At 43.3% G+C, this 288,358-nt stretch overlaps 2 protein-coding genes across 6 annotated transcripts; one reads left to right on the top strand and one right to left on the bottom strand.

The window, feature by feature from the left end:
• The first annotated feature begins 14,552 nt into the window (after window positions 1-14,552).
• Window positions 14,553-49,561, top strand: GPR26 (G protein-coupled receptor 26). The gene is made up of 3 exons (XM_053308490.1): window positions 14,553-15,575; window positions 31,043-31,156; window positions 45,736-49,561. Exons 1-3 carry the CDS (start codon window positions 14,857-14,859, stop codon window positions 45,965-45,967), a joined length of 1,065 nt encoding a protein of 354 aa, XP_053164465.1. The 5' UTR covers window positions 14,553-14,856; the 3' UTR covers window positions 45,968-49,561.
• Window positions 49,562-110,335: 60,774 nt separating this feature from the next.
• CPXM2 (carboxypeptidase X, M14 family member 2) lies at window positions 110,336-274,834 on the bottom strand. 5 transcript variants are annotated; one of them, XM_053308488.1, is made up of 16 exons: window positions 274,359-274,418; window positions 274,103-274,261; window positions 259,996-260,058; window positions 251,262-251,363; window positions 210,224-210,333; window positions 201,695-201,834; window positions 183,578-183,662; window positions 173,114-173,264; window positions 168,779-168,867; window positions 158,763-158,886; window positions 154,930-155,126; window positions 149,898-150,077; window positions 144,702-144,999; window positions 130,279-130,418; window positions 125,447-125,546; window positions 110,336-112,290 (listed from the first exon to the last, which is right to left on the bottom strand). In XM_053308488.1, the coding sequence occupies exons 3-16, from the start codon at window positions 260,015-260,017 to the stop codon at window positions 112,019-112,021; spliced, it is 2,010 nt and encodes a 669-aa protein (XP_053164463.1). In that variant the 5' UTR covers window positions 260,018-260,058; window positions 274,103-274,261; window positions 274,359-274,418; the 3' UTR covers window positions 110,336-112,018. The 5 variants fall into 5 exon arrangements, with proteins under 5 accessions (XP_053164463.1, XP_053164461.1, XP_053164460.1 ...); XM_053308486.1 differs by lacking the exons at window positions 259,996-260,058; window positions 274,359-274,418 and adding an exon at window positions 274,668-274,834; XM_053308485.1 differs by lacking the exon at window positions 259,996-260,058 and having other exon boundaries at window positions 274,103-274,644.
• Between the last annotated feature and the right edge of the window lie 13,524 nt (window positions 274,835-288,358).

Here is a 288,358-nt window from a genome sequence, read left to right as displayed (position 1 = left end):
CAGAGAGGCACGGGGAGGGAGAGCAAAGAGCAAGCAGTCATCGAGCTGGCAGGCCCCGCTACCTCAGGGTCCAAGGGATATTTGCTACCACCACAATCCCTTGTTCAATTGTAGCTACCGTGCTGCTGAGATGCCTGTTTGAATGAATCCCTTTGTGGGGGGAAATGTAGGCATTCTTCATTAAATGTAGCCATTGTTCATTTAAGGCATTCTGCATTAAAATAGTAACATTACCTATTCCAAGATAAATAAAGGAGTGTAAAGAGTCCCTAATTATTTAGGGCTCTTGCATTGAACTTAAATATTGTCAAAACAATCCTATCATTGATGGAGGCTGAAGAGCAGCAACAAATCATTAGATGAAGATACTTCATCTTTGCCCTTTGTTTAGTGATATTTTTAGGCAGTGGTAAGTGAATGTTTGTGCAGTGCTTTGCTCAGTATAGCCAGATATACTGCTAAAAGCCCAAGGAACTTTCACCTAATTGCTCAGTGATATTCCTATGAATGATGATATGCCATTGGCATATACAAGGCCTAACTTTTTTTATTTGCCTTAAATTTGTTTTTATGTACACATTGTTTTCTGGCTTTTATCCCTCATTTTCCCACCTTCTCTTGAAGGTCAAATGTAATTGTTTTTCAGCCCGATTATATTCTCTAAGGCTGTTCTCATGAGCAGCCTCACCCAAATTAGGACAGCCCAGCCTGGGTTAGGCTGCTCGTGTGAAGCACCAAGATCACTCCTGATCCTGGCACTCCCGCCCAACCTAACCCTGCTTTTGCCCCAGCTCTTAGTCAAGAGGGATTGCGTGTTTCCTGGGATCATGTGTTTGCTTGGGCTGCTTGCAGCTTGAACAGACACAGAGACAGGCACCTAGAGCATCTGTCTGATGAGTGAATCCCCCAGGGCACTGTGCTCATCATGCAGTGCCTTGTGGGATATCCGGAGGCCAGGAAAATGAGTCCTGGCCTCTGCTGATCTGCACTGCCAGGAGCAGGACCAGTACAGATAGTGATTCACACTGCTCTATGCAGTGTCGACCGTGTGGGCACATTGAGGAGTGCTCAAGACATCACCGGCGATCATCTGGGGAGCAGATAAGCTGGATCGTGCCTTCCCCACCACACACTCCTCTTTTCACACATGCCCGTGTAAATAGCCTTTCTGTCTGGTTATTGTAGGCCTGTGCATTTTCAGATACTGGATTTCGGAAATGGCCTGATATCGGCCATTTTGTAGGATATCAGAGATACTTCCAGACTGAAATAGGGAAGTCTATTTCAGATTGGAATTATCTAAAATGATTTTGGGAATATTTTCACAGAACATTTGGGATTTCAGAGCATAGAATTGTGGCAGAAACACAAAACGGAGTCCACATTTCCCCCTTTATTCACAGCTGGGGGGAAATATTGCCATATTTTGCCATCTATTTGCCTGCCTGCCCACCTGCCCATCCATTTAGTTATTTATATAGCCAATTATTTGCTAACCAAAGTAAAACATCATTTTACATGTAGATGCTCGGAATTTACATTACTTCCCCTGTGATTCTTAGATGTTACATCACTTTTTCCTATAATTCTTGGATGCACATACAATTTTCAGGTTAATATTAAAATTCACTAAAAACCAATGGATGAACAAATCTAATTTAAATTAAAAACACAGAATCCTGCCATGCTTACCAATTTGTGTAACAAATTGCAGAGCTCCTTGACCAGCCTTTTTTTATTTTCCCCTTTCAGGTGATCCTGTCCCACATACACTTCTATGGGGATATTTACTGGAAATTTTCAGATTTCCTAAAATGATATCAAAATTCAAAAGGGTCCAAAGGACCTGAAACCAAAATATATGGTTTCAGATCTGATTGGATTCATATCTGACCTGAAATTTGTGATCGTGCACAAGCCTAAGTTACAGCATTTACATGGTTCAGGTTAGCAATACAAGAAGAATCTGCAATTAAATTTCATTCTGCTTCTGTATGATGTTTGCAGGGAGAACTGTAGAACATTCTAAAGGGCATATTGTATAGTACTTATGTTTCTCATGTAGTGAGGGTTTTTTTAAAGATAGAAGCAGTTTGTTTTGGCAAAGAAAGAGTGACTAGTATGGTTCATGATGTATTCCTTTCTCCATTGTTTATCACAGACAAAGAAAAATACTTCGTGCAATGCATAATTAGTGTACAGTAATTTCTGTCTCAAGATGTGGTGATTGTCACTTGTATAGATAGGTTTAAAGGGGGATTAGATAAATTCATGGACAATTTGATGAACGGCTATTAATCATGAGGGCTTTATGTTCAGAGATAGTATGCCACTGAGTACAGGCTGCTGGGGAGCAAAAGCTGGAGAAGATATTTATTTCACGTTTGTGTGCTTCCTGGCTGCATCCCGTTGACCACTGTGGAAAGCAGGATATTGGACTAGATGAACCCTTAGTTTGAGCTAGCGACACTCTTATGCTTTATTTGGTTTTTGTTGTTGGAACAAAATTTTAAGAAAATTTAACAAAACTGGAGATGCAGGATTTCCTTAAGAAGACGTCTGCACCCAGACCCAATAAAGACATGATACACATAACTGAAGTTAAATTGGGCTACAACTTTATTGTATTAATAAATACAAAAAAACCTGGAAGAGGTAAGGAGGAGTGGCTCTCCACCCCCTACACTCTGGTAGCTAGGGACTTGCTGTCATCAGCGCAAGTCCCACCTAAATGCTAAAGGTGACACACCTTGGCTCCAGACAACATCAGCCCCATGGAAGATGCTCTCCATCTTTGCCAATCTAGTGTCAAGGCATATGTTTAAGGAATCACTTCCCTCAAGCTGTATAGCCTTTAAGGTTGGCAGCCTCCTACAAGTTACAGTAAGTCCAAGCCAGCACAACCTGAGCTTTAAAGCACCTAGGGACTATCAAGGACACCTATTCACACAAAATGTGTAACTTAAGGTGCTCACTGACCCTACACTACCCCATGTATGCCATACTGTACCTGCCACAAGGAGGGGCCAGCCTAGCTTGGTCCCTTCCACCACCCACCATCCCTTATAACCACAGCCAATACTCTCTGTAATTCAGCCAATAAAATATTATTATTATTTATTATTAATTTGAGTTCTATACCACCCTTCCAAAAATGGCTCAGGGTGGTTTAGCAATAGCAATAGCAATAGCAATAGCACTTACATTTATATACCGCTCTATAGCCGGAGCTCTCTAAGTGGTTTACAATGATTTTAGCATATTGCCCCCAACATTCTGGGTACTCATTCTGGTTTACACAGAGAAATAACAAACAAATAAGATGGAACCCTGTCCCCAAAGGGCTCACATTCTAAAAAGAAACATAAGATATACACCAGCAACAGTAACTGGAGGGATGCTGTGCTGGGGGTAGATAGGGCCAGTTACTCTCCCCCTGCTAAATAAAGGGAATCACCACATTACAAAGGTGCCTCTTTGCCAAGTTATCAGACCCCAATGGGGCCAAATGAACCCAATCACCCCTAAACAATTCCCCTAACAAATTGAATGTCCAGATGTGGCATAGACTCGCCACCCAGGGCTGAAACAAATCTGCTCAAATTAGGATTAATCTTGGCACGGGCTCTGTACACCCACCCAGGTTTAACAGCTCAGTACCAAATGTGGTGCTGGAGCAAGGCTAACCATAGGAGCAAAACGCCTGGGATCCAGCCTCTCAAAACTTCAAAATCCCTGCACACCTGGCAGAATATGGCTATCCCTGACTTACTACACAAGTCATCCTCCCCTACTAATTGAGTGAAAGGGTGCCTTTTTGAAGTGGTTTATCTCTTTATTGAGTGGGGAGAGCAACTGACCCTATCCAACCCCAGCACAGCATCCCTCCATTGGCTCTGACTGGTGTCTATCTTTTCTTTTTTAAAGATTGTGAGGCCTTTGAGGACAGGAAGCCATATTTATTTATTTATTTATTTATTTATTTATTTATTTTCATCTATGTAAACTGCTTTGGGAACTTTTGTTGAAATGTGATAATAAATATTTGTTGTAATATAATAACAATAATAATTATTATTACGATAACAACAAAAATAATACAATTATCACACAAATGCACTAAGAAAATTCCTCGAGGCTTACTATGCTACAAAAATTCCCTAACAGTTGGCAACAGCTGATCGAAGAGCATATCCTTCCTGCCGGTCCATAAGATCACAGCAAGATGGCCCAAGCGATGCTGCATTCCCCAGTTGAATTCTCATGCCCGCTTATTGGTCCAGAACACGATCGAGTGTCCCACAGTCAGCCCCCTGGCTCACTGAACTGACAGACCAGGACCTGCCAAATAAAGAAAACACATGCACTAGGAATTAGGAATGTGCAAACCAATTCGATGTCAAAACAGCTTGACATCAAACCAATTTGGTTTGACAGTTAGGGGTCAAACCGAATCACCCTCTGTTCGGTCTGACCATGGACTGAACCCCCTCTCCCAGCTGTTCAGGGGGTTCATGGGCTTTTTTTTTTTTAAAAAAAAATAGTACTTACATCTGCAGGGGGCTTCTCCAAGGCCATGTGGGGGGGTCCACAGAGGTTCCCTCTCCCCCGTCAGTCTTCCTCATGCCAAAAGTCACCTGGTTCAGGTGTTCTTTGGCCCTTTCCTGGACCTTCCCCCATCATGGAAACCATTTTGGAGGCCACCATGCATGCACAATGGGCCTCTGCGTGACCAGGTCATGACTTAAAAATAAAAATGAAAAACTTTCATGAACTCCCCAAACCGAACCAAACTGGGGGTGGGGTGGATGGGGGCAAAACCAAACTGGCCAGGTCTGGTTCAGGTCTGGTTTGGACTCAGACCAAACCAGGCCAGCCAGTTTTGTGCACAGCCCGACTAGGAATCACTTCCGGACATATTGCTTGTAAACCTTAGACCACCAGTGCCCAATCCACTTAATGCCTTCGTCAGAATACTGCAGTCCAAATCAGAAAAGAATCGAGGGAAAAGGCACCTACGGGCAAACCCAAATCCTTCAGTGCCAATCCCAAAATAGCCCCAAACTGATATTGTGTAAGGGACAGAAGAGGCACCGCTGAGACGGCCCTCCCAAAGATATATAACAACACAGAACCAGCAGCCCTACACAGAGTGACAAGCTGCCATTTCCCCCACTGATCAGTTTTCAAGAATCACAGCAATATGGTTACATGCTGAGCATAAAGCAATAGATCTGCCCTTTGCACAACCCTAGATTGAGGTCCATACCTCCCACGAGGGACTGTGGACCACAACTGCACCTAATACTGCATCAGGTGATCAGTAAGCAGTTGGCCACACATCAGTCAAACCCCACTTTGCCCTAAAAGACTGAAACCACCCTGACCTTCCTAGCATAAGCTGATCTGGTACTTGGGGCCAGCGATGCCCACATTGCCCTGTGAGCCTCTACGTGCCAAGGTGCCAAAGCATCATCCTGTCCAGCTCCAGTGGAGCCCCCAGGGCTAGCTGACGAAAACACTCCTCCTGTAAATGAGAGCATGCATCCGCAATACCATTTTGTAATACCATTATGTAACATGCCTGGCAACAAACAAAATATTATTCTGCAAGCACTGCAACACAAATGCATGAACCATGACCCTCTGCGACTTGGAAGTCTGGGCATTAATAACAGGAATAGCAACCAAGTTATTACACCAGAAGTGAACCATGGAATTTGCAAGAAGAAGAAGAAGAAGAAGAAGAAGAAGAAGAAGAAGAAGAAGAAGAAGAAGAAGAAGAAGAAGAAGAAGAAGAAGAAGAAGAAGAAAAATCCACCCAAATGTGTGCTGCTACCATGACAGGGAAAAATTCCTGAAAGCTGAGGTACATCGTCAGAACCCACTCCACCCCATGAAGAGGCCAAGCCACTGCACACCAGTAGCCCCTGAAGTAAATTCCAAAGCTGACTCACCCAGCTGCATCCCAGTGTATCGGAAGCTCTCGATTGCATTCAGTGGGCCTCTGCTTGCTCTTTTCATGCTCCCTAGGTTGCTCGCCTTCTTTAGGGACCGTCTCATGCTTCTTAAACAATAGCTGGAAGACATCAACGTACTCACACTTCATATGTGTTCCTTTGTAGCCTAGAGAAGGTGATCATCTAAAGGTAGGGATACCCTACCATAAGGGTAGTTCTCCAGAGAAGGGGCACTTGACAAAACCCCAGAACTGGTGTGCATTGATCCTGCCCCTATTCCCTGGCCAGATGGACCCCCACCCTGCCAGACTTGATTGCAAGCCCCCACAAGGCAAAATGCTGCCCTGACAAGCCTGTCGGCCACTCCTGGCAACCAGGCATCCCAACTGGCAACCCAGGGAATTCTGGTAGTGATCAAACTGTTCCATGGGCCATGGAAACACCCCCAAAGGTGCCTCACTTGCACCAAGATCCACAGGTGCCCCACCCTCTGAAGGAGCAGTTGTCAGTGCTGTTGGACATCAGTCAGGTCCACTGGAGCAGGAGCGGAAGCTGCACCCTCTGCTTCCAACCTGGCAAGGTGGTCTGATAAAGATTGCATTAGTTTAGCTCTCTTAGCTGCCATGGTGTCCTGTTTGGGGTGAGACGGAACTCTAGAGATACCCCCTCCCGCATTGGGACTCCCCAGCAGATTCTACTTGGCCTCCTCCAAGGCCTCCAACTGGGCTATAGATGCACACCCAGTGCCAAGGTCCTCCTCATCCTCTGAAGAAGAGGCCAAACAGGTCACTGCCACAGCTGAACCTGCCACTCACACCTAGGTCACTGCCACAGCTGCTGCCCAACATGCCACTGCCACTGCTTCACCACTGCGAACGCCCCCCCCCCCCCCAATACCATAGAGAAGTGATAGGATACATCTGACTGGTTTGCTTCTCAAACGCAGCCAAGAGAGGCCTGGAGGTGGATGCTGAAACAGCCAAGTAGTCCCTGCTTCCCCAATGCTTTGTGCTCCATTAAATTGAGGCTGGGAGCAAGTGGCTGCATTCTTCTAAATGGCCCTGCCTGTTCACTGAGATCTTCTCCTTTGTTGTCTTCCCTCATATTCTGTGATTAGATCTGAGTAGGGCCTTCTCTGTTGTGACTCCTACACTGTGGGAGTCTACCCCTAGTAAATCAGATTGGCAACCCTCATGTATCGTTTTTGCCGTCCAGTAAAAATAGTCATATTTTATTATGGTGATTTTAAGATCTTATTATACATTGCCTTGAAGACCTAGGTGTTGGAAAGGCAGCGAAAAACTGTTAAATACATAACTAAATAGATCCAGAGCTCTGCTGCTTACTTCATGTAATGTTTTACTGAGTATTTATCATGCTTAATCAGAGAATAATGTGCAGACCTAGGACAATTGTTATAGAACAAGTATCTTCTTCTTCTTCTTCTTCTTCCAGAAACATACTTTACCAACAAGCTGTGGGGGGCAGGAAAAGCAGGAAACATTGCTGGACTCCCTCCAGAGAGGCTGGTCTCCTCTGCTTTGTATGCTCCAGGCCATTAATGGATTCTCAGTGGGATTGGCTAGGGACAAGTTTTAAAGATGGAGTAAGCTGGGCTTCATAACCATTGTCTTCCCTTGGGCCAAAAATACCTTTTATGAGGACTCACGGTATCCAGACACCCATATTGTCATTTCAGCACTGCAATAAGCTCTGTTATAATATCCTTGCATTTCAATTTTAAATCCTCTTGTCTCCATAGTTATAAGGGACGTATAATGTCAGATAACTACTACCCCCGTAACATTCTTGGGGGGAATGAGTAAAGATTGGAAGAGGTGGAATTACAGCACTTTTCATACATAATGTCTTTGAAACCCCAGATAATTTATGTGTCAGTTTTAAAGGCTGGTTGTTAAAGGCTGATTGTCAAAAGCTGCTGACTATAACAGTGCCAGGTGAGCTTCTCTGTGCTGGATTTGTAACAGGTCTAACGCAAGCAAGGTTGGAGTTGCTTTGGGTACAGCCCAAGCTCCAGGGCTTATTCTGTTCACTGGGAACACAGTGAGGTGTGGAGACTTCTCTCCCCAGCACCTTCATAGGTCTTCTGCCCCACTCTGGGGGGTTTGTTTCTGTCATGTGAAGGGGAACTTATGTGGGAAGATTGTACAGGCTTTCAGATGTGTAGAATCCTGGCACAAGTTTCCCATTAGACATGATGGCACATCTAGCCAGTATGGCAGTACTCATTTTTCACATTTGAGGGCGCTCTCAGGCTTGCACTCCCTCATTACAAAAGCTCATACGATCAAGCTGTAAGCTGCTTTTATGTCCAAAGTATACGGTCTTTGCACCAATTGATAGCAAAATGGTTTGGAAAAACAATTTTCACACCTCAGCACTGCTCCAGACGATGCAACTGCAGTGTGAGATTTGATCCAGCCTTTGAAGCAGGAAACTGCACTCTGGAAGAAGGGGGCAGGGGAGAGAGAGAGACTGACTGACATGACTGACTGACTAAACTACAGATCTAATCCCAGCATTGTAGTCAGGAACATTATTATATCTGGGGGGATAATGGGGGAATCTGTTTGTGTGATACCTATCAAATTGACTCGGTGAGGAAACAATACCACTGTAAATGTAATACTCTAGAAAATAAATTTACGCAATATTTTAAAATGTAGACAGAGGAAACCTCATTTTCCTTTCTAACACTAACTGTAGTAAGCTTTCCTGCAGTAAGGAATATGACTGATCTTTTAAAAACTGGCTGCTTAAGAAAACCTCGAGACCTGTACCATGTGGAATGAAATAGAATTTATACTTATAACGGAATGAATGCACTTGCAGTGGCTATGTATATACACAGTGCAACTGAAAATGAATTCAGTTCAACACATAATTGATCATATGAAACGAAGCTCAGAGAATTGAAGTTCAGGAATTGTCCACAGAAAGAGCAGTGCCTTCCACCCCCACAAATCCACCCACAGAAGATTTCCCAGTCAAAGATTTGTGTGGGCTGCTGCTGGATTGCTTTGATTTTCAAGTCTACTCTAAAATCTCTCAGAAAATTGTCCAAAAGGGCAGAACATCTAGAGTTGGCAGCTGTTTGCCAGGAAACCTGGTGTTCTTTTAATTGCATAAGGCATACTAAGACTTAATGATAACCTGGGCAGTCATATTCAGTAAAATGAATAACACTGTCTAGTAAATACTAGTCATTGCACTGGTGTTCTGGAAGGCAGGTAGGCTGATGGCTACAAAATGAAAAACGCTGAGAAGGAATATTATTGTTCCAGTTTTCAAGATGAAAATGGAAGCCATGTGTAAGTATGATTTTATTAGGGTTGTGTGTTTTGTTTTGTTTTCTGTTTTGTTTTTGGCCTGAATCCAAAATACCCCCATTTTGTTCTTTGTTCGAAACCAGCCAATCCGAAACACCCCAATTTTGTTCTTTGTTCGAAATTGCAAAATCTGAATCCGAAATGTTTTGGATTTTAAAAAATGCCCCCAGGGAAAAACTAGTGGGTGGGGGTGGTAATGCCCAATGGGTGGAAACTACCACCCAAATTTCAGAGGAATTGGGCAAAGGGCTGGGTTTTGGTCAATTTTTGAAGTATAGGGTTTTTCCCTTAGGGAAGAATTGAGGTTTTAGCAAAAGTATAGCTTCATGGTGGGGGGAAAGGGGTGCCCCAGAGCAGAGTAGGGTGGGTGGTAGTGCCCAGTGGGGGCAAGGAAGCTGCCAGAATAATTTAAAGGAATTGGGCAGAAGGCTGATTTTTAAAGATGTAATGGAGTTTGTGTGTCTGTAAAGTTCTTCCCCATAGGGAATGATGGACCTCCATAATTCCTGCCGCATAACTGCACTTGGGGGGCACCAGGGTGGCCCAGAGTGAGTGGTGGTGTAGACCACATAGGGTGCCAAACACCCCCATGGGTTGCTAACCCATGGGGTACTGGGTTCTGTTGTTTCTGAGATGTTTTGAGTGTAGATTCAGATTCTCTGGTAGCATATGAGAGTGGATTCATGGTTTGTCATTGAAAATCTCATATGCTACCAGAGAATCTACACTCAGAACACCTCAGAAACAACAGAACCCAGCACCCCATGGGTTAGCAACCCGTGGGGGCGGTTGGCACCCTATGTGCACTACACCACCACTCGCTCTGGCACCCCCCCCAGTGCCCCCCAGGTGGAGTTATGGGTCTGCTGAAACCTCCATTATTCCCTGGGGGGGACCTTAAAGAAGCGTAAACTTCCTACAATTCCTAAGAAATCAGCCCTTTGCCCTATTCCTTTGGAATCTGGGTTGTGGCAGGCACCCTTTGGGGCACTACCACCTGAACCACTCTTCTGCCCCTAAATCCCCCTTTCTGCCCCCAATCCACCCCAAATAACATCAACATCACACATCAACAACAGCAGAGCTTTGGGAAAAATCAGACAGATTTCCAAAGGTCATGCACATCCACATCCCCTCTGCCTGAAATGCAATTGATCTACACAGAACAGTGTGAAACAACAACAATGAAATGCACCCTGCCCCACTGGCCAATGAGGGTAAATGCACACTGCCCCACTAGCCAATGAGGATACATTTTACTCTCAAATTTCTTTAAAAGGAGTAAGGAGGCAATTGCCAGCAGATCAGCCCATGCTTTCGCTGGCCAATCTGCAAGCTGGAAGGGCTGGAAATTCAAACAGATGTCAAAACTCAAAATGGAGACTGAAGGAGAAAGACTTTCTGCGATTGCAAAATGGAGTTCCAAAACAGCTGAAACAACAAAACATTTTGTATCCGAAACAGGGACGTTTTGTTTTGGCTACAAAATTTTCTGTTTTGAGCATTGGGTGTTTTGTTTTGGCTACAAAACAGCCGAAATGGCCTGTTTTGTTCACAAAACATTTTGTATCCAAAACGAAATGCACATCCGTAGATTTTATTTTGTTTTATTTAAAAGATTTCCATTTTCCATCAAAAGCTTCCAATGAGCCTTACCCACAGCCACTTGTGGGTAACAAAGCAAAGTAACAAAGCAAACCTCTCTGATGTGAGTCACACATAGGGCTGTCATATGTAAAAGTCCGTTATGAGAAACACAGAATAGAGAATTTCAGCAGGTGCCGCTTGTCATGCAGCGGAAGGAGAAGCTGCACCTGCTGAAATTCCCTTTTTTGTGAATCTATTAAAGGTACAGGAGACCAGCCCAAGCATAGGTGTCACATCCCATTGGACAGTCATGACACCTGTCCCACTGGAGTCCATGTTCAGGGGCTAAGACAGAATGGGAAGACTCTATCCCAGTCTCTGTGATTCAGGCCACCAGGACCCCCACACACTAGCACCTTCACCACAACCCAAAGACATGGCCCTGCTTTCATCTGACAGGGAGGAGTCCCTCAAGGACTCTACCCCAAGTAGAGCTCCCCCAGAGCTGCCAGAGCCAGTGCACAGAAAACCAGGCAAGGCCCATTTAAACAAGAGAACCTTCCCCAGCTAAGAAGCAAGGCCAAGCCATTTTATCTGGGAAGCAACTTGCGGTCTTGCAGTCTTGCTTGGCCTATGCCCTTCCCATATCCCTGCATTGGCTTGGGCTGAATCAGGATAGCAGGGCAGTAATACCAGATTTCCCCTTAAAATATTGTAGTAGATCTCATAGATTATCCTGCATTTTCTATCTTTGCCCCCCGCTCACTCACAAAACCTTTAACCCTTCCACCTCACTCTGCACCTAGCCCCACTCATTCTAGTCCTTTGCTCACAGCCTGAAACAATATACGGTGGATCTGCAGAGAGGAAACTAAGATTACATCTTTTATCCCCATCCCCAACCTCCATGCATTTGTGTGTGCACACAGAGCCAAGGAATGAGTGAAGGTTGGGGGTGAGTTTAGCAGGTGTTGTCCTGCTCTGTCCTCCATGTATTCAGACAGCCATTGTATATGGAATCAGACAGCAAAAAACCATTTTAATCCCACATGTATAGTTCCTTCTCTCTCACCTCAGAACCACCATCTTTCTCACATATCTGTGTGTTCCAGTTGTTAGAGTGCTGGACTAGGACCGGGGAGACCCGAGTTCCAATCCCCCTTCAGCCATGATACTTGCTGGGTGACTCTGGGCCAGTCACTTCTCTCTCAGCCTAACCTACTTCACAGGGTTGTTGTGAGGAGAAACTCAAGTATGCAATACACTGCTCTGGGCTCCTTGGAGGAAGAGCGGGATATAAATGTAAAAGATAAATAAATTATAAATAAATATAAATATATGCACATCCACACATACTGAGAATCTAAATTACTACTTGCACCCACTGGAATCCTGAAGATCCATTTTTTCTGCCTTAAACAATGAAAGTCACAAGTCTCTGTTCTTGTGAGATACACATCCAAAAACATTTCTCTCACACATCCCTCAACATGATTCATAATAATTATTGCACTTCAACGTGTTCAAAACGTCACATGTATTATCTTTTGTTATCCTTACAACAACACTAAAAGGTAAGTTAGTATTATCTCCACATTGCAGCTTTGACTGAGAACAAACAGCTTGCCAAAGACCGCCTCTTCTGTACATACAGTATAAGTTATCTGTGGTTCCATAAAAGAATGGCGAGGCACAAAACACTTCTTCAGCACTGCCTTCATCCCCATGACTGCGCAGCAGTGTATATACCACAGTTCAGTATTTGGCTCCCTCTCTGACAAATGAGGTTATTTTTCACCTATAGATTGATAGAGCTGAATCTTATCTGTCAGCTGCTGCCATTTTTTCTTGCAGATCTTTTTGCCTGAATGTGCTCTCATTAGCCTAACAATATGTCAAAATCATAACTCCCGCCCCTCACCCTGCCAAAAAAGAAAGTGGGTGGGGGAGACCACCTGTGCAGTATCTCTGGCCTGTGCCATCTTTGCAGGTGGGATATTTGGATTTAGGTGAGATTTGGATGCTGAATGTTTTACTGTCTACATGGGATGAAAACTTGCGGGAGGGAGAAGTTGAGAGAGAGAATGGAAATACACTGCCCATTGAGATCATCAGGAGAGATTCGTCTGCAGTTGCCACTAGCTCTTCTGTTGGCTACTCAGGGATAGGCCTTCTCCATTGCTGCACAAAGGCTGTGGAATGCACTCCCTGTTGAAATAAAAGCCTCCCCATCTCTGACAACTTTTAAAAAGGCATTTGTTCACACAGGCTTTTAATTAGATACTGTTCTAATAGTTTGTTTTAATAGTTCTAACATTGTTTTCAATTTTAAATTATTGTAATGTTTTAACCTTTTTATTTAATGTAATTTGCATTGCTTTATTGTAAAACACCCAGAGATTTAAGTTTGGGGCCGTATAAAAATACGTTCAATATTATATTATATTATATTATATTATATTATATTATATTATATTATATTATATTATATTATATTATTAAATAAATATATAATTATGCATCTGGATTCTGAGTTACTTGAGATTCTCACCCATTGCAGGAGACAACCAGTAGTTTTACTCCCTGGACCAATTTATTAACCAACTGATCTGAAGTGACACATATTTGAGGAAGCTGTGGAATTATTAAGGTACAAAAGATTTTAAAATATTCAAGTTGCCAGCCCTTGTGACTCCAGAAAAGGGTATATCCCATGAAGAATTTACTACAGTCTGAATCAACAGGTGACCTGCAACAGGTCTTTCTGTAATCAGGGAGTAGGAGTTGTCCCTTGTATACCCTCTTTCCCTTCCTAAGGTTGCAATCCTAAACACATTTCCTAGGGGAAAGGCAGTAGGATTGACTTCAGAGTAAACATGCAGAGGATTGTGCTGTTGGTCTTCTGAAACTCCTTCATTATGCTGTTACCTATGTATTTTACTTCCAAAATTCTAAGTTGCTTTTGCCATCGCTGCAATCACAGTCCTCTATAAATGTATGTGCAAATAAAAGAAATACATATTTGTCATCTGCATGTCTTAACAGGACAGGAAATGTTGGAATTCTTTAACTCAGAATTTAAACTGGGCTGGATGGGGATAGACCAAATTATATCCAACCATCCTCTGTGCATTTGTTTTTCCTTCTGTGAACACTTTTATCTCTGTAATTACTTTGGAGTTCATAAATGAATTGGGAACCTGTAACAGCAAAGAAAGATATATGGTTTTTTGGCATCCTGTTCTGGTTAAGGATGTACTAAAATATCTAGGAGGGAAAGCTGAAGGAAAGGGTTTTGGAATCTGTAGCTCAAAAAATAGCTATTACAATCATTAAATTGATGTATGGAATTTCTTTTGAAAAAAGCATAGTCAGACTTTCAGATCCTGAAATATCAAGGGGACATCAGCTGGGGCAGGGGGAAAATTAAAAGAAGCATGGGGTGCTGGAATCAATCATGCCAGCAAATCAACAGCCATGTGTATGCTTTAATCCATTAATGGGGGATTTATCTGTAATCATAAAAGCAGGTTAGAGTCAGCCTGGAAGCATGTAGGTGGGAGGGGGAGGGAGAGAGAGACTGAGAGCAAGAGAGAGAGAGGGAGACAGAGAGGAAGAGAGGTAAAGAGAATAAATACACTGGTTGAATTGCTGGGAAGCTTTAGGACCAATAATTAGGGATCTCAGGAGAGCTGCTTCTCAGAATATCCTGCTTTCTTTAGAAGCAGATTGTGGCTCGGTCCTGGTGATATGTGTGTATTTTTTAAACCCTCCTTAGAGTTTGATGGGCATTCCCAGTGCTTTTGTGCATGTCTCTACAAAGCGTTGACGTGGAAAGAAGCAGCAGCAGGGGGTGGTGAAAACGGCAGCTCTTCTAAAAATACTGAGGGCATGCAGGAGTGTGAGCAGGCTGGGGAGGAGGAGGAGGGTGTGAGAGTGCCTCACATCATGTTTTCTGGATGCCAGCTGGGTGCAGTTTTGGAAATGTTCCTCCTGTGAATGGAGGCACCATGAACATTTGGGAAGTGATCCTGGCTTTCTTGATTGTGGTGCTCATCCTGGTGTCGTTGCTGTCCAATGTGCTGGTGCTGATCTGCTTTTTGTACAGCGCAGACATCCGCAAGCAAGTCCCGGGATTGTTTATCCTCAACCTGACCTTCTGCAACTTGTTGATGACTGTTTTGAACATGCCCCTGACCCTGACTGGGATCATTTACAAGAATCCACCTGGAGGAGACAAGCTCTGCTATATCGTGGGTTTTTTAGAGACTTTCTTGACCACCAACTCCATGCTAAGCATGGCAGCTCTCAGCATAGACAGGTGGATAGCTGTGGTGTTTCCTCTGAACTACCATTCCAAGATGCGCTACAAAGATGCTGCTCTCATACTGAGCTACACGTGGTTGCATTCTGTATCCTTCCCTATAGTGGCAACTTCTCTGTCTTGGGTGGGTTTTCATCACCTTTATGCCTCCTGCACCCTGTACAACAAGAGACTGGAGGACAGGACACAGTTTATGATTTTCACTGGGGTGTTTCATTCCCTCAGCTTCCTCCTCTCACTCATAGTCTTGTGTTTCACATATCTAAAAGTGCTGAAGGTGGCACGCTTTCACTGTAAAAGGATTGACGTGATAACTATGCAGACCCTTGTGCTGCTGGTGGACATCCATCCCAGGTAAGGAGAGATTTGTGTCCTTGACTGGCAAGGGCAGGCACTATGGAGGATGCCTGAGGAGAGACAAGATTAAGTTCCATATCAGACTAAATTAGTATTCATTAGTATCTCATTATTTTAAAATGCAGCCCTTGCCTATTTCTAATCTGCATGTTTATATTCCCAGTTCTCCTCATTGCTACAAAATTAATTGCTAATTATATCCTGCAAACAGTAAAAGATGTTATCCAGGGATCCTTAGAAACATTTGAGGACTGCGGTGGAATCAAAAGATTTGCATATGGATGCATTTTCCTTTTGGACTGCTTTGAATATTTTCTTATTTTCACCTAACAATGAAAAAGATTCATATCTGTTCATTAAAGTCAACCAGTAGTGTCCATGGGTATTATAGGATCTGATCAAACTGAAAATTCTGTATATCCTTTAAGACTTTGCAGTGGGAAATAATATACTGAGTGACATTCTCTCTCTCTCTCTCTCTCTCTCTCTCTCTCTCTCTCTCTCTCTCTCTCTCTCTCTGTGTTTTGGTTTGTTTGGTTTTTTGCATTTTTGAATGTCACTGTGGAGTCAATAAGTTTATTTTCCATGAAGGAAGGATGCCCAGAAAAACAATATTTCCAAAATAAACACGAGCAACCAACTAGGTACAAATGCATCCAAAATAGCATTAAGATTAAGATTCATACTGACAAGCAAAGGAGACTTGAGTTAAATGTGCTCAAGAGACCTTAAATCAACCGATATTTTCTAGGTATGGGATGGTGAGTCTAAAGACAAGGGAGGAGGGTAAAGTAAGGAATGACTAGGTGGGGAGTTATAACCAGAGGGAGGTACAAAAGGGAATGTCACAGAGAATGAGGAAGAAATATAACTAGAGTATTGATGAGTTAGACGGTTTAGAAATTAGATGTGAGCGGATTTGACAGGGGGAAAGTGGTCTGACTTAGCTAGAGTCAATTTTGCTGAATGGGTAGGGGTAATAAAAGGAAAACCAGAGAGTTCATTTAGACTAAGAGTTGGTATAGAGAAGTGACAAGGAGCCATATCTGGGGGAGAAAAGGTGTGGATGTGTAGACCTATGACAAAGAATCTCACTGGAGAAAGTAGATCTAAGTAGAATTTGAGTCCCAACTGGGCTGCTATTATCTACTTTGTGTGTAGCTAGATGATGTGGTCTTGATGGATTGATGTGGTCTTGTGGATTGTCACATCTAATAAGACTGAGTTCACTGTGATCATTTAGATCACCAGCAAAAACAAAAAAACAAAACAAAACAAAAACCCAACTGCTAAGAATTACTATAGCATAATAAGAGTAGTAAAAGAATCAGTATGGTTTCAAGAGGGAGATGGTAGACAGTTGGGTGAGAAGGGACAATTTATGAATTTAGCATTTATTTAGATTTATATGTTTAAAGCACTTCAGAGTCCTTGGTGTAATCCTTACACTAACCCTATAAAGTAGGGAAGCATAATAACCCCAGCCCCCTGTATGAGAAAGTAGCTTGCTACCAAGTGAGTCCGTGATAGGGGTGGGATTCAAATTGGGAACCTCCTGATCTGTGGGTCAAGATGGATCAAAGGATCTAATAAGTTAAGGTGAAGATCTGACAAGTATTTAGTATGAAGGGATGGATGAACCAACGAGCTAAAGCCGGCTCAGGTTGAGGGATCGACCAGGCCCGGTTTGGCTCAAGGTCAAGCTAAACCCACCAGGCTGGTTCTGTGCCATCTACATTAAAATTTGTTTTTAAAATGGACTTGCCAGAACCTAGGCCTTCAGCGGCCTGGGGTGTGTGTGTGCTGCTGTGGCAGTGGGAGGCCTCTGGCGGTTCACCTCCCTGCACCAGTCTCCCCCCCAGTCTCCTACGGGCTGGTTCGGCCTTCCCATCTGGCCTGTAGGTGACTGAGGGGAAGCTGTCAGGGGGAGGGGAACCACCAGAGACAGCCCTCACCACAACCACAGCAGCACCCCCCCCCACGAGGCCACTGAAGCCCTTAGCAGCTGGAAGAACACCTTTAACAAACAAAGTTTAACATAGATGTCACCTCCAAACTGGGCACAAACCAGTTTAAATTTGAACTGAACCAGGCCCCTCATTCAGGGGTGCCAAAACCAAGCGTGCCCTGTCCAGTTGGAGTCTGGTTCGGACTCGAACTGAACTGGGCAAATTGGTTCTGTGCACATCCCTATTAGTATGTTTGCCAGTTGGTATTTGGTATTGGTTGGTTGTGGACAGGAATAAGATAATAGAATGAAGTCTGACAATGAAAGGCATATGTTAATGGGAAAGGTCTAACTTCAAAGTGTTAACAGTGTTAGATGTTTTGGGGCAGTCAAAGATGAGAATTTTAATCTTCAAGGTATCACATCAGTAGTATTAAAATGTTCAACATAAGTCATGCCTGAAGTTAATTTCATGACCTCTACATTCATCAGCCCAAATGATGATGATAAAGTGGTGTGGTTATCCATTATGATAACTTCTATATCAGTGTTCTTCATTGTAAATCCTGGAGCCCAGTGGTGACCCCCATCAATCCTAAGTGCTGCTTCCTGACTAATCGCTTATTTGGCCTGTCTGAAGTTTCAGCCAAACCTGAATCGCCCACATGGGCCCACTAGCGCCATATAAAGACAACCATTCTCACCGTGCAGTGCTGTGCTTTGCTCAGCATAGGGGGCTCCTTTAAGGGAAACGGGGTCCTCTTGAGCCACGGCACCGTCTTGGAAGGTGGGCACAGAGTGCTGGGAAGTGTAGCCCTTCCTAATGCTCTCCTCCTAGAGCTCTTAAGAAAGGGATCTGTCTCTCTTAAAAGCCCTTTCTAGCACTCAGAAAAATACAGTACTATGCAGAGGTCAGTACAGTGGGAAATGGCTCTCACTTTGAAGGATTTTTGCCCAAGTGGCCCCTGCCTGAAAAGCAGTAAAGATCACTATTCTGTAGGAACACTTCACAGAATCAACATGTGGGACCAGCTACATGACATACAAAAGTCTTACCAGTTGCATGACAAATGAAAGTACCCTTAGATTATCAGCAGAAGGAAGGAAGGACATATTATTTAGAGATGGTTTAGGTGGTGAGCTGAAAGGATGAGATATGGACAGAAATTACTTTCTTTTAGTGAAGTATCCAACTGCATATCTTGGTCAGCACCTGACATCAGCAGTTGCTTTCCCAGACAGCATGCTTTACCACAGGTATAAAGCGAGGCTTTACTGTAAGTTCAAAGCCCCCCGCCAAAAAAAGATGCAAAAAATGGATTTTTTAATCCTGGATATAAACCAGGCCACACTCTAATGAGTGATGAAAAACCCAAATTATGTATGAAGTGCTCCTTGATAGCTTGCAGGGACTTTGAGGGTAAATTTGGCCTATATGCGAATGTACACCTCCATTCTGGACAAGATGCAAACTAAAAGCCAGGTGTGAAAAACTTCCAGGAGTTTTCTGAGCGTTTTCCTTGCAACCAGTTAGGATCCACATTTCAGTTTGATGAAAAACCAGTTTCACCACACTAGTTTTTTTTTTCCCCTAGTACCATCAAAAGGAATCATGTGTCTGTCCTCCTAAGACTCGGCTTAGGTTAACTTTTTATGTTTATGTTATCTTGTTATGTTTATACATAGATGTGCAAATGAGTTAAGTAATGTGGAAAAACTATCTCGTGTTTTTTTCCAGTTGGCATTAGATATTTTTCACATAAGTTTCTAGTCAGCTTCTGGTATTCATGTGCGTACGTTTTTGGTGACAAATAAGGCTTTCCTTTCATTGTATATGGGTCTGTTGTCTGCCCAACGGAAACATGTACTAGAGGTACAATAATCAACAGTATCTGATATATTTCATTTACTTGAAAATTACCAGGTACATTAGGTAGATGTCACAAAGTTGCAATGCAAATATAGGGAGACTCCATCTTTGTAGATGAGTCTACCTATCTGACGCTTTAGGTGATCTGTGATTGATCTCTGTCAAGATGGCAAAAAGATATGGAAAACGGGTCACTGAAAAACTAAACCCTAAAGTACTTTCCTTGCATCAATTTCCTAACCGTTCTTTTATAAATAAATAAAATAAAATTTATAGGGATGTCGTGAATCTATTTGAGAAGTGTAGCATTCAGTTGAGAGTGTGTGACTTCCAAAAATCATGGGTTAATTGAAAATATCATTCATTTTATATTCCTCTCATGTAATAAAATATGCCATACTAATATATAGACTATATCGCTATAAAAGTCCTTAAGTGGTAATTATAATCTTGCTGTAATACCACACTCCCTGTATGCCACATAATAAGATAAGCCGTAAATACTTCTTGAGTGTAATTTTTATAACAGAAACACTGATTGAATTTGCACAGTTGGAATAAACAATGCTATGCTAAATGACAGGAAAGATAACTTTTTCTGAATATGTTGTACATCACACTGTATAGTCATTATGAGCCTTATATCAATGTATAATAGAACTATGCAGCAAGGCAGTTGAGCAGATTAAATAGAGAGTTGTCTTAAAGTAGCTAAAAAGCATTTAAAATTGAATGATCAAAAATGAGTAATACTGTAGTGATACTACAATGAGGTATGTGGAAGGATGAAGGCTTCTCCAGCCTCTGATGGTATTTTCAAGATGTCTCTCCTGCTGATTGGTCTTCATTGCAGAGGGAAATGAGAAATCTAACCCCTTTGAACTCCTTTTGCAAACTTAGATCTCTCCAACATGTGGCACAGGGCATTCCAGCTCCATAGCATCACCCGTCAAACATGTGTATCACCATGGCCTTCCTCAGATACGGCATAGAGTCCGTATCTTTGATGTTCACACTAGGGATAGGCAGGCCATGTTCTCTGAGCGTATGGTTCTGTAGCCCCCCCCCCACACACACACACACACCCAGGTACATTAGGTAGATGTCACAAAGTTGCAATGCAAATATAGGGAGACTCCATCTTTGTAGATGAGTCTACCTATCTGACGCTTTAGAGTCAGATAAAGGTTCTGTTTCTGCATCTCTAATTCAAAGCAGTGAGGTCTAAAACAGAGCTGATTGACAAATCTAGTCTTTCAAGTTTGATGTTGGCATAAATCTCACTGAAAATAGTAGAGTTTTCACCAGGAGCAGCCGGTGAGGGTAATGCTGCGGGGTGGGCTGGAGAGGCACCTTTAAGGAGATAATAAGCAGGTGCTTACCATCATCTAAGCAGCATCTACAAGCTGCATCAGTCCACCTGCAATCCTGTACAGGGCAATGGCACTCTGCCCAGCATCCAATGGGGCCACGGTGTAGCCCTAGTTTCTGCACTTGTGTGGAGCCCCCACACAACCACATGGGATTGCGGTTGGAGCAACGCAGCTTGCAGGTGCTACTTACACGATGGTAAGCACCTGCTTATTACCTTCTTAAAGGTGCGTCTCGCTGCCCCCCGCCCAGCCCCCGGCACTGCCCTCACCAGCCAGTCCTGGTTTTTACTGGCATCATATTGCACTGAATTGGTAGGTCTCTTACGTACGTTTTCATTCTTTGCTGTAAGAGATGTGATAACAAAGTGTCTAGATAGTTCTGAATATTAAAATTGGTGAATTACAGAATTATTTCTTGTTTACACAGTCAGACAGGTGTTATTGACTGGTTTGTTTTATCCAGACATTGAGTCCTTCCCAAGGACATCATCATCATCATCATCATCATTACATTTATATTCTGCTCTTCCTCCAAGGAGCCCAGAACCGTGTACTACATACTTGTGTATGAATGAATGAGAATAAGATTTGGCAAATGGCATTTTGCAGTAGAGTACAGTCTTAGTCATCCAAATGATTTGGGAAGCATTCAATATGAGTATCTGAAGTTTGTCTACATGGCAATATTGACTCTCTCTCTCTCTCTCTCACACACACACACACACACACACACACACACACACTGCTATATAATAATTCTATAAGGGGTGTACCATGAATTCATATACGCAAATAATTTTGTTACTCTGTTTTCCCAGAAAAGGAAACAAAAGAATAGGATGAAGCTATACCAAATTTGCAGTTGAGTAGTATACTGATATCCAGACCAGTGACTGACATCCAGACTGATGTTGCATGCTTCCTGAATAATGTTTCATGTGTGCAATGGGAGAGGCATAATTTTTCCCAATTGCCCCTTTCCTCAGCCCTCTGTGCTTCCCGGAAATATGTCTTTTTGGATTGTGGGACCCTCAGGAGCATATTTTCAGGGGGCAAAGAGGGCTGCTGAATATGCTCCTGAAGAAGAGTTGGCAAAAACCATCCCTCACCTGTTGCATTTGGAAAATATTATTAGGCACACACATTAGTTGGATGTTGGCCAGTGTTAATATTTTGTTCACCTAGCTTTCAATTCAGCTAAAACATCTGCTGCATTCTCTTGGAAATCATGGATTTGTATCTTTACACCAGACAAAGACTCTTTGCATGAACAGCAACTGAGGAAAGAGCCAATGTATCTGCTGGTGGCACAATTTGAGACTCAGTACTACTAAGATCAATACAATGGTTGACATCCTAAAGAAGCGTGCGTGCTTTGGGTCTGTGGGCATACAGCATAGGGATGTGCATGGAGCCAGTTTGACAAGTTCGGTTCAAATCCAGACCAGATTCGAACCAGCCCAACCCTGTTGAACTGGCTCACGGACCGACTCTGGGATACTTGTGAAGGGAAATCCTTGAGGATTCCCCCCTTTTAAGTAAAGGGGTTCCTAAACCTCCCTAAAGGTTGTGGGGTTAGTGAGAGAAAGTGTCATCTGTACCTTTAGAGAAGGCCACAGGATAGGTGGCATAGGCAGCAAGGTGGTGGTGAAGCATCAGAGGCAGTGGGAGGCGGCGGCGGTTCCTTCAAGTCCCCTGCTTGAAGGAGCCCGCCGAAGCGAGCTGGCTCACATATCCCTAATGCACCGCTAGCCAACATTGCTTTCATGGGGCCTCTAGCGTGCGCACTGTTGCAGAAGGTCTGAAACTACTTTGTAAGATTTGAAACACATCACTGAGAGTCAGCAACCCGTTTCCAATCTTAAAGAGTGGTTCTAGAGTGTGGAGAGCACTCCAAATTCTACACTTTCCCCTGCAATAGTGCACATGCTCCACTACCCAGGGTGTTGTGAAGAGGCTATACTGTTGCCTGCCCACAAGGCCTCAATGCATGTATGCCGCATGAGGATGTGAGCCAGCATTTTAATGTAAATTGTAGAATACAGATAAAACATGTATCATATGTACTTAAACAAGAGTATCTGAAGCAGACATGTCCAAAGGAAGGAAAAATCAGGATAATATATGGGGGGAGAGGAATTGGGGAAAAGACAATGAAAGGTGGGGAGGAAGGAAAATGCAGCACATTTTGGTTTAACTGCTGATTAAATAGTCCTATTAATTTCAACTGTAGTCCCATAGATTTCAACTACTAATTGCAGTTGGATTGCACTTGGAATGTGTGGTTTTTGTCAAACCATTTTTACATAAATAAGCTTTCCCTTTCAAATAGATTTCCTATTTTTGTGGCACATTAGAATCATCTCTGATTTCTTCTGTTTTAAAAAAGTATCTTTGTATTTCTTTTATTTCCTCATTTCCTTCCACCTAGCTCCATCCAGCAAATCAAACCTATTTCTCAAGTTGTGCTTTGTTGTAAACATGTTGTTTAAAGAAGCTTGTTGCCGAGATGGTGGTGATGGGGGAGATGATGGAAACATCCTGCAACCAAACAGCTTCTATGGTCTTATCTCATGGAAAACCCAATACACCCAAGTATTCTCTCCAGATCCAGCAGTGTGTATGCAGCCTTCTGCTGTACCTGTTGTTTCACTGAAATGAGACTCTGTGTTTTTTATCCCCTCTACCTTTCTTCAAAGATTGGAGTGCATATATGTTCTGCAGTAAAATATGAGACAGAAATAACCCCATTCACAAGTGATATTATGTGATATCAGTTGTTTTGGGGATGGATCATATACTTTGAGATTGTGCACACAACTTCGCTGGAGAGGGCAGGTGAGCTGTGAGGAAGGCAGACAAACCATTGCCGTCCTGCAGCTGCAGTGGAGGGAGATACTGGCAGTGGGAGGATTTCTCCCCTCCCACATCCCAGAGTGCCCTGGAGCACAAGCATTTCATGCACGGTGCAGCTGCTCCTTCCCCCTGGCTTGCTACCATAAACAGCGGTGGCCCAGGGGGGACCCATTTAACCTGATGGCAGTTGCCCAGACCATAGGTTCCCTTAACCTCAGCTAAAAGCCAAATTAAAAACTCGGACTTGGCACTAGTGCTGGGGTCGGGGTCGGGGTCGATCCTGGCTCCTCACACACACAGCCTAACCCATGCTGGGCTTCCCTATACTTGGTTAAGCTGTGCTTGTGAATACCCTTATTGGGAAGCCCAGTTGGTTTGACAACGGGTAATTCTGTTTTAATGGTCATAAGATTGATGTGCTGCACGAATTTGAATAATAGTGAAAATATAATTTGAATATTTGGATAAAGTAGCTATGGAAATATATAGTTACTCACGTTATACTTGTTAATATTTAATTTTTATAAGCAATACCCTAGCCTAATAGCAAAATGTTTCTGCTTCTTGGTACTTGTGATGGTGTGGATTTTCAGGGATGTATTATTAAGGGGCTCCCATAGGCCCCCTAGCTCAGGAAAAAGTCATACATGTATTTTCCATTGTGGGTGGATGCCAACACGCCATGCGCAATCAGCAGTGAATACCTCTGAGATATATTCAATGAATACCTATGTAAAAGCTGACAACATAACAGTTACTAGCTATATATAAGCCACGGAAGCACATGTTCTCTTCAACACTCCTGTGTACAATGAGTGAAAACAGGTTATGTTGAATACAGGTACAGAAGTATACTACCTACCTCCGTTTTAATTATGTCACACGCATGCCTTTCTTTGCAATGTTACCTCATTCCAGCATTCACATGTTATGCTGGTAAGGGATGGGCAGGCTGGGGGGGCAATCAGCTTAATGCAACCATTCTAAATAAGAGAGAAACATTCAAAAGAGAAAATGCTTTTTAATAGGTATTTAGTGTAATCAAGTAACAGGCATTTGGTGTCATTGATGTGAATAAAGCTTACACTTTTGAAGCCTACATGTGAGTCATAGCCCCACATTCCTGGGACAGGCAAAAATAGTGTTAAGCACCATAATAAAATTTTATTTTTATGAGCTTGTAATGCAAGTAGAATGGCAACTACTGGTAGATATGGCTAGGTGAACTAGTAATTGTTTGAACTGATTCATTTTTAGGCTGGAGACATTATTAACATATTTAAGTGTAATGGAACTGGTTTAAACAGTCAATATTTTCCTCTCAAAAAATTATTTTCAAAGTACAAAATATGTGTGTGGAGCTTATGGCTTGTGGGAGGGATAAAACTGCCCAGTGTCCCTTCCCATACGTGTTCCACGTAGCTTTCACTGAGCCCCATGAGATCTCAGCAGGGCTCAGAAGATGGAGCAGGAGTGAGAGGTTACTGTCACCTGTCTCCCCCGTCTCCCCTACTCTGCAGAACTGGCCTTGTTGCTCTTGCCCTTGTCTCTCTTTCCTTACCTCTCCTGGAGCCTCCACAGTTCAGGCCTCCTCTGTAGCCTCTGTGGCCATCTTATCATCAGCCCCCCAATCTCAGCAAGCCTCTCAAGACTTCAGGGTCCCGTCTTGCAGAATCTCAGAATCCCACAAGAGCTTGGAGTCTTGCAAGATCCCAGAGTCCCACGAGACCTCCACTTGCTCTCCTGACGCTCATCTCTCTCTCAGCATGTCGAGCAACTACACAGCATGTGCCCAGCTACCTTTCCTGGCCATACCTTCCCTTGCCTCCAGGTGAGCCTTGGACTCTCATTGTAATGGAGGCTGTCACAGGTGCCTGACACACCCCACCCCATGTTCCATGACAGTTCAGGAGATCATTCTGGCCCTCATACAACTGAGAGAAATAACCAGCGTTGGCGTGTAACGTACCCTTTCTGTAAATTCAAAAGGCAATAAAGAGATGAGCCACTGCATCATTCTGGCATTATGGTCCTTGGTGCAGTGCAGCCATTGAAGAGGGGTGTGATCTGTAACTAACATAAAGGAGTGACTCTCTAAATAGTAATGGAGTGATAATAAAGCCCATCTTATGGCCAAGGCTTCTTTCTCTATGGTGAAATATCGGCTGAAGCATATGACTTATGTGCATGACTGGCTTTTCTTGGCCCAAATTCAGCTGAGGCAAAATGGCTCCGAGGCCAGTGTCTGATGCATCCATCTGTGAAATAAAAGGTCTATGGTAGTCCACACTATACAAGGCAGGAGTCCATAAGAGGGCAGTTTGTAGAGCTTGAAAGGTGCATTCCTGTATCATTGTCCATTTAAGGACTGTTGGTTCCGTATTTTTTCACAGCTCTGAGAAGGGGCTGGTTAGACTGGTGTAAAAGTCAAGATAAAGTGTGCTGTCGAGTCAGTGCCAGCTCCTGGCGACCACAGAGCCCTGTGGTTGTCTTTGGTAGAATACAGGGGATGAATCGACTGTAATAGCTAGTTAGACCCAAAAAGCGCCTGAGTAGTTTTTTAGTTTTGAGATGGGATGGATCTTGGATTACCTCTAATTTGGTCTGTAGGGGGTTGACCATCAGCTGGGCTGCTTAAATGCTTCCCCACAATCTCAGCAAGTCTCACAAAACTACAAGATTTTGGAGTTCTCCAAGATCCCAGAGTCCCACAAGACCTCTACTTGCTCTCCCAATGCTCATCTCTCCCCCTCTCTCAGCAAGCTGAGTGGATGTGAGGCATGCACCCAGCTACTTTGCCTCTCCATACCCTCCCTTGCCTCCAAGTGAGCCTTGGCCTCTCATTGCCATGGTCGGAAACATCCCACTGCCTGGCAATGTGTTTAGACCACTTACACCACACTTATTTCATCTGTCCCCATCCGTAGAATCCTTGCAAGTGAACCACCTGCAAGGGCTTGGAAATCTAATTGATTTTGGGGGTGATGTTTGCTATTTATTGCCAAAACATTGCATCAGTGGAGTTTGAGTAGAGCAGAAGAAAGACTTGTCAGCCATAATAAGATTACATGTTCTAGCCAATCCAAGCACAGAACACTGACACTAATTGCAGTGTCTTCTAACTTTCTTCTTGAACTAATTTCATTTGTCTGAATTTTCAGTGTGCTGCTGTTAACCAAGTGACCCAACCTGACACATTCTCTGTTGTATTCTGTCCTAATTATTTTAGCCTGAAAACAATCTGGGCAGATATCGATGATTCATTTTATTGCTTCTAGTTATGCCAGAACATTAGCCCAATATATGATGATTATCTATATCTATGCTAGGCCTTAAAAGAAAACTATATGTGCCTCTACATTTATCTCATTTACACAGCATGAAGTTAAAGGGTATGTAACAAAATAGATTTTGTAAAGCTAGCTATTGTAGAGTGCATGACTGACTTAGAGTTGAATGCTTTTGCATAATGTCCTTTATTGTTTGAAGCATTTTTGTCATAGTAGGCAATCAGCATTATAACTTACAATTTAAACAAACAAGAAAGGCGGTTTCCAGTTCACTCCAAAAAGCTTTGTTAATTAGGGAAATAATGAGTTAAATTATGTGTGGCACTAAAATGGTATTGGGAATATAAGCCATAACTTATCTGTGCTTCTTCCCACAGCGAATGCATTGTAAAGTGCTATCAATCATATGGATGCTCTTGTTTTATTTGGAGGAGTAAGATATTGGCTCTGTAATGACAAAGGCACATATAATTGTCCACAATCTGCCTGAAATCCTTTTTTCTCTCATTATTAAAGACATTATTATAGACTTTTCTCTCATTATTAAAACCAAGATCAAATTTTAGTAGGAGCAGCACACAGGTAACAATCCATTATAACATCACACCTAGAGGTATGAGTTTGTATGTGTGACAATTTGAATTTAAAGAGTAGTTCTATTTAAGCACATTTAAATGTCAAAGGCATCCTGAACTAAAAGGCTTGGTTCTCACTAGCTCCTTTTCTAGTCTGTGTGCAGAAATAGCACTGATTTTAGCCTAGTGTTTTATCTCATAGCTATTTTAGGAACCTAATGGATTTTCACATGGCTGAAAAACAAACCAGAATTGGCTCAACTCTAGACCACCTCAGGCCATTTTCATGCCATGTGTATTCAGTATTTCTACACCAAGTGCAGCAATCTTAGAGATGCCTTGCAATTTTTCAAGGTGTGTTTGCTCTGTGAGTCTGTAGAGTTCTGTAAAATGGGGCGGTGGGTGGGGAGTCATTAAGGTTGTGCGCACATGACAAAATGAGCAGGCAGGATGGACGGTTTGGAGGGGCAGGCTCCTGTTTTTTCCTGGTGAGTTTGCTTTGTGAGTCTGTAGAGTTCTGTAAAGTGGGGAGGGGGTGGGGAGTCATTAAGGTTGTGCGCACATGACCAAATGAGCCAGTGGGTTGGAGGGTTGTGGGGGCAGGCTCCTGCCTGCCTTCCCAGACACAAGCGATTTTGCTCTCAACTCTGCTGCTTACCAGACACAGTGCCACAGTGGGCCATGGAGAGTTATCCCCTCCTTTTAAATGTGGTGATTCTCTTTATTTAGCAGGGGGAGAGCAACTGGCCCTATCCACCACCAGCACAGTACTTTCAGTGACTGTTGCTGGTGTCTATCTTATGTTTCTTTTTGGATGGTAAGCCCTTTGGGGGCAGGAATCCATCTAATTCATTTGTTATGTCCCTGTGTAAACCATTTTAGAAACTTTTGTTGAAAAGCAGCATATAAATATTTGTTGTTGTAGATTTGGTACTTGTGACTGCCACCAAGCAGCTGTCAAAGTGTGCCCCCTTCCAGCCCATCCACCCATGTGGACATATACACCCTTGCTTGTGCCCCAAAACAGCAACCCCGCTTTCCTGTGGTTGCTGGAGATTGGGGCTCCACTCTCCCATTTTTCTCTGAAGCAGCAGATATGCATATGGTGCAATGCTGGCCTGAACCTGGGAATTTTGATTGGGGGTAAAGATCCACCCCTGTACCTGGTGTTTCCCCTGTCCATACTTGCAGCTAGCTCTGACACATGGAGTGTCACAATCTTCTTTGGGTCCGTTCAAGGCTTCCCAGGGGAGAAGGGGGTTGCAGTACAAAAATTCTCTCTTTAACCAGAGAGAGTGGGAGCCCCACACAAGGAGGGCCCCCTTTGTTGAGATAGCTCAACTCATGAGTGTGCAGTCAGAACACCGAGGGTGTCTAACCCAATGGTCCTCCTCAATAGACTGGCTCTCTCATGAGAATACTAGTCCACCGGCAGGCAACTGCCAGGGGAGCAGGAGTGTGGTTTGGTTTGCATGGAGTCCATTGCCAGGGTGAGCCCTCACAAAAGCATCTCAGGTCATGGTGGGACAGACCCCCCTCCCCAGGATCCTTTGCCCTCCTTCATATGCATATCCTAGGAAGTCATCATGTTCCCTTCCTTTTCCTGAGCAACAGGGAAATAGTGCACCACAAATTACTCCCCCCTGAAAGCATGTTTGTGCAGGGCAGCCTTATTGCAGGGCTCTTTGGAGGCAGGCAGTGCAATCGCTGCCAGAAGAAGTGCTGGCTTAAATGCCCTTTCCATGCCAAGGTTAGGCAGACTGTTCCAAAAAGGCATGATCATGCTCAGCATGCCCCCCTTCAATCACAGGTATGCTTGTGACATGCTGATGCTTTACCCACAGTCTGGCGATGTGAGCACTACAGAGCTTGCTGGGATGTGGCCTCAGTTATCAAAGAAAGAGGGGCTCTTCTCTTCTGAAACCAGAGGTTACCGGACTGCAGTTGGACTGACATCTGTGATGCAATTTACAGTTTAAATTTGAAACCGCGGGTTCGTCAACCTCCAGTTTCATGTAACATGTGAATGCAGCCAGAATGTTCTGAAGTAGAAAGTGCAGCACAGCTAGATGGGTGACTGCCCCACACTAGTGTTTGTGATCGCTCCATTTCTATCTGCTTTAGGAATAGGTAGATCCAGCACTTGAGAGGTAAGGACCTCACAATCAGTGACTCACATTCAGAGCAACAAACTACTTGTGGAAGGACTACCAGCAGAGGTGGAGTGGAGTGGGGACATGCAGGGATGGAGTGCTGGTACTTCTTGGCTTCTCTGGCTGTTAGGGTGGGCACGGCCATGGGGGCTGCCATGGAGAGCGCCTGCACTTCTAAATTTACAACTACATCACTGACTGCAAGCTAACACAAACCTGTTGCACTAGCTAGTAGCATTATGTCAGATTTGTGTTGCGCTACCACAATGGCAAGCCTCATTTATTTCAATGGTATCTTTGTGCAATCTTGCTATAGCATAATAGTGCTCTTGCACAATCACAGCTTTTAGTGCAACAGAGATAACTTCCTGTGCTACTGCAAATGTGCTTGTTCCACAAGTGGTACACTTCATTGCCCTTACATTGCCCTGGATTTTTTATTTCCATATCCCTTCTGAGAATTCCCCCTACCCTTTTTTAAAGGTTACTTTTGACTGCTTTGTGTTCACTTTTGTGCAAAGACAGAATTGAGTTGTTGTTTTTTAATGTAACCCCTCTCCCCAGCTGACTGCTTTACAAATCCACATGGGATAAGCTGGTGCTTCAATTCTATTCCATATAAATATCCCCATATCAGGTTTCCAAAAGACAGGAGTACAACCAGAAAAGGCAAGAGTACAACTTGTCCTCTCTCAATTGATATTTCCAACCGTCAGCATACTACTTCATTCTCTTACCAATTTGGAAATCCTCAGCTTTGCTGCAAGTGGTCATGCTTAGAATGTGCTCATTATAGACCATTATAGATCTGTAATAGTTGTCTGCCATGATTGTCGGCGATTTTAGGTCAGAATCCAACATGGTCTTAAGCATGCTGAAGGCCATCAGAAACAACAGACTTAAACATACCTAACATAATGCTGAATTATAAATGTGATCTTTTTGTGATATGCAGGGTCACATTTTGCCTTGCTAAGTACTTTTCTGTACATCTATAAGGTGTGCAGTTTCCCGACTGTGCAACCATAAAAACTGTACTGAGTATCTCAACAAACAACATCATGTCCCCTGGCAGCTTGGTATTGGTATATAGAGTTGAAGTGCATTGTTCATCCATCTTTTCTATATAAATATATTAATGGGCACCAGGGTAGAATTAATGTTGACTCCTACAGAACTTCAAGTTGCCCTATTACAACACAAGTTGGCATAATGGCATCACAAAGGAAAGGAACATTTTCTTTAGATGACTTTTTCTCAAGCAATATAGTGAATTAAAAGCTAGTAACACTATCCATAAATTGAGTCCCTATAGAAAAATATATCATTGAATCGAAGTGATGAAATGTTATTTGGAATTATAATTCACTCTTTTGTTTATGTCAAATGCTACACACAGTGTAAGAGAGAGATGTCTAGAAGAACAGAAGAGGCGGAGACAAAGAGCAACCAAGAAGATCAGTACCTTTATTGGTACTTTTATACTATGTTTTGCACCGTATGTAATCACAAGGTAAGTTTTAAGATGGCTACTTTAACTCATCTGAACAAACAGATAGCAGAGCAAGACTGTTAAATCACATCAATGAATATCGCAGCAGATTATTAATGTTTGATTATCTACATTTTTGTAAACATTTTCCAGGAAAATGACATATATTGCCATTACTCACACTTTATGGCTCCCATCTTAATAAATGCTATGTTAATTAGGATGGTTTGATTTTTGACTTTAGACAGTTAGATTTTTGGTTGAGAAGCACTCTCTTCACACAATGTTTCTGATCACAAGGAGAGCTTAGTGCACAGAGTTGAGTACAATAGGCCCCTTGTTCATACTTCAGCCAAATGTGCAGAAGTTGCGGGGTCACCCCAGTATTAGGGGCAGGAACAGTTCCATCTTCATGTGTTAAATGACTATGAGGAGGGTAATTTGAGACAAGGCTAAGACCAGATAATATTCAGAATGTTCACCATTCATATGAATGTGTATACCATCTGATGCATAAGAGTTTTGAACACTTGGTGGCTACTTAAAATTAACACTTACCGAAATTCTAAGTTCATGGCCAACATGTGGCTAAAAAGGCAGCAAATCCCCCCTCATTTCAGATCACATGTGATATATTCAGGACCACTTATATATCTTGCTATTATCATTAATGAAAACGAACAGAAATCACAACAAATTTTCTGAAAATACACAGACATTGGACAATTTAATCTTGAATAAATCCAAGAGACCTTTGACCTTGCCATCAATCTGCTTTCCCCCAACACATTCCTTTGCCCTGTCCAGCCAAAACTGAAATGGCACTTGCTTTGTATACCACTGCTTAGGAAGCACTGTGAAAGAATGTTTGAAATAGTCTTCACATTCTTGTGGATCATCTTCTCCAGTCTTATGTGTGAGTTGAGAAATCCTTGGTTGTGAAGAGGCTATCACAACTTCAACTAACAGTATCAATATTCTAGTGTAATTTTTAAATTATCCGTAATTTTATCACTGACTAATATGTGCTAGAAGATGTATTAAAATGATCATTTGGAATGATAAAAATATTCATTTGGGATAAAAATGGTAAAAACATAGCTTAAATCAATATTATGTATTTGCTGAATAATTACGAATAACTTGCATCCATGATCAGAGACTGTTGCAAAATCCCAGTGCCGTTGCTAGGAAGAAGCAAAAAGAAAAGACTTCATTCAATAATGTCACTCAAAATTGTTCTAGTGGAAATGAATTATTGAAATGTTGATTATGGTGCTTCAGAAGCAACATAAGAGGGAACAATCTAAATGGTTATGTTAGCTTCTCTGAACATTTGGAGTGTGTAGATTTATTTTTAACAAAGCAGTTCATGGAAAAAATGAGCATGTTTGGGCACACAGGAAACTTGGAGTAACATTGGGACTGTCAGTGGCTTGATGCTGCTGTCAGTATATCAGTATAAGTCAAGATGGTGAGAAGCATGTTGTTTACCTCTCTGCTCCTACATATTTTGGCTTACGCACGTGATGGGCACCATGCAACCAAATTCAAGCACATTTAAGTCTCAGTGGCTGATATCCAGACTAACAAAGCTCTGGTGTTACAGGAGAAACACCAGTGTAGCACTGGTGTTTCAGAGGAGTTCCAGACAAATGCTACACTGGTGCTTATGTAGGGGCAAGTGAATTTCAGTGATCTCCCCTTCCCCTGGAAACACCCTCTTCAACTCAAAAATGTGTCCCTGGGGGCTCTGCAACTATCAAGGATATATGTTGGAGTGGCACAGAGTGGTTCTGAGGGAAAGGGAGGTTGCTGAAATTTGTCCCCCTCTCTGCTACCTGCTGTGAGAGGTGGAGCTGAGTTAGTTGAATGAAGCACTGGTGCTTTATTAATCTGGATGTTCATCAGTGATTTCAGTACAGAAGTTGAACATAAGCTTAACTTTGAAATCAAGGTCCAATATCTGTTGCCTTGCAAACCTGCTTTCCTACATGTTATGACAATTTTTAGGACACTGGCCAATTAGCTTATATTAGTAACATATATGTAATGTTAAGTGTGGCTATTTTATTAAATGATTCATTGGTTATTAATGCATTAGGCTTATTAGATTAATTTTATGTCTTGGATTTATGTCTAGAAAATATGTTCAAGTACTCTTGGAAAGAGATCTAAGGAGCCCAGTACCAGCTTGTGGGAACATGGCCCTGGGAATGGACCAGCCTTGGCACAGCAGCCTTATTGAACTGCTGCATGATTTCAGAAGGGGTGCCAAGGAAGCAGGCAGAGCAACCAACAGCTCTGATTTCAAAACCTACAGGTTATATGACATATATGACACATTCCTGCCTTGGCCTCAGGAAACAGTAAAGGTTGACGGAGATTTGCCATGCAGAGATGTAGGAGTTCCCCTTGGAAGAGGAACTTCTAGTAGCAGAAAGGAAGGTAGCCTGAAAATGATGCCAATAACACATTTGACAAAAGAGATAGATGTGGGCTTTCCCCTTCACACATTGTGATGGTTCTCTGATTGGAAAAAGGGAGAATTCTAGTCTCAGCCAGCAATATGGGGCAGCATCAGGGATTGACCCACACTCACTGAGGTCTCACCCAGCCAACTTCTGAGGCCCCTGAAGGGTTCACTGCTTCTGTGTCCACCATAGCGCCTTAAGTCAGGGCCCAGTGGATAGGCCTACTGGGTGGTGGAAGCAGTAGTAATGGTTGCACCTACAGAAAAGCTGCTGCCTACAGCTAGAATGGCTGCACTGAGGGAGGAGCATTCATCTGCTTCCCTTTTAGCAGCCTGGTATCAACAGGGGCAGTGCCCATGCACCCTGGTCAAAGGAGGCAGCAGAACCATCAGGGAGGCAGCAGAAGGCTTTGTCCTGGGGCCTACTCTTACTTGTCAATGACCCTACAAGTACATGTCTGTGCCTGCAAGAGAGGCTGGGATCTAGTGAAGCCTGTGAGTTGTCAGTTTTTCCTTTTAGAGGTAGACCTTTCTACCTCATAAAATGTTGCTCTGGCTTTTTTTTAGTACTGCAGGAAAATATCAGCTGAAAAAGAGGTGTCAAAAAGCCTAGGACATGCACACAATATTATGTCTGTACTTAAACAACCAATTGGTTTCCGGGCAAAATACAAAGTGCTAGTTATAACTTATAAAACCCTAAACGGCTTAGGCCCTGGGTATTTAAGAGAGCATCTTCTTCACTACGAGCCACACCACTCATTGAGGTCATCTGAGGAGGTCTGTGTCCAGTTACCACCAACTGGTCTGGTGGCTACACAGAGATGGGCCTTCTCGGTTGCTGCCCCGAGATTGTGGAATGCACTCCCTGCTGAGATACGATCCTCCCCATCTCTGGCAATTTTTAAAAACCATCTGAAAACACATCTTTTCACCCAAGCATTCCCAGCTTTTAAAAACTGTCTGTTTTTAATTTTTATGGCTGATTTTAAATTGTTGCATTGTTTTAACTCTTTATATGTGTTTTAATTGTTTTATGTTAACCGTGCAGAGATGAAAGTTTGGGTGGTATAGACATTTGATAGATAGATAGATAGATAGATAGATAGATAGATAGATAGATAGATAGATAGATAGACAGGGATTATCTAGACCCATTTCAAACTGGCTTTGGGGCAGGCTATGGGGTGGAGACAGCCTTGGTTGGCCTATTGGATGATCTCCATTTAGGGATTGACAGAGGGAGTGTGACTCTGTTGATCCTTTTGGACCTCTCAGTGGCTTTCAATACCATCGACCATGGTATCCTGCTGGATACCATGAAGGGGTTGGGAGTGGGAGCTTTGCAGTGGTTCTAGTCCTACCTCTTGGTAGGTTCCAGATGGTGTCATTTAGAGACTGTCACTCTTAAAAATGAGAGTTATTGTATGGGGCCCCCCAGGGCTCCATTCTGTCTCAATGCTTTTTATCTATCCATTCTATCTCAAGGCTGAATCCAAGAAAGACAGAGGTACTAATTGTGGGAGGCTGAGACTTAGGAAGTGGTTTAGATCTGCCTGTTCTGTACAGGGTTACACTCCCCATGGAAAAAGAGGGTACATAATCTGGGAGTACTTCTGGACTCAAACCTCTTAGGCTGAGGCAGTAGCCCAGAGTGCTTTCTATCAGCTTTGGCTGATATGCCAGCTACATCCATTTCTGGAGATAAACAACCTTAAGACTGGTGCATATGCTGGTAATATCCAGATTTGACTACTGCAATGTGCTCTAGGTTGGGCTCCCTTTGTACATAGTTTGGAAATTGCAGTTAGTGCAGAATGCAGCAGCCAGCTTGGTCTCCAGGGTTGCCCAAAGAGGTCAAATTCCACCCTTTTTAAAAGAACTACACTGCCCACCAATACGTTTCTGGGCAAAATGTGCTGATTATTACCTATAAAGCTCTGAATCACCTATAAGCCCTGAATCAACCTGCGGGGTTGATGAAGAAGAACGCCTTCTTCTTCATCAACCCCACCCTGTTAAGATAATCTGGGGAGGTCTAGTTGCGATTGCCAATATTTTTCCAGGCAAAATACAAAGTGCTGCTTATTACCTTTAATGCCCTGGAGCTCTTCTCACAATCATGGAGAAGAGCTCTTTCAAGGTCTGCGGGGAGAGCGGGTTTGCCCGATCCTCCCCACAGATTATCACTCACCCTTCCCTGGGTGGGCGGATCGCCCACCCAGATGATCAGTGGCTTGCTGCAGCTCTCCTGCGCCTCACCTGCACCTCGCCTCTCCAGCACCTCTACCCGTCCAAGGGTTTGGTGCAGGGAAGCACCACCATACGGCACCCCACCCCCAGAGCCCAAAAAATCACCATGCGAGTGCAAAGTGCACTACTAGGATTCCCCCTGAAAGTGCCTTTTGGACTTCTTTGAGAGTGTCAACGAGTGTGTGGATCAAGGTGATCCAGTTGACATAGTCTACCTGGACTTCCAAAAAGCTTTTGACAAAGTTTCTCATCAAAGACTCCTGAGGAAACTTAGCTGTCATGGGATAAAGGGACAAATACATGTGTGGATTGCTAACTGGTTGAAAGATAGGAAACAGAGGGTAGGTATAAATGGAGAGTTTTCACAATGGAGGGAAGTAAGAAGTGGGGTCCCCCAGGGATCCGTACTAGGACTGGTGCTTTTTAATTTATTCATAAATGATCTAGAAGTAGGGGTAAGCAGCAAGGTGGTGAAATTTGCAGATGATACCAAACTCTTCCGGGCAGTGAAATCCAAAACGGATTGTGAGCAGCTCCAAAACAATCTCTCCAAACTGGGGGAGTGGGCGACAAAATGGCAAATGCAGTTCAATGTTGGCAAGTGTAAAGTGATGCACATTGGGACGAAAAACCCCAAATTCAAGTATATGCTGATGGGATCCGAGCTGTCGGTGACCGACCAGGAGAAGGATCTTGGGGTTGTGGTGGACAGCTCGTTGAAAGTGTTGACTCAATGTGCGGCAGCTGTGAAAAAGGCCAATTCCATGCTAGGGATAATTAGAAATGGGACTGAAAATAAAAACGGCTAACATTATAATGCCCTTATACAAAACTATGGTGCGACCACACTTGGAGTACTGCGTACAATTCTGGTCACCACATCTTAAAAAGGACATTGTTGAACTGGAGAAGGTACAGAAGAGGGCAACCAAGATGATCAGGGGCCTAGAGCACCTTTCTTATGAGGCAAGACTCCAACACCTGGGGCTTTTTAGTTTAGAAAAAAGATGACTGCGGGGAGACATGATAGAAGTCTATAAAATCATGCATGGTGTGGAGAAAGTGGAGAGAGAGAGATTCTTTTCCCTCTCACACAACACTAGAACCAGGGGTCACTCCATGAAATTGATTGCCAGGACGTCTAGGACCAACAAACGGAAGTACTTTTTCACACAACGCGTGATCCACTTGTGAAACCTTCTGCCACAGGATGTGGTGACAGCCAACAACCTGGATGGCCTTAAGAGGGGTTTGGATGACTTCATGGAGGAGAGGTCTATCAATGGCTACTAGTCGGAGGGCTGTGGGCCACCTCCAGCATCAAGGGCAGGGTGCCTCTGAGTACCAGTTGCAGGGGAGTAATGGCAGGAGAGAGGGCACGCCCTCAACTCCTGTCTGTGGCTTCCAGCGGCATGTGGTGGGCCACTGTGCGAAACAGGAATGTAGACTAGATGGACCTTGGGCCTGACCCAGCAGGGCTGTTCTTATGTTCTTATGCCCACCGTGGCTGCAAGCAGCCATGTCAGACACACAATCAGTTAAATCAATCAATTAACTAGGAGGCTATTTAGGCAGGTTTGCCACCATATAGCCACCGGGATCAGGCACAATCCTGGTAGTTCACACAAGCATGCAAAACCAGACTAGGCTCCCTTAGCTCGGTTTTGCACATTCATGTGAATAGATTCCCTGAATGGCTTAAGTCTGGGTTATCTTAGGGAGCACCTTATTCTGCATGATCTGCACTACACATTAATGTCATATGGAGAGGTTCACCTGCAGCTGCCACTGGTTCATCTGGTGGAACATTGGGACTAGGCCTTCTTTTCAGCTGCTCCTAGGGTATAGAATTGGCTCTCTGTGGATATGTGAGGCTTACCAACATTACTGGCTTTCAAGAGAGCCCTTAAGACTCCTTTTGTGTGTGTGGGGGGGGTGGTGTCTGGCCTTCCAGGGTTTTTTAATTGTTTTAAACTGTTTTAATTTTTGATTGTTTTGTTGGTTTTTGAGTATGCGTGTTGTGAACTGCCCAGAGCTGACAGATGGGGTGTTATAAAAATGTAATTAATTAATTAATTAATATGGATGAAATTAAGTAAATATCACATTCCGCATGTTGGATCCCAGCCTAAAAGTAAGTGTGTGTGTGTGTGTGTGTGTGTGTGTGTGTGTGGTGCCCCAATTCAACCTGTAATCATGGATCTCTGCAAGAGTAGTTGCTTCAGGATATGAATGGGAATACACATCTGTATGTGCAGTACATCTGCATGTGACCAACCCAATTAAAAGCAATGTCCAAAATTGGATGCATCTCAGACTTATGCCCACGTTTCCTGATCCAGTAAGTCATACATACACAGAAATTACTTCTGTGCATGGTACTGGATCAGAGAGAAATAAAACTATATTAAATGGCTAACATATTGACTAAATCACTTGACCAAAGCCCAACTGAAATTGATAGGCTAGGTTAGTTATGACTAACTTGTCCTATTAATTTCCAAGGGACTTCTGTCAAGCAGTTTTGTCAGCCTATCAGCCAATGTATTAACCCCTAATTAACTCACTGGACAAAGAGGCACTTTTAAAGTGGTGTCTCTCTTGTATTTAGCCCTGGGAGAACAACTGTCCCTGTTCAAACCCCAGCACAGTATCCCTCCCAGTGGCTGTTGCTGGTGCCCTCTTTGGATATTTTTTTTTAGATTGTGAACCCTTTTGGCGCAGGAAACCATTTTCTCATACTTTTTGCTATCTAAACAGTTTTAAGAACATTTTTGTTGAAACAGTTGCTGACTAAACTTCCAGACAACCTCATTTGTGCAACTTTAAGATGGAGCAGATGGGACTGTTCCAACCGACCTTGTTTTGCTGCACAGTATGTCACTGACAGTATAGAAATATTAATAATAAATAAATGCACAATTTAAATATAAAAACCATCTAAGTGGTGTTTCAAAACAATATATGTTACGAACATTTGAAAATATTTTAGGACACTTAAGGAAATGTAATAAAACTGCCAAATCCTTTTCTGAAAAATGAAGGGGTTTCTTAATAGCCATTGTTTCTTCCAAATCCCTACTTGATGTTCTTTTGTAAAAGGTAAATTGTAATTCATAACATTGATCGATGCAGGATAGGATACAAACCACTTTGCATCTTGGTCTCTCAAGGTATTCACTAAGCTCTCATCAACTACCATCAGAATACCAATAATCTAAGCTACGAAAGTATTTCAATAAGTGTTTGAGCATGAATGATGTCCTTTCCTACATTATCCTTTGCCTCTCTTCTGGATTTCCTTGCTCATCCTCTCTCTGTGAGAATCATAAAAGCCTTCTTAGAAAAACCACAAAAGGCCTTGCATAAATTTAAATTCGTCTTAATGGAGATCTTAAACATAAGAGTGGCACTGATTCAGCCCTGGATTAACCATAAGGCAAAACAAGCACATGCTTAGGGCATCAAGAGAAGGGGGGCACCACAGAGTTTCCCCCCTAGCCATCATGCCCTTAACTCTTTCACTGAACATAAGAACAGCCCTGCTCGATCAGGCCCAAGGCCCATCTAGTGCAGCATCCTGTTTCACACAGTGGTCCACCAGATGCCACTGAGAGCCACAGGCAGGAGCTGAGGGCACGCTCTCTCTCCTGCTGTTACTCCCCTGACCCTGGAACTTAGAGGCATCCTGCCTTTGAGGCTGGAGGTGGCCTACAGCCAGAGGCATAACTAGGGAAAATAGCGCCTAGGGCAAGCACTGAAATTGCACTGCTGTCCAAACAGGAATGATGGGACTTGTAGTCAACAATATCTGGAAATCCCTGTTAAAAGGAACACTGTACCATCTAGACATGGTTGTTGATCAAAACCTGAAAACATGAGCCATCTCTGTAAAAGACTTAGAACAACAGTCAGGAGTTATGCGAGGATTCCAAGTGTCATTTTCTCTGTCTCATCTCATTCTTTAAAAAACATGACTTTGTCCTAGACTAGAGGATCACCTGCCCAAATAGCCACTAGCAAAATAGGGGAAGAAGAAGGTGGTGGGGTGTGTGTGTGTCTATAAACCAGTGAATGATTCCTGCCAGCCTTTGTCTTATGATGACTGTTGGCTCATGATGGGGTATATGTGCATTCACCACACTAGTGCTTACTTTGACACCAAGTAGGAAGAGGATACATTAGTTTGCTACACTAGACAGAGGAATTTGCTACAGGAGCAGACAGCCAAGTTCTGCCAGGGCCAAAACCAGCCCCTGCCAGACTAAGAAATCATTGTAATTTGCCCCTTCCTGTCACAAGCAGTGTGCTCTTCTTTTATTACTGACTCTAACTCTCAGATATCCCAGTCATGGATGGAAAATTCAGGGTCAATTTACAAGAGACACATTTTCTACATGGAAGTTTCTTCTGTGCAGGTGTTGTGCAGAAACCCATGTGTAGTGACCGCCAGGGGCATAGCAAGGTTGGAATTGGCCAAGAAGAGATTTTAAAATGAGCCCCCAGCGCCTCAAAGTCCAGGGCCTCCACACACTCCAGGCCCCCAAGGATTTAAGTCTGATATTCCAAAATAAGTATGCTGCCTGGAAATACATTTCACTGAATACACACATGCACACTTCACAGTATATAGTGATATACATTGAGTACTATATATTTGTGCTACTTTTAATGCCTAGAACACACTAGCAATGCTAATTATTAAAATGGCCCCCTCGCTGCAGATTAGCAAAGGAGACTTTCAACCATGCAGGGTGAGCCTATGTTTGTTTTCTCAGAATTCTGAACAAATTCAGTAAAGTTTGATTCCAGGAGGTTTTTCACACGAGGCTTTTAAAGCCCTTTAACACACATCTCCTCTGGAATGGAGGTGCTGCATTCACATGTTGGCCAGATTTACCCTGAAGTCCCTGCAAGTTATTGGGGAGCAGTTCACACACAAGAAAAATAAAACAAAATAAAAATAAAAATAAAAGCACAACACATGCTTCACAGTTCTCACTCAGACCTTCTGGGTTGCAAAACAACTTGAACATAAGTGCATTTATGAATGAATGAATGAAAATAAATAAAATATACTTGTTCCAGAAGTTTTTGTAATTTTCTGACCTGAAACAAGCCACTTATAGGCCTTTTTAGATAGTTTTTGTTTTTAAAGCCAGCACATTTTTCAGTCTGTTTTAAATTAAATATTCAGAGACTTCTCAGTCTTGCCCCACCCCACCCCATATCAAAGCCCTATGGCAAGCATATTCCTATAGGGGTGGGGGGACCACAAAAAGGAATTCACAGCCTACCTGGCAAAAGCTGTGCTGGATGGTCTGGGCAGACGGTCTGCTGCTGCTGCTGCAGAGAACTCTGCCTGCTTCCTCCTTCCTGGCTTGCTTGGCCTGCCGAGTACAGGCTTCAGGGAGGCCTCTCTGGAAGCCCCGCCCGCCCGCCAATCATCTGAGATGTGGGGAGAGAAGAGCTCTGCAGTTTGCAGGCCTTGCCGATCCTAGGCATCGCCGATCAGCCGGAGCTGGAGGCAAGTGGCTGTGGGGCCCTGGGCTGGGCAGGTGGGCAATGGGGTGGGGGTTGCAGGAACTGGCATGGTGCCCCCACCTCAGTGGTGCCTAGGGCATGTGCCCTGCCTGCTCCCCCCCAGTTTCAACTATGCCTACAGCCTTCCAACTAGTAGCCAGTGATAGACCTCTCCTCCATGAAGTTATCCAAACCCCTCTTAAAGTCATACAGGTTGTTGGCTGTCACCACATCTTGTGGCAGATAATTCCACAATTTGATTATGCATTGTGTGAAAAATTACTTCCGTTTGTTGGTCCTAGATTTCCTGGCAATCAATTTCATGGGATGGCACCTGGTTCTAGTGTTATGGGAGAGGGAGAAGAATTTCTCTCTATCCACTTTCTCCACACCATGTATGATTTTATAGACCTCTATCATGTCTCCCCGCAGTTGTCTTTTTTCTAAACTAAAAAGCCCTAGGTGTTGTAGCCTTGTCTCATAAGGAAGGTGCTCTAGGCCCCTGATCATCTTAGTTGCCCTCTTCTGCACCTTTTCCAGTTCAACAATGTCCTTTTTTAGATGTGGTGACCAGAATTGTACGCAGTACTCTAAGTGTGGCCGCACCGTAGTTTTGTATAAGGGCATTATAATATTAGCAGTTTTATTTTCAGTCCCTTTCCTAATGATCCCTAGCATGGAATTGGCCTTTTTCACAGCAGCTGCACATTGAGTTGACACTTTCAACGAGCTGTCCACCATAACTCCAAGATCACTTGGATCACCAAGGTCACTAACAGCTCAGATCCCATCAGCGTATACTTGAAGTTGGGGATTTTTGTCCCAATGTGCATCACTTTACACTTGCCAACATTGAAACACATTTGCCATTTTGTCGCCCACTCCCCCAGTTTGGAGAGATCCTTTTGGAGCTCCTCACAATCCGTTTTGGATTTCACTACCCGGAAGAGTTTGGTATCATCTGCAAATTTCACCACCTCACTGCTTACCCCTGCTTCTAGATCATTTATGAATAAATTAAAAAGCACCAATCCCAGTACAGATCCCTGGGGGACCCCACTTCTTACTTCCCTCCATTGTGAAAACTCTCCATTTATACCTACCCTCTGTTTCCTGTCTTTCAACCAGTTTGCAATCCACATATGCACTTGTCCCCTTATCCCATGACGTCTACTTTCTCAGGAATCTTTGATGAGGAACTTTGTCAAAACCTTTTTGTAAGTCTAGGCATACTATGTCAACTGGATCACCTTGATCCACACACTTCTTGACACTCAAAGAACTCCAAAAGGTTTGTGAGGCAATATTTACCTTTGCAGAAGCCATGCTGGTTCTCCCCCAGCAAGGCCTGTTCTTTTATGTGCTTTATAATTTTATCCTTGATGATGCTTTCCATCAGTTTGCCTGGAACGGATGTTAAGCTAACCAGCCTGTAATTTCCCGGATTGCCCCTAGATCCCTTTTTGAAAATTGGTGTTACATTTGCTACTTTCCAGTCCTCCGATACAGAGTCTGATTGCAGGGATAAGTTATATCTTTTGGCAAGGAGGTCAGCAATTTCACATTTGAGTTATTTGAGGACTCTTGGATGGATGCCATCTGGCCCTGGCAATTTGTTAGTTTTCAGTTTTTCCAGACGGTTTAGAACATCATCTCTTGTCACTCCTATCTAACTCAGTTCTTTAGCCTCCATCCCTGAAAAGTCTGGTTCAGGAACAGGTATATGCTCTGTATTCTCCGTCGTGAGGATGGACCCAAAGAACTCATTGAGCTTCTCTGCAACATCCTGTTTAATAATCCCTTTCACTCCCTCATTGTCTAATGGTCCAACAGCCTCCCTGGAAGGTTTCCTGCTTCTGATGTATTTAAATAAGTTTTTATTTTTCCCCTTGATACTTTTAGCTAAATGTTCCTCAAACTCTCTTTTCACCTCCCTTATTGTCACCTTGTATTTCTTTTGCCACCTTGCATTTCACTGCCACACTCAACTTTAGTTGATTTTTTGTAATTGTTTTTATCTGCTGTGTTCGACTTTACTCTGCATTGTTAAAAAAAAAAAGTCTTCTTTGGCTCGGTGAGTGACTAAAGTTTCGAGAAACTACTGAACTATGTATCTGAAGTAAAAAGTCATTGATTTGCGAAAGATTACTGTAAAGAGCAGGACAAAATATTGATAAAACTTCACGTAAAAGATGGTCGTATGTTATGATGTCTGACCTTGAAGATGAAATATTTTTCTCAATCATTCCTTCTGTTGCGGCTATTTATAAGAAATTATAGGCAGTGGAACTGTTTTCTTTTACTGTAAAAAATCTAGAAGAAAACTTTTTATAATTTAAATAAATATTAAGGTATAAGTAAATAATTTGCTTGAGTCTTAATGTCTTGTCAGTTAAACAATGGAGGGGGCCAAGGGGGGCACCATTGTTGGGCTGTGCTTAGGGCATCAGTTGTCCTTAATCTGGCCCTGCACTGATTGCATGGGACAGAAAACCCCATCTGGAAACTGACAGCTTGACAGAAAGTAATTATAAGAAAGTGAAACTAATTTTTCACTTAAAATCTATAGTTACTATTGCCTTCAAATGCTGCCCTTGGGTAGCAGTGCCCAGAAATAACCTTGGTTTGGATGTCCATCTGATTTGCCCTTCTACTAACAATAGTGGTGTGTCAGAGCCACATGACATGATCCTAGCTCCTACCATTTTGCTACCTGAAGTGGAGCACCAAATGGATGCCCCCTCTCTTTCCTCTCCTCCTTTTTCTATTAAAACCACACCCCTACAAAATTTCTTCTTTCCATTGTCTCTGTATTCTTTCCTTTCATATTAGGAAGGGAAACCGCATGGTGCCATTTTGCCTTTCTTCCTGTTTAGGGCACACATGGAAAGGGTACTATGCTGCCCCTGAGCACTGGCCCACAACCTTCCGCTTGAAGCAGCCTAGTTCACACTGAACATAAGAACAGCCCTGCTGGATCAGGCCAAAGGCCCATCTAGTCCAGCATCCTGTTTCACACAGTGGCCCACCAAATGCCTCTGGGGTGCCCACAGGCAAGAGGTGAGGGCATGCTGTTGCTCCCCTGCAACTGGTATTGAGAGGCATTGTGCCCCTGAGGCTGGAGGTGGCCCACAGCCACCAGATTTGAGCCATTGATAGGCCTGTCCATGAATCTGTTTAAGCCCCTTTTAAAGCTGTCCAAGCTGGAGGACATTACCACATCCCATGGCAAGGAATTGCTTCTGATTGGACATTGAGACTATTCACATATACATGCAAAACCAGGCTAAGGTTGTGTATGTGTGTGTGATCCACTGGGATCGGGCCCAATCCCAGCAGCAACACAGTGGCAAACCCACCAAAGTAGCCTCCCTCTAAAATGAGGTTAAGGGAGCGAGTGCTCCCTTAACTTTATTTTTTGGATCACGTCTCAGCCACGGCTGGCACACTCAAGTGGGAGGGGGGATCCCAGTAATGCACAATACACTTGCATGGTGCATTATTGGAGCTCCAGTCAGGGGGGCAACATGCAGCGGCATGTCCCAGCACCCTGACCCCCGGACCTGCCAGACAAGCCACCATTCGTCTGGGCGGGTGATCTTCCCGCCCAGGGAAGGCACGGAGATCATCTGTGGGGAAGGTAAGTTAAACCCACTTTCCCCGCAGACCGCCCTGGAGCTCTTCTCACCAATCGTGAGAAGAGCTCCATTGTTTTATGTTCACTTTTATGCATATTGCAGTTACATTTACATTGGTGGAAGCTGCCAGTTTTACAGCAAATTTTTAATAAATAATCAGTGAATGTACTGCTTTCATGGGAATCATTCTAAAAGCATATTTTATGGGGGGTGCCACACACATTTTCTTGAAAGCAGAGGCCTGAAAAAAGGTATGAGTATGAAAAGATGACAACTTTCTTCATGAAAGTGGCCAGTTCATACTCCATGGTGAGGTGTGTGTGTGTGAGAGTGTGTGTGTAGGTAGTTGTGTACTGAAATACATGAGCATATCAAGTCAAACACCATTTGTTTGAGTGTCCTGGCCGTTAGTATTTTGGTGATATTTGTATGTAGGCATAAAAGTAGATTTGCAGTGTTTGCATCCTTAATATACAACTCTAGCTGGTAGAGCTACATAAAACCTCCATGTTCAGAGGCAGTGTATTTCTGAATGCCAAATGTTAGGGACCAGCAGCAGGAATGGGCTGTTGCATAATGTCCTGCTTGTGAATTTTTCATTGGTGCCAATGCTGGAAAAATAATTTTGAATCTTTGGTCAAATTCAGCAGATTCTTATCCTGGATATATTTACCTGACGGTAATATTTCTTCTTCTTCTTCTTCTTTTGGCAGACTGGTAGAATTGTCATCTATAGTTCCCATCAATGCACACTGGGGAGTCATTTCCAAGTGTCTGGCTTATAGCAAAGCTGTTTCAGATCCCTTTGTATACTCTTTGTTACGACACCAGTACAAGAAGACATGGAAGGACATCATAAACAAGATTCTTAAAAGAAGCTCAATAAATTCATCAGCCCTCACAAGTGAATCACAGAGTCGGAATATTTTGCAAGCAAATGAATGAAGAGGCCAGGTTTTGAACTATTTCTTAAATGTAGCCTAATCCTGGTGGAAAGAAGTGGAGGAGGAGTAACTGGTGTCCCTAATATCACCAGTTGACAATATCTTGGAAAGCCTGCCTTCTAAGTCTTCAGCAACTTAGGTGATGATTTTCATAGCAAAGTTGGCTGCCTTTCAGTACTGATATCCAATATTGTCTCAGAAAATCTCCACCAGCTTCATGAAATGTGTGTCTCCTCCATAAAGGCAAAATCCTCTTTTTTTAATACAAGTGTGGTTGGGTATGGGTAAAGATAAAGGTTGCCTTTACATGTCCAAAAATACGCCAACCCTGAAGAAATGTTGGACCTTTTGTGCCAGTTTTGATGTGTGACAGCAACATCTGCTTACTCATGACCATGGCAACATGTGATCAGAAAGATGTAGATATCCTCCTGATTGTTTCTGAGACAGTTGGCCATTCCTAATTACACATAAGTCTGAAAGATCAGAATTGGTAGTGTTTGACCCATCTGCTCCAGGCTTGGAGCAATACTTTTCTCTGTAAAATGATATGGAAAAAAGCTACTACTGTGGCATGGTCCTGCTTACATTTGTCAAGCAACACACAAATTGCCCTTGTATATTAAAGAGCAATTGCTTTCACACATCATAAGGGCATGTCTAGATTACTCTTATTTCAGGGACCGGGTGCACTGTTTCAGAAATTCCAGGTCCCAGACATATAGGCTTTACTGACCTACCAAGCAAAGAGTTGATGCTTGACAGGCACCATCCCTGGATTAGGTAATATAGTCCGCATGTGTATCCTGGAGTAAACAATTTGTCTTCAGAGTGAAGGTACTCATCTTTCCCCAGGTCACTTCAGATTCTCCCCAACAGAGTATTAGAGTATCATACTATGAAAGCAGGTAGCTGCACCTCATAGTGAACAAGTTTTCCCCTGTTGCAATGATTTTCTGACTGTGAAAATACCTAAAATGTTGTTGCGTTAATTTGTAGGTGTCTAATGTCTGCAGTGCTCTGGCTTGTACAGGCTGCTGGCAGTCTGGAATGTAATACTCTTCACAAGGCAATAGCTAATATTCTTATATGTTTTCTACATGATAATGATAATGTTCTGATTAGTGGCTTTGTGTACAGAAATGCTGTGTAGGTCTCCTTAATTAATGCTCAGAACTGGATGAAGTGTTTGCACAGATGCCAAAAAGGATAATATTAGCTAGATCTATTTTTATTTTTAAATTAAGATAAAAATGGTTTATCATGAACAATTAAATTTAAGAGTGAAAACTTCAATCAAATGTATTTTTTAAAAAACTCTAGAAATATTTTTGTTTCCAGTGACTAGAAGTCTGTAAACAATGAACTCTTGGAAATTGCTGGAAGTGGTTTTAAAATACAAAATGAAAGAGGACAATCTAATCACTTGCCACATTTCCCCCTCTTAATCCTTTGTAATTCCCCCTCTTGCTGTTTTCCCTTCTCCCATTGGTAGCCCATCCCTCCTGTACACTGATCACTGCATGAACCTAATGACATGCATAAGGAAGGGACTGGATCAGAGCTGTATTTATTTTAATAATAATATTTAATAATATTTATTAAGAACTTTGCACCAAATAAAAATACTATAATGTTAGAAGGAAACCCCTTCTGTCTTCCAGTTCTGATGATATGGTTAGTTCCTCTATTTCTCACTGATTTCTTAAGCATTAATATATAAGAGACAGATCAGTTAAAGGTCTGTAGGCTAGTTGCCTTGAGTTGGTTGATTGATTGATGCCTTGAATTGGAAGGAGAGGATCATTTTCTCTTAAATCCTCCAAATGATTTTGTTTGTTTTCCAAAGTTCAGCTTTCAGGAAGTGTATGATTATATTCTTCAGCCATATTGCATTACACAGATGCCCAGATGTTATGCTGTGGAACATGAGTCTCTAAAAAAAACCTTACTATCCATGCAAATGCACCTAATTAACTTTCAGTAAAGGTTATGGAATGATATTCCCCTAAATTTTCATTCAGAGCCCAACTTAAATCTGAATACTGTTGCCTCGACCCAGAGAGCTCCTACAAATGTCAGTGCACCTTGGCTTTCAGACATGCCTGGGTTGCCCCATTTATTCACACACTTCCTTTGAAATAAATGCTCTTTCCTTTGAAATGAATGAAACGACAACCTTTGTGAATGCATTGGCACTCCTGGGTTTGGAGTCTTTCTTTCTATATAACTAGATACTACTTTCAAATATGTGTAAATCTACCAACACTAAGCTTCTGAATTTGTTTCACAGCACCTCCCTCTTTAATGAAAGGCTATGAGAAAGACACCATTTTCATTAGCAGTTGTAACTGAGTTTACAATCGCTTGTAACTGATTGCATTAGCTATATAAATTGCTACTAATTCTAAATTGCTAGAGAAGATAATTCTATTGACATTTCTTAGGAGAATGTCCTTATGCTTGCAACCACTTCAGTGCTTATTGTGCTAGCTTCGGTGCCTCATTCCCCCCCCCCCCATTCAGTATTGATTCAGTCATACAGTTAACAGATGATTTCATAATTAAATGGTTTTAGATATTTCACTCTGAAGCCATCTTCCAGTGATTCATAGAAAAGTACCCCCATCTATCATTTTAATTCTGAGGCTTATTAATAACACTCATCTCAAATCAGCAAAAGCTAAATTTGATACAAGATGATCTGGTATATGCGAAATGTTCTTACCTATTAATAAGCTGTAAAGAAAAAATCCCAAGGACAGAATATAACTTTTTGCTATTGTCATTTCCAGATAGTAATTAACCTAAAATACCATATTACTTGGAAAATCTATTTGGTTTAAATAGTCTGTCATTATGTGTGATTTCTTGAGATCTATTCCCTCCTTTTATGTATTGTATTACAGTTGGTGCCAGGGACTAAAATACTCTGCTGCCAAGACTCCACTGTTCAATTGATTATCTTCTCAAATGGACCAATCCTGTCCTCATCTTTGTCATGTCTCTAGGAAGCGACTTTAAAACCCTTGCATTTGTCATAGTGGCAAACATAAATGAAGAAAAACATGAGCTATGATTTAGACAAAAAGCAACCCTTTTCAAGTTCAATTTAATCCTGCAGGAAAGTTATGTGTATGCCACTGAAATCAATGGGATTAGGAAGTGTGTAGTATTGGTTGGATATGAGCAATATATGGACGTGGTATATACATATTATCATAATAAATAATAATAGTATCCAGACTTGTATACATTTTGGCTGGTTCCAGAAAACCCGCATTTTTGGTTTGGCTATAAAATGTTTAAAGGTTTGTGCACATATATAAGAAAACATAGCATGTAGAAACCAAAATACTTTTCATTCTTCTAAACTGTATTTCAGATTCATAATGATGCACTAGAAACTTTCATTCTCGTTGGGACATATAGATAAATGTAAAGTCATCATCAAGCTCAATATTGTCTACACCAGTGTTTCTCAATCACCGGTCTGTAGACCGGTGCTGGTCCGTGAGGAGTTGAGTGCTGATCTGTGCTGGTCCATGAGGATTAATCCCCCCACCAAACAATTTTGAGCCAGTGGGGGCCACCACTGCTGGGAGCTCTCCGGAGCTCATTTCTAGGCAGGCAGCCCTCACTGCTGGGATAGCGTCCATTTCAAGGAAGCTAAATGAGTGTTATCCCAGCAGCTAGGGCTGCCTGTTTAGAATGAGCTTTGGGGAGCTCCCAGCAGTGATGCCCCCCTCCCGGCTTAAAATTGTTTTGGGGGGTGCCTGGGGGTGGGGATGAGGGGGGGCAACCCCTTTACTAACTGCTGGTCCTGGAAACTGTGCACAAAGGATGTACCGGTCCATGACTCCAAAAATGTTGAGAAACACTGGTCTACACCGACCAGTGGTTTCTGGCAGTGGTTTCTTCAAGTTTACAGGCAGAAGTCTCTCTCAGCCCTATCTGGATATGCCAGGGAGGGAACCTGGGAGCTTCTGCATGCAAGGCCAGGGGGGATATCTTACAGATGTAAAGGCTTTTCACATGAGCAGCCTAACCCAGGATCCGTGCAGATCCTGGCACTGCCCGCCTGCTTAATCCTACTTTTAACCCTGGCTCTGGGGTTGTGTGGGTGCTCAGGCTGCATGCCGCCCGAGAACACACACAGCTGGGCACTTAGAGCCCCTGACTCCTGGGGGATTCCCCCAATGTACCACTCTTGCCGTGTGGTGCACTGTGGAATATCCAGAGATCCGTGCTGCTGCAAGCAGCATGGGTCATGTGAGAGCACAATCTATGCTTCCCCCCCATCGAGGGCAGATCATCTTGGGGGGAAGGTAAGTTCAGCTCAGCCTTCCCTGCACCACCCACTTGGCAGTCCTGCACATAGCCTTGTAGTCTCCCATTCAAATGCAAACCAGGGTGGTCCCAGCTTAGCAAAGGGGACAATTCATGCTTGCCACCACAAGACCAGATCTCCTTCCCTCAGGATAAGATTTTGTCAGCCAGACAATCAGTACTGAAGGACTGGGATTTACATTTGGCATGTCCATACTTAACATAAGGGTAGGAATGACACCATCCTCTAAGTTCACTTAATGTGAGGAGTTTTACTTATTAATGCCTTCATCCAGAACCCCATGTATGTTCCACTTTACATATGAAGCTTTTGCCTGCATAGGCTATCCCTTATATTTCAATTAAAGGAATAGATCCATGCACAAAAAGAAGTGTACATACTCCAGAAGCTTTCTTGGCTGAAATGAATCAGGTAGCCATTATAGACAGGGGAGCACGTTGTGTTCATAAAACATTGCATAACTTTAGCTTTGATACTGTATTGTTAAAAGCTTGTTAGCACAGATGGGATTGTCAGCTCAAGCTCTTCCATGTTTACACATAAGTAAGTGCCAAGGAGTGCAATGGAGCTGCCTGCATCATAAGTATACCTAAGACCGGCCTGATGTGTTTAAAACTAGTCACAGAATGTTAACTCAACTTTAGCTGAATTGTATACATTTAAACTTATTTATAAATCAAGCAGATTAAACAATCCTAAAGTCCCTTCATCTTCAATTAATTATCAGTCAGGTTATATATAAGCATTCTTCCTAATTCGTTGGTTAAGAAGAAAGCTAGCTCAAAAACTGTGCCATGTGTTTATGATATCGCTTGTGAATGTTGGACCAGGACCAGTTGAGTAGCATGGCAGCATTCTTACACTTCTGTTGCTAACATTATCCACTGATCTCGGCAAAGCTGGATCCAAAATGAGTGGCGGTCAGTTCTTAACTGATCTTTTTACTGAAGCATGCAGATGTACTATTTACAAATCGTGTAAAGATTTCCGAGAGGACTCCCATAGACTCTATCAGAGTGTTTATACTCTGATTTTATAACGTGATATTTTATTGCACAACATGATTTATTGTGCAAATAAATACAAGAAATGCTGCTCTGGGATAAGGAGAAAAGAGGCAACCATGGACATTTTTCTAGCAGTGGTTACAGGAGACATGTCAATGGAAACTCAACTACCCCGAATCTCTGTAGCTGGAGAGCCTCTACTTCCTTCTTGTTCTAGGACAGTGATTCCCAACCAGGTTTCCTCCTGATGTTGCCGAACTACAACTCCCAGCATCCCCAGTCACAATAAATTATAGCTGGGGGTGATGGGAATTGTAATAACATCTGGAGGAACCCTGGTTGGGAATCACTGCTCTAGGACATCCTTGGAACTGATTGAATATTTACTCTATTGATTTGTGATAATACTTATTTCATGGAGAAAATCATAATCATCATGCAGAACATGCACTGGGAAGCATGGAAGGATAAACATGCTCTGTTGCTATTGCACAATTATCACATGCTAGAAGTCCTATAGAAACCACATGGAAGCTTTGACATGGGCCAAATATGCTCCTGTGCCCTACAGATTGTACAGTTACAGCTTCAGCCCCTACCTGCCCACACTGCAATGACTGTGGGATAAGTGTGTGTGCAGTTTGCAGGGCTGAAGCTATGCTTGGGGCCTGCAAAAAAAAAAAAAGGTCCTGTTTTCTTAGGTCTCTGGGTGTCCTATTTCCTGCATGTTCTATGATGATGATGATGTATATAGAACCATCAGTGTAGATTATGTTTTACACAGACATATGAATGAGACAGGACACTGCCTTGAGGAGCTTACAATCTACTTTAAGTTTCAACTCAGTGGACCACTGCCAAAACTTAGAAGGCAGGAACTGCCATCAGATGCACCTTTGGTAAGAATTCCCCTTATGAGTTCTCTTTGGTTGAAAAAACAAACAAACAAACAGCACTCTTGTGTAGAAGGCATACACTTATCTCCATTCAACTGCATGTCCAGTTATTAGTCATTGTTACATTTCATGTGTTGTCTTGAGCAATAAATCTCCTTTTGCATATGTATAAAGTAGCTTGTAGCTCTTTGGGGGTGCCTTTCTTCCAGAATGAACCTTATAAGGGAGAAGAGCATTTTTAATTTCTTCATATCTAACACATGATAATATTTCTTGTTCAGTACAGCTTAGACAAGCTAGTATTTCTATGCTGGTGCTCAAACAAAACTGAAAACGTTTGCTGAGGGGAAAGCAGTATCTCAGCATTTTGCTGATAGCCTTTGGATGATGCTAAAAATATGGTGCGCATTCCCATTTTAGATGCTGTGTTGAAAGAAGCAGTAGGCAACAGTAGGGAAAATGTGCATCTATGGGATCAGTGCAAATACTGGTTAGGGATGTGCACAAACCAGTTTGGCACCTCCTCTGGGAAGTGCCGAACTGGCTCAGGCGCCCGCAGCCAAAGTGGCTCGGCAGGGCGGGGAGGGTTCCCTTAAGAAGCAAGTCATTACCTGCTCTGCTGTCGCCCTGCAGCTGTTCCGGTGTGGCACTTGCTCTAGTAAAGTGTTACGTGGCTGCAGTGCTGTTGCAGTGCTGCGAGCATGCAGCTGATGCTGCACATGCAGGCTGCAAGGAACAGCACCACAGCTGTGTGCAGCCTTTGCTAGAGCGAGTGCTGCTCCCATAAAAGCAGTGAGGCGGCAGTGGAGGGTAAGGACTACCTGCTTCTTAAGGGAACTGCTTCCTACCCCGCCCATGCCTACACGAGCTGTTTATGCACCTCTCTAATACTGGTTACTTTGACTGCAGACCTCCAACCACATGTGGAATAATCCTGTTGATTCTAATATTCATTGGCAAATGGCCTTCCGTTTGCTGCCTATATATGTATCCATCTTGTTCCATGGCTTGTGCATTGTATCTGTATCTTTCCCTCTTTAGGGTGAAAAGCAGCTGGGGGAAAGAATTCTGAACTGAAAAATATCTAGAAGGGGGGAAAAGTCACCTCTTATCATTCTTCTCCTGAAACACTGAGCCTTATCGGCTGCTTTTGGCTTTAAAAAGAAGACACTGGAGAAATAAATACACCCATATGCATTAAACATGGTGTTTTCCTCAGACTAGCACAGATATGGACAGCCACATGGAGCACTTGCTCACACATGACATTATATGTGTGGTAGAGTATCCTCTGCCATGTGAGTTGAGCACCAGAACCTGTAAGTGCATGAAGTGGGCTACAGAGATTCATGCACGTTATGAAAATTATGTACATTATATGTACATTGATTATTTTGTGTAACTTGAGTTACATTCATTAGTTAGTTTGAACGATTTTAATAATGCACAATACATGATGTGGCCTATCCAAAAGTAAATAACTGCCTAATATTATAATGTGTAATTTCTTTTTAAAATGCAAATCAAAGTGGAGTTCCAAATGTCATTGCCTCTATACTTGTGTTCAATTAATTCATTTGTGTGTGCAATGCTATATTTTTCATACAACGCCTAAATGAACATTTGTAAATAGTAATCCCTATTTATCATGTAGCTTTTTAAATTAAAAAATCTAATTGCTTGATGTTCGTTAATTTTACAGTCTTCACTGCAGAACTGGATTTATTCTGCAGTCAGATTCAACATGAATGTGCATCTTTTCCTAGCTGTGCTTTTCTAATTAAACTGTAGGTGTCTATTATGCATTATATTCACCAAATAGCAACGGATCCATTTGTTGACTTCAGTAGATGTACGGGTGACCTGTATGAAGCAGAGTAACACACTGTACTGGACTATGCCACTTCAGACTGGGAGAGCTGAACCTATAGCCTCATCCCCCTGACCCCACAAATGCATTTTTGGCACATAGAATACTAACATGCTGGGAGAAGAGTTGCAGTTTAGCTTTCTTTCTGACATTTTATGTGGACAAGGTTTTAAATAATTCTAACCACTTCCCCTCCTCACTGCTTCTTTGCTCTGCTCATCTTTCCAAAAGCACATGCTGTCTCTCTGGACCAAATGATATGCTATGAAAACAACATAATTAATAAGGAGCCAAGGGAGACCTTGAACTGGATCTGGACAGCCATGTAGGAAGAAGTGTTTTGTTTTGACCCTTTGCCCCAGCTACAACCCCAGTTGAGATTGAGCCCCCAGTGGCTGCTTTGGCCTGTGAGGAAAGTCTGCATTGGCACCAATGAAAACTTTCCTCCAACTTAAGGGCAAATACCCAGAGATATACTTAATTTATATTGGAATCATACTGAATCATCCAGTATGGTGGGAGATTAACGCTCTCCCAGGAGTGTAGGAAGTGTTGGAGTGTAGGAAGTGTTGGAGTGGATCCTGGGACCAAAAGTGAAATGCATCTCTGCCCCCACCCACCCCATGTACTTCAGAGAGGTGTGAGGAGAAGAGCAAAGACTAATGTCACCCAACTTGTGGGGCCCCCTCCATCCAGGCAGGGGCAACTGAGGCTTTCTCTCTCCCATGCCACAGTCCTGACCCAGATCACCACCCCAGGCTCCTATTTAGTACAGAAATACTAAATTATCCTCCTTGTCCTTGACTCATGCATTGTTGGCAGCAAGACTTCAAGGGCTCTGCAGTCATGTTGGTCCAACAGGTATGTTAGACCTGATATGCCCAATTCCAGGCATTATCAGAAATGAAACTCCAATTAAAATCCTTGCTGTCCTGATGCCTGTTGGAACTTGCCTCACCCCACCCCGACTACCCTCATCCCCTTTCTTCCCCTGCCTCTCCCTAATTTTCTTCCATACATTAACTTGACATCCTCTTCTGAAGACTATAGCCAGATGCCTGAACAGCAGCTCCTCATACCTTCCAATGGCCTAACTTTCAAAATGTTTTCCCTTTAAGATATTTTGGAGGACCCCCCCAAATGGTGCATTGTGCACAATGCATCATGTGAGGTTGGTGAGAGGGAAAGACTGGGAAAGGATGGGGGAAGGCAGGAGAAGGTAGCAGGGTGGAGAAAAGGGCAGGGCAGGAGGGGAAGCATCCGACAATATGTTGGATCCAATCAAACTACTTCTGACTACAACTGTGGAGTGGGGGCATATCACCCCTCCTGACAATTTTTCTGTCTGGTTTTCTGTGCTTTCCCCCCACTGGAGCACAGGTCTAAAGACTTCACAACCACAAGAGCAATCGTACGAAGCCCCCACCTTCAGTCTGAAATGTTACAGCCCAGCAAAAAGTATACCACTTGATCCTATTTTTCATAGAGTTTGGCTCTTATGCCTATTAATACTTGAGAAGATATAAGGTTTAGAGAGATGTGGGTCAAATCCAGAACTGTGTGTGTATGAATGGCGGAAATCCAGTGGTGCATGGTGAAATCTCTTACACACTACTGTTCTGTTCCTAGCAACTTAGGGACTGAAAATTATTTCAGTAGTGTAGGATAGGGTTTTATCTGAGGAGGGTACAGATCACAAATCATAGAGGAGGTACAGTCTGCTAAGAATTTTAGCTTTTACTTTTAAAAAATTGTCATAGTAATCTTCATGATGGTGAGGAAAAAATATGATGATAATTCTATCTGCTGAAGGTTCAGAAAACAATGACATCCCAGGCAGCTTTGTTCATGTAATGTTTGGTACTGGAATGACAGACAAATGGGCTCTAGTATATAGAGATGGCACAGAAGATTAAATGGAAAATCTCTTCTTAATTTTGTAAATCAGTGACACTGATTTTGTGAACTCTAGTGAGCTTTAATGAGATTACCCATATTCTACATACACAATTGCAGGATCAGAGACAAAATCCCTTGGGATAACTTCAATATTTAGGCTCATATAAGTGGGCTAACAGTAATAAATCAGCCTTAACTCTCCCTTGTCAAAATGCATGTTAAGACAATTGTATTAGTTTGAGTATTATGTTATGTAATATGTTCATGGATGGATGAGCGTATGGGAGGAAAGCATCATAGGAAAACCTTGGAAAGAATGCAAGATTTTGTAGCAGAAAATGAGCAGCTAAAATGTTCACAAGATATGATCTGAAATTCACCATAATCATTGTTGTGTATGTGTAAATATCTACCAAGGGGATTCTGGAGGTTTAAAAATAAAAAGAAGAAAGGTTTAATATTGATCAAATGAGTTACAAACAGTTGCAACAGGTTTATCATGAATATCTATATAATGCAGGTTGCTTGTCATCCAGAAAGGCTGTAGTTGCACTTTATTGAAAAGCAAATATGCAGTTGATATTATAACCTGAGTGTAATACCATGCATGCCAGTGCAGTAACTCTGTAGTGAAACTGACTTTTGCCAGGGGTGGCGGGGCAGAAATGTTATTACACATAGTCTCAGTATACCCAAAGGCTCAATTCAACATTTATGATCAGTGTGCTAACAAAAATCATTAGATAAAGGACTGTCTTGTCAATGTTATTGTTGGAGTGCTTGAAAATTATTGCTTGTGTTCATCATTTTAAACTTTACCTGTGTTTTGGATTATTTTGTCCCAAATATGTGAACATTAAGAAGTCTTACTAGTTTCAATGGGAATTTTTAAAAAGCAAAAACTTGAGACTGACCAATAAAGCAGAACTTAGCTTACATACTGTGCTGAATTTAGTAACATGTTATTTTGTTGCCATTAATAATCCTATTGACTTCAGTCACTTTGAGCTTCTGATCTACAGCTCTTTGAAATCAGTAGGAGGTCCCCTGTTAATATGCTCTTTGATCAGAGCTTTTACATCCACTTAGAGATTTTACATCCCCAAATCTCAGCATTTTACCATGCTAGATATAAATATTTGTTGTTTTCTGATTTTATTGTTTTAATGTCATTTTGTAAGCCATCCTAGGAATATACTGGGCAGAATATTTATATAGGAATATAATTATAAATAAAGTAAATAATTATAGTACCTCATTTTTGACAAGGGCATATAAGGTAAAGACTATATTTTAGTTTCATCCTAACCTCAACCCTGTCAGCAGGGGCATAGCAAGGTTGGAGTGGGCCCTGAGACAACATTTTAAAATGCACCCCCCAACTGAAGCTCAGCTCATGAAGTAAAGAAATTTTAAATGAGGCTGAATAGTGGTAACAAAAAGCATACACACACACACACACACACACACACACACCCCAAAAGAACATCATCCTAAATTATTTTTTTAAAGGTTTTGTAATTGTGGATGATGCACGTTATTTAATGGTACTAGAGAAAGACATGCTGTTCTGGTAGCTCCAGGTCTTAACACTCACATCAATTTTGGAGGATGAATACAACTGAAGGAAGCCCGGGCGGGTGCATGGTTGGGGGAGTCAGTCATGTGACTTGCCTCTGGGGAGGGGCCAAGGCAGTGGGCCCCCAGACAACTGTCTCCCCTTGCCCTATTATAGTTATGCCCCTGCCTGTCAGAAGTTGTATCGGCCCAGGCTGTGTCTGAGAGAGACAAGTTCCCTCTAAAGACCTAGTCCAAAGTGAAGGCACAGAAATGTCACTCAGTATATGACTGCTCTTGAGATGAGCCAGAATTCTGGCCATTGGGTATGCCTGGAGGTTTGCACTCACTCAGCAGGACTCTTGACCCCATGCCATGCCACTAAATGCTTTTGAATCTTCACCACATTTCAGAAACAGCTTCCCATGAAGTAGATAAAAGTCACAACTCCTTCTTTGCATGGGAGATCATCATTTCAAGCCATCATTTCTAGCCTTCCTTTATTAGCCTTCCTTTATCTCTATTCCAATAACGTTAGAAGGGCAGGGGGGAAATGAAGTTAAACAAGCGCCTCTTATGTATGCATACGTGAATGGGAAAATAGGGACATGTTGGCAGTTATATATGTTTATACTAGTCTTCTCCAAATATCTTAAAGGTGGTATTTCAATTCATTTAATTTACAAATTAAAATGGGAGGTACACTGTATTATTAAAACTTAAACTTTAAATATATATATATATATATAACATGGCTATGTGAGTGAAAATATGAATGTAAGGAACAAATTGTAAAAATCAAATTTTACTGGATGCTGTGTCTCACTTCTTGAAATAATGACTCATCTTATAAGTCTCCCTAATACCCTAGTACATTCCTCTTATCCTGGAAGTATGGGCTTGAAATGACAAAAGGAGTTCTCAGACCAAATCACATTATATTTGTAACATGCTGAGACATGGTATGAACTCCCTAGAGTCTCCTGGGAGCCTTTCATTAATTTATTTTGTATGAGGCACTACAGGATCTCTCATGTCCCAGTGCGTCCCAGTGTGCAGTTTGAGAATGTCTGCTTTATGCAATATGAGGGTCATGGTGCTTTGGCCCTTTTGGCTCTGCAAATGCTCAAACACATCATAACACCATAATGTCATGCAGAAGATAATGCTGCCTGATAGGGCTGCAGCCTATAGCCGCTGTAGTAATTGTGGGCTCTGGACATGAGCAAAACTCTAGTCCATTTCTCTTAAGCAGACTTCATTGTGCAAGCTTTGTACTTGCCAAAAGAACCAATGACCCTGAATGTGTAGAGCAGTGACCTATAAGGTAGCTCACAGACCATGGAAGTCAACTGAACCATTACTTTGTACAGGGGCAGTGAATTGGCTGCAGCATAACACGATTTTTAAATATCACATAGCATGTCAGACAGATATTAAGAATGCCTAAACGGTCAGGCTCTACATTCATTGCAATATTGTAAAGTTGTCCTTTATAGCAAGACAGTAACAGCAAACTGAGCTGATGTAGCAGTACAAAGAGGGCTTCCCCAGTGGAAAACATTGAAAAGATATGATCACAAATTGCCTTGGAAGAAAGACAAAACTAAAAACAGGTGCCTTGATTTGCAGAATATATGTAGTACATAGCACATTTCCCCCTAAATATGATATTAGTCCATGGTTTTTGTTTTTTTGTTTTTTTAAAAAATAGTGGCTGACATACCATGCAGCCTCCTGCATGCATATAGCAAATTGCAGGTGCTGCTGCATCTTTCTAATGGCAGTTTTGAAAGCACACACTTGTGCAAATGATGAAATTGCATAATGGTCATGTGATCAAAGAAATGGAATGTGGATTTTTATGGTTAAAAATCTGAATGTAAGGAGCAAATGCTAGAATTCAGATGTCACTGACTTCTCAAAATAAGAATCTCATTTTATAGGTTTCCCTAATACCTTATTGAACCCCTCTTATCCTGGTAGTATGGACTTGAAATGGTAAAAGGAGGAGTTCTCAGGTCAAGTCACATAATCATTTTACTTACATAATTAAGATCCTCAGCAAAAGATCAGAGAATAGGATCAGGCTCTGCATGGATGGTTTCAGCACAACCCCTGCTAACTTGGCAAAGAGGCAGCTTTTAACGTGGTGGTTATCTTTTATTTAGCAGGGGGAGAGTAACTGGCCCTATCCACCCCAGCACAGTACCTCCAGTAACTGTTGCTGGTGTCTGTCTTATGTTTCTTTTAGATTGTGAGCCCTTTGGGGACAGGGATCCATCTTATTTTTTGTTGTTGTTGTTGTTGTTTCTCTGTGTAAACCACCCTGAGCCATTTTTGGAAGGGTGGTATAGAAATTGAATAAACAATATTAATAAAATAATGTCACTAAAGAGGCCTGTTGATGGAAGTTTGAATCTATTTGGGTCTCATGTGTACCATGAGTTTGAAAATGACTTTATGGTAACCAGGTGATCTCCTTAAATTACTTCCATAACCTGCAATTTGAACATGGTGGCCAATATCCTGACTAACTCTGCACTTGCGCAAAAGATGCTAGCAGAAGGATTAGCTACTTGCACTGTCTAGAGCTTGCATTTCAGACTAGTTTGCACTAGTGCATGCAAACAGGTTTGCACTTGTATAACAAGGTGCAACCTGTGGCATGCCTTGTATGTTTCACAGGGACCTTTTGCACAATAGTATAATCCTGAAAATCCTCATTTTTAGTGCAGCTACGCGATCTTCTTGCGCTAGCCCAACTTTCTTCATTGCACAAGTGCACTACTAGGATGTTTGCCCCTGATATTAAATGAAATATTTCTAAGTGTTTTGGAAATGAGAATGAATACAGATCCTGACATGGCAAATTCCAAAGTGCCATGAAAACAGTAGCAGAATTATGGCGGGAGTAATTACAGAGCCAAATGTAACCTAAGGGCCTTCTTCCCTACATATGTATCTTGTTCTGAAAATCTCACAGTCAATTACGTTTCTAGATTCCATTGTTACATTTTAAAAACTTTAAAACAGGATGAGTTCAGAAGCCTGAAAGATTTAGCATAACTTTGAGTATTTGTGGGAGTCCACCTCATATGGTAAAACACTGTTTGCACAGCTGCTAGTTCAGACCAGTGTCGGGGCTGCTTATGAGTCCACAGCAGTCCCAGGGCATTGCATTATGACTACGGTAGACTGTATGTCATGTCAGTCACTAATTAACATCAGGTATAGGCCATAGCCTATATTGTTTCTCACCCATATTATTTCTTAGCCTACATTATTTCTTGCATTCTTATGTATTATATATATACAAATGGCTGGATCCCAAGAACTTTCCTGTTCATTGGGAAAAGGTCTCAGTGGGGAACCCTAAAAAACAAGACCCTAAAAGGGAGAATTGGCAAAAAACCTCTCCTCTTCCCTTGCACAAACTAAGGTTATTCCACAAGCAGAAGAAGTTCTTAGGATATAGTCCAGAATCTTTATTTTTTAAAAAAATTTCATTATCAACCATCTGTTTTCCAATTATCCTTAAGAGCAAAAGTAAGAAATTATATAATTGTGTAATACTTTAACTGATGCTGTTTAAAACAAAAGCCAAGAGACCTGTGTTGCCTGTGTCCTGTTTACAATGGCTTGTGTTGTGTGAGGACATATCAACTGTTGTATTATATTTTTGTTATCTAGATTTAATGTTCAGTTCAGAAAAGAACATATATATGTATATATGTGTATGTATATTGTAATTTTGTTAACCTTTACTGGGATAAACTTTAGTTCTGGTTAAATTAATTTGTGTTTAGTGATTTTTAACATAAGCACACACATTTTTAACATGCTGGTTTATGTTATTAATAAGTATTTGATTGAAAATAAGATGGAATTGACAAGATTTGAGGAGTGGTAGCCATCATAATCAATATCACGTTTATAAAGACAGAGGTACATTCTATAGGCAAACCAAGTCAGGAGTAAGAGTGTTTCAGGACAAAACTAAACCAATCTGGTCAGAATGAAGGATCGGCACTAATATCTGACAAAGCATAAGTCGAGTGGGTTTAATGTTAGAGATAATATCACTGTCAACTATAAGGCCTGATATCACTCTTTAAAGGAAAATTTGGAACCGTACAATGGGATATAATTGTAATTTGTGCACATAGTATGTGCCACTCTAACACACCTCTGTATTTTCCTTGTATGTGAGTGAATATATGCTTTGTTACCTAGAGACATATTCCATAACATTTAGAAGTCTACTGAGAATGGGAGAAAATCCTCAGAACAGTGATAGCACTAATGCAGAAGAATGTTATATTCAAGCTTCACACAAAAGGCATAATGAACTGCAACAAAACTTCATTTGGAGAAAGCAGTGTAAAAATACCAAGAACGAGATGGGGGAGCAGGGAAGCAAATGCAAAAACACAGTAGGAGACTTTTAGGCTTCAGATCACAACCTATCACTGACAGCTTCACAAAACTTGTCAAGAAAGGGTCCCGTTCTCTAGAATGTTCTTCTGTCTTTGAAACATTCATTAACACACTGTGGAGAGTGGAATATATGCCATTACTCCAGACAACATTCTGCCAGAAACTCATTGTGCTTTACATTCTCCTTGTAGGGATGTGAGAACAGGTTTGAATCCAAACCACTTTGACTTCAAACCAGTTTGGTTTGATGGCTCGATGCTGAGCCGAAACCCCTGCCCCCTGGTTCAGCTTGAAATTGAACCAAACCCCACTGGCTATATCTCTGTACACAAACAGAGCACTGTGGTACACAGCCACAGCAATGCTCAGAAGGTTCCATTACTGTAGGCAGCTCTGTAAACAGCTGGCTTTCAACAGATATTCTGCAATGTCACAACACTTGAAACACGAGCCTTGAAAGCAGCAAGCATGCCTGTCACTTAGATCAGCAGCTTGCTGCACAGTATGTGAGCCCATTATCCTTCCTGGTGAGATCCCCATCAACAGTGTTTGCTATAGTGAGCGGTGAAACTCACAATGTTGCCGCAACTCAGGAGCAACAAAGAACGTCCCTCCTCAGAAGGGATGTCACACAGCAAAAGAAGGAGAGTTTTCCCTGTTGCTCCTGAGAACAGGACTAGAACCAATACATTGAAATTACAAGGAAGCAGACTAGACTAGCTGCAACGAAGAATTCCCTTACTGTGTGACAGTAGAACAGTCTGCCTCTCCTTCTCTAGAGGTCTTTAAACAAAAGACTGGACAGCCATCTATCAGGGACACCATAGAGTTTCCTGCACTGAGTTGAATTAGAAGACCTTTAAGGTCCCTTCCAATTCTAATGTTCCATGACTCTATGATACATGATGAAATGTTCTACATGATATGGAGCATGCCTGTGTGTGTAACCTCATGGGGATGCTGATCCTCATGGTGAATATAACATCTAGATGGGCAGTGAGCTGCTCGTCCAATACCTTTTAGTAGTGTTCTGGCAACTGCTCTACGTGAAAAAGAGAAAAGCTTCTCTACTTTTCAAATGTTAAGACACTCCTCTGGTGTCTGCTGCTTCCAATATACTATCATTCATCTCTCATTTAAAGCTTTGATGTATTCATCTAGTATCTCTGCGAAAAAGTCCATCAATGGCATTTCTCCCATCCCCACAGAGGCAGTTAATTGCTCACTCTTTACAAGCTGTTGAGCTTTCATCTCCATTTCCTGGTTAGCAGCATCCAGCCTGTCCACAAACTATCCCAAAATTTTTGAAAATCCTACTGTTCAAATAAGTTCAGAGTATGGCTATGTGAAACCACAACATATATATGCCCCTTTTGCATAATTTGGTCTGAAAGAAAGCACCAGCTACCCTCCTCCCATCCCACACACAAAGTAATGCATTTGTCCAATTTGTAACTGTTTGTATTTCTTTTCATTTATTCATACTCTTTTGGCAGCCAGGCTGTAATGACAGATAGCATTAGAGAAAGAAAATCAAAATTAATTATATGGCAGTAAACAAACACTTGTTCATGTTTAGAACTTTGTCAGCAGACAGGAATGATGCTTCAAAGGAAAACAGGATTAAAATATATTAACCACTCTGTTCATTACAAAACATGTGTCTTTGACAAGTGACAGGCTTGGGAGGTGCTTCCTAACCAAGTATGATAAAATAACAATAAGAACAGCACTGAGGATGGAAAAGCCTTAAAGTAGAAGGAAAAACTCCAACTCCTACCTTGATCACTCTCACTCCTAACTAAAAGACACCTATATAGTCACCTCATTCATACTGCTCCCCATATATAGCACTGTGAGAAAGGGCAACCCTGTTTGCCAGGAGGAAGCCCTAAGGAGCTTACCTCCCTGCAGACCATCAATACGATGTCTCTGGGTGGGCAGATCACCCACCCACATGAGTGCTGGCTGCTCCGGGGGCAGCGATGGATCGATGGATCTGTGGATTCATCACTGCACGTCGCCCCACCCACTGGAGCTCCAATAATGCACCACAGAAGTGCCCGTGCAACTCTCCTACCCGAGTCTGCACCATGCAACTCCCCTCAGCCGTGGCTGACAGACGATAAAAACAAGTTGTTCTAGTAAGAACTAATCTGCCTACTTTCCTTTCACGATCTCTACAACTGGACTAAATCTGGTTCAAATCGAGGTCCACAAGTTAAATCTCTTGCAGCTCAAATGTCCGTGCATCCGCCATCTTGGATCGGGGAGGATGTCATCATTACAATCTACATCACTGAGGTGCTCCTGTGTGTCACTCACTACAACTGTACCAAATTTGGTTCAAATCAGTTAGACAGTCCTCAGGTTAGCCCACTTGTGCCTCAAAGGTTTACATGTCTACTATCTTGAATTGGGGTGGATGACACCATCACAAATACACCATTAAGGTGTCCCTGGGTATCACTCACTACAACTGTACCTCATTTGGTTCAAATAGGTTAGACAGTAGGGATGTGCAAACAGGTTCGATGTTTGATGTGTTCGATGGAGAACCTGTTAGGTTAGAAGGTTCAGGGTTGAACCAAACCATTCCCTGTTTGGTCCGACCCCAGACCAAACACCCCTGACTGTTCAGGGGTTCATGTACCTGTTTATTATTATTATTATTATTATTATTATTAACCTTAGCCTCTTCGGGGGAGTGGTTGGAGGCTATGCGTAGGTTCCCCCTCCCCCCACCCGCCTCCCTTGCAGCCCAAACCAGCCCATTCAGCCAAACCTTTGGCCCACTTGGGCCTTCCCCCTTTGGCGTCGGAGCCATTTTTGGAGGCTGCCGCGCCTGCACAATTGGCCTCTTCATGGCCTGGGTCACGCAGAGGCCTATTGCAGGCGTGGTAGCCTCCAAAAGGGTAGCCTCCAAAAGGGCTGCAAGGGAGGCCGGCAGGGGAGGGGTGACCTCTGTGGATTCCCCGCTGCCTCCAACAATTCCCCTGAAAGGGGTAAGGTTAATTTTATTTTAATTTCTTTAAAAAAAAAAAAAAAGGTCTGAGAACCCTCCTGGAACCCACTTGTGCCTCAAAAGTTTACGTGTCTGTCATCTTGAATGGGGTGGATGACATCATCACAAACTATTGAGGTATATCTGTGTGTCACTCACTACAACTGTACCTAATTTGGTTCAAATCAGTTAGACAGTCCAAACTTTAGCCCACTTGCACCTCAAATGCTTGCATGCTTGCCATCTTGGATTGGGGTAGATGTTTGGGTAGGTAGCTGGAAGGTTGCCCATCTACCTCCCCCACCCCACACACACAGCTGAATGTGCTGCCAGCTTGCCACTCTTCAGGGGTTTTTTCCCTGACTAGTGTGTGGGGCAGAAGCCTCTTCAGGACGATGGGGGGTAAATGATTGCTTTATGGTTCTCCCTTTGCCCCTAGTTTTCATTCAATAGGTCCTCCTTGGTTAGATTTGGAGGAGGTATTTTTTTCTGTGCTTTTCTTTTTCTGTGCTTTTCTTTGCTTTTTTTTTGCAGGTTCCCCTTAGTCCATCTCCCCCACCCCCATTGTATTCTGTTGTTTGTGGGTGGAGTAGGTGGATAGGTGTTTTGGTTAAGGTTTTAATGATCAGGGTTGTTGTTTTTTAAATGATAAATTGTTTTTTAATTCTTTTTTTTTTAAGCCCCTGGGAATTGGGAAGATGTCTGACTGCCGTGTTGCAAGCAAGGCTCATAGCAGAGAGGCTAGAGGAGGAAGCAGGGGTGTCCCAGATGGTGTGGGAGGCAGAGAAGATGGCACAGGGTCCCACAGGTCCCCATTGGCAAATTCTTTGCCACCAGAGAGGTGGTGGTGCAAAGGCTCTCCTATCTGGAGGAACCTACTGCCACCAAGCCAGGTCCAGGTCGGGATGCACCACCAGTGCTGCCACCCAGTGCTGAGCCTGGCAGTGCAGGGGGCTTTTCTCCCAGGGAAGCTGCTTCCATGGTGGGGGTGGAGGGCAGGGTGTGTACACACTCAACAACTGGGTGTGTAGCCAAACTGTTCCTCTGTCTTGTGGCCCCAATTATCCTCTCACCACTCAGTGCCCTCCTCGATGGTATCAACAAGATGTGGCAGAGTCCAGTTCTGGGTCCTCTGGGGCCATATGGCTCTGAGGAAGGGTCTGCTGCTGTGGAGGAAGCACCCCCTCAGCCTCAGCTGGGCCCTCTGGCATGCAGGGTGGGTGGGTGACAGCGGTGGGTAGCTAGTGGCCCCCATTTATTTATTTATTTATTTATTTATTTATTTATTTATTTATTTAATGCATTTTTATACCGCCCCAACCCAAGGTCTCCCTTAGGTCTGCTGTCACCGAAAAGACCCAAGACGGCACCCAGGGCATAGGAGGCCACCCAGAACAATGATGTTTGGCGGCATTTTGAAATCCCTCAAAATGCCCCAACCGCTACTTACTGTGTTCACTGCAGGACACAGGTCAGTCAGGGGAAGGATGCCAAGCATCTGGGGATGACCTCCATGTAGCATCACATGCGTCACCCCAATCTCCTTGCCTCCGCTGGCAATGCTAGTGTGCCTAGTGTGCCTGCGACTAGCGCTGACAATGGCCATATGACAATGGCCAATGTGCCCTGCTTCCCTGCACATTGCCAGTCAAGTAGTAGACACAAGCATCAGACAAGAAGTGCCCTGGCATCTCCTCACCAACCTCATAGAGGAGAAGATGGCCACTGACGACAAACTTTTTCAGGTGGTTGAGAACACGGGCTTCCGCCTGATTATCCAGACACTCACACCGAGCTACACGATCTCCTCAAGAACCACCTTCAGCCAGACAGTGGTTCCCTCCCTGTATGCAAAGTGCAGGGATCTTGTGTCAGTGGTGCTGTGTACAGTGTTACCTGGCACATTTCACCACTGATCTTCGGAACAGTGTGAGTGGAATGTATGCCGTTTTCCTGGCCCTAACTGCTCACTGTTATGAAATAATAGGGATTTAAGACTGCCCCATCTGCCCACTTTGGGCAAAGTGGGTTTGGGGGCATGGCACATTGGGCCACAACTCCCCCTGGAAGCCCCAAGCCAGTGGGTTTAATGTTTGTTTGTTTGTGATGATTTTTATTTTATTTTTTTGCCTTCTCATCAATGAATGGATGAATGGTAAGCCTTTGTGACCTGACCTAGTGGCCTGTGTGTGAACTCGTGGATGCTGTTTTTCAATGGAAATAATCCATTCATTGAAGAGAAGGCAAAAAGGGGGCAGATGGGGCAGCCTCACATCCCCATTATTCCCTATGGGGAAAATGCAAAAAAAGAAAAATCTTCAAAAAAAATCATTAAAGATTACAGGAGTGTTGAATTGCTTTGGGGTTTTGGTGGTAGTTGGCACCCATGGGTGCCTACCACCCACCCCAGTTTTGTGCCATAGGTGCTCTGCATATGGAATAATGGGCCAGTTCAAGTCCTCATTATACTCTATGTAGAACCTTTTAGAACCGGTTTGAGTTGGGTTTGAATTTGAACCTAACCAGGGCAGAGTTTGAGAAAACCAAAATTGAAGCTACCCACCCCAGTTCAAGGTCGGTTCAAATTTGAACCGAATCACCCAAACTGGTTTTGTGCACAACCCTAGCTCTCCTAACCCCATTTTGAAGGGTGGCTGCATAGATAGGTTTTCCACTGCGGTGCCACTAGGATTGGGCCCAATCCCAGTGGTTCACACGCATGTGCAATACTGGGCTGGGTTCCTGTAGCCCATTTTTGCATGCACATGTGAATAGCCTCATTCTCGACCTTCTCCCCTCCTATTGCTCTACCTCACAATAGTAGGCAACCAAACATCAGCATTCGGGTCTCCTTTACACAAGGGCTGACCAGCTTCTCTCTTCTTGGAGGCCGTTCAGTATTCCAGATAGCATTCTGGGGGAAAGAACAAAATGACTCCCTCACAATTGGTCAATAAAGTATTATCTGTCAGTAAAGATGCATAGCTGTGGGAAGCATGTACTTGGATATAGTGTATCACATACTGTTTCATACCATTTAATTAAAAGATGGAAATAAAAGGTGTCACATTAACAGTGGAGTTGCTCTGTTTCTTGCAACTTGGAAATATGTTTTCATTTGTTGTGAACTATGAGAAGACTTTTTGCCATACCTGATTTTAAATTGTATAAGGTTGCCAGAGGGTCAGATGTGGCTTCTGGACCACCAATAACTGATGGACACTTTTCTCCACGTCTCAGATCTTGCCAATACAAGCCTTCCCACAGCCACCTGACTTGAGCCTCCAGACTTGTGGATCCTGGTTCTTGTGTACATTGTGATGCATTAGACATAAACAGTATATATTGGAAGAAACCATTTCAGTACAGAGATAATGGCACTTATTGAGACAAGTGTTCACAATGGTCCACATGTTCTGCAGCATTAGAAGGGTGAAATAGGAGCTGCAGCCTCACAAGAGGCTACTTGGGAGCTCAGCCAGAGCATTGCCAAGCAGCTGAATGCACACACAAGGAGGAGGGGAAAGTAGTTTTTCTGTGCTTAGTGACCACTCAGCATGCACGGAGGCCATCTGTGTCATCACACAAATTTGCATTGTGACATAAATACCTCCACGCATGTGCAGAGGCCTGAACTGGTCCCCACCAGCCTGGGCTGATGGACTGATTGGGCAAAGGGGAGCCACCGCTGGCCCACCACTGCTGAAGAGCCATGCCACCACAGAGATATGAAAACTAATCTCCCACCAGTCCCCCTGCCAGCCCCCTTTTCAACTCCTCCCCCAATGCTTGTAAAGGGGTATCCTGACCAGATTCCCCTTTCTAAGCATCCAGACTAGGTCAACTCAGTTCGACCTGGTTTGACGCAGTTCAGCCGCTTGGACCAGACTGTCACTGGTTCAAATGCGTGTAGTGGTTAGAGTGCTGGACTAGGACCGGGGAGACCCGAGTTCAAATCCCCATTCAGCCATGATACTTGCTGGGTGACTCTGGGCCAGTCACTTCTCTCTCAGCCTAACCTACTTCACAGGGTTGTTGTGAGGAGAAACTCAAGTATGCAGTACACCACTCTGGGCTCCTTGGAGGAAGAGCGGGATATAAATGTAAAAATAATAATAATAATAATTCTCACAGACCAGGCGATTTGGTTCGAACTGGAACCAAACCATCCCTCGAAGTTCTGTGCACACCCTTAGTAAGCAGTCTGAAAAAGCCCCAAATTGAAAACCTGAACAGATCCTGTGCTAAAATGGCTGCTCTGTGCGGAACACATTGAACAGTTTGATATTAGTCAGCCTGCTTCCTGAGATTCATATGCAGAGAGGCTTTCCTTTTATCCTGAAGCAAACAAAATAGGTAGCCCTGAACAAAAGTGAGCTGGGCTGTCCTTTTGACTGCCTATGGGGCCCAGACATTTGCCATAATAATCACTTACTGCTCCTGCTTCTCCAAAGTCTGAAACATTTAACAAACTTGTGGAATTACTGGAGGCTCATTTCACACCAACACCATCAGTCATTGTACAGAGATTTAAATTTCACAAACGAATTCAACAGCCTGTAGAAGGCATTGCTGCTTATATCACAGAGCTGCATAATCTCTCCCAACATTGTAAATTTGGGGACTGCTTAAAAGGTATGCTGAGGGATCGCCTTGTGTGGGAGGTTTATGATGAAGCACTGCAATGAAGGCTCCTGCCTGAGCCAATTTTGATATTTGCAATGGCTCAAGAAAGGGCATTAGCCAGTGAGACGGCATCACTACAAGTCACAGAAATCAAGGAGGCAGCAACTGATGTACATGCTATGCATACCAAGCAGCCTGGAAATTCTGGACAACACAGTCAGCAGAACACAGGAAATGCACCTTTCACAATTTCTGCAGATTGGCCCAGGCATAGAAATCCCTGCTTAGGCTGTGGAGGGTTGCACCAGTGCTCTGGGTACAGTTTCATAAGAACATAAGAACAGCCCTGCTGGATCAGGCCCAAGGCCCATCTAGTCTCATCTAGTCTAGTCTAGCATCCTGTCTCGCACAGTGGCCCACCAGACTGTGCAAAACAGTCCATGCCATTCAATAATGGAATGCAGGTTTTGTATCAAGGGCTACCTTCAGGGAGTACGCTGTTCAATGTTCATCAGTAAGAAAGCAAAGAATTGTAACAAGGAGCCACACCCCCTAACTTTGCATGAATGTGACTGTCCGCAGAGTAGTGAAGAGAAATATATCATATCCAAAATGACTGTGACCTAGAGCCTCAGGATGCTGCATTGCTTGCAGTAGTATTCATTAATGGTCAGAAGTTCAAGGTGGAAGTTGACTCTGGGTCTGGAGCATCTATAATCAACAGGGAATCAGCTAGAAGATGTGATTAACAGATTTCTCAAGGTGTTTTGTGAGGAACTGGGAGATTATAAAGGAAAGCCATTGTCATGCCACTTAGATCCATCTGTTGCACCAATTTGCATGAAAGTGAGAAATGTACCTTTAGCCCTAAGTGAAAAAATTGAGGAAGACCTTGAACACCTTATCAAACAAGGAGTTCTTGAACCAGTCACAGAGACCCAGTGAGTTACAGCAACTGTGCACATGAATAGGTTTTTGGACCAAGGTGGGCTCCTTCCACTATCACTGAGGTCCCTGGACCTGTGTCATACAAGGTCCAATGTCAGATGGACCAGTGTGGCATCACTACATTGATCAATTGAGAAGGCATTCTTCCCAGAGTGAGTTGGCACCAATGGACTCATCAGAGGCATCTTCCTTGCAATCCGGAGCTGATGGATCTGCTACACTCCCTGTGGAATCTCTCTCCCTGTAGACCAGGGCTGAGAGTGATAGTTGATCCTCACCTGAGGCAGTTACTGAGGTGCAGTCCCCTGGACCTGCTACACCCACCAGTAGACTTCAGAGAGCATCTGATGAAAGGGTTCCTCTCTCACTGGATCAAGGACTGTGTTAGCTAAGAGGGAAGAGGTGTTATGTGTGTCAGGGGGCACTGTGTTGTTTATTTGTGCTTTGTATTCCTCTGCAGGTCCTTTTGGTTTGGGGGGAGCTGTAGCTGTTGGGTTGAGCTTCTGTAGATCCTGAGCAATAAAGAGCAGTTGCACTTTTAGGCCTGTGTGTTCACTCCTTTTTTGCTGCTACCAACGCAGCAGGGGGATCAGCAAAAATTGCTCTCTTCTCCCCTGCCGTGCACATTAGGTTGCTTGACAGAAGCAGCCTCCTGCAAGGACGCAGTTCCTGTTCCAGCTTTCGTATGATGCAGAACATGTGAGCCATGCTTGGAAATCACTTTGACTTTAACGTTCTGTGCTGTACAGTGATAATCTAGATGCAGCTTCATTAGTCCATGTTGTCTGAAGAGTGAATTGTAGCATAAAACAGAAGCTATCTTTCTTCCATTGCTTTCATCAGCTCCATATAGGCCACAAACCACATATTATTATTATTATTTCTTGTTTACACAGTCGGACAGGTGTTATTGACTGGTTTGTTTTATCCAGACATCGAGTCCTTCTCAAGGACCTAGGATGGCTGAATTTTATTGTCAATTGTTATAGATACCGTCGCAGGATATAGGCTGTTCCCAGTAAAGCTGCTTTTTGTAATTGGCTGATGGTGATTTCTGTGGCCCCTATGGTGTTGAGGTGCTCTTCAAGGTCTTTTGGAATTGCACCTAGGGTGCCAATTACCACTGGGATTATTTTGGTCTTTTTCTGCCACAGCCTTTCAATTTCAATTTGTAGATCTTTGTATTTGGTGATTTTTTCTATTTCTTTTTCTTCTATTCTGCTATCCCCTGGTATTGCTATGTCGATTATTTTAACTTGTTTTTCTTTCTTCTCAACTACACTTATATCTGGTGTATTGTGTGTCAGATGTTTGTCTGTTTGTAGTCGGAAGTCCCATAATATTTTTACATCTTCATTTTCTTCAACTTTTTCAATTTTATGGTCCCACCAATTTTTGGCTACAGGTATCTTGTATTTTTTGCAGATGTTCCAGTGTATCATCCCTGCTACCTTGTCATACCTTTGTTTGTAGTCAGTCTGTGCGATCTTTTTACAACATCTGATTAGGTGGTCCATGGTTTCATCTGCTTCTTTACAAAGGCGGCACTTGCTGTTTGTTGTGGATTTTTCTACTTTTGCTCTTATTGCATTTGTTCTTAGTACCTGTTCTTGTGCAGCCAGTATTGCCATTCTTAAGCCATTGCCAGGTCTTGGTGATGTCTGATTTTCCACTTATATTGTGCAAATATTGACCATGCAGTGGCTTATTTTGCCATTTTTCTGCTCGGTTCTTGACTTGTTCTTTCTTGTAGGCCTGCTTTCTTTCATTGGTGTTGAATAGTTTCTCATTATTGACCATTTGAAGTGCATCTTCTTCACTCTCCTTGATATATTCTTCAAGGCCTCTTTTTTCCTCCTCCACTGTTTGATGGACCTGCAGCATTCCTCTTCCACCTGAGCTGTGAGGGAGGTATAGCCTATCTACATCACTGCGGGGGTGCAGAGCATGATTGATGGTCATGATTTTCCTGGTCATATGATCTAGCATCTCTAGCTCTGCCTGGGTCCAGTCTATTATTCCTGCAGTGTATCTGATAACAGGTATAGCCCAAGTGTTTATGGCTTGTATGGTGTTCCTGCCATTGAGTTTGGACTTTAGGATTTTTCTAACTCTCCTGATGTATTCACTTCCAATTTTTCTTTTAACTTCAGTATGTGTGATGTTATCCGCCTGGAGAATGCCCAAGTATTTGTAATGTTCTTTCTCTTCCAGGTTCTTAATGGTGCTTCCATTGGGCAGTTCTATTCCTTCTGTTTTTCTTATTTTCTCTCTGTTCATTATTAATGCAGCTTGTCTAGTTCAAACTCCATTGCTATATTGCTACTGAATATATGGACAGTGTTTAGCAGTGATTCAATTTCTGACTGGGACTTTCCATACAACTTCAGATCGTCCATGTACAGCAGATGGTTGATTTGACTTGATGTTTTAGATGTTTGGTATCCGAGGCCTGTTTTGTTTAGTATTTGTGAAAGTGGGGTCATGGCAATTACAAACAACAGAGGGGATAGTGAGTCCCCTTGGAAAATGCCTCTTCTAATGCTAACCTGTCCAAGGGCTTCGCCATTGATTGTTAACTGTGTACTCCACATGTTCATTGCTTTTTTTTTTTTTACAAATATCTGAATGTTTTTGCTGACACCAGTTGTTTCTAAACATTTTAGTATCCATGTGTGAGGCAATGAATCGAAGGCTTTCTTGTAGTCAATCCATGCAATGCTTAGATTTGTTTTTCTTCTCTTGCAATTTTCTAAAATCATTTTATCAATCAGCAGCTGGTCTTTTGTGCCTCTGGTGTTCGGGCAATTTCCTTTCTGTTCAACTGGAAGCTTTTTGTTAGTTAATAAGTGTTGCATCACTTCATCTGCTATTATTCCAGTTAATAATTTGAACATGGTTGGCAGGCAGGTTATCGGTCTATAATTACTTGGGACTGCACCTTTTGCTGAGTCTTTCATGATGAGATGAGTTTTCCCAGTTGTTAGCCATTGTTCAATATCACTTCCTTGCAAAATGTGATTGAACTGTTTTGATAGTTGTTTATGAAGGCTTGTTAGGTGTTGTTGTTGTTGTTGTTGTTGTTTAAATTTGTATCCTTCTGTTCCTCCAAGGAGCCCAGAGTGGTGTACTACATACTTAAGTTTCTCCTCACAACAACCCTGTGAAGTAGGTTAGGCTGAGAGAGAAGTGACTAGCCCAGAGTCACCCAGCAAGTATCATGGCTGAATGGGGATTTGAACTCGAGTCTCCCCGGTCCTAGTCCAGCACTCTAACCACTACAGTCACACAGCAATCAATGCAATTGAAGCATGCCTAAAGCCCTATCTTTACATTGCGCATGTTTCTTTGCACATGTACATGTTTTTGTATATGTATGCATTCATTTTAAGATTAAACTTTAGTCCAGGCTGCTTCAAATGCAAGGTACAAAAAGCATTACTGTATGTGTATTAAACATGTGTGAATAGATTTATGTGCATACTGTATATGTGTTAAATATAACATGTGTATAGGGCCAGGGGAGTGGGGATAATGGAATGTGGTGACGAGTGTCCTTTGGTGCCAGAGTTTGGGGGAGCTGCCAAGGCACCGCCATGCCAAGAGCACACCTTGCTCCCAACCCTCCTGCACCCAGGCAGCAAGTTTGCTGTTTGGGATCACAAGTCATGCTCCTCTTCTTCCCAACCTCCTTCTCTTCTTCATTGAAACACTGGCTGACTCAGGGTGTTTCCCCCTGCCTCGCTCTTAGTGAGGCAGTGATAGGAAAAATCGAGCTGGCTGGGAGTGATTGCTGGATGGGAAGGAACCCTTGTGGCCACTCCCCCTGCATCACATCAGATGCAGGGGGTGTGGTCAGTGCCTGGATGGGGCTATTCAACTCTGTGGCAAAGTTTCCCTACAACAGTCAGTGGTTTGTTTAATCCCTGACTGGGAGCTCCTCTTTCTGTGAGGCAGAGAAAAGTGCTCCCAGCCAGCGATCCAATGAACCACTGAATGACTTTGCAATGAGGCTGAATAGCCCCATCCTGGATGCAGGGGGTGTGGCTTGGGCATGTGCATGCTAACGCATAGATAGTAATCAATGAAGAAGGGAGCCACCAGTAGGACCTTGTCCCACGGCTGCCAGTGAACTCCATAAGTGCCTTGAGAGGGCTTAACTTACTTGTGGACTGTAGAAACTGCAGCTCACTCATATGATAAGAAGTGACTGCAGTACAGTGAATGGTTCTGGATGTAGGGAATAAAGGTCCCAATTAGTTTGGGTATGAAGCCTGAAATCTGATCCAACTGATCTTTCAAGATTGAGTGAAATCTGAGCATATTTTAACCTAATTGCCTTTAATTCTCTGAGCAGAGTTTGTCACTCGCTAGAGAGAACATGTCTCCTTTTCATTCCAGTTTGCTTTTTGTATCTTTCTAGAAAAAACATTAGTGTCATTGAACCTGCCATCACTTATGTAAATTCAAGGTTGACAAAGGATTTCCTGGTGAATATTCATATAGGTGCCATCATTAAACCCTACTTAAGCATTTGCAAATTAATTCTGCACAGCTTTTTCCCATTTGCATGTAATGTATTTAGTTATGACGGATCCCATTCCTTCCTAATTAAAGCTGCTGCAACAAAGTAGTCTTCAGTTTCTGCCTTATGGGTGATGATATTTTCCTTTATAATATCTCATTTTTATTCAGTGTTAAAGATTACATCTCCCGGCTTTCATAGTAGATCGCGCTCTTGTCTGGATGAAATTCAACCTCTAATGAAGGAAATGGCAAATCTTCAGGGACTTTTGCAACGCCTTGATTTAACTCTTCATAGAGTTGTATTTAATCAGGCTTTTAAAAGAAAAAAGAAGAAAAGCCTACATTTGTGTCTGTATTCTAAATGTTATAAAGTTGCCTTTTTCCAAATACGAAAAAAGAGATGATTCCATTCAGGTCGCCAGTGAGTTGCAACTGAGAACATCTGCAGTCATTAACTGCATCATAGCAGTTTTTGAGGATGAGCTTCACTATGCCCATGGCTTTGATCAAGTGCAACTTCAACATAATGTAAGTCAAGGCATCCCTGGCCATGGTCCTCAATTCAGCAAAGCCAGGCTACATGTATTTAAAACCATATTACAGTGGTCCCTCGACTTACAAACTACTCGACATAAGTATTTTTCGAGTTACAAACGGCAGTTTTAGATCCGGTTTTAGATTCGGTTTTTTCGACTTACAAATTTTTAGATGGGGTTTCCTCGACTTACAAATTTTACATGCGGTTTCCTTGACTTACGAATTTTACATGCGGTTTACTTGACTTGCCTGCCTGTTTACTGCCTGTTTATTCTTGAAAAGAAATGTTCCTGTGCAGTTTGCAAGCCTTACTGGGGGTCTGGGTCTTTTTTCTAGGCTCCGGAACGCATTAATCCGTTCCCAATGCATTCCTATGGGAAACCGCTTTTCGACTTATGAACTTTTCGACTTACAAATGTGCATTCGGAACGGATTAATTTCGTAAGTAGAGGGACCACTGTACTTTCAAGAGTTTAAGGGCTGAACCTAAGACTGTGCAAGTGATTATGTATGCATGCATTCATTCATTATATTTGTACACCACCCCAAACTTGCATGACATATAAGCTTTAAAGACTTTGTACAGCTTGGAATAAGATGTTGGCTTTAGAAATGAGACTCCATGTACTCTTCCTCGGTTTTCAGTTGGACATTTGGCTGGAGAGGGATGCATCCAGGTAGATATTTAACAGGCACAGCTTCCCTAATCACTTCCTAGAGGCCTTCATTCTTCCTGATAGCAGAGGAGCCATCAGCCTGGAAGAGCGATGCCTCTACCACATCCCTGATGATCTTGTGCATGGACCTCTCTGGACTTCTCCAGATCAGCCATATGATGACAGTTTTAGAAACGAGGCTTCATGCACCCATACTTTGTCTTGATCAGAATTGCATCAGGCAGAAATTCAACAGAGGCATCTCTAGGAAGTGACTGGGGAAACTGCACTTGTTAAATGTCTTCCTGGATATTCTTTCCCCAGTCCAATATCCAACTGAAAGACCAAGGCAAGGTGTACTCCTGAAATAGTAGGCCTTAACCCTCTGAACTGTGCCTTTTAACCATATATCATGAATCATAGTCTGCTTTATGAGCCCCAAAGAGAACAAAAGTCCCCCAATTCTTGAAACCCCAACCCTTTTAAGGGATGGAAACCCATAGGAGCCCTTGAAACATCTTTTTCTCCTTCCTTCACTCAGGACACACAGGCCTCGAGCAGCTTCCCTCCCCATACCTTCCCAGGGCCTGTTCTCTGGCTACAATAGAGCTCTGAGGAGCTGATACGAGCTCTTCTGGCCTTGGCTCCTCTTCTTCCTGTGGCGTGTTTTAATGATATTTATTAGTGTCTGTCTCTTTCCCTTCTGTCTAGAAAGTAGTACATTTTAAAAGTTGTACATGAGTGGCATAGTCTCTGAGCATAGACAGAGCAGATTTCTTCCCTTTAAGCCCCAGACCTCCGCTTAATGGTTAATGGCTGATAGGATAATGGCTTACTCAAAGTAGTCTCATTGAAATTAAAAGGACATTCGGCATTCCTTAGCATGTTCTTTTAATTTCAGTAGGATTACTTTGAGTAACGTTCCTCATTATGTCAGTCACTATCTCTTTCTTGCTGTGTTCTCTACAAAGTAGGAGACGATGGATTATTGGCATTTTTGTTTTAAATATGGTCTTATGCCCTGTGGGATGCTGTGGCTAATGTCAGATTCTTTGAGAACAATCTGTGTGCCGGATGTGGTGGTGGTAGGTTTACCTCACAGGATTTTAACATGGTTTTCCATTCACATCTTTAAAAGGACCTTTCCATTATTCTCTCCTCCCCAACACCATTGTCAGTTATCAAAATGCTGCTGGAAAAGGCATGCGTACTCCAGCCCAGCATGCTCTTTCTCACAGTGCTCAGAAAGCTCCAAAGTAGTACAGCAAGGGAACCCCAGAAACTATTCCCACCCAGTGCCATTATTGTGGTGTAGACTGCCCTTGAACATGGAGGTTCTACACGAGAGCCAAACCACCTGTGAACATGGAGGCTTTATTTCTTAAATATAGAGAACTGAAGCTCCCATATTCACTGGCAGTTTGGCTCTGATGTAGAACCTCCATGTTCAAGAGTAGTCTACACCAGAATGTTAGTTTCTTGCTTCTGGGTGGGAATAGTTGATAGAATTTCCTTGAGGTTTCTCCTTTGGAACTTTCTAGCATGGGGTCATTGGTCCCAATACTATACATTTTGATTCAGAAGTAAGTCCCAGGGAAATAAATGGGGTCCCCTCTCAGGACGGTTCCCTTCTTCTATGCTTTGCTGAGAGGCTGATAGGAAGGGGCAGGCAGGAGAGAACCCATATTCTTGCCAAGGATCTCTGCTGGTCCTATGTGTCTTTACTCAGGAAAAAGCTCCAGTGGACTCAATGGACTTACTTTCTAGTAATTGATTTCATGCTTTGCTGAGAAGCTATGCTTCCTGCCCCACCCCCTTTGGTGGGGGTGCGAGCAAGGGGTCAGAGGGAAAAAGCAAATGCCCATGGAGCGGGGAAAGGGAGCGGGAGTAATGGTTGTTTCCAGAGTGCCAGAGTGCTCGTAGACTGTCCTCATCTCATGTGCCTTTTTGGAACATTATATTGCTTTGTTTTAGTAAAGGAGGGTGTAATTATGTTCTTTAGCTTGTCAATTGCAATTTGGTTATAGCTGCTGGTGAGTCACTTGCCCTTTAGACACCTCACAGGTGTGCGATTACAACCTTAAGTTTAAGATCTTGCTGTGCATTATCGCTTTCTCAGTCAACACTACCTTTAGTCGCACTTTGTTTCTCATAGCCTGAATATAGCTTTTACTTAATCATTCTTCTCAATTGAAAATTTAATATTAATCACTATCCAGAATGCCCCCGTTGACCTCAGTGAGTTGCTTTTGTACTTTTTGTTTTTACGGTTCCATTTAAAACTACAGGGATGATATTTCCTAATGCAAGTACAATGCCTGTACTTGGAGGGATCCCCACAGACCTCAATAGAGACCCGTTTCTCCCACTTGTGTTCACATGGGTGCTAAAAAGCTGTTGGCTTTAAGGGATGTCAGCTGATTCGGTTCACCCTACCATACTTCCAGTATTGCCACGTTACAGTTGAAACATATTTTTTTATTTTACGGTCTTAGGACTGCACTAACAGTTCAGAGTTCTCATGCGGGAAGACCTGAGTTCAGTCTTCAACCACGAAACTCGCTGGGTGACTGTTGTTGTGAGGATAAACATAACCATGTACACCACTCTGAGGTCCTCGGAGGAAAAAGTGGGATATACATGTAAAAATAAAATAAATATAAATATATCCTCCTGAAGTGGGTTTTTGTGTGGAAAAATTAATTAATTAATTAATTGGAATAAATGGGAATAAATATATTGTGAGAATGCAGAACAATCAGTGACCTGTTTGGTACTAAAATAGGATATTTTTAAATGTGTGGCACTTACAACAAAAGCATTGCAGATGTTGGTAAGGCAGCCTATGGACTTCAGCACCATACGCTGCCTTACCAAAATGTGCATTGTTCTTGTTGTGTGTGCTGCATTCACGAGTATCTTTTCTTTTTTTCTCTTTATTTGAACTTTACATCCAAATTCTGTTTAAGATGGAATTCAATGACAGGAACTCTGAGTAATTTACTGTGCTACTTTAAAGAATTCCTAACACCAGCTATCATAAACAACAACCCAGCTAATGTTTACATGATTAGTTATTTCAGGAGATAAAAGCAGAGAGTCCCTGATATACCAGGGGTTGTGGACTGTCTGTCTCTCGCCACATTTCAACCTCTGATTCACCCTCTGAATGTATAAACAAATCATAGTATATTTGCAAGTGTAGCCCTCACAAGCCAAAGTGTTTAAAACAGTTTCACACTTGTAGGGGGGAAAAACCTTCTGTATGTATCAACATGTACTCAACAAGAAATATTTTCAGATGAGAAAAAATTCCAGGGATACGGCAATCTGAATACCCATATAATATTCAGAGATAGGATCTCCACTAGGGTTAAGCAGAATGAGGGGGTGGTATTTTCTGAGGACATTTTTATCCCCGGAAAAAGCACCCAGCCATTTAGGAAATTGTGTGGGACACAAAACCACAAATAGGGTCAATAGTATTGGTTGCACAGCTGGCTCCCTTTCCAAATCCTCTCAGAATAAGGACAATGCTTCCTGCCCTTCATATGAACTGCAAAAGCACATTTTCAGTTTGAGGCAATGTCGTTTTTATTGCCACATTGTCACATAGCCCAAACCAATTCAGATTGAAGGCAGGAAGCCTTCACTCTAAATTGGCTTTGTGCTATGCAATTCCTGTGTTGTGCATCTGTGTGCATGCTAATCCTTGTGTTGTGCATTTGCAGGAAGTCTTCACTCTAAATTGGCTGTGTGATTTGCAATTCCTGTATTGTACATTTGTGTTCTGATTACTCGGAAGGGTTCTATTGCTATAATTTAGGGGTTTACTATTATTACTATAGTTTCAGGGTTTTAATTAGTTTTAATTGTTTTAATGCTAACCTGGTTTTCAGGGTTTTAATTGTTCTGATAGTTTAATTGTTTTTTAAGATTTTTTTTATTGGTGTTCATATTTATATTTTTGTTCTAATTGTTATCGGTTTTAATGGTTTCTGTTTTTAATTGTAAACCGCACTGAGCCTTTTCAGAAGGGCAGTATAAAATTGAATAAATAAATAAATAAATAAATAAATAAATTAAATTAAATTAAATAATTTTGCCTGAAAATCATCTCTGGTTTTCTGGAATTTGACAAAAGAGTGATAATGTTATTAATAGCCGTTAATCCCCTGAAAGGGTAATTCAGTTGCAGAGATGAAGCATCAGCTTGGGGACAGAGATACAAAGAGATCTAGACAAAGGAAAAGCACCTTCACAGGAACTGATGCGGGTTACTGGGTCTGCTGCCTTCCAAGTGTAGCTGTTTGCTTCCATTCATACTCTGCTAAAAATGGTTGTATGTAGTATGTTGGAAAGAAACAATGAGGCTGTTCATACAAGCAGCTCTTCCCAGGCTTGGGCAGCCATACAAGTAGCTTGCAAGTGTAACCTGACCTTTTACCTGGCCTCCGTGCAAATTTGCATGGTGACGCAAATGGCCTCTGTGCATGTGTGGAGGTCACTCTAATGGCCTCCACACTTGTGCAGAGGTCCAAAGCAGGCCCCTGCCAGCCCGTGCTGATGGGGGGGAATGCCAGTGGGGCCTAGGGGCTGCTGATCAGCTGCTGCTACTGAGCCTCACTGTCACCGCCGCGCATAAGGTGACCTCTCACCCAACCCCACCCTCCCTTTTCAACCCCATAGGGTTCCCCCCTTTGCTTGCAAAGGGGAATCCTTACAGGAATCCTTATAGGATTCCCCTCTGCAAGCATGTAAAACCAGGTCAAACCAGTTTAACCTGGTCTTAGTGCAGAACCGAACCACTGACAGGTTCTAACAAATCGGTTCAAGAACCGCCCAGGGTGGCTCTCTGCACATCCCTATTCTGGAGTGCAGGCACACAACTTGAAGTATTTGCACTCTTGTGCAAAAGGACAAGACTGGGGGTATTTCACTATAAGCCACAACAGTGCAGGCAGGTTGGCACTACCAATGTTATGTTGTGCAGCATGTGGGCCACTACCCCTTATATCTCCAGAAAATTTGCAGAAGAATCTGAAGCAGCTGAATTGCTGGGATCATGTAGGCAACAGAAAGAAGACGCATTTTTTAAAAATGGCACCAAAGTAACTTCTAAGAGAGGCAGTGAACAACAGAAAATAACATAAGCTCAGGAGTAGAGGCTGGAGGCACATTTGGGATCTTCTAAAATTCACTTTCATACCAAAAACGTTGGATGGAAAACATTCATTTCTACTTAGTTTCTACCTTTTTTTTAAGGGACAAAAGCTTTGTGCCTTTGAATAGGCAGCAAAAATCAACAAGCGAGAAGATGCTGTGATGGAAAAAGCTTGCCAGTTAATTTCTGCCTGTGCAAAGGGATCAAAGGCACAGAGCTTAGGTCTGTGTAAGGTGGTGACCCTAAATGCAGAAAGTATGCATTTTTCATTCCTCATGTTTTCAAGAATTGGTCCCAAAGGGATTTCTTAGACATAAATGTTCTATTACACCGGGATTTTCGAATCAACACACAGTACCATACTGGAGACATCAGAGCAGTCACAGGATTTTACTGCACAATTTTGTATCCTGCACAATTTTGTATCCTGTAAATCTACAGCAAGTCTCCTCTTGTGACCTTCTAAAAATAGAGCTGTATGTTTAAATTAGTGACAAACATGACAGCATTCTGCACCTCATTGTGTGATGTGAATCTGCTTTGAATGTAGGGCAGGGAATAAAAAAAGCAACACTGGAATCACCTGTAATTACCGCTTTAAAATCTACACAGGTTCTTAACATTAGGTTTTGAAAGGAACAAATAAAAATAGCCTGTTTAAAACCCTTGGAAGGCTTCTCCTGCATAATAATTGATTGCATGTTCATTTTTAGAAGATTGACCTTTCCTTCCAGTTGTCTGATGGGAAGATTTGCTTTCAGTGTTTTAGCTGTCATCTGCCCTTGTTTATTCGATTAAAAAACCCTCTCATCCCAGCATGGAATATCACTGCTGATCTCATTAGGTGTCTTCTAATAATTGCAGGTTTTAAGCAAGCTGGAGACATCAACTTTTACAAAAATTAAGTATGCAGTGAAAAGGAACAAGGAAAAAATGAGTGGGAGTATGGTAATTGCAACGCACGCCTCTGAAGGCAGGCAAAAGGAAACAGAACAGCAGATGGTGTCGAAAACAGAAAGAAAATATAAGGTGGACAAACTAGGGCAACTGTTGAGAAAAGGAAATGGTGGGGACATTCTTGAAATAATCAATGGATAGAGAACAACAAAAGCTTTTCAAAGGGAGAAAGTGGCAGAACTGGTTGTATGTATTCACTTTTCACCTCAACACACACTGCTGTGGAATTTACAGGTGAAACTTGGAAAATTAGAATATCGTGCAAAAGTCCATTAATTTCAGTAATGCAAATTAAAAGGTGAAACTGATATATGAGACAGACGCATTACATGCAAAGTGAGATAAGTCAAGCCTTAATTTGTTATAATTGTGATGATCATGGCGTACAGCTCATGAAAACCCCAAATCCACAATCTCAGAAAATTAGAATATTACATGGAACCAAGAAGACAAGGATTGTAGAATAGAACAATATCGGACCTCTGAAAAGTATACAGTGTACTGTGCTTGACTGGCCAGCAAACTCGCCTGACCTGACCCTATAGAGACTCTATGGGGCATTGCCAAGAGAAGGATGAGAGACATGAGACCAAACAATGCAGAATTGCTGAAGGCCGCTAATGAAGCATCCTGGTCTTCCATAATACCTCATCAGTGCCACAGGCTGATAGCATCCATGCCACGCCGCATTGAGGCAGTAATTGCTGCAAAAGGGGCCCAAACTAAGTACTGAATACATATGCATGCTTATACTTTTCAGAGGTCCGATATTGTTCTATTCTTCAATCCTTGTCTTCTTGGTTCCATGTAACATTCTAATTTTCTGGGATTGTGGATTTGGGGTTTTCATGAGCTGTACGCCATGATCATCACAATTATAACAAATTAAGTCTTGACTTATCTCGCTTTGCATATAATGCGTGGGTCTCATATATCAGTTTCACCTTTTAATTTGCATTACTGAAATTAATTGATTTTTGCACGATATTCTAATTTTCTGAGTTTCACCTGTAGGATATTGGATGGTTAGGAGGAATATTCACTGACTCAGAAGACATTTTTACAGGTTTGTTGGGGGAAAGCTCTGTAAGAAGGACAAAAGGAAAACTATTAAATTCCTTTTATCTTATCTGCTCTCTATTTTAGGTTAAAAACTTGATGTTACCTGAAAAGTCTCTTGAGCCACAAGCTAAAACTGGTCTATGCAAACAGTAGATAATAAGGCAACATTGTTCCTGAATTTTACCACTTGGGACTCAGCATTGCATGATCCCTACATGTTCTGTATATTTGTAGAATCAAGTAGAAGACAATAGACGGCATGGAAAAGATCTACTTTTCTCCTTGAGCTGCTACACTTCTGAGTGCTGGGTTGGTTTTGGTTTTGTGAGCATTTAGTTATTTGGTTTATTAATTTACATTAAAATGCATTCATCTTCAAGGTGACTAACAATGAAATGCATAAAAATATGATAAATATACACAATAGAACAAAATATAAAATTAGTAGCAGGTTGCATTTAAACATTCAGTCCTCTTATCTGCTTTGTAAAATATACAGTTTGTTATATTTACTAGAGATGTACAAAGTGTTTTGACATCGAAATGTTTGCTAACACATGGGGTACTGGGTTCTGTTGTTTCTAAGATGTTTTGAGTGTAGATTCAGATTCTCTGGTAGCATATGAGAGTGGATTCATGGTTTGTCGTTGAAAATCTCATATGCTAGCAGAGAATCTACACTCAGAACACCTCAGAAACAACAGAACCCAGCACCTCATGGTTTAGCAACCCATGGGGGTGGTTGGCACCCTATGTGCACTACACCACCACTCGCTCCCGCACCCCCCAGTGCCCCCCAGGTAGAGTTATGGGTCTGCTGAAACCTCCATTATTCCGGGGGGGGGGACCTTAAATAAGCTTAAACTTCAAATATTCCTAAATCAGTCCTTTGCCCTATTCCTTTGGAATCTGAGTTGTGGCAGGCACCCCTTGGGGCACTGCCACCCAACCCACTGTTTTGCCCCTCAGGCCCCATTTCTGCCCCAAATCTGCCCCAAAGATATGTCAACTTCAGAAATTCTATAAATATCAGCCCTTTCCCCAATTCCTTTGGAATCTGGGTGGCAGCAAGCACCCATTGGGGCACTACCACCGGAACCACTCTTATGCCCCTTAAGCCCCCTTTCTGCCCCCAATCCACCCCAAATAACATCAACATCACACATCAACAACAGCAGAGCTTTGGAAAAAATCAGGCGGATTTCCAAAGGCCATGCACATCTACATCTCCCCCGCCCAAAATGCAATTGATCTACACACAACAGTGTGAAACAACAACAATGAAATGCACACTGCCCCACTGGCCATTGAGGGTAAATGCACACTGCCCAACTAGCCAAGGAGGGCAAAATTTACCCTTAAATTTGCTTAAAAGGAATAAGGAGGCCATTGCCAGCAGGTCAGCCCATGCTTTTGCTGGCCAATCTGTGGGCTGGAAGGGCTGGACATTCAAACAGATGTCAAAACTCAAAATGGAGACTGAAGGAGAAAGACTTTTTGCGATTGCAAAATGGAGTTCCAAAACAGACGAAAAAACAAAACAATTTGTATCCGAAACAGGGACGTTTTGTTTTGGCTACAAAATTTTCTGTTTTGAGCATTGGGTGTTTTGTTTTGGCTACAAAACAGCCAAAATGGCCTGCTTTGTGCACAAAACGTTTTGTATCCAAAACGAAACGCACATCCCTAGCTTGCAATCTCCTTGCTTCTTACTTGGCTTGTTATTATACAAAGTGTTGTCATGGGCGAGGGGAGGCAGCCCAAAAGGAGGATGTTTCAAAATGTATGCAAAGGACCGGGAAGCAGAGAGAGCCCTTATAGTGTGCTTCTCTTGAAGAGGATACACTAGGAGAGGAGAAAGGAAGGTTGATTTTGTAGTTTACTTTTCTCAGCACTGAGTATCATATAGTGTATGCTGTGCTATTGCTGCTATCTGGTTTTCCTGGATCTCAGACTGACAAAGGGAGAACCTAGGTGCCTGTGGCAAGAAATGGACAGTGGCAACTGTGCGTGTGTATTGTGTAATATTTCTTGGTGATTGCTGTGATGAGCTCCATGTCTTGCCTTGAGACTAACTTATGTTTCACTCAATGCTCTGCAATCCACATTGCAAGGTATACTCAGTCAAAATGTGGCTGAATTTTCTCTAGTTGAGCTTATGGCTATGCTTGCTGCTCAGGGTGCTGCTCCAGCAGCTGTTACAATGCTGGGAACATAAGGAGTCATAATTGTGTGTGAGAGAGCAACTTGTGCCAATGATGTTACTGTTGGGAATTCTCTCTGGTAAGAGATACCCTTCTATTACAACAGAGCGCACAGAGGCAAAACACAGCGGAGTCTGTCTAGGCATGCGTGTTTGCTGAGAGCAAAAGAAACTTGGAGCCATTTCATAGTTTCAGATCAATATGAGGAGTCTTTATTGGAGAGCTCCATTCTAGATAGGGAAGTGGAGAGACAGAATCTCTAATCTAGCTAGCTAGCTGGATGCAGAGAGATGCTGTCTACATATCTGCACACATGGTGCAGAGAGAGAGGTAAGTGTGTGTGATAGGGAGAAGAAAGGAAGGAGGGGAAGGGAGGCAGGCAGGCAGCAAGTCCCTGAGATTCGCAATCTACATACCAAAGGGATAGTGTCAGAGCAGTAGAGAGGAGGAATGACCAGTGTCTTGACCCCTCTAGCCCTCTGACTCACTAGTCTGTCCCCCTCTGTCACTGAGGCATGAGGCAGCACAGAGTCCTTCACTTCCAACAGTTATTGTAGTGCAGACACTGTGACTGGCATTGCATTGCAGGTCAGTGTTTCTTTTTGGCCATTTTGGACTGAGTTTGAAATATGTGTTCTGTGTTGGGAGGAACTGACTCCCTTTTACTGGATGCTTCAAGGTAGGGTTGGAAAATGCACTGCAAATTGCAATGTAAAACTTGTGTGCACTGCACTCTGTCAGTGCAGCTTGTTCCAGCCATAGGGAGCAATGGGGAAACTCAGGACACCCCATTGTTCCCCAGAAGTAGTTCCTAGGGACACTAAAGTGGGTTGGATAGTAGTGCATGATGGATGCTAGTACCTACCATCCAATCCACAAAAGAAATGGGCAAGTGGGCAATTCTAAACAATTTTTTAACCTTTTCTGCAATCCCCCCATAGGAAATCCATTTTGTGCACATCCCTAATATTTAGGGCTGCCAGATTGCAATTTAGAGTTCCTCTTTGTGCCTGGGCTGTCCCACAATTGGGATCTAAACTTGCTCAGGCCAGATTGTGAAACTTCTAGAACTTGGAGTATAAGCCTCTCCTTTGCCTCCCTTAGACACCAGCTGGCACCAACTATCTCAATTAAAGAGAAGCAGGGTGATGAGCACCTCACCCACTTCCCCCCCCCCCTCCTGCTGCTGCAAACACTTACTGGTTTCTGTCAGGACTCAAGAGCTTCTTGTGTGATTTTTCTCAAAATTTCCAGTCTCCAGCTATTAACTCTTCAGTTGCCTGATGTGTGTGTGTGTGTGTGAGAGAGAGAGGTGGGGGGGAGGGAGAGGGGGGGAAAGAGGGACTACTGCTTCTATTCAACTGGACAATATTTGGTTGCATTGTATGTCAGCCAAAAGCTTACTACGAAGCTGAGAATGATAAGAAAATACTCGTATAAAGTGGCCCAATGTGGTAAAGCATTAGCAGCTTCAGAAACTCCCTCCCTGAACTCACCCCACCACAACCACAACCAAGCACTCCAGCCTCAGGATATTGCAACCACTGAAGTTGCTTCCACACTAGACTTTTTAACACGGCTGAGGGATTTCTGGAAGTAGAACTGGTGGTGATTTCACACTTGAAAGCTGTTTCACACTTGATACAGCATTGTGTGATCCAGCACTGCCCATCCTCATAGCCAGGATACTTCTATGTTTACTCAGAAGTAGTACATCCCATTCAGAAAAGTCACCCACAACTGTATTTTGAATTAGAAGTTTGCAACCAGTGAGTTCTGACCCTGAAATTGCTTCCTGTTTTCTGGGGACAGATCATTACTTAATTCTAGGGGTTTGCAATTCGGGTTTTCGGGTGATTCGGCTCGGACCCGAGCCGAATCACCCCTGTTCTGTTTTGTGCCCGAATCTGGGTCACCCGAATCACTCTTGATTCGGTTCGGATTCGGATTTAATCCAAATCCAAATCCGAATCTATTCGGGGGGGGTAAAAAGGGGCCCAGGGGCAAAATTTTGGGGTGGGGTGGTAGTGCCCAATGGGTAGAGTCTACCACCCCAATTTCAGGGGGATTGGGCAAAATCCTGATTTTTGGTGAATTTTTAAAGTTTTAGTGACTTTGGGGCAGTTTGGGGGCATAGCATGGGATTTGGGCAAAAGGAGTGGGGTGGGGTGGTAGTGCCTAATGGGTGCAGGCTACCACACCAATTTCAGGGGGATTGGGTAAAGGGCTGATTTTTGGTAAATTTCTGAAATTTTCATGTCTTTGGGGCAGATTGGGGCATATTGGGGCAGAAAGTGGGGCCTGGGGCAGAATAATGGGGTGGGGTGGTAGTGCCTCATGGGTTCAGGCTACCACCACAATTTAAGGGGGTTTGGACAAAGGGGTGATTTTTTGAGAATTTTTGAAGTTTTGGTGACTTTGGGGCAGTTTGGGGGCAGAAAGTGGATCTGCCCCAAAATAGTGGGGTGGGGTGGTAGTGCCTCATGGGTGGAGGCTACCACCACAATTTCAGGGGGATTGGGCAGAGGGCTGATTTTTTGAGAATTTTTGAAGTTTGGGTGTCTTTGGGGCAGATTGGGGGCAGAAAGTGGATCTGCCCCAAAGGAGTGGGCTGGGCTGGTAGATAGTGCCTAATGGCTGGAGGCTACCACCCATGCCCAATTTAAGAGTGATTGGGCAGAGGGGGGAATTTTGGTGAATTTATTTTTATGAGGTTTGTCTTCATAAGGTGAAGTGTGCTAAATTGATTACTTCCTCATATTATTCATAGTAAAGGAAAGTGTGAAAAAGTGAAAGTGGGGTCATGAGAGTTGTTTAATTGAAAAAAATCTCATTTGCTATGATAGAATGAGAATTCACACCTCAGAAAAAACTTCTAAGGTGTGAATTCTCATTCTATCATAGCAAATGAGATTTTTTTCAATTAAACAGCTCTCATGACCCCACTTTCACTTTTTCACACTTTCCTTTACTATGAATAATATGAGGAAGTAATCAATTTAGCACACTTCACCTTATGAAGACAAACCTCATAAAAATAAATTCACCAAAATTCACCCCCTGCCCAATCACTCTTAAATTGGGCATGGGTGGTAGCCTCCACCCATTAGACACTATCTACCAGCCCACCCCACTCCTTTGGGGCAGATCCACTTTCTGCCCCCAATCTGCCCCAAAGACACCCAAACTTCAAAAATTCTCAAAAAATCAGCCCTCTGCCCAATCCCCCTGAAATTGTGGTGGTAGCCTCCACCCATGAGGCACTACCACCCCACCCCACTATTTTGGGGCAGATCCACTTTATGCCCCCAAACTGCCCCAAAGTCACTAAAACTTCAAAAATTCTCAAAAAATCACCCCTTTGTCCAAACCCCCTGAAATTGGGGTGGTAGCCTCCACCCATGAGGCACTACCACCCCACCCCACTATTCTGCCCCAGGCCCCACTTTTTGCCCCAATATGCCCCAATCTGCCCCAAAGACATGAAAATTTCAGAAATTTACCAAAAATCAGCCCTTTGCCCAATCCCCCTGAAATTGGGGTGGTAGCCTGCACCCATTATGCACTACCACCCCACCCCATTCCTTTTGCCCAGATCCCATGCTATGCCCCCGAACTGCCCCAAAGTCACTAAAACTTTAAAAAATCGCCAAAAATCAGCCATGAACCGAATCACCTGAATTTTTCGGGTCCGAAATTCGGGTGATTCGGCTCGTGCCCGAAAAATATCGGGGGACATCGGGGGTGATTCGGTTCAGCCCCGAATCACCTGAAATTGTTCATTTCAGGCACAGATCGTTCTGTGCCCGAAATTTTTTGCACATCCCTACTTCCCCTTTAATTGGCCCTTTGTTAGTCAATCCCTGTTCTTGGGGCTTTCATTGTTGATATTAATTTATTTCATTTTTTTAAAAGGCTGTAGAGAAACTGAAAGTTACTTGAAGACCAGTAGCTTCAGGCTAGTGCAACTCTAGTAACCTTTCTACCTTCAAACATTCTGAAGCAGCAGGAGAGGTGACAGCTCTGTCTACTCATGTTATACCTTCTCCCACCCTTCTTTTCTGCCTGTAGTAGAATAAGATGGCAATCCAGATTGCTAAAGCAGATTGAGGTGGAGAGTAGGTGAAGGGGCTGGTTGAACAGTGTGCAGGAGGCATGGGGTCTGCACCTTTCCTGCTGTATCAGATCATTAAAACATTATAGGCAAGATAAACTCCATGTTGTCTTCTGCCAACCTTGCTTCTATTGTTTTTTTAATAAGATTTTTTATTAAGAAATAGACCAAAGAAGACAAAGACAAATCACCATAAAGACAATATATAAACCAAGCATTTTTCATAATGAAAAACCTCATTTTTCTAATTAATTACATCAGTAAAGAAAAAATATCTAGAACAAGATAAAGCAAGAGAAATTCAGACTCTTAAAATTGTAAAATCTAATCTGATCAGCTTCTTGTAAGTTACATATCGAAAACACTATAAGTCAAATCCAGAAAATGGGAACAAAGTTTGACCAAAATGGATATAATAATTTATAAAGGGTTCCCAAACAGACATGAATGATTCAGTAGACTTACTTACTTACTTAATTTTTATACCGCCCTTCCAAGCTGGCTCAGGGCAGTTTACAATTTAAAAATATAAATCATTAAAAACAATTAAAACAGAAATACAAATATAAACACCAATTTAAAAACATCTTAAAAACAATTAAACAATCAAGACAACTAAAACCCTGAAAACCAGATTAACATTAAAACAATTAAAACTAATTAAAAACCCTGAAAGGCCAGGCCAAACAGATGGGTTTTAAGGGCTCCCTTGAAGGTCAGTAAAGAATCAAGATTACGAATTTCTTCTGGGAGTGCATTCCACAGCCCAGGAGCAGCTACAGAGAAGGCCCGCCTCTGAGTCACCACCCAACGAACCGGTGGTAACTGGAGACGGACCTCCCCAGATGACCTTAACGTGCGGTGGGGATCATGTAAAACATACCATGTACATAAGCCGAGACTTTCGAAATTGAAGCATAGTCCCACACTTTCAAAAACCAATCGTTTAAGGAAGGGATTTCCAAAATACCCAGTTGCTTCTGTTCTTAATAGTTCAGACAATGGCATGACTTCAGCAGCCAAGGGACATTGGAGGAGTTAAGGAGACGACTGGATTTTGCAAATTGTTACAGGCAACGAAGCACAGGTGATTCACTGGAGATGGGTCTTTGTACCTCAGTGACAGAGCACAAGCTTTCCATGCAGAATGTATTCTCAATCCTTAGCATCTCCAGATAGTGCTGGAAAAGATTTCATTCAGAGAGCCACTTCCAATCAGATAATACTAAGCCAGATGGCCCAGTGGTCTGACTCAATTAAGGCAGCTTCAAGTAATGTGTCTTTCTCAGTGCCCTGCGCCACAATATGATATATCCTGACATTTGGTGAAGTGGGTCTAATCTGAAGCCCAGTTCTAAAATATTTCATGTTCATAATCTAGAACATAACATATGTCACCATGATATTTTCATGTAATTTTCTAATATCATTTATAATAAAGATAAAATTTCCTCAGGCTGAAAGGATGCTTCTGCATAGAAGAGATATGAACAACAGATGCTGTAGTCAAAATTTTATAAACAGCAACATCAATTATTTCTCAATAATGCATTCATTGATTATTGCATTCCGAACATTATTAACATCCTCATTTAATTTGCTTTGATATCAGTTTGGGCTTGTTTCAAGTACCTAATTTTAGAGGCTGGTTTCTTAGGAACAGAGCTTCTGTCTACATGAACAGAGAAGTTAGCTACAACCCCTTGCTAATTATTTTGGGTAGCTCTCTATATATGTGATGTTCAACACTCATACAAAAAAAATGCACATATTGTGAACAGGCATCTCAATACAGGTACACCATAATGGCTAAATAGCGTTTCTCTTTCACAGGTAACTGTGCTGTACCCATCACGTCAGAGAAAACACAGCTGTTATATTACTTATCTGCATGGTGAAAGAGAGGTGAGGCACATCCCCCAGTCTTGTCAATTCAGTGATATTCTTTGAAATCACTCCAGTCTCTGTTTCACCCTTTGAATATGGAAATAAATTATTATCCTAGGGTAACTGGTCAGATTAACAGGTATCATCAATTCCAGAAGGCAGACTGTGATCCTCTTCTCATGACCCGTGAGAAGGACTCCAAAGCGGGGTGCAGGGAAGGTGGGTTAGACTTACTGTCCTTGCAGACAACCGCTGCTCCTGCGTGTCCAGGCAGTGGGGAGGCTCAGGGGCTGGGATGTGTCATCTCAGACCCTGGAAATACCATAATGCACCACGCAAGTGCACAATGCATCATGGGGATCCCCTCTCCCCTCCCCTGACTCCCCGCAGTCTGGCAGTCATGACTGCAAGCAGCTGCAACTACCAGATGATTTTAAAAACAGGGTGAAGAGAGCACTCACTCTCCGAATCCCGTTTTGAGGAGAGGCTACTTAGGCAAGTTTGCCCCCGTGGTGCCGCCGGGCAGCTCACACGCATGTGCAAAACTGGGCTGGGCTCCTTTAACCCGGTTTTGCACGTTTGTGTGAATATCTTCTGTATCTTTCTCTGGCTAGTATATCAAGGGACAGGTTTGCTGGAGAAAAGAATTTTGTTTAAAAGTTTTATTTCACCAGTGTTACTTTAAAAGCTGAGAGTTCTTCTGATTTTCATTTGCAATCATTTTATTCTACATGCTGATACTTAATTTTTCTCTTTTTCCTGTTCAGTATAGTTTGTGAGAGTGGAATAAGAAATAACTACTTTTGTTAGATTTTCAGTCATTTTGTGTTCCAGGATAATAGCTCTCCTATTATAATCAACAGTTTGTTCCTCTGATTATATGTTTATTTCCTGAAAAAATGTTTAAAGTTTATCTTCAATAACAGGTAAGGAAGGGGTTATTCAGCCTTCTTCCATTTTTCATATGGCACATGCAGTATTTAGTTGGTGACTTATTGATGGTGAATTTGTTTCCACTTTATATATATTTTTCTACATATCTGTACCTAATGTAAGGATGTCTCCTTATCATGTGGTAGATTGATGCAAGCCCTATACTCAACCCCACCACCAGTACATACACTGAACACACACAGTGGGTGAAGAATTATGGCCACTGGCCATAAACTTTCCACAAATGCAGAGAGAGTGTATAAGGAGCCCTATGCACTTATAGCTGTACATGGACAGGGTCCCTTATATGTGCACAGTATATGCACAGATACCAGGTATGTGGCCAACAGGGGGATATTGCTCCCCCTCCATGCAGTCAGTGTATGTGTGTGGGCAGCAACATGAGTATTGGGCTACAGCTACCAAGCAATCATGTGCAAATTGATAAAATTATCATTTGGTGGATCAGGGATGTACTGTTAATGAGGCAAAGGGAGACAAATGTCTCCTGGCCCACAGCCTCGGGGGGGGGCAAGGCCAGTCCTTGCCCTCTCTCTTCTGCCTTGCAGCATGCCTACGAGGGAGAGCAAAGGCAGCTGCCTGCCTGCCAAATCTCTCCCTGCTTCCCCGCCCATACAGCATGCTTGTGAGAGTGAGAGGGAGCTGTTGGGAGCCCGAGGCAATGGAAGGAGGAAGGGACGCAAACTTCCCCTCGGTGAAGCTTCCTCCTCTCTGGCAGGCTGAGGTAGCTGAGAATAATTGTTTGGATGGCTGCTGAGCAATGTCCTGCTGTTGGGGGAGGGGGATAGTTCAATCTGCCTTCTATTGAAATCAAATTAATAAATAATAATAATAATAATAATAATAATAATAATAAATATTGCCCAGGCTGTACCTGGAGGTGCAAGAGGGCAGGAGACACTACAAAGAAGACAAGAAAAAGTTAGCCCCCACTCCACAACACCCCACACCACACCACCTCACCTCACCTCACCCCACCCCCACCCCCCTTTTTTTTTAAGATTGGGGAGCTTGGACTTCAGTTTGCAAACTGTCTCTCTTCAAAGGGGAAAGGGGAAGAATTTCATGTGTGGGTGGGTGTGAAGAATGGAGCACCCTCGTGGAGATCGGGTCTATTTTGTCTATGTTTCATTTTTTGTACCAGTGTCTGCTCTCTGTGCTTGCAAAACTCCTGAACTCTGCAAATGTCCTGAAAAAGCAAAAGCAGCAGGAGAAGGAGGGAAGCTGGGAGAGGGGGAAAAATGCCTTACTTCCAAACACTCCATTCAGCTATGACAAGGGAAAGAGTGCAAGCCAGGAGAGAAAGGCATGAAGGAGCAGCTAAGCAGTTCCTGCTTTTCTGAATGGTGTGTCTCTTTCCCATCCAGCCCCCAAGTTGCATTAAAAAAACAACAAAAATTCCAAAGTCTCCCCCATCCCCCCTCAAAAAAAACCCCATTATCTTGGGTTTTTTTTACATCTTTATATTCCTGGAAATTCCGTTGTTTAAATATTGGATCCTTTCGAGACAGAGAGGGGAATGGATAAAGAATTATGCAGGATGTAGGAATATGTTAAGTTGTGTGTTGAAATGTTTCTTCTAATGCACATATGCATGAATATACTTGTTTTATATTATTACATTCATGTGAGTTCAGTTGCTCTTTGTGCCCTCAAGAACCCACATGCCATGTTGTGTGCGTGTGTATGGAGGCGGGAATGATGCTTTACTTCCCAGTCAGTGTACACAGGATTGCAGTTTTATTGTAAAAGTATATCAACACAAAGTCTCAGGTGGTGTGGTTGTGTTTTTAAATAAGGGTCAAGGCTTTCAAACTGAGTCACCTGGTGACAACCCTAGATTGGAAAAACTCTGAAAGAACCACATACAAGCACTGGTTTGCAGGGTTGTTTGGATGTTAAATTAATTTGCATTGCTCTTTAAGACATGTTATTTACCATGGGAAGACCTCTACTGTGAAAAGCCAATATACTAAAAACGTAGCATGTAATTTCTAAAAGTTGCCTTTCCCATATTTTGCAAATTGTTTTTGTTGGATTTGAGAACAACTCCCGATCATTTGGTCCATATATCTTGGAGTGGATTCAGAAGACAGTTTGGGTTGTCTGTTAATCTGCTACACTATATTACATGTGTCCGTAATGTTCTTCTGCAGCAGAGTCATGAGTCCAGGAGAAGGAGAGGAAGGCAGCGAGGGGCCCATTTTAAAATCTTGTGTCTGGGCTCACTCCAATCTCGGTACACCCCTGTGGTGGGTAGTTGTTTTTTGTATCCACCTATCATTCAAGGTTTTTATTTATTGTTTTTATGTATGTATGTATGTATGTATGTATGTATTTAATATACCACCTGACTCCAGAGGTTGCAGGCAGAAAATCTAAAACATTCAAAAATTACAACAATTAAAAAATCCAAACAGCAATTAAAAATTTTAAAACATTCAAAAATTACAGCAATTTAAAAAATCTAAACAATTAAAAATTTAAAACTCAATACTTACTAAAAGCCTGGCTAAAAGAATGTCTTAGGGGCTCTTTTAGAGGCTGGTAAAGATGTTAAACCACAAATATGTTGGGAATTCTCTCTGGTAAGAGAATCCCTTTTTCATTATAGCAGAGTGCACAGAGGCACAACACAGCAGAATTTAGTAGGCATGCATGTATGCTGAGAGTAAAGTAACTTGGAGCCAGTTCATAGTTTCAAATCAATATATATGGTATTTATTAGAGAATTCCATTCTAGATAGGAAAGTGAGGAGTTAGGATCTCTAATCTAGCTAGCTAGCTGGATGCAGATGGATTCTGCATCTCTGCACACATGGTGCAGGGGAGAGGAGCTTGCCATGTTGCAAGGTAGAAGGAACAGGAAGAAAAGGGAGAGAAAGGAAGTGGCTGGAAGGAGGTGTCCCTAAGAGTAGCAATCTACATTCCAAAGGGATAGTGTCAGAGCAGTAGAAAAGGGATGACCAATGTCTTGACCCTCTAGCCCTCTGACTCACTAGTCTTTCCTCCTGTGTCATTGAGACAAGAGACAGCGCAAAGTCCTTCACTTCCAACAGAATATCTATAGGGAGCACTTTCCACAGCCTAGAAGAGATGACAGGAAGGCCTGCCTTCGGATCACTGCCAGACAAGCTAGCGGTATATGGAGATGAACCTCTCCATAAGAGTGAGGTTCCATAAGAAATGTGCAGTGGGGATCATGTAGAAGGTGGTTCTCTCCCAGGTAACCCGGCCCTCAGCCATTTAGGGCTTTAAAAGTAATTACCAGAACTTTGTGTTTTGCACAGAAACCTATTGGCAGTTGCATCAAGGCAACTGCTTTAAAGCAAACATATGGTCTCTCCAAGACAGCCCAAATACCAATCTAGCTGCTCAGGGGCGTTGCAAGGTTGGAGTGAGCCCAGAGAAAAGATTTTAAAATAGACCCCCAACTCAATGAAGCTCAGTTCATGAAGTAAATAAATCTTAAATGAGGCTGAATAGTGGTAACAAAAAGCATAGTAAATTTTATATATCTATATCGATATCTATATAGCTATAGCTATAGGTATAGCTATCTATCTATATAACCTATATGCCACAATAGAACATCATTGCCCTATTATAGTTACGCCCCTGTCAGGGGCATTGCAAGGTTGGAGTGGGCCCAGAGACAAGATTTTAAAATAGGCCCCCAACTCACTGAAGCTCAGCTCATGAAGTAAATAAATCTTAAATGAGACAGAATAGTGGTAATAAAAAGCATAGTAAATTTTATATATCTATATCTATATAGCTATCTATATATATAACCTATGTGCCACAATAGAAAATCATCCTAAATTATTTTTTTAAAGGTTTTGTAAATTGTGAACGATGCAAGTCATTTAATGGTACTAGAGAAAGACATGCTGTTCTGGTAGCTCCAAGTCCTAACACTCTCATCAATTTAGGAGGATGAATACAACTGAAGGAAGCCTGGACGGGTACATGGCTGGGGGAGTCAGTCATGTGATTTGCCTCTGGGGGGCCCCCCAAGGCAGTGGGCCCCCAGACAACTGTCTCCCCTTGCGCTATTATAGTTATGCCCCTGTAGCTGCTGCATTTTGCAAACTGAAGTTTCTGGGCCACATACAAAGGCAGCCCCACATAGAGTGCATTGCAGTAGTCAAGCAGAGAGTGCACCACAGTTCTGAGATGCTTAGATGTGATATGCAATAAATAGCTGTAATATCAGAAGAAGTCTGCTGTGTGCTATTTCTCACATATCCAACATTTGTCAGTGAACAGGGCATGCATGGGTTACTTATTCAGACCTAACAGAAACACCATCCTGATTGCCTAACACAGAGATGGCATTTTCTCCTAATTAAATTTCATTGCTTGTGGTGATTTAATGGGCCCAAGAGCTTTGTCCATATTTCTGCTGCATGAATAGACAATTTACTTCTCTCCATCAGAATTTCTGATCAGCAAATGAGCTACCATTCCAGACAGTTTCTATCTTAGTTTGAATAGAGTGTGATGTCATTTTGCTGTCATTTTCCCATAGTAAAGATTTGCTCAGAATGCACTCTAAATATGATCAGATTGGCATTTAATCACATTTAGCTATATTAAAAATATGTAATTTATTTTGCAGGATGTGGATATATATCAGTTTGACTGAATTAGGGAAGAATTAAAAAAGAAAAAAACCAAAAAACCTGGGCCATTGGAGTATAATGGGACATGTCACTCATTTGATGTTTCTCTGTAAAAGTTATGATAGAAATTCACTCCATGCTTTATTTCTAAAGATTCTAGGGTTTAAGTCTGCCTAAAAATACCATCCTCCAATCTGGAAGCCCTTCCCCCATTCCATGATGTACAGGACTGAGTGACACACTGGTGGGAGAAATGTTCTCTTTACCTGCTCAGAGGCCCTTCATTTATTACATCTAGAGGTGCTTCTAATGAGCAGTGGGAAGTGCCAAGAGGAGGTTTGCAGGAAGAGCGGGCTTAGCCCACTCTCCCTGCAGACAATCAGGAGGCAGCCCTGGGTGGCCAAATCGGCCACCCACCCAGCTGCTGGCTCCTATACAGACCAGTGGGGGCTGCGGAGATCAGGGGCCACAAGGCCAGGGAAGTTCCAGGATGCCCCATGCCAGTGTGAGAGCATCTTGGAGAGACCCCCGAGCCGGGAGGCTGCTTGCTCACATGTAGTCACCCATTCAATGCAAACCAAGGTGGATCCTGCCTAGCAGAAGAAACAATTCGTGCTCCCTACCGCAAGACCAGCTGTCCATTTCATTCTGCCCATAACCCTACCACTCAGGCATATTATTCTCTAGGCAACCACAAGTGAGGAAGACTAGAAGAGGTTGATTCTCATGGTGGCACAAGTCTTCCTAATTGTCTTGGAATATAGGAGAATTCAAGAGTCATTGGCGGTAGCATAACAAGTTGGAAGTGTAAATGGGGAAAGGGTTTGGTGGCTGTAAGGAACTGGTTTGCAGCCCACACAATTTCTCCACAACAGCAAACTTCAATTATATAACACCTCAGGCTTCATATGCTCACTGGCTACACATATACTGAGGAGCTGAATGAAGCATAACAACATAAGCACAGTGCCACATACTGTATGTAGCAGTGGTAAACCCTGGTGGTCCCTACGTTGGTTGTTAGCATTAACTGACTAGCAATCTTTCAGTTTCAGTGAAACCTTCAAGTACGATAGGTCTGCTTCAAAGTAGTCTTTGGAGTATGCACCCAGAGTGCATTAATAAAATATAGGCAACCCATCCACAGGGGAAAAATGATACTGGAAATGTCAAGCTTTCATAAGAATCCACCAGTCAACAGTTCTTTGGTGAAGGTTAAATGCTTTGAAGTTCCTTTGACTTCAGTAGGTGAGATTAAAGTACACACTTAACACTTTCATTTACATCAATGGAACTTGATCTTTTTATCTGTGCCTGGATCTTTCTTTAATAAGTTTAAGTATTTAGAGTGAGAGCAAGAGCTCACCTAACCCAACAGGCCAGAATTTCAAAGCTTGATAAACTACTTAGTTATGCTGCTAAGCATACTTAGCAGTTACCTTACCAACTGCTGATCACCAGCAACACAGCTAATAAAGCAAAAAAGCATAATATGTTGTTTTCTCCATCCTGGCCTAACCTACTTATTTAGGTAGTCCAGTGTTTTCCATTTTTCTTTTCATCTATTGAGTTGAATCACACAGAACTCATTAAGTTTCCAAATAGTCATGGAGATGGGAAGTTAAAGATAATCCCTAACATAATAGTGAGATTCTGGTTTGATACTGTATTGTTTTCTCCAAATGTGAGAAAATGTGAGATTTTTGTATTTTAAAATATTGGAGCCAGAAAATGTGGGCCTAGTGGCTATCCTGGATAAACTGGTGAAACGGCTGATAGTTGTTACAATTGTCTGAGTGTACTACAAAGGGAAGTTCTGTCTCACCAGCCTGTTAACTTAAAAACAAAACAAAAAATGTCACTAGACATATAGACAAGTAATCTTGTGGGCAATATACACTTGAGCTCTTCAAAGATGAAGTCCTTCATCAAAGTTCCTCCTGAATAAATTTAGTAGTCACAGGTTAAGGGAAGAGATCTTTCTTGGTTAGAACACAGAAATAAATGGAAACCATGGGGTTAAATATGTCCCAGAATCAGTCACCAAGCTGACTGTTGTATTGTAGCTAACAATATTTTATGTTTTGTTAATTAGAAGTTTGTCCCAGTAGTGTAGAGTGTGTGGGACATGGAGTCACCAAGGAAAGAGAGGGAAAGGAGGATAAAAATGGATTTATTTCTGAATAAAGCTTACTTAAACATAAGATTGCTTTGTGTTCAAAGCAACACAAGGGAAGCCGTTATAAAACATTTGGCAATGAAATTTTGAACCAGCTATGTGAGCCGGAAAAGCTTGTGAAGGTTCCTGCATCTTCCTTTCATTGCATCACTGCTCCTACATTCCTGAACTGCTGCATTCTACTATTGCTGCTGCTGATTGCTTCTACAACTTCCTGACCTGCACAACCCCTGAAGATACTTGTTCCTTATCAATCCTGAACTTTGTTGTTCATGGAATGCCTACTGCAACATGGCTGAGATCCTGCCACCACTTTTTAAAATTGTTCACCACAAGAGAACCTGCTCTTCCCTGGAAACATTGGAGGTCCTATTTCTGCAATTACCTCCTTACTATACAGACCCCTGATTTTACGCCAGCAAAGTAGATGGCTCTATTGCTTCACTTCCTGGGCCTTGAAGGCCAAAGAATATATACTCAGTCATTTGCCATTTCATACCAACTTGGAAGGGGAGTACAACATTTATTATGCTGATCTTCAAGCATCCTCAAGGGAATGGCTTAGTGGAAAGAATGAATAGATTAGTTAAGGAACGTTTACAAGTGCCTACTATGCAACAACGACCTTGGAAGAGCACAATCCATGAAAAACTATTTACTTAACAGATTCTTCATTCTACTATGGGGAAAATTCACAGAGATTTGTGACCGGGTAAAGGAGAAGAAACAAAAATATAAATTTACATGGATAGAAATGGGGTGTGAAACAACAAACATTTCAGGTGAGGGACTTTGTTCAAGTAGCGCTGCCTGCCTTATAGAGTGAGAAAGGGATGTTTCTGATACTCTGGACCAAAACAAATAACCTTAATCAGAGGAGATTCTGTCATATTGGGGAAAATGGAATAGTTCAAGACTTTCAAGCATGCATATTATGAGAGAAGAGGGAAGCGAGTCTGACCTCAAGAGAGGAACTGGAGAGGAATTTGATCTCGCCTCCAGTTTTGACCTCACAGATGAGGCTGGTTAAAGTGATGGATAATCCCCTGTACCAGAAAAGAAATCACTAACAGCTCCTGTGCCAGAGATCCCCCCAAATTTGGAGAAATGTGAGTGACAGGAGACCACCTAAAAGACCTCGAGACTTAGTCGCCAATTTTAAATCTATTCAGTTCTGATTATTATAAAAGGGATGTGTAGTCTTCCATCTAACAATATTTTATGTTTTGTTAATTAGAAGTTTGTCCGAGTGATGATCCTGTAGAGGGGGGGGAGGGGTAGAGTCAGAAAGGAAAGGGGATGGGGAAGAGAAGGAGAAAAATTGAGTTGTTAATGAATAAAGCTTAGTTAAACCAACATAAGATTGTTTTGTGTTTAAGAGGGAAGCAGCTATAAAACACTGACTTTATTCATTGCCACTGTTTGTTTTGAATGCCTGGTGGCAGCTAGCAACTACCCTTTTTTCAGAGGGTATTGCCCTTACTCTGATTGGCTTCAGAAAGATGTTATATGATATCATCATAAAGAATCTTTCTGATGCTAATCAGAGTGATGACAATGTTTCATGCCATCATTCTAGATGGAATCCTGGGAGAGAGAAAATAGAGGCCATCATCCACTGGAGTCCAAGGAATGTGGTCACACCAACAGTATGTTTGTCATCAGCTTCACCCCTGCTTTGCATCACCAGAAACCTGATTGGCAACTGATGGGAACACGATGCTGGACTAGATGAAACTCTGGTCTACTTCAGAAGGAAGCTATAGAAATTATAGCAAAGGGAAGAAGTAGGTTAAGCAGCCTGCAGAGGAATCTGAATTCACTTTGCAAAATCCAAAACCAGACCTAGAATGGCTTCCATTAATAATGCATCCTACAGATGTTAGTCAGATGAGATGATGAATCATGTCTCAATGAGGACACCTCTTTGGATACCAAGGCTGCAATCCTTTCGACACTAAGGCAGCATTTTTATATACTTTTGAATGCATAGGATGGCGCAGTTGGGATTATTGACTCTCAGTACTACCACAAGACTGTATTAAAAGTGATGGATTCACTGCCTCTGGACGCATTTATAATGCTCAGAGACCATCTTGCTGTGTCAAAGCAAAATGAAACAAAATTACTGATTCCAAATTACTGTCTTTTGAAAAGAAATCTAAATATAAGAAATTACATTATAATGAGCAAAGAAAAGGACTGTGCCTTAAACCCCCAATGCTCAGTGTATTGAAAATAAACTGTGAACCCACACGGCGGCAGCCCGCTGGAATTCAGCCACCTCACATTGACCAGGTAGCACTGTGACAGTAGAGAACTAATTTTGAAATGCTGCAGGTAGAGCACAGCAATGACCACCTGTGTTGTCAGCTTTTAACAGCAGCAAAGTCTTTTGACTGGCATAGGGAAAGGAGTGCCTTTGCTGTGGGTGCATTGGCACACCATGCCCACCAACTTCCATCTGCCGAAGACCCTGACAATGGGGACTGCCTGCACACCTGTCGAGCAGGTAATACCTTTCCTATGTGAGGCCACCTATGTTGGTTGGTTGTGGGAGGGACAATGGCACAGTTTGCCCTGTGAGGGGCATTGTTGTGTTATGGACAAAATCACTAAGTTGTTTTGAGGGAACACCATGATCCATTCAAGGGCGTCCTGCTGGGGCGCAGTTCTGTGCTGTGTTGTGCCCAACCATGTTTCTGCAGACGGCTGCCAGGTTGGCTGTAACAGTGAGGCATGAGCAACTGTCTCCCCATTATTCATCATCCCTGCCTTGCACCTGACCCTATTCTGCATTGAGCTAAATAATAGCCTGGCCACACTCACAGACATCCAGTCCTGCATGAGTGTGCATGCAGCAGCTGCCCCATTACATAAACCTGCTCCAACTGCCAGTCGTGTGACAACAGGAGTTTGGGGGCCCATGAATTCGCATTATTCCCTATGACAGAACCACTTCGAACTCTGGTTCATATCCAGTTTCAATTCAAACCAAACTGGGGAAACAATTTTTTTGCACACTCCTACTTAATTCTTTGCTCTTAAAACTGTCATCTACTTTTCTCATTCAGTCCCCGCTTCCATTGCCAGTGGTCAAAGGGAAAAGGGGTTCCTGTCCATGCTGGAAGTGGGGGTGGCACAGGCACAACAGGGTGCTGCATGCCAGCTGCAGCATCCAAGGTCTTCCAGGGAACCCCTGAAGGTATCAAAGAAGAAGCATGGATGTGCCAACCATGTCCAGAATGAGTTTTTTTTGGGGGGGGGGTAAACAAAAAAGGAAGGAAGTCTTCCTCCTTCCACCTGTCCAGGTTGCAGAGTCTCTCTCCCCTGCCAAGAAGGAAATCCAAGGTCTGGGTACTTGGCACATGGGGTGGGGTGGGGGAGCTGATCCACACACAGACAGAAAGAGAGGACTCAAACCAAATAGGGTGTACTGGAAGGGGGCCAAAAATGGACCATGCTTACACATCTTATGGGTATGAAGCGGAAGGAGAGTGTGTCTTCCCCTGAAACAGCTGGCCAAAACCATGCTCCAGGCAGGCACAAAGAATGGAGCTCCCTTTTTCCCTAGAATATGCCTCTTTGTTCCTGCAGCTGTGAAAGTTTGGTGGGTGGGCAACACCACACTACCAAATACCCCAGTGGGCACCATGTGCAATTCAATCTCCCATGAGGGCGTGCACCATTACCTGACCTCCCTGCCAGCCAGGGGCGTAACGATAGGGGGGGCAGGGGGGGCACGTGCCCCAGGCGCCACTTGGGAGGGGGCGCCAAAAAGTGCCCCTGCCAGTCCCCTGCTTTTGGCAAAAAAATATTTTTGTGTGATTTTTTTTTTTTTTGGTCATTACGGAGATCTCCGGTGGGCGGGAGCTCCCATTGGCTGCCGGAGAACACATGACCGCCATGCTGGTTGTCTCAGTTCCTCCCTCCCTGCTTGCTGCACGCGGGAGGAATGGAGCAGCTTGCGAGAGCTGCTGCTGCTGGGGACGTTCCCTGACTCTGCCTGCCTGCCGTTTGCCCACTACACTGCCCTCTGGCTACATTTTATTCTTCTGTTCTGCATTAACAAAGTAAGTTTCATTGCTCAAATCTCTCTCTCTCCCCTGTGTGTGTTGTGTGTGAGAGAATGCCCCTACTCCCTTGCATAACGTCCTCCTTTTAGCTCTTCTGTGCTTTGCATAGCAGGCTTCACCCCCCACCCACACCCCTAAACCGAGGGTAGCTGCCTGCAAGTGGAGCCAGTGGCGCTCTCCTGGCTTGCATTGTGTGAGTTTCTGGCTTGCATTGTGTTTCTGGCTTGCAATGTGTTTCTGGCTTGCATTGTGTGAGTCCCGGTGGGATTGCAAAAGGAAACTCACGCAATGCAAGCCAGGAGAGCGACTTGTGGCTCCACTTGCATTGCCCGAGTTTCCTTTTGCAATCCCACCTCTGCAAAAGGAAACTCATGCAATGCAAGTGGAGTCACAAGTCACTCTCCTGGCTTGCATGCATGAGTTTCCTTTTGCAGAGGTGGGATTGCAAAAGGAAACTAGTAGTACTAGTACACAAGATCTTTGCAGCTCTGCTAGTAATTACAACTTCTGGCTCATCCCTTAGCATGGGGGGTGGGGTGGCAAATTTAATTTGGAACTCATTAATATAATTTTTGAATAATGTTCAGTCTGTCTGGACTAATACTAGGCTTATTCTTTATAGCAGATTTTTATTAGCAACATACAGTCTACAACATTTTCAGCCTTGTTCATTTGGTGCATATTGTAGATGTTCTGTCTCCAAAACATAAGTACAGCATCTATATTTTTGAAGCGGGGGAAATCCCATTTAATACAGTGTGAACAAATTGGTCCAAAAAGTAGCAATGGGAAGTTTTTCTTTCTGCCCCTGTAGCTTTAATAAGATAGAGTGCACAAATATCACTTGATTAACAGCTGAGATATTAATTTCCCTTTTTGGTTGCTTGACTCACAGCGAGAATCATGTCAAGGCAGTGGAGAACCAATTAAATTGATTTTAATCTTTGTTAGGGAAGATAACATGCCTTTTTCTCTCCTTGTTTAAATAATTAAAGTTTCAGTAGGTATTATTTCTGGCTTTAAATAAATTGGTATCTTAATGTAATGGAATCCTTCTAATTACATACTTAATAGTTTTTAAAAAGTTAATCACGGTTTTTCATTCAATGTGTATTTTGTTTTACATATTAAACTTATATTTTCCTTTGAGAGAGTTTTAAAAATAAGAGGAAATTGGGAAGGCTTTTTTAAAACAAAGAAAAATCTCACCCCTACTTATTCATGATCTTTTTGATTTGCCTGTGTAATTTCAAGCAAGTCAGATGTATGTTGGGGGGTATTTATTTATATGTATTTATTTCAAGCAAGTCAGATGTAATTGCAAATAACATGCAGAAGATCCCAGGTTCAATCCCTACCTCCAGGTAGGGCTGGGAGAAACTCCTGCCTGAAACCTTGGAGAGCTGCTGCCAGTCAGTGTGGGCAATAGTGAGCTAGGTGGACCAATATCTGACTCTGTAGACAGCTTCCTACGTAATCAAACTATAACTTGCCCTTACGTTCAATCCAATTGGATGCATTCACATTCACAGCTTACATCCAATAAACTGCTGAGTAAGCCCTCCAAACTAGGATCACACAGTGTGGTTTGCAATTCTGGTATATGAAGGGCCCAAACCTCAGTTTTGCTGTTCAGGTGCATAGGCAAACGGTGATTTAATTAATTTAAATAACCAGGAGGTTATTTATTAAGACTGTGTATGAGAGGGAAGCAGAAAGAGGAGGAGATCGTGGCTCAAATAATGGTGGCTGAATGTGGCCATTGAGTTTCCCAGCAATACAACCAACGTAAAGTGTGCTACAAATAGACATTATTATAGAATTAATAAACATAGAATATCTAATAGACTAGAATATATGTCTATTATAATTTAAGTCTCTATTATAATATAAGCATAAATCTTGAATAGACTAGAATATCTATGATGGAAAAGACTAGAATACCTGTCTTGTCTTTTCCATTTTGGGACACAAAACCTATTACTGTGTTTAAAAGCATTTATTTTCTGGCCATGAGGAGTGCAAACTTAGGCTGTTAGTATGCAAGACATTTCTTTAAAATATATATTTCTAAAGAGCCTTGTAGCCTCATGTTTCCTTTTTCCTGTCCCAGTATACTTGCACGGATGCAGCCCACAACCCACATTTGACTATGACTGTGACACATTTCCATATTTCCGGGGGCAGCCGGGGGGAAGGAGAGTGGGGGGGGGGGCGCAATTTCAGTGCTTGCCCCGGGCGCCGTTTTCCCTAGTTACGCCTCTGCTGCCAGCAAGTGAGGAACAGCTTTGCCATGGTGGGCATAGCACCCGGCATCACAGTCCACACTGCCATTCAGATGGTCCCCAGCACCATGGAGGATGAAGCAAGGTACAGAGTGCAGCAAAGGAGCTGCTTGTTGTGGGCACAGGGACATTTGAGACCCGTGGGTTCAGAAGCTGCATGGGGAGGCTGCAAGTTTCTTTGTGGTCTCCTGGATATTCAATGGGCTGATTTCACACTCCAGGGCAGCCATTGAAACAGCCCAGAGACATGCAGTGGCCCTCTCCTCTGCTTCCAATGTCCTGTCGGAAGATTAGATGGTGCAAAGGAGGTGGGTGTTGCCAAGATATGATAGCACTTGGAGCATAGTGGAAGATGCAGATGAATGGGATGACAAGTTCTTGGGGGCAGCTTGTCTTGGGTGACCTTCAACTTCCTGGTAAGAGAGAGGGAGCCTGTGCTTCACTGGCAAGACACTATGATGCACCGTGCATTGCCAGCACACAAGTTGTTTGCCATAACTATTTACAAGCTGGCCTCCAACATAAACTACCTGTCCATGAGCAACATGTTTGCAGTTGGAACAATTTCCATCTGTGAGATAGTCAAGGAAGTGGTGGACCTCCAGGTAGAAATGTTTCTAGAGGATGTGATCCACATGAGCGACACGCAGGAGGTGTTGTTGGGGTTCCAGGAGAAGGGGTTCCTGGGTGTCCTCGGCTGTATAGATGACACATACTTGGAAATTTTAGCATGCTCCCTGACACCATGAGTATTGCAGGCAGAAGCACTACTACACCATGACCCTCCAAGGTGTGGTGGACTCATTCATGGACATCTATGCCGGGGTGTTGGGCAGAAGCCACAACACAGCCATTTTTCTGAACCTCTACACTCACCTTCAAGCTGTGCTCAGGTACTTGGGAGAACATTGCACCCATGGAGATGCGTGGGCAATGGATGAATCTGGTGATATTAAGGGGCCAGGGATACAGCCTGCAGGAATGGTTGGTCACCCCTTATTGCGCCACCTAGAGATGCCCGAGAGAGGAACTTCAACTTCAGTCACAGCAGCATGAGGATTGTGGTGGAGCAGGCGTTTGGGAGGCTGAAGACATTGTGGCTCACCCTCTATACTTTGCTGGATGTCAAGGAGGATCTTGTGCCAAAGGTGATTGTGGCCTGCTGTATCCTGCATAACATATGAGAGTCAAGGGGAGATGTCCTGCTAGAGTAGCCCATGGACTCACTTGCACATCCAGTGGGTGAGAACAGTGGCAGAGGGGCTCCCGGCAGAGATGGGGATGCTGTACTGGCAGGCTCTGCAGCCCCAGTCCTGAGGGTCGCTGGTGGTAGCAGGGAGGAGTGGGCAGTGAGAACTGCCTTTGCAAGACACACCTGGGAGCATGTCCATTTGGTCCACTGCCCAAGCAGGTGTGTGAAGTTGGAAGGGAGTGCAGCCCGAGCCCTTTTAACCAGTAATGCTAACATGGGGTCATCGCCCACACCGGTGGCAGTAGTAGTGGGCAGAAATTGCAAACACCTGTCCCTGCCTTCCTAATGAAACACCTGTCCCTGCCTTGCAAATACCTGTCCCCGTCTTGCTAATGAAAGGGCTGCCAGTATATTACTGTCAAATAAAGTGAAAGCATTATTTATCAAACTGTTGTGTTTCTTTCCAAATGCAAGTGCAAAGCACTTGGTCATTGGTGGGGAAGGCAACATTTGGGGGGTTGGATGGGACAGGGGAGGACATGGGATCCCCTGGCTAGTGGCAGGGAGGGCTCCAAGTGGTTTTGGGGGTTGGATGGGTCAGCGGAGGACATGGGGTCTCCTAAACCAACCCAAGACTTGCTGTGTATAACACAGACTTTGTTTGGGGCACATAGTGCACAGAGGCCTTTCTTTTATTCAAGCTGGAGGTGTGTCAGCCAGAGGCGCTCTTACCCCTGGGCTTCCAGGCTGAAGTCCAGGGCCTCCACAGCCCCTGAGGCCCCCAAAATCCTCTTTAGCCTGTCCCAGGTGGTGTGGTTGCCCAGCCAAGCATGATGATGCTTGATATGCAGGGTAGGGGGGCCTCGAAAGGCTTTTAGATCCAGGCTTCAAAATTACCTAGGTGCACCTCTGGTGTCAGCCCATGGGTCTCTGGTTTCGGAGAGCAGACAAAGAGGAAACCGATATCTGGTTTGGGGGGGCCCTCTCTCGGGGCCCCCATCCCAACACCACCTTCATGCACTAAAATGCACAAAGGTTTGAATAATACAGCCCCCCCACCTGGATGTGTGTCACTCCACACCTCCCCCCATGAGGATATGACCCTCTGCTGCCAAGTAATTACTGCATGATTCCATGTTCTGCCACATTTTATTGAGGTGACATAAGTACAGGTAGGAAGGGGTTACATGGTCATTGGCCTGAGGAAGCCAGCTGGCAAAGCTGGAGCAAGCCGGGCATGATCAAGATGCCCCTTTTGGAAATGTGGCCAATGGTGTTTACCCAGATGACATGCTGACACCCTGCCCTCAATCTGGCAACATGAATGGAGCGTGGCTGCCTAGGATACAGCCTCGGCGGTCAAGAGCAGGGAGAGGCCACACTTGTCAGACAGCAGTCCAATTAAGAAGATTCTGAGGAGGAACTGCCTGACCCACAGTCCCGATATGGTCCTGCTGCAGGACGCTGAGGAGGAAGCCCCACGGATGGAGAGCTTACCTATTGTGGAACAGCAGGAGGCTGCCGGGGATCCATTCTCCTCAGATGGGAGGAGCCGAGACCAAGCAGCAGACCTGTGAGCTATGTGGAACATTGGTGTGACCACAGAAAGGAGCAGCATTTTGTACAGAGAAGCAGCTGCCATTTGGCTGCAAAGTCTGACCAGGGAAGTGTCTGAATCTGTAGCTCTGAAGTCAGGCGGGGCCTTAATTGGCTTCACCTGGCATTTAACCTTGAAGAGGTATACATTCAGACCACTCACTCTGCACCGCGCTGGTTTCAACTGATTGCTTTTGGCATCCAGTTCCAGCTCTCTGCTTTTGAGCACCTTGTTCCTGTTTGCTCCTGTGAGCTTGACCCCATGCCTGGCTATCTACTTGTGACTCTTTTCGGAACCCCCTGGACTATGGAACGGGCAACTGACCCATACTGGACTTGGCACTCGACTATGATTTATGGACTGATGATTCTAATGTGGCAATTTCCACTGACTTTGACCTATGTACACTTGCTTTCGCTTTGCTGCTAGTAAAAATCCAAATCCCACACATTCCAGCTGTTGCTTTGATTTACCTCCAATTTCGCACTGCATGTGAATGAGGCCTTTGAATCTGGAGGGTGGGGAGAGATTGAACTGCAAACTCCTCCCATTAAAAAATCTGGTTCCATTTTAAATTGCATTTGGAGGCAGGTCTAGAAACAATGGGTTGAAATCACTAGAAAGCAGATTCAGTCTAGACATTAGAATGGATTTCCCAACTGTAAAAACTGTTCCACAGTGCAACAGTCTACCTCATGGAGTGGTGGGCTGTTATTCTCTAGGTTTTCAGATACAGATGCTGTAGCAGATTCCTGTACTGAGCAGGGAATTTGACTAGAGGTCAAACTAGAGGGAGTTTGACTAGAGGTCCCTGTAAAATTCTATGAGGCTCTACACACGATTGGGTCAAGCCTGCTCTCCCCGCAGACGATCAGCAGGCTAGCCGGTCACCCACATGACTACCAGCTCCGACACGGCTCTGATATGGAGCAGGTAGGGGCGGTAGGGATCGGGGACCACATGCCCCCCAGAAGTCCTAGGATGCCCCATGCAAGTGTGTGGGGCATTCTGGGGAGACCAAGGCTGGGAAGCTTGCTGTTGTCTCCCGGCAGGGGGTGTACTCACGTGTCGCTGCAGTGCGGAGCCGCGCCAACTCACAATCAACTAAACGGGGTTAGCGGAACACTTGCTCCGCTGATCTCATTTAAGGGGGGGCAATTAAGTGGGAAAACCACCAGGAGCCGCATGGGGGAGACCAGGCTGGGCTCCCTTAGCCTGGTTTCCTCCACACGTGTGAATAGTCTTTATGATTCACTAAAGATCTTCCTATTTCTCCCCCACTTGGCATTACTTACTGGAGATTGGCAGAACAGCAAGAAGGCTTCCATTCTTAGCAAAAAAGCTGCCAAAGAAAAAGAAGCTCTGCTCTATGTATGCAGTGCATTCAGGCATTTGGGGAACTATGGGGAAATGTTTCCAGATGATAAGTACCACAGTTATGGAGACCACATGTATGTTTCAAAGAAAGGTGTTTAGAATACATAGTAGTGTGGTCCCAATCCTTTCATTATTCCTGTTTCCTTGAATTCCGAAGGATAAACTTATATTTGTAAGGCACACAAACACATGTGATTATCTTTATCAGGATACAAACTGTCTCATGAGAAACAGCCTGAAAATCTGCAGAGGTTGCTGTGTGCTCATTGCTGACTTTTAATATGTACAAATCATTTGGCATATTTTGCAATGTACGTTCATCATGGATACTTCTTAGTTTAAAAGAGCTAATAAATTATATATAGAACAAACATGTCGTTGCAGGTCTACTATCAATAACCTTCTTGCAGCAGTTTTATTTCCTTTAGTTTTTAACATTATTGTGTTGATGATCTTTTCCCCCCCTCCAGGCCTCACAAAAACATATCAAGCCGGACAACTGCTGTAATTAGCAATCATAACAATGTTAACAGAAATGTACTTGACAGGACCCACTAAAGTCTTGCTACCATGCCTATATACATGAGATAACTGACTTATTTTTAGACAGAAGAGAAGAGTTAAGGCTCTACCACCAAATGGCATCATGAGGTCCAAATCCTGTGAGATCAATCCACTCATTTTTTTTTCTTACATTGAAGAGAAAGCCAGTGCTCATTGCTTTCCCCTTGTACAAGTTGATCCCATTCATTCCTACTACTACTACTTAATATTTATATAGTACTGTTACAGTGTTGAAAGTGTGTTCACATACATTACCTTGTATTCCTTACAACAATTCTGTAAGGTAAGTAAATATCATTATTCCCATATTACATATGGGAGACTTGCCTAAGCTCTCTTAGTGAGTTCACGGCAGAGACAAGCTTGAACCAAGAACTTGATTCATAGCTCAGCCATTATGCTCCACCAACTCTTCTAACCTCCACTAATTTAACTATGAATGATCTTGTCCTCCAATAATTTAAACAGAAAAGTTACTTTAGTTTTCTAAGAGGACAATCAAACCTCCCTAAGCCTTGAAGAGTAGAGCAGCAAATTATCTGATATTCTATTTGCATAAGATTTTTGGCAGCACTTGTCCACCTAACCTGGTATCAAGCATATTAACATCCAATTTAAGTTGGTGTTAACTTAATAATAGGATCACATAATGATGACACTCTAAACACAAGCACAATTGTATGAAAGATATGTTAATAAAACAAGCTACGAGGTGGTGATTACTGGTGTGAAGGAGGTGAAATTCACTGTTTTTAAAATCATTTTAGAGCTACATGTCCAGCAAACTGTTACTTTCTTGACACCATGTTAAAACTTGTTCCCAGCAACCCCACATTACACTGAATCAGAGCTACATCTGTTACACCTGAGAAAACACTTGTACAGGTATCTAGTATTTTATTTTTACATGACAATCAAGACACAACTTAAACTGCTTTCACTTCTTCACACATCTCTTTGCCTTCCCCCTTGCACTTAGTTGTGCTGCAATGGCACCACACTGGGTGTCAGTGAACCAGAGAGACAGTGTCTTGCCTCTTGGGCAGAATTCTGGCCCCAAGCCCAAAGTTTTACATTCAGATACTTAATATTTAATCCAGAAATCAAGTTTCCAACCTCCAAACTCAATGTTGGTATTCACAGCATTTTTAATTCAATGGTTTAAAGGCAACAGGCGATTTGAAATGGCTTCTGCATAACATTCCTATGAGCACAATACAAGGCCTGGCCTTCCCTTTGAATCTGAGGCCATAACTGCCCCATGCAATTGCTATTTTGCTGGATCCTTTCCGGGGGGGGAATTTTTGTTCCAAATTTTTCAAAAGATCATATGAATCTAAATATTGAGCTGTGGAAATCCAAGAGATATTCTTCAATACAACATCATGGATTAGAATATTGTGAAAAGGGGAGGTATTAAAATATCATCTATATTAAAATATCTACTACTACAGTAGGTTTCCGTTTAAGTACAGAGCATGATAACACAATTTGTTACACTGTAGAAAGTAGTCTATACTGCTGACGCCTCTGCCTAGCTCGCTGCCTGAGTCGTCGGAGAGACAGGCTAATAGGCTGCTTCCCAAATTTCTCCATGATCTCTTTGATTCGGGCCAAGTTGGTTTTGCTGATCATGAAATCACACCGAGTTGCTCCCATGTCATAGCCTACAGCACAGTTTTTGCTGGAGGCAGTATAGCCCTCTGCTTTTGCAGTGACCACATATTCACCTGGGTTCAGAAGACGCCAATAATCTCCATCACTGGCTGTTGAAGAAACAAACAAAAACCATAAACATACAGCACATTTTTGGTTTGCCATACATTCAATCATTGTAATATCTAAGGCTCTTGCAGCAAGATGATTGATTTAATAGCTATACACCAACAATCTAATACTAAATGATTGCTCTGAATCTTGCTCTGGCTGTTTGGGATGAAATGCTCTGGCTATTTGAGATGCTCTGGCAGCATACTTGTTTAATTAACCAGGCTTTGGTTAATTAGTTAAAGTTTTTACTGTAATTTTTTTTTAAAATAATGTTTTAATTCTTGCAGGTTCTGTTTTAAACACAGGACAGGGCCTTCTCTCTCTCAGGCTCTGGAATGCTCTTACAGTGGGTATCCATTCTCTGGTGTGTGTGGCCATTTAAAAACAACTGAAAGCGCTTTTATTTGTTCAGGCTTCAACACCTTAGGGATTGCCAATCTCTCCTTTCTGGCTACTCTTGTCTTTATTTTTTATGGCTGTTACTTCTTGGTATTTTACGCAGTCTTAATTGATTTTAATGTATTAATGTGATTTTTCTGTTATATTAACTTTTGTAAACCACCTTGGGATGAATTTTACGAAAGGCAGTATATCAATCAATCAATCAATCAGTCTTGTAAACCATTCATATATATGGATGCACTCTACGTTGGGCTGCCTTTGTATGTAGTTCGGAAACTGCAGTTCGTACAGAATGCAGCAGCCAGGTTGGTCTCCAGGGTTGTCCAAAGAGATCATATTACACAAAGAGATCATATTACACAAAGAGATCATATTACACAAAGAGATCATTTTAAAAGAAGTACACTGCTTGCCAATAAGTTTCCAGGCAAAATACGAAGTGCTAGTAAATCCCTAAATGGCTTGGGCTCGAGGTATTAAAGAGATCACTTTCTTCATCAACCCCACCACCTGTTAAGATAATCTAGGGAGAATCAGTTGCCGTTGCCACCAGCTCGGTTGGTGGTGTTACGGAACCAGGCATTTTCTAGAGTTGCCCTGGGACTCTGGAACATGCTTCCCAAAGAAATTAAAGTTTCCCCTTCCATGAATGTTTTTAAGAAGGACCTAATGACATACCTGTTTTAGAGCTTCAGTTTTAGAATTTTTATTATATTTAAAATTTTTAAAATTATGTTAATGTTTTAACTGGTTTTATATTGCCCAGGGACTTTTTTGTATAGGGCAGTGTATGAATGTGTGTGTGTATGTGTGTGTGTGTGTGTGTGTGTGTGTGTGTGTGTGTGTGTGTGTATAGAGAGAGAGAGATGTAAAATATATTAATAATAAATAAATATTTGGGACTCAGAATTAATAATAATAATTCACCTCTCTCTTCAGTGTACAGCATGCTATCATGCTCTGTTTATACAGTCTTTTAAAATTAAACTTAGTGGCTGACATGATGCACAGTACTAATGAATGGAAGACACTGGTGCTGCTGTAAACCCAGAAGTAGTGGCACCACTGTAGAAAACCAACAGTAGCACTATGAATACTTATTGATTGATTGATTGATTGTTAGCTTTTTATATTGCCTTTCATTAAAACAATCTCAAGGCAATTTACAAAAAAATTAAAACACTATAAAGCAGTTACAGAATAAAAATATTAAGTTGGAATAGAAAAATACAAATCTAATTAAAAATTTAAAGAACTTACACAATGACACCATACAATACAGAGCAGCAGCAACAAATAAACACTCATATAAACGTCTGGGTAAAAAGCCAAGATTGCACTTGCTTTCTAAAAACCGTGATGGAGACTGAGGAGCAGATGCCCATTGGGAGAGCATTCCAAAGTCTGGAGGCAATAACTCAGAAGGCCCCATCCCATGTGCATGACAGCCGAGCCTCCTTTATTGTTGGCATATGGAGCAGAGCCTCTTCCAATGACCTTGCCAAGCAGGCAGAAATCCTTGGGAGCAGGCGGTCCCTCAAATAGCCAGTAAAACATTCCTGCAGATTTTTCCCATCCGTGATAATGGGAATAAATATTTTAATGCTCGTAGAACTACTGCTGGCTCCATACAGTGGCACCACTGTGCTAGGCATACAAAAGTGACAACGCCAGTGTCTTCCATACCAATCATTACTCCACAAAATGTTCCTGTTTTATACTCTCTCTTCCCTGAGTGATGAGAAATTCCAGGCATCCTTTTCACAGAAGCTTTCCTTTGACAGAAAGAAGATTGGAAATGTATTATGTTTTTATAATAATCTACCTATCTGCCAATGTTTGAGGGGCAGAAATATTATCATGTAGACAGTACCATGTTCACAGCAGCATCACTACTTCCAAATCAATCTCCAAATCACCAAATTGCACAAAAAGTAATAATCCTGCTTTTTCCTTGAAAACTCCTTTGAACCCACATACTCGGCAGAAGTATAGAGGATCTACAGAGGCTATGACATCACATTATAGGTGGACCTCGGTATTTGTGAGGGTTCCATTCTCCGCAATTACTGTGAATAGTGAAACACAAATACCAAAGTATATGGGATTGCGGGAGTTGGGTTCCTGGAGGCCTGAAAATCTTCCAAAAATGACCCAAAATGGGCAAATAACTCAAAGTGTCCTACCATGCTCCACAGGCCTCCAGCCTTCCAGCAATGCCCCCCTAGAAGTCTGAATTTTGCCATTCTTTCACAAATTTTCAAGGAAAAGCTGTTTTTTAAAAAACTGAATGGCTTCCATGCTCAAAATGGACCACATTAAGTCCACATGTCTACGTCATTTCCAGCCACCCTTGACACATGGATTTAACCCTCCCTGCTTTTTACTGCATTTGCCGAGGTTGGGTGTCAGTTCCCTGATTGCGGATATGCGAAACTATGGATGCTGGATCCGCAGGTAATGAGGTAGAATTGTACAGCCATCAGCCCATCACTACTCAGACTAGGCACCATTTAAAATATCATTAGTAGCAGTGGTGGCCGGTGAGGGGGTCGTGGTTGTGGGTAGTGAGAGGTACCTTTAAAAGTCTTTAGCTGTGATACTGCTGATACCTAGAAGCCACGGGGAGCAGCAGCACCGAACACAGCATCCTGCACGGTGACCAACCTACCTACAGTACTCACCTGGCTGCTGCACATGCACAGAGGCCATCTGCATGGTCATCAACACCATGCTGACCCTGCAAGTGGCCACCACACATGCTCAGAGGCCAGGTGATGAAATAAGAGCCTCCCCATCTCCTGGCAACTTTAAAAAAGTCCTTAAGGACTTGCTTATTCACCCAAGCCTTTTAACCTGATTGTGGTTTTAAATTGTTTTAAGGTTTTATTCTTGTCTCAATTTGTTTTGTGTTGTAAACCGCCCAGAGACAGAAGTTTGGGGCGGTCTACAAATTGAGATTTTGAGATTTTTTAAAAAATCAAATTCCTTGCCAATACAAGCTGAACTCTGTTACTTGTATAAGTTATGTATATTAAGCAAGCCAGCATAATTTGCTAATTTGCCTGATTTATTCTGTGTCGTTCATGGGGAAAAGCAAGGAGCAACAGTAGGGATGTGCACAAATTGATTTTTTCATTCATTTTGTACCCAAATCAAATCACCTCCATTTGTAGTGGGTCCATATCTGCCCCCTGAATCACTCCAGATTCGATTTGTACCTGAATTTTCTGAATCCAAATTGATTCAGGACAAAAAAGGGGTTCTGGGGGCAAAAGAGTGGGGTGGGTGGTAGTGCCCAATGGGTGGAAGCTACCACCCAAATTTCAAAGAAGTTGCGCAAAGGGGTGAGTTTTTTAAAAAAAATTAAGTTGCCATGTCTAAGCTTTCCCCCATAGGGAATAATGGGGATTTCAGCAGCCTTATAACTCTATGTGGGGGCACCAGTATGGTCTAGAGCGGGTTGTGGTGGGTGGTAGTGCCCAATGGGTGCAGAGAAGCTACCACTCAGATTCCAAAGAAATTGGGCAGAGGAATGTAAAAACATTTTTTGGAGTTGGCATGTCTTTTTGGGAGATTCGGGACAGAAAAGGGGGCAGAAGAGTGGGTCAGGTGGTAGTGCCCCAATGAATGCCTGCTACTACCCAGATTTCAAATAATTTGGTGAAAGGGTGATTTTTTCCCCCAGAGTGGGTTGTGGTTTTCTAGTGCACATAAAGTGCCAACCACCCCCAAAATGACAAGCCCATGGGGCACTGAGTTCTGTTGTTTTCAATGTCTGAAGTGTTCTGAGATTTGATTCTCTGGTTGGAAGTGAGGGTGGATTCTCCACAGAAGTCATTTCAGACATTGAAACAAGCTGGATAGTTTTGTTGGTGTACATTCATTATATAAAAAGCATCACAGTGCTGCATCTGCGGTTAGAGATTGCCAGACACTACTGTGTCCTTTCCTTGTCACTCCAGGCCTTTCTTTGAGAGTAGCCACAAGAACCAAGCTGTCAGCTTTGGAGGAAAAACAATTTTACTTCTGCCAATGATATTAATAAGAAACCAAATTCCTATAGCAAATCTCATCTGTAATCCAAAATAAACATGTGTGTAGATAGATAGATAGATAGATAGATAGATAGATAGATAGATAGATAGATAGAAAGTTAGTTAGTTAATGTAAATGATCATTGGTAATGAATAATTTCCTACTTTAGTGTAAGAACCAGAGGTATAGGTTTATAGGACTGGGTGCCTTATAGAGTGCCCTCAGGGCTTTCCTATGCATGAGACATGAGCTGGTCTTGTGGTAGCAAGTACTGTATGAGTTTCCCCCTTTGCTAAGCAGGGGCCACCCTGATTTTCATTTGAATGGGAGACTTGTGTGAACTGCCCAGAGCCTTTGGATGGGGTGGTATAAAATGTAATAAATAAATACATAAAATAAAACACGTATGAGCACTGTAAGATATTCCCTTTAGGAGATAGTGTCGCTCTGGGAAGAGCACATGCATGCTTATGCAGAGGGGTCCATGTTTCCTCTCTGGCATCTCCAAAAAGGGCTGGGAAAGTTTCCTGCCTGTAACCTTGAGCAGCTGCCGGTCTGTGTAGATAATACTGAGCTTGATGGACCAGTGGTCTGATTTGGTATAAAGCAGCTACCTACATTCCTATGTTCCTCATTTTGTATGAACAATTTGAATGAAACAAAGGAAAGGTCCCAAGATCTGGCCTGCATTTAGCATAGGTTGTCAACATATTTTTGTAAAAAAAACCTTAATAATATGATTGATACTTAGTGGGACAGGTATTACTGATACAACATAAATAATAATAATAATAATGGCTGACATCCTGACTAATGAAGTGCATGCACTTCAAGGGACAGCAGACACAAAACAAAAGCAGAAACCAGCAACAGCCACTGGAGACACACTGGGCAACATCCAGACTAAGAGGCGATTCTCACGATCGCCCAAAAGTGGGCTATGGGAGCCTAGCCAGCTTTTTGGCGGTCGTGTGCTGCCACGGGAGCCACGTGGCTCCTGTCAGCTAACCCGCCTAATTCCCCCTCCCCTTAGCCGAGGCTAACGGAGCAAGCGCTCCGTTAACCTCCTCTTCCTGATCGTGTATTGCCGCGGTGCAGCTCCGTGGCATGGCAGTACACGAGGAGACCCCCAGTCTCTCCCAGAAGCCCTACGTGCTCGTGTCAGGCATCCTGGAAGTTCTGGGGAACTTCTGGGGGCTGCCCCCGATCCCCGCAGCTCCATGACGTAGCTGGCAGTCATGTGGGTGGCCAATCCGGCCGCCCAAGTCTCCGCAGGTGATCATCTGCAGGGAGAGCGGACTATTTTATTTATTTGTTTGTTTGTTTGTTTGTTTGTTTGTTTGTTTATTTAACATATGTTTATACCGCCCAAAACTTACGTCTCTGAGTGGTTTACAACAAGATAAAAACAACGCTAGAACATTAGTTACAAACAAAGCAAGAAATTTAAAACAGAACAATTAAAAAAAATTTAAAACAATATTCTAAAAACAACATTAAAACAATCAAAACAATATCAGTTAAAAGCCTGGGTGAACAGATGTGTCTTTAAAGACTTTTTAAGAATTGTCAGAGATGAATTTTTAAGAATTGTCAGAAGCTCTTATTTCACTAGGGAGCGCATTCCAAAGCCTCGGGGCAGCAACGGAGATGGCCCGTCCCCGAGTAACTACCAGACGAGCTGGTGGCAAATGCAGACGGACCTCTCCTGATTATCTCAATGGGCCGTGGGGTTCATGACGAAGAAGATGTTCTCTTAAATACCCAGGGTCCAAGCTGTTTAGGGCTTTATAGGTTATGACCAGCACCTTGTATTTTGCCCGGAAACACATCAGCAGCCAGTGTAGCTCCTTCAATAGAGGAGTAATATGGTCACTTTGAGATGACCTAGAGACCAGCCTGGCTGTCACCTTCTGGACCAACTGTAGTTTCCGGACTACGTACAAGGTGCCCCACATAGAGCACATTGCAGTAATCCAGTCTGGAGGATACCAGCAGATGTGCCACTGTTTAGAGGTCATATATGAGACTGAATCCAGGCAAGACAGAGGTACTCATTGTGCAGGGTCGGAACTCGAGAGATGATTTTGATCTGCCTGTTCTGGATGGGGGTCACACTTCCCCAGAAGGAACAGGTACGCAGTCTAGGGGTGCTTCTGGATCCGAGCCTCTCCCTGGTTTCCCAGGTTGAGGCGGTGGCCAGAAGTGCCTTCTATCAGCTTCGGCTGATACGCCAGCTGCGTCCATTTCTTGAGGTGAATGACCTCAAAACAGTGGTACATCTGCTGGTAACCTCCAGACTGGATTACTGTAATACGCTCTATGTGGGGCTGCCCTTGTACGTAATCCAGAAACTACAGCTGGTCCAGAATGCGGCAGCCAGGTTGGTCTCTAGGTCATCTCGGAGAGACCATATAACTCCTGTATTGAAGGAGCTACATTGGCTGTCAATATGTTTCCGGGCAAAATACAAGGTGCTGGTTATAACCTATAAAGCCCTAAACAGTTTGGGCCCTGGGTATTTAAGGGAATGCCTTCTTCAGCATGAACCCCACCACCTACTGAGATCTGCTGGAGAGGTACGTCTGCAGCTGCCACCGGTTGGTCTGGTGGCCACTCAGGGATGGGCCTTCTCCGCTGCTGCCCCGAGGCTTTGGAATGCGCTCCCTAGTGAAATAAGAGCCTCCCCATCTCTGACAGCTTTTAAAAAGTCTTTAAAAATACATCTCTTCACCCAGGCTTTTAATTAATGTGGTTTTAATGGTTTTAATGCTGTTTTAAAATATTATTTTAAAATTTTTAAATTGTTGTAATGTTTGTGCCCCCCCCCCATTTTTGTCTTAACAAATGTTTTACTTTTTTTTAATTCTGTTGTGAAACGCGCAGGGATGTATGTTTTGGGCGGTATAAAAATGTTTTAATAAATAAAAAAATAGCCCATTACCACCTCCAGGCAGGCATTTAGGGAGGTTATGCCCTCTCCTGATGATGCTGACATGGAGAAATAGATTTCGGTGTCATCAGCATACGGATAGCACCCTGCACCAAATCTCCTGATGATCTCTCCCAGCGGTTTCACGTAGATGCTAAACAACATCAGAGACAATACGGAGCCCTGAGGGACACCATACAAAAGTTCAGATTTTGAAGAACAACAGTCTCCATGGGACACCATCTGGAACCTGCCCAAGAGGTAGGAACGGAACCACTGCAGAGCAGTGCCTCTCACTCCCAACCTCATCAGACACTCCAGAAGGATACTATGGTTGATAGTAGGGATGTGCGAACCAGTTCGAACTCAAACCGGTTCGAATTCAAACCAGGGTGGTTTGATGGTTCAAATTCAAACCAAACCAGCTATCAGGTTCAAGCTGCAGGTTTGAATTCGAACCAAACTGGGGGTGGTTTGGTTTGAACCAGTTCTAACTGGTTTGAAGCTCCAAAAGTGGGTGGGGTGGTAGCTGGCACCCATGGGTACCTACCACCCAAACCCCAAAGCAACCGGACACTCGTACGATTTTTTATGAATTTTTGAAATTTATTTTTATTTTTCTCTCATAAGGTAGAATGGGACTCGAACCAGCCCATTATTCCCTATGGTGTAGCACACATGGGTGCCAACAACCACCCAAAATTCGAAGCAATCAGACACTCCTATGATTTATTATGAATATTTGAAATATTTTTAATTATTTTTCTCATAGGGTATAATGGGACCTGAACCAGCCCATTATCCCCTATTGTGGAGCACCTAGGGGCACAAAGGTGGGGTGGGTGGTAGGCACCCAGGGGTTCCCACCACCCACAAAACCGCAAGGCAATCGGACACTCCTCTGATTATTGGTGAATTTTAAAAGTATTTTTGAATTCCTCATAGGGAATAATGAGGATTGCAGCAAATGTATAGCTTCATGTTGGTAGGAAAGGGGTGTCCTAGAGTGGAGTGTGGTGGGTGGTAGTGCCCAAGGGGGGCAAGGAAACTATCAGAATTATTTGAAAGGAATTGGGCAAAAGGCTGATTTTTAAGTGATTTTTCAGGTTTATGCGCCTTTAAGGTTTTTCTCCATAAAGAAGCATGGAGGTGTCAATAAATGTATAGCTTCACGTCAGGGCAAAGGGGTGGCCTAGAGCAAAGTGTGGTGGGTGGTAGTGCCCAAGGGGGGCAAGGAAGATATCAGAATTATTTGAAAGTAATTGGGCAAAGGGCTGATTTTTAAGTGATTTTTGAACTTCATGTGTCTTTAAGGTTAGCAATGAGAGTGGATTCATAGTTTGTCATTGAAAATCTTATATGCTACCAAAGAATCTACACTCAGAACACTTCAGAAACAACAAAACCCAGCACCCCATGGGTTAGCAACTCATGGGGGTGGTTGGCACCCTTGCTCTGGGCCACCCCAGCAGCCCCCGTGCAGTTATGGGGCTGCTGAAACCTCCATTCTTCCCTATGGAGAAAAACCTTAAAGCCACTTGTGGGGTGCTGGGGTGGCCCAGTGCACAGTGGTGGCGTAGTGCACAGAGGGTCGAATTCGAACCGAACCAGGCAAACAAGTTTTGTGCACATCCCTAGTCGGTAGTACTGAAAGCCGCCGAGAGGTCCAAGAGGACCAACAGAGTCACACCTCCTCAGTCAATTCCCAGTTGGAGATCATCCATCAGGCCGACCAAGGCAGTCTCCACCCCATAGCCAGTACGGAAGCAAGTTTGAAATGGGTCTAGATAATCAGTTTCCTCCAAGACTGTCTGGAGCTAAGCTCGCTCTCCCTGCAAACCCCCTAAAGGTGAGTCTCACTGATCGTGAGACTCACCTCCATGTTAGTCATGACTAAGTCCCACTGAAATGAATGAGACTTAATTTAGTCATGCCTGGATTTGTCTCAGTGATGCTTAGTTATGACTAACTAGTTTGGATATCTCCCATTGTGCTGAGGTTGAATAGGGACAATTGCTCTTCACCTACCAAGTATGAGTCAGCACTTCAAAAGTTCCCTCTTTAACCAGTTAGCAGGGTTAAGCCTTTCACTGTGAAAATACAGGAAAAGGTTCCATGTAATTACCAAGAAATCTAAACTAATATGTAATGCCATTAGTGTGTTTCTGTCCTACTCTACCCTTCACAATATTTTTCTGCTTGGAAAACAGAAGTGTCAGCCTAATCTATAAACCCATTAAAATGGAGTGTTTGATTTCAAGCCCATTGATTTCAACGTGTCTCAACTAGCTGTAATCTAAATACTCCAGCTTCACTGTGGATCAGGCTGCAAATTAGTTTGAGACCCATTTACTGTGGGTCATAAAATAATGTTACACTCATGTACAAGTATGGGGAGAGAAGCAATTATTTATTTGCTTGTTTAATTTTATACTGCCTTTCATAAGACATCCCAAGGCGGTTGACAGAAATTAAAATAAGTAAAACTCCATACAAATCCCATTTAAAAACTCAAAATCAGTTAAACAATAAAAACCTTAAAACACACCAAAAAAACAACAAACAAAAAACCCAAACCCCCAAAACATAAAAACATTTTTTTAAAATACAGGCAGAAGCAGGAAAGCTGAGAGACCTGACAGCCCCTAAGGGGTAAAAGCCTGAACAAATAAAAAGGCCTTTAATTGTTTTTTAAAAGCAGCCACAGATATCAAAAAGTGGACATTCACTGGGAGAGCATTCCAGAGCCTGGGGGCAACAAGACAGAAAGCCCTGTCTCGAGTGCACAACAATTTGGCCTCTCAACGTCAGCACACAGAGCAAAAGCCCCTCTGGCAATCTTGTTAGGTGGGCAGAAACCCCCGGGAGCAGGCAATCTTTCAGGTATCCAGGATCCAACCCATTAAGGGTTCTAAATGCAATAATCAGCACCTTGAATTGGATCCTGAAACAAATTGGCAGCCAGGGCAGCTCTTTCAAAATAGGTGTAATATGCTCCAAGGGAACATTATTTTCCAGGTACAATGTTCATATCAACTAGATTCAACTGCTGTAAGCTTTGAATGTATACTAAGATTTAATATTGTTTGGGGCCTGTCAACATTCCTTAGACCTTCAAGCATCAATCTCCCTGGAAGCATACTAATGTTTCTGTTTGCAAAATATTTTATATAGGCTTGATTCTATTGCTGAGATTGTTATCAAGGTGTCAACTAATGTGGCAAAGGAGGCAAGTGTTAAACTGGTTTTTTTTGTTTTTTGTTTTAAAGATGTTTCTTATGCATCATTATTGTAAAGAACATCAAAAGCCTTTTGCTCTCAGCAGTTCCTGCAGTCTTTATAAAATTTCCATACATAAATTGTCTTTATTGTATTTTAAATCCGAGTTTTTTTCTGGTGAAACCTATGATTTGTTCTACTGTTTACCTGGATGAGTGCTGAGCACCTTTTCAAGGGTTCCTAGGAAGTAATGCTATATAAAAACATAAATATGAGATCTCCCACAGGAAGAGCCATTTTCAGAGTAATGCAAAATGACACTGTTACTATTATTTGTCCTGCCCATGGGTAACTTATCATGCCACATGTTGCTACGATAAAAAGCAACTTAAATGAAAAGGCTGTATTTTGAACTGACCCGGTTTTGCTAAAACTGGCCAAGCTATAGACTTTGCATATATCTTCCAAATATGTTAAGGCACGCTAATCAGGCTCATCAGTATTCTAAACAACTCTCTTTACAGACTTCCCATCAAAACCTGTTTGCTTATGAAGAGATATATTTTCAGTCATATATCTCAAATGTTTGATATCTGGGTCAATTTCAGGTATTCAGGCTAACACTCAGAAAGAATTAGGAATGTGCAAGAAACATGTTTGTAAAGTTCATTTTTGTTTTTGTTTTTAAAATTTCAGTTTATTTTCATTCATTGTGTTCTATATTCATTTTTTATTTATTGTGCTATTTTGTTAATTTTCCTTCATTCCATTAATTTTTATCCCCGTTCATGTATAAACAAATTAACATACTGAAAAAGAATCATATGCATTTTCTTGATCAGCAGCTAGCATAATGAACTGACATCACCCATGAAACTGCAGGATAGACCTATTACTGGTAGATATTCTGCCCTTTCCTATCCTTTAAAAAAAAAAAAAAGTTAAGTCACTAAGGACTTTGGGGGGGAAACTAGTGATGTGAAGAATGTTTCAGGCTTGAAACATTCTGACTCAAAATGGGTAGTTTTTGAGTGTTTTGAGCTCAAAACAGAATGGCGTTCAAAGGAAGGGCCTGTTACAAGCTCAGAATGGAATGAGCCCATTCCAAGTTGGAACATTTTGAGTGTTCCGAGCACCACTCTGGAGGTGTGTGTTTCCCTTGCTGACAGGTTTGGCTTCTGATTGGTTTGCAATCTTCTTGCTTGGCTTGGTTGTATCATAAAACTGGATTTGTATGATAAAAAGCCAACCAAGAAGCAAGGAGATCACAAGCAAATTGGAAGCCAGTGCCAAAACCAGTCAGCAAGGGAAAAACGCACAAGTTAGTTTCAAGGCCAGACACAAAGCTCATCACAGCAATCACCAAGAAATACTTCTCTCTCTCTCTCTCTCTCTCTCTCTCTCTCTCTCTCTCTCTCTCTCTCTCTCTCTCTCACACACACACACACACACACACACACACACAGCTGCCACTGTCCATTTCTCACCTCCACACTATCTCACAAACAAAACAAACCACAACTCAAGGAAGGCAGGCAACCAAGTTCTACCTTTGTCAATCTGAGATCCAGCAAAACCAGATCGTTATAACAGCAATAGCACAGCATATTATACTCAGCCTAAGAAAAAAACACCACAAAATGAAACCTGCCTTCCTCCTCTCCTGATGAATCCTCTTGAAATTCCCCCCTTTTGTGTTTTCCCCTTCCTCCTCCCAGCCAATGGGGGCACAGCTGCCCATGACAATACTTGATCTGTATGATTTTATTTATTATTTATTTATTAAAACATTTTTATACTGCCCCAAGCTTATGTCTCTGACTTAATAACAAGTCAACCAAGAAGCAGGAGGACTACAAACCAATTGGAAGCCAGGGCCAGAAAACCAATCAGCAAGGGGGAAACAGGCCTCTAAAATGGCACTCAAAATGTCAAAGTTTTGATCAAAACAGGGTTGTTCTGTTACAAGCTCAAAACAGGTCCTTTAAAAAGAGGGTGTTTGTTTTGAGCTTGAAACAACTCATTTCAAGTCAAAACATTTCATGGTCAAAATATTCTGCACATCTCCATTGGTAGTGGGCTAATTAGGTCTTATTGGTTCTACGCCATTGGATCTATAGCATTACTGATTACTGACAGGACAGTGACTACTCATTTACTGAACAAACTGGCCAAACTCATTCTGATCTCTGGATTGGAAGGCAGATCCTGCTAGAACAGGGGTAGGCAACCTATAAATTGTGGCTGTAGTTCTACAGCAGATGGAGAGCCATGGCTGCCGACCCCTGTGCTACGATCTTGTTTGTCATGCTTAACCTCCTGAGATATGTGTTGCACTGTGTTAAAAAGTCTCCAAAGTTATAATGTTACAACTTACAAAAAGCTGCAGTCTATCCAACACAATTATGAAGCTATTCTCATGAGCAAGTAAAATTGGGCTAAGAGAACCCAATTTTGCTCTCTCTGCAAACCTCCTCTTGGCGTTTCACACTGCTTGTGTGAAGCACCTCATTGTCTGTATTTTGGCCTTCTTTTCCTTGTAATAAGAGAGGTGAAATTACCTGTGCGTATGTCATGATTAACACCTTCTACAGAAATAATGGCATTTGGAATTCCCTTTCCATGTATATCCCGCACCACGCCTTTAATGCCCCGGTGTACCTGTTGATAAAATTAAACATACAGGTGGGTAAGTTAAACAATGAAAGAAAAGAGAATACATGTCATTTGCAGTCACGATGAAACAAAAGATACATAATTTATAAATAACAATTTTGGGGAATGAAATGTGTATTTTCTCAAAACTTTGTCCTTCACTTCTGGGCAAAAGCTTTAAAAAGCCATGTTCCATTTATAAAGTCATGACCCACAGAGATATAATTAGGCCTAGTAAGGCAGCCCATTGTTGGATTCTGCTGTATCTCCAGTATCAAGTCCAGAGAATGTTTCTTGCAGGTATTTGTATCATTTTAATTGAAAATGGATAATGTTTAAAATGTTACACAAACGTTAGAAATATTATTAAAACAATATCCATTAAAACAGACAAAAAAATTCAAATATTAAATCATTAATCTTAAATCACAAATTCCTTCCTTTTAAAATCAATTATCTCTCCCTGACTCCTGGTCTAAAAATAAAAGGGTTTTGTAGCTACAGGCAGAAGGTTTCTCATTTTCTGATCTTAGCTTGTGGATGTTCCAGGTAGAAGGATGATCAGAATGAAGACTTTAGCAAGAAGAGAGTAGCCATATATTCCCTTCTTCCCATACTATCTCCATGGGACATTCCTAAATAGTGTCCGCATGCGGGTTTATAGCAGGTCTTAAATGCAGAATTATGTATAAAAGAGCACCAAATATGAAGACAATATATGCAAATGTTTGGGGGGTGGATTGCTGAAATTAAAGGGAGATTTGGTGCTGAGGACATGCACAGGTAGGCATGTCTCATGTCATGCTTGGAGTTAGGTTCATCGAGTTGCTAACAGCCATTAGATATGCAAACGTACTTTGAAAATCTGCTCCAAATAGTATGCTAGGAAGTTAAAGGGTGCCAGGGTGCATAGCACCAGCACCATATTATCAGGGCTGGGGGAAAGCTGTGCACTGGGACCCCGGGTGATGCATTGGGGTCCACTGGCATATCTTCCCAAGCTTACCTATTTTTCTGCAAAACTGTGGTTGCCTGCATTTGGACATACTGAAAATTAAACTAGAGGTCCCTTCACCTCCGGTTTAGTGTTACGTGCGAATGCAGCTGTTATCATTCTCATGTTTCATTTCCCTCCATTTAAGGTATGGGACTGTCCACTCATGCCTTATGAAAATAATAAGAAGAGTGCTAAGATCCACAGGGCTTGTCCCACTGAAGTGATCTGTAACATAATGCTTTTTAAATGTAATCTGCCAATAGTTTACCCTTTGTTTCTGAGTTACTGGAGCTTGACCCAGATTTTCCTCTTAAATTTTGCTTATTATGAGTGCTGAGGGACACACAGACACAAAATGTTTTAAATATTTGTATGTAAACAGAGAGCCGGGTTTCACGATCAGTGAGACCTGGTTTGTGCAGCAAAGTGGGGAGAGCGCGCTAAGCCCGCTCTCCCCACACACAAGCAGGGCGGGAGCCCTGGGCGGCTGGATTGGCTGCCCACACGATTGCCGGCTTCCTAATGGACCCGGCGGGGGTTGGCGGGAGTGGGAGCCAATCGGCCCCCGGGAGCTCCAGCATGCCCTGCATGAGCGCATAGGGCATGCTGGCAAGACTCCCAGAGCCAGGAGGTAGCTCTGGGTACTCATTTTACCGACCTCGGAAGGATGGAAGGCTGAGTCAACCTTGAGCCCCTGGTCAGGATCGAACTTGTAACCTTCTGGTTACAGGGCGGCAGTTTTACCACTGCACCACCAGGGGCTAGTTTTGCGCCACCAGGGGCTCACTTTTGAACTAGTTATGAAACAAGCCCTCTTTAAAGAACCGCCACTGCCCCACAAACATCTTGTGGAGTAGGCAAGTTAAAAGATCTTTAAAAACAAAATGGGATTTTATAAAGCAGCCCTTTGATCCTTGCCACCCTAAGAAATGAACTGAAACAACCTTTTTAGAGATCTGTGTGTGTGTGCGTGCGTGCGTGCGTGCGTGTGCGCACATGCATGTGCATGGATGTGTAGGAACAATTACATGTGAGACATGAGTGGATGGGATAAATGGGATAGATGGCTTAGAAGGAATATAGTATAGTCAAGGAAGGTCCACTAATGTGTTTCTTTCTCATTCTCATTTTCATCTCCCATTTATTCAGCATTTCACAGATATTCATATTTTACCCACATTCTTTATATATTCTTTTCTAGTTATTTTGACTGACAGATAATTTAATGAAAACACTAAAATGTATCATCGGCATTGATCACAAACCAACTGTTAACATAAAATGGCCCAGTATGTCATTTGGCTATGCCTATCTTATATCTGTTTCCAAAAGAGTTATTACTGTTCTTATGGATGGAGAACCAGAGTACTTGTGGGCAAGTGGGAAATCCCAGCAGACATCGGTCTCACAAAAACTACGGGCTCCAATACCTCCCCAAACTGCCACCATCTTAGTCAGGGGAAGAGAATGTTCATGCACTCAGATATCAAACAGGTGAGCAGAGCTATCAGTGGCTGGGAGTGGGAAAAGAAGGCCTTCAGCAAAAACAGAATGGGAAATTTTTAGCTTGAAGAATATTCTAGGGATGTGCAAATCGATTGCACCCAAATCTAGCTGATTCAGATCTGTAGACAGAACAAATTGCCCCTGTGCTCAATTGCCCAGATTCAGACCACCACCACCACCCCGAATTTGGAGATTAAGACCTCCATTTTGTGGCCACAGTGGGTTGGGTGTTAGTTCCCAATGGGTGGAGGCTACCACACAAATGTCAAAGAAATTGGCCGTAGGGGTGATTTTTAACAAAGATGTTCATTCATTATCTTTGGTGCAAAATGATGAATGAACAAAGAATCCACTATCATTTTGCACCAAAGAATCCACTATCAGAATGCCCCAAAAATTGAAAACAACAAAACCCAGTACCCCATGGGCTTGTGGTTTGGGGGGTGGTTGGCACCCAAGGTGCACTACACCAGGGATTCTCAGTGTTGGGTCCCCAGATGTTATTGGACTTCAACTCCCATAATTACCAAACAAAGGCCACTGGGGCTGGGGATTATGGGTGCTGAAGTCCAATAACATCTGGGGACCCAACACTGAGAATCCCTGCACTACACCACAATCTGCTGTGGACCACCCTGGCACCCCCATGTGGAGTTATTACTTCCTAAGGGGGAAAGTGTAGAGACGCACAAAACTCAGAAATGTGTTAAATATCACCTCTTTGGCCAATTTCTTTGAAATTTGGGTGGTAGCTTCCACCCATTGGGTGCTACCACCCACCCCACCCTTTGCCCCCCAAAGCCCCCTTTTGCCCAAAATTGATTAAGATTCAGATACAGATTGATTTGGACCCAAATCAAAATATGTGGTGATTGAGGGCAGATTTGTACCCAAAACAAATCAGGGGTGATACAATTGGGGTACAATTTGAATTTAAAAAATCAATTTGTGCACATCCATAGAAAATTCCCTCAAGACAGCCACCTCTTCTGCTTTTGAGGGAGAAAGCTGTCTAATACAGAAGAAAATACTCTGCAACTCACTCACAAGTCAGGTAACTCTGTTCTGTTTAACTCTGTTCTGTTTCTGAAGGGGAAGGAGTTTGACACAGTTAATCTCTTGATGTTCTGAAGTACTGCCTTTCCAGGTGCTGTGGGAATGTTTTGAGCGAATTCCCTCACAACTCCCCAGTTTTGGAAGTTCAGATAAGATTTAGGAGTGGGGGGCAATGTGCCTAACCCCTGCTAACTTGGCAAAGAGGCATCTTTTAACATGGTGATTCTCTATTTAGCAGGGGGAAAGTAACTGGCCTTATCAACTCCAGCACAGTATCTCCAGTGACTGTTGCTGGTGTCTATCTTATGTTCCTTTTTAGACTGTAAGCCCTTTGGGGACAGGGATCCATCTTATTTATTTATTATTTCGCTGTGTAAACCGCCCTGAGCCATTTTGGAAGGGCAGTATAGAAATCAATCAATCAATCAATCAATCAATCAAATAAATAAAATAAAAACTGAGTGCCCTGCTTCTTATAATTAACTCTTGAAGCTTTAGAGCTGGATTAAAAGGAGATGGTACTGAGCATGAGAGCCGCACCCCCCTAAAAAAAAACAACCCAGAAAATGGGGGAGGGGATTTTCACAAGAAGTAAGGGACTCCCGTCTTTGTTGCTTACTGCTGTTTTCCCACCATGTTCAGCCACAGGCTCAGGTAACACATGAGCACCAAGTATATACTGCAACATTTTGTTGTGGGCCCATACTTGTTATCTGTAATGCATGAACAACACTGTATCCTACATGGATTTAGGAAGATGCTTGAATAACCCACGATCAAAATTCAGCTCACAAGCCATTGGCCAATTCTGCAAACACAGTTTATTTTCATTTAATTTTGCCTTGGCAGAAAGCAGCATTTTCTAAAGGTGGCCATTACGTCTTACAAAGTTGACCCGACACTTTTATTTGCTTGTGGTTCCTGGCTCAGCTTCCCTTCACCCAAATAAAAATTGACAACAGATCGAAGGATCTGAGTCAGCTTGGCTCCCACTTCTGATTTTACTGCAGGTTTCTTGGTAAAGACATTGCTTTCTGCTCCCTGAGATAATCTAATTGGCAAGAATCTGAAAACAGTGAGCTGCAGCAACAAAATGCAAAACACCATAATTAAAGAGTAAAAATCCATTATGAATAGAACCATCATCCAAACTCGAATTAGCTAAAATTTATTTCATACCTGCTCCATAAAAACAATAAGGGACTCCCGGTTGTTTTCCCATTCCTCAGGCAACTCGCTTTCATGAGGATATTTATCACAGCCAACATATATGGATAGTTCAAAACAATTTGTATGTAAGTAGCTAAAGTCATTTATACCTGTCAATGCAAGAAAAAACAATGAAAATTTTAAAATGCAATAAAAATAAAATACTATTTAATAAAATACAATCTTATTTAATCTAGGGGAATTGATGTGATCATTTTCAGTAATCAAATTGTCCTAATAGTTCAGTTAGAAATGAATGCAGTAAAAAATGTTTTTCTGTAAAAATACACATATTTTATAAAAATATTAGTAATTTAATTAAAATGAACTTATATAACATTGTTTCAGTATAAATGTTATCAAAGTGGAACATTGAATTAGAGCAAAAAACAACAACACAGGGCTATGATACCTGATGCAAACTTTGTTTCCTTTCTAGAGATTTATGTTCATTTTTTTCTATTTAGCATTAACTTAGAATGAGTACAAAAGCAATATACATAAATCTAATGGATTGACAAGTAGGAAACTACAGCCCTATTTTTCATTGCAGCAGTGATCTCAGTAGCCTGCAATAACCCTCTTTTCTTAACCTGGAAGATATCACAAATGACAGCTGTTCAAAAAGATAATGAGGCTGTTCACACGAGGTAGGGCTGCTTGTGTGGAGTGCTGGGATTGGGTCCAATCCTGGCGCTGCTCTGCTGGGTAGCCTGATTTTTTTTACTGTGTAAAAAACCTGGGTACCTGGTTATATGTCTACAACCAGAGTCAGACACCTAGAGCACCCAACTTGCTGGAAATCCCACAATGCACAGCACTCCTTGCATGATGCATTGTGGGATTTCTGAGGCCAGGCTGCACTTCCCTGGCCTCCAGATTGCCGCACTTCTCCCGGCAATGCTGCTCATGTGGTGGCAGCAAGCGGTGCTGCCAAGAAAATAACAAAGATTGTCGGGTGGGGGAGATTAGTGTTATCCTGCCTTCCCCCCTGCCCATCCTGCCGCACTCACAGGTCATGTGAACAACCTCAATGCATCCATTACCACACATGTTACCAAACCTGTGGCCCAGCAATTGCTAGACTACAACTCTCATCATTCCCAGCTACAAGTCATTGTGGCTGGGGTTGATTGCAATTGTAGTTCAACAACTTTTGGGGACCAACATTTGGGAACCCCTGCATTACCAAATGAAATGTATTGACAACATTGGATCTCATTCAACAATCATAGTTGCATTTTTTAATGATGAAACTCTCCCTTAAAACCTCAAGATTTCAAATTCATAGATTGGGTTACACATGATAGGATATCAAGTTTGATTGGATATTGAAACTTTGGAGCTACCTACACGTTACATACAGATGTGTGAAACAAAACTGGATAGCTACTTTCTGTAGGAAAAGGCAGTTTCCTGAGGAGAGGAGCAGTCATGGTGCTGATAGAATAGTGACCTTCTGCATCAAATCACCCCCTCAGCTGTTTTCCTCCTGTGAGGTGGAAAACACAATTTGGAAACTTGCTGGGTAGGGAAACAGCTGGGAAGATTTAGAGCCCAGAAAAGACAGATGGAGAAAGGATTAAGCATCCCAATGTGTCTCACCTCTAAACTATTCACTCCCCAAACTGATTTTGTTCCTAGGAAACATGGCACACATATCTGCACATAACATGTTAATCTTCCCTTGGACAAAGTTTTATTTAATTAATCATAATTTCAACTTTAACTAAGTGATATAGAATGCTCTAAAATGACACTGAGAGTCAAAGTAAAAATGATACAAAGAATCAAAGCATGGCCACTGGGTTTTTTTTAATGGTTTATGGAAAGTTGAGCCTCAGTTGCAATAATATCTGCGTTAGCCTAATTCCAGATACAAAACTTTGAAACACATCTGGAAATTTAGCCTGGCATTATATTCAGGCATCTGCTCAGGTCTTTAGGATCTGGAAGAAATCCCAAAAGCTTTTTAGAAAGCTATGAATTTTCAGGTGGCAATGACAAAAAAGGACAGTCATTGGTTTCAACAGTCTTGAAAAGCCTTAAATTCAAGGTACCACTACATTCTCATCCAAAGCAGATCTCAATAATCTGCCAAAAATTTAGCTGAATGGTCACCCAGAGAGTAATAATTTGCTGATGTTCCAAAATATGTGTTTCTACAGAAACACTTTAGACCCATTAGCATTACATGACCAGAATCTCCTTTTGGGTCAGCAAACCCAGAAAACACATGATTAAGCAGGTGTGGCATTCACTGTTGGACCTGGGGGCTCAAAGTCCTCCAAGACCTCCATGCCTTCCCAGCATGCTTTGTACTGCCAGAAGACTGGAAAGCAGGGGCAGCTCATGAACTCACCTCCGGTGGGGCGACGGGCAGCTTCTTTAACCGTAAACGGAGCCGGTGCTCCATGCCGCCCAGCAGCCCCCACGGCGGGGAATCGGCTCCGCCACTCACCTGGCCGCTGGCGGGGGCTCGCCTCCATGGGAGCCAGGTGATTGGCGGAGGCGATTCCCCAGCTGCGGGGGCTGCTGGGCAGCATGGAGCACCGGCTCCATTTATAGTTAAAGAAGCTGCCCGCTGGCCCCCCCCGAAGGTGAGTTCACGAGCCGCGCCTGCTAGAAAGTCTCATGATGTCAGCAGCTGCCCTCTGACTGGCCATGAAAAAACATAAGACAGACCCAACCTGAAGTGGCTCCAGCCTCAGAACCATAGAGTGTGCTTTGCAGAGTGGCACATCCATGTTTGTAACCATAGGTCTCTTTTGTTTCCATGCCTTCTGGGTCCTGATGACTGGGTAGAAGAGGCAAGTGGGTTCACACAACTAGAAAATAAAAGTAGGAGAAATCTCTTCTCCTCCTATCTTGGTTAAGAGCAGGGTAGGAAAGCTGGTTACCCTTCTTTGAGCAACTTGGGCCGGAGGCATTTTTGTGAGTTCACACAATCATGCAAACCAGGTTAGCCTGCCTCCTAGCCTGATTTTGATTACTATGTGAACTAGGCCATTTTGCTTTATCCAGGAAGTTCATTTCTAATGTTCTTCACAGTAGGCCTGTGTGTGTGAGTGAGTGAGTGAGAGAGAGGGAAAGAGAGAGAGAATGAATATAACTATGAGTGTTTGTCTCTTTGTTCATGTGGAACAAGATAGCTTTGTTCATTATAAAAATTTTAAATTAAATGAGAAGTTTTGAACTTATAGACAAATGAAGTTTAATAATAGCTTTGTCATTTATTTTATGATGGTCCAAAATAGAAGGAAATGGCTGCAACTAATATGTTTGAGTGATGAGAATGGAGAAAAAACCCCATTGCTATACAGCAACAGTGAAGTATTTAATGAGCTCGAAAAGTACCTTCTGCGTAGGAGGATTATGTAACACAGATGTTAAGTTTGTTGATGGGGAAAGATTAAAATATCAGAGCATTACACTATGCTGCTCTGCTAAAACCTTTCCCCTTCCCAGTTATGAAAGAGTGACAAACATTTTTGTATATTTTGATGGAATCTTTTCCCCAAAGTTTTAGAAATATTAGACCAAATGCCCTAGCATAACAAAGGGGAGTTGTCATTGCATCTGCTCAACTATATTCACCCTAAAATGTTAAGAAAAACCTTAAGATTTCTACTTGCTATTTACATCTGGGCCTAAAAGCACAAAGCTGATCCAAAGCTTACTGCAAACAAGGAATTTCTATTTAATATACTACTTCCATTTAAATTTCCGTTTGATATACTGCTTGCACACAAAAAAACAGGGGAACTTCTGCACACAATGAAATTCTTCTGCATATCAGAGCCGCAAATATAGTATATGTTTTAGGCAAGTTTTTGTTATTGGATTTGAGATTGGTATATGTTTTGATGCCAGATTTTTTTCTGCATTTTTGCAAAATTCGGTGATCTTAAAAATTATTTTAAATTTTGATTCTATTTTATTCTTTTTCTGTTTGTTGCTTTGAGTGCAAATTTCATGGAAAATGGGGCATAAAAGTGCATTTAGTACTAGGTCAGTGTTCTTCATGGCAAGACCTGGGAGCTAGAGGTAGCTCCCATCTACTAGTCATGCGACTTACTGACTAACGGTTTATTAGACCTGTGCAAAGCTTAAGCCAAGCCAAATTTTTTGCACAGCTCTCCTGACACCTTGCAAAGGCAACCATACCTGCTGTGCAATGTAAGCTTTCAGAAAATTATCTAATACTTGCTGTGATTGTTTTCAAGTCCATTTCACTCCCTGTAGCATTTTGGATGGCACAGCAAAAGGGAGAGCAAAACTGGAAGTCAGTTATGGAATGTGTTACTGGAAGTCAGTTATGGAATGATTCAAGGAGTGGGGGAGACAGTCTGTAGCGAATAGCGGATTTAAGCCCAGCCTTTGTCTCAAGGCAAGCTCACATGGGGGAAAGAAAAAATGCTGATTCATTCCCTCCATGTTTGCTCAACAAAGGCTGATCCTTTAAAATGTAACAATTTCTTGGTAATTGCTGCCACCATGCCCACTTTTTAACAGTTTAATCCCTCCCTAGTGTGGGCAAAATTCCAGAGAAACTCTCTTTCTTTTACCAATGGAAAAATACAGAAAAGCTTCCACCTGCAGTCTACACATCGAGAGCAAACTTGAGTTGCTGAGCAATCAACATTGAGGCATGTTTGCACCAGAGTAAAACTCCTTTTTCTGAATTAAAAATCCACTCAGAGACAGATAAAATGCAAAGAATAAAAAGAGAAAAACTTTATTCAAAATACTACAGACTGCTTCAGTCTGAGGCTCTCTCAGCTTTTAATTACAGGTAACAGAAACACTCAGTACTTGCAAGAATACTTTCAAAGAGCACTCCAACTGGTATATGGAGTGGCACACCTTAAACATCGTGGTCACCCAGTTGTAAAGATAATTCAAAAAGCACTCCCAGTTGCAAGGAACATTTAAAAGCACCATTACAGGATACAGAGACTTCCACAAAGCCCAGGTTGGATAAAAGGGCTCAGGTCCAGTTCCTCTTAGTTATGTTATAGATAAAAACACTATAGACCAATTGTAAGGACTTGCAAAAGCCCAAAATCATAAGAAATCAAAAACACAGGCTACCTAACACACGGTTCCCTGGCTAAACCTTTCCCTGAAGCCAAAAGGTCCTTGGCTTCCTTTCCCCTTGAACTCACCCCAAACTCCAGGAGAAAATTCAAGTTTCCTGCAATCCTGTCTCTCAAGGATCTGAAGATGCCCTTCCATGAGAGAAATCTCCAGGCTGGCTGTTGGCCACGAGGAAGCCAGACTTCATGGCTGGTACTCAAGAAGCCTGCTCCACATCTTCTCTCATCACCCTCCTGGCTCCTTCTGAGACCAAAGACCCCCTTCACTTCCTGCCACCAGACCCTCTAGGTCCCAGTCACCGTGTGCTGAGTGGCTGATCCCTAGAGGTCACTGCTTGACAGACAGGACAGGGTTCATTTCCGGTTCATTCTTTAGGGGAGGGCTGATCACTACACAGTCAAAGGGAGTTTGCCTCCTCAATCTCCCATTATTCCATCTATTGTTCCCAGTCTATGGATGCAGCAGAATGAGGGGATAGAAACCTCAGGTGGTAGAATGGACTGAACATTTCAAATGCAGGTAGGAAATGTCATTTTTTGAATGCTCTCCCCAATCTCTCTCTGGGGGCAATACAGGTGTTTAAGAGACTATAGGTAATGGTCACCAAGGTCCTGCTTTCCAGTTTAGGGGAATGGGGCTGTAGTTCAATGGTAGAGCATCTGCTTTGCATGCAGAAGGTCACGGGTTCAATCCCTGGCATCTCGAGATAAGGCTGGGAAAGAGTCCTATCTGAAATCTTGGAGAGCTGCTGCCAATCAGTGTAGACAATACAGTGCTAGATGGACCAATGATATGACTCAGTATAAAGCAGCTTCCTGTGTTCCTATATGCTTCCATCTGAGCTAAAGAGAATGGCATATGTTAACAGTGACAGATTATGAAGCTATTCTCATGACAAGAGCTACCTGGGTAGAAGAGGGTTATCCCAAGTAGCTCTGTTTGTCTGTGGCACCAGGAGCCCTCCTGAGGACGGTGAGCTCCATCCCTGGATAGCCCAGACTGCCTACCCCGGTTAAAAGGAGGAAAACAAACCCCTTTCCATCTCCTCCTCTGGTTGCCTGTGCTGTCACCACTTGCAAAATTGTTCCTGGGCAGCCAGCAGCCATGTTAGTCAGAGATTCAGGATGAAAGAGGCAGAGTGGAGCTGCTGCAGTGCTGAGGGCAACCATTCTGCTGCTCATGCAGTGCACTGTGGGATCCTTGAGGACCCAGCACAAGTTTTTTCCCCACCCATCTGAGCTCTGGGGCTCACCACTACTCTGCTCATGTGAGTGTGTGAGGGAAGAGCTCAGAGGAGACTCATGTAATGTGGCAGCAGAAAGCTTCTCTTCTGCTCCCCCCGCCCCCACCCATTTGGTCATGAGAATGACCTTAATCTATAGGTTGAGAAATGGAAGATGGAGAGAGGGAGGGAGGGAGGGAGAGAGAGAGAGAGAAACACCCAAGATCAGGGCAGGCAGGCATTGATGAAAGTCTGTTATCATGAGGTGACAATATAAGTCGGAAAGGGAACGAGAGAGATTAAGTCCTCTCTTTATGAGCAAACCTACTTAGGGCTGACCTTTACAACAGGTTGGCACAGCTTAAAATGGATGAGTTTGTAGAATTCATGAGCAGAACAAATCAGCAAATGTGGTGCTCTGCAGATGCTTGAATAATACTTCCCCAGGAGTATTTTTAGTTGAATGGTCATAAGATTAGATTCTAGTGCTGAAGATAAGTTTTGCAATAGAATGAGGCTATTCACTCGATGGGGCGAAATCAGGCTAGCGGAGGCTAGCCTGATTTCGCCCCATCGTGTGAACCACCGGGATCGCTCTGCAAACCTGGTTTTAAAGATTGTGAGTAGCCATGGCGTGGCTCTGTGGCGTGGTTACTCATGAGTAGACCCCCAGAGGGGAGGTGAAAAGCCGCTTCCCGGCTCCAGGGTCTACCCAGTATGCCCTGTGTGCTCGCGCAGGGCATATTGGAGCTTCAGGGGGCCATGCAGCCCCCGAGTTCCCCAGCTCCTGCCAGCTTCGTCATGGAGCCATCAATTGTGTGGGCAGCTGATCCGGCCACCCAGGGCTCCCGCTCTAATCATGAGCAGGGAGAGCGGGCTTAGCCCGCTCTCCCCGCTCACTCTTGCGAATCGGGTCTCACTGATCGTTAGACTCGGCTCACTGGTTTGCAAAACGCAGATCAAGTGTGATTATCACCTGGTTCTTGCTGCCAGCAAAGTCATCATCATCTACATCATCTCTGAACATAGTAACATCTTTCTTCAATAGCTGATTTGGGCTACAGAAGATGTCATTCTTCTTTGAAAAGTAAAAAGAGATATAATTTTTATTTCAACAAGGCAGAATTCAAGGCTTCTTTCCTTTTGCTTAGTTGGTGAATAATATAAACGACAATCCAAGATCCTTCCTGCTAGGTTATTAAGGCTGTGACTTCAACTACAGTTCAGTCCAGTTTCTTCAATCCAGTTGCTCTTCTTGTTATAATCTGCTAACTTGCCCCTTTTATTCAGAATTACCTCCTTACAATCTCTAGAAATAGTTGCTCAACATAGCTTATTTCTTCTCTTTTTCCTGAAAGCAGCAAACTGGTCTGTGACTTCTTACACTGACACAATGTCATCTCAGGAAGTTCCTACTAGAGTTGCTGTGGGAGTTATTTCTTCCCTTTCAACATTTTTCTGGACTTTCCCCTTGGTGACTTCAGCAGCCTTCTCCCCTTTCAGAATTCCTTTCCCTCATCAATTCAACAGCTCTCCTGGTCCCTCCTCAGGTAACTGTAAGGAAAACTCTAACTTAAGTCCTCACTCGCCCCGCCTCCTCAACCAGCCCAGCCCTGAATAACTTCCCTAGCAACATGACTAAGTTAGGTTATACAACATAAACAATATATCAGTCAATACAAGAAAAACAGATTCCACACCAAGAATTTGTTAAATATGCATAGGATTGCATTCTGAGTTAAGATAAACTTTTGTCAGAATTAAGAATCTGAAAGCACATACAGGTGGCCCTCGTTATTTGTTCGGGTTCTGTTCTGGTGTACAATTGTATTTATTTATTATTTCTTTCTGTAAACCGCTTTGGAAACTTTTGTTGAAAAGCGGTATATAAATTGTTGATAATGAAACTGTGGATAAGGAAATCTTATGACAATGGGAAGGGGGGTGGTTAGGTTCCCGAGCCCTGGAAAATGATCGAAAAATCATCAAAAACACAGGATAAAAGCAGAAATAAGGATGGAGCGCAGCCCTGCACCTTGGCCGCCACAGCTCTCCCACTACTACTACTACAAATATTTATATACCATTTTTCAACAAAGGTTTCCAAAGCAGTTGACATAGAGAAATAATAGATAAGTAAGGTGGATCCCTGTCCCCAAAGGGCTCACAGTCTAAAAAGAAACATCAGACAGACACCAGCAACAGCCACTGGAGCGATGTTGTGCTGTGGATGGATGGGGCAATTGAACACCACTTTTAAAAGGTGCCTCTTTGCCCAGGTAGCAGGAGAGAACTCCCCAGCTTCTCTAGCAATGCCTCCCTGCTTCTCCAGTAATGCATAATCATGACATTTCTTCACCCCACTGTTGAAGTCCAGCACTTAGCAGCACAAGCCCCTTGGCCAGATGAGCTGGCAGGTTGGCCAAAGAGGCAGCACAGAATTGGATCCAATTCAAATAAACACACACAGAGAAGTGTGTGAGAATCAAGGAGTGAGTGATAAATTTTTAAGTTAATTTTAATTGCAGTTTAAATGAAATAATACAGTACTATAATGCTCAAAATTAAAATTATTTTTTAAATTTGAAACAAATTTTAATTTTTTTCATCAAAAATTAAATTTATAAAAGTGATAATTACCATCTTACAAGGGCAGCACAATGCTGCTAGAGGCTCCAGAAAATGGCTCCCGGAAGCTCCATAGAGATGGCTCCAAAAAGCCCCCAAAAGCTCCAGAGCAATGGCTCCTGAAGGCTCCCTAAGGATACCAAATGCTGCCAAATGCTTCTCGAAATGGTCTTTAGAAACACAAAAACTATAAACATGCAGGCCAATGCACTCCACTGTCCTTCTCCAAACTAATCTCACAACCCATGAGAATGTTCAGCAAGATCATGACCATGTAAGGGCAGAACTGTGCTGATGAAAACCGCAGATATGCGAAGCCACATAATGTGGTTGGGTATATATTGCCCGGTTGCAGATATATAAAACTGTGAGTGCCGAAACTGCAGATAATGAGGTCCACTTGTATCCTATTGAACAATGCTATGGTATTGGCCTCCTCACATTTCAGTGTTGCCCCCAGTCGGTGGAAGCTTTGGGGCCGAAAGAAGCAGCACTTCTGTATGGCTAGTGAGGATGTTGACCACTGTTCCCTTCATAGTGCCCCTGAATTATGGCATGGGCATATGTCTGCTACAGGATTAAAATCTTCTCCTTGTGTGACTAATGCAATGGTCTATGTCCCCTGATTATTTCATGTACTTCCAGGGTGACATGTAATTGGCGAGTTTGGACAAGAGAAAGATGGAACTAAATTTTACATTTTCTACCTCTGGGGCACAGAAACACTTTTACCTGTATCCATGCTATGTAGACATTGGCTTATTGGGTTTAGATAATTTGATATGGGCCTGAACCAACGCTACCCATAACACGGAGAAGAACAGATTTGATTGTTCTTTGAATACACTTTAAATTGCTGAGTAGGTGGAAATCATGGGTTAAATGTATTAGGAATTCCACAAAAGTAATGGATTCAGAGATTTATTGAACACATGCTGTGTAAAAGCTGCTCTCATTCAATTAACACCTCTTAGCTAATTCCCTCTTATGTTCATTAATCTCAGTCCATTCCTGATGTATGTCGGAGTAACTAGATAGAAAGAGGAAAGCCAGAGGTAATATGTTAACTCCCCCTGCACAATGGCCCAAAACATTACATACCAAGATACAGACTGTTAAAAATAATTCAGGTTATCATATAACAGTAAACTAATTTGATGAGCCAAATCCAAAGCAATAATTGCTGCTAAGAAATCAGATAGTACTTAGCATTGTGGCAAAAGCCAATTCTTCAGTGTTAGCTGATAGCAACACTGCTCTGCTGGATCGATGTATAATCAAGTTTACATAGCACTTACAAAAATTAAAGTCATAAATTCAATGATAAGACATTTAATTCTACATGAAAATGTACATAATATGCAAAAATGAGGACACTTATTTAGCACACTTTTTCAAAGGGTTTTTGTTTTGTTTTTAAAAACTTGTGGGAGAAATGTATAAAACTTAACCCACTATGTGGATTACAGTTTTTACCATGATTTTTTTAAACCCATACTGTCTATCTATCTATCTATCTATCTATCTATCTATCTATCTATCTATCTATCTATCTTAAAGAAACCATACTGTTTTCTATATCATTACATCTAGACCGGTATTAACTTTGTGTGGCCTAGTGCAAATATAATAATACTAGCTGATCCCGCACAAGGCATCTGTGCGCTAGTGCACTCAGCCCCCGCTTGCCCATTCATTGCCCGCTTGCCCGTTCATCCCCCCCACTCGCCCATTCTTCCTCCATGCCCACTCGGCGATTCCTCCCCCCCAGCGATCGCCAGTTCGTCCCTCCCTGCTCACCCATTCCTCTCCCACACCTGCTTGGCCATTCATCCCCCGCCCGCTTGCCGCTCAACCATTTGTCCTCCCCCACCTGCTCGCTGGGCAGCTGTGTGTCTGGAGTTGCACTGGCCCATTCAACCTGTCATTTGGCCGACAGGCGGGCCCAGAGAAGGAGGCTGCACCACCATCTCTGCTGCCTACTCAGTCGTCTCCTCACCGCTCTGCGCAGGCGCAGAGAGACCTCATTCAGCCTCTTTGTGGCCTGATCTGTCATTTGACCAGCAGGCGGGCCCAGAGAGAGAGGCTGCACCACACTCTCCACCGCCTGCTTGGCCGGTCTTCTCATGAGGAGGACAGTCATGGTCGGGCTGCCTGCCTGCTGTTTTCTCTCCCCACCCAGCCAACCGCTGCCACTAATTCCTCCTCCCCCCCCCCACTGCCACCCACCCGTTCACCTTTTTCTGCGACCACCCACCGCTTTCTCCCTTCACTGCCATTTTCTCTTCCCCGCCACCGCTTTCCTCTCCCACTCCTGGCAGCTCACTTGCAAACTGTTGCAAGAGCTGCCACGCATGGGATTAGCCATGGGTACGCCTTAGAGAATTATATATAGAAGATTAGCTTCCAAGGTATACACTGTTTATTCAATGAAAATGCTTCTTGTACTAACAAAATAGGCTAACAGCCTTTAGGCACAAAATAACTGACAAAACTTATTCATTTATACAAGATTACTGTCTTTCTTGCTGTGCAAAAAGAAATGGCAAGGAGCTATCTGTAATTCTCTGAAGACTTTAAAAAAATCTTATCTGATATTTGAAGCATTGTGTGTATGTGTCTGTTTACTGATAAGCTACAGCAAAGCTTTATATAGAAGATCTGAAATCAGTGGAGTGGTTGTGCACTCTTGAGTATTGAAGTCTACACACAGCACACACCAATGTCCACTGAGGCTAATTAATACTGTAATGTGCTCATAACTCGGTTTCTAATTGATCTGTAAGATAGAAGCATAGCAAAATGTCTCTCCTCTCTTTTGCTGGGGAAAGGGAATTGGATGTGACTGATTGAATCTGTGACCAGTTGTGGTTGCTGAATGCCTATGAAGACATTCCAAAGGAATAGAGGGTACAAGTGGAAGGCACATGCAGAAGGACTCTCTTTGCTTCTCTCCTGGTGAGTATCCTATCCTCTATAATAAAAGGCTAAAGTGTAATTCCGTGTCTGCCCGTGTCTTTCTCGGCCGTTCTGGGCATGCGCGGAGTGCATGCCCAGAACGTCCGAGAAAGCTACGGCCGCAGAGACACGGCGGCCATGTTGGAGGAGGAGAAGCGGCGGCCGAGGAGAAGCGGCCGCCGCGAAGCCGGGCGGGGGGAAGAGGCGGCGGGGGAAGCCAGCCGAGGCGGCGGCAGAGCCGAAGCCGGGCGGGGGGAAGAGAAGAAAACGAGCTGCCGGCTCCCTTGTACAAGAGCCGGGTCCATGGCGGCAGTGCACAGCGAAGGACAGCGGCTGAATGGAGAGGGAAAGGGCGGCAGTACCTATCTGGCACACACCTGGGGAAATCCCCTGCAGTGCCCCGATCCCCCCGCCCCCTACCCTACTGTAATCCGGATCAGAGCGCGCAAGCCCTCTTACCCCGTGCACCTTCACTGCGCTGCCCACTCCGGCCGAGTCCCCCAGCGCATCCCAGCAGCAGCGAGTGAGCTGAGCACCCTCCTCCTTCCCAGGCCGGAAAGGAGCAACACAGTAAGCCTCTCGCCTCCCTCCTCTCACCTGCTCGGACAAGGTCCTGCCGTCCCACCACAAGCCAGCGATCGGCGGCAGCAGCAGCAGGATGAACTCTCATCTGCAAAACATGCACTCAGCACGGCGAACTCCTGCATGCCATGCTGAGTGCATTTCATATTTGGCCTAAAAATGGCTTCAATGTCATTTTCTGGGTAGGTGGAATTAGATGTTTGATGTGTATCGCGCTTTGTGTGTACAGGTATATTATGGATGTGATTGGGGGGGGGGGCTGGGGGGAGGGGGAAGGGCAAGAGGGAGTGGGGAAGGTCTACTAGCGCTCATTATTTTAACGGGCTTAAAGTAACTAGTGCTATCTAAACACCTTCTAAAATGACAACAGGTTTTGTATCCCTTAGTCTTTACTTTATTTCTTCACATTTCTGTAACTAATTGGAAAGATAGTGCAAAGGCACGTGCATATTCAGGTGACACTGTCTTATATTTGTTTTTCCTCAGGGAGACACACTATGGCTTATTTTCAGGGGATGTCTTATTTTTATTAAGTGTGGTACAACAATCTACATTTATTCAATTATAGTTTGTGTGGGGTGAGAGAGAGGTGTTTGTGTGGGGTGAGAGAGACCGTACCGGTACTCTCGCCGCCTCCCGTGGACGGTGGCGGGCAGGAGTGCGCAGAGCGACGCCGAGGCCTGCTGTCTGGCCCGGCGTCGCTTCCCGGCGTACTCTCGCCACCTCCTGCCACCGCCACACTTACTCTCGCCGCCGCCCACCACCGCCAGGAGAGGAGATTTTTGAGGAGGAGATTTTCTGAGGAGATTTTTACCATACTTCCCTCTACCGTATGCCTCAGCTTGCAGCCTGCCACCCCTACCGGCATCGTTACGCCCCTGTCTGTGGGTCTCTCTCACCCCACACAAACACCAGGGGGATAGGGGAAAAGCTTCAGCAAGCAGCCTGCTACTGAGCAAGGAGAGATCACCACTATGTCTTATTTTCGGGGTATGGCTTATATTGCACAACTGCTTAGAAATCCTGCTACGGCTTATTTTATGGGTATGTCTTATTTTCGGGGAAACACAGTAGTTCTGTGGGTTTTCCCAGGTCTTTTTTTTTTTTTTTTTTTTTTTGCGGGGGTGGAGGTAGGGGTGGGATTCTCCCAGATATCTTTTCCTTACATCAGTTGAACCTATGATCCCATCAATTGAACCTATGAGCCCTCTTTCCCCTATGAACCCCAATTCCCCACTGCGAATAAGAATAATCTGCACACCAGCTCAGCAAACCTGACCACCACAATCAGAGAGCAGGTACATTGCACTAATGTATGTGCACAGCAAATGTCTGCTGAGTAAACAGCTTTAGAAGGACCAAACCAATTCATTCATTAAATTGAGATACAAGATCAGAACTTTTGCAGCTGATGGAAGTCAGCTTCCGAGCACATGATCATTTTAGTTCTCTCCTTTGCTTCTCTATTTGTTGCTCTTTCTTATCTTCCATCTTCCACCTATGGAAAGATATTTTTTTTCTTGTTGAAATCATTCTGATGATCTCAAAAGGGTTTTTAAAAAGTGTTTGTGCTACATCATTTACAGTCATATCAAGCAACAGTTTTTAAAATTGATGCATAACCTTTTCTGTTTGACCTGTGACAGGTACTGTTTAAATTCATTGCACTGAATGAATGTGGAGAGCCATGAACAGCTGTGGAAAACACTAACAGGCCTGCATGAGACAAATCTGACAGTTCCACATCAATCCACAGACACCTTGCAAAACACAAAGGGACAGAGTCATTAAAGCATTGTTTGCACTCTGTGTAGGTGGGTGACAGCCATTCAATTTACAGTTAAGGTGTTAAAGCAAATAACAAGCATGACTTTTCAGAAACTTTTTTTAAACAGACACTTACTTCCTGCAACAGTATGCCATGAAGCTCCATTTACAGTTCCATCTTCCTTCTGGAAGTCCTCTGTGTGGCAGACTCTCCTTCGAGCATCTGTCATTAGTCGGTGAGTGGAGGCGTAGGAATACGCGAGCCACCGAAAAACATGATCATCTGGGGTAGGTGTATGCTCCTGTGTTTTCCAAGTTGACCGAACCATATCATATGGATAAGCAACAACAAGTTCTCCTCCCTGCAAATTGCCCCCAAGCACAAATGCATTTTTTTCCATCCATGCTATCACAGCTCGAGTTTCTACTGCCACCTAGAGGGGAAGAAAAAAAGAAAGCCAGTCCAGAAGATACGAGAGGTCTATTTTCAATTTTTTTGAGCAAAGTAAGCCAGAAGTGTTTTTTAAAATCAAAATACTGATTTCTAAAACTAGAACCCCTACAAACGCAGCTCTGCTTAAATAGACTTTTCCTACACTTTTGAAAATCAGCAGCATCAACAGTAGTTAAACAACTGAGAGTCTTTGCCTAATGAAGTGGATTCTAGTAGGGATATGCAAACTGGCTGAAGGCAGGGCCGGATTAAGCCAGTGCAGGGCCTGTAGCATATGTTATAAAGGGGCCCTAAATTTTTTTTTAAAATGCACATAAATATTAAAACGCAAATTATTTACTTGCATAGTAAAGTAATTCAATTTTTTCCATTTGCTATATTTTGGAGTATGAGAGACCAAGCCACAACAACAGTGAACATTTATATACCGTTTTTTCAATCAAAATTCTCAAAGTGGTTTACATAGAAAAATAAAGAGTGGATAGATGCTTCTCTGTCTCCAAAGGGCTCACGCTCTAAAAAGAAAAATGTGGTAGTCACCAGCAACAGTCACTGGACAGATGCTGTGCTGGGCATTCTCTTAAAAGGCACATTTAGCAGAAAAGGGATATTTTATCTAATATGGACCAAATAAAACAGGTAAAGTTTTAACTTTAATTCCCAGTTGGAAGCCGGGAATGCGGGGCCCTCAAAAACGCAGGGCCCATAGCAAATGCTACATTTGCTACTATGTTAATCCGCCTCTGGCTGAAGGTTGAGCCTATTCACTATCGAACTGGGCCAGCTTGAGGGTTTGCCCTCGAGCTGGACCGGGCCCAAGGTCGAGCTGAACCCCCCCCCCCGGGCCAGCTCAGAGCTGGTCCAGGGTTCAAAAGGTTTTTAGAATGTATTTATTTTTAATAACTCACCGCTGTGCCCAGGGTAATTCTGCCACCTCAGGAAGGTGCTGCTGTGGGGGTCGCTGAAGCTTGCCCCTCCTCCCGCCAGCCTCCACCCAGTCTTTTCTGGGCAAGTCTGGCCCATTTTGGGGCCTTTCGGGCCCTCTCACGGCTCACTGCGGCCATTTTGAAGGCGGCCATGCATGCACATTGACTACTTTGCTTGCCCAGATCTCTTGAGCCAAAATGGGGGGGGGGGTTTGCGGGTGCACAAAACCAAACATGCTGTCTGGTTCGAATTCAGTCCAGCCTCGAACCGAACCAGGCAAGCTGGTTTTGTGCACACCCCTAGACTCTAGTCTAAACTTCTGCTACAAAATGTTTGTTAGCCTTTAAGCTACTGCTCTAGAAAAATGAAGTTTAATTTAGCCTACCAAGATGGCATCTACAATATCTTTGCAATCTTTATTACATCAAGAATGTTACCACATCAAAACAATTGGCACCTGATAGCTGCAGCCAATATTGCTTACAGATACTTGGGGTAAAGGCTGATCTCTCTTCTATAAATAAGCACCATTTAGACAAAAGAAAAACAGAAGCAATGCTTCCCTAAACTTCACTGGTATATAACCTGAAGGTAGCCTGTAAACATTAAGGTCTTTATACACATCATGTAAAGGCTATGATTTCCATTAAGGAAATCAGAATAGTAAACAACTAGAGGAAAAAAGCATCAATGGAAGTTAAGAAACAAGAATGCGACATTGTTGGAAGAAATATTCTGTAAGCAGAGTTTATTTAAGTGCTCTTCCTTCATTTCACCTATCGTTGGGTATGTTCAACCACTGGAAATATGACCATGACTTTGACTATTATGATGAATATCTCTCAAATAATTCTAAAATATGACATATTCAAATATGACATGCAGAAATGAGGTTATATCATTGCACTGTTAAATAATATTTACACAAACCACCATGATGTGTTTGTGATATTGAGCTGTATCCAAAAAAATTGGTCATGACTAAACACCAGTGAAATCAAAGAAACAAGTTAGTCATGATTAACTTAAGTTCAATTAAAGCTTTTTCAATGACCTTTAATGCGCAATAAAAGTTAAAAGTTTAAAAACATTCAAAAGTTTAAAACTTAAATACCAATCCTGTGCTGCTTATGTGAGCAGAAGGGAATTGTGGTGGTGGAAGCAAAACAGCAACAACCATGGAAGGAGGGAAAAGAACACAAAAGCATGATGAAGTTCATACACTCAATAACCAACGAATTTCATTGCTTCCTTCATTTCCTCTTTAACATTTGTAGTTGGATGCAACTGTTCTATATATATGGATTCTCTGATTTTTCATTTCCTCACATCTGTCTGTGAGGAATGGTTATGTATTCAATGGTTATGTATTCCCTAATAAAGCATATAGGAATACTAAATTTAGAGAAGGTTATGCAGTACTAAAAATCCCATATGAGACGGAAAAGTTTACCTGGGAAGCACAGCGGATTCTTAAGAAACATGGCTTGGAGGTGAAGGGGGAAAAGGAAAAAAAAGAAAAACATGGCTTGGAGGTGAATGTTATTTGTACAGCTCTTATGACTCTGACACAGCACTTAGTAAAATCAAGACTGCATGATAATAAATGTGAAGTTGAAGACTGCCTAATTTGTGAGAATAAAGAGGGGAGGTGTCAGACAAAAGGGGTGATCTATAAAATGGTATGCTTGGAGTGCATGCAGTTTTATATTGGCAAAACTGGTTGACCCCTGAAAAAAAGATATAAGGAACATCTGGCAGACATACAGCATGGAGACAGAACAAAACCATGGGCAGTGCATGTTAAAGAACAACATGAAGGCAGAGTAGTGAATACAAAGATATTCACCTTGGCTGTGGAGACAGATGTGAGGAAATGAAAAATCAGAGAAGCCATATATATAGGAACATAGGAAGCTGCCATATACTGAGTCAGACCATTGGTCCATCTAGCTCAGTATTGTCTTTCCAGACTGGCAGCGGCTTCTCCAAGTCTGCAGGCAGGAATCTCTGTCAACCCTATCTTGGAGAAGCCAGAGAGGGAACTTGGAACCTTCTGCTCTTCCCAGAGCGGCTCCATCTCGAGGGGAATATCTTACAGTGTTCACACTTCTAGTCTCCCATTCATATGCAACCAGGGTAGACCCTGCTTAGCTAAGGGGACAAGTCATGCTTGCTACCACTGTACTGTAGAACAGTTGCACCCAACAATAAATGTTAAAGAGGAAATGAGGGAAGAAATGAAATCCATTGGTTATTGAATGTATGAACTTCATCATGCTTTGTGTTCTTTCCCCTCCTTTCATGGTTGGTTTTTTGTTTTTGTTTTGCTTCCCCCACCCCCACCCCCACCCGTATGTGATATTGGGAGTGGCACAGGATTGGTTGATTGCCTTCAGTTCTTGTATTTAAGAACACACCACCTTTGTGTGTTCACCTTTGTGTGAACTCAGCCACCTTTGTATAGCACTGGGGATGACATCTTTCATCGAAACGTCTGCTATTTTGTTACATCTGTGGTTTAGTTTTTAAGTTTTAAAACTTTTGAATGTTTTTAAACTTTTATTGCACATTAAAGAAGGTCATTGAAAAAGCTTTGCAGTTTGGAAATGCGTATTTCATCGCCCTTATACCGTCTTAAGTTCAATTAATTTCAATGGGACTTAGTTATGGCTAATATTCTTTTGATACCACCACACACTCTGTATGTTATTTTTAAAAGACTGTGCAGCACTCGGAGTAGTTCTAATCATACAAGAAGAATGTTACTCTTGTGCAAGGGCAAAGGTGAAAATCACTATTCCCTCCCTTCTCTCTACTGCCCCCTGAAATCCCTGACAATATGTCTCTAAGGGTTGGGGGACCCTCCTGGACATATTTCCATGGGATACAGGGGGCTGCAGAGGGAAAGAGGATCAGTAGAAATTGCTTTTTTCCCCTTGTGCAAGCAGAATGTTCTTATGCGAGCAGAAGTACGCATCTTATTCTTGCCCAGTGTTTTTTCAAGATAAAATCTTCAGCCACAGTTGTCTTATATAAGCTACACTGAAGTTTCAGAGAGTAAAAGATAAAAGGAGAGCGGGGAACTAAATACATATTCTAGGATGTTCATTGATCAGTGTATTGCAGAATAAACAGTCGCAAGGTACAAGGACTACAGCCTCATTCTCTGTAAAAATAAATGTATGGATCTCAGAGATATAAATTATTACCTTTTTCATAATTAGCTTTTTAAATTTACTATTTATTTATTTACTACACTTTTATACCACCTTTCTGCCTTGACAAAGGCACCCAAAGTGGTTTACAATATTAAAAGAAGCAAATTACAGAATGTTAATAAAACGTTGTCTCAGACTGCTGGTCTTTTCAGGAGCTGAGGACAAGAGCTCCCTGGTCTGGGTGCATCCTTTCTTGCCTTCCTCTCAGAGCACACCGTCTTATGAATCCCCAATGCAAGCTGGGCAATAATGTGATGTCTCACGATTCAAATGTATGTTCACAGATAACTGTGTCAAAACTAATCATGTGAATCAGCAAGCTGCACATGCTAGCAACATTTCTACACAGCACAAACCAGAGGGGAAAACATATCAAAGATTACCCCATACAGAATATAAAGCATAAAAAAGGAAACAGCTCACTTACCAACTTAAACAGCCAAGTACTAACTGTGCATAGACAGGCAAGCAGGCAGGCAGGCAGACAGACAGACATGTAGATAGACAGATAGATAGATTGATTGATTTATTTGATTTATATACCACCCTTCCAAAATGGCTCAGGGCAGTTTACAACAAGGTATAAACAATTAAAACTAGTTAACAGTTAAAATCAAAACTATAAAAACAGAATAAAAACAATTAAACAGCTAAAACAGAAAGAAAGATATGTATGGTGTAACAAGCAGAGAAGGTTCCTTTCCCCATCTTTAGAGCTATTTCTACTTACTGTAGCATTTTCAGACAGGTACCATTCTGGAATTGGTATGTGGTGGTTAGGGACTTTTCGCAGGACTTTTTTCCGATCTTCAGATTCCCACAACAGAGTATTTAAGTCTGGGAAGTTATTGTTTATATCAATGCCATCCTGAGTCCATCGTCCTAAAGACCATCCTCCTAATTCTGAACCCTGTAAGGAAGTTATCAAATTATTTGGCACATGCTTTTACAACAGCAACAACTGAAAAGAGATTGTGATACTCTATGTGCCTTTGGTAGACAAATAAATTTAGAGCTACTGTAGATTATGATAGAACTGCAGCATTTTCAACAACACGGCAATGGTGGAAAATTTGGAAAATGTTCCCCTTTTCTAGAAAATTTCTTATTCCATAAAAAGAAGAAGAAGAAAACCTCTTTTGCATGCCTTCTTGAACATTATGGATTTTACTCTAACTATTCTTAGTGTGAGCAGAAGACGTTCCACTTGTGCAAAGGGAAAAGGGTAATTTTTGCTAATCCCCCCTTTTCTCAGCAGCACTCTGTAAATCTATTCCTGAGGGCTGGAGGGTCCTCTAGAGCACAGTTTCTCAACCACCGGTCCCTGGACCGCTGCTGGTCCCTGAAGGGTTGAGTGCCGGTCCCTGACTGGGAGTCAAAACCCACCCCCCCACAACTGCAATCAAGGCACTCACTTCCTCAATTTTGGACATGGCACGGAAGAGGAAGAGTATCACGGAGGCGCGGGACCCTGCTTCCGCCTTGCCTCCACGTGTTGCTGAGATCTTCCTACAGCTATCTTATTCCCTATCTTTACAGCTTCAAACTGTATGCAGGGCGGGGGCATCAAGGAAAAGGTATGGCATTGGGTGCCACTTGAAGGGCTGCTGGTTCTTGCATGCTCATTGTTTGCAGCCAAAGGTTGATTGATTGAAACCCAGCTGCCTGTTGCGGCTGAGGCGCCTTGAGAGGGAAGGCTGCTTCCCTCTTGCATTGGTGGGGCGTTGTGGTCCCTCGGTCCCCTGTAACCCCCTGGTCTGCACTGCTGGTGGAAGATGGCGGTCCCCTTTGTGACCTCTCCAGGGGGTGGAACCTCTGGCCGGGATCATGCCGCAGTGAGGGCTAAGTGGCAGAGGGAGGGAGGAGGGCTGCCTTGGCTCGGGCTTTGCAGAAAGGGAGTGCAAGTGGACCTTCTTTGGGGGGGGGGGAGCAAGCACGCGTACCAAGGAGGGCTAAGTGGAGGAGGGAGGCAGCGTGGTGCGGGGAAGAGGCAAGATACCATTTTGTGTGTTCATGCAAAAGGGTCATTGGATGAATGGCACTGGAATGAAGTGATCCTGGGGATTTGATGCCCAGCATGGTTCGTGTCCGATCCAAACCGATTTAAAACCAGCTGCCTGTTGCGGCCAAGGCACCTTGAGAGGGAATGCCATTTCCCTCTTGCACTGGTGGGGCGTTGTGGTCCCTCGGCCCCCTATAACCCCCTGGTCTGCACCGCCGGTGGAAGACGGAGGTCCCCTTTATGACCTCATGGGTGTGGGGGACAACCTCTGGCCGGGATCATGCTGCGGTGAGGGCTAAGCAGAGGAGGGAGGGAGGAGGGCTGCCTTGGCTTGCCTGCAGTTATGCCAGGGTAGCATGTGGGACCACGTGAGCTGCGTGGCCCCAAAGGCAGGCTGGTGTACTGGCGCACGCAGGGGAGTTGGGAGGGGGGCACAGAAGCGCGCGTTGTGAGAGAGGATGGGGAAACACCTGCTACACTCTGGTGCGCAAGCACAGTGGCAGCAGCTCTTGGACCCAGGCGACCTTCCGAGCGTGGTCCGGTGCACCATTGCCTCACCCACCCTGAACAGTGCCTCGTCTCCCCAGCGAGGAAGATGAGGCATCCACCACTACAACGCCCCACGCCCTCCGCCATCTCAGAATCACCCCCTTCCCTTTAATGCCAGGTCCCCACCACTCTTCTTCACATTTTCTTTCACCGTTAAAAAAAAGCCCCATTCCCAGCACCTGCCATGTAACCGTTTTTAAGGAGTTTTGGAGGAGCTGCACGGGTTTCATTAGGTCTGCCTCACAAAGTGCACATCTAAGAGCAGGATCCAGATCAAGCCAGGTGATCATGACCAAGCACCACTGACACAAATGAGAGATGACTAAATTAATTTCAGGGGGTGGTCCTGACTAACGTGATCTGGATCCGGCCCTGCGACTATACAACTCCTGCTAAAACTCCACTTCCATCATGAGAGGGTTAAACTGTAGATTTCCGGCTCTACTGAACTTGCCCAGCTCTCCTCTCCTCACCTCCTTTTTGCTTTGCTTGACATCCAGCCTGATGAAGTGTTTTGGGGATTTCAAAAGCTTGCTTGTGTGTTGTTTTCATTGGCCCCATGTAGCTTTTAAATTTTTCTAATGGCCCAACATCCCCTCTCCATTGAGTAATCACAAGCACCCCCACCCTGCACATACTGAAGACATACTGGAGACAAATTTGTTCACCCAGGCTTTTAGATTCAGGGGTTCTCAACCTTGGGTACTCAGATGCCATTGTAGTTGGGGGTTATGGGAGTTTAACTGAGGGTTGAGAACTAAGGTTGAGAACCCCTAATATTCCATGTTTGCAAAAGATTTTGCTTATATTATTTTAATTGTAAACTGCCCAGAGATGCAAGTTTTGGGCAATATAGAAGTCTGATAGATAGATAGATAAACTTGAAACTAGGGGTGTGCAATTCGGATTTTCGGTGATTCAGTTCGGGACCCGAACCGAATCACCCCTGTTCTGTTTTGTGCCCGAATATGGGCCACCCGAATCACCCTTGATTCGGTTCGGATTCGGATTTAATCCGAATCCGAATCGATTTGGGGGGAAGGGGCCCAGGGGCAAAATCTTGGGGTGGGGTGGTAGTGCCCAATGGGTGGAAGCTACCACCCCAATTTCAGGGGGATTGGGCAAAGGGCTGATTTTTGGGGAAGTTTTGAAGTTTTAGTGACTTTGGGGCAGTTCGGGGGCATAGCATGGGATCTGGGCAAAAAGAGTGGGGTGGGGTGGTAGTGCCTAATGGGTGCAGGCTACCACCCCAATTTCAGGGGGATTGGGCAAAGGGCTGATTTTTGGGGAATTTCTGAAGTTTTCATGTCTTTGGGGCAGATTGGGGCCTGGGGCAGAATAGTTGGGTGGGGTGGTAGTGCCTAATGGGTGGAGGCTACCACCCCAATTTAAGGGGGATTGGACAAAGGGCTGATTTTTTGGGAACTTTTGAAGTTTTTGTGTCTTTGGGGCAGTTTGGGGGCAGAAAGTGTATCTGCCCAAAAAGGGTGGAGTGGGGTGGTAGTGCCTAATGGGTGGAGGCTACCACCCCAATTTCAGGGGGATTGGGCAGAGGGCTGATTTTTGGGGAATTTTTGAAGTTTTGGTGTCTTTGGGGCAAATTGGGGGCAGAAAGTGGATCTGCCCCAAAAGAGTGGGGTGGACTGGTAGATAGTGTCTAATGGGTGGAGGCTACCACCCGTCCCCAATTTCAGAGTGATTGGGCAGAGGGCTGGATTTTGGTGAATTTCTGAGGTTTTTCTTCACAAGGTGCAGTGTGCTAGATTGATATTCATAGTAAATGAGAGTGTGAAAAAGTGAAAGTGGGGTCATGAGAGTTCTTTAATTGAAAAAAATCTCATTTGCTATCATTGAATGAGAATTCACACCTCAGAACTTTTTCTGAGGGAGAAGGGATTGGCAAAAGGACAAGGAAATCACCCTTCTCCCTTGTGCGAGTGGAAGTTCTTCCACTCATGCTATAATTGCTTAGGATACAACTTTGCATTGCAAGCACTCACTAGATTAGTGTTGCTCTATGCTGCTGAAAAGCATTGTTTCTTCTAAATGTTCCAGTGTAGTGCACCATTCTTCTCTCTGCTCTTATCCAGAAGATACTAATTCATTTCTTAAGGTACTAAGATTTGGTTAATACACTATTCTGTCTATTACTTATCTATAATTCTATGGAAGCCCCAATTTCACCAGCAAACCTGATCCTCAAGTACATGAATGTGCCCCACACAAATTCTCCTCTTAACCCTTTCACCTCCTTCATATTATGATCAATATATCTGAAGGTGGCTCCATATTTGAAATTGTTATAAAATCCTCAAAAGAGATCATCTAAAAGTTGGGAACATTATTTCATTATTATGTTGATGCATTTTGGTTCCACTTCTTTTTTTCTGCTGATCATAAATAGGAAAGGCATGAACATTATAAAGACCATGGTGCTGCTGGTAAAAATGGCAGCCCAGTTCCTTTCCCCCTTGCTCTAAATCTAGTTCAACTTTTCCTATGACTTCATTATGATGTGCATTTTCCTGCCCCTGTTGGGAGCAGCAAATAATGTGGAGTGAAGGCAAGGAAAGTATATCAGGGCACAGGAGAAGTTGAATTTAGTTGTACTCAGGGGCGGAGCCACCATTGAGCAAATTGATTGGAAGAACCTGGGCCACCACCCCTCAGGGGCCGTGCCCTGTGCTCCAGCCATGCCCCTTGTGTCTGACGTCAGGCGCAAGGGGCATAGCTTTGCTTGCAAATGAGGCTGTGCGGCCGTGTTTACAACCAAAATCCCCAGCCAGCACTGTGGTTACGGCACAGCTGGAGCGGCTCTCCCACCCTAAAAAGCAAGGAGAGTTGCTCCTGGCTGTGCTGACATCAGATGCAGGGGGCATGGCTTAACGTCAGATGTGGGGGCAGGGCTAGGGGGCCACGGTGGCAGGCTGGACCCGGGTCGCCACTGGCTTCCCTCTGCCCCTGGTTGTACTAAAGCCTAAGTTTTCAAGCCAACTTTTTCTTCCGTGGACGCTTATGGTCTTATGGCTATTCTTTCCCCATAAGATGAAAATATGTGGCTAAATGAGCCTACAATAGTCAACATAGTTACAGTATCTTTAAAAAACTGTGACTTAAAAAAAAAATTGCAGTGATATGAACATAGTTTTATCAACTTCTATAAAGAAAATCACTGTGTCATGTAATGAAGTGAAAGGACAATATTCTTTACCACTTCATAGGCCTTTTCATATCCATCTGGGTTGACTGAAGGAAGAAGATGAATTCTGGTATCCTCAATGAGGCGTATAATGCGTGGATTCCCAGCCAGATATTCCTGGCACATAAACTGCATTAACAAAAGCAGTAGCTCACGTCCAAGTACCTCATTCCCATGAGCCCCTGCCATGTACCTAAATTCTGGCTCACCTGTTCAAAAACAAAGAAGAATGTCAAACTAGCACACTGAAAATGCCATCCAACACCCACCTAAAGGTAATGGCAATATTTTGGTCTGGCAGTGAAGCAAGAAAAAATGGAATATGCCAGATTCCTATGTACTGAATCATTCCAACCTCCCTCACACATTTTAATAGAATATGGTAACTGAAGGTCTATATACCAAATCCAGCTCCCAACAATAATCATTATCATTAACTCATTGCTGAGGGAGGGTAGGATGCCCCCTTGTTTGAAGGAGGCAATGGTTAGACCACTTCTAATGGATCACTTCTTAGACCACTTCTAAAGGATCTAGGGAAGAAGCCTTCCCTACATCCCTCAATGATGGATAGTTATAGGCTGGTCTCCAATCCCTCATAGTTGGGCAAGGTGATTGAGAGAGTGGTGGCTAACCAGCTCCAGGCAGTTTTGGCGGAAACCAATTATCTAGTTCCATTTCAAACTGGCTTCATTGCAGGCTATGGGGTTGAGTAGGCCTTGATCAGCCTGATGGATGACATTTACAAGGGAATCAATGTAGGGAGTGTTGGTTCTTTTGGATCTCTCGGCAGCGTTCAATACTATTGACCATGGTATCCTTCTGGATCGCCTGGGGGAGTTGCGGTTGCTTTGAGGTGGTTCCATTCCTATCTCTCAGGCAGATTCCAGATGGTGGAGCTTGGTGATGGTTGCTGTTTGAAACGGGAGCTATTATATGGAGTTCCTCATGGCTCCATTCTGTCACCAATGCTTTTTAACACCTACATGAAACTGCTAGGTGAGGTCATCAGGAGATTTGGTGCAGGGTGTAATCAGTATGCTGATGATACCCAAATCTATTTTTCCATATCATCATCATCGGGAAATGGCATTTACTCCCTAAATGCCTGCCTACAGGCAGTAAAGGGCTGGATGAGGGATAACAAATTGGAGCAAGGCATCACCCTGGTATCTCAGCTGGAGGCTGTGGCCAAGAGCGCTTTCCATCAACTTCGGCTGATTCTACAGCTGTGTCCATTCCTTGAAGAGAATGATCTCAAAACAGTGGTGCATAAGCTGGTAACCTCCAGGCTTGACTATTGCAATGCACTCTACGTGGGGCTGCCTTTGTACGTAGTTCGGAAACTTCAGTTAGTTCAAAATGCAGCAGTCAGACTAGTCTCTGCGTAACACAGAGAAACCATATTATGCCTGTTTTAAAACTGTTGCACTGGCTGCCGATATGTTTCCGGACAAAATACAAAGTGCTGGTTATTACCTTTAAGGCCCTGAATGGCTTGGGTCCAGACTACCTTAGAGAGCGCCTTCTTCTGTATTGCACTTTGAGGTCATCTGGAGAGATCCGTCTCCAGTTACCACCGGTACATCTGGTGGCGACTCAGAACTGGGGCTTCTTTTTAACTGCTCCTGGGCTATGGAATGCACTCCCAGTAGATATCTGCCATTTAGGTTCGCTGTTGTTCTTTACGAGAGCCTTGAAAATGTAGTTGTTTTGCCTGGCCTTCCAAGGTTTTTTAATTGTTTTGGGATATTTTAAATGGGTTAAAATGGTTTTGAACTGTTTTAAAATTGTTTTCATATCGTTTTAAGCAGTGGGTTTTAGATGGCGTTTGTTTTATGTTTTTTTAAACTTCTTGTGCTCCGCCCAGAGCCTTTGGATGGGGCAGTCTATAAATGTAATAAACAAACAAACAAACAAACAAACTCTCTGGACTCAGCTGTGATTCCAAGGACCACCGTACCCGCTCTGCATATACTATTATGGATCTCAGCTGCAGCCCTCTAGATGTTTTTGGCCTACAACTCCCATCATCCCCAGTCACAATGGCCAGTAACCAGGGATGATGGGAGCTAAGCTATAGGCCAACAGTTGGAGGCTGTGGTCAGGGGCGGATTAATGCATAGGCAAGATAGCCATTGGGTTGGGCTGAAAATGGCACAGCCTGTCATCTGTGTGGCAGGCGAGGCCTGGGAAGGAGCTCTTGATGCTCCCTCTGCCTCCTCAGTCTCCCCTCACCTCCATGAGAGCTCGCCCCCTACCTCCTGTCTCTGCTACTATTCCCGCTGCACAGCAGTGGCTGAAATGTCTTTTAAAAAGATTTAACTTGCCCCCGAACCCCAAGCCCTCAAGCCGGGGTGGCAAAACCTCTTTGCCTAAAGGCAGCAAAAAGCTTAATCTGCTTCTGGCTGTAGTTGGACAATCCTGTAAATAGATGCTACCCCTTATTATACATCTAAGCTGCTCACTCAAAACAGAAAGAAACAGAAACTGAAGGGTCTAAAAGAAAAGCTATACTAAAGTTTCTGTTACTGTCCACACTGGGAAAGTGGAAATTCATGAACCCTTTGCCTGCATTTCAGGCCATATGGGAGTGAATCAGTGGGAGGAGCCAGTATAGATTATCAGGGTTAATAATCTGTCTCCCACTTCTGGGTGCCCTTAACATTGGCAGTGAAGAATAAATTACCATTGCAACACAAATATTTAGGCAGTTATTTTCTATCATCAAAGCAAAAAAATTAATTAGTTATACTGCAATGTGACCAGTTCATAGTCTAGTTTTCATTCATCTGTCTGCAACAATTAATAATACTAAATTTTCAATTTAACTGCCTTTAATACAAGTAGGGATTCCTATATACTTTAGGAAGAATTACATATGTTTATTACTGTTTTCAAACTGGCATTGCATTAAAATATATATCACAAAGTTCATACATATCTGTGGCTACCCAAACCATAAATTAAAATTCCTTCATATACATATATCTTTATCTTTTGCAAGTGGTGTTGTTTTAAAATATTCCTCATTTCAGAATACTAAGCAGAATATATAGAAAAAACATGAGATTAAGCAGCTTTCCCAACCAAACTGCAATGCAGTACACAAGATTTCTATGGAAAGTAGTAAAGAAACTAGGGAGAGGAGAGAATATATCATAGCTGTATCTGAAACATCTATATTAGGAGATACATAGGAGTTAAATGGGGTCAGAAAACCAGCTATTCTGAGGTAAATATTTTTATGCTCACAGGAGTGGAGCCATAAATCACTTCAGTGATGACTTTCCCTCAGAAATCAAACATGGGAATTGTGGCTGCTTTTGAGATTTTTTGGCATATGATTCATAAGTTGGCATGGATATATACATTTCCAACATCATCTCTTTGTAAGTGAATTGTGTCTGTTTTCCCTTGCATAAAAATATTGCATTCTGGAAGGACTCTGAGATACCAGAAATAGCCAGAAATAGTGAGAAGTTCTACCTCTGGCTCTTTGTCTGCCAGATCACATCGGCAACACAGACTGTCAACACATACTTTTCAACATTAAAATTTGCTTCATTTCTGTTACTTTTTAAAAATTGCAAAACAGAATGTAACACCAGACAATTTGATCTCACTCTTTGGATGGCTTCTATTTATGTTCCTCTTCTCCTTCTCTAATTAGAAAAGTAGCATTAAGATTCCTTCTACTTCTATTCAACACCATTACTGCTGTAGGCACATGCCTTCAGTGCTAAGGACTGCAGACATGTGGAATGTTTAAATTTTAAACATCCTAAAAACATCATCCAACAGCCCTGAAGTTATTTTCTATTCAGTTGGAAGATAATCCTAACCAACTTCGTGTTCTCCTGGGTTGTCCGTGATCTCAACGGCATACAGCTTTAGCCCTTGGTGACTCTTCCCAATATTGTAGATTCTTGTGATATTTGGGCACATCTCATTCACAACTTTCATCAACTGAAAAATAAGGAAAGAAAGAAACAGAGATAGTTATATACAAGGACAGATGGAGGAATACAAATTTATGTGTAATTCCATGCTTAGTTTGTTTCCATTCTCTAGAATTTGTAACAATGGGTATAAGGGAGAGCACTTTATTCCCCATGCAACTATGGAGGGTTAACATTATACATTAAGAGTTTGTATACAACTAGAACATGTATGAAATAAATATCTTTCTCACATATGGGATTATGTTTAATGTTTATAACACTCAATAACTATATAAGAGGGAAGGGTCCAATAATAGGAATGCATGGACTTTAATATCCAGTAGTTAATTGATTCATTGATTTGTGTTGATGGACAGAGGCAAATACAATACAGCACTTATAGTAGCTAATAAGAGGAGCAATAATTTTGGCAATGACATTTCCATTTGTTCTGGACAAAAATGAACACCGAATCCACTGGAATGGTTTGCAAACTTGCTACCATTCTCTGCCAAGGAATCAGTAAGCATTACAAAAAATTATGTAGGACATTCTATGGAAACACTTAACTTATATGTGGTCCTGTTTACTTACATGGTTTGTGTGGACACATGAGCAGTGCAGCCAAGAAGAGGATGACGATCATCTGGGGAAGGTAGGTGCTATCCTGCCTTCCCCCGCCTGCCCTCCCCTCCTGACTTAAAAGCTGTGTGAACGACCTTTATGGGTAGCATCCACAGACTCATTGGTACAACCAGTGCAAGTCATGATTCCCAGACCCTCCTTCCTACTGAAGGTCCCTGAGTCTCCATAAAGCCATGGCTCAGGTTGAGGGTAGGAGGAACATTAGCAATGACATGGGTTGTGCCGTGTGTGTGTGTGTGTGTGTGTGTGTGTGTGTGTGTGTGTGTGTGTGTGTAGGGGGTCCTGAGGTGGGTTATACCTGGAAACTTTGAGGGGAACTGGTAGTGGAGGTACTGTTCCATTCATGGTTTCTGTATATTTCTCATCCACCCTCCAGTCCCCCATGCCACATTCTATGTCATTAATGAAGGTCCTCCAGCTCCAGACACAGCTTTTTGGGGGGTGGGAACAGGCAGCTTCAGTAAGGAATGGAGAAAAGTGCTTTGAACGGGTACACTTTACACCAGAGATACATGGATTCTACCCAATATACTCTCACTTACATAATTATAATACCCTAAAATATATAGTAGCCACCTAATAGCGCAGTGGGGAAGCAACCTGCCTAGTGGAGGCTATTGGTTTGAATCCCCACTGGAGTGTTTCCCAGAATATGGGAAACTCCTATATTGGGCAGCAGCAATGCAGGAAGCTGCTGAAAGGTAGGGATGTGCACGGTCCGGACCGGTACGGACCAGCACCGGGGGGGGGGGTCTCCCTTCAAGGGCGGGGGGGTAGAACCTACCCCTCCCTCCGCTCTTCCCCTTCCCGCGCTGTCATTTTTAGTGAAGTTTTTGGGGCGGCAGCATTCTTCGCTGCCGCCCCTGGCCCCGTCGCCACCTGCAAGTCTTTATAAGAGCTGTACGCATGCGCACGCGGCAGCGCACGTGCGCCTTTCACCGCCGTGTGCACCAGCGACAGGCGCACGTGCGCCACCGCGCACGCATGCGTACAGCTCTTATAAAGACTTGCGGGCGACGATGGGGCCAGGGGCGGCAGCGAAGAACGCTGCCGCCCCAAAAACTTCACTAAAAATGACAGCGCCGGGGGGGAAGAGCGGCGGGTGGGGTAAGTTCTACCCCCCCGCCCTTAAAGGGACACCCCCCCCCCGGTGCCGGTCCAGAACAGTCCGGACCGTGCATATCCATACTGAAAGGAATCATCTAATTCTGTGCAGGAGAAGGCAATGGTAAACGCAGGGGCGTAACTATAATAGGGTAAGGGGAGACAGTTGTCTGGGGGCCCACAGAGGAAAGTCACATGACTGACTCCCCCAGCCGCGCACCTGCCTGGGCTTCCTTCAGTTGTATTCATTCTCCAAAATTGATGTGAGTGTTAAGACCTGGAGCTACCAGAAAAGCATGTCTTTCTTTAGTACCATTAAATGACTTGCATTGTCCACAATTTATATATATATATATATACATACACACACACACACACACACACACACACACAACTATGCTTTTTGTTACCACTATTCAGCCTCATTTAAGATTTCTTTACTTCTTGAGGTAAGCTTCAGTGGAGGGGGGCGGCATTTTAAAATCTTGTCTCTGGGCCCACTTCAACCTTGCTACGCCCCTGGGTAAACAATTCCTGTATTCTACCAAGAATACCACATGGCTCTGTGATTGCCAGGAGTTGACACCGACTCGATGGCACAACCTTTCCTTTCCCCCTAAAATATATACAATAATTATGTGAAAAAATCATTGAAGGAAAAAAGAGAGAGAAAGGGGTCCTTCATGTGAATTATTGTATAATGATGTGAAATGTAGGGTTTTTTAGCCAGTTATTGGTTTTACTTATCACAGAGGACATTTGCTGTCTTGGAATCTAACCTATGGAATACTGGACTGCTTTTGGAATACAGATGCAGGCATCCACCCACCCATCCCCCATTTAAAAAGCCTAGAGGTACAAACTGCATATAAGGCAATGTGAATGTGCAACTTTTAAAATACCCTTTTTTGCTTGCATTTGCAGAAGCAGAGCAGTCTCTGATAATATGCAGCCACAGCTATTAACAAGCAGAAGGATTATAAATCATGCCCAGGGTAAATTTGCTAATAGACAATTATTATGAGATGTAAGCAGCAATTATTTATTCTATTAACATTCTTGGGGCGGCAGGGGAGGGGGAGCAAAAATCCTCTAAAGTAATCCATTAGACCTATCCTCAGTTTAGATAGTGCCTAAAGCTATATAATGATTTTGAGAGCAGATCAAAGTGGGTTGCCACTTCTGGGGAGATTTTTGTGTTGTGGGACCACTTTACAATGAATTCTCCTTCAGTTTAAATTATTGACTGGGGCCCTCACCCAGATTCATTCCCATTCATCATTCTTTCTTGCAAGAAACGAAATATTGAGGTTATGCACATGGCCAAACTTGGGTCAGCTGAGGGGAAAGCAGGATTCTACCTTCCCACTCCCAGATGATTTGAGCCTACTCCTGCTGCTCACATGCCCACATGAGCAGCATGGTGGTGATGTCCTGAGCAGGGATCTGGAGGAGAAAGTCCTCCAGTATCCCACAATGCATTGCATGGGCAGCAGAAAAGCTGTCTGCATCATTGCAGCAGCTCCTGGCTTCCTGGCCTCTCTATATGCAGCACTCTGTGGTGGAGATCAAGTCGGCCTGCTGGGAGTTGCTGCAAGCCCTAATCATGTACATGAGCGAGGCTGGGTGGCAGAATTGGACTTATTACCACTAACTTTGGTAAAGACCAGGGTATAAATCTCAGGTAGGCCTGGCCTGGAGCAGTAGGGTAAGCGGCAGTCCAGTGGCTCCATACAAACCTGTGGAGGTGCTGATCATGAGAACGACTTTATTATTTGTTACTGAAATTTTTGAGACAAATATGGAGGTCATGCTGAGAAAGTCTTTTCTTTGTTTCACTGCTCTTTAGAAATTGCACAGTAAGCTGAGTGAGCATGTTCACCTAGAACATGACAATCAATAGCCAACATCCAGATCAAGGAATTGCATGCAGATGTAGCATTAATACACTAGTGTAAGAGGATGGTTCAGTTGCTCTAAGAATAGGGATTGCGGTACAGCACTCTTGTGCAAAAGTTCCCATTAAATAAAATGAGGTGTACTGCACTACATACTTGCAGTCATGCAACACTACTCTGGGATGCAGGCTGCAGACTTAGCGCTACTAGCTAGTATCACAGTTTTGCACTAGTGTAACATCCTTGAGCACTATTTTTTGCAAGTACCCCTTCAAAATAATAGCAAAATTCCAAGGGTGTTTATAAGACTCAATAAAACAACTCTTGTGGTGTGGGTGGCCAGGGAACGGTTGGCTTGGTGGTCTTCTGAGGGAGCTCTCGCAGGGAGCTCTGAGGAGGAAAAGCCTTGAGAGATGGGCCAGCAGTATCTGAGAAGAGCCCTTGGTGCTGCTTCCGTCACCGTGGTTGACTTCCTGAAAAGTGTACCAGGAATCTGGAAGCTACACTCGCATGGAGAGCTTCCCAATTTCCGCTGTGTCTCCAAATCCAGAATGCACCCACCATGAATCAAGTCCAACTGCTGCTTCTCAACAGGGCTAAATTGAAGCAACAGGAAATGTACCATTCAACACTAATGCCAATGGAAGTAAAAAGCAAACCACATTTCTAATTCCAATTTAATTGAGATATTCAGCCACACATTAATATGTCATTAAAATGATTAGCAATGATTACATAGTGGAATTTAATGTTAAACAGCAAAATTATTCTGATAAATGTCTTAGGACAAATTCATGTGATGAACTGAAATGGTAGCTAAATAAATTGTTTGATAACTTGTCTCGTTTCCATTAGTAGGTCTTTCCTTCGCATTATAATTCAGGAATTCAAAAAGTAAGATGAGAGTTAAGATGCTTTACATTTTCACTCGTGCTCTAAAAAGAATGGAAATTGCAAGTTAAGGTGCCTCTCTGCACCATATAAGCTTTAAAGACTTTGTACTGTCTGGTATATGATGATGGCTTTAGAAATGAGGCTCCATGCACCCACACTTTGCCTTGATCAGAGATGCATCAGGCAGAAATTCATCAGGAAGTGATAGGGAAACTGCACCTGTAAAATGTCTGCCTGGATGCATACCTCCCTAGCCCAATGTCTGGGGATGTATTTGTGCACATTTGTGCAGAAATACCAAGACAGTAGAAGACCAAGGGAGGAGGAGGTATGTATGGTTATTTAATTATACAAGTGCCAGAGTGCTCATAGACTGTCCTTAGGGAACATAGGAACATAGGAAACTGCCATATACTGAGTCAGACCATTGGTCTATCTAGCTCAGTATTGTCTTCACAGACTGGCAGTGGCTTCTCCAAGGTTGCAGGCAGGAATCTCTCTCAGCCTTATCTTGGAGAAGCCACGGAGGGAACTTGGAACTTTCTGCTCTTCCCAGAGCGGCTCCATCCCCTGAGGGGAATATCTTGCAGTGCTCACACATCAGGTCTCCCATTCAGATGCAACCAGGGCAGACCCTGCTTAGTTATGGGGACAAGTCATGCTTGCTACCACAAGACCAGCTCTCCCCGCTGATAAGATGCCTGATAAGATGTCCTTATCAGGCATCTATGTTCTGAACCAGGCAGTCATTCACTAGAAATTGCCAAGACTTTTCCCTCCCAACTTTGGCTTCAGAACTCTCAACAGGCAGACTCAGTCATGCTTTTAGCTAACTTTCTCTTAGTTATTTTCCCTGTTATTATGGGGATTTCAAACAATAATTACTCAAAAATCACTAGTTTGATGTTTTTCAAATCAGCAAAAGGCACCAGTCCAGTATGGACCTGAATTGGGTGGGGGGGGGGATGCTAAAAAGCATTAAACATTTAAACATGTACATTATCTGTGATGAAAAAATATGGTCAAAACTTTGAAACCTCTTTTTAGTGGTTAAAATCCTAAACTGCTCTATCTCAGCCATTTTGCAACAGTTGGAAGGCTACTCTGTGAAGAGCAGACACAGCTGAGAAGGTGAGCAAGCTTTTCTAAACATCTAGCCTTTTCCCCTTCAAACAAACTAGCAGGAAGATGGGAGATTTTCAGGGGCTGTTTCTCTTTAAGGGGTAGGTCTTAGTCTCTCTCTGTGTGTGTGTGTGTGTGTGTGTGTGTGTGTGTGTGTGTGTGTTTTATTTGCTAGGGTTAGAATTTCCCAGGGCTAGGATTTGCTAGGGCTACCAAACTCCAGTTTTACTTTGTCTTTGCCTGGAGGAAGTGGAGTCAGCTAGGGCTGGGAGAGGCCCCACATTCCTTTGACTCACATCCTGTGTCTCAGTTGGAAAGCTACTCTACATAAGAGGTGAAGGCCTGACTGATACCAGCTGTCATCTGGCTCCTCCCTTCTAAGAACTAGATCGACCTATAGCCATTTCATTTGCATCCAGCCAGCCTTTGTCGGCGAAGCAGATGGAAATTTCATTGTACTTATTGCTTTTTTAAATTGATGTTGTAAACTGCTTTGGTGGGAAAGTGGGATAAAAAAAAATCTAAATAACTCACATACAAAGTTTAACTGAAAGTAGTTGGTTTTTACAAATATGTTTAGCAGTGTCAAAATATGCTCCCCTTTAACTGGTTTTCTTTGCGGTGGGGCGGGGGGAGTTGCTTTGTAGAGATTGTAAGTATTTGCCCATTCAGAATGAGGGCAATTGATGATCCAGTTGCCTGAGATCACTTCAGGAAACATTATTTTCACTCTAAATTGGCTTTGTTTTGCCTTCAGTATCATTGTTACATAGCTAAATCTGATTGGTTATGTAATCCCATGCTCTTAACAAGAAAGGAGCACAGTTTTATAATGATGTCTAAGGAGAATCAGAGAAGAAAAATAATAGCAGCAAACAGCTATGAACATGGTTGTAAAAAATGGTGAACATTAAGTATTGCTGGTGTTGCGGGGAGGTATTTTGGTCCCTCCAACACATATATTTTTGGTCTGAAAACAAAAAACAAAAACAAAAACAAAGCAAAAAGCTGATGCAGGTTTAATACACTCATTACTTATACTTCTTGATTCACAGTATTTGTTTATAGAATTTTTTAAAAGGTAAAATTTGGATTTGTAGAATCACTGTCAATGAAACAAAATGTCTAAATGCTGCTTAATGGTCCGATTACAAGTATGCTCTCAGATGACTCACTGATCAGAGAAACAGAAATATGAGATGCCATGATGAAAGATTTAGTTCTCTGCTGACCAGATACAGCTTCTGCCACTGTTTAATCACATCTCTCCTTACTCCTTATATAAGACTAAAGGAAATACTTTTCTCCTGCTTTAAGCAATTAGTTTCTCCCAAATATATTTCAAACCTGACCAACCTGTCTTTGCACAATTAGGATCTAAAATGCATTTAACTTTATTGTTTTTGACACTAATTATGCCAATTGAGTTTCTACTCATCTAATCTGTCTGCTGGAAATATAGGCCATGAAATCTCTTGTGAGCTCAGTGTGTGACTCAGTACACAATTGCTCAATAAAAAATGAATGATGACTCATTCCATATAAATATGCTGAAGATTCAGCACACTGAAAATGATTCACATACTTCAAGTCCAAACATATTATCTTTATATATTGGAAGAGGAAGACAGAAAGAAATATCTTTAGCACATTCTACACCTGCATCCATGGAGATATAAATCTAGATGCTTTTGCTGTGTGCTTGAAGCGAAAGGAACATAATTATAGCTGGTAGGGCTAAACTTAGACTGGCAAGTATTAATGCTCATGTGAATCTTGGTCATTTGTGTGACATGAGCCTGCTGCTGCCAGTCACCCTTCACATCAACGCTGGGTGAAATACTGCTCACGTTTACAGTAGTAGAAAATTTCAGCTGTTGAACTGTACGGCTGGAACCTTCCTGAAGATCATTCTCATTACTCTGCTCCCCACACTAACCCAATCCACACCACATATTAACTCAAATGCCCTGTACTATGACAGAAGCAGAGAGCAAATTGAGAAAGACACTGCAAGCCCAAGGTCTTTTACAGGTAGAGTCTAAGCTAACATTGCAGCAGCATCTGAGGTGTAATAAGACATATCTCGGATAAAGGATCTCTGGGAAAGGAAGAACTGAGTCAAACAGTCCAATCTCTTCAACAATTTAACTGGATGGATTTTTATGAATCCAATGGTACGGCCATTGAGTTTTTATCACAACTTTGCTCACGGAATGGTCTTTTCCTACTACATTATGCTCCCAGATTACTTTTATTTATTTATTTACTTATTTATTTATTACGTTTATAAACCGCCCCGTCCAAAGGGTCTGGGCAGTGAACAACAAGTTTTAAAAGACATAAAAACACACACGATTTGAAACACAGTGCTCAGATCAATATAAAAACAATACAAAACCATTTAAAACCAATTAAAATACTTTAAAAAAAATTTTAAACCTTGGAAGGCAAGGCCAAACAAGTAAGTTTTTAGGACTCTCTTATGGGCCAACAGCGAGCCTAAACTGTGGATATCTGCCGGGAGTGCATTCCAAAGGCCAGGAGCACCTACAGAAAAGTCCCAGTTGCAAGTCGCCACCAGAAGTGCTGGAGCTAACTGGAGATGGACCTCTCCAGATGACCTCAACGAACTAGGGATAGCCAGACTTATAATATTAGTACTTCTATACTTTTAACATTTGTGTTAAAACATTTGTGCAGAAGGGAGAAATTTGGGCAGGAGCAGCTTTTCAAATCTCTGAAGCAATGTGATACAGCAAACAGTTCCTGGTGCAATTCCTTCACGTACAAAAACATTTAGAGTCCAGGGCACATTATGATAAAAGGTTGGCCATCCCCAATAGACACCCAATGGCTGACAATCACAGCAAGGAACCATTTGCATAAGGAACAAATTTGTCGTAGCAAAGAAGTTAACTTAATTATACTAAAATCTGGGGTTGCGCAAGAGTGCTATTATGCTAGAGTGCTCTTGCACAATGTTCCCACTGTAATTAATAAGGCATGCTGCAGTTGTGCTCATTTGTGGTAGTGTTGCTTTTAGTACAGAATCTGCAGAGCAGCACAGGGCTGCACAGTCCTCTAGCTATTTTTGGATTACAACTCCCATTATTCCCAGCCATAGTGGCTAATAGTCAGGAATTACAGGAGCTGTAGACCATTTGTAAGAGGGCCGATCCTGTGCAGCCTTGAAGAAGCACAACAATTGTGCACTAGCATAAAGTCCTTCCACAAGCGTTTTTCTGCTCTGAATGTCAGCCAATGAGCTGCAAGTGCCTCTTAATTAAGACTATTTCAATGGTCAACTCTGCTTATTTTGGATTTCTTCAGGACATCTAAATGTTTCTCTGGTGGTGTCTGGAATCCTTCCTTCTTTCACTCCACAAAAAATTCACTCTTGATTTTTGGTTCCCTGCAGAATCAAGAGCTTGGATTTCTCTGGATGGTCAAATCAAAGCTGAATTGAACTGAAAAATGGAACATAGAAAAATTGTCTTTGGAGTGTGCGGCACTCTCTCCTCCAGGGTTTTTAACTGTTTTAAATGTTTTAATTGTTAATTGGTTTTATGTTGTTTTTATAGTTTTTGTTTTTAACTGTTAATTGATTTTAATTGTTTTTATTTTGATGTAAATCGCCCTGAGCCATTTTTGGAAGGGCGATATATAGATTGAATAAATAAATAATTAATAATTGGCTGATTACAGACCCTTTTCTTGACAGTGAAGTAAGTACTCTCTATTGATCTGAATGGAAGAATGAGTCCATAAGAGTACTGAGGCCTGGCAAACAGTTTGCATTATTTTAGGCTTCCTGTTGACCCATACAAACCAGTGAGATGGGCTGAAATAAAATGAGATTCATTCATTTAGACAAAACAAACGCCTTTCAAGAATTTTGTGCAGTGGGAACTTCACCACTTGCGGAAGTCAGGAATCCAGATTCCACAACTGGGTATTTTCCAGGCAAGTGTAGCTTTTCTTCTTCTTATAAAAATAAAATCACTTCATGTGCCATCCATAATGCAAGAAATGAAAGTGATTAGATGAGTATGACTCTGTATGGGTTCTTAATTAAAAAAAATAAATACATCCCTGAATTGAATTGCAATGGGACAAAATCCATATGGTTCTGCAGAGGAGATGTGAAGAAAAACAATAATATTGTACTAGGGAACACATCAACAAAATACTTTGTGAGAGCACTGCATTTACAAAGTCCCAAGACACACAGTGTCACCACTTTTTGCCTACCTGTCTCATTTCCTTGTAGTTGTGGTGCTTAAAATCAAGGTTGTCTGTTGTCATCATTTCATTTCTTCTGTGATAATAGTTATTTGGGTCTGTAATAAAAATATAATAAATATTATTGCTACATTTTCTGTGGGGAATGAAGCAATCATAAAATAATGTGATGGAGGAAAATGACATTTTCTGGTTGCTCTTGTGTATATGAAGAGCTTATAAAATAGAAAAAGAAAAGAAAGAGAAGTGAAACATCTTTGAAATATGAATGACATATTTTATTCAAGAATAAAATATAAATGAAAACATGTTCATGCTTTATGTGTCTTCCTTTTCTTTTGTTAATCCTACCTTCCAAGAAGACGGACAGATCACAGAGCAGTTACCTTCCCTTGCCACTGATAATTCCTCACCCAACTCAACTAAGGAGAATGGTTCAATAGTGAACCGGTCTGCTCTGAACCAGGCTGGTTCAACAGTTTGATCGTGAAGCAGACTGGCCTTCAGGAGAGGCGGGGCAGTCCGAGATTGAAAGGTCTGCTCTCCTGGAAACTGCAGCAGCAGTCCCCAAAGCAGCCCAGTCACATGGTAGCAGCTGGCTGCTGGCCTGGCACTCACTCACCTGACCTCTGGGCCAGGTAAGTGAGTACTGGGCTGGTAGCCACACTGCTGCCGCCACACAGCTGGGCTGCTGGCAGGAGCGCTGCTATGGCTGCATCTTCCAGGAGCAGTACCAGACTGGTAAGCTGCTAGCACTTTCTCATTTACTCTTAAAGGTGCCTCGCTCTTGCCACCTTCACTGGCTGCCCTAAGCTTCATCCCCTTTATTACAAGCAACTTTAAAACATATGCATAGCCGCTCGAACTGGTGAACCAGTTTGAGCTAGTTTGGTCAAACTGACTGGCTGGCCAGTCAGTCCGACCAAACTGGTTTGCGGACCGGTGGATCAGTCCAAATTCCAACCAAACTGCGAGGGGGAAGTCCACACACACCCCTACTGAAGTGCAGACAAACAGCTTCCATACACATACAAATGTGTCTGTATACGGAAACTGTTTGTCTGCACTTCAGGCTTTTTGAATGCATATCCAAATATGTTTTTCAGTGAAAGCAATGCAGTGTAGACAGACTATCTATGCACTGAGGTGCACATTTGGATGAGCATCTGATTTACTCCTAAAACTGCAAGTGAGACAGAGACCGCATGTCTCTTAATGCCAGTTCCTTGCCATGGCCCAGGTCAAACTGTACATGCACAGCTTCCAGAAAGTTAAGCTAAAAAATGATGGAAAACAAACTAATCACTGGGTGGAGGGAAATTAGAACAGCCAAATCCAGGATGAATTAGACTAGCAAGGGAATTTGAAAGCATTCTACTTCAAATAAATATTTGCTGAAGCATACTATCATGTTTTGGGGGCTCTTTTTTGTTTGACGTGAACTGGCTTTTCTTCTTTTTCTCCCCCGCTGAATAGAATTTACTCGGTGAAATGTTGTCAGCTGAAGGAAGGAAGGAAGGAAGGAAGGAAGGAAGGAAGGAAGGAAGGAATTCATTTCTTTCCCTCGCGTGAGCTTGATCTCAGACAAAGGCTAATTAAAGCTCACGTGAGGGAAAGAAATGCTGAATCATCCCTGCTGAGCTGCATGACTAGGCTTTTCCTAAAACCTTTCTGTAATTATTGGTAGGTTCAAAAGGCCGCCACCAAGCACCCCAAGCCTTGCAGAGAACTGGACCAGTGGACTGGGTACTTTAATCCAAGTTCCCTCTGTCACTAGATATTGGGCAAATAAAAACAAAAGTTCCACATGTATACCTACATGGGATGATTAAAAACTGGTAGCTGCTGAAGTCTGAGAATGTGCTTGCACCAGAGTAAACCCCCTTTGCACCCCGCTTTCCTGAGTTAAAAACCAACTCGGACAGGCTTGTAAAAAGAAAAGAACTAAAAAAAAATTGTTCAATTACTACAGACTGCTTCTATCTGAGGCTTCTAGCTTTCTTAGATACAGTTAAGCATTTTAGTAAGATTACAAAAATAGGTTGTCTTCATGCACATTTAAATGTTTATAGAGCATTTTACAACACCCTAGGTAGAATGGGCATAGGCTAGTGTTTCTTATTTTAATTACATTGCAAGTAATCAATACTAGAACAGTATCAGGGATATAAGCCACCTAATGGCGCAGCGGGGAAATAACTTGCCTAGCAAGCAAAAGGTTGCTGATTTGAATCCCTGCTGGTACATTTCCCAGGCTATGGGAAACACCTATATTGGGCATCAGCGATATAGGAAGATGCTGAAATGCATCATCTCATACTGCGCAGGAGATGGCAATGGTAAACCTCTCCTGTATTCTACCAAAGAAAACCACATGGCTCTGTTTTGCCAGCAGTCGACACCGACTTGACGGCACAACTTTACTTTATCAGTGATATACAAAGCACACACCAAAGAAACATAAATTCTAACACAAAGTCTGACTGAACAAACCTTTCCGTAGACTAAACTACCCAAAGCCTAAGTCCAGGCTTCCTTTTCCTTGAACTCACCAAACCTCAGATGATAGTTCAAGCTTCCTGCCCTCCTGTCTTTCTAGGATCTGCAGAGTCATTTTCCCGCAGCAATCCTCCATGGCCACATGTCCTTCACTCTTCTAACAAAGAACTGCCCTTCTTGTTCCCAGAATTCCCCACAACCACTCTCTACGTCCCACCTACCTGGTGTACTGATTGGCTACCCTCGAGTTCACCAGTGTGTCAGTCAAGAGAAGGGTTCACTCCCTGTTAACTCTTTGGTGGCGGGGGTGGCGGCTGATCACTACAATTTATTTATTCTATTGTTAGATTTTTAAACTGTCTTTAATTAAAACAATCTCAAGGTATTTGAGATTGTACACTTAGAACAATATAAAACTATAAAACAGTTACAGAATAAAAATATTAAATTAGAATATAAAAATACAAATCTAATTAAAAGTTTTAAAAACATACACAATGAGACCATAAAATACTGAACATCAGCAACAAAAAACACTCATATAAAAGCCTGGGTAAAAAGCCCAGATTTCACTTGCTTTATAAAAACGGTGATGGAAACTGAGGAGCGAATGCCCACTGGGAAAGCTTTCCAAAGTCTGGGGATAATAACTTAGAAGGCCCTGTGCTATGTGAACGGAATCAGCAGGCCTGATACTCAGAGGTTACACAGAGACTGTGCCAATTCCCATGCTAGTAGTTCAAGTATTTCTCAATAGAATGGATGCCATCCAAAATATCAACAACTAAACTGGTCACACACAAAAAGGAGAAGGTGAAAATCCTATGTGCAAAATGCACCAAGTACTACTGCTCCACAAGCACAATCAACTTCAATGAGGTTGTGCAGCAGACACAGATGCTATATTCTGGTTTTCACAGCTCAATAGTACACTCTGTCACTGCACACTGAGCAAGACCATGACTTTCCCAAGACTACCCAGTGAGTCAATGACTAATATGGGATTTGAACCCAGGTTGCTCTCTGCTGAATCACCAAGTGTCTGCAAGCAAATAACAGTGATCATTCTGTGGGGTGGGGGTGGGTGGGGAATGTAATTCTGCCTTGCAGCAACGATTCTATGACAGTCATAAATAAGTAAAATGCATTGAGTGCTCACAGCTATTTTCTGCCTGTATCTGGATACTTTTTGTAATTTCTGGGTATTTTCTGCTTTATGTTCGATTTGTGAAATAACTGGAAAGAAAAGTACATCTATCCCTTTCAGGCAACTGCACATTCCTGTGTGTCATTTTGCATCCATCTGCACAGCAATACTCTGAAAACCAGAGAGGAAACTGAAGAACTTCTTGATCTTCCTCTTCCGTTAGTGCCTGTCATACAGTATATTTTCCCCCCTGTTTCATAAAGATCACATTGCTGTCTCTCTACTGTTGACTGGAACAGGCTGCAGGTTTCTTTTCTTTTCTTTTTCAGTTGATTAAATGCCTTGCTTTTATCTGATACAGTGATTTGCTAAGGGATTAATGGAAATATTTCCATACAGATAATATTCTGGAACAATTGAGTACCAAAGTATTATTATATTCCTCTTGACAAAGCATCACAGAAGAATCGTTAATTGTTCTGAAAAGCATCTCTAATAGATCTCATGAATCAAGGGAGGGCACACAGGACGAATGTAATAACACCATCACAACCGTACACACTTGTTCTGATTACCCACTCAGACAAAAATGGGTCTATACCCCAAAATGAGTCTAAACACTATACAAGGCTCACTCCAGGAACCACCCTATAGATGCTTTATGTTATGCCAATCCTGGCCTTAAAAATAGCACTTACCTGGCAGCGGGCACCCTAGAATTTCCAATCTCATGCATATGCTTCCTTCTTCATACCACGTCCGAGGGTTTATCCGAATATAACGTGCAACAAGAGGTACTGGTAGTTCATTGAGAACTGGGATCTCCTTTTCACTGTTGCCTTCAAAAATCTACTTCAACAAACAAAATAGAGCGTGGTCATCATTAGTATTAACACCTAAAATAAAGCAAAAATCAAAATATGGGTTTAGAAAAGCATCTGTGTGTGTGTGTGTGTGTGTGTGTGTGTGTGTGTGTGTATTAAAGGGCAAACGCCTGGCAGAAAAGGAATGCCTTCAATAAGGTTTCAAAGGCTGAAAGGGAGGAGGCAGACCAAATCTTGGGGGGTAGGGGGAGAGAATTCCAAAGTGAAGGCGCAGTAACAGGGAAAGCCCTTCCATAGGCCCTAGTACTATGGACCTCTCTAAGGCCAGGGACCGAAAGAAGGACAACCTGAGAGATCTCACAGGACGGAACAGAACTGGCTGGGAGAGGTGGTCCTAAAGGTAAACAGGCGTTAAGCCCTGAAGGGTTTTCAAGGTGAGAACCAGCACTTTGAATTGGACCCTGAAGCAAATAGGTAGCCAGTGCAGCAACCCCAAGAGAGGTGTCACACTGTCATATCCCCTAGCGCTCATAAGCGCCACCACATTTTGGACCAAGTGAAGCTTCTGGGTTGTCTTCAAAGGCAATTCCAGGTGGAGCACATTACAGTAATCCAAACGAGAGATGACGAGGGCATGAGTTACTGTTGCCAGGGCCTGCCAGTCAAGATAGCGCCACAACTGGCAGACCAGCCAAAACTGGACAAAGGCACCTCTGGCCACCTGCTGTTCAAGCAGGAGCCACAAGTCCAAGAGGACCCCTAAGTTGCAGACCACCTGTTTCAGGGGCAGCTCAACCCCGTCAAGGGAGAGACTCAGACTCGGCAATTGGCCAAACCAACACCAATTCATGAATGGGAATGGAGTGCAGATTGAACATCCCCTCCAGTTTGGCAGAACTTTCCAGGTCAGGGGTATTCAGCCTAGATATTGTTGGGGATTATGGTAGCCATAATAGCTAAAGGACATTGTGACTGGGGTTATAGCAGTTGTAGTCCAGCAACATCTGGGGACCTCTGTTCTATACAATATATTTCTCCCTGGGTAAAATGGAAATCAGTCATACTAAACAGTTGTGCCTATGCATTTCATTACAGAATTTATTTATGGATTATCAGAAGACATATGCAGTTGTTGTATAGGAACAGACTTTAGATATTTTTACAAAATCACAGTTTGCACTTTCAGGTACCAGGAGATCAGGAAGAACATAATTTGATGGGAGTGGAAATGGTGGAATTGCACAGCTCAATATGTCTTGCACATGTCATACAACTCGATATTCTCCCTGTATACTTCTACAGTATATTGAACCCATTTATTTCTTCCTACATGAGTATTAATAAAAGCATGTAACTTCACCCAGGTATTCTGTACATATTGTTACTTTCATTACAGAACAATATGTTGGTGTCTATGTATGGTGGGTATATATGTATCCTTGCTATTCTTACAATTTATTTAATTATTATTATTATTATTGGGATAATAGAATATATTATATTATAATACAATATATTATTATTATTCTCATAATAATAGAACAAATTTGCTATTATCTCTGTGTTCCCTACTTCTAAGGATAATGAGCTACTTGCATACAGAAAGGTTTGGTTTGCAACAGTGTGAATTGACATGCTTGGTTTTAATCCTTGTGAATCCCCATTCTTATTTCTGATCACTGAAACAGTCAAATAAGATCAGCACAAATTGCACAGTCTCTATGGTGCAAAACCAAAATTGACAGTAGCAACCCCATGGGACCTCTTCTTTGACTTCCTGTCTTGATGCTACTGTTGGGAGATGTTGCTGTGTGGAAGTGACCTTAAAAACCAATGCACCACAGGCAGAATTTAACATATTCTGCAACACCTACTAAACAACATGATAAAGATCTGACAGGACTTGAACTAGGGCTGTGCAAACCGACCTGAAGCAAGCAAGGCTTGAGTTCGAGCCAGCCAGCTCAGCTTGAAGGTTCGCACTTGAACCAAACCGGCCCCATGAAGAGGGAAGTGTTAGAGGTTGTTGATTTTTACCCACAATAGGTAAAACAGCAGAGCAGTAAGAAATGAGCACACACTCCAGTTACAGAGTAGGTAGCAGAGGATGGTTTGGATATTGCAGCTATTTAGAGAAAACACATGGAGATCCTTGTGTGACTAAACACTAAACATTTATTGGTTAAATACACTTAGACAGGAAAGACCTATATCTAATCTAAAGGACTACATAGTGGATAGGTAAGGAGAGAGAGAGAGATGTTTCCATCTGCTCTCTAGGAGGAAAGGAAGGATTGTGACTCAACACAGGAAGTGCTGCAGAGTCAGTTCAGGGGTCATAGAGTAGGGACAGATAGGGAGACCCTTACTCACTGTCTCTACTCGCAATGCCCCTAGTGGTCATTAGGACAGTTGGTGCAAAAGGTCGATGCACTGGAAGTTCATCTCCAACAGGGAGCTGGTCCGAGTTGAAGTTCAGCCAAGTCCCTTTACAAGTAAAGGGCTTTGCCATAATAAGTATGGGGCAGGGGGCGAGGAAAAAGTTATTTTTAACCTAAAAAAACCAAGCTGCCGCTGGTGAAGCAAATGGCCTCTGCGCATATGCAGAAGTCCCTGTAGTGGCGGCAATGTGTGTGCAGAGGTGTGAAAGGGTCTGCAGACTGACCAGCCTGTCATTAGGGAGTCTGGCGAGGGAGGGCTGGAGGAGCCCCCGCCGCCTCCATTCCTGCTGCCACCAGTGGCTTGTTTTTAAAGTTTAAAAATAACGCTTTCCTCGCCCCCTGTCCCTTGCTCCGTACTTACTATGATAAAGCCCTGATCTTGTAAAGGAGAATCCTTGCCAGATTCCCCTTTGTAAGTATTCCCCCACCCCCACCCCAAGCCAGCTCACAAGCTGGCTCAGGCAGCTCAGTGGCTGGACCCGACCAGGCCCCGGCTCGATCGAGCCCAAGTCTCCCAGGGCAGCTCATGTCCGAGCTGAATTTGAGCCGAACTGGGGGAAATGGTTCCATGCACACCCTATCTTAAACCACCTAGATTTGCATTTTATTTGGACTGAAAATTAGGCTGCTAAGGCTTGAAGTAACAAAGGTCAGAAAAAAGGAATGGACTTGTAGGAAAGGATGCTGTCCCCAATAATTAATGCAGCCAGCCAAGCCTTTCTTCTGGGCTGTGTTCCAACCCTGCAAGGAAGGTGGGACTATTGTCATGATGATATGCAGCTATTATAGCGAACAGGGATAGCAAATAGGATGTAGGTGTTTTGCACGGGTTTAGCAGGAAGTGTGTGGGGGAGCCTGGAACAAGCCCCTGCGATCACAAGGATCACAAGGAGCCTGGTGGAGAAGAGAACGTAAGTACATATCCCTCCCTCGTCTCCCTCCTATTCTTGGGAAAGGCTGTTTGGACAGTTAAATAGTTGACCATTACAGCTGAGACCTATCCTAATAAACTATCTAATAAACGGACAATAAGCTCCCTAAATACTGTAAACAGCCAACAAAAACAGTATGAAGATAAAAGGCCAGCAGGGGAGGGGGCACTTCCCAGTGTATTGCACAGAGTGCCACATGTATGACTATGTGCCCCATGGGCAGAAGTCATGGGTGTGTGCTCGGTGCAAGGAGCTCCTAGCTCTCAGGGAACAAATCCACTCCCTTGAGACCAAGGTGGCAGATCTGGAGAAGCTCAGAGAGACAGAGAGGCATGTGGACGAGACCTTCAGGGATGTGATAGAGGCATTCCACTCCAGGGCTGGTAGCTCCTCTGCTGTCAGGGAGAATGAAGGTCTTGGGCGAGGAGGACATCGGTCTGAGGAAGAGGGAAATGTTCCTTTAGAAGGGACCCCTTCCGTGGATGATGAGCCCATATCCTCTCGCACAGGGGATACTCCTCTGGGGGGTGGGGGCCTCCTTGTAGTTGGTGATTCGATCATTAGAGGGATAGAGAGATGGGTTTGGGACCCACGTGTTGACCGCACGGTGACTTGCCTGCCTGGCGCGAAGGTTGCAGACATTACGCAGCATCTAGATAGGCTCCTAGGCAGTGCTGGGGAGGAGACAGCTGTCGTGGTGCATGTTGGCACCAACGATGTGGGGAAATGCAGTCGGGAGGTCCTGGAAGCCAAATTTAGGCTGATAGGTAGCATTTTGAAGTCCAGGACCCCCAAGGTAGCATTCTCAGAAATGCTACCTGTTCCACGCGCAAGTACAGTGAGACAGGCAGAGCTGAGGGGCTTCAATGCGTGGATGAGACGTTGGTGCCGGGAGGAGGGGTTTAGATTTGTTAGGCACTGGGACACATTTTGGGGCAAGCAAGGCCTGTACAAAAGGGACGGGCTGCACTTGAACCAAGATGGAACCAGACTGCTGGTGCTTACAATAAAAAAGGTTGCAGAGCAGCTTTTAAAATGTCACCTGGGGAACAGCTGATGGGAGCTGGGCAGTATCCCGTTTCGCAAAAGCCATCCTTTAAAGTGTGAGGCTGCAAAGAATTCAGATAAAACAGAAGGGGACAGAGCAGAACTGCATAAAGAGTAGACGGGAGCCTGTGCCAGCAGGTCAAAGAGTCAAAAGAATAGCATACATCAGGGGAGAGATTCAGTGTATAGGGGCTTGTATGCCAATGCCAGAAGCCTCCGAGCCAAGATGGGTAAGCTGGAGTGCTTGGTTGCTAACGCACAAATAGATATAGTGGGCATAACAGAAACATGGTGCAACAGTGAGAATCAGTGGGACACTGTTATCCCTGGGTATAAACTCTATAGAAAGGACAGGGAGGGGCGCCTTGGAGGAGGGGTAGCACTGTATGTTAAAGAAGGGATAGAATCTAACAAGCCAGAAAACCGAGATGGACTGGAGTCCTCCACAGAAACCCTGTGGGTGACTATACAAGGCCGGAAAGGGGACGTGCTACTGGGTACGTGCTATCGCCCTCCGGATCAAAATGCCGACAGTGACTGGGAGTTGCAGGAGGAAATCAGGGAGGCGTCAAGGAGAGGCAGGGCTGTAATTATGGGTGATTTCAATTACCCACACATAGACTGGGTAAATTCCCATTCTAGTCAGGACAACGAGGTCAAATTTCTAGATACGCTAAATGACTGTGCCCTAGAACAGTTGGTCATGGAACCAACCAGAGAGAAGGCGACCTTGGATCTAATTCTGAGTGTCACCCAGGACCTGGTGCATGATGTCAGTGTCATCGACCCTTTAGGGAACAGTGACCACAGTGCCATCAAATTCAGCATACATGCAGAGAGAGAATCACCAAGGACGTCTAACACAGACATTTTTAATTTCAGAAGAGGAAACTTCTCCAAAATGAGGAGTATGGTGAAAAGAAAGCTGAGGGGGGAAATCAGGAGAGTCACTTCGCTCCAGAATGCATGGAGTTTACTCAGAACCACAATACTAGAAGCCCAGTTAGATCGTATTCCCAAAAGGAGGAAAAGTACCACTAAGTCCAGGAGGATGCCAGCATGGCTAACGGGTACCATCAAGGAAGCCATAAAAGGGAAGAAGACTTCCTTCCGAAACTGGAAGGCCTGTCCAAACAAAGAGAACAGAAAGGAACACAAACTCTGGCAAAAGAAATGCAAGGTGACAATAAGGGAGGCAAAAAGAGAGTATGAGGAACATTTAGCCAAAAGTATCAAGGGGAATAACAAAAACTTCTTTATGTACATCAGAAGCAGGAAACCTGCCAGGGAGGTAGCTGGACCATTAGACAATGAGGGAGTGAAAGGGATTATTAAGGAGGATATGGAGGTTGCAGAGAAGCTGAATGAGTTCTTTGCATCTGTCTTCACGGCAGAGGATACTGAGCATATACCTGTTCCTGAACCAGGCTTTTTAGGGATGGAGGCTAGAGAGCTGAGTCAGATAGAAGTGACAAGGGATGATGTTCTAAACTGTCTGGAAAAACTGAAAGCTAACAAATCACCAGGGCCGCATGGCATCCATCCAAGAGTCCTCAAAGAACTCAAATGTGAAATAGCCGACCTCCTTGCTAAAATATTTAACTTATCCCTGAAATCGGGCTCTGTACCAGAGGACTGGAGAGTAGCAAATGTAACACCGATTTTCAAGAAGGGATCCAGGGGCGATCCGGGAAATTACAGGCCGGTAAGCCTAACATCCGTTCCAGGCAATTTGATGGAAAGCATCCTCAAGGATAAAATTGTAAAGCACCTAGAAGAACAGGCCCTGCTGGCAGTGAGCCAGCATCACTTCCGCAAAGGTAAATCTTGCCTCACCAACCTTTTGGATTTATTTGAGAGTGTCAACGAGTGTGTGGATCAAGGTGATCCAGTTGACATAGTCTATCTGGACTTCCAAAAAGCTTTTGACAAAGTTCCTCATCAAAGACTCCTGAGGAAACTTAGCGGTCATGGGATAAGGGGACAAGTACATGTGTGGATTGCTAACTGGTTGAAGGACAGGAAACAGAGGGTAGGTATAAATGGAGAGTTTTCACAATGGAGGGTAGTAAGAAGTGGGGTCCCCTAGGGATCTGTTCTGGGATTGGTGCTTTTTAATTTATTCATAAATGATCTAGAAGCAGGGGTAAGCAGCGAGGTGGTGAAATTTGCAGATGATACCAAATTCTTTTGGGTTGTGAAATCCCAAATGGATTGTGAGCAGCTCCAAAAGGATCTCTCCAAACTGGGGGAGTGGGCGACAAAATGGCAAATGTGGTTCAATGTTAGCAAGTGTAAAGTGATGCACATTGGGACGAAAAACCCCAAATTCAAGTATTGCTGATGGGATCCGAGCTGTCGGTGACCGACCAGGAGAGGGATCTTGGGGTCGTGGTGGATAGGTCATTCAAAGTGTCAACTCAATGTGCGGCAGCTGTTAAAAAGGCCAATTCCATGCTAGGGATCATTAGGAAGGGGATTGAAAATAAAATGGCTAATATTATAATGCCCTTATACAAAACTATGGTGCAACCACACTTGGAGTACTGCGTACAATTCTGGTCACCACATCTAAAAAAGGACATTGTTGAATTGGAGAAGGTACAGAAGAGGGCAACCAAGATGATCAGAGGCCTAGAGCACCTTTCTTATGAGGCAAGACTACAACACCTGGGGCTTTTTAAGTTTAGAAAAAAGACGACTGCGGGGAGACATGATAGAGGTCTATAAAATCATGCATGGTGTGGAGAAAGTGGAGAGAGAGAAATTCTTTCTCTCTCACTCAACACTAGAACCAGGGTCACTCCATGAAATTGATTGCCAGGAGGTCTAGGACCAACAAACGGAAGTACTTTTTCACACAACGTGTGATCCACTTGTGGAACTCTCTGCCACAGGATGTGGTGACAGCCAACAACCTGGATGGCTTTAAGAGGGGTTTGGATGACTTCATGGAGGAGAGGTCTATCAATCAGGGGCGTATCTAGGGGCAGGGCAGGCAGGGCACGTGCCCCGGGCGCCACTTGAAGGGGGGCGCAATTTTGTAAAATTACTTTTTTAAAAAAAATGGCTGCCAAAAACAAAATGGCCACTGTGCATGCTCAAATGGCCTCTGTGATGCTCTAGGTCATGCCAGGCTTTGCAGAGGCCATTTGAGCATGCGCGGTGGCCATTTTGTTTTCAGTGGCCTTAAAAAAAAGATTATTTTTAAAAACTGCCACTGCACATGCTCAAATGGTCCCTGCAAGGCCCTAGAGGCAGGCGGGGTGAGGGGGAATCTTTGCAACCCCCCCAGCCTTTAGGAAGCCCCCTAAAGCGGCTATGGGTAAAAATGATAATAATAAAAATATAATATAAGACACTGTACACATATTCAGATTGGCACTATGTACAGAGAATCAGGGCTTGTGAATACTGAGCTGATGCTTAAGAGCTAGGATTGTATTCATTTGCTCTTACTTTGCTTCTTGTGATAAGTGAGTTAAATGTGATGTCTTGCTAATATGGCTATTAATGGTGAGTTTGTCTTTGAATCAGTGTGAAACCCTTAATATTAAGGCCCACTGGGAGTTTCTTGCTCTCTTTCTCTCATTTTAACTGTCTTTCTGAAAGACTAGAATATATTCCAAGCAGTGACACAGTTTACTCTGCATATCCTTTAATTATTTACAGAGTATCTGGGAAAAGTCAAATTCTCCATTGATTTTTAAAACTTATGTAATGGTGATGCTACAATGCATAGTAGAGAATTAGACAGGCACCTCTGTTTAGTTTTCCAAGTACATCTCCACATAGTATTTGGGTATTTCATGAGCCCCCACATACTGAAATTTGTCATTTTCCAGCATTTTTTGGTCTGGCTAAGTCCACTGCTAAATAGTTTTTGAAATATTAAAAAATTAACAAGCTTGACTTGTATTTTTCAGCTGATATTATGGTAAAGTTATCTGAAAGATGGGTGTCAGATGCTTGGACAGGGGGCGCAATTTCAGTTTTTGCCCTAGGCGCTATTTTTCCTAGATACGCCTCTGCTATCAATGGCTACTAGTCGGAGGGCTGTGGGCCACCTCCAGCCTCAAAGGCAGGATGCCTGAGTACCAGTTGCAGAGGAGTAATGGCAGGAGGCATGCCCTCAACTCCTTTGAGTACCAGTTGCAGGGGAGTAATGGCAGGAGGCATGCCCTCAACTCCTGTCTGTGGCTTCCAGCGGCATCTGGTGGGCCACTGTGCGAAACAGAATGCTGGACTAGATGGGCCTTGGGCCTGATCCAGCAGGGCTGTTCTTATGATCCATTATTTTAAAATGTCATGATCTGGGCTGGGGGTCTGGAGGATGCAAATGGCTGAAAAGAGGCAGATAGGTGATTCACCAACCACCTATGAGCAACTCAACAAAATTGCAACAAGCTGCTCAGACTGAAGAGGCAGATCATAATCAGCAGCTTTATAGGGCTAGATGGGACACTCATGTCACCTGAACTGCTCTGGGCTGAAAGTTCCAATTCAATTAATTGTTGTAAACCACCCAGAGACTTGCATTTTGGGCAGTATACAAATATGTTAAATAAAAATAAATAAAATCATCCAGTCATGCATGACTTGCCTCTACTTGTAAGATCTTAGAGGTAGGGTTGCCTCCCCCACAAACATCAAAAAGGTGAAATCTGAAGTCAGTTTAAAACATATTTACAATTCTATCTGACCCTGAGGACCTCAGGACAGAACTATACATGGTCCCCCCATTTTATCCCCACCTGAACGGATAGACTGAAAAAAGTGACTGGCCCAAGGGATAGTGTGCTGGCGAGGAGAGCTGATCTTGTGGTAGCCAGCATGACTTGTCCCCTTAGCTAAGGAGGGTCTGCCCTGGTTGCATTTGAATGAGAGACTAGAAGTGTGGGCACCGAAAGATATTCCCCTCAGGGGATGGAGCTGCTCTGGGAAAAGCAGAAGGTTCCAAGTTCCCTCCCTGGCATCTCCAAATTAGGGCTGAGAGAGATTCATGCCTGCAACCTTGCAGAAACCGCTGTCAGTCTGTGAAGACAATACTGAGCTAGATGGACCAATGGTCTGACTCAGTATATGGTAGCTTCCTATGTTCCTGTTACTTAATGTGTTTCATGGCTATGTGGGAATTTGAACCTGGTCCTAGTCTGACACGTTAACCACACTGGCTCAGGATTCCTCCTAATGAGAATATCTGAGCATTTTCAAGAAATGCTAAACAACTTTCTATAAAACAAGTTTTGTTTTGTTTTTTTGTTTCAGGGGATTTCTGTACATAAAGACCTGGATACCATTGCAAAATCTCTAGCTTGGGATCCCTGAAAATCTTCTGGTTTTGAAGGGAACTTTCTTGCTTCTCTGCTTGCTGACCCTCAAGCTAATGATGCCATGAACAGGAAATTCCCCATCACATATTCCTCGTTTTGATGACTGAGGGCGCCTTGGCACTGTATTATAACTGAAAACTCAAACTTTCCTGTTGATCAAGTTATTGTCTTTATAGCATCTTTAACAATAGCAAACCAAGCTGCTGTGCTTTTTTTTTTTTTTTTTAAAAGCATTGTTGTACTGGAGAGGTGGGATATAAATATTTTAAATGAATAGATACAACAAATAAATATTTTTTAATGTGGATGGAGATATTAAATTATTGTGCAAGTTCCTTAAGTGGTTGACATGGCCTGTGCATTACAGTGTATGTAATTTTGGAGTCCAATAAGCAAATATGAGAGAGCATTAATTTGGGATTAATTAATTACAAGTTATCTGACAATTTCACTTAACCAACTTCTGCTTATGAGCACTTAATCTATTTGTCCTCAGGAAGTAAATGTAACTAGTAACAGTTTCATAATATGAAGTTCCTACTAAGTGTGTATGATTGACAAAACACAGTATTATGTGATACGAACCATGTCTCCAGAGCCATTTTTGACAGTGATCCATGCATGACTATCATTGCTCACCATTACTTTGTAAGACGTTACCCAGTCACTCCTAGAAAAAAGCAAAAGGGGGATTCTTGAAAATTATCCATATTTATTTATTTAATATAATGGTTACAGAAATGCTACTTTGCAAAAATCATGTTAAAACCTGGCTGGAAAAACTGATATAGAAACCTAGACCTGGCAGCTAGTGCAAGAAAAGGTAACCACTTTTCATTTAAAAAATAATAATCCCAAAGAGGTTTACAATATAATTAAAACAATGCACAATTAAAATACAAAAAGTACAGATATTAAATATAAATACAAAAATAATATATATCTATTTAAAAGTTTATAAACCTATATAAAACAGTAACACAAGCAACACAAAGCAGCAGCAGTAAAAACTGTAAAGTGTACCGTCAAGTCGGTGTTGACTCCTGGCGACCACAGAGCTCTGTGGTTTTTCTTTGGTAGAATACAGGAGGGGTTTACCATTGCCATCTCCCACACAGTAGGAGATGATGCCTTTCAGCATCTTCCTATATCGCTGCTGCCCAACATAGGTGTTTCCCATAGTCTGGGGAACATACCAGCTTACTCTCATAGAAAAGCCTGGGTGAAGAGCCACATTTTTACTTGTATTCTGAAAACTGTGATGGAGGCTGAGGAATGGATACCAGCTGGGAGAGTATTCCAAAGGCTGGGGCAATGACTAGGAAGGCTCTATCCCATGTGCACGTCATCTGAGCCTCTCTCACCATCGGCATGCGGACCAGAGGCCCTTCCAATGATCTTGTCAAGTGGTCAGAAACCCTTGGGAGCAGATGGTCCTTCAGATATCCAAGACCCAAACTGTTAAGGGCTTTAAAGGTCAAAAACAGCACCTTGAATTGGACCCAGAAACAAATTGGAAGCCAGTGACATATCAATGTGATGACCACGTGCACAGCGGAGTTCCTATCAAAGCTACATAAGGAACACACCTGTGGAAATCCAGGCCATGACAACCTCCCTGTGGTCCAGTCAATTAAAGACACAACACGTTGCCCCACAATTCTGGTGCCTGTTTCTGCTCATTGCACCAGGACATTGGTTGCCTTGGGCAGTAGGACATTGGTCGCCTTGCATGCCTGAACATTGTCTGTATTTTTAAAGTTCCCATGGACAGTACTGCGTCCTCCAACAGTATAGAAGTATGTTTATAAATCTGTGGATAGATAGATAGATAGATAGATAGATAGATAGATAGATAGATAGATAGATAGATAGATAGATAGATAGACAGATAGATAGATAGATAGACAGATAGATAGACAGATAGATAGACAGATAGATAGACAGATAGATAGATAGCCTTGGCCCCCTAGTTTGGAGGCACCGCATATTGGTGTGGTATTATGCATTCTGGCAAAGAAAATCTATCCTGAACAGGATAACCCTGAGTTTAATTTAAAAGAAATCCCTTGGCTTTTTCAGTGATTCTGTTCTAATTTTTGTACTAGTTTGTACCAGCCCCTCCTCCGGGGTGAAAGTATGCAGTCTCAGCCATACCTCATGAATGGAGTTGTTCAATGGGACAGGGCCTGAAAGACCCGTGTGTTGAAAGAACATGCAATAGATGTTAATGCCCCTCTCCCAACAACCACTCTCTCAGGAGAGTGGCTGACCATGGAGACATCCATGCGGGCTGGAGGGCTGTTGCCGCCCATCCCCATTGCTATTTTCATGCGAGCGCCAGGGGAGGGTCCCTCAGCAACACCTTCCCCAGTCCCGGTGACCACTGCAAACCAAGACAGTCTGGTCTCCCTGTAATATATCCATCTCCCCCCCGCCCCCCGCATAGTCAATTGGCCAGCCAGGGATCACTCTAATCTGCAGGTGCCCTTCCCTAGGATGCCCCACAGCAGCTGATTTACATGATCTCCAAATCTGGTCCCTGCCCGGCCTGTTTAGCTATGGTCATAAGATCCATCCTCGGCTGTTCCTTATTCTCCCCACTTGACACCACTCAGATCAATTTAGTGGACCAGACTCCTTAGAAGTCTGGAAGGGTTGAGTGGAGAAGGGAAAGTACAGAGTATGAGAGATACCAGTAGCCTCACATCACCCCAACCCCTATAGTTGGAAGGCCTCCCTCATGAGAATGCAGTCCAATGGAGAGCTGAAGCACACTGTGCCTCTATTTTTCTCCAATGGCCTGGCATGGGAGCAAGAGCATGTTGAGGCCTCCTGGACTGCTTGGCCTGGGTCAGCAAATCCAAGAGCATCCTTTGTCACACTGAAACGAACCCCAGGATCCTTTGTCTGCCCTCATACACATATTCCCTCATAAGACGTTAACAGGATCCCTTCCTGGAGTAACAGATAACCAGCCTCAACCTTCTTCTGGTCTGGCACATGGGGTCCTCCCTGAGGATTCATTGGCATGTTCCTAGGTCTGGTTACACCTCTTCTGGGTGCATTTACACCATGGAATCAAAGCTGTTATTACCATATAAACTCCATTGCAAACAATGCAAACCACAAACTAGGGATGTGCACAAATTGAATTTTGTGATAAGTTTTAAATTTGAATCTGCTGGCTTCTAATCTGGGTCAATTTGATTTGAATTTCATTTGATTTGAATATATCTGGACTTATTTTTAAGGGTTAGGGGGCACCAAAGTGGGTTGGGTGGAAGGGCACCATGGATGCTGCCTACCATCCAACCTGCAAGGCAGTAGGGCAATCGGGGTGGGGGTGGGGGTTAAAAGATGAATTTATTTATTTTGTTTTTTCTGTGTTTGGCTATGTTCATGTTAAGATTCCGGTGGTGGTGTTTTTTTAAAAAAAATTTAATTATTATTATTTCTGCCATAGAAAATAATTGGGATTCGAAGCAACCCATAATTTGCCATGGGTAGTACCTAGGGACACCAAAATGGGTTGGGTGGTAGAGCCCCATGTATACCAACTACCACCCAACCCCCAGGGAGTTGGGCAAAGGGGTGAATGTTTAGGAATTTTTATGTGTTGTGGATTATCTGCTTATAATGACTTCTTCATAGGGAAGTGCACTGTTCCCTATGAAGAAGTCATTACAACCCAAGAAACCACACCCATGGGGTGGGCCCCTTTGAATGACCCAGAAATAATTACAAAAATTACAAACAGAACAAAATGGAGGCTTGAATCGCCAAATCAATTTGAGCTGAAATCTAGGGTGATTCAATTCAAGGCTGGACCACTTGAATAAACCAGATTGCAGTCAAATCAATTCGGCCAAATCCCTACCACCAACCTACTACCCTTCACTAGGGTTTTGCCGGTTCAGCTTGAATCCACACTAGATTTGAGCCAACCCAGTCCGGTTCAGTTTTGTCCCTGGTCGAACCAGACCCAGTCTGTGTTCAAACCGAGCTGGTTTGACCAGCTTGGAGCTCTACTGGTAAAGGGGAATCTGGGGAGGATTTCCCCTTTACCATTCAAGAGGTGGGAGTGTTCTAAGGGTAGAGGGGTCAGGAGGGAAGAAAATAGCTACTTACAAGAGCTGCCACCGGTGACTGTGGTGGCTGTGTGGGGACGGTGGCTCCCCCACCCCCACCCCCGCTGACCTCCCTCACAGTAGTCGGGGCTACCTGTGGCCTGGTTCAGGCCTTCCTTGGCCCAAATTAGGCTTCTGCACATGATACATTTGTAAGTAGCTACTTATGTCCCTCCCACCCCCTCTACTCTTAGGATAGCCCCCTTTACTAGTAAAGGGGAATCCTCACCAGATTCCTTTTTACCTGTAGAGTTCAAATAGAGCCAGCTTGCACACCCCTATCCATCACCCCAGTTTCTCAGCTGCTGTTGTCGTTCTCCCCCGCAAGACCCGGGACACCATTCTGCAAGTCCCTTCTTGCCACCCCATTATTAATAACTGTGCTTGTGTAAGACTGTATAGCTGCAAAGCCCTTGGTGCATGTGGTGTGAAGAAAGGTTAAAATGTATTTTCCCTGCCAAGGATGGGCAATCAATGCTAGAAAGGCATGATCATACTGAGCATGCCCCCTCAAGGATCGTGGTCAATGGTGGCTGCTTTACCAATGTCCTGACACCTTGCCTACAGTTGAGTGATGAGCTCGGTATGGAGCTTTCTGGATGTACCATCAGCAGACCAAGAAGAGGGACGGGTTCCTCCGTCCTGAAGTTACTTCTGTCCTGTCTCCTGATGAAAAGCCTCATCTTGAAATGCATTGGGACTGTTCATGATTTGTTATATTCAACTGTATCCTGTACCCATAGAAGCTCTGCTTTTGTTGTTGTTTTCTTATTGCCACTCCCCAACCTGCCAAATCCACCTCAGTATTAGTTGTGATTATTGTATGCCTAAAAAATGTTAAAGTGTGTTGAACATATTGACTTGTCTCTTATAGATGACACTGAATATTGTCTTATATGCACTAAATATTCAAATAATTCATCCTATACATCTGCAGAGCACAATTTCAAAGAAGGCCCAGAGGATGGTCTGAAGGTGATCGATGTAGATCCTTATCTAAATCACAGAGTGGTGGCCCACTTGGGATTGGGGAGAAGTAGGGTGTGCTGGTCTAGTCTGCCATTCCCACCACCATATGGCTATGTGGGTATGGACCATCTGATTAAAGAGCCTCTAATTCTGCTTTTTAAATTCTACATGAAAGTTATATTTAAATATGAAATTAGGAGCTGGTTAGGTGTTCTGGTCCCACATAGGAAAGCAGGGATGGAGGCGCTGTGCTGGGTGAGCAGATCCAGAACATTACACTCACTTCACACAATGCTCAGGCCAATGTTCAGATGGTATAATCCGAATCAATGCTCAGGCCGATGCTCAGACAGTATAATCCGAATCAATGCTCAGGCTGATGCTCAGATGGTGTCCTTCAGTCCTACCATAATCTCTATTCACTACATGCACTTGCATAATACAGTTTTGATTCTGTATGACTTGCCAATGGAAAATTTACATTTTACTTGCAGACACAAAAGATTATTTGAGAAGAACACAGACACAAACTTTATAGTATTTGCTTGGTCTGAAATAAAAAAAAACATTTCTATTGTTTTAAGTGGGTTTTCATGTGTGTTATTAACTGCTGTTCTTATGTCTTGTTTGGTGTTTTGTTTTTAGACTATTTTGTTAGCTGCCTTAGAAACACAGGAACATAGGAAACTGCCTTATACTGAGTCAGACCCTTGGTCCATCTAGCTCAGTGTTGTCTACACAGACTGGCAGCAGCTTCTCCGAGGTTGCACACAGGAGCCTCTCTCAGCCTTGTCTTAGAGATGCTAGGAAGGGAACTTAAAACATTCTACATGAAAGCATGCAGGTGCTCTACCCAGAGCGGCCTCATCCCCTGAGATGAATATCTTACAGTGCTCACATGTAGTCTCCCATTCAAATGCAACCAGGGCAGACCCTGCTTGGCAAAGGGGTCAATTCATGCTAGCACAAGACCAGCTCTCCTCAAGTGTTATAAAGATACACATTTCTATAATAAATAAAGTACAATAGTTGAATTGTTGTGTCTGTAAAAGGAGTGATAGCCAACTCCATCTTCTCAGGAGGCACTCCATCATTGGATAGTAGTGCTCCTTTGGCTTTCCAAAATGTATGCAGCATCGTAACATGTGTATGAAATACATATAGGAGGTGGTTTCATTTTTTCCCCTTATAAGTGAAACTGTGAGCAAATAAAAAAATTGGTAGAGCCACATGAGGTAGTATTTGGCCTACAGACTATATCTGGCCTACAGGCTATGAATTTGCCATCCTTCTGCTAAAATACAGCATAACTCTTGAGAGTAAATATGCAGACAGAGTCTATGCACGTACAGTCTGTATACCCATGGGCTCTTTCAGAAAAAATGATGCCAATGTGTGCAGGGAGTGAAGTCAGCAGGCATGAATGGGCATGCTCTTGCTTTTGGCCCCTACACACTAGGCATCTGAACAGTGTTTATTATTGAAAGCACTGGAGTTTCAATGCAAGATGTTCCAGTAGTGAAGCTTTCCGTTTAAGTGAATTTGTCAGACTAGCCCTAATCCCTAAAGTACTTAAAGAATTTGTTCCTATCACCATGTCACCTCATATTTTAATGCAGTCCGGCATGATTGGCAGTTCCAATTGAGCAGAGGGTCGAGACTGAAATAGCAGCAATACTGGAGATCGTTCAATGGGAATGTCCAGGGGGATGTTTGACATAACATATGCAGCACCTGTGGATGGAGCTGCTCTTTCATTGCCACAAAAATCCAATTTAACTGCATTTTAAAACCCCATTAAAAATGAATGGAAACACTAAAATGGTCCAAAGAACAGATTTTGAATCATAATCTTCCTAGCATGGACAACTAGAAAGATTTGATTAAAACTAAACTCAAATATTAGGTCAGGCTGAGATTTCCTAACACTTTAATGTGGTGAAAGTCTAAGTTGCCTACTGTGCATAGCCAGAGGGCAAGAAAACATGTACCAGAATTTAAATAAATATGTGCCCTCAATTAAACTGGTTATCTTCTGAAATACAAACAAACAAACAAATGGTCGAGCACCTGTATTTTCTAGATACTGATAACTTTAAAAGAACTACCTCATTTTGGCCAGAATAGATATCTACCATACATCACAAGCTATAGTGCAGGAATCAGTGGTGTCGTGAGGAGGGCCCTAGGCAGGGCAAGGCCAATGTTGTGTGTGGGGGGGGAGGGGTGTTTCAAAAAACCTGGGCCGCACAGGAGCCACATAGCTCCATTGTTTAAAAGCTTTAGCCAGCGCTGGGTTCCCAGTCTGGCCAGGGATGCATCTTTACAAGCAGGGAAAGGTGCTCCCGGTCGCCCTGCAAATGTGGCGCTGGATGCTATTTACTCGCAAACGGGGTGCAACGCAACCATGCCACCTGCACAACTGATGTCAGATTCAGGGGGCATAGCTTGGGCAGTGGAGGCCACCAGTGGTGGACTGGACAGGGGCCACTGAAGTTCTCCCTACACCACTGGGCCCATGGCTTGGGCCACCAATGTTTTGGGAGGTCCCCGGATCTCCCTCACCTCAGTTCCTCCACCACCACTGCAAGGATGGCAGAAGAAGAGCTAAACAGCGTGCTGCCAGGCATGTGGAAAGCAAGCAGGGAAGTGGCATGGTGGGGCAGAGGCCCCAGACTCTGGGTCCTTTGGGGGGCATAGTATCACATTTGGTGTAGATACACGTTGGGGTGAGGCAGCATTTGCCAAACAACTATTGCCTCTTCTTCTCTGAGCAAGAGAACCAGTTTCTGGGTTCATTCTGGGTACAGAGGCAATCACTACACTGCTCCTGCCTCCTCACTGTCAGATAGATTGTTGTGTGAGGGGAAGCTTAACCTGAGTGACCAACACCCCTGAGCCCCAGGACCCTAAGGCAGGCAATTCCCCCAAATGAGGTTCCTTCCAAGATCCTTGGATCTGAAGGTCCTGAGAGGCTTTGGAATATCACTTTTACCTTTTAGTGCCTCTGGCTGGTCACTGATGCCTGTTCTTTGCCACTGTTTCTGTACTCACACTACCCTACTGTTGTGACTGAAGTCCTATAGTAAGTAGAGTGGGGGAGGAGAAAGAGAGATCCACCTGCTAGCCAATCTAGGTGGAGAGAGAAAAAATCTCTTTCACCATATGTGACTGGCAACTACTCCTACACCAAGGGTCCCCACCCTTACATCCCAAAATGTTGTTGAATTACAGCTCCCATTTCTCCAGCCACAACAGCTAAAAACATTGGGGATCCAAGGCTGGGAACTTCTGCCCTACACAAATGCCAGAACAGGTGGGTGCAGGCCATGCTGCTGCAAGGCGGGTCAACTGAGGGTAGGGCACCGCTTTGAAGACGTGTCACCCCCTTCTCCTGATTGGTCCCCACACAGCACAATCAGACAAAGCAGCCCACCCCTCTGCCACGACTGGACACAAGGCTGCCCCTGCCCCTGAGTATCACATACAGAGCTAGGGAAGAAACAGTATTATCGTACAGTTGATCACTACTGTGTTTCATATATGCCTTTATGTATAACACCTGGAATATACGCTAATATTCTGCAGGTATATTTCCTAAAACTGATTAGCATCTTGACCACATTTAGGTCAACACTGGTGCACTGATCTGGGCGTGGGACAGGTAATGGTCTCTTCCAATCCAATAATATATGAATTATTTTTGGTTTGCATGAAAACAAGCCCACCCCTAGTTACTCTATCATTCACATCCAAGGTGGTGGTGTGGGGGCATTGCTCTTTCCCCTAGACTCAACACAGACTCTTTAAGGGCAACAGAAATGGTGGCAGATCACCAGCAAGCTGAGGAGAAGTGCTACTATCATGTCCCCTCTCAGCATCTGTGTGAGCTGTCCACCACCAAGAAACAGACCAAGAACCTCATTCTATCTGGCCTATGTAAGGAAAAACCCTTCCTGGTGACAATTACATCCAGTGCTAGGTAGCAGCATACTTCCTGGAAGAAGGCTATTTTTCCTGGGCTCACTCCAGGCCCTATAAGGACAAGAGCAGCAGAGGCAGTGACACCTTAATGTTGGGGAACGCCTTTTGCCCCTGCTAACTGGGCAAAGAGGCACCTTTCAAAGTGATGATTCTCTTATATTTAGTGGGTGGAGGGCAGCATTTGTCACTATCCACCACCAGCACAACATCCCTCCAGTGGCTGCTAGTTGTGTCCCCCTTATGTTTCTTTTAGATTATGAGCCCTTTTGGGACAGGAAACCATCTTACTGTATCTATTATTTATGTATTTTTCTATGTAAACCACATTGCGAATGTGTTGAAAAGTGTATAAACATATTTGTAGCAGTAGAAGTAGTTTACATCCACCCAGAATCTCTTGGCCATCCCACTAGCAAGAAATGAGTTAATTCATTTAGACTGAATTGTTATAATCTGTTGCAAATCACCCTGAGGGATCATCAATTGAAAGGCATGTTATGAGACAGCCTCCCCTCTGATTTGGAATTTAACCTTCACTGTGAGCAAGACCATTGCAGAGACAAGCATTTGGTGCCCCAAGGAAAGCAAGCCTCTATTTGGACCAAAATAACATAGTCATGAAACCTGAACCAATGCAAACAGCCTGGACAGACAAAGCACCCACCACAGATCCGTGAATTCGTAATGAAACTGAATATGCATATATAGGAAACAAGGATCCTAGGGCAAAAGGCAGGACCTGAGAAACTAAGTGCACCCTGAAATGCAATCACGGCAAGCTCTAAGACAGTAAATTAGATTTTGGAGAACTAGTGCCCTTTTTTCTTGGCAATCTATTTCAATAGCAACTTCCCTACCAACACATTCTCCCCCCAGACCCTACAACAAAGATTCTTTGTTTCTTCTCTGTTTTTGAAGTTTCTCAACTTTACATTCCCTGCTAGAAGGTCCAAGAAGGAAAAAACTATAAGTAGACGCTGTTTTTAGACAGTGAGGATATTCCCACAATCCCTGGCAGCCGAGCCAGTGCTCCCAAGGAGGCTAGCCCGCCTAATTCCCCCTCCCCTTAAATGAGGTTAACAGAGCGAATGCTTCGTTAGCCTCATTTTTTTTATCGTGTGTTGCCACGGTGCGCAACAACACATGAGTATACCCGGGCTCCCAGGCTCAGGGGTCTCTCCAAGGTGCCCCATGTGCTCACACAGGGCATCCTGGGACTTCCAAGGGCTGCATGGCCCCCGATCCCTGAAGCCCCCACTGGCTCCGTGACAGAGCCAGCAGTCGTATGGGCGGCCGATCTGGCCATCCCAGGGCTGCTCTTTAATAGTCTGCAGGGAGAGCATGCTAAGCCCGCTCTCCCCACAGACCCGACAGAAGCTCTTCTCACAGATCATGAGAATAACTTCATTGTGTGTGATCTTCAAGTTGTGGGTCACATACTACGCCCCACTACTGCCCAAGATTCAACCTGGCTGCATGCTCCAGAAGTGCCCTCAACTGTTACCTAAAACTTCCCCTTAGCGACTTCACATGTTTAAGTCACCCTCCCTAGTTTTCTTAAGTTGTTCCTCTTCATACTCATCTTTTCAAGTGTGCCTCCATGGTTGAGGCTCTATGAGAGATTCTGCTCTACTCCTTAATATCCCCAAGTTAGTATGTGCGTCAGTGCCTGGCTGGCCATCAGTCATAGTCAGAGTTAAGGTGCCCTTAGATTTAAGAAAAGATACAACACTTCTCTCTCTCTATCACACTCCCAGCTTTCCATTACCTAACCCTTCTCATGCATCAACCGCAAGGCCATTCAAGCAGAGGTACTTAGGTAATTTTGAAGTCTGGACCTAAAGGCCTTTGGAGCCCACCCCCCCTTGCTGGAAGCCCCCCTCCTGCTGCAAGTTAAGCATCTTCCCCCTACACAAACACACACACCATGATAAACACCATATTTTTAACACATGAGGTATATTTATGCAAATATGCAGTAGCAGAAACATTTCAACATCCAACTTAATATATTCCTATCTAACATTTTTCTTTCCCCACTCCCCCCTCTGTCTCGAAAGCAACCAGCACAGGTCATAATTGCATTTGGCACACCCGGGACAGTCTAAAGATAAAACATAGAGAATACACCAACATGGAAGTCTCATGTAACTATTGGAAGTGAAGGACTCTGTGCTTCCTCATGCTTCAGTGACAGAGGGGGACAGATTAGTGAGTCAGAGGGCTAGAGGGGTCAAGACACTGGTTATCCCTTCTCTCTACTGCTCTGACATGATATGTAGATTGATACTGTCAGGGACTTCCTTCCTTCCTGCCTCTCTCTCCCCTCTCTTCCTCCTTCTTCTCCCTATCACACACACTTACCTCTCTCTCTGCACCATGTGTGCAGATATGCAGACAGCATTTCTCTTTGCATCCAGCTAGCTAGCTAGATTAGAGATTCTATCTCTCCACTTTCCTATCAAGAATGGAGTTCTCCAATAAAGACTCCTCATATTGATCTGAAACTATGAACTGGCTCCAAGTTTCTTTTGCTCTCAGCAAACACACATGCCTGGGCAGACTCCACTGTGTTTTGCCTCTGTGCACTCTGCTGTAATAGAAGGGTATCTCTTACCAGAGAGAATTCCCAACAGTAACAACATCTAAAAAGAAGGGCTGGAGGTTAGCTGTTGATGGATCTTAACAGCAGCTGCACAAAATTTGGCAACCTTGTAGGTGGTAGAAGGTTTCTTATCTGCAAGAAGGAGTGTGGTGTACATTTCAGCAGTCCAGCCGGGAAAGTGTGATATAGCAAGGGAGAAATAAGACTGCACTGGCTATCATTATAAAAAGGACAAAAGAGCAGCACATGGTGGACAAATTCAACCTAACCTGAGCCACAGGGGTCAGTTGAAAGAAGATCGGGGGGCGGGGGGTCAAGGTGTGTGGAGGACCTGGACTTTGGCCCTGAAGTCCAAGGGTAAGAGCGCCACTGCATTCAAGCTCCTCAGCCTCCACTCCTTCTCCCACTCTATCCTTCAGAGTTGACTTCACTCCCATTTCATATACTGCCAAATACCTGATGGTATTTGCATTATGCTTCTGCTCTGCAAAAATATATTGTATTCCTTTATTTTCAAAAGTCCTGTCTCTGGGTCCATATGCTCCTCTGTGGAATTCTAATGTGACCTGGAACCATCTGGAGTGGGATCCAATTTGGTTCTGATTAGTGATAAGTAAGTAATTATTTTAAAATTGTTTTTAAAAATCACAAGTATACATTCTGATACACATGTTTGAATAAGCATGGTGACAGTTGGGACATTATTTATTTATTTGAAATAAATAAATAACATTCCTGGATATCTGTTGATGCATGACTGACTGAAGACCGACTGGAAGTACATTTTTGGGGTAGGGGTGGCCAAAGTTCAGCAAGAAGTGATGGTTCTAATTGCTTTTATGATTCAGAATTTTTTTTTAATACCAGTGGACATTTTATGACATTAACCTTAGTGTGCTGCTTTAAAAGATCTGACTATAACCTGAAGCTCTCAAGAAGATAATGGGTTAGGAGTTCGGTGGGGGGAAACAACATTATTGCAATAAAAAGCAGCCACTTTTATCAGTGAGTCTGTTTGAGAAGTGCATGGTTCTCATTAGTGCCTACTTTTCAGAGCTGGCCTTGTCAGAATTAACCCTCCAGATGAAAAGGCTTTTTGGCATGTGGCCACTATTGATGTCTATTAGAAAATTCATGGAGCCACCAGCAAGCATTAAGTATCTCAACAGAAAATGAAATCCACTTACAAAGTATATGACTATCCCTTGGCAATGGGCCTATCATTGAATGGAAAAGAAAATAGAAACAGTGGTATGAAATGTGTTTTTCTTAAATGCCCTTTTTATTTTATTTTTTATATTTCACATCACTGTTTCTATTTTTTTTTTGTTCAATTCAATGCTGGGCCTTTATTTTTATTTTTACCAGGGGATAAATAAGATGCAAGATCACATACACACACACTGCACGCACACACACAGTATGTGTGATACACATTAACACATTTGCCGGAACCACCTCACTCCAGCTGAATATTTGTGGTCTAAGACTTTGTACAAAATTTGGATGAAATCCAGTGTTCTCTCTCTCTCCCTCCCTCCCTGATTGTAGTGCAGGGTATAGAAAACCTGTTCACAAAGTCAGGCCAGGTGTACAGAAAAAGCGCACGCCCACTTGAGTATTTAAATTCACAATATTCCTGACTACCCTCAGGTTCCAATGTGGCACTCATAGACAGATTTTTCAAAAGAAATCAACAGCCAATGTGTAAGATGTGGGCACTGGGTTATGATGAAAATTAAATCCTGAATAATTCTTATTCCATAAAAATAAAAAGTAAATTTTTTATTCTAACCAGCTTTGGTTGATTCGGTCACTCACATCTATTGTTGCGTTAATACACACCTACAGTAAAAAGGCAGGAGGCACCACATAAGCAAGGCCACTTAAGGCTGTTCTTACTTAGTTAATCACTCTGGATTAGGTTGAGATGAGTAATGTCAAGTGTTAATTAAAAGTCCCTGCTGATTTTTGTGTTATCATTGGTTTTGTACCAAACAAGGAGAAATACATTAGTAAAAAGGAAAGCACAATCCAAATAAATAATAGGCAGTATCCAGACTAGTTAGTCATGACTAAGCTCCACTGAAATAAAGGAGAGATGACTAATTTATGTCCCATTCATTTCAGTGCGAGGCAGTTGTGACTAACATGGTTTGGATGCTGCTCATAGATTTTAAAATGTATAACCTTCAAGTGGATCCAAGAAGACATTTAAAAAGAGCCCTGCCTTGCTCCTATAATGTCACGCAGTGGCTGTGGCCAAGGAGGGCTTTTTATCCATCAGATATGGAGGCTGCAGCCTTTCAGGATTATTTTAACCTACTTTCTGAAAGCAAGAAGGCATATGAGATCATCATGTTTCTGTGTGTGTCTTTGTGTCCCCCTCTAACCTTTGCATTTACAGTGCAAAATAAAACAAAATTGCAGCAGGAGCAATTTTTTAAACCATTCTACCATCTTGTTTCTACCATCTACCATCTTGTTTCAAGATGATGGCCAGAGTTCAAGCAACACCACTTTGTAACTCTTGTGTTGACAGCTGGAAACAAACCTATTTCACAGTATATGAGAGGGCATGCTAGGTAAGAGTCACCATGGGCTTTTATGCACAGCAGGTTTTACCGCAAGTTTACAGGGAGGTTTTACTGCAAACTCGAAGTTGTCCCCGCAAAACCAACACAAACAGTGGATTTTTAAAAACTTGGATATAAATCAGGTTACATTCTAATGCACAGTGAAAAACCCGAAGTGTGTGAACTGCTCCCTGATAACTTACAGGGACTTTGGGGTAAATCTAACTGATATGTGACCGCCATTCTGGAGAAGATGCTAGTAAAAGGGCTTCAAAAGCTCCATGTGAAAAGCTCCCAGGTTAAAAGAAGTGAAAAGTAGGCTTTATAAGTTCTGCTTAGAACTACTTGTTCTATTTCAGATGTATTTAAGTGTTGGCACTCTTATTATGAACTAAGGATGTACAAACAGGTTCTAGATTGAACATGTTCAACTGTTTGGGGTTGAACCAAAGCACTCCCTGTTCGGTATGACCCCGGACTGAACACTAGGGGTGTGCACCGGACCGCAGACCTGCGGCTCGGCACTGGGGTGGGGGGTTCCATTAAGGACGGGGGGGGCTTTACTCACCCCTCCCGCGCTTTGCTGCTTTGGCGCCATAATTAGTTTAAAAAATGCGCCGCAGAATCGCTCGCCGCTCCGGGGCTCCTTCTTGACTTCAAAATCGGGCGGCAGGATACTTCCCTGCCGCCCCCGAAGCCCCCTCAAGCCATTTTAGCTCTTTAAATCTCGCCCCGGACCGAGTGCTAAAGCGCTCGGGCGGGCGGCGGGGAGATGTCCATCCGTCCGCCCGCCCCCTTCCCTGCCTTCTGCAAAGTGCAGGGAGCCTTCTGCGCGCGCGTGCGCAGAAGGCTCCCTGCTTCTGCACAAGCGCGCGCAGAAGGCTCCCTGCACTTCGCAGAAGGCAGGGAAGGGGGCGGGAGGACGGACGGACATCTCCCCGCCGCCCGCCCGAGCGCTTTAGCACTCGGTCCGGGGCGAGATTTAAAGAGCTAAAATGGCTTGAGTGGGCTTCGGGGGCGGCAGGGAAGTATCCTGCCGCCCGATTTTGAAGTCAAGAAGGAGCCCCGGAGCGGCGAGCGATTCTGCGGCGCATTTTTAAACTAATTATGGCGCCAAAGCAGCAAAGCGCGGGAGGGGTGAGTAAAGCCCCCCCCGCCCTTAATGGAACCCCCCACCCTAACTCTCCCGAACCAAAACCACCCCTTGTCCGGACCGGTTCGGAGGCCAGTAGAATGGCCTCCGAACCGATCCGTGCACACTACTACTGAACACCCCCACCCCCACCCTGGTCAGTTCGGGAGGTTCGAGAGCTTTTAAAAATTATTTTAATTTTTTCTTCAAACTTACCCCATCCAGGGGAGTTGTTTGAGTTGGCAGGTGGGGGGGGGGGGTCTACAGAGGTTTCCCCCTCCCCCTGCAGACCTCCCTAAGTCAGGTCGGCTGTTCTTTGGCCAGTTTTCAGCCTTTCCCCCCAGCATGGCGTGTCTTGCCAGGCCACGCAGAGGCCCATTGCACGAGCACCTCTAAAATGGCCACCGCACCAGGGGGAAAGGCCAAAAATTGGCCAAATAACAGCTGAACTAACTTAGGGAGGCCTGCGGGGGTGAACCTCCACAGATCCTCCCCGCCAACTTGGACAACTCCCTCAGAGGGGGTAAGTTTGGGAGAAAGAAAGAAAAAGCTCGTGAACCCATCATGGACCAAACTGAACCAGGGGGTGTTCAAGGGTTCAAGTTCGGACCGGTTAGGACCAGACCCGAGCCAAATCGGACCAGCCAGATCCATGCACACCCCTATTATTAAATCTCTTCCTTGTGAAATAGGTTAGGTTGAGAGAGAGTGACTAGTTTAGGATCCTGTAATGAGCTTTGTGACTCAGTGGATATTTGAATCTGCTTCAAGAAAGACTCAGCAGGCCTCCTTATTTCTCACAGAAACTTGTATGACTGAGATAGTGCTTACTGTTAGAGAAGGGAAAAGCAGGTTTAAATCCTCACTAAGCCACAAAACATGTTGTGCGATCCTAATGTGACTGATAATAATAATAATAATAATATTATTATTATCCAATTTCTATTCCGCCCTTCCAAAAATGGCTCAGGGCAGTTTACAAAGAAAAATAACAAATAAGATGGCTCCCTGTCCCCAAAGGGCTCACATTCTAAAAAGAAACATAAGACACACACCAGCAACAGTCACTGGAAGTACTGTGCTGGGGGTGGATAGGGCCAGTTACTCTCCCCCTGCTAAATAAAGAGAATCACCACGGTAAAAGGTGCCTCTTTTCCCAGTAAGCAGGGTATGTCACCTTATCTCATGCTAATCTATCTCACAGCTTATGGTGAGGATGAGAGAACCGTGTATTCTGCTCTGAGCTCCTATCTGCTGAGGAACAGTAGACAGGAATATAACTAAATGTAGTTTACAATGCTCAATTATTTTTATTCTGTTACATTTGGAGGCTCAGAAGTAAATACCTTCAATTTCTTATTTGCCTACTTGTTTTTTTAATAATATTGGTTTCGGATTTTACTGGTTTTTCCTATTTATTTCCTCCAAGATGTGTTGATTATGGATTTGGTTGAAAAGTAAATAATAAATAAATTCTCCAAGAATACAGGCAGGAGTCTTCTATTTGGAGATGCCAAGGAGAGAACTTGGAAGCTTCTGCATACAAGTTCTGCTGGTACAGAATTCAGCAGCCCACTCCTTGTCATGGACAAGCACAAACCCCCACCCCCACCCCCACCCACATTTAGCCAGCGGTGCTGCAACTACATTGGATTCCAGTTAACTCTAAAGTCCTAAATAGGGTGTGCAAACCGGCTCAACGTCGAGCCAGTTCAACGTCGACCTGGTTTGATGGCTCAGGGTTGAACCGAACCACTTCCTGTTCGGTCCGACCCCGGACCAAACACCCCCGGGGTTCACGGACCCTTTTAAATAAAAATCTAAAAAAATTTTTTTTTACCTTTACTCCCTTCCTGGGAGTTGCTGGAGGTGGTGGTGGGTCCACGGAAGTTCCCCCTCCATCCTTCAATATGGCCCCCTCCGGCAGGTTTGGCCGGCTATTCGCCCATTTGGGCGCTTTTCGGATGGTTTTCAGCCTTCACCCAGCTGCCCAGTGGGCATTTTGGAGGCCACGCACCTGCACACTGCACCTCTGCATGGCCCAGGCCACGCAGAGGTGCAGTGCACAGGTGGGCTTACTGGCTGTTTTAATTGTTTTTGAGTTGGTTTCCATTCTTGTTTTGGATATTGGATTTAATGTTGTTTTTGTAAACCACCTTGAGGACACTGTCAGTTGAGCAGTAAATAATGAAATGAAATGAAATGAAATGAAAGAAATAGAACTCACCACTGTTCTTCAGAACACTGAAAGCCTGGTATGGTACTACACTGACAGAGAAGCTTATGACTGAATGCTGGTTCAAAGAGTCTGTCTTCCCGGTTCCCACCCCTGTCACTACCACTGTTACTTCCTCTTTATCCTGCTTGGAAAAGCTAATTGTCCCACAGTTAGGTGTCTGAAATGGAAGTTTCTTCCTGTTTCAGACACCTTGCTGTGGGGTGCTTAATTAGCTTTCCCAGCTGGAAGCAGAGGAATAGGCAGGGGTTACAAGACTAGCAAGGGAAAGAGCGAACATATGGCAAGAATGATTAATACTGTCTGCTTCAAATAAGTTTGTCTGTCAAATCAGTACCAGACTCCGTGTAGTTGAAGAATGAATGGAGAGTCCTCATAAATTCAGCAACAAGCAGCCCTCAGATTCGGATAATGATACCAGTCTACAGAAACACATTCAATCTGAGCCTCAGCAGAAATGTACCAGTAAGCATCAGTAGCATAAAAGCCTCCACAGAAAAGCATTGTTTCCCCTCTTAACATCTCACAGAGTCACTCAAATAGCTAACCACACAATTATACCTCCATGCAATCTGTGGCAACCATACTGTCGGGTTAATGTCTGAATCAGCTCAAAACAATACAAGGACTTATTTCAGTCAACCCTGTCAAAATTATTTAAAGAGAAGAATCCATAAGAAAGCACCTTGGATCCCATCCAAGACCATCAACTAAGAAATATGTGCTCAAAATTCAGGTGAACCGGTGGTCCCCTATACAAGAGAAGAGACAGATAACGCTGTCTGCAGACAATAAATGGGTGCCTGGGGTTTATGGCTAGTGAACGTGTCAGGAGCATGAGAACAATGAGTCAATGCACTTCCATTTCCCTCTCACATGTTTACTAAATATGTGGAGAGGAGAAATAACTTCTGAACACAGTGATTTCATAACTAATATTGATTTCACTCCTCTGACCTCACCATATTGCTTTACATCCATTTTAACCATTTCCTTAGCATTTTAAGCTGTACATAAAACATTTGTTCAAATTTAGCTTGCCATCAAAAGTAAACCAAGGATGTACTCACAGCCAGAGAGAATTCCTTCCTTGTGTAATAACTCCTGTGAACTTTGTTAGCCTCCGAGCGTCTACTTCAATCCACTGGTATGGATCATTCCGTCCTGCACACCAAGCACCATCATAAAAATCATTTTCATTAATACCTGCCTGAAAAGAAGGCAAAGCCATCTTTATACATCTGAATTGAATCACTTTTTAAGGAAATACAAAGAGAACATGAAATTACAGCTCACTTTAGCCCTATTGACATGCTACTTTCAACACATGTACAATCTGTGTACATGTTTAGAAATCTGTACTCATGTACAGTTACTCACATACTACATTTAACAAGTAGTACACTTTTCATCTGTAACCTACTTGGCCTGTTCCCAGGTTCACTTTTAAAATAAATGCATGTGCAGTCATTGACGCAAGAACATGTACATGTATGTAGACTCCTGTATGTACACACAATGCAATATCTGAGTAGGGCTTCAAGTTTCCCCTGTTCTACATATATATATTTAAAGATAATGCATATACCGTGAGGCTACTGGGACTTAGAAGTAAACCTTCATGTTGTTTTCTCTACTCTTTTCTCTAAATCTAAATGAAGACAAAACAACTATCATGAATAGGTGGGGATTAAGTGAGAATAGAATTGCATACTCAGAAGAGCAAGATATTAAACAAACAAACAAACTTCCTGTATTTCTACCTTAACTAATATGTGATCAGGAGAAGTAAAATGGATTTTTTTTGTCTACCTCTAGTTCATATGTTAAAAGTTTAAAGACTGCTATGCAAGGATAAAAAGTATTTTCTCTATTCATCCTTCAAACTGACAACCTTTCAACTTTGAAAAGAGAGAGAATTTTTAAAAATCTTCACTTGACTACTAGAGAAAATTGTATTTATCATATCAAATGGTACAACTTTTAAAATAATGGAATATTTTTAATTTTTCAGTTTGTCTCAATATTATGGACATATATAGTATGCTGTGCATACAGTTTCTTTCTCAACAATATCAAAAATATTTGCAATATTTGCAAAAAATATTTGCATTCCTTTTGTTGAAATGAGCTTACTGAACTACAGCTGTGATAGCATTAATGCTATCACAGCTGTAGTTCAGTAAGCTCATTTCAACAAAAGGAATTTCAAAATCTCTTCACTGTGGAGCTACTGAGTCGGAATTCAAATGCAAAACTGACTATTTCATTTGGGTTCTGTAGCAACTAGGAGTGACCAGCTCAGTACATAAAATTATTGTTCCTCTAGGTATAGATGGACAGTATTCATCTTGCATGGCCTATTCTTCATCATTTGGGAGTGAGTCACTCTTTTATTTTATTTTATTGTTAGCTTTGTATACTTTTATACTCATTCTGACTGGATCTACTGCTCTTTTCAAAAAGCACCATTTTATTTATTTAGTGCTCCCCCCCCCCCCCGATCATCTTCTTTTCTTCATAGGCCATACAGCTCGCACACCCACACAATCCATGCTACTCCTGGAAGCATGGAGTTCTGGAGGCTGGGAAAACACAGCCCACACGACACAAGGCGCACGGTGCTTTGAGGGATTCCCCCTCAGCCAGGAACTCTAGCTGCCTGGCTCTATATCTCCTCAGGCTGCTATGGGGACATAAGTGGATAACCACAGAGGCAATAGAGGCAATTGCCTATGGCGGCAAATCCAGGAGGAGCGGCACAAATCTTGTGGCAGGGGAATGTTCTCTTTTAAAACTGCTGCTGCTGCATGCCAGCGGCGAGAGATTAAGTCTTCTTTTGTTGCCACCCACCGCCACAGCAAGGTGGGTAGTGGGGTTGATATACTAGAACAGGCTGGTTCTTGTCTGGGTAGTGTAAACGCCAATCAACACACAGCCAGAGGAAAAGCTTGAAAAGTTTATTTCTGCAGAAAGTAAGGCTATTGGGGTCAAACCCAAACCGAGAGCCAAGTTCTTTGTTTGTTACAAGCATTTGTACCCTAATATTAGCATTTTACATTAGCATTTCTCCCCCAACCCTCTTTGCCACTTGATACATGGTAGACAACACGTAGATGGTCAGTGGAGAAGATCCAGACCCACTTGACATTTATGACCCTGTTCCTGCCTTTTGTTTATACTTTGTAGAATCCTAGCACCAACGTGTTACAATTTAATTACATCTGAAATGGCCTCTAGGCTCATCTCTTATCTTCAAGGCTGAAGGCCTTGTTCTTTATTAGAACACAGGGAGTGTGAAAACTGTATACATTCAGGAATGCAAAGCGGGGGGCCCTACAGGTCTTGGAAAGTTCAAGCCTCTAACTAACAAGAATATTTCTGACTAAGCTAAAATGGAGTCTAGGAAACAAAATGGAGTCACTTTGGTTCGCATAGCATATCAGGGTGGTGAGGAGGAAGGAAGTCCCTCACTCTTTTAAAACAAACAAACGAACGCCGCAGCGGTGGGATGGATGGCACCTGGGGAGGGCAGTGTCAGCAGGACAGGGGATGAAGGGAAAGTCCCCTTCCCTGGTCCTTTTACATTAAAATGAGCAGCACAGCAACAGAATCGAGTAGCAGGCAGTGGTGAGGGTTATATGTTGGGGGGAGGAAGTCCCCTGTTTACCTTAAAGCAGTGTCCGTCCACTGCGTGCCGGAGTGTGTGGTCAAACAATGAGGGAGAGCTCCTTCCAACTCCCCTCCTTCCTTCCAAATGAGTGCAGGGACGCGTGGATGCATCAAGGGTGATTCTGCCATGTGTTTTAATGTAAAGGGGATAGGGGGGTTTCCCTTCATCCCCCGTTCCGCTGCCACTGCCCCCCGCAGGCCCTATCCATCCTGCCTCTGCGGCAGCATTAAAAAAAATGGGGGACTTCCTTCCTCCTTGCCACCCCTACCACCCTCCTTGCTGCGGTGGTGGGGGCAGCAAATGACTTGGCTGCCTATGGGCGGCAAAAGGCTTAATCCACCCCTGTGCAGGGACCTTGGTAGAAGGGCATGCGTGTGCCCCATTTACCCAGGTAAAAGCCCTGGTAAAAACCCTGGACTACCTGGTGAGGCAGCGCTGACATCAGCCACAATCCCAGTGCTTCACACAAGCAGCCCTATCCTGGTAGGCTGCTCATGTGAACAGCTTCACTATCTAGCATCTGAGAATAACACTTGATGCATGCAACAAAGTGCACTCTGGCCCACAAAAAAATAATGCTGCAATAAATTTGTCAATCTTTAGAGCATTTATTAAAATCATTTGTTTTTATGAAAGGTAATGTATTTGATTTTAAATGCCACTGAGACTTGTACAATGAAATCCGTTAAGAGGAGACTCAAAGTTCTTTACAAAAGCCCCTTTCCGTTAGCAATGTCACCAAAACCTGATGCTGCTCCCTGTTCCAAAATATGAACTTTATTTTCATTTGCTCGTAACTGTGAATTTTGACATATCCATAATTATTCTCCAGCCAGAGAATGTCAGCTTCTCCTCTATCACCAATCCTGATTCAAATCCAGACTCATCACCAATCCAAACTCCTTTCCTCAGATACAGAAGACAGACCCTCCCCGTTCCCCTGATGTTGTTGCTCCATAGTGGCTGGTGTGTTGTACAGTGTACAAGGTGCATGTAAGATATGGGAAATAGCTACTGATATTTAGGGCTGATATGCTGCTCTACAGTGCACCAGAAGCAAGTAGAAATGGGAAATGTAGTATTCCCAAGAACTACTGGCCTGTGAGAAAATTACATTCCTCAGAACTACTTGCACCCGATGCACGTTACAGCAGTGTGAGAGGCCCCACAGCAGAGGAAAAGAGGCTTTCCATTACCACCATGTTGTCAGAATGAACAGCTAGGTGTGTGAGGAGGAAGGATTTTGGTGGGTGGAAAGGATGATGGCAGGAGTTTGGAGGATCATACTTGGATTTAAGGAAGGGTGGAAAATCTTGAGGCAGGGTAATACTGTAGTCAAGGAGCCGGGTCTCATGATCGGTGAGACCCGGTTTGCAAGCACAAAGGGGAGAGAGAGCTAAGCCCGCTCTCCCCGCAGACGATCAGGGCGGGAGCCCTGGGCAGCCAGATTGGCCACCCATACGATTGCCAGCTCCGTGACGGAGCCGGCGGGGGCTGGGGGGAGCAAGGGCCGATTGGCCCCCGGAAGCTCCAGCATGCCCTGCGCAAGTGTGCAGGGCATGCTGGTGAGACCCCCAGAGCCGGGAGGCAGCTTTTTGCCTCCCCTCCGGGGTTCTCCTCATGAGTAGCCATGGCGCAGAGCCATGCCGCAGCTACTCACAATTTTAAAAAAACGGGTTTGCGGAGCACTCGCTCCACAAACCCGGTTCTAGGGGAGGGGTACTTGAGCAGGTTACCCACTCTAGAACCACCGGGCTCGCAGCCGAGCCCGGTGGTTCTCACAATTGCAGAAAATCGGGCTAGCCTCTGCTAGCCCGATTTTCTGCAATCATGAGAATAACCTCAAGGAGTGGCTTGAAAGTTCATCAGGGGATTGAGGGAAGGATCGGACCCCACTGAGCACTGGATGGGATCTAATCTGGCTCATAACTGAGCTTAGAATATAGTGAGCTATGTTCCAAGTCTGAAGGAAAATATTTTGATTTTCTGTGTCCAATAATGAGATTTTCTGAAAAGGTTCATCCCATCCCTATTTTCATATGCAGCTTAGCCTTTTACCCTGTTTTACTAATGTAATCTATTTTATTTTTTGTTTGGGTAACATAAACATTTCCAGCCTTCTAAGATTACCAGACTACTATTTACGGAGTGGCAACCCTACCAAAGACAACCAGAAGGCATAGCCAAAAGGACACAATAAAGCTGTTCTCGCAAGCAGCCTAACCCAAGCTAGGGCAGCCCAGACTGGGTTAGACTCCCAGTGCTGCTGCGGTGCTGAACCTACCTTTTGGACCTGGACTTTGAGCACGGTTAAGGGCACGAATGTGCCCTTAATTCTGGTTTCGAGGTCGTGTGACCACTTGGCATGCTTGTAGCTTGAGCAGACACAGAGACGGGCCACAGAGTGACCATTCCACAGGGACATTCTCCAAGGCGCCATGCTCATTACACGGTGCATTGTGGGATATGTGGAGGCTGGTACACATCATCCTGGCCTCTGAAAATCCATACTGCATGCAGAACACAGATTGTGTAAGAGCACGATCTGTACTTCCCACCACTGTTCCGGGATGGTCTGGGGGGGAAGGTAATTTTAGCACAGCCTTCCAGCCCCCACCCGCCCCACCTCGTCATGTGCATAACCTCAACGTTTGCAATACCTTTTAAGTCTTGAAATTAAATTTCAGCATTATAACTAGTGGAGAAAAAACATCTAGAAAGTGTTGTAAATGCTAGCAATTATCAATTTTAGACCAGAAAGATCTTAAATGGAAAGTATCTGATGAATGAAGAGAAAGTGAAAAAACTGTACATTGACACAAGCTGTCAGTCATGATGGACCATATAAATGACTGATTTGAATCATGGGATTAGTGAGTAGTTATCTGGCTGCTACACTGTAGAAAGGGTGTGACTCTACTTTCCTGGGTCTATAACAGATAAAAGTTGTATCATCTGAGCAGGCAAAAGCAAGCAGCTAATCTCAAAAGATTAAATACTGCTGTGGATTAGTAACCTGAGTGTAACGTATTGATGTGTTCCTGAGTGCTGTGATCAAAAAAACATTTGTGCTGAAAATTGATGAAAGTAGGAGCTTAAGACAAAATAACTTGAAAGAGATATGATAGAAAAAAGCAACAGAGGGAATAGAAATGGTGGACAGTAATTGATACAGTCTTGTTTTTGTGAAAAACTATGGTATAATTGTTCTTGGCTTCAATAAGGACCCAGAATATTATCCTGCATTGATATTAAGAATGGGAAATAGAATGATAAGCTGATTTAGAGGAATGTCTGACAATGAATGATATTGGTGCTCTTGACAACAAAGATTATTTTTTAGTTTTATTCATTATTTAGCAGGGGGAGAGTAACTGGCCCTGTCCACCCCCAGCACAGTACTTCCAGTGACTGTTGCTGGTGTGTATCTTATGTTTCTTTTAGATTGTGAGCCCTTTGGGGACAGGGATCCATCTTATTTATTTATTATTTCTATGTAAACTGCCCTGAGCCATTTTTGGAAGGACAGTATAGAAATTTATTTATTTATTTATTTATTATTAGTATTATTATTATTATTGGAAAGTTCCATTCTGTTATCTGTCTTGCAGAGACAGAAGAAAGAAGATTGACATTTATGGGGGAGAATATCTGAAGTCTTACTATCTCCCATTAAGGCAGGGAGAATTACTCCGGCCATGCTGCCAAGGCAGCGTGGGCCAATTTCAGCTCCAAACAGGGCCGCGTGGCCCAGGTTGGGACCGAAATAACACCCCCATGTCTGACATCAGGCTCGCGAGTGTGTGTGTGTGTGTGTCCGGGGCCACTGATTGGTAGCGGCCCAGGTTCTTTGAACCTGTTCGTCCAATGGTGGCTCTGCCTCTGCACCTAAGAATCCAAACATCTGAAAAATAGCGACCACACATTTTGCTCCATAACACCACTTCTACAAGGGCTAGAGTTTAGTTTTTTGGGTTTTTTTAAGTGAAAGCTGGGGATCTGGGGGAATTAATAGGAGGGATCCAAATCTTGATAGAATCTGGTGTGCTTCTATTTGGACTCGAATCTAGCCAATGGACCACAGGTGCAATTTGTTCAGTCTCCAAATCACCCAAATCAGCTATTCTGGTACAAATTGATTTGTACCTGAATCAATTCACACATCCCTATTTGCAAGAGGTCAAATATTCAAGTACTGAAAATGAACAAGTCATTCAGTTGCCCTGTCCAGACACAGCATGAAACGTTGAGTAGACGAAGCTGTGGTTAATCTGTGAAGCCGAGAATTATGCCACAGATGATTGATCAACTGCGGTCTGGCAACCTCTAGCTTCTGGGTAGAGGAATACCTCTTTCTTCCTAGTCTGCCCAGACTTCATCCCAGCAAGCTCTGTTCCTCTCACATCACCAGACTTTTGGCAAAACGTCAGCATGCTAGTGAAACTGCAATCATTGGCATATTGGAGGGGGCATGCCCAGCAAGATTGTGACTTGTTTGCAGTGTTCATCCTGCTTTGGAGTTGACCACTCTCTCATGAGAGTGCCTGGCCATAGCATCACACATATGGGCTGGAGGGCTTTTACTGCCCAGAACAGTTGACAGTTCCACAAGAGCCCTGGGAAGGGTCCCACTGCAATATCCCTCCTGGGCCCTGGCCAGTGACTGCCGAGAACAGAGAATATAAATGGCCCTTAAAAGAGTCTGGTCTTTTAAAGAGTCTGGTCTCCCTGCAATACATCTCCATGCTCAGTTTTGCTGTTCATAGTCACCTGGTTGGCCAGGGACCATTCAAATCATGGGTGTCCTGTCCCAGTGCCCAAAGTGGCTGGTTTGCATTTACCCCAGCGCTGTGCCCAGCCAGTACTTATTAGCCAGGGGAGTAGGATTCCTCACTGGTTTCTCCTTGTCTGCCCACCCAACCTGAAACCACTCAAACATCTGAAGCAGCCCAGACCACTTTTAAGTCTGGAAGGGTTGGGTGGAAGATGCAGAGTAAATCAGTTCAAACGTAATAAGGTCTGACAAACCATGGGTGGTTTGATTAGAAATAAATCATGCGTCTATGTACTCTCTTCCCCTCTCTCTTCCTCCTCACTTTGCTTAGCAGGCTGAATTAGATAGTGCCTAGTTTGATGTCCAGCCACCTAACGGCGCAGTGGAGAAATGACTTGACTAGCAAGCCAGAGGTTCCCGGTTCGAATTTCCACTAGTAAGAACCTATACCGGAAGATGCTGAAAGGCATAATCTCATACTGCATGGGAGGAGGTAATAGTAAACCCCTCCTGTATTCTACCAAAGATAACCACAGGGCTCTGTGGTCACCAAGAGTCGACATCGACTTGACGGCAAACCTTACCTTTAATCTGATGTCCAGCTCAAGAAACTGTGGTTAAGTGCTCCCCACAAAGCAGAATTTATATCCTGATTTGCAGAAAGTGCTGAAATCACAGTTTCCTGCTTAGCCATCACAGGAAACTGTCGTTAAACAAACCCAGGAAGCATTCAGCTGGACACATGAGGGGAGTAGGAAATAGGTATGGAAGGATAGAGCATGTGGTCACGTGGCTTGCTCTGGTCCAACAAACCATCGTTTCTTGGACCAAAATTGTTTTAACGCAGCCAGAGAATACACTTTCCTTTTTGCTCTTAATAAAGAACGATTTCATTCTAAACTGGATCCCATCCCACATATTTCTCTCTCCTTATTTTAAATAATTCTGTGAAGATTTCACTTTTGGATGGCATACATTTTGGAGCACGCAAACTAATGAAATAAAGCTAATACTGTAATATTTAAAAAACCATTTGCTAAATGCAGCATTAACTGAAGAGGTGATACAAAACAATAAGTATCCAGTAGCATAATGTTCAAAACAATCCTGCCTATGCCATTGTATATGACTTAAATGGGAAAGTGAGGTTACCTGAATATTAAGCCGTGCTCTGTGGGCCCCAAGGCCATATCGCTTTACTGTAGAAGCATGCAGCTGGAAGTCAGTAATTTTTAATGTTTCAAGACCCAGGGGAGGGCAACCTGGAAAACAAGGTTAAGTATATTGAGAAAGCAACCATAATAAGCAAGTGAATCACAGCTCTGCTTACTGTCTTGTGCATAATGGAATAACTTTCCTCTAGATAGCAGGGAATAAGTGACAGGTTCTCCAAAGCAGTTGCAAATGAGTCCAGGTCTAGCCTTATCTCACAGTGCAAGGTAAAGTTGTTGCTCTGGAGAATAGTTTCCCAGGAGGAGGACACCATTTTCCTTCCTCTCATATCGAACTCCGTGCCATTTAAAAGCACACTGTGACAGGCATTCCAGTGCACAACACTGGGATATTAATCTGACTTTTTGCTTCACATATGAAAAATGTCAGAGGGCACATGAATCTAAGAGTCACCACCACGTTTTATTTAAAGGTGCCTGAAATTATTACTAGTCTAGTCCTTAGCATAATATAGTGCTTTGGAGTGTTAAAATCACTTCAGATACACTAAGTGGTTAATAAGGTAATTCACACAACCATTTTACCTGGGGCCAGGGAGGGCTGTGGAGAAGAAGGATTGTTCCTACCTCAAAAACACAGTATGAGCCATACAGGGAAAATAAAATGCCTTCAATTAAGACATTCCCAGAAGAGAAGAATCTTCAAAGATGCTTAAAAATTGCCCAAGAGAGCCTGATGGATATTTCAGAGGCACAGTGCCAGTGCTCAAAAAGTCCTGTCTCTCTGGTCACCACATGAAACTAATGATGGTGGTTCAGAAAACAGGGCTGGAGAAGAATTTAAGGCCCAAGTTTAAAGGTGGAACAAGGCTGTGGCAGCCCTTCAGGTTCCCCCACCTCATGCCATATAGGGCATTAAAGGTTAAAACCAGTACTTTGAATTTGTCTCAGAAGCATGCTGGTAACCAATGAAACTGCTGCAGAATAACTGGCATGCTCATGCACTTTTGTGCTCTCACAAGCATTCTTGAGAGAGCATTTTGGATCAGAGGAAGCTTCTGAACCACCTTTAAAAGCTGCCCCATGTGGAGTGCACTGCAATAATCAGGGCCAGATGTGACCAATGCATGGGTGACTGATGTTAAATCTGCCTTCTCAGCTGGCACACAGGCTGATAAAAGCCACTCTTGACTACTGAATCACCTGGGTATACAAAGATAATGTTGGATTCAGGAGATAATGTTGGATTCAGGAGAAGACTTCATGGAGAGAGCAACCATGTTTACCACAGGTTGTACATCTCCATCCAGATTGTCATGTTTACCAATCCAGAGGACCTCCATCTTATCTGGATTAAGCTTCAGCTTGTTTGCCTTCATTGAGACCAAAACAGTCTCTAGACACTGGTCACAGTTTCATGGGCTCCTTGGATGAGAAGACTAAAATGACAAGTAGAACCAGATGTCATCAGCATACAGAAGACTTTGTTGCCCAATTCCTCCAAAGACAAGGACTTGTTGCTTTCTGACAGTGCCATACCGACTCTGGAAATAGCAGGGGTGGGAGGTATTTTTGTCATTCCCTCTCTGCCTCAGAGCTCTTGAGGCGTGCAAGTCCTTTATGCCATGCTAGACCTTCACTATCTACATCCCAGAACCGAAGCCCTCAAGTCCCGCAGTCCCAGTGCAGGGCTAGATTCTCTGTCCCCTATTCCTCTCGTCACCTCACAAGGCTTGAATGTCCTATAGGGCTCGCTGTTCTAGGCTGCATGGAGCCCTGATCAGGAGAGCTCCTTTTAGAGGCTGGGGATATACTAGAACATTTTGCTGCACGCCCCCCTTGTTAAACAAATAATTCAGTCTTTAATCATTCTCTTCCTGACTCAGTCAAGTCATAGTTCCAGATTTGCACTAAGTCATAGTTCCAGACTTAGACTGAAAATGTTGACCATAGCCAAAACATTTCAATTACTTCCATTCACAATTCCTCTTCCCATCGCTTATAGGCTAAGTCAGGAAATTAAAAACAAAACTGCACATCATGATTTTAAAAAAAATAAAAAAATCTTTGTCTCTGGTTCATGCGCTTCCAGCTATTATGTTATCATTCTGTCAAAATACCAGTACAATAATCTCTTGTTCAAAGCAACCACAGCATCCTGATACTGTAAGGTCAATTGCCAGGAGTTAGTAATGATTTAAAATCGTGTGTCTTCAGTCTAGGCTAATAAAAACTATATAAAATCTGTATCAAAGTCATTCATTCCATATGTGGAGCAGTTCCAGCAACAATCCATTAAAGGTAACAGGAGATGTATTCTAATTACACATTTTTTCAAAGAAAGGAGTCAAGGCCTTCAAAAGATACAGATATGGAAGAGGAAATACAAAGGACACCATATGAAATGGTTTTCAAGAAAGTAGGGGACCTTATTTATTTATTTATTTATTTATTTATTTAGGCTCTTTGAACCCATCTACTCAATTATAGCTACACCCCTGGTTCCCTTGTAACAGCCATATTTGACAAAACAAACTTGAAACGTTTGAGTGTTCTGGCCATAGGGAACAATGGGAAACTCGAAACACCCCATTTTTCCCTATGGGTAGCTCCTAGGTAGTTTGGGTGGTAGGGAATGATGGGTGCTACCTACCACTCCACCCACAAAAGAAATGGACAAGCAGGTGGTATTTAATATTTTTCCTAACTTTCCCCCCAAACCCCCGTAGCATCCTAAGGGGGTTTTGGGGAAGGGTTATAAATTTGTTTAAAATTGCCCTCTCGCTCATTTCTTTTGTGGGTTAGCACCCATCATGCCTTACCACCCAACAAACTTTGGTATCTCTAGGAGCTACCCATGGGCAATAATGGGGTGTTTCGAGTTCCCCATTGTTCCTTATGGCCAGAACAGTTTTGCATTGCAATTTGCAATGCATTTCGCAACCCTGCCTCGAAAAAAACTGTAGAAGTACACAGTAAAAGGGAATCTGTTCTTCCCAACACAGAACATACATTTAAAACACAGTCCAAATGGCCAAAAAAGAAACACTGACCCAAAATCTACTGCCAGCCACAGTGCCTGCACTGCAGCAATATAATTGGTACAAGTTGTTCTCTCACACAGTTATGACTCTTAATACCTTACTTCCTAGCATTGCAACAGCCGCCACAGAAGCACCCACAGCAGCTGCCGGAGCAATATCAGCAGTAAGCATAGCCATAAGCTCAACTAGAGCAACTTCATAGGGGTGTGCGAGCCAGCTCGGTTCGAGCCGGGCTTGGCATCGAACCAGCTCAGCTCAACAAATTCCATGGTTATACAAATCGCATTTGTGCATATGCAGAGGTCACTAAAACAGCTTCCACACATGTGTGGAGGCCCGAACTGGGCCACCGCCGGCCCTAACCAGGCCGCCGCTGGCCCTGGCTACTATGGGGGTTGGGGGAGCAACTCTCGCAGCCCCACTGTGGCCTCCAATGATAGTACTTGTATGTACTGACTCCCCTCCCATCCCCTCTAGGCTTAGAGAAGCCTCCCTGCCCTTATACTGGTAAAGGGGACTCCTCACCAGATTTCCCTTTACCAATAGAGCACCGCACCAGTTCAACCTGGACCCAAAACCAAGCTGGCAAAACCGAACCAAGCTGGCAAAGCTGTGCACATCTCTACAACTTCAGCCACATAGTGAGGCGGGTCTCATGATCAAGGAGACCCACCTCGGGAAGGTTAGTGGGGAGAGTGGGCTTAGCCCGCTCTCCCTGCACATGAGCAGTCAGTCTGCTGCGGGCGGCCAAACCAGCCGCCCACACGACTGCCGGCTCCGTTCAAAGTGGGGGCTGGGCGGAACAGAGGCCTCAGCTAGCTTGATTTTCTCCCATTGTGTGAATAGCCTCTTTGACTGAGTACACCTTGCAATGCAGATTGCAGAGCGGACCAGAGAACTGAGTGACGCACATGTTAGTCTCCACTCAAGTCCAGAGATGGAGCTCATCATAGCAATTACCAAGAAATATTGCACGCGCACACAGAGTTACCATGAATCATTTCTCACCAAAACACTATCTCAAAAATGAAACAATCCACAATTCAAGGAAGGCAGGCACCCAAGTTTTATTTTTTCTCACAAATAAAACAAACCACAACCCAAGTTCAATCTGAGACCCAGCAAAACCAGATAGTTATAGCAGCAAGAGACTAGACCCATTTCAAACTGGCTTTAGAGCTGGCTATGGGATTGAGACAGCCTTGATCGGCCTGATGGATGACCTTTACCGGGGAATTGACAGCGGGAGTGTGACCCTGTTGGTCCTCTTGGATCTCTCGGCGGCGTTCGATACCATTGACCATGGTATCCTTCTGGGTCGCCTGGAGGGGCTGGGAATAGGGGGCACTGCTTTGCAGTGGTTCCGTTCCTATCTCTCGGGTAGATCCCAGATGGTGGAGCTTGGTGACAGTCGCTCCTCAAAGCAGGAGCTATTATATGGAGTCCTTCAGGGCTCCATTCTGTCACCAATGCTTTTTAATATCTACATGAAACCGTTGGGTGAGGTCATCAGGAGATTTGGTGCTGGGTGTTATCAGTATGCTGATGACACCCAAATCTATTTCTCCTTTTCATCTTCAGGAAATGGCACTCACTCTTTAAATGCCTGCCTACATGCAGTAATGGGCTGGATGAGGGAGAACAAATTGAAGATGAATCCAAGCAAGATGGAGGTGCTCATTGTGGGGGCTCAGAATCTGAGGAGTGAGTTAGAGCTCCCTGTGCTGGATGGGGTCACACTCCCCCAGAAGGAGCAGGTGCGCAGCTTGGGAGTACTCCTGGACCCAGGCCTCACCCTGGTTTCTCAGGTGGAGGCCATGGCCAGAAGTGCTTTCTATCAGCTTTGGCTGAGTCAACAGTTGCATCCATTCCTTGAGGAGGATGACCTCAAAACAGTGGTGCACCAGCTGGTAACCTCCTGGCTTGACTAGTGCAATGCGCTCTACGTGGGGCTGCCTTTGTACGTAGTTCGGAAACTTCAATTAGTTCAGAATGCAGCAGCCAGATTGGTCTCTGGGGTAACCCGGAGAGACCATATTACACCTATTTTGAAACAACTGCACTGGCTGCCGATATGTTTCAGGGCAAAATACAAAGTGCTGGTGATTACCTTTAAAGCCCTGAACGGCTTAGGCCCGAGTTACCTTAGAGAGCGCCTTCTTCTGCGTGATCCCCACCGCACATTAAGGTCATCTGAGGATGTCAGCTTCCAGTTACCACCAGCTCGTCTGGTGGCGACTCGGAGGCGGGCCTTCTCTATGGCTGCTCCGGGGCTGTGGAATATGCTCCCTGCGGAAATCCGTAATTTGAATTCTCTGTTAGCCTTCAGGAGAGCCCTTAAAATGTATTTGTTTGGCCTGGCTGTCCAGGGTTTTTAAATTTCAACCCGATTTTGGGGCTTTTAATTACTGTAAACTGTTTAATCCTATTTTAAAATGTTTTTATATTGTTAATTGCTATATTGTTTTTAATTTGTTTTCGTTTTTATTGTTTAGTGGCTTGTATTAATTGTAAACCGCCCTGAGCCATTTTGGAAGGGTAAATAAATAATAATAAATAAGAGCACAGCATATTATACTCATTGCTTAGAAAAGAAAACCACAATATCAAACCTTCCTTGATTCCTTCCTCCTCTCCTGATGTATCCTCTTCAAGAGACTATAAGACTATTCTTAAAATGTACACCACCTTGAGATGTACATATCAGGTGGTATTAAAATATGATAGATAGATAGATAGATAGATAGATAGATAGATAGATAGATAGAGGCTCTAGCTGCCTCCCATTCCCTTTGAATACATTTTGAAATTTTCTCCTTTTGTGTTCCCCCTCTCTCTTCACTCCCCCCAGCCAATGGGGGCACAGTTGCCCATGACAACACTTGATTTGTGTGATAACAAGCTATCCAAGAAGCAAGGGAATCGGAAGCCAATTGGAAGCCAGTACCAGAAAACCAATCAGCAAGGGGGAAACAGCCCTCCAAAATGGTGCTTGGAATATCAAAATTTTCCGATCAAAATGGGTTTGTTCTGTTCCGAGCTCAAAACAGGCCCTTTATTTGAAGGGCATCCTATTTTGAGTTCAAGACACTCGAAGGTCTGTGAAACATTCTACACATCCCTATTTCTAAATCATCTCAGTTTCTTGTAGAGATGAGCATGCTTTCTTCCATTTGCCTTAAACTGGCTTGAAAATGATCTGATCTTTTTGCTTTTTAATCATCTACAGTGGTTCCACTCATATCTCTTGGACAGATTTTTTAACATTTTCCCATAGACTTCTATGGGGATTGTTACTGATAATTATCAGATTTCCAATCAGAAACCCGATATCAATATTGCCAAGGGTCAAACGATCCTATACTGATATCTATTGGATCGAGTATTTCTGATTGTGCACAGGCCTACTATTGTATTACTACTTTAAATCAGTCTGCTTGATGGAACCCTGCAGTGCTGAGGTCTGCTCGACAAGGACTGTAGCGAGGACATGCACTAGAGCCTTTTGTCATACTCCGCACTGTGCACAGCAGACCTTCAACTTCTGCAAACACCATTTAGTGATGGTGATATTTAGTGATTCTACATTCTAGCTATGATTTTGAAGCTTTAAATATTGATATTGGTTAGAATATTTTCTTTATTCTTAAAGTAATTTAAGTACGAATTCTATAAACTTAATTCTACATTTCCAAAAGTATAGTTTATCTTAATTCATGATGTCTCATTTTTAACCCTTTGTTAACATTTCACTAAAAGCAAAGTATAAATCCAAGCATTTGATTATGTAAATTTTTTTACCCCCTAGGCTATTCAGATAAGAAAGGCTGTTTTGCTTCTAATAGCTCAGTTTAAAAGGACATTTCCACACAAAGTACATAAACTGGAGTGTACTGGAAGAATAATTTTGAGAGTGTCATGTTTCTGTTATTTAACCATCTCTCTAATAGACTCACACAGGCAAGCCAATATATATGCAAAAATTGAGTTGTGGCTCTTAGGTACATTTTACCCTCTGCATGAACTTCATAATGAATCTCCAAGTCTGCCAATATTACATTCAATATTAGAGAACCTTTACAGTGATGATAATTGACTACTTGATCTTTGATACTGGACAGAGCAGAACAAAATTAACTTTAACAATGGGGTGGGGGAAGTGAACAAGTTAAAAAAAGTGACAAAATATAATCCTAAAACACCTCTGCTAAGTATCCAGCTGTGCAGTTATGATATTATGTTTTATTTTTTGATTGAAATAGGAAATTGTCTGCAAGTGGAATTACATCCAAAACAGTTAATGTGTAGTGTAAAGAATGTTAAAGTACTGTTCTCAAGTTTGAGCAAGATAAATATTTGAATTGATAATAATGTGTACTTGTCCCACACCCCTCAATATGAAAAATATTAGGGATGTGCAAATTAATTTGGGTATAAATCGATTTGTACCTGTATCTACCTGATTTGGGTTATTTGGAGACAAAACAAATCACCCCTTTGGTCCATTGGCTAGATTCGGGAACAAATTGAATCACACCTGATTCAATTTGAATTGATTCGAGATTCAGATCCCTCCTATTAATTCCCCTATAATTCTTTTTTCCAATTTTTTCACCACTTTTAAAAAATGCTAAGCTCTAGCCCTTGTAGAAGTGGAGTTATGGAGAAAAATGTGTGGTCATTATTTTTCAAGTGTTTGGATTCTTTAGTGTATAATAACCTTCCCTCAATAAATCCCTATGATAATTCATTACACACCTTCATTTCTTCTATTCATTTTGACTGACTTTTCAACAGTGCCAACTGTCAACTGCCATGTGCGAACTACACCCCACTCCCACCCACAAGGCAGTGGGGTACTACTCAGTTTATGTTCTAGGATTTTTTCCCAAGTGTTTAGGCTCTTTAGTGTCTAATAACCTTTCCTCATAATGAATCCCTATGAGGATTCATTACACACCAAAGAGTAAACACCTCAACAATTTAAAAAATATAAACTGAGTACCCAGTGGCTTGTGAGTTGCGGGGTAGTTGGGACATGGGATGGCACTAATTCCCCACCCACCAGCTGGAAAGCAGTGGGGTCAAAATGAACAGAAGAAATGTAGGTGTGTGATGAAGACACCAAAGAATCTAAACACTTTAAAAATACCTTTAAAATAAACTGAGTACCCCAGAGTATGTGTGTGTGTGGGGGGGGATGTAGTTGACACATAGCAGTTGACAGTTGGCACTGTCCAATGATAGTCAAAATGAACAGAAGAAACAAGGGCGTATAATGCATCCTCATAAGGAATGAATCCTCATTATGAGGAAAAGTTATTAGATACCAAAGAATCTGAACATTTCAATATTCCTAAAAATTAAAATGAGTACCCCACTGCCTTGCAGGTGGGTGGGTGTTGTGTAGTTGGCACATGGCAGTTGACAGTTGGCACTGTCCAGTGACAGCCAAAATGAACAGAAGAAATGAAGATGGGCAATGAATCCTCACAGGGATTCATTATGCAGAAAGGTTATTATACACCAAAGAATCCAAACACTTGAAAAATAATGACTGCACATTTTGCTCCATAACTCCACTTCTACAAGGGCTAGAGCTTAGCTTAGCTTAGCTTAGCTTAGCTTAGCTTAGCTTAGCTTGAAAGAAAGAAAGAAAGAAAGAAAGAAAGAAAGAAAGAAAGAAAGAAAGAAAGAAAGAAAGCAAGCAAGCAAGCAAGCTGGGGATCCGTTTTAGGGTTAGGATATGGCAACTTTGAATCCCCATTGTTCCCTATGGTGGAAATGTTCAAAATCAGTAAAAACTAAAAAAAAAAAAATCATTAAAAATCAACCACCCAAATTTGGTGCCCCTAGGACCTTGTTAAGTGGTCCAAATTGGTCCAAATCTGAATCAATGCAAATGCAAATCAAATCTGGGGTGATTTGGAGGGGGTAGATCTGGATACAAAACAAATCAGGGGTGACAAATTGAATCAAAAAATTGATTTGTGCACATCCTTAAAAAATATACCATGCCCTTGTGAGTGTCACCAAATTAAGGAGAAAGCAAGGACCACTGGACTTAGACTTGGCAGCAGGGCCCAAACGTAGAGGGGGAAAGTGCAGTGCTCAAATTCCAGGGCAGTCAGGAGACACCACCTAGCTTTTGTGACCCCCCCACCCCGCTAATGTTTTAGAAGACTACCAAGGGAGGCATGCTTAGCCCTGCTTATCTCTGTTCAATAGCTTCCCATGATCCTCCTGCCTAGATCCCACCACCTTTTCTCTTTGTGGCTATATGACTGGCTGAGGAGGGCAGTCTGGTCTCTGCATTGCTTTGTTTCTTCAGAGTGTCTGTCCAGATTCACACAGTGGACAGGATTCTCTCTCTTTGGACTGGAGGAGGAGCACCACTTCTATTGTGAAAGGAATACAGGTATGCTGAGCTCAGCGGGGCTCTTTGCTATTTGAGGGCCTAGAACAGAGGGTGTGAAAGCAAATAATACATTCCTGAAAATACTTGTGTGGAATTAATGGAAGGGCAGGAGGCCAGATTGCTACTGAGAACAAGACCAGACTCCTGTGGCCAGTGCCTCTGTCACAGTGCAGAGACACTGTGATAAAAGTGAAAAAAGGAGGCCAGTGATTATGGATTAAAATATCAGAAAATATTTAATTTACGATTTCAGTCGACTGATCAATCAATCAATCAATCAATCAGTTTAGCCATAGCAATAACAAAAAATGTTTGATTAAGATAAGAGTTAAGGTGCTCATGCTCTAAAAAGCATGGAAATTACATGTTCAGGAGGTTACCTAAATGTCTGTGTGATGTAAGCAGTAAAGACTTTCTACAGTTTCATACATTAGGCTGGCTTTACAAATTCAGCTCTATGCACTCATACTTTGCCTTCATCTTGTAATGAAGGTCTTAATCTGTAAGAAAGCTGGTGGGGGGGGGCTTCATTACATTAAATTTGTGCAGTTTTCACTTGCTTTGGGGGCAAAATCTGGACTCAGGGGAGGAAGACACCCCTCTGTGGATCCTCTGTAAAATATCCCAATTTAATGCCTTATACTTCCTCTTTTTGAACTTTTCCGTCATGTGCAAAATGGAACTGTTGTATCCAACCATGACAGTTCCATTGTGAATGAATTAAGACAACAAAGGAGACAAGGAATATAGACAGCAAAGGAGAATACACATGGGATGACTTGTATCATCACCATCATAATTATCATCATCATCATTTTTATAAGTTTGTAGGAGTGTCTCAAATATTCTAGATGCTGTACATAAAAGTGCATAGATCCCTAGCCACATGCCCATCTCTTACATCTTCTGCCCCTTGCTTTATATCCTCACGATTTCCTTTGCCTTTCTTTCAGCCTCTCTATACTATCAGTTCAAAATGACGGATTTAAAAGATTGACTTACAGAGCATTGGAAACTTGTTATGTGCCCAACAAGATTGTGTCTGTATAGCAAACAATATAAGCATCTTTTTCTGCTGAGAAGCTTTTTTTAAAGTTGAAAATATGCTTAGATTGCTTGGTGTTGTTAAACATTGCCACGGACAGTCTTTGTGGAGGCTGGGTGAGATTGAACAACATATTTTGTACAATTGAAGTACTCTATTTCATTTATAGACACAGACAATTGGTGGGGGCAGGGGCCAATTATAGCTACGTTCTGCCACCTTGAGGATGGAGCCACTCATGTGAGTGGGACATTTCTAGAATTGTCTACAACTTACATAGTACACATGCAGTGTTCAACCAGACTCTTGAGGGTCCACACATGGAATGGGTTGAGGGTGGCTCTACCACACCCTTACAAAACATGTTGCAGTAATATTTTTTCCTTCCCATGTAGACATCATTGACTTCTTCCACATCTATGTAGTCATTTTGGAATTATAAAGTTTCCTGGAGATCCTATTACATCCTAAAGTAGCTAGATAAGAAATCCTTAAACTGATCCTTAAGGTATCAGATTTAAGGTGTCAGATTCCATTCCAGACAGGCAAGGACCAAGTAGCTCTCTTGGGGACCCCACTTCACAGCCAAGAAGAAAGAGAACCCTTTGAGAAATTATCGGGATGGTGAATTCAGCACTAGAGACCACATTCTGGATTTGCACACTTAACCCACAGATGCACAGAATACCACCCTTGGTATATTCTAATACAGGCCTGCACAATTTGTGACCCAGCAAGCCAAATTCAGACCACCAAGCTGGTATTGTGGCCTAATTACCTGACAACCCCCTTGTTTTCAATTCATGGTGCAAACAGGATGTTTACTGAGCCATTGGTTGGGTGCCCTGCCATATAATTCAGAACAATACTCTCCAGATACATTCAAAGTTTGGAAGAACATCTTTTAGAAGTTGCATCCAAGAGATGGAAGCTATGTGATAGGCAAGTGGGCAGAATATTACCAGGGATTATTCTCTGTCCATATGGATGTTGCAACTCCATTGGTGGCGTCAGCTTCTTTAACTGAAATTAATATGTCCATTAATATGAGTCTTTAACTGAAATTAATATGAGAACCAAACTGGCTTGCTCCCTTTCACACAGAGCCCTGCCCCGCACACTGTAATGAATCATTCTTACCCCTAATCATTTCATGCAATAAGCCCCTCAGTTTCAGTTATCTTTAAAAATAAATTAGGAGAAGGGATAAAACATTCAGCCCAACAGTACATGAGCAGAAAGTACGCTCTTCCTGAAGCCTCTCCTAAGTGAGACACAGAGTGGATTTCCACATTCCAATGGCAAGAAGAGAGGCCTCTTTGCCCTTCATTAACATGAATTGTCATGGCTCTTCACACTGGGCAGCATCCAGACTAGTCAGTCATGACTAACACCATTAAAACCAATGAGACAAGTTAGTCATGATTAAGTAAAGTCCCAACCCTTAGTCTGGCCCATTGTTTTTTTAAGAGTTTGATTATATAATGGTCCATTTCTGAACACAAATGCATCATGTAATGTTCAAAATGGTGCAGACTAATGAGTCTTTGATTAGGCCATGGTTTAATCAGACTCACATGCTCATCCCTCCTCCTTCATAGGTGGGGAATTTCCATTCATGGTTTAGAATAAACTGGGATTTGTTGTTGTGTCTGACTGGCAAAGCCCAGCTTATTCTAATCACTGTTTATGAATAAGCCAGTGCATGAAATTAGGATGCAAAGCATGAACCAAAAGTCAAAATGTCCTCCCTTGAGCACAGCATGCAAGTCCAAGGCTCAATATTGACACACAAAATCATAACACTGATTTTTAATTTTGCTTTTTGGTAGTTTTAATCTGTTTTATATGATTTTTAGGTTTTAGTTAGTGTTTGTTTAAATTGTAAACTGCCCTAAGTTTCTATATAGCGAGGCAGGTTTGGGGCGGTATAAAAATATGTTAAATAATAAATAAATAAATATTTATTTATTTATGGTGGTATAAAAATACAACAAACAAACAAATGCAAGATAGATAGCTTTCTCTGTTTCTATTCTGTCCAAACTTCAAATTGTTTCAGTTGATTTACTTCCATTCTCTTCTGCTAAAAATCCCAGGTTTTTTCCCATTACTGGTAAAAAAATACATATTTTAGCTTGTTTTCCAAGTATCTTCATGTACTTCCTACCCAAACAGCTTGTGTAGTAATCAGAGGTGCTCTTTCCCCTGGACTTTGGGGCGGAAATCCAGGGCCTCCACAGCCCCTGGGGCCCCCCAAATCCTCTTTAGCCTGTCCCGGGTGGTGTGGTCACCTAGCGTAGCATGATGATGCTTAATTTGCAGGAGAGAGGGGGGCCTCCAAAGGCCTTTAGGTCCAGGCTCCAAAAATACCTAGGTGTACCTCTGGTAGTAATATGATTATTACTACAGATTTAAAAGCAAGGTATGTTTTTAAATCTGTGTGTTTATGCAAATATACAGAGCGCATCTACTCATCTGACATCTCCATGTCTTATAAAATTCACAGGGGAATGGGGGAGGTCTAGAATCATGCATTTTGTCACAATATTTGTCAAGAGAAGAATTTGGTAACTTCCCTGGATTAAACCATGGTTTCATGTATGACCAAACCAGACCACAGACAGAAATGAGTACTTTATTTAAATTGTGGAATACAGTTCTAGCACTGGGAGAAAGAGTTCCCTCCCTTCTTTCCATCATTCCTTTGCATGACAGCAAAAGAACAGTGAAATAATTATCAGTGTGGTCTCTCTACTCCAAACATGAAATTGAACCAAACATTTTGGATATTTAGAAAAGCTAAACTATTTATTCATCAGTCTTCAAATGTGTGCTCCTTTGCACTTCTCAATTCCAGCTGGCCGTCTGGATGCCAATTCTTTCTTTAAAAAAAAAAAAAAGTACATTTAATGCTGAGCTTCTGTTATTTTGGCAGAGCTGAAAGTAGGAATTTCCAGTAAATCTGTTCTCATAAGATTTCCTAAATATAAAAATCATTTCCAAGTTTTCAGACTCAAGAGGTTCAGTTAAGCTTTAGATATCATGCAACAAGATAACTGGCATTTTTGAGACTGCTACTGCTTCCAAATGCTGTTTTAATAATATAATCTTATGATGCTAATAAAATGGGAACTCTGTACATCAAAACACTCAGTGAACACCCTATTCTTCAGACTGTTTTAACCATTATATATGGCTTAGAAAAGAGTGTTTATAGTCACACTGCAACTTGACACCAACATACAGGTCTATTCATATCCTACACCCTTGAGCACATTCTCTCTCTATATTTAATCCTCCTGGGTGTGCATTTAAAATGTGCGTCCCAGCGCCCAGCTCATTGGCTGGGTGGCAGAAGCGCCTGATAGGCTGAGGCGCACCCAAGAGGATTAGTTGTCATGGTGGCCAGGCCATCCCGGGTAAGGGGGAGGAGGAGGCGGCAGCGGCAAAGCCTTGCCTGGCTGCCAGAGGCAGGAGGTGGCGGGGGGAAAGGGGGTGAGTGGGAAACGGGTGGTGGGGCACAGCCCCGGTGCTCGTTAGAGGCCAAGGCGGGAGGTAAATGGTGGTAGGACTTCCCTGTTTGCCGCCAGGGAGGAGGAACAGCGGCGGTGGGGCCCTTTTCGGACATCCGCCACCCAGTAAGGAAGGCCTGTGGCAGCAGTGAGGACCAGCCAAAAATGGTAGGGATGTGCAAAAAATTTCGGGCACAGAACGATCTGTGCCCGAAATGAACAATTTCGGGTGATTCGGGGCCGAACCGAATCACCCCCGATGTCCCCCGATATTTTTCGGGCACGAGCCGAATCACCCGAATTTCAGGCACGAAAAATTCGGGTGATTCGGTTCACGGTTGATTTTTGGTTATTTTTTAAAGTTTTAGTGACTTTGGGGCAGTTCGGGGGCATAGCATGGGATCTGGGCAAAAGGAGTGGGGTGGGGTGGTAGTGCCTAATGGGTGCAAGCTACCACCCCAATTTCAGGGGGATTGGGCAAAGGGCTGATTTTTGGTAAATTTCTGAAAATTTCATGTCTTTGGGGCAGATTGGGGCATATTGGTGCAGAAAGTGGGGCCAGGGGCAGAATAGTGAGGTGGGGTGGTAGTGCCTCATGGGTTCAGGCTACCACCACAATTTAAGGGGGTTTGGACAAAGGGCTGATTTTTTGAGAATTTTTGAAGTTTGGGTGTCTTTGGGGCAGATTGGGGGCAGAAAGTGGATCTGCCCCAAAGGAGTGGGGTGGGCTGGTAGATAGTGCCTAATGGGTGGAGGCTACCACCCATCCCCAATTTAAGAGTGATTGGGCAGAGGGGTGAATTATGGTGAATTTATTTGTATGAGGTTTGTCTTCATAAGGTGAAGTGTGCTAAATTGATTACTTCCTCATATTATTCATAGTAAAGGAAAGTGTGAAAAAGTGAAAGTGGGGTCATGAGAGTTGTTTAATTGAAAAATATCTCATTTGCTATGATAGAATGAGAATTCACACCTTTTCACCCTTATGAAGACAAACCTCATACTAATAAATTCACCATAATTCACCCCTCTGCCCAATCACTCTTAAATTGGGGATGGGTGGTAGCCTCCACCCATTAGGCACTATCTACCAGCCCACCCCACTCCTTTGGGGCAGATCCACTTTCTGTCCCCAATCTGCCCCAAAGACACCCAAACTTCAAAAATTCTCAAAAAATCAGCCCTCTGCCCAATCCCCCTGAAATTGGGGTGGTAGCCTCCACCCATTAGGCACTACCACCCCACCCCACTATTCTGCCCCAGGCCCCACTTTCTGCACCAATATGCCCCAATCTGCCCCAAAGACATGAAATTTTCAGAAATTTACCAAAAATCAGCCCTTTGCCCAATCCCCCTGAAATTGGGGTGGTAGCCTGCACCCATTAGGCACTACCCCACCCCACTACTTTTGCCCAGATCCCATGCTATGCCTCCGAACTGCCCCAAAGTCACTAAAACTTTAAAAATTCACCAAAAATCAGGATTTTGCCCAATCCCCCTGAAATTGGGGTGGTAGACTCTACCCATTGGGCACTACCACCCCACCCCAAAATTTTGCCCCTGGGCCCCTTTTTACCCCACCGAATCGATTCAGATTCGGATTCGGATTAAATCCGAATCCGAACCGAATCAAGGGTGATTCGGGTGACCCAGATTCGGGCACAAAACAGAACAGGGGTGATTCGGTTTGGGTCCGAGCCGAATCACCCGAAATCCCGAATTGCACACCCCTAAAAAATGGCCACCAACCGCCCAGTGAGGTAAAATGCTCAGTGCAGGTGGGGGGAGGAACGGAAGGGGAGGGAGGGCAAGATAGAGTGGCTGGAGGGCAAGAGAGAGTGGGGCAGGAGGGAAGACATGAGAGAATGGGGCAGGAGGGGGAGGGGAAGAAAGAGTGGGGCAGGAAGTGGGAAGGCAAGAGAGAGTGGGGCAGGAGGGGGAAGGAGGGTGAGAGAATGGGGTGGGAGGGGGAGGGATGGCAAGAAAGAGTTGGGTGGGTGGGGGAGGGAGGGCAAGAGAGAGTGGGGCAGGAGGGAGGGGGAGCAGGGCAAGAGAGTGGAACAGCTGCCCCAAAGAGCACACAGCTGCTCTGTGCAGGTGGGCTAGTTGGATTTATTTCAATGTGTGTTGTTGCTGAAGCAGTGCAGACCTGTGTGACTGGAAAGTGCATTGTGCTAATTATACTTCCGGTGGGACACATGCTATGCAGATAGAGACTATCAGTCCCCTTACTGATGAGGAGGGTGCTTGACTAGAAAGTATTTCACCGTGGTCCAGGTCAGACTGGGCCTACATTGTCTAAGGTGTGCTTAGGACTTTGCCTCTCTGAACCATGCATTTAATCTTGTGTTAGATGGCAGTGTGGTCTTTTTTAACCATGTTGCATGCCAATATGCAAAAGCATGATGATGGTACTCATGTCAGTGAACAGAACAATAGTCATCACCCCAAACTAAAAACTTGTCTATTCATCATGTACTCTTAAACATTTAGAACAGGACACTGTTTTAGGACTGTCTCCTCAGAGATAAAGTCAACAGATATATAACCCAGAAATTCCATCTCATTCTATGGGCCTTTCAAAAAGGAAATGAAGCCTATAAATATATGTAGCACTAACACAGTTCAAGCCCAAAGAAAGCTAGCTACGCAAATTTTGTGTTCCAAGGATCAAAACTGGTGCCAGCTGACTTGCTGAAGAAGGAAATACCCATGCTGTGCTGCTATCTTGTTCCAAGTTAAGCCAAGTAATCTGCTGAGGCAAGGATCTGGAAGGGATACAGACAACTCCAATGGGAAAGGTTGTCAGTACCTTGGATAGCTCCGAGAAGGCAATCAAGAGAGCTGTGTACAACAGGTATGAGATGGATGGTGCTCTAGCAGATGCATGGAGTGGACTATTGGGTTTTATAGATGCTGCTCAGGTAGAGTGGATTTGTCCTACCTCTTCTCTGAGAAAGGCTCTGGTGTTTAAAGGGGCCTTGCCTGGTTTCCTGTGCACTGGCACTTGTGCCACTGGGGGGCCTCTACATGAGTTGTCAGATCCTCAGGGGGCTCCTTGAGTGAGAGGATGAAGGCAGAGCCATGTCCTCAAATTGTGATGGGAGTAGTGGCTTTGGTTCCCCTGGTTCTCTGGCTCTTGGGGTGGGGGCAGTTCCAGCAGCACAGGGTTGCAAGGATCTGGGTTGTATGGTCTTTTAATCCTGTCTCATCCCCTGAACTGTCTATCTCATCCTCCATCTGGTGGTTGGTCCTGGATTCAAGGTTATAACACAGGGGAATCACATAGACCCCATTTTCCTTTTTAAAAAAACAAGTGAATGTGAGATGGATTCAGGACACAGCCGACCCGGTCTCACATACAAGAGGTGAGGGGGAGTAGGGGAGAGATTTCCCCCAATAGATGGCCAGGGCATTAAACTTTTTAAAAGAGATGCTGCCAGGTGTTATTTATTTAATACAGCTAGATGAACATTCCTGTTAGATTTAGCCTCTAGCAAACTGAGATTCTATTATTATTATTTTTAAAAACTGAAATACTATAAAATTCAGTCAGTGGGTGAGGAGAATATGCTACTAGTTAGCACTGACTGACAGGTCAACCCTTGATTACGTGACAGTCTATCCAGTTATTGAGAGGTAAGAAGAGTTAAAGAAACTAGTTTGTGGATATGAGGATTAGTAGGGGAAGGTGGGTGAAAACAGAGAGATAGCAAGTATGAGCCAAGCATTTGCATTCAAGGGTGAGCCAAGCATTTGGATCCAAGTGGATTAAACAATAACAAGAAGATAATACATGCCTTGAAAACTCTAAAGTGCTATATAAATGCCTATTTCTTATTATTAATTATTTGTAATGAACAAGCTTTTGAAATGTAAAAGATTTCCATTAGTATTAAAGTAAATGTAACTCTCAGATGTTACTGTGCCTCAAAATACTGACACAACATGAAGTAAAAATATCAGATGTACTAATCTAAAAGGTAAACTGGTCAACAATATTGTTGATATTTCCAGCCTTTTTTTCTTTCAGAATGGTGTGGCATAGGTGCTTCCTAAAGCTTCCTGGGAGTTTGGGGCTTATAGAAGGAAAAATGTCACTAGTGCCTGCTGAGATGTTCTGTTCTCAGCTTAGAAATACCATTTACACAAGAAAAAATATTTATCTCTCTACATGTAGCTCTGAATCGCAGACAATCCACCTCTGCTCCTAAAAAAATATGATGTGTGAAGTATCTGGCATTCCATTGAAGAAGTCCTTTCCCCTTTCTTTAACTGACTGTCAGAGAAAGTAGGCATTAAAAAATGGAAGCAAATTTAAAGCTCTGTTATAGTTGTTGATTTGTGTTTGTGCATATCTTTAGTGTAATTTTGCTAAAGATGTTGTACCTGATTAGATATTATATTATTATTATTATTATTACATTTATATCCCGCCCTTCCTCCAAGGAGCCCAGAGCGGTGTACTACATACTTAGGTTTCTATTTCACAACAACCTTGTGAAGAAGGCTAAGCTGAGAGAGAAGTGACTGGCCCAGAGTCACCCAGCTAGTATCATGGCTGAATGGGAATCTGAACTCGGGTCTCCCCGGTCCTAGTCCAACACTCTAACCACTATACCACGCTGGCTCTTATTGAAGCTATTCTCATGAGCAGCAGAAACCAGGCTAAGGGAGCCCAGCCCAGTTTCTGCTGCACATGTGCACCAATGAGAGTCACGCGTCTCCCACTGAGAGGAGAGCTGGTCTTGTGGTAGCAAGCATGACTTGTCCCCTTAGCTAAGCAGGGCCTGCCCAGGTTGCATATGAATGGGAGATTAGAAGTGTGAGCACTGTAAGGTATTCCCCTCAGGGAATGGAGCCGCTCTGTGAAGAGCATCTAGGTTCCAAGTTCCCTCCCTGGCATCTCCAAGATAGGGCTGAGAGAGATTCCTGCCTGCAACCTTGGAGAAGCCACAGCTACAGGTGAAACTCGGAAAATTAGAATATCGTGCAAAAGTCCATTAATTTCAGTAATGCAAATTAAAAGGTGAAACTGATATATGAGACAGACGCATTACATGCAAAGTGAGATAAGTCAAGCCTTAATTTGTTATAATTGTGATGATCATGGCGTACAGCTCATGAAAACCCCAAATCCACAATCCCAGAAAATTAGAATATTACATGGAACCAAGAAGACAAGGATTGAAGAATAGAACAATATCGGACCTCTGAAAAGTATAAGCATGCATATGTATTCAGTACTTGGTTTGGGCCCCTTTTGCAGCAATTACTGCCTTAATGCGGCGTGGCATGGATGCTATCAGCCTGTGACACTGATGAGGTATTATGGAAGACCAGGATGCTTCCTTAGCGGCCTTCAGCAATTCTGCATTGTTTGGTCTCATGTCTCTCATCCTTCTCTTGGCAATGCCCCATAGATTCTCTATGAGGTCAGGTCAGGCGAGTTTGCTGGCCAATCAAGCACAGTACACTGTATACTTTTCAGAGGTCCGATATTGTTCTATTCTTCAGTCCTTGTCTTCTTGGTTCCATGTAATATTCTAATTTTCTGGGATTGTGGATTTGGGGTTCTCATGAGCTGTACGCCATGATCATCACAATTATAACAAATTAAGGCTTGACTTATCTCGTTTTGCATGTAATGCGTCTGTCTCATATATCAGTTTCACCTTTTAATTTGCATGACTGAAATTAATGGACTTTTGCACGATATTCTAATTTTCCGAGTTTCACCTGTAGTCTGTGAAGACAATACTGAGCTAAATAGACCAATGGTCTGACTCAGTATATGGCAGTATCCTATGTTCCTATGCCTCCCGGTGGTGGGTTGGCAGCAAGCCCACTTACGGAGCCCGCACTTAACCCAGGTTTTTGGCACAAGCGTGCCCAAAAAACAGGTCTCCACCACTAGCCGTGGCACACAAATGGTGCCCCTGTGAGTGGCACAGCAGGGAGCTGGAGGAGGAAGTCCTCCGGTATCCCACAATGTACCAGGCCAGGAACACAGTGCATTGAGGGATCCCCCTCAGCCAGGAGCTCCTGCCACCCTGCTGTGTGTGCGTGGGCTATGTGCAGTACAAGCACACACACAACCCTGGAACCAGGGTTAAAGGTGTACTCACACCCCTAACCCTGGCTAAAGGCTGAGGTAAAAAGTCAGGTTAGGCGGGGCATAAGTTCTAGGATCAGGAGTGATCCCGGTGCTCCACATGAGCAGCCTAACCCAGGCTAGGGCCTTAGCCAAGGTTAGGCTGTTCCTGAGAATAACCTCATTTTCTCTTATACTGTAATTTTTATAATGACATTTGTAGTTATTATTTGCTGCCATTTTTAAAGACTATCCAGAATATTCTTTTCAGTTTTATATGTTATCTTTTATTGGATACGAATTATACGTTAGCTTTAATTGTAGCAAATAGTTGTTTTACAGCAGGGAAAGATTATTAATTGACAGATTATACATTTATTTTATTTATTATTTTTATTTATTGATAAATTTATATACCGCCTTTCATTAATATCTTGCCTTCCTTTGAGGTACTTCCTGTTCCTCTTCCTTTTTAGCACTCTCTGCTAGGGAGAACTCTGAAATCTTCTTGTCATCATAGTCGCCATGATTCCCACTGCCCATTAAGATCATCTTGAGAGGTTCGTCTACAGTTGCAACCAGCTCCTCTGGTCGCTACTCAGGGACGGGCTTTCTCTGTTACTGCCCCGAGGTTTTGGAATGTGCTCCCTGTTGAAATAAGGGCTTCCCCATCTTTGACAATTTTTAAAAAGTCAATCAAGACAGATCTGTTCACTCAGGCTTTTAATTAGATTTACAGTTTTATTACTTTTAACTTTCTTTAAGTTTTAAATTGTTTTAATGTTTAAATTTTGTTTTGATTGTGTTTTTATTGTGAACCGCCCAGGGACATAAGTTTTGGCCGGTATAGAAATTTGTTAAATACATACATACATACATACATACATACATACATACATACAATAGTAACAGGTCTGTTAGAGCTATTCAAGCAACAGAAGCCTTATGCTGAGTCAAAAGATAGCAGCTACCTTGAAATGTCATGCACAGAAAAAGCCTAGTTTCCCATGCATATGTACAGCTCTTGCCTGGTAACATGCTAGGAAGGCCATCAAGATTTCTCTCTGAAAAGTTACTGACACACCACACTGTCAAATGGCATGTGTTGCCCACATTTTATTTCAAAAGATCAGTCCTCTCAGTGAGGCAGGTGATAGAGAGAAAAGCCACGGCCGAGTGTGATTTGTCAGTGATGGCACCTAGAGGAATTTGGTGGGTCAGTGGTGCATCCAGAACAGAATACTGGAGGATGATAGGTGGATCCTAAGCAGAATTTGCTGGGTTGTGGGGAGAGCCTAGCAGAATCTTGAGTTCTGACTTTTCATACCCCAAATTGGTCACCTGAGAACACATTTTTTACCAGCTGACAAGGGTGCTATAGCAAGGTTACTGCTTGCTACAGGAGCTACAGAAGAGGCAGACAAAGGGATCAGGGCAGATCAGAGACACTACAGCTGCTGAGCTTCCTCGTCCAATCAAGAATTTAAAGCAGACAACCTGCCTCTGGAACTGGCTGGAGCAGTAAAACACTGGACGGTTGCAAAGCTTAAGTGCACTTAACATCTACATAATATTGTAGTTATTTGAAATGTAGATGTGCCATGTACTCATTGAAAATGTCCATTACATTGCATTTAGTGCTGATTCCACATCAGCCCCATAAAGCTCTTTGGCATTTCTTGAGTGGTATCCTTTCCCACAATGCTGCACAGAAAAGCATTTTGAAGCTGAAAGGAGTTTCAAATACGGGTTATGATATGGTATGACGGTCTCTGGGTATGCAGCTCTAAAGAAAAACAACAAGAATTCCCCACACCCTGCTCAAAACCTTGGGCGTGCCTAAACAGGTGTAGTGGTTAGAGCATTAGACTAGGAGCAGGGAGACCTGAGTTCAAATCTCTACTCTGCCAAGAAACTCACTGGGTGACTCTGCGCCAGTCACACATCTCTCAGCCTAACCTACCTCACTCACAGTGTTGTTGTGAGGATAAACATAACCATGTACACCGCTCTGGGCTCCTTGGAGGAAGAGCGGGATATAAATGTAATTAATTAATTAATTAATTAATTAAAAATAATCTGGACAGTGAACCCTGGTCAAGAAGGCAACAAACATGAGGATTACCTTTGGTTAACTCAGGGATTCCAAACCTTAGGTCCTAGATGTTGTGGCTGTGGATAATGGGGGTTGTAGTCCAACCACAGCTCGGGATTCAAGGTTGGGAATCCATCGATTAAACCATAAATTCCTTTTCTTTCAAAAATAGCCTATGTGATGTTTGTATTTCTTAATTACCTATATCCCAAACCACTATATATTCAGTTTTATAATTCAATCACTGATGGCATGTTTTACAAGCTGAGATCCTACTTGGAAATAAATAGATACCAGTGCACTAAAGGAGAACACACACACCAAAATATCAAAACAAGAAGATTTTATACAGTCTGCTGCACGCTAAGAAGAAGAAAGAGATTGAAAGGAAAATTGCTTTCTAACTTGGTAGCCAATGTCCCAATCAGTTGAGAAACAGAATCATTTCCCCTCATCCAAAGTGTTTCCATGTGATTTTGCCAGAACCAGCTTTGGCTTCCTTATTTAAGCAGCCTTAATAAATCTTCACCTTTGCCAGGCACAATAAGGAAACTTTCATTTCCATTTCCACAGAACACTCCTGAATGATAGGATGGCTCTTCTCAATATGAGTAAATGAAATGAGACACACACACACACACTTTCAGAAATATGCATCAGTCAGCAGCTGTGCCAGCTCAAGGATTTGAGTCCAGATCTCCCTGCAGAGCACAGACAGAATATCAGATTCTGCTCTTAGTAATCTTATGGAAAATCAAAATGGAAATGATTCTCTTTCAACATATATATATGTGCTTTCCACAGCTTAAATATGCCTTAAGTTAGGTAATCAAGTGGAGTCAGACAGTAATGCTCCATTTGTACCTTAAGATTTGCTTACAAATTCCTTTTCAAATATATCATGATGACAGCAATGTCAGGATTTTTTTTAAGGGCTTTAGCAAAAGCCTGGCTAATAACTTTTGTAGATCACATACCTTAGAAATTCACTTCAGGGGTCATACCTGCTTCCTTATAAGATGCCATTCCCAAACTGCACAGGCTCCAGCTGTCCTTCTTTATCAGGAACAGCCCCTATTGGGGGGAATGTTTGCCTCTTGGGGATGCCTTGTGCAATGTTGTTTATGTGAGTTGCTAGAGCTGTCATTCTTCAAGCTTTAGCTCCCTCCCCAGAGTCTCTAGGAATTCAGCCTCCCAGTGGGTGGGTGGATGCATCCTGCTTCTAGTGCCCCTGCGTGTAAAAGGGTGCACAACACAAAGGCACTGATGAAATCCAATCTTCAGCAATGTGTAAGAGGGGCTGGGGAGGGGGCTTGGGTAGCAATCCTTGGTATAAGAATTGGTTATTACAAGGATATTCCTGTTTTCATCTGCAAAATGTTGGAGGGTATGGGCTTGGCTCACCTATTTCGTAATCTGGAATAATGTGCTCTGCATTCACTCTGTTGCCTGCTTTCCATTGGCAGCATGCTTGTAGTCAGAACCAAGATGACAGGGTGCCATACAGTAGGGTGGTACATCCCGAAAACAGGTTGGAGGAACACTCAGCCAAGGTAGGAGGGATGTGCACGCTCCTGATTTGTGGTCATGTGTTTGCAAAGATCAGTTCAGGAGGAGGGGAGAGTGGTCATGTGGTGAGGAGGGTAGGATGGTTTTTCGTCCACCTTTGGTAAAATGCTGGGAACAGAATGTGGGTCGGTCAAGCCCATCGTACCCAGTTCCTCACTCCCACACAATCACTCTCCTCTCCTCCTGACTTGATCTTTGCAAACACTCAGGCACTGATCAGGAGTGTGCACAGCTGTCCTACTCTAGCTGGGCAGTCCTCCAATCCTGTTTAAGATCATGAGAACAGCCCTGCTGTCTGTTAAATAGGAATAGGATGAGACAATATCAGAGGTTCTGCAGCCAACAGGGAAAAGGAAACCAGCTGGCATTCAGCACAAGCTAACGTGGGCAGTTCTGAATCACCCATGTGGCTGCAAGAGTCTAAAGCAATGAGCATGGTGTGGGGCAAGACCACTCTCACGCTAATACTTACAACTGCACAAAAACTTTTGTGCCACACTATGTGCTTTGGAAATAGCTGATGTACTGTAGCATTGCACATCTACACAATTTAAAGTATTAGCACAAGACCACAGGGTTGGCTTCAGACACCTGAAGCAGGATGAGTGATTCATTACCCTGCACTGAATGTCAGCCAACAGCTCCCTGGCTGCAACTGCTCAGAAGCAAAAGCAAGTCCTAGGTGCATAAGAGCCAGAAGGATTTTCCAGAGGCAAAGCAGGTAGGTATGAATGCATCCCGAGACTCGGTTTTCTACTCTATGCGATTTCAAAGTCTTTGAAAACCACTTGGCTTTCATTTGATCAGATCTAAGCCCTGTGGGGTGGCCCAGTAGGACCTGCTCAGTACAGCTTTCACTGGCGTATCTGATAAGTAAAACAATATAAGAACTTGAGGATTCAATTTTTTGTTTCATTATCTGATGGCAGTTTGAAGCAGCTAGCTAATATCTGATGTCAATTTGGCAGCAACTTGAAACAAATTAGCAGTCTCACAAAAACCACATTTGGTAGGTTCTGTAGGTACTGTTTGGAAGGAGTCCAATACTTGGCTGGGAAATGTAATTGCCATCTGAGGCAGGATTATATCACATGGTTATATAGAATGAAGAGCTGCCAGCACTCCCCATGGCAAACTAGCATGTGGATAGAGAAGAACGAGGAAGGCTTTTTACAAATTATCTTGAAACAGAAAGAAAAAAATTACATTATTCAGTTATGGAGCTCAGACAGAACTTATTTGTCTTAGCCTGTTGGATAATACAAGTTTGTAAATCATGTGCTTGAAAAGATGTTAAGCTCAGATGGTTCCTAGCACTTTAGCTCCTTGTATGGTTTGTATATCAATAGCAACTCTCATTAAACAAGAAAAAGTAATCTATCTTTGGAAGAGCATATGTATGTTATTAACACTCAATATTTTGAAACATCATCTTACTAAGAGAAGACCTAAACCTTCTTGTGTGGACAGTACAACTGCTTTTGTTTTGTTTGGCCAACTGGTATAAATTGAACATCCTAGAGTGGTGTATTTTATGGCCTGAACAGCTTTGGGAACATAAGATTCTCCTGAAAACAAAGACTCTAATTACAGGATTTGTCAATTTCACAGGCAGAAGAGAGAGAGATCAGTAGTGAGTTTCTCTGGGTCAAATGTTGAGACTGCATACTGAATATCATTCTAGAGGATGAATACGCATGGGATAACCTCTCTCCCTCCCTCCCTCCCTCTCTCTCTCTCATATTCAAGGGGTATGCTATACCCCCAGAGACTGAGAGTCCCTTCCAATGATACATCAGTTCAAACATTTGCTGTTCTAACATTACTTTGCTCACATGAGTACACAGCTTGCATGACCCATTATTTGTGAAGTGAGGGGTTGATAGATTGTGGAAATCCAGCTTTCAAATGAGTTGAAAGAGAGAGAAAAGGAAACCCCCGGTAACATATGAGGATTTTTCTTTGCCTAAGTGAAGAGTGGCGGAAGTAGTCTCTCTTGTATTCTCAGAGGAGTGGAATGCTAAAGCTATCAGCAAACACAAAGGAGCTATGAATGACCCAATACAGCAAGGGCAGGGTATATAGCTGAAATACCCAGAAATTCCTTGAGGTCATGCACATAGGGAGAGCTGGCAGGGAGGCAGGCTGCTGCCTGACTTCCCACACACAATCACCATTTCCCCCAGGTCTCTGCCACTCGCACAGCAAATGAGCAGGGGTGCTGCAAGCAGTAGAGCAGAGAGACAGAGGACAAATCCCTCAGTGCACCACACCAGGATTGGTGGACTGAGGGATCCTCACTCAGCCAGGTGCTCTTTCCACCCAGCTCAGTGTATGGTTGGGCTGTGTGCAGTTGGAGCATACACATGGCCACGGCACCAGGGTTAAGGGCACAGTCGTTCCCTTAACTCTGGCTAAAAGCCAGGGTAGAGAGTCGGGTTGGGTGGAAGGACAGCTCTGGGATCAGACTCGATCCCAGTGCTGCACACAAGCAGCCTAACCCAGGCTGGGCTGCCCTTACCTGGGCTAGGCTGAACAGCTTTTTGTCTGCTGATTCATCAGGGCGCTTCCCAATTACACACTGCAACATATTCGCAACATGTCCCTGAAGTGCCCCTCCATATTACTTGTGTGTTGACACTGCGGCTGTTGTGTTGTTACCAGGGTACCGTCCATATTTCCGATGCCTTATTTGGTGTGTTATGGCCCTATGACATGGTAAATGTGTCGCTGGAAAGTCGCTGTTTTTTTCCGTTGTAGGGAGGCTTGTCCTGTAGTTTGTGCAATGTAGCATGGTGTGCTGTGGGTGGTTATTTTCATTCCTCAGGTAATTTTTATTTGACTGGTGCGGTAGGTGGGAGATCACTCAGCATAATCACCTAGCTCTTTGAAATTCAAAGCCTTCTCAAACTTTTGAGAAATGTTACACTTACAGCCGCTTAGCACAGATAATTGTTCTCAACCTGCAACTAGCTCAAGCTCCCCGCTTTGCCTGCCTTACCCTCTTCTTCCAGCCTGGCACTGATGGGGAAAGGAAGTAGCAGCTGCGGTGCCAGCCCAGGCACCTCCTGGAGCTCGTGAGCCCGGCCGGGACCCCAGCCCTTGACATCCGGTCCCAGAGGAGCCGCGGTTCTTGCTACCAACCAGCAGACTCGCAGGGCGCAGAGACCAGGCCTCCTCCCGGGGAGCCTGGGCGGCAGCAGCCTGCCTCCCTAGCCCTGCAGAGTGGAACCTCCAGGCCCCTCTTGCTGCCACCCGCCCCGCTCATGCAGGGGGCGTGGGGTGCAGAGACCCGGCCTCCTCCCAGGCAGCCCAGGCAGCAGCCGCCTGTCTCCTCCAGTCCTGCAAAGCAGAGCCTCCAGGCCACTCTTGATGCCACACACCTTGCTCGTTCGGGGGATGCGGGGTGCAGAGACCCAGACTCCTCCCAGGCAGCGGCCACCCTCCTCCCCCAGCCCTGCAGAGAGGAACTTCCAGGTAGGCAGGCAGGGGCAGAAGATGCAAGGCCAGGGCGGGGCAGCCACTTGGTGCTGTTCCTTCCTATTACAGCCTGCTATCCGCCATGGGATTTAAAAAAAAATATTGTCCTATTTACACATTATAAATATGCTATTATATTATTATTATTTTACACAGTCAGACAGGTGTTATTGACTGGTTTGTTTTATCCAGACATCGAGTCCTTCCCAAGGACCTGAGATGGCTGGATTTTATTATCAATGTTGTTGCTGTTGTTATAGATATTGTCGCAGAATATAGGCTGTTCCCAGTAAAGCTGCTTTTTGTAATTGGCTGATGGTTATTTCTGTGGCCCCTATGGTGTTGAGGTGCTCTCCAAGGTCTTTTGGAACTGCACCCAGGGCGCCAATTACCACTGGGATTATTTTGGTCTTCTTCTGCCACAGCCTTTCAACTTGAATTTGTAGATCTTTGTATTTGGTGATTTTTTTCTATTTCTTTTTCTTCTATTCTGCTATCCCCTGGTATTGCTATGTCGATTATTTTGACTTGTTTTTCTGTCTTCTCGACTACAGTTATATCTGGTGTATTGTGTGGCAGATGTTTGTCTGTTTGTAGTCGGAAGTCCCATAATATTTTTACATCTTCATTTTCTTCAGCTTTTTCAGTGTTATGGTCCCACCAATTTTTGGCTACAGGTAGCTTGTATTTTTTGCAGATGTTCCAGTGTATCATCCCTGCTACTTTGTCATGCCTTTGTTTGTAGTCAGTCTGTGAGATCTTTTTACAACAGCTGATTAGGTGGTCCACGGTTTCATCTGCTTCTTTACAAAGGCGGCACTTGCTGTTTGTGGTGGATTTTTCGACTTTTGCTCTTATTGCATTTGTTCTTAGTGCCTGTTCTTGTGCAGCCAGTATTAAACCCTCTGTTTTTTTCTTCAAGTTGCCATTCTTAAGCCATTGCCAGGTCTCAGTGATGTCTGATTTTCCACTTATATTGTGCAAATATTGACCATGCTGGGGCTTATTTCTCCATTTTTCTGCTCGGTTCTTGACTTGTTCTTTCTTGTAGGCCTGCTTTGTTTCATTGGTGTTGAATAGTTTCTCATTATTGACCATTTGAAGTGCATCTTCTTCACTGTCCTTTATATATTCTTCAAGGCCTCTTTTCTCCTCCTCTACTGTTTGATGGACTTGCAGCATTCCTCTTCCACCTGAGCTGCGGGGGAGGTATAGCCTATCTACATCACTGCGGGGGTGCAGAGCATGATTGATGGTCATGATTTTCCTGGTCTTACGATCTAGCATCTCTAGCTCTGCCTGGGTCCAGTCTATTATTCTTGCAGCGTATCTGATAACAGGTATAGCCCAGGTGTTTATGGCTTGTATGGTGTTCCCGCCATTGAGTTTGGACTTGAGGATTTTTCTAACTCTCCTGATGTATTCACTTCCAATTTTTCTTTTAACTTCAGTGTGTGCAATGTTATCAGCCTGGAGAATGCCCAAGTATTTGTAACGTTCTTTCTCTTCCAGGTTCTTGATTTTGCTTCCATTGGGCAGTTCTATTCCTTCTGTTTTTGTTATTTTTCCTCTTTTCATTATTAATGCAGCACACTTGTCTAGTCCAAACTCCATTGCTATATCGCTACTGAATATACGGACAGTGTTTAGCAGTGATTCGATTTCTGACTGGGACTTTCCATACAACTTCAGATCATCCATGTACAGCAAATGGTTGATTTTACTAGATGTTTTAGATGTTTGGTATCCGATGCCTGTTTTGTTTAGTATTTGTGAAAGTGGGGTCATGCCGATTACAAACAACAGAGGGGATAGTGAGTCCCCTTGGAAAATGCCTCTTCTAATGCTAACCTGTCCAAGTGCTTCGCCATTGATTGTTAACTGTATACTCCACATGCTCATTGCTTTTTAAATAAATATCTGAATGTTTTTGCTGACACCAGTTGTTTCTAAACATTTTAGTATCCATGTGTGAGGCAATGAATCGAAGGCTTTCTTGTAGTCAATCCATGCAACACTTAGATTTGTTTTTCTTCTCTTGCAGTTTTCTAAAATTATTTTGTCAATCAGCAGCTGGTCTTTTGTGCCTCTGGTGTTCGGGCAATTTCCTTTCTGTTCAACTGGAAGCTGTTTGTTACTTAATAAATGTTGCATCACTTCATCTGCTATTATTCCAGTTAATAGTTTGACATGGTTGGCAGACAGGTTATTGGTCTATAATTACTTGCAACTGCACCTTTTGCTGGGTCTTTCATGATGAGATGAGTTTTCCCAGTTGTTAGCCATTGTTCAATATCACCGCCTTTCATAATGTGATTGAACTGTTTTGATAGTTGTTTATGAAGGCTTGTTAGGTGTTTAAGCCAAAAGCCATGCAGTTTATCGTCACCTGGCGCAGTCCAATTTTTAATTTTCTTTGCTCTTTCACTTATTAATTCTGGTGTTATTATTAGATCTTGCATTTGTTGGTTACATTTTTTGACCTCTTTCACCCAGCCTGCTTTTTTATTATAATCTATTGGATTGTCCCATAATTCCCACCAGAATTGCACTGTTTCTTCTTTATTTGGTGTTTCTAGGTTTCTTGCAGTTTCTCCTTCTATGCTTTGGTAGAAACATCTCTGATTCGACTGGAATTGGAGATTCTGCCCGTGTTGTGTAATTCTGGCTTCATATCTGCTAATCTTCTTTGACACTGCTGTTATTTGCTGCTTTATTATTTCCAGGACTTCTCTAATTTTCCTTGAATCTAGGTGCTATTTTTGGATCAGATACTGTTTGGTGTTTTCATTCTTCAGCTTCTTGTCTTTCATATCTTTCAATTTACTAGCATCTGATCTAAGCCTGGAGATTTTATTTTCTAATCGAATCTTCCATTTAGGTGATGTACTACTTCCTTTTTTGACAGGTCCACTGATCTTATATCCGAGCTCTTGTGTTGTTATTGTTGCTGCACTGTACATTAGTTGGTTTGTTTCTTGCAAATTATTGGTTGTTATTTCTGCAAGTGCAGCACTGACATCTTTTAATGCCTGAGCAAGTTGTTTTTTGGCAACTGTTTTTATAGCTGGAAGTCGAACCCTGGTGGTTGTTTGGTTCATGTGCTCAGTTATTTTTTGCTTTAGTTCTTGTTGCTTTTCTGTTAAATGGCATTTGGGTTTTTGAGGTGAAGGCAAAGGGGAGGTTGCCTGGTTTTGATTTTGAAACAGTTCAGCAACAGTGGCATCCTCGATTTCCAACACCTCCTCCACCTGCGCCTGAGCAACTTCTTCAATTGGTGATAATTCTTCAACCATATCTTGAGCCTGTGTTGCTCTTTGTAGTTCTTCCAGCTCAACTCCTGTGAATACTTTATTTCTTATTATGAATCTTCTCTGGTCTGCTAGCCTTTCTTCTGTTATTTCTGTGTCTGGATGCTTCTCTTTCCAAATTTGGTACATTCTTTTTAAATAGCCTCTTCTAGTTGGACTAGACTTGTAATAGCAGATCATTATTTCCTTGTTGGCGTTTTTCGTATATTTTTTTTCGGTTAAGCGACGTTTCTTCCAGTAACTTTGCTGTCTCCAGCCCTGGTTGCTCAACTGAAGATCCTGAGTCCTGTAGCCCACTTGCCACCAGATGTCCAGGGACTATAGCATCTGGCGCGGTCCTTGTTGACCCGGGCGATGACCGATCCGGTATAGATTTATTAAAGTTATGTCTCACCATATTATTGATGGGAGAGGCACTCTTTGTCTGGCTCCTCTGGTGAGACCTGTCCAGTATGGTTGGACCTCTGGCATAGCTCTCACCTTCATCAGAGCACACAAGCCCCACAACCACGCCAAGGTAGTGCCTCACATTATTATTAAACAACGCTGGAATCATTTGTGCAAAAGCACAATGATGCACATGAATGCAATGATTTTTGCTTGTTTGGGAACAGAGCTTCCCCCTGCCGGTGGATTTGTGATAGGCAGCCGAGAAATTTAAAAAAAACCTTCATGTCACCTCCCCTCCCCCTTCAACTCCATTGGCCCAAATGGAGAATCAGGAGGGGCAGATAAACATGTTTCAAGGAGAATATGGACAGTCCTGCCTTGAAAACACGTTGCAATGGATGGAAAATATGAATGGCCACTGGCCTACAATGCAATACTGAACAAAGCTTTAATCTTGGTTTTAAACTATTTCACTATCCCATCACACTTTGCAATGCTTTACCTGTTGCAAATCACGTAGTCTGGGAAACGCCCAGGAAAAAATTTCGTGAATCTATATCTTTTCAACAATCTCAAATGGGTATTCCTCATCAAATATCCAAGAAAAAGTCATTCTTTTCAGTACATAGAAAGACAACCTTTTTCAGGGCAAACACTGCAGCTCGCTAGATCTTACATCCTGAACCATATGCTGCCATTTCTTCAGTTACAAAGGAGCCTGAAAGATCAGGTGGGTTCACACAACTGCCTGCACACACTTACAAAGTAAGTACAAGAGGAACCAGAGAACTTGGGGAGTGAGCGCTTCCGCTGGTTGTGATATCTGACGACTGAAATGAGTAACCAGGATCAGAAACTGAACTTGGGCACGTTCAGATGTCACACCCAACAGGAGTGTGTGTTCCTCGTGACTTCTGTTTCCTCTTGTATCAACCTCATAAGTACTTACAGGCAGTTGTGTGAACCCACTCATTGTCTTGCTGGTTATGTACCCATTTTTAGCTCACTCTTAGCTAGGCTATTAGTAATGTGCATACATTTACATGAATCAACACAGGCAAAACCAATGGCTTTTTTTTAAAAAAAGGTGGCAGTTGCTTTGCAATGTCTTTCTATGCTGAGCCAGAAATGCCTTTGGCAAGGTCTTGTGAGGAGTCTAATATGGGTAGAATGCAATGTGGGTAGTCAAAATGCTCTGTAAAAGAAGTTGTGCCAGGACATGCCGGTCATGCCAATTACTTGTTCGAAAAAAGGAATAACACTGTGGCCTCCAGTCTAAACAATCAATCATATATGGCTCAGATTTCTCCAGTTCTAAAACAAATGCTAACTTTAAAAATCTTCTGATCCTATTTCTCATGGACTTATAAACTGGCTTATAAACTCCTTAGAGATAAAAGCCTTATGCTTCCAGTTCACTTGATTCCACTTTCTTCTCCTTCATAAAGCAATATATCTGCCTCTTTTAAAATATATCCTACTGCCCAGAACAAGTCTGTTCACTTTTTGTCTTCATTGTGCTTTCAGAGATACTTTTCAATAGATCCTTTTTCCAGGTAGTTTCAAATGCCTATTCTCTTAGGGCTCCTTCCAAATGTATCAGAACAGCTACTTGTGGTGGTTTCTTTTCAAAGTCCCAAATGTTTGATGCTTCTGTTAATGAAGCTGTAGTGGAAAACAGGTGCATGTGTGATCCTTTGTAGATTATTGTAATCACTGAGCTTGGTGACAAGGGCGAAGGGCTGCACCAAATGGGAAATCAGGGGCAAATGCAATTAGCATCCAACCAACACAAATCTCCAGCCAGCCAGCCAACTCAGAGCAAAGGCTTTTGCGGGGGGGGGGGGAAGGGGGCGGATTTACTGGTTGAAGGCTGATTGTAAGCTGGTTACATTTATGTTACAGTGGTGTAATAAAGAAATCGAATGGTGTGGGCTGTGAACTGGGAAGTCCCTGATCCCATGAGCTACAATCTCTTGGCACGCCCTCCCCCCATATGGGAATTGCCCTATGGGGAATAACACTGACCAGCTTTAGGGCATTGTTATATGGGTTACAGGAATAATGTACGTGGAACACTACAAAAATTTTAATGCATTATAGAGATAATAAGTGTTGTTGTTATTTCACATTAAGTAAAAAAGGAATATTTAAGCCATTCATTTGGGGCCGTCAGTGCTTGAACTATGAGGGGAAAGGGTCTTAATGAAATTCACAAGCTACACTCCCCAACTCTCCACTGTAGCCAAATCATGCCCCTGCAACTTTCTAAAAAACTATAGCTGGGGGCGGTCTTAGCCACCTAATGGCGCAGCGGGGAAGTAACTTGCCTAGGGAGCAAGAGGTTGCTGGTTCAAATCCCTACTGGTATGTTTCCCAGACTATGGGAACACCAATATTGGGCAGCAGCGATATAGGAACACGCAGAAAGGCATCATCTCATGCTGTTTGGGAGATGGCAATGGTAAACCCCTCCTGTATTCTTACCAAGGAAAACCACATGGTTGCCAGGAGTCAACACCAACTCGATGGCACAACTTTACCTTAGGGGGCAGTCATAATCCCCTAAAGGTTATGACCTAAAGGTGCCCCCTACAGGGCACTCATTCAAACAATGCCAGGGCTATGAAGATAAATGCACTGCAGAGTCACAACCCAAGGGTGAGGAAATGATATACTATTCTTGCTCTGAAAACTACAAACATGACTTATGTTAAACCTGAGGCCCAAGGCTGACTGTCAACATGTACTCAGCCACTTTACATTCCATATCATTGAACTACAAATAGATATATTCCTTTTGCATGTGTGTGCAATAATATGAATATTTACCTGATTTTTATGCATAGTGACAGTGTTTTCATTAGAGCTGAGCTACCACAATCTATTTAGGTTTTGTTTCACCTTCTATTTGCTTTCACTATTATCAAAACTCAGGTCAATTGCTGAAGTCCCTCTTCATAGTTTTGTCTCCTGTTCAGACAAGTCCTGGATGCTGGCAGTAGCTATACAGAAAACTCCCAAGGCTGAACTTTAAATGTGAGAACAGCAGCACACAGTAGACCTGTATTTTTTGCCAGGGGCGTAGCAAGGTTGGAGTGGGCCCAGAGACAAGATTTGAAAATGCCCCCCCCCCCGAAGCTCAGCTCACGAAGTAAAGAAATCTTAAATAAGGCTGAATAGTGGTAACAAAAAGCATAGTTTATACACACACACACACACACACACACACACACACACACACACTATGTGCCAAAATAGAATATCATCCTAAATTATTTTTTAAAAGGTTTTGTGGATGATGCAAGCCATTTAATGGTACTAGAGAAAGACATGCTGTTCTGGTAGCGCCAGGTCTTAACACTCACATCAATTTCAGAGGATGAATACAAGTGAAGGAAGCCAGGGCAGGTGCACAGCTGGGGGAGTCAGTCATGTGACTTGCCTCTGGGAGGGCCCCCAAAGCAGTGGGCCCCCAGACAACTGTCTCCCCTTGCCCTATTATAGTTATGCCCCTGTTTGTTGCTAACAACTTACTCGAAAAGCCCAGTAAATAAGACTTCCATTACTGAAAAATTGGGAGGTTCACTTGAAAAGCAGTATATAAATGCAAAACAAACAAACCTATCTGTGGACTTTCACTAGTTTCTTGTCTACCTGGGTGTAGGGATGATCAGGCTTAATCAGTTCTATTACATGTCCTCTTCATCCTTACCCAAACCAGAATTTGTGTGCTTTTCCATAGCACCCTGAACTGTAATTAATGGCCAGAATTTGGGCAAAAAATAAACACTGTTGGGTTTTGTGTCATTTGATTAGTGGTTCAGCAAAATATGCTCCCTCAAACATATTCATTCCAATATGGGAAACTGAAATGTGCAGACAGTGGCTGACTTCCAGGGCAGCCTAAGAAGGGTACTGCTGAAGAGTGCTAACCCCAGTACTCTCCCCAAATCACGGTGCAAATACTTTTGAGCTTTCCAATGCTCCAGACTTGCTGTGTTGGAAGGAGTTGTTACCCCTTGCAGAATAGATAGGCAGAGCCTCACTGGGCTCCTAAACCCCAGCGCACACACAAGCACTGCTGCAGTTAGCTGCAGCTCACCTGAGGTAGAGGGGCTCCTATTTTTTCTCAACCTGGGCCAAAAGCAGGGTTCAGGATCTGGGTTACCCTGCTGTCAATGAGCTGGACTTCTGGGATTCTTGGGGGTTCTCATGAGTCCTCTAAGTCCTAAGTCATCATCCTGGCCTCCAAAGCTCTGGAGGCTGGGATGATGAGTCCCAGCCTCCAAATATCCCACAATGCACCACACACCATATGCAGTGCATTGGGGGATTCCTGCAGAAAACTGGTGCTCTAGGCGCCCATCTCTGTGTCCACTGGAGCTCAAAGCAGTACCAGCAAACACATGTTCTCTGAGCCCGGGTTAAGGGCTTGCTCAAAGCTTTAATCCTGGCTAAAAGCCAGATTTAAAAGCTGGGCTAGGTGGCACTGCCCCGCCAGAATCAGGCCCTATTCCAAGGGTTCTCACAACTAGCCTAACCCAGACCAGGCTTCCCTAGCCTGGGTTAGGGTGCATGTGAGAACAGCTTCATGATCTCTGGTTCTGTAATAATGATAGATTGGCTACAAACGGATATAATATCACAAATGTTGATAGACAGACTGCCAGCAATACTTTGTCCATCCTGAATTCTTTCTTTTGGGATGCCCAAAACTGTCAAGAAATGTAACAGTAGAGACCTATAGTCTCCGTAAATCAGCAGAGCTTTCGTTATATTTAAGATTAAGTATGTACATCAGCATTGTGGATCTGAAAGCAAAAATATTATTTTGTCATTCTTTGAGCCTGTTTGTACAACCATGTAGTGAACTTTCCACAGTTCCCTGGAGGAAAACAACTAGGAAACCTTCAGGGACCACAAGTGTGTAATGCTTGCTCAATGCTCAGTACAGTGTAAATCTCTAGAAAATCGTTTGCTACTGTTCTAGTGTGCCCTACACTTCCCTGATGAGTCGCATTATCTGACCTATGGCACTTAAATGCTATTTTGCTAGAATTATACAACATGTGCTGGACTTTATCTTTTAAATCAGTTCAGAACCAGAGCAGCAGCAGGGCTAGTGGTATTTATCTTGAAAACTCTGAACTAGTGAAATGAAAAGTAAACTTTCCTATTGCAAAAGGATTCCAGCTCTCCCCTGCCACCCCAGTGGCTGCAGGAATCTAGGATGTTGATTTAAAAGAAATTAAACAGTACAAGAACTATTAAACATAAAGCTGGTTTTTAAAGATATGTTCTTTTTTTAATGGAGTAAGGAGCATATTCTTCACACATTAGAAAGAAAAGTTATGTCTGCATCTCTCCTACAGGATTCTAAGGAGAAAATGTATAAATGTACACCAAAGATCAGAGACTGACAGTTCAGCTCTTGTCTTAGCTATGCAGTGCAAGAAGCCTGACTTGCTAACCCTGGAGGTTTGCTCATTTTGTCTGGCCCTCTGGGAGCTATTCTACATATCATGCAGACTGAGGTGGGAGTATGAGATGGTAAAATTGTGAACACTACCACTTTATACTGTGTCATGTTTTAGAATGCTCCCTCCAAATATGGGGGGCCCCCTGCCTACATATAATAAATGATTTTCAAATTCCCCATATATACTAGACAAAGCAGTCTGTATGATGTGCTGGGTTAGTGAATATTACATAAGAGAACATTCAAAACATGGCACCCCACCCCGCTTTGCAGTACGAACCCTGGCATATCTCTAACTTGTGCTCTAACTGGTACTACGTGTGGAAAGCTTTCTATTAGGGGTGAGCATAACAGGATTCTGACAAATGGGATCTTGACATCTGGTTGGAAAACCAAATTTTGGAAAATAGGTGTAGAATTCTGCACATGCATCATTTCCTTAAAAGCAGGGGAGTGTGGGTAAAATATTAAAAAAGGGCTGGAATCTAAAACTCCATTATGGGTATCCCCGATTGAAGCTTTGGCAAATAAAAAGACAAATATGCAATCTGAATGGGATACCTATAGGGACTTGTTATGTTTTCAAGAGAAGGGCTGTAAATTAAAAAATTTAATCGAAGTACAAAATTTGGTTAGTAACTGGTTTCAGTATCATCAGCTAAACTAAATTTACAAGAAGGAACTTAAAGTTGCATTTGAGGATTAAATGTCGAGATTCGAGAATAGGGGTGTGCACGGAACCGCCACACTGCGGTCCGGCACTGGGGTGGGGGGTAGCTTTAAGAGCAGCGGGAGGGTTTACTTACCCCTCCCGCCGCTTTCCCGCTCTGGCGCCGTAATGTTACGAGTAATTGGGGCGGCAGGAGACCTCCCTGCCGCCCCTTACCCAATGTTGCTCTAAAAAAATTCCCAGTAGTCTTTTGCGCGCACGCACATCGTGCGCGCGCTTCATGTCTCTGACGTGCGCACGCGCAAAGGACGACTGGGAGGTTTTTTAGAGCAACATCGGGGAAGGAGCGGCAGGGAGGTATCCTGCCACCCCAATTACTCGCAACATTACGGCGCCAGAGCGGGAAAGCGGCGGGAGGGGTAAGTAAACCCTCCCGCCGCTCTTAAACTACCCCTCACCCCCGAACAGAACCACCCAGGTCTGGACTGGTCCGGACCAGTCCGGAGGCCTTTACAGTGGCCTCCAGACCGGTCCGGGCCCATCCCTATTTGAGAAGGAGTTTGTGAAAATGATGAAAAAATTAGTCTCTAAGATGTATAAGTTGTTGCTTTTGGAGGAGACAAGAGATGAAGTGGTTAAAACAACTATGATAAAATGGGCTCAAGATGTGGGTCATAATATAGATATGGTAGCTTGGGAAAAATTATGGAAAACTGATTTAAAGATCACTGCATGTTATACTTTAAAAGAAAATTATTATAAGATGCGGTACAGGTGGTATTTGACACTGAAAAAATTAGCATTATTGTATAAAAATGTTTCAAACAAATGTTGGAAATGTGGACAATGTGAAGGAACTTTTTTCCATATGTGGTGGTCATGTGGGAAGGCCTTTTGGGATATGATATATAATGAGCTGAAGAAAATTTTTTAAATGACATTTCCTAAGAGGCCAGAATCCTTCCTGCCTGGAATAACTCAAGGAGAGTTCTCCAGAAGAAACTTAACATTTTTTTAGGTATGCAACCACAGTGGCTAGAATAGTATATGCACAGAAATGGAAAGACGATAAAATGCCCTCAAAAGAAGACTGGTTGATAAAAATTTTGGAATACGCTGAGATGGCAAAATTTACAGCACTTATAAGGGATGAAAACTTGGAATGTTTCAAAGAAGATTGGGAACCATTCTTACTTTACTTAAAGAACTATTTTTCTAACATGGACCTTTCAGCAGGGTTTGAAATTTAGTAATAACAGCAGGTTGGGTAGGGTAAAATTGAATTTGCAATGCGGAGTATATATGTTTTGAATTACTATAGCAATGGTTTATATGTATAGCTAACATGAACCGCACAGACTGGTAAGCGGGAAGTCAATATTTACTTAATTAAATGTAATAGGATTGTTAAGATATTGTAAAAACTAATAAAAATTTTAAAATGCAAAAAAAAGCAGAGGAAAACAGGGAGAAATTTCACATTTACCTATAAAATATTTGTGTAAGTTTGCATTAGATGTTGGCAGAAACCAAGTGATATTGAGGTCATTCAAGCAACAAAGGCTGCTTGGTAGGAGGGAGTTTAGGAACATAGGAAGCTGCCATTTCTCTCTGTCCACTCTCTCTATTCCATGCATAATTTTATACACCTCTATCATGTCTCTCCGTAGTCGTCTCTTTTCCAAACTAGGAACATTGGAAGCTGCCATATACTGACTCGGACCATAGGTCCATCTAGCTCAGTATTGTCTACACAGACTGGCAGCGGCTTCTCCAAGTTGCAGGCAGGAATCTCTCTTCAGTCCTATCTTGGAGAAGCCAGGGAAGCTTTAAAATGAACCCATGTACAGGTACTCTCCAATGCAAAGTATAGATCGGAACCCTATTACTGTAGACAGGTAGCATATGAATAGGGCTTTTGCTAGCTATTCGGTAATGGGTTCTGATTCCTTATACAGCACTGCACAAGCCTGCTCAGCTTCTCCCTCTAATAAAATAAATATCTACATAAACCCATCTCCCCCATTTTCTCCCTTTCTTTGCCTGACCAAGAAGGAATTTGTTTATTTATTCGATTTTTTTATACTGCCTCATCCAGATGGCTCTAGGCAGTTCACAAATATAAAAACAGATAAAAACAAAATAAATAGCTCATTAAAAACAAATAAAATTAAAACCAGTTTAAAATCATTTCAATAATCACCAAAGGCCAGGCTAAAAAATGTTTTTAGGGCTCTTTCAAAAGCTACCGAAGCTCTTAAGCCTCTAACATGCATAGGGAGTGAATTCCACTGCCCAGGCGCAGCTATAAAGATCCGAAAGTTGTTGTTGTTACTGCTCCTTATGAAGATATTAGATTAAATGAAGAAATGGTCTAATGGGGTAATATTTTAAATTAAAAGAAAAACAGGGGGGAAATTTAACTGGTTTTCGGGGGGTGGGGCAGCATTGAAAAACATACCTGTGGAGCCTCATCCCAAAACAGATTTTACCTAATCAAAGTCCAGTCTGTGAACTAGACAGGAATCAGAGGTCAGCATCCTGGGGCACTTGTCAAGGGCCTGCTGCCAAACCCTGAAGTGCCAACAGCCCACCTTTGTGTGGCCACAGAGCAACATTCTTGGCTGAGAGAGCCACTGGATTCTCAGCTCCTCCCAACCATCTCATTCACAAATGGAAGAAGGGGGGGGAGGGAGGGAGAGAGGAAGAGGTTGCCTCCTCCAGGGGTCCAAACATGTGAAAATGGCTGCTTTTCTCAGAGGCTGTTGCATCATCACCGGTACCTCTGTGGGAAAACTACCATTTGATGGGATGGCTGGGAAGAGCCCCACACCTCCCTGGTGATGATGCAACGCTCCCCTTGTGATGGAGCAACAGCCTTTTGTCAACAAACTTCTCTGAGGTGGAGCCAGACCTGCTGGACTCCATACCAGAAATACAGAACCATAAAATCTAGGGTGGAATATGGTTATGGCAGATTTTCTAAGCAGTCCTAGTTCTTTTATTGGGGACCATTCAAAAATATTATTACCCCACCTTGCAGTATAAAGAGTGCAGTCCAGAATTCCACAACCTCAGTCCACCATGTCATTCAGTGTAATTCAAGACACCCATAAGGAACCAACACAAGAAGGTCGTTCACATAACTGTATAGAGCGCAGGGAGGGCTGGCAGGAGATGGCAGGATTGCTCCTACCTTTCCACCAGACGATCCTTTCCATTCCTTGGGCCATGCTGCTCGCGTACTCACATGAGCCGAACTGCTGGGAATAAGTGCAGGCCAGGGGAATGCAGCCCAGCCTACAGAAATCCCACAATGCACAAAGTGAGGAGCATGGTACATTGGGGTTTTTTCCTACTGCTGGGCACTCTAGCCACAAAACTGGGGACACTTGCACCCTTCTACCTCAGTAGAAGCCCAAGTAAAAACTCGGGCTACCCAGTGGGGCAGCACTGAGATTGGGCCCAATCTCGGTACTGCACATGAGCAGCCCTACCTGGGTAAGGTAAAGTGTGCCGTCAAGTCTGTTTTGACTCCCACAGAGCCCTGTGGTTTTGTTTGGTAGAATATAGGAGAGGTATACCATTGCCTCCTCCTGTGCAGTATGAGATTATGCCTTTCAGCATCTTTCTATATCGCTGCTGCCCGATAGAGTGCCAGCGGGGATTCGAACCAGAAACCTTCTGCTTGTTATTTATTTTATTTATTTATTTAATACATTTCTATGCCACCCAAAATGCAAGTTCTCTGTTAGTCAAGCATTTCCCCACTGCGCCACTTAAGGTGACCCTACCTAGGTAAGGCTGTGCTATCGCAGGTAGGGCTACCCATGGGCATGCCCTCAAGGTTTAGCAACAAAAAAACACAACAGGTTTAACAAAGAAGAAATAAAAGACTAGTTTACTTTCACGGCTTTCTTCATAAGTACTTCGTCTTTCATAGTCACCATCTGTTGTCCTTTCATTGTTTTTCTTGCTTTTCTCACCTTTCCTATTGCCATTTTTAGCTATCAGGAGAAAAGAAAAACATTGTGTATTATTTCCACCAAATATAAACCATCAAAGTACAACAACAAGAAGTCAATATATTTACTAAATGAAGAAAATAAGCCCTATATTTTAATTCCCTTTTTGTTGCTGGCACAGGTAAATACATTTGTTATCACTGTTTTCAAATGCTTCAGAAGTTAGACAGGCATTGAAAAGAATGAAAATAAGAAGTTAACTTTGCATGATCAATTTCAAAAGAACTTTATTGCCCAGTTGGGAGCTTTTGAGTCCCATGAATTCAATGAGATGTGTTTGTGCTGTGCTTCCACTAGATTGTGCTCACGGTTGGCAGGTTAGCCAGCTGACCTGCTGGCTAACAAAGCGCATGTGGAAGGAGGCTCTGCAGGTTGGGGGACATGCTCAAAGCCTTCACGTGCCTCCCCCCCCCCTCCACCGGTCATCCTGTTTGTGTGCTGTTGCGCCACAGCGCTAACACTTCCAAAGGCTGTCCATGATCTAAAAGCAACCTGCAAGGTTGGAAATGTGTCGCCAAGGTTGAGTGAAGTGGTTCCAATCTTGCAGAGTGCTTCTGGGAGCCAGGCAATGCTCGGAAGTAGACCTGTGATGCAATAGCATGCATGCAGGTGGACTGCGTTGTGTGAGGGCTGCCTACCACCGTGCCCCACAGAGCCTTACAAGCATACTTCATTAGTCAAGAAATCAACCCTTAGGATTAGTTAATAAGGGCTATTAAGTGTAGAATGGATGGAGCAATTTCTACTCTTACTACAATAGCCCTAGGTAGATATTACATTGTACATGTGTACAAATGTGCATATGTTTGTGAATGACTGTGTATATGTCTTCATTGTAATTGAGAACCTGCGTACAGGCACCCTCAAATGCAGGGTCCAGATTGCAAGCGTACTACTGAATGCGTGTTAAATTACTGTATGTGCATACAGGTCTGTCCATGTGCACATTGTACAGTGGTCTACGTGTGTTGAACATAATAAGTCAATAGGGCTGTATATCAAGCTTAGTAAACAAATGGGATTCTAATCCTTTGCCCCAAATTGAAATGTGTATAATACAAGCTCCTTTGGGAATCATCTTTTCATTATTTTGTTGTGTGAGAACAGTTATTTTGTTTTTTGAGAACTTTTTTGTTGAAAAGTGGTGCATACATCTTCCAAGTAATTCCAAGAATGATAATTAGAATGGAACTAGTTTCATGAGAGATTGTTCCTAATATCCTTGTGCCCTGTGTCTTCACAGCCTGCCTGCCTCCCCCAAGCCCACTCCCCACCATCTAAACAAACCAACATAGTAGAATTTATAACTACATCATTTACTGTCCAGCGTGGCAGCCCTGAATATGGTTCCCAACATCAAGAGATTTTGCAGGATTCACGAATAGGAAAAGGCATGTGCCACCATGGTTCCTGCTTGCCTTTTATCTTCATTGTCTTTTTGTGGTTGTGTGTATGAATATTTATGTAAAAAGCCACTTCCTCACTGCTGTTTCAGCAATCCTCCAGAAGAAGAAAGAACAGGCCAAACTTCACAGGCTCATGAAGGTCTAATGGCTTTTACTTGATTTCCCAACAGAGTACCAAAAGCCTTAGGGTGAAGACAGACATGCATATTTGAAAGGGTAATGGAAGTGAAACACTTCATCCACCTTGAAAACAAATCCTTCAGAATGTGGCAACTTATGTTCAAAGCATTCCAACACATTTTAGAATGTCTGTGTGTCTTCATTCTCCAATGATCTGGTAACATTCAGTTCAGTATATGATAATTAGGAAAAAAGAGAAAGAAGGTGGGAAGGGAAGGGTTGACAACTGCAGTCCACAACTCTGTATTTGGACTATACTCCCATATAGGGTCATAAGAGACTCATCTTTTAAAAAAAAAAAAAAAAAAAACCCTTGAGTATAATGCAGCATTCTAGAGATTTTGAAATAGACCCAAGGAAATTTTAGAAGCTACTAGGGGTGTGCACAAACCACAGTTCGAGCGCCAGTTGGGCACTGATCCAGTTCGGACCTTGTGCAAACCGGTTTGGTGCCGTGGGGAGAGGAGCTTTAAGAAAGAGAAGAGCAGCAGTGGCACTCAGCCCAAGTACCACTGCGCAGTGCCAGCAAGCACATGGCATCCATGCATGCATGAGTGCCATTTGTGTGATCAACAACACCATGTTGACCACACAAATGGTGACCGAGCAAGCAAAGACACCATGTGTGTGCTGGCGCCACACCAGGGTACTTGGGCCAAGTGCTGCCCCAGCAGGAAGCTGCATGGGACAGAAAAGAACAGGTAAGTACCTGCTCTCCTCTTTCTTAAAGCTCCTGCTCCCCGCTCCCCTCCCTGTGGTGCCACACTAGTGCTTGAACCGCAGTTCATGCACACCCCTAACAGCTACCAGAACTGGTAGCTAAGATTTTATAGGTTATTCTGAGGAGTATGGGATTTGTCAAAAACTGGAAATACATCTAAGAGTCTTCAAGCTTCTTTGACCTTATTAGAAGCAATTTCAGCCAATCAGGTAATCCCTACTGTTAGTCCCAATCAGGTAGTCCCCACATAGAATATCACTCATATCATTCAAATTACCATAGATTGCCACAAAGGGGAAAATAAATAGTAGTAGTAGTAGTAGATTTTGATGGGTTCTGATAGTAATGGCACACTTCCTATGGATTTCTCACAAACCTCAATGATGGGGATTGCAACGAAACAAAGTTACAGCAGCCTCCAACCACTTCTAATTTATCTCTTATTTTCAAACAGATAAGTTGTTTTAGAAACAAACAACCATTGCCTTTGCTGAAGCACAACAAGCTCAATTCTCTAGTTTGAATTATCACATTTCAAGCAAGGACAACTGGCATTCTGATTCAACAGAAGTCCCACTGAAATGAGTAAGGCAGGTGAGGCAATCATTGTGTAGGATGCTCCAGGTTCAAAAAGCTCAAAATACCATCACAGCCATTATTAATGCCATAAGCCTTGTCCAATATAGTTTAGGTGTTGTGGATGCTGACTTTGCACAGATCAGGGAGGAAGCTCTGCCTCTTGATCTCTGCTCTGCACCATTTATCCAAACACCTGAAAGGACCTCTGTGTGTAATACCCTGTTTCCCCGAAAATAAGACATACCTCGAAAGTAAGACCTAGCAGTAATTTCTGATGTACCACTAATTGCCCTAGTGCATTTTTTGGGGCTAAAATTAATATAAGACACTGTCTTATTTTCGGGGAAACACGGTAGCTGTATATACAGGGGGTAGTATCCATGTGATTGGAAACCCTGCCTTGAGGATTTAAGGGCTCTGTCCATGCTATCAGGAACCCTGCCTTAACAGCTGTACATGTAGGAGCCCCATTCAGGGATTTGAATGAACATGCATTTATAGACGGCTGATGCTTCTTCTCCTGACCTACATGCAATCATACCCTTTTCAGAAGTTATAAAAGATGTACAGAAGTCCAGCATCCCTGAGAGTGTACTCTGAAGCCTGGCCCCCATGTTGTTATGCTCACAAGCCCCACCCCACTGCCCATGATCCATAGTTACTGTGCTTGTCTGAGCAGACAAATTATCAGATTCTTCCCGTGATGCACCCAAACATTCCATATTACAAAATGCTGTGGAAGATTCCTCCACATGTACAGCATTTGTTTCAACAGTCAAATACTGTAACCGTGGACAGCCGGGGGGGGTGGGAGGACTTCTCCGGGCATCAGCACAGGCCTCGGTATTCAGAGTATGCTCTTTGGGATGCTGTACTTGCTTGCATACAACTTCCCCAGCTTTTTACATCGTCTGAAGAGGGCTTCAGTATCCACACAGTCTGAATACCTGAGCAGGATCGCAATGCTCAATGAAGTCAAAGTTAAGCATTTTAAATCTGCTTTCAATTGCACATACTTAGCTCCCTCCTGCTTAACTAACAGGAGGTTAAATAGATTAATTTTGCCCAAGTTTTTACCTACAGATAGCAGAATCTGGCTCCAGTGTGGAATTAGATGCATGCATTAGAGTCCTAAGATTGTCAGGTTGCAATGAGAGAGAGAGAGAGAATGAACGAACGAACGAACGAACGAACGAATGAACTAGCAATTCAAGCCTTTATCTGTATCAGCAAGCATAGAGTCTCTGTAGACCAACTGGTTGATTGTGTCCAAGTTTTTTGGACATATGACAAGAATCTGATGAAGAAGACAATTTCATACAATGTTCATGACCCAATAAACCAATTAAGCTAGTTTGTCATAAAGCTTAATATAAAGGCTCTGTCGACTTAAGGCAGAGGGAGTAGCATTAATAAGGCTGTGAAATCAGAACAAGCTGTGAGCTGGAACCTCTTTTCTACCACTGGCACTTAGGAGAACATGGCAGGCTTCCTATTTTTTCTTCCAAACACAGCCAGAGAATTAGCTTAAATTCCATCTGGATCAGCAAACAAAGAGACAGTGTGTCTTTCATATATTATGCATAGAGCAGCCAAGGTGAAAATTTAGATTTTGACCTTCCTGAAGTACAGGAGTTTGGGGTATATTTGGTCCTCAGTTGGAGATCCAAGTCAGGCACAGGACCAGGACCAGGGTTGCCATCAATGGGCAGTGCCAGGAATCCTGAGGAAAAGACCTGTGCTGGCCTCTAGACCTCACCCTCCCATTACAAACTGGTCCCTTGTTCCCCATTGTTTACTAGGCTTCTTCCCTCAAGCTTATCTGGCAGCAGAGGTTTCCTCACCCACCCTCGGAAGTGAGAAAAAAATAAGCTGCCAAATCCTTCAGCAATTTCAAAAGTGATCCCTCTCCCTTCTACTCTCACAGGGTGGAAAGAAGATGAGCTGCTACCATCACTGCCAAATCCTGTGGCAGCAAATCCTGCTGTTTCTACTGGTCAATGGACTTTCCCCCAAAGGCCCAGCATCAATATGGAGCCTACAGATGCTTCCATTGGAATCGGGGGGCGGGGGGGGGAGAAGAAGGAACTGCTGTGCAAGCCTCAACCTGTACCATAGCTCCTCCTCCTGCTCTCCTCGTAGACCAATGGGAACATCCTCCAGATCCCACCATAAGACAGTCATTTGTAAATTGGGTCTGTCTAGCAGTGAAGACAAAATTAACACACACGCACACACATGGCACACACACGTAGCACACACACATGCAAAGCCGAATTCTGTGCACTCTTCATGAAGTCAGAGTTGCTGACACAGCAAAGAGTTTTGAACCTTAAAAACTACCCCTGAGAAACAGGAAAAACACACACCGGAATGCATTCAGGAACAAGACTCAGTTATGTAAATTGTTATGTAAGTTACATATCTCAGTTATGTAAATAACACTAGCACCCTTTTTTTCTGTGTTTCATCTGAATAGCAACTATTACACCCAAACCTTCTTCAAGTCCAGTACCTGGAATTCCTCATTTTTAAATTGTTTTTCCTGCCTTTGGAACTGTACAGAGAACAAATCCTATAAAGGGGTTTTTCTCTCAAACCTCAGTACTTGACTTCTCTGAAACTAGCTTGGATAGTATTTGGGGGGGGGGGGATGACAGCACACACTGCCTTCTACTGCCCAGAACTGCTCGTGTGCTTTTTCCTAAGCTGAGTCACTGGACTACTGAGTCTCTAAGTTGGAACACTGGGCTGCAGAGTCCAGATCTCTGCTAAGCTGGACTGAGCTTTTTGGGTGTTCCTTGCATGGGCTTTGCTGTGGGGAGATCTACACAAGATTACCCTGGACATTCCTGGACCCAAGAACCCTTGGGTTCCTCTCTGAGTGGCCTGCTATGGTTTAAATTCTGTGCTTGAAGCCCCTGGACTTCTGAGTAAAGTCCTTGAGCCATTGAGGCTGGTTACTCCCTACATGACCTTGCTGTGGACTAATCCCTGCACTTGCGTGCCTGGGAAACCCAGTGCTCTCTTTTGTTAGCCATGGTTAGGTAGAGTGCCATGGACCTTGGAATATGGTGCCAAGCCACAGCCTGCTCTCTCTCCTTGTCTGTCACTTTGGCAGAATCTTTGCAATGGTAATCTCATAAATCTTCCCCAGCAGAAGTCATCACATTGGCACCACGCATAAATAAGCAGATGAAGGCCAGGTATCAAAGCTGCTCTTGTTTCTTTTCTCTTTCTTCTTCCCTCATCTCTTCTCCTTCCTTCTGCCCACTTTTCAACATCTGCCAACCACTAGGCTATTAGAGACTTCACTCTCTTGCTCCCCTCCATTTTATATTGTCCCTGGAGCTGCCTTCACTCCCTGTGCATACAAGGTTGCCAACTACTTTATTTGCTTCTGCATTTTTTCAAATGAACTTTATCTCTTGTTTTCAAAGCCTTGGCTTTGAGTCTGTTGGTTCTCTTGGGCATCCTACCATTAACACTGCCTCTGTCTAGACTGTGGTATGTTTGTTCTTCACATCTGCAAATCTGATTTTGAGAAAAATTATCCCAAGATCATCCAAAGCCCTAGATACATACTGAGGTCTTGCACACAACCATGAGAGTGTGGGGAGGAAGAGCAAGAGAGAAGGCAAGGGAAAACCTACTTTCCCCCCAGACGATTGGTCATTGTGTGTGGGACTCATGCTTGTGTGCCCACATGACCCGTGCATGTAGATCCAGCAGCATAGATCTCTGGAGGCTGGGAAAATGAGTCCCAACCTCCAGGAAACCCAAAATGCACCATGTGAGCAGTTTGGTACATTTAGGGGCTCCCCCAAGAGTTGGGGGCTTTAGCTGCCTGATTCTGCAGCCCAAGCATTCATGGCAGTTTTCCCTCTAACAGGGATTCCCAGATGTTGTTGACTACAACTCCCATAATCCCCAGCCAAAGGCCATTGCAGCTGGCGATGCTGGGAGTCGCAGTGAACAACTTCTTGGAATCCCTGTTAGAGGGAACACTGGACCCTGGCTCTGGGTTTAAGGGTATGCTAGTGCCATTAACCCTGGCTAAAGGCTGTGGTTAAAAGTCTGGTTAGGTGGGGCAGAAGTACTGGGATCAGGAGCAATCCTGGCGCTCTACATGGGCAGCCTAACCCAGGATGGCCTGCCCTAGCCTGGGTTAACCTGCTCGTTTTGTGTAGCATATATATGCATGAGCAAGCCACTGCAAAGGAGTTGGCTAGATGGGCGCATATGGACCCTTGAGGGGGTGGGGGGACCATGTGTCCAACCAGGCCCACCCATGACAGTTGCCCTGTGGGCACGATTGGTCAGCTGCCAAAGCCACAGAGACCTAAGAAATGCCTGTTGCTGATGCCTATGAGTTGGTGCTCATAGTCTTCATGTAGTGGTAGCACAGTGACCCTCTCAACCAAGAAAGCCTCTCACTGTTAGCTTCTCTGTCCCACCTCATGGTGGGGGGGGCAATAGGGAGGGGACAGAGGAATCACTGAAGAAACCAAAAGAGAAAATCCTCAAGTGCCTCACAGAATTCTTTATTGAGCTTTTTTGGTAAAACCAGAAAAACCTCACCACACGCTTGCTACTGTACCTTTAGTAAGTTTAAAGAAAAACAAGTTGTTCTAGTAAGAACTAACCTGCCTACATTCCATTCACTATCTCTACAACTGGACAAAATTTGGTTGAAATCGAAGTCTACAAGTTAGATCACTTGCACCAGAAATGTTCACGCATCCACCATCTTGGATCAGGGTGGATGACATCACCATCCATCTAAATCGGTTAGACAATCCATAAGTTAGCCCACTTGTGCCTCAAAAGTTTATGCGTCCACCATCTTGAATTGCAGTGGATGACATCATAGGAACACAGGAAGCTGCCATATACTGAGTCAGACCATTGGTCTATCTAGCTCAGTATTGTCTTCCAAGACTGGCATCACAGACTATGTCATTGAACATTCCCCATGTTTTCCTACAGCTGTAGCAAATTTGGTTCAAATCGGTTAGGCAGTTCACAAGTTAGCCCATGGAGCGCCTCAAAAGTTTACACGTCTGCCATCTTGGATTGGGGTAGATGACATCATCACAAACTATGCCGTTGGGGTGTCCCTATGTGTCCATACAACTGCACCCGATTTGGTTCATATTGGTCCAAGCGTTGTGAAGTTGATGGAGACACACACACACACACACATGGATGGACACAAACACATAATGCCAGGTGATCTCTTAAGCCTACTGGAAAATAGACTAACACATTTTAAAAAATCCAAGTACCTTTGAAAAATATTATCCAAATGGCACTGGTCTGAGTAAAGAATTCTGTGAGGCATGTGAGGGTTTCCCACAACCCATCCAACGAGGTAAGCTCCACCACAAGGTTCACCCAGGTAGGAGGGGGCCCATAGATAGCAGAGAGTACCCTGAAACTTGGAGCCAACCCTAGTCAAAACTGTCTCTTCTGTGCTTTTTTTTCTTTCCTGAATAGGAGATGTGGTGAATAGAGGAGCAAAGTGGCCAAATTTGCAGATGACACTAAAATACTTAAGGTAGTGAAATCCAAAACAGATTGTGAAGAGCTCCAAAAGGATCTCTTCAAACAGGGTGAGTGGATGACAAAATGGCAAATGCAGTCCAATGCATCTGAAGCAAGTATAAAGGCAAAAATACCCAACTTCACATATACACTGATGGGGTCTGAGCTGTGGGTAACTAACCAGGAGAGACATCTTGGGTCATGGTGAACAGCTTGTTGAAAGTGTTGACTCAGTGTACAGCAGCTGTGAAAAAAAGGATCATTAGGATGGGGATTGAAAATAAAAATGCTAATATTATCATGCCCTTATAGAAATCTATGGTGCAGCCACATTTAGAGTACTGGGTGCAGTTCTGGTCAGTATATCTTAAGGAGGACATTGTAGAACTGGAAATGGTGCACAAGAAGGCAACCAAGATAATCAGGGGCCTGGAGCACCTTTCTTATGAGGCAAGGCTACAGCATCTGGGGCTTTTTAGTTAGGAAAAGAGGCGACTACGGAGAGACATGATAGAGGTGTATAAAATTATGCATGGAGTAGAGCGAGTGGACAGAAAGAATTTTTTCTCCCTCTCTCACAACACTAGAACCAGAAGTCACCACATGAAACTGAAGGTTGGGAAATTAAAGACAGAAGGAAGTACCTTTTCACAAAACACATAATTAATCTATGGAATTCTCTGCCATGGGATAGAGTGATGGCCACTAGCTTGGATGGCTTTAAAAGGGGCTTAAATGAATTCATGGAGAACAGGTCTAACAATGGCTACTAGTCTGGTGGCTATAGCCTCAGAGGCAAGATGCCTCTAAATACTAGTTGTAGAGGAGCAACAGCAAGAGAGAGGGCATGCCCTCACCTCTTGCCTCTGGGCTTCTCAGAGGCATCTGGTGGGCCACTGTGTGAAATAAGATACTGGGCTGGATGAGCCTCGGGCCTGATCCAGCAGGGCTTTTCTTAGGTGCTGGTGGTGATCTGGGAGAGGAGTGTGGATGTGATAGAGGGGGGCTATAAAACTTTGCTCTGGCTATAGTCAAAATCAGCTCCACCCCCAGCTTGTCAACTGCTCTTATTAATAGAAAAAGCTCAGGCACAGGAGCCTAATCTGAATCAGAACCATGGTGGAGCCAGTGGCTAAAGACTTCCTTCCCCTATTCTACAGTCCTGATTCAAACTGTACCTCGCCACAGCTGCATTTAGCAAAAATAAAAATAAGTGTTCAGAGGCTAGTTGCATGCTTACACTAATATTTGGCCGTAATTTTCATTGAACTCTATTATTGCCTTTAAATTGCGTTATCTGCCTTGGAGATCTTGCTGATGGAGCCCAAAGGAAAATTAAATGCATACTAAAACATACATACAGTTAATCATTAGTCAAATCCCACTTCTCTAGAACCCTCAGGCTAAGGGTTTTGGCCAGCCTGAATTCAAAAGGTGTAAATGATTTCACACATACCACTTATTTGCTGGTCGAATGACCGTAACAATAAAGATTTGATTTGGCATACCACTTAAAGAGGCTGTTCACACGAGTAGCCAAATCCAGGCTTGGGAAGCCCTGTCTGGGTTTAGCTGCCCGTGTAAAGCTCCATGATCGGGGCCAATCCTGGTGCTGCCTGCCCCGAAACCCCGAGTTTTAAACCTGGGCTTTCTCCTGGGTTAAAGGGCGCGAGCATGTCCTTCACCCCAAGTACAGGGTCGTGTGTGTGTGACCAGATTGTGTGCTTGGGTCATGTGGGTGTCTGACTCACAGAAGAACCCCCCATTGCACCATACTTCTCATGTGGTGCATTTTGGGATTCCTGGAGGCCAGGACTCTCTGCCTCCCCCTGCCACACACCCTACCCGCATCTCTCATGGTTGTGTGTATAGCTTTAAACTCTTATGAGCCTTTCTCCATCTGTTGGTGTTTGTATGTATGATTGCCATGAACCCTGCTTCAGGACTTCTCCAACCTTTGGGCTGTGTGGTCCAGGGTGGACAAATGCCTAGAAGTATCCAGATCCTCTCTTACAGAAGGGGGGGTCGGCTTTGAAGGAATTGGGTGGAGTGTACCTGCCCATTCCCGAGCCAGGGTGTGTCGCCCAGTAGGGCGCTGGGTAGGATTTTAGAGTTCTGACCTGCTTCTATTGGCCCGCACTGTTCTCTAAGGGTGATTAATCACCTGGTGTTCCAGTCTGCCATGCTTTGTGTAATAGTTAACAAAGTTGTGGCCCTTTTCTTCTATACTAAGTCTACGTGTTTTCTTGAGCTGGGGTGTGGGGACAATGTTTAATTTTTGTTTTAAAATGTTTTTAAATTGTTAGTTGTTTTATTGTTTTTAATTTGTTGTAGCTTTTCATTGTTTTATGAGTTGTTTTAATTGTAAACCGCCCTGAGCCATTTTGGAAGGGCGGTATATAAATTAAATAAATAAATAAATAAATATGTAAAAGACAGAAACATTATTGAGCCAGGATTTTAAACTGATTGATAGCTATGCAGGAAGGTGGCCTTACTATCGCATTTTAGTCTTCCTGTGAGTTTTGTGTCTGCTGTGAACAGAAGTATTCTATCTGCCAGAGGGGTTTATTCCCACATGCACTTCTTTTGACATGCACATGGGAATAGCTTTTAAAAAAAACAAACCTTGACAGACACAGTTTGACCTGGAAAAGGTGCAGAAGAGGGCAACCAAGATGATCAAGGGCCTAGAGCACCTCTCTTATGAGGCAAGGCTACAACACCTGGGCCTTTTTAGTTTAAAAAAAGACGACTGCAGGGAGACATGATAGAAGTCTATAAAATCATGCATGGTGTGGAGAAATTGGAGAGAGAGAGAGAGAAATTCTTCTCCCTCTCACATAACACTAGAACCAGGGATCATCCAATGAAATTAATTGCCAGGAAATCTAGGACCAACAAACAGAAGTACTTTTTCACACAATGCATGATTAACTTGTGAAATTCTCTGCCACAAGACGTGGTGACAGCCAACAACCTGGATGGCTTTAAGAAGGGTTTAGATAACTTCATGGAGGAGAGGTCTATCATCGGCTACTAGTTGGAGGGCTGTGGGCCACCTCCAGCCTCAAAGGCAAGATGCCTCTGAGTTACTCTCCATTTGCAGGAGAGTAACAGCAGGAGAGAGGACATGCCCTCAACTCCTGCCTGTGGCTTGCAGCGGCATTTGGTGGGCCACTGTGCGAAACAGGATGCTGGACTAGATGGGCCTTGGGTCTGATCCAGCAGGGCTGTTCTTATGTTCTTATGACCTCTCTTGCCTTCATGAAAGTGTTTATTTGATTACTATTAACTGGCATCATATTAGTAAATTCAGAAAACGGTGTCACCATATTTCACCTTCCCAAAAACAGATTCCAGTGCAGCCATTCTGGTTCGCAGAACTCTAAGACCACAGAGCGACCACAGAGCTTAAAAAACTTTGAGTTTCACTGATTACACACTGCATCCACAAATGGTGAGGTGGGGGGAATCCCACTAGCACCACATGACAGCTGAACTAGAGTGGAGGGGGAAGAGGAAAGAGGGGAGAGAGAAAAGGCACAGCAGAGGGGAAACGCCTTGATTTTCAACCCAACTCTCCTCTGACTTAGGGTTTGTTTGTTTTTAAAATTATTTAGTTATTAAAGGCAGAACATTATAAAATATCACAGATCACAGAAAGCATAATAGCTCATAATAATAGCTCTTCCTAGAGATCTGGTCTCAATTATTATTATAGATGTTACCAATCCAAAACCTTAACCCAAACAAATCTGAGCATTTTATTAATAACACACCTTTCCATATCTGAATGTAACAAGCATTTCTTTGAATTAGTTGATACACATGATGGAGCTACACCAAATTCTTCTATCCAGACCTTTTTATTGCGTAATTTAAAAGAAAAAATATATAAGCTGCAAGCAAAGAACAAACATTTCGACATGCAAACGTCAACTTCAGTGTTCCATGTCTCACTGTTTAAAAATCCACACTCTTATATCACAGACACTCTCCCTAAATCTAATCAGGCACCTGGTTAGAACATGAAGAAAAGAGGGGAGGGGAGGTGGGGAAGGCAGAAATGGATGACTCACAGCTTTGCCTGCTTATCAGTAACTCAAACAAAAAAAATCAAAGAGGGGAGGCTGTGAACTAAATTACTGCTTACCCTTCTACAAACGATGTATTTTAAGATTTCTTTCATTTCTTCCTTACCATTGACCTCAGACTGTCTAAAAATTTGTCTTAAAACAGTGCTTGTATTATAAGTAATATAAATACTTATAAAACTATAAATAGCAAACATCAGGCCCTTTCTCGCAACCCTGTGAGAGAGCTACCGGGAGTGTGGTAGGGGAGGCCGCTTAAATTGACTTTCCCTGCAGATGATTGCTTAGTCCTTGATGGGCGCACTCATCACATGCCCAGACGGTCACTAGCTGCCTCAGGCAGTGCAGAAGTTTGGGTGCGAGGATGCATTGTCACTGGCCAGGAGCCTGCTTGCGTGTCAGTCCCACGCAGCACTGACCCATGAGCAGTTAGCCCAGGTTAAGTGCACGAGTACACCCTTAACTTTGGCTAACTGGTGGGCTACTTTGGTGGGTTTGACACTGGGAGGCAGGAGCCAGGTGGCTCCCAGAGGTTCTAATGGGCAACTAAGCCCCATCTTGGCTGCTCATGAGAACAGCCTCATTTTAAAAGAGACATTCCCCACTTTTATCTTGCAAAGAAGCCTTTTCTAAAATTATGTTTGTTACCACACATAAATGGCATAATCTAAATACATACTGTGCCAGAAATATTCTTAACCACATACAAATGTATGCAGTTAGTTGACAGAGCAATTGACTAAGTTTTCTTTAACTGAGTGACAACCCTGGTAGTTAAGGCAAACTGGCACTCTCTCTTTTTCCAGACCTGTGATAATGGTACTGGAAACCTAGTCATTAATTGTTTGTGTCCATCTCCCTCTTGATTCCCTCCATATCACCGATAGCTATACTTTGGCAATTGTTGAATGCTCCACATATATACACACACAATAAAACCTTAATTTTAAAAATGAAAACTCATCAGGCAGTGTAGAGCTTGTACACAAGGTAATTATTTTGCACTCCGGGGTGCCGAGAGGTGAGTTAGCACAGGTCATGTTACACCCTGTATTTTGGGATTCCATCCAAGTCTAGTTGCAGGGCATGAAGTGCTAGCATTCAAGGCAGGGAAGTGTGAGAGTGTCTCATTCCACACTAGAAGGAGTGACATGTAGTGTCACTTAAAGAAGGAAATGCATAACTTTTGAATGTTAGTCATGTGAATTAACTGAAGCAGAAGATGCCTGTGTGGAAATGAAAGTGCTTTAAAGACAAAGATGGCGCTGTCAGAGGCGCGCCTAGGTACTTTTGGCGCCCGGACCTGAGGCTTCAGAGCCCCCCCCCTTTCTATTTTTTTAATATACTGCTGCCTGGCCCTTGCCATTTCCCCTTCACCCAGCTCTGGTGGCAGACACAGGTGGGCCTCCTCAACCTGCAGGCTGGCTTCCTTGGGCCCAGGGACGTAGCCATCATTGTGCCAACAGGTTCAAAGAACCCGGGATGCCAGTGAAAAGGGCTGCCGAAGTCCTGTGGCTTGAGATCTGGAGAAGCCCAGAGCGAACTCGCCCCTCTGATGCCCAGGCTGCTGAGAGTCCATGCAAACTCTCCGTCGGTCAGGCAGCACCGGCTGCCCGATAGCACGTTTTTTCCTTTCTCTTCCTCCAGAGAGGAAGAGCAAGGGGAAAACGTCCTATTGGGCAGCTGGCGCTGCCTGAAATAAAATGGAGAGTTCACTCGGACTCTCAGTAGCCCGGGCAGGGCCCGAGCCATACCCCTGTGAGCGTGACGTCACAAGCACGGGCGTATCTGGAGGGGGCCTCCAAGTGGGGCCAGACCCAGGCCGCTGTTTGGCTGGCTCCGCAGCTGCTCGGGCCTGCAGACCAGCTGCTTCTGTCTGCATGTGTGGTATAGTGGTGCCAAATGCTGCCTAACCCCATGTACCTAGTGATGGCCAGCCTCCTTTCAACCTTTGAAAGTGGCAAGGGGGTAGGAAGCAGGGAAGGTTACAGCCTCCTCTTCTCTCCTCCTGCCTCTTGCAAGCTTTCCAAGAAGTGTGAGGAGAGGCGCTCTTTGCAAGGCTTGCAGGAACTGATCAGTCATAAAGAGCTTCTCTGCTGACAGTGGTGGGGAACATTTGCCACCCAGCTGCTTTCCCAATAATCTACCACCTGAGGTGACTGCCTCACCTTGCCTCATGAAAGCGCCCAGTGGTGCGTTTAGGTACAGACCACGGAGTGGGGGTCCGTGGCCTCATGTCTTCAAGGGGGGCCTCCAAATGCTGGGGGGGGCTACCCAGCGCCCCGCTGCCCCACCACTGCTGCCCAGGCCCCGCTGCCCAGTCTCCTCCTCGGCCTGCAGGCCGGCCACCTCTCTGCACGTGTGTGCAGTAGGAGTTATGGAGTATCGTATCCCGTGACGTCACTAGCGACAAGACTTGTAGATTTGACACATCATCACTTCAAAAATTAGAAATTAACTGGAGTTTGTAATGCCTTTTTACAGGAATGTTATGGAGAAGAGACATTTGGTGATGAGGCATTTCAGAATGAGGACCATTTCCTTAATAAAATACATCTGGCACCCCTGGCTAGATATTTTTATCCTAGACTTACTTGGATGGAAAACATACTTCTCATCCTGTAAATTTTCCCTGCCAAGAAAATCTTTATATTAAGAGTAGAGGGAGTACATTTTTGCTGGATATTTCTCTCATGCTACAGTCAGGGTTTTCTGTTTTTGTTTTGTATATAATACATAACATTTATTTTATACTTGAGAGTTTTCATAGCACCTCACATTTATTTTCTCAGTAAATCTTACAATAACCCTGTAAGGCAGGTTGATGTTAGATCTGATTTATACAGGATTTGGGCACAGTTGGTAGTTGGGTCCATCTACTAAACACTAATTATGTCATGATCGCAAATTATAACTGCCACAATGGATCAACTGTGGAACACATTTCATGTGGTACATTCCTCATGTCCATATCCCAGAATGTACCAGCTAGAGATCCATAGTTTATTATTTATTTATTTATTTATTACATTTATATCCCACTCTTCCTCCAAGGAGCCCAGAGCGGTGTACTACATACTTGAGTTTCTCTTTCACAATAACCCTGTGAAGTAGGTTAGGCTGAGAGAGAAGTGACTGGCCCAGAGTCACCCAGCTAGTATTATGGCTGAATGGGGATTTGAACTTGGGTCTCCCCGGTCCTAGTCCGGCACTCTAACCACTACACCACGCTGGCTCCATAAGCTGTAAATCAGAAAGTTCCCATTTCAGCTCTTTTCTCTATGATCAATTTAGTAAGTGGCCTTAAGTAACCTATTGTCTTTCAGATTCAGTCCTAGGAGAAGACCCAATTTAAGCAGGATACTTTAGACATGTATATGTTCCACACATCTTTTCATACACACCCAAGCCATCAATTGCGGGCATGCTAACACTGAAAATGAATAAGCCACCATGTGGCAAGAGATGCTTTGAATGCTTATTAGGGATAGTTTTTAACAGAATCCTGTATACAGTAAATCAGGACAATAAAATCCACATAATCTTCATGTCAGATGGAAGGTCTGGGCTGAAAAATAGTGGCTGACTATCTTGCAGAGCAAGGATGTAGTGGTACAGCAACAGAACTTCCCACCATGGGTGTAGTGTCCATTGGACAAGGAACAAATATCCCGGGGCCCAATGGGTCAGACCACCGCACAGCCACAGCCACCCCTGCCCCACCACTGCTGCCCTGCCACCACTTCTTAGCTTGGCCTCCATGATGGGTGATCAGAGCAGGGCAGGCCACCCCACATGACAGCGGCTGGCGAGGCGGTGGCAGGCCTCTCTTCTCTAACCGAACTGCACACCTGCGCAGTTCGACTATGGTGGACGTCACATGCCTGTGACATCACGGGCATGCGACGTCCACCATAGTTGTACTGCGCAGGTGTGCAGTTCAGCCAGAGGAGAGAGGCCCGCTGCCACCGCCACACCAACCACTGCCTTGGGGGGTGGCCTGCCCCACTTTGATCGCCCCCCCCCCCACCTTCCAGAGGTCAAGCTAAGTAGTGGCGGCGGAGCAGGGGGAATAATGGCAGGCTGGCAGTGAGATGCTTGTTGCCCCACCCCTTGCATCTGACATCAGATGCAGGGAGCATGGCTTGGGGTGCAGGGACATGCACACTTTGCGCATGTGATGGGGGGCCCCCATCCAGGGTTTGCCCCCTGGACCTGGGGATCTTCCTACACCTCTGCTTCCCACTAAACTGCATCAGTACAGTGGGAAGCATCAATTTGTTTAATCTTCTTTTCCAGGAGCCCCTCTGTGCCACCTGAAAATATGTCCCTGAGGGCTGCGCAACCCTCAGGGATATATTTTCAGATAGCACAGAGGACTTCTGAGTTCATGGTAGTGGCAGCATCTGAACTTGGGGTTCCTTAGTTCACAGCGCAGTCCATTAGCCACAACAACAGCAATATAAATCAAATTTCACTAGACAGTGTAATATAGGATATGAACATGAGCACTATTACAGGAAGTGTATGCTTTAGCTGATGCATCATGCTAAACATCTGGTTGGTAGAAAAGCATGATTCTGCCAATTGGTATGATTCTGCCAATTAATTTATTTTTGTGTATATTATAAGTTACAAATATTTACTTTAGTAAAATAAAGATCTGAACTGGTTTAACACTTGACAGTAAAGAAAAGAAATGGGAGAAGACACCAATCCAGAAACAATGAAAGAAGAGGTGCAATGGAAATATATTTTATTTAGCCCAAGTTCTCTGAGACAGTAGAAAAAATTGCTTTGTTCACCAATGTCCCTGAAGAAGAGTCCCTGACTTGAAATGACTTGAGATGAATACAATATATATTCTCCTCTGTTATTGTTCAACACTTGATAACACCATTTGAAATCAATGAAAATGGAAGAACAGCAGAAAATGCCATTTTCTTGCTAGCATACTATTTGAAACAGCTGCATGAGAACCATCAGTTCCCATTATTTTGATGGTGGTAATTATGATTTAATGTATCTATATAGATATCAATGTGTACTTAAAGTGCAGAAGGTAAGAGGTCCCTGCCCTAAGGGAATTACAATATAATATTCTACACGGGGGAGATAACAGGAAAGAGGCTGATAAATGAAGGTAGGAGTACATAGGAGAGGCTTATACATTTATTTCAGTTATACTGAAATATATAGGAGCCCCTGGTGGCACAGTGGTAAAACTGCCGCCCTGTAACCAGAAGGCTACAAGTTCGATCCTGACCAGGGGCTCAAGGTTGACTCAGCCTTCCATCCTTCCGAGGTCGGTAAAATGAGTACCCAGAATGTTGGGGGCAATATGCTAAATCATTGTAAACCGCTTAGAGAGCTCCGGCTATAGAGCGGTATATAAATGTAAGTGCTATTGCTATTGCTATTGCTATACATACTTAGGCTTGGCTACAGTAGTGTATAGGAACTCTGGGGTAGCTTACATCATCATCATTATTGGCTGACATACTGTACAACAGTACTTCAGCATAGTGACACTGAATGCCAGTGTGGTGGAGTGGTTCGAGTGTTGACTAGGACCAGGGAGACTCAAGCTCAAATCCCCATTCAACCATTAAACTCACTGGGTGACTCTGGGCCACTCATCTCTCAGCCTAATCTACCTCACAGAATTGTTGTGAGGATACATATAACAATGAACACTACTTTGGGCTCCTTAGAGGAAGAGCAGGATAAAAATGTAGTAAATTTAAAAAATGTGTTACATAAGAGTAAGTCCATTATTTCCATTGACTTACTCTTGTGTAACAATTTGTGCAAATTTTGCATTTGTGCAACTCACACACATGCAATATTACCAGACTGACATACTGTTGCACAGTACTCCAGCCACTTATGTTGTTATATTTATCTACAGTACTGCTTTATTTATTTACTAGTTGAACCCACACAGAACATCTGTGCACTAGGACTTTGTAGCCCCCCGCCACAGCCCCTGCTTTATTGCTCAGTGTCAGCCACCCACTCTCAGCCAGCCCCTCCCACTCGCTCACTCACTCAGCCCCTCCCCGCCGCTCACTCTCTCCCTGCTCTCTCTCTCTCACCCCCTCCCCACCACTTGCTCACTCACTCACCCCCTCCCTGTTCACTTGCCCTCTCCCTCATCCACCCCCTACCCACTCCTCTTCCCTACCTGCATATGGAATTCTCACTGCCCAATCTCCATGGTGCTTCTGTTCTGTTACCTCCTATTGGTAAAGCACGGGAGGTGGGGGGCTTGCCACATACGACGTGTGTTTGTGTGTGTGTGTGTGTGTGTGTGTGTGTGTGTGTGTGTGTAGAGAGAGAGTTCAATTTCTATACCACTTTTCATTAAAACTATCCTACCCGTACAGAGCATCTGTGTACTTTTTGGGGCCGGCTGTTCCCTCCTGCCCCACTCTCTCTTGCCCTCCCTTCTGTCCCACTCTCTCTGCCCCATACTCTCTTGCCCTCCCTCCCCCTCCCTCCTGCCCCACACTTTCTTGCCTTCCCTCCCCCTCCACTCTCTTGCTCCCTCCCCCTCCTGCCCCACTCTCTTGCCCTCCCTCCCCCTGCCCCCTCCCTCCTGCTCCCCTCTCTCTTGCCCCTTCCCTCCCCTCCCGCCCCTCTCCCCCTCCCTCCTGCTCCCCTCTTGACCCCCTTCCACACCACTCTCTTGCACTCCCTCCCCCTGCCCCCTCCCTCCTGCTCCCCTTTCTATTGTCCTCCCTCCCTTTCCGTTCCTCTCCTCCTTCCCCCACCCGCAATGTGCATCTTACCTCAGCGGGTGGCGAACAGGGAACATCCTCCCGGGCGGCAAAGTCCAACCGCCCATTTCCCTCCCACCCCGGCCTCCAATGGGAGCCCGGGGCTTAGCGCTGTCGCCTGTTTCCCACTCACCCCTCTCACCTCCTCCGGCCATCCTGCTGCTGCCACCTCCCACTCCCACTCCTGGCAGCCAGGCCAGGCTGTGCCGCCGCCACCACCTTATCCTTTCCCGGGATGGCCTTACTTGGCCAGGCCGTCCCGCCGCCTCCTGGCAGCCAGCCAAGCCCGTCTCCTCAGGCTGCTTTGCAGCCCACTGATAACGCCCACTGCCATTTTTTCTTACCGCCCGCAACTCTTGCCCTTCGGCAGCGGAACTCTCACAACATGCCATGAGAATTTCGCAGCCAAATCCAGGACACGCATGCCGGCTAAGAGAATTAAATATATCGATAATCCCAAAGCGGTTTATACTATAGTTAAAATAATGCACAATTAAAATACAAAAAGTACAGATATTAAATATAAATATATCTTCATTTAAAATGTAGAAACCTATATAAAACAGTAAAACAAAAAACACAAAGCAGCAGCAGCAGTAAAAACTGTACTCTCATATAAAAGCATGGATGGAGAGCCACATTTTTACTTGTTTTCTCAAAACTTTAATGGAGGCTGTGGAGCAGATACTAGCCAGGAGAGTATTCCAAAGCCTGGGGGCAATGCCTGAGAAGGCCCTGTCCTGCTTGCTCCACAACCAAGCCTCTCTCACTATCGGTACGCAGAGCATAGCCTCCTCCAATGATCTTGTCAAGTGGGCAGAAACCATTGGGAGCAAGCAGTCCTTCAGATATCCCGAGCCCAAACCGTTAAAGGGCTTTAAAGGTCAGAACCAGCACGTTGAATTGGACCCGGAAACAGATTGGTAGCTCGTTCAAAATGTGTGTAACATGATCCCAGCAAGCAGCTCCAGATAAAATCCTAGTTGCCGCATTTTGCACTAGCAGCAGTTTCCGAATATTCTTCAAGGGCAGCTCCACGTAGAGCGCATTACAGTAATCCAAACATGATGTGACTAAGGCATGGGTAACTGTGGCCAGATCTGCCTTCTCGAGAACGGGACGCAGCTGGAGCACTAGCCAAAACTGTGCAAAAGCACCTCTGGCCACTCTCTCCACCTGCTTTACAATTTTTAGGAAAGGGTTCTCAAAGCAATTTGCATAATAAAAGAAAATGCTTCCCTGTCCTAGAGGATCTCACAATCTAAAAAGAAACACAAGTGACACATCAGCAATAGGCACTGGAGGGACACTACGCTAGACTGAAATGGGGCAGTTGCTCCCTGCTTGCCAGTATGAGAGCCGCCACTTTAAAAGATGCCACTTTGCCCAGTCAGCAGGAGTTGACTTACATTAGCTTACATTGATCATATGTGTGGCATATGTAGGTTGCTGTAGCTTTCAGACTACTATGAATTTTAGTCCTCCTCTGATTAAAAGCAGCTACTGATCGGTACCAGCTGCTCAGCCAAAGGGCAGATCACATGTTCCTAATTCCCGTCCTTCAGCTTTGCTTCATTCCAGCTCAGACCCAGCTGATTGTTTGGTACAAACACCTAATTAATCCAACATGCCTTTGGTCCCATTGAGCTAAAAGAAAAACAAAGCACATTTAACGCTTGCCAACTGATTTTTTTTCTGTTCACTATATTGGTTTGCTCTAGGATGCAGTGTTAGAGAAGCAGACTCCAGTTATCCTGACATCAAGATTCACATCTATATGTTAATACTAATTATTGCTTATCTGTACTGATCAAACAGTCAATACAGATAAGGCCCTAACACCTGCTTTACTGCCCCTGCTTTACGGCCCCCACAAGATCTCAAACCTGGGTCCCCAGATGTTGTTGAAAACAACTCCCATCAACTCCAGCCACAATGGCCTTGCCCAAGGGGATTAATTGGCATAAAGGTAAAGTGTGCTGTCAAGACAATTCCGACTCCTGGCACCCACAGAGCCCTTTCTTTGGTAAAATACAGGAGGGGTTTACCATTGCCTCTTCCCGTGCAGTATGAGATGATGCCTTTCAGCATCTTCCTATATCGCTGCTGCCCAATATAGTACCAGCAGGGATTCGAACTGGCAGCCTTCTTCTGCTTGTTAGTCAAACATTTCCCCGTCGCGCCACTTAAGGTGACTTCCCATTGGCATAGAGGCATCCATATGGAACAATTAAATCAAGGAGTTCAATTTCAACTATCAACACCAAAAAAGATACTTCATGGGTACTCCCTGAGGTAAGGAGAGGTGAGCATTCACATGAGTACATTTCAGTGAGGTTAGAATGACTGCGAAAGCAGAGGTAGTTATAGAATGCAAATGTTGTCCACTAGAGCATACTGTCTCAACATAAGCCCTCCATGGTGCCTCATGTACCTCATGAAACCATATTTGAGAGGACATTTCTATACATTGCTTTCAAATCTTCCCTGTCCAACACTTGATGTTCCTCAAAAACAAAAAAGAAACCAAGAAGGCGAGGTGGTAGGATACGGTGTTTACATGCAAATAGGCAACTGAGAGGAGTCTCAAAATCTGGACCTTGAGTGCAATAAACCCAGGCACAAATCCCACCCAGCTCCCTCAACTATACCTTGAGCAGCTCTGAGAAAATTGCCACCTTTTCGCTTCCTTGACCCATTGCACATGGTTTTAGGGAGGCGGAATTAAGGAGGTAAAGCACTAAATGACAGCAGCAACAATACTGAAATCAGTGGCTGTTCAGATTTGATCTATAGTGGCCTAAAGCCAAAATGCTGTTCACTGAATCAGATGAACTCTTGGCCCAAATCACAGTTCAGTTTTTCTTAATATAAATCTGGTGCTTGGGAGGACTTAAATGTAAATGCACTGTCAATTTGGACAGGAGTTCCCATGCCTAGTTGAGAAACAAATCCTCAAATCCCTGTGTGAACCTACCTGAGACAATGAGATCTGAGAATAAATGTCACAAATCTCTGTTGTTGGTTGTTTTATGTATTAAACCATGTTACATAGCTTAACTAAGCCAAAACCCAGATGCCCTCTGCAATTAAGGAAAGAATCTGTGCTTTGGATGTGTGGGTTTGATTAAGAAGACTTTTTTTTAAAAGGGAAGAAGAAGCAGAAGCAATGTTGAGTTTTCCCCAAAAAGTAAAGATTGGAGTTAAAATCAGAATTTCAAATCAACATGATCACCAATTCTATTAGCAGAACAGTTGCTTTTAATACTGGGGTGTTTAATGTCATTACCAGCACAGTAATACAATTTCAGCTTTCATGCTTAATGTATTAATTTATGGCTCGGGTGGAGGGATGAATTCCTTTGAGACCCATCTGAAATCTCAAAGTTTGAAAGTGAAAGAACATTACCTGGTGGGATCTCAAGAGCAGATTTATCTTTTTTGTTGGCTTTCTTGGATTTTAACTCTTTCTTTCCTGGTCTGAATCTCGGGGGCTCTTCTGTTTCTTCAGGGGGCTCTGTTTCTTTCTCCCTTGGTTGTTCTGTGAAAGGTGAGAATTCTTCAGGATCTGGGAATGAATAGTAATGATCCCTGTTGATTATTTCCTGCAGATAGTAATCCTGCTCTTCCACAGAAAGACCCCAAGTTGTATCTCTCAGCAGTACCAGATCAAAAACAGAGAGCACGAGCCAGAGCTGAATATAAGAGGCTTTCTCGAAGAGGCAAATCATTTTATTGTTCCCCCCACCCCCCAGAAAAAGCTCCTCTGTGAATATCCAGTCGAGGTTCTGCAGAGAAGAAAAGCAGAAATCTTGGCAGTTAGTGAAGCCCAAGATAAAGAGCAGAGACTGGGATAAGTGCTTCTGCTTTGGACTAGTTTGCAAAAGTTGCAAGTAATGAAGTGGGAGTGAGGAGGACCGGGAAAGGAGGGAGGGAGGTTGCTGCCTGAGGTCCATGTGATCATCAGTGCTCACCAGTCAGACACAAACGCAAACATATAGGAGAAAAGAGAGCCGACACTTGGCAGGTGTGACTCTGAAGGCTTTCGAGATCTCTCCTCTCTTTCTCTCCTTCCCCCAACCTATTAAAACTTTTATTAAACTCTTGGCTCATAAGACGCGGCGCTTTGAGTCTTAATACAATGCTGAGCCCGGGCGTTGTTTATTCAAAGGGGCGGATGGGCGGGGGACTTCGTCGGGGCGGAATTGGCCACAAACCTTTGTCTCCAAATCCCCGGGCAAAATGTATCTCTTCGCTTGCCAGGACTGTGTGTAGATTGCAGTGTGGACGGCGGGATGTTTTCTCCTGTGGTTTAGGGTCCCCCCACCACCACCACCACTAAGGATATTAAGACTGCATTCAGAATATGGAAAGCAGAAAGGAAAACATGCTTGTGAAAATTCCTTCTACTCCTACAGCCCTTGATAGAAAACAGGTGCAGATCTCTGATTGCAAAGAAAGGCTTATATTTTTCGTTTATACGAAAACGTATAAAGTGGTTTAGTTTAGATGCCAATAGGGTAAAGTGTGCTGTCGAGTCGATTTCGACTCCTGGCGCCCACAGAGCCCTGTGGTTTTCTTCGATAGAATGCAGGAGGGGTTTACACGTGCTAAACAAAACAAAACAAACCCTTGATGGACGAAGAGGATAATAAACAGGATACTGAGCACAAACGGTATTTTTCTAGCTCTTGCATTTCTAGATTTTCACCCACGTCCTCATTGCTGCTTATAATTTGAGGCGATCTCCCCTGAACTTTTTCTCTTATCTGTTGGTTCTGGATAACAGCTCATTAACAGCTCAATAACCAAAACCATTTTCCAGAAACTATGCAAAATTATTCCACTTCAGGTTTTTTTCAAAACATAAGTTTAAAACATCTGAAATATATCCCTAACTTCCTAAAATACTAACAGTAGAGCAAATGCTCTTTCTGCTGGAGCACTGCATACATTCAAATATACCAGAAAAGGAAATAAAATGCTGAACAAACTTTCTGACATTCATATATGTGCCAGGAGTAGGGCTGGGCTGACAAGATTACCCTGTTTTCATATTCAAATCCACCAGTACTGAAATTAAGCTCTCTTTTAAACTCCCTTTTAAGCGTAGAACACTCCTTAAAATGTTCATCTGTAGTCATTTCAAATGTTGTGTGTGTCTGTGTGTGTGTTTGTGATCTGATCATAAAAATGGGTGATTTTAGTTTTAACTGCAAAGAGGGTCCTTTAAAGCAGGCTTCCCCAAACTGCGGCCCTCCAGATGTTGCTGAACTACAACTCCCAGCATCCCTGGCCATAACTTATTGTGGCTGGGTATGCTGGGAGTTGTAGTTCAGCAACATCTGGAGGGCCGCAGTTTGGGGAAGCCTGCTTTAAAGTGATGGCTTTCTTATATCTAGTAAAGGGAAGAGCAATTATTCATCGCATAGATAACTTGTTCTTGAAAGGTGGTATATAGTCTTGAGACGAATAGCTAACATGATGCAGAGTCCTAATCAGGAGCGTACGGAGATTGGCAGGCCTGGGGGACAAAGTCCGACCAGCAGCTCCCCTGCCCCTTGGGTGTTCCCCAAGCCACACTCGCTGCTGCATCTGATGTTAGGGAAAGGAACTGCCTTTCAGCAATTCCACTAACCACCGACAGGGGAAATGAAACTGCTGGGCTGTCACAGCCCCGTTATTGGCATTGGCCCCATCCTCTTGCATCTGACATCAGATACAGAGGTATAGCCAGTGCCTGGGGGTGGGGAAAGTCCATTCCTCCCCTGCCAGCCAGCCTCCCTCCCCTGCCAGGCCTCTCCTCTGGCTGGAGAGAGGCGAGTGCCACTGGCAGATTAAAGGAGAGGCAGTAGAGGCAACTGCCTATGGTGGCAAAATTTCCATAGCAGCAAATGTTGGTCGTGGGGGGGGGGATTTTAAACTTAAACACATCTCATTTTTAATGTTAAAACCACTACAGCATGGCAGCGTGGTGCTGAAGGCGGCGTTACCCCTCCTAATCCAAGCCCACCTACCTTCCAAATGACAGCTATCCTCCAATTTCTGGCTTTTATGCGCATGTGCGCAAAAAGTGTGTGGCGTGGGTGGCAAAAAATATTTGCTGCCCCAGCAGCAAGGGAGGAGGGGGGGAGTTAAATCTATTTTTAAAATGTGCAGCGGTGTGGCAGCAGAGAGGGCAGTGATACCCCTCCTTACCCAAGCCCGCCTACCTCCCAAATGATAACTATCACCCGATTTCGGGCTTTTCTGTGCACTTTTCTCCCCCCCTCCTTCCTCCCTTGCTGCTGGGGAAGCATATCTTTGGACACCTATGGTTGGCAAAGAGCTTAATCCACCCCTGCCCATACCTGGCCTCCAAGGCAGGGCAAATTACTGTGCACTGGTAATTTGACGAGACATGGCCAGTGCTGGGAAGGAATGAACTGCAGCCCGTTAGCCTCTCCAGCTGGTGAAACACTTGTTTCATTGGCTGAAGAGGGCACGAGGCCATGGCATGTTCCTTCAAGTCACCCCCCTGCATCAGTGTGATGATACCAGAAGAGGGGACAGGTGCTCTCAGTGGGTTGTCCCCAGGCTGGCAGGAACCTCACTATTCCCTGGAACTGGCAATTGCACTAGCAGGATTACTGTCCAGTCTTGTGGTAGCAAGCATGAGTTGTCCTCTTTGCTAAGCAGAGTCCACCCTGGTTTGCATTTGAATGGGAGACATGTGTGAGGACTGGAAGATATTATCCTTAGGGGATGGAGCGGCTCTGGAAAGAGTGTCTGCATACTTGCATGCATAAGGTTCCAAGTTCCCTCCCTGACATCTCCAAGATTGGGCTGAGAAAGATGCTTGCCTGCAAGCTTGGAGAAGCCACTGCCAGTCTGTGTAGACAATACTGAGCTAGATGGACCAATGGTCTGACTCAGCATAAGGCAGCTTCCTATGTTCCATGTATTTATGCCATGGGGAAACCACCAGTAACACTGCTAGTGCAACTGTTGGTTCTCTGCAGAGCCACCACTGCTTCCAGGATCACAGTAGTAGTGCTGCACATCCCACTGTTGTCATTAGGACTGTGCATCATGTCAGCCATTATTCTCAAACATTTTTATATACCACTTTTCAAGAACACAATCTCTATGTGATTTACAATGCATTGCCAGTTCCCACTGTCACTATGAGGGCTGTGTATCATGTTAGCCAGTAATAATAGTGGCTGACAAACAGACTAATGCTGTGTTGATTTCAGCTGATCTCCCCTTCCCTCTGAAGTCCACTGTGTCTCCTGAAAATATGCCCCTGAGGGTTGTGTGACCCTAAAGGGCATATCTCCAGGAGCCACATTCAGAGGGAAGGGGAAGATTTATCACCCCTTCCCTGTACTACCAGTTCAGAGTTGGTCTGGATATGAACCAAAGATCATCACTATCATCATGTTCCCTGACTTGCTGCCCTGCTTTGCATGATTTTGCACATACCAGTGATGTAACTATGCTATGTATAATCACATAACATCATGACATTCCCAGCCCAGAACCCTACTGGCTGCATGATATCACACAAAACACACACACACACACACACACATACACACACACACACACTTCATTACCACCAGGGTTGGATTAAGACATGCTGAGGCCCTAAGCTATGTGGAGTCAGTGTGTCACTCACCATCATCCCTCTCGTACTGCTCATGGTTACAGCAGCATTCATCTGAAGAAGCAAACAGTGCCTGTAACCATGACAGAGGGTGTTGGTCTAAATCAAGCCCCAGTCTAATAAAAAATTTAATATAATTTACAGCTATTTCTGCAAATTTAAAAATCCAATAAGATACATAGTTGTGTAGCCGTGTAAGTATATTTTTGCATTATCAGAACAATAATGTCTGATTTAGAGTCTTTTCTTCCTTCTTTATTTTTCAACCAGTATTGTAAAACTTGAAACGGAGTCATTTTTTGGTATACTGAGATCCCTCAGAACATGAGGCCCTAAGCTGTAGCTTACTTAACTTGTGCCTAAATCTGGCACTGATTACTACTCACAGAGACCTTGGAAATGGTAATTTCCACTTACGGAAATTATGGAAGTTCTTCAGTGCTAAGGGTGCGTGTCGTGAAAGTTCTGTCCTTGAATTTTGGAGCAAAAGGTAGGAAGCCCTTAATGAAACCCACAAGCTTACCCCAGTTTCATGCACCCCATAGCCTTTGAAAAAACTAAAGCTAAGGGGGTACTGCACATCCAACTATTGAAGTTCCATCTCTCTCTCTCTCTCTCTCTCCCCACCCCTCAACAACTGAAACAAAAAAATAATCGAAGGAGACAAAATAGTTGTTAGTTGACTGACTATATTGTTTGATGGCTGCTCTGGAACAAGAATTTTGAAAAATAGAAGGAACTAGCTGTCCTGGCACAGAGCACCTGCGCCCCTGGTTCTCCCTGTCTCTCCTCTCATTCCCCCCCCCCCGTTTGTTCCCCCTCGGTGGCCAGCCTGGCTGCCCCTTCTGTTCCGTGCCGCTTCCCCTCCACTGCTTCTCCTCTGCGGCCTGGCCACCGCTTGTCCCTGGCTGGCCTAGCCACTGCTTCTCCTCCACAGCCATCTGTCCCTGTCGCTAATCAGCAGCTGCTCACGAACTCTCACAAGAGCTACCACACGTGCGATTAGCGAGGGGTACGCCTAGAATAATTATATATAAAGAAGATACTTTTAATAAGGAGACAAAAAGATTGATTGACTTTCAAATGATGGTTGCTTGTTCCAAAATTTAACGATGTTGCTTCTGGCTGTGTTTGATCCCAGTTGTCTGGTGATGTTGGAACTACTAATTAGAAGGAACCGTTCCCTTACTTTGTAGTAGGGATGTGCAATGCATTCATTTTTAGACCCTGAACCAAATGGGGCCTGCTCAGTTTAGGTGCCATTTGTTCCAAAACAAATGGGCTGGGAATCAAATGGGTATGGAAAAATATAAATTCATTCATTTGGGGGGCCCTCGTTCATTTTTAGCTTTATAGTGAACATTTTTAAATCTTACATTTAAAACAAGTCAGTGGTGTCAGTAGCTGCAGTGTTTTACTGTCTTCTGGCAGTGGCCACTATTTTCCCATACTATTGGAGACCCAGCTCCAGTTGTATCATCTGTTGCACCTTTAATCCTAGTGACCACTAGGGGCATTAAGAGCAGAGATAGTGAGGAAAGGGCTTCTTCTGTATCCTCCTTCCTCACTCTTGTTGTCTCTCACTCTGATCTGGCTTTCTGTGACTGGTGGACTGATATTCTCAGGGCCTATTGCACCTTCTTTCTTGCTCCCAGACTGCTCTTGAAGCTCTCTGCTGCAAACTCCATTAACCATGCAGCTTCTTTCTCTCGCTCTCTGCTCTGCTGCACTATGAAGACAGAAAGCACAGGGAGACAGGCTTAAGTTTTCTATCCAAGTATGTAACTCCCACAATAAACCTTACTTACTTTTGCATCTTAAACATCTCAAGTGACTCTTTAATGGGCTTGCTCTTCTTACACACACTTGCTCTGTTATAATTGGGGTGAATTTAATTTCTCCCCTCCAAGACATACTGCATCGGGATGCTGCTGGTCCTGTTGATTGCTGCCCAGAGAGAGCTGCGGACTGGTGCTTCTGCTACCATGACAGATGTGGTGGTGAAAAACTACAGTTTAGAGTAAGAAAATGAAAATGAATGTTGAGGAAACAAGCTGGAAGGCTCTGAAAAGATTCCAAAATGAAAATGAAATGAAAATGCAAAGGAGTCCTGAAAAGAAATGAAGCTCCAAAAAAGTTTTGTTTGTTTTTATGACCCACTTTTTGAAGTCTTTCTTGGATATTGCTTTGAATAGTTTTTGAGCCTTCAATCCTTTGTAAAGTGGTGAGCTAGAAATAAGTGTTGTACTATCTCTGAGCAGTAACCTAAGAAGAGCCCTGCTAAATCAAGCAAAGGTCAATCCAAAACACCTTTCTTGTTTCCAAGCAACAGTGGCCATCAGATGCCTCTGGTTAGCTTAAACGTAGGGATGTATGAATCAATTTGGGTACGAAACAATTTGTACTCAAATCTAGCTGATTCTGGCAATTTGTAGACAGAACCAATCGCCCCTGTGCTCAGTTGCCCAGATTTGAGTACAAAACAAATCACCCAGATTTGGACCCGAAATAATTCGGAGATTCAGACCTCCATTTTGTGACCAAAGTGGGTTGAGTGGTAGTGCCCAATGGGTGGAAGCTACCACCCAAATTTCAAAGAAAATTAGCCAAAGGGGTGATTTTTAACAAAAATCCATTTCCACCCATTGGGCCCTACCACGCACCCCACTCTTTTGCCCCTAGAAACCGCTTTTTGCCCCAAATTGATATGGATTTATTTGGATCCAAATTGAATCGGGTGATTTGGCAGGGGCAGATTTGCACCCAAAACAAATTGGGGGTGATTTGATTTGGGTACAGGTGGAATCAAAAAAATTGATTTGTGCATGTTCCTACTTAAAAGCAGGGCATGAAAGCCCTCCCCTTTTATTTGTCTTCAGCATGTGGTATTCAAAAGTGTACTACCTCTTGACTTGGAAGCTCTATTTAGCCATTGTGGCTAAAAGCTATAGCCTATTTCTTGGATAGGCAACACACTTAATATATGATCTTCTCTTGATTCTGAATCAAGTGCTAATCCAGCATATGAATACTGTACCTATCCTGTTTCCTTTATTTATGCCCTAGGTCTCATGAATCATGCCACTGCCTAGCTTATATACACCAATCTTTAGCTGATGTTCTGTACAGACCCTTTCCTGGAACCATTTATACACTTCACTGAAAGCTCATTCAAAAACATAGAAAAAACATCTTCTGTAAACTGCATTACATAATTCAAAGTGTGCATATTTGTCGTGAAAGAAAGAAAAAAGAAACATCCTTTTCTGATGTTTCACTGGAACTTCACCATCGAACAGCAGGCAGGCACAGGAAAAGGGTCTCCTTAACATTCCAGTTTTCCAAATGCATGTAATATTTTTTAATGTGGGCAAACATTCAGCCATGCAATTCACATACAAACACATACACACATGCAGTCTAAAATGATGCAATCCAGGAAGTATTGTACTTCCAGATGTTGTACCAGATGTTGCTTGTGTATGTTTGTCTAGATTTTACCAGTTTTTAGTCTTGCATTTTGAAATCTCCCCTGGCAAATAGGCTGGTTTCCTTGCCTAATAATCCTTTACAGTGTGCAAAAAAGACAAAATTCAATTGGTCTACCATGAAATAATATCCATCCATCCACATTTTTAATAGAACTTAGCCCATTCATAGTTGATGGTTGTTTAACATTCAGTTTCTCTTTGCCAAAAAACAAATCAGCCAAATTGTGTCCTCAAAAGCCAGGAAAAATCTGTCAGTTCAGAAAATGAATACACAAATAATACAGAGATTAAAATTAGCTCTCAAGTTCAGGTTTCATTTCTTTAACATTCCAAAACATTTTAAACAGATGTAATTAGTTTAACTCCAGTTCAATTATTGAAGTCCAGAAAGTAAGTTTACCTAGATTAACTCTTTAAGGTGGCACATATGGCTTCTATATGTTTTGGCAAAAATAGCAAAAAAATAATTCTAAAGCAGAGGGAATGTTTCTGTCCTTTAGTACTTTTGCTTTGCGGTAAATTGTAGACCATAAAAATGGAGCAAGAAAATGGAATTACAATTTTTAAACCCTCATTAATTTTTTTTGCTTCACAATAACCATTTATACCCGCTGTCAACAGGAGCAAAATTTACCACCATCGGGGTAGGAAACCTTTAAAAGTGCTTTTGAAAAATACAAAGTAATCTGTGTTTAATCTCTGGAACCAAGCTTTTTAAAGATCCAAGTGACATTAAGTGCTCTCTCTCCATCATTTTATGCACCTAAAAGCCTGTCTCCAGCTGTTTTATAAGTCAGAGGCTTCAAAAGTGGCTTCCATTCAAATTTTTGCCACCCATATATAACTGCTTGTCATAATATAATATACTTTAAACTGAAGTTTTAATCTAAATTGGGCAAAATGTTTTGTTGTTTGTTTAGCAGATTTATATCGCAACTTTCCACCATTGAGGCCTTCAAGTATTTGAGGGGTTTTCAATGAAAGCAGGGTGAGTTTCCATATATAGCTCCTCTATCAGTGGAGGCTCCTCTTTAAGGTCAAATTGGTCAAAGCCCTCCCAAGAAAGAAAGAAAGAAAGAAAGAAAGAAAGAAAGAAAGAAAGAAAGAAAGAAAGAAAGAAAGAAATTACATTAAATCAATTAAACAAAGTCCTTTATTTGTGTGACTTTAATCACTACTGACTATTTAATCCTGGTTTTATTTTGGTTTTGGAATTGCTTCTCTCATGTCTGAATCGTAAGTCTAGGCTCTTGCTGGCAGGACCTATATGTTACTGATGACATAACAAAGTTTCCTTATTCCAGACTTCTCCATACAGGGAGAGCCAAACTGGCTTCTCTTGTCTTGGCCCCCTATAAGCAGGAACAGTCCCATGGAAATGACTGAGTTGGAAAATGATCAGCCAATTGAAATTTTCCACAAACAGAAATTTTCAGTCAATCACATAAGGCAAAATGGCATAAAATAATCTTGGGCAGAGCCAGCCCCTTGGATACACCATAGATACAACTTTTCTCTGATTGGGAAACTTTCTGCTGGGGGGTGGGGCATGCCCTCAGAGACCAGTTGGCTTATTGGGAAGCAGAGACACAGTTCTAAAGAGCAAATTATTTCCCTCCCCTTTTGCTTTGCTGTTTCTGGACAGGAGAAGGGCCTGGCTCCGGTGGATGGAATTTAAGATAAGTAGACCTAGGTTGATTGATTGATTAAGTGCCGTCAAGTCGGTGTCGATTCTTAGCGACCACATAGATAGGTTCTCTCCAGGTTGATCTGTCTTCAACTTGGCCTTTAAAGTCTCTCAGTGGTGCATTCATTGCTGTTGTAATCGAGTCCATCCACCTTGCTCCTGGTCATCCTCTTCTCTTTCCTTCAACTTTCTGCAGCATTATGGACGTCTCAAGAGAGCTGGGTCTTCACATAATGTGTATGAAGTATGATCGTTTGAGCCTGGTCATTTGTGCCTCAAGTGAAAACTCTGGATTGATTTGTTCTATGATTCATTTGTTTGTTTTCCTGGCTGTCCATGGTATCCTCAAAAGTCTTCTCCAGCACCCAAGTTCAAAAGCATCAATGCTTTTTCTATATTGCTTCTTCCAAGTCCAGCTTTTGCATCCATAGAGTGTCATGGGGAAAACCATGGTCCAAACGATTCTAATCTTTGTAGGTATAGACACATGACAGCACCTAAATATCCTTTCCAAGGCGTTCATTGCAATCCTACAAAGTGCTAGTCTGCAGTGTATTTCTTGACTGCTGGATCCATCCTTTACTGTTGATGGTTGATCCTAAAAGGCAGAAGCTATCCAGAACTTCAATGTCTTGATTATCAATTCTGAGGCTGGTTGCTGTACCCGTTGTCATTAGTTTAGCCTTTTTTACATTTAGACGTAGTCCCATTTTTTCACTGTGCTCCTTGACTTTCATTACTTGAGCCTGAAGAACATCTGCATTCTCAGCTAGTAGAGTGGTGTTATCAGCATAGCGCAAATTATTGATGTTTCTTCCTCCAACTTTAAAACCACGCTCATCTTCTTCCAGTTCAGCTTCTCTTAGTATATGTATAGCATATAAGTTGAATAAAGAAGGAGAAAGTATAATAGCATTGTCTTAATCCTTTGCCAATCTGTAACCAGTCTGTTACACCATGTTCTGTCTGGACTGTGGCTTCTGTCCTGTGTATAGGTTTCTCATGAGAACAATGAGATGTTCTGAGATGACCATTTTCCTAAGGATATTCCACAACTAGACATGGTCAATGCAACGAAAGGCTTTTCTGTGGTCAATAAAGCATATATTGACTTCTTTCTGGTATTCTTTGGCTTTCTCAATTATCCAGTGTGAATCAGCAATGATGTCTCTGGTTCCTCGGCCTTTTCTGAAACCAGCTTGAACATCCAGTATTTCCCTTTCCACATAGGGCTCTAATCTGCATTGGATGGTCCTGAGCATTACTTTGCTAGCATGTGAAATTAAGGATATTGTGAGATGGTTTGTGCATTCTGTTAAGTCTCCTTTCTTTGGTATGGGTAGGTAGACTGACCTCTTCCAATCTGTGGGCCACTGTGTCGTTCTCCAAATTTGCTGGCATAGTTTGGTTAGAGCCTTGACTGATTCTTCTTCTGTTGCTTGCCATATTTCTGTAGCTATTCCATCAATCCCTATAGACTTCTGATTTGGTAATGACCAGAGTGCTGATCTAATTTCATCTTCTCATACGAGAGGTTCTTGCAGGTAGGGAATATCTTCTAGAGTATCTTAAATGTTGATGTCCCTGCAGTACAGATTTTCAGTATACTCCTTCCATCTCTGTTTCATTTTCTCTGAATCAGTTACTATCTGTCCTTTGGCATCCCTTAACATACCAATTCATGGTTGGAACCTCCTTCTGAGTTCAGAGATCTTTTGGGAAACGTTCCTTGTTTTTCCTTGAAGCTCTTCTCACAATCCATGAGAAGACCTTCTGTCGGGTCTGCAGAAAGAGCGGGCTTAGCCCGCTTTCCTGGCAGACTATCCTGCCCAAAGCCCTGAGTGGCCGATTGGCCCCCGGAAGTTCCAGGATGCCCCACATGAGCACACGCAGCATCCTGGAGAGACCCCAAAGGCCAGGAGGTTGCTTGCAACCTCCCACTTGGGGATCTACTTGTGTGTCGCCGCACGCCACAGCGACACACGAACAACAAAATGAGGTTAAAGGAGCGCTCACTCCAATAACCTCATTTAAGGGGAGAGTGTTTTAGGCAGGCTAGCCATTTTGGGATTACTGGGCTCGCCCACAAGCCCAGTGGTTCCCATGATCAACGGAAAGCAGGCTAAGCTCCCTTAGCCCGCTTTCCGTTGATTGTGGAAATTATCTGTTCCCATCCTCAGGGTCTTTACAGATGTCATTGTAATACTGCCCCTTGTCTCTTCTTACTAAATTCCCTATTAAGTTCCTTCCTGTGGTCCTTATCTTTCTTGACTTTGGCTTCTCTCCTCTTCTTGGCAATTTCTACCATCTGTTCTGACATTCATTTTGCTTTCTTCTGTTTCTTGGTCTTTGGCAATCTCTTTTCACATTCGTCCTTAAAAAATTCTTTGATTTCATTCCACAGTTCCTCTGGTTCCCTATCAATGAGGTTGAGAACTTCAAAGTGGTTACTGATGTTTTCCTTGAAAATGGTGGGTACATTCTCAAGATCATATCGTGGAAGCTGGATAGCTTTATTTTTCTGCCTTAGCTTGACTTGGGACTTGCAAATGAGCAGTTTGTCCTTGCCATTAGCTGAATGTATTACTTCTACACCAGAAGATTTAAATAATTTTTAGTAGTTTTTTTAAAAAAAAAAATTCTGAATATCATACTTCTGATGACCTACAGATACTAAATTTCACATACACAATCCTGTCTCTGAAATTAGCTGGATGCACTACTTTTTATACCAGAGTATGCTCAGGAAAAAACGTAAAGTATTTTTTTGTATTTTTAGAGTAAATTCTGAACATAACCATCATATTTTAACTGTTATTGATCTCAACAGATTTTTAATACTCAAAAATCAGATCAATACAGGTGGACCTTCATATTTTTGGGCGTTCCAGTCCACGGCTGGACCGTAGATATGGAAACTGCAAGTATCAGATCATTGATCCCTATGGGATCATGGGGATTAGGTTCTAAAGTGGCCGAAAATGGCCCCAAAATGGCAGAATAACTGCCAATTTCCATGAGGGGAGCGTCTTACCTTGCTCTGCTGATCCCCCTGAGCCACAATGTACCCCCTAAACGGTCACAAATCGGCCAGAAATCACGGGTTTTTTTCATGTTTTGTGGCTCCAATCCCTAAAATGGCGGCTGGAAATGACCTCTGCTGTCATTTCTGGCCACCACTGACTCGCGGATACATGAGGTCTGTGTGTCTCCCCCCACCTTTTTTGCATATGCTGAGATCAGATGTCATTTTCCCAACTGCGAATTTGCCAAACTGCGGATAACGAATCCATGAGTAAAGAGTTTTGCCTGTAATTCCAAGACAACATCATGTCCCGAGAAAAGGAGAACCCCTCTTCACCCTTCCCTTACCCTTCCCTCGCCCTTCTTTCCTCCTCCTCCTCCTCCTCCTCCTCGTCCTCCTCCTCCTCCTCCTCCTCCTCCCTCTCTCTCTTCCTTTCTTCCTCCCCTCCTCCCTTGCCCAGAGAAAAAGCATCCCATGAGTCTTCTGGTTTTGTCTTCCTCCTTCTTTATCTCCCCTCTTCCTTTCCTGGACTAGCACTTTGCATGCTGAAAAGGCCTCCATGAGGGAGGACTCATAGGAGTAGAGGAGAGTGGCAGCAGTGAGGAAGGAAGCAACTTGCAACTTCCCTTGTGGCCCACAGCGTGGGGGTGGGCAGGGGAGAGAGATGCTAGGGTGGTGACAGGGGGAAGAAGGAAGCCAGCCAGCCATCAAATAAAGAGACATGCTGCCTCTTCTGTGCATGGTGGGGAAAAGAAAAGCAGCAGCGGCTTGTCCCAGGGCTGCTTCATGTGGGTTGGTAGTTTGATACCCCAGCCTTAATCAATATGTTAAGGAAGCCCTGGCACTATTTCCATCCAGGTGGTGAGCCTCGGGAGTTGGTGAGGCCACGAGAGCCAAGAGTATTCCATGTCCCTGGTTCCTTCAGGCTAGTAAGCTGTGAGAGATTGTTAAAATAAGCCTTCCTTCACCACTCCAGTGCCTTGGGATGCTCACCAATGAACCCTAAACAAATAATCCTTTCCTTACCCACACTGAACCTGCCAGTTGTGACTGAATTATGTAAGTAGACAAGACGCCAATCATGTAAAGCCCCAAGACGATGACCCCAACCCAGCACCTAATCTCACAGTGGCAAGTAGGTGAAAAGGACTTTGCTTACCAGATTCATATAAGGCGCAGAGTCTTTTTCACTTACTCGCCACTGTGAGACTTGTTGAAAAAGGCTCTACGCCCTATGCCAATCTGGAGCACGGGGTCAAACATTTTCTACTGAGCACATTTTTACTGAGCAAATGGGTTACCCATAACTATGCAAATTTGGGCAGGAGGATGGGCTCCTGCTTTGGCTAGGAGTGCATGAAGATAGTCACCACTGCCCTAAATAGGCATTTGCAGACCAACTGCCCTCAGCGCAAGGCTGAGCAGCCAGATAAAACCACCCACAAGTACCCCATCCCTCTGAAGTGCAAAAGGCAACACATAGATCTGCTTACAGATAGCAATATAAAGATCTGGGACATTAAAAAAAATTAATCCCACTCATTTTAAAAGTTTAGAGCAGTTTAAAATATAACTATGCACAGTATACCTGAAAATAAAGTATTCACACAGAGAAACTGATGTTTCCTGAATCACTGCCAAAAACTCCACTATAGAGCTACTTTCTAAAAAAAAAAATAAAAATCTAACCATAAATAGCTATGTTGGTCCATTAGTAAAAATCCAAAGGCTTTCTAGTAGTACTCTTATTAGAACTAACAAAACAACATAAAGTTGCAAACAACATGCTTAAACCACTGTGAGTTGTTTTG

Source organism: Hemicordylus capensis, chromosome 3 (assembly GCF_027244095.1).
Source record: "Hemicordylus capensis ecotype Gifberg chromosome 3, rHemCap1.1.pri, whole genome shotgun sequence".
Classification (NCBI taxonomy): domain Eukaryota; kingdom Metazoa; phylum Chordata; class Lepidosauria; order Squamata; family Cordylidae; genus Hemicordylus; species Hemicordylus capensis.
The sequence above is the reverse complement of the archived record's forward strand: the minus strand, read 5'-3'. Positions and strand labels throughout refer to the sequence as shown.

Bases quoted from the DNA above. Each gene is read 5' to 3' on its own strand.
- CPXM2 (XM_053308485.1), bottom strand. From the start codon at position 274,424: ATGATTTGCCTCTTCGAGAAAGCCTCTTATATTCAGCTCTGGCTCGTG. The intron at 168,868-173,113 runs GTAAGTGCTATT...TTTTTATTACAG, and splicing joins TCTAGGGTGCCCGCTGCCAG to ACCCAAATAACTATTATCAC. The intron at 130,419-144,701 runs GTAAGTGTCTGT...TTGCATTGACAG, and splicing joins ATGGCATACTGTTGCAGGAA to GTATAAATGACTTTAGCTAC.
- GPR26 (XM_053308490.1), top strand. From the start codon at position 14,857: ATGCCAGCTGGGTGCAGTTTTGGAAATGTTCCTCCTGTGAATGGAGGC. The intron at 15,576-31,042 runs GTAAGGAGAGAT...TGCTACACACAG, and splicing joins CTGGTGGACATCCATCCCAG to TGTAAGAGAGAGATGTCTAG. The intron at 31,157-45,735 runs GTAAGTTTTAAG...TTCTTTTGGCAG, and splicing joins GCACCGTATGTAATCACAAG to ACTGGTAGAATTGTCATCTA.